Source organism: Mytilus californianus, unplaced genomic scaffold, assembly GCF_021869535.1.
Source record: "Mytilus californianus isolate M0D057914Y unplaced genomic scaffold, xbMytCali1.0.p SCAF_8, whole genome shotgun sequence".
NCBI classification, from domain to species: Eukaryota; Metazoa; Mollusca; class Bivalvia; order Mytilida; family Mytilidae; genus Mytilus; species Mytilus californianus.
Genome location: NW_026262734.1, coordinates 108,109,636 through 108,397,993, shown reverse-complemented (window position 1 = coordinate 108,397,993; position 288,358 = coordinate 108,109,636). Strand labels below are relative to the sequence as shown.

The following is a 288,358-nucleotide window of genomic DNA, read 5'->3' as shown; positions in this document are numbered from 1 at the left end:
GATATGACCAAAATTGTCAATTGACCCCATAAGGAGTAATTGCCCTTTATAGTCAATTTTTCGTAAATTTTTGTAATCTTTTACAAAAATCTTCTCCACTTAATCTACTAAGCGAAATAGAATTAAACTTAGTCACAATTTTCAATAGGGTATCTTGATTTAAAATGTGTGTTCGATGACCCTGTCATCCAACCAACATGGCCGCCATGGCTAAAAATAGAACATAGGGGTTTACTATAGAAGTCGAATGGAAAATTGTAAAAAAACAATTTCAAATGGTCACAACTTGAAAACTAATTTAAATAATGGTAAGGAATCTTCGTTTACTATTGTAAGACTACAATGTGATGACCTGCTTTTAATTTAACTTCTGGGCCAAATTGAACCAAACTTGTCCTCAATCATTATTAGGGTATCTAATACTATTTATTTTGATTTTAACTTTATTTTACATGATTTCCAAAATCACAGTAGATACAGGTGAGCGACACAGGCTCTTCAGAGCCTCTAGTTTTGTTTTTAGTTTGTTTTTAGTTTGTTTTTATTTTGTTTTTGCTTCAGAATGTGAATTTATATTTTGTTTATCTGCGTGGTTTATGCATTAATATCTTTCAGAATATACAAAGCAGCAAACTGTTAATCACTCAAGTCATGACTACTGGGCTGGTGAGAACTCGGGAAGAAAAACTCCATCAGCAGTGGCATCGACCCAATGTTTGTAATTAAATCATCATGGATACCTAAATAACGTTAGTAAATCTAACATTAACAGCAATAATTTTTCTTTTCTAGATCTATTAATTTCAGTTTCAGTCTGGAATATTAAACAAGCATTTACGACAAAAGAGACGATTTTTCGTTCCCTATTGGTATTTTCCTTTTTGAAAAGTGATATTCTTCATCCCCTTCTTACGGTGTGTATATTTCCTAACTCGTTCACTCTGCCCATGTCTGTAGTCTTTGAGATTTGAATGAATGTAAACTAGTAAAGTATTCTGCCAGATATTTCATAACATTGACTTACTTAAACATTTTACTAAATACTTTCATACTAAGATGTAATATGTTGTTATGACGGTTGACGTAGCTGTAGAATTCTTATCAAAAACGGTTATCACATCCTTATTTTACCGTAATGATGTTTATAAAGCCCGTTAACTATTGTATAACCGATGTATACGTAATGATTCTTTCAATAAACGTATTCTCAAAAGATATCAGGACCGTAGCAAGATCTTTGAATCTTGTTTTATCGTTACTAACAAAAATTATGTTTTGATTAGTTAAAACGAAACTTAATTTGAATTGCTATAAATTTGTGAAAACGTATGGTCCTAGATCATGTGGATATAATGTACTTTTCTTACGACATTACACAAAGTCATGCTATCCACAGCGATCTCTAGCCTGTCAACACTGATGTTGTGTGTTAAAATCCGGCATGTGGTAGGTGTGTTCGACTCCGATCTTAAGTTAATTATGGAAATTGCGGCTTTCTCAACCAACAAAATCTGGCTGCCACGATATAGCCAAGAGTGCTGAAAGAGGCGTTAAATAACAAAAAAAAAAACATCAATCAATGTGTGCAGGTTGGTACTTTAGTATGAGAGAACATAATTTATTTATTAGTCATTTTAGGACTCACATTCAGTAACTGGGACTACTATTAAATCGGTGCTTTGTGTCTTTAATGTTTATAATGAATGTTTTTGTGCTTCGTGCCAACGAGTTGAGTCAAAAAGTTTCTAGGCGATGTTTACAGTTTTTTTTATATTGTGCTGTTACATCACTGTCCCAGGTTAAAAGGAAGATCAGGATCTCACAAAAATGTTTAACTTCACCACATTCTATATGAGCCTGTCCAAAGTCAGAAGCCTATGATTTATGAGTTGTGTTTTGTGATACAGCAGGCCGTTAGTCTGTTTTACTTGTTTACAAGTTGACATGTTAATGATTTCTATAATTAATTATAGGATTTGGGTTTATATCATTGTTGAATACAGTACGGTGAACTATTTTTCATTGGCAATCATCATACCAGATCTTCTTACTTTATGTTGGAATAACTTTTCCGGAGGAGGTTGCAAACTAAGCTCTGTACAACTAGTTTCTGTTCATTCTACCGTCCCTATGTTAATGCCAATCAGCGAAATAATTCGAGTTGATTAAAAATAATCTGTTCAGGAAAATAAAGCTGAGCTCCTTAGTCATGATAGTGCCATTATACGAACTAAATGACAATATATTTAGCTGATTTTTGTCTTTTATATCTATTCATTTTATTTTATAACTAGACTTACACTTACAACTGACTCGTCATACCCTTTCTGGATAAAACTATACGACAACTGGTATAATAGATTAACAGCAAGAGTAAAGTACTGAACTTGCTGATAGCATATGTTTTTAATATCGGTGGACACAGTTCGGAGTAACTGTTATAAAATAGTTCCAAAAATGACCAAAGTACTTTTGTAATTTCGATTTCCATACAACGTTTTCGAAAATAGTATACGATGAATTTCTGACACGGATGTAAAGGATTGATTAATAAAGCGTACTGCTGCTTGTCATTTTTAAGATTTTACTTTACACATCTTTTTAAAATGATTTAGATAAAACAGCATGAAGAATGTGAGAGGTAAAACGATGTACCTACGGGACATAAAAAAAAAACATTAGTCGAAATAATGGATAACATTATGAAAAAAAGAAAACGAAGAAAAATTATTAAAAAAATCCGTAAAATAGATAATCACTTAAGATTGAACATTTTCCGTTTTAACTAGAACATAAATTGCGTTACGAGCTCTTCAAAATGCTTAATTAATAAGAACTTTTTTCATTAATATAACAAAAATAACCTGTCTCTTTATTTTTGGTCGTAGGTTCCTATTCCTGCATTGATAATTGGGGATTATTAATTAACATTATATATTTATTCCTTCACAGAGCGGTATTTTTACTGAAAAATTAAAATGAAAAATAAGGCACAGTGGAGTACCCTGTGTACGCGTGGCTGGTGATATCGCGCATTACATGATTTTGTCATATTCGCAGTGTATCACAAATTTAATCTTTCTTGTAAATGTTTAATTCTTCCAAAGGGACAGACAAGATTAAAATTGATAAGTTCAAGCATAAATTTATAACTGCAATCCAATGATTAACCATTTAAAATTAAAACAAATTCATCATCAGATAAATTATGTTTCATTTAAGTCAAATTTAATCTAAATGAAATAAATTTTGCTCCGCATTCTTGGACGTCTGTTTGGTTCAAATTAAACTATATTTCGTAGAATAAAATGTTTCCTTTATTAAAATAAGATATGTTTAGAAGGCATATGCGAAATCACCAGACATTTGAAGAACTCTAAAAACAGGGGTTTCCTTAATTTTGGACTCATTATACAAAATCTTAAGGGTGGAACCATACACACAAAAGGTTTCATGAAATAAAAGTATGTTATGAATTTGTTCAAACAATATAATCCGATTATTGATTTTATAGGTTTCCAAAGTGAAGCCAAAATTCTTAGGTGCGTGGATACACTGGAGTGCACCGCACTTAAAATGCGTACAAGAAAAAAAATCATGGGAACGTGGTCATTGCTATAATACCAACAATAAAAGTAAAATCACAAAAATACTAAACTCCGAGGAAAATATCTTTTAAAACACATGGGTACCTTGTTTTATTTTTTCTATAGATACTTATCCATTCAAAGCGCATGAAATCTCGATCTGATATACTAGTAATATGATATGTTGCAGGGGTGTCCAATGAAATGTCTCATAGACATTATAGATATTTATTATTGTATATCTTTCTACATATTGGTTACATTTACAAAATCTACTAAACGGCATAATTTTTTCACACCACTGTCATCTCTAAGTAGCCAACAAAATTGTGTATTTCATTTAGTCCTTAAACAAATGAGGAGAGTCTCCATAAACACCCGGAAAGAAGTAAAATTTCTTCCTTAGGTTTGATTTAACTTCCGAAACGGTCAATTTCTTGCCAACTACTAGTACGTCTGGATCTTTGCCTTTTGCAACTAATCTGTTGACCTATAAATAATTGAAAAAAAGGATGGTTTATCAAATTCATTTAAAATAATCATGTGATGAAGCATACCAATCTCCTCGAAATTTGTGTTTATCTTTTATTCAATGTTATTTATTTTTTACAACTTCAACATATAGCGCTCAGAAAATACTACTCAGAGTCAAACAAACAAACATGAGAAAGTAAAATTTCGGAAATAGTTTCTAAAAATCAGTTATATTTGTCTCGTTTCATATGATCATATATAACAGTAAACACTCGAAATAGACATGGTCGTCGAATAATGTAGAGAAAGGTATGTCGTGTATCAATACACCTTATCGCAATTCCCGGCTGACCCGAGAATCTGTCCCGCTTGAACTATTGACGTCACACAACGATCCCTTTTCCATTGTGGCGTCAGATATTTTGTATTATGACGTCAAAATTTTACGGGAACTTGTGTGATGTCCAGTAATGGCGGACAAATAGCGATAAGGTGTATTGGTGACACAAATATACTAGACGCACTGACTGTATATACTTGAACAAACCAAATTAGATCATTTGCTGCTTACATGTCATGCAATTATTAGATGAACACAAATGAAGTAAAAACTCATAAAAAAAGATAAAGATGGTTCAACGCACGTTTCGTCAACAAAAAAGACCAGTGGACCACGGTTGACCTACGTTGAATTTGACTTTTTTATGTTTAGACTTTGGCCTTCCTGATGAAGGTAAATCGAGGAATGTCAAATATAAATTCATCAGAGAGATCGTTGATATATATGTCATTAAATTCTGAACTTATCATTTAATATTTGAGATTAAATATATCACTGTAATTTGTTATATTAAGTGACAGGACCTCATCAATATATATATAAAATGAAATTTAAAAAAAAAGGCATAACAAAGCACTTCAAAAGTTAACATTTGTTGGGTATTAATGAAATGACATCAGAAATACATTGAAATATAAGAATTCAAATATGATTATCTTAACAAATCCGTGAACCATTTACCGATAACTTTATTTCTTAATAATCTATCAACACCTTATCCTAATAAATCAAAGAAAAAAAGCATCGGTTTCTATAGAAAACAAGTGCATTGAGGTAAATACGAAAATGAAATTGTTAAATAAATGAATTACAATTTCAAAAATTCATTAATTGAAATTTACAAACCAAATTATTTATACAAATCACGTTAGTCAGTGGATAGTCTCATAAGATAATTGAAGTTGAAGTTCTAACAATATCTATATTGACTTACCTAATAATAGATACTAACTAATAGACGAATGATGTTTTTTTAAAACACAACAACTGCTTTATTTAACTTTTGTCTTCACAATTTTGTAAACATAGCTATAACTAATTAGTATGTCTTGATTCTTGATTCTGCATTTAATCTATTGCGATATTCTATACGTTTTTGTTCTCAGTAGGACTGCAAGTGTTAATCACACACGTGTTGTATGCCCATACAAATTTTCTAGTGTTTGATCATTTTTCATTAAACCTACATATGAAAAATAAGATGTGGTATGATTGCCAATGAGACTACTCTCCACAAGAGACCAAATGACACAGAAATTAACAACTATAGGTCATCGTACGGCCTTCAACAATGAGCAAAGCCCATACCGCATAGTCAGCTACAAAAGGCCCCGAAATGACAATGTAAAACAATTCAAACGAGAAAACTAACGGCCTAATTTATGAACGAAAATGAACGAAAAACAAATATGTTACACATAAACAAATGACAACCACTGAATTACAGGCTTCTGACTTGGGACAGGAACATACACACAGAATGTGGTGGGGTTAAACATGTAAGCGGGATCCCAACCCTCCCCCTAACCTGGGACAGTGGTGTCAGAGTAAGTTTACTTTTCAAATTGTCTTATTCTACTAACATGATCTATATTGAAAATCTAAACTTTTTAAATATACCAACTCTAAGAAGCAAATGGTGCAATTCTTCATGCTTAGCATGATATTTGAATGTCCAGACCACTGCATTTAAAAACCAAGATCCAGTGTCAATACTTGAAGATGAAAGCGTCCCTATAAAAATAAGAATAAAATAAATACAATGTAAAAATAAATTACAATCATTAGCATACGTACAGATATGGGATCTACAAAACAAGTGTGTTAAACCTCAAAGTAATTAATTTTCTTGAAATGTATTCTTCCTTCTTTGTACTTGAAATGTCGCTAATCTATTTTTATCACACAAATGTTTCTGATAAATTATTCAATCAACTCAGCTATGATAACTTATTTGTCTTTATATATTTACTTACTTATTTGATTTTCTTTGACAATGATTTAAAGCATTACCATATACATTTCAAATGGTATAATTCTGGTTGTGTTTTATTAATGGTGATAATGTTTATATGATCGAGCATATTGCCCTGTATTAAAAATCACAAGCAAGTTTAGTCTATTATAGACTAGAATATGTAAGTCAAAATGAAGGACCTTTTTATAAGCATGACAAAGATACACGATTTGGCATTATTGTCTATTGAAACAACGTTAACTATCCATCATAGACAAACAGATTTTGATTTAAGCTAGTATAGGTCAAGTGCTGCCTTATGCAATGAATAAAACCATACCGTCAAGTACATTATAAAGGCACTGGCATGAAAAGATGCGAAACACTTTAAATAAAACAAACAACGTCACGATTAATGCATGTGTGTGCCAAATCATTCTTCAATTTTATACCAGTTTGTGTGTTAAATTTTTTAAGGAGACGTACATCACTTATTGTTAGCCCCTATTCCTTCACACGTGAAACTTCCACTTTAAAACATAATTCAAGTACAGCTTAACATTTTATAGACTATGATTGACAGTCTGATAGTAAAAGTATTAGTGATTATGTAAACCATGAAATATATTGCGGCGTGAACAATACGCTTTAATAATAAACAACGTAAATAGATTTGGATATATGTAAATAAAAAATCAAAGCTATCTCTTTTACAAGCGATCTGAAAACATTGAAATAGTTCAACACATATAATCTAGCCAAGGATATCAATACAATATCAATTGGGACAACACTATTGCAATAAGCTTTTTACCCGCCGGTGTTGCGTACACGATCAAAAAGTCTGCTGCTGGATGTTTTACTTGTGATATTTGTTCATCCTTTGATGGTTCTGCATCGACTTGATCTTGACCACCAGGTGTATGAGATTGGAGTTTCTGTTTTTCCATTTTCAAACATACTTTTGAAAGCTGTTCTCCAGGTGTTTCAACTTTAAAATTAAACATGAGTTATGACAAAGATTAATTAAATGAAAAAAAGTACACCAAAGCATTTGTTTTTTTGTTTTTCTCAAAACATATTATATTAACTTGAAAAGCATTCGATTTATAGCATACCAAACATTTACATTTGATGATGGTCTTCATTAAATATTTTAACATGCCATAATGCAATCTCAAAAAGAATCTAAGACTTCAAGTAATGGACTTAATCTACAAGTCATAACGTAACTGTGGACAGTTATCTCATTTGATTCTTTCATGTTAAAAAAAATAGACAGACAACGACAGACGTACGATGTGCTATTTTTCGTGGGTTTACAAAAATATTAGTAACGCGTTATGATTAAATTAAATGATATACGGTGTGATGATCTATATAGAAAAAACTTAATGAAATATAACAGGAATATAATTAAATTAAAATAAACCGTAGTCTTCACATATGCAGCTTTGTTGCATACCTTGACTTAAACTACATTGAAGCGTTCATTTACATTTACTAAAATTCGAAAACTTAAAATTCGATTCAGTCATCTAATTACAAATAAAGTTCACATGAAATGCAAGCAGGGGATACAATGGATATTAGTTCAAAACTATTAATTTGATTGTCAATATGTATCATCTAACCTTCTCGACAAGCTTGCACAAATACCAATCTGGGTTTTTCGTCTAAACCTTTACAATGATATGAATCAAACACTGCTGTGATATCTGTGAGTTTAACTGGTATATTGTCGTCTCCAAAAATATATTCGCCCTTTCCATGACTCATAAGAATAAGAACAACACATTCAATTTTATTCCAGTCAGTAATACTGTCTCGTTCTTTTTCTAAGCATTTAACCATTTCCTGCACACAAAAATTAATATGAAATTAAAATAAATCAGTATTTAAGTTTTAAACCTAATATTCAACAATCGACAAAGTAAATTAACAAAAATACAGAACTCTAAGGATAATTCGATACGAAAAGTTGGTAATCAAATGGAAAAATATAAGTTCAAACAAATCAAAAAGAATGGGAAGAAACTGTCACATTCCTCACTTGTTTAAATGCATTTCTGAACAAAACATCTTTATAGCAGTTTCAAAAAGAACACAGAAGGCGTATGTTCACGGGTCATTTGTTCACCTATTGACATATTAAGTCTATTTTGTTGTCGTTTAGGTGTACTCATTTAATTATAGTACAAATTTTACGTCTTGTTGCTTACCCATAATCACATTAATCGTGTCCATTTACTTCATTAGACGCGCATTTTGACAATTTATATCTCTTTACTGATATCAAAACAATAATATTTGAACAAAATCATATACAAATGTTGAATCGCTGCTTAACTAAAAAAGGACCTAAAGAAAAGCAAAATCTGGATAGGGAATCGGAGCTTTAATATGTCTGGTTCACGCCTGCTTATCGCTTTTAAATACAATTCCTTAAATATGTCATGATATTAGGTCTACGTCTATGTGAATCAGTTTTAAATATCCTATGTAGTGTTTTGTAGAATACTGGGTTTTTTTTCGTCGTTTTTCGTTTAAGGCCATTGTTTTGTCGTTTTCTTTTTCACTTTTGATTAATCTCCCTAATGTATCGTTCGTTTCTTTGTGTTTTCCGTGTGATATTTCGGAAATAAAGGACTTTTCATGTCAAATTTACCTTGAAATTGTATTAATTTGCCTGAAAATTACTATTATCAATACAGTTGTAGATAGAAAGTTTATAACCATTGTTGTTACCTCTGCGTTTAAATCAGTCTTTAGTACAACTTCAAAATGCAATTGTTGGAATAACTCTGTAAGATTTTGTACATCGACGCTAGTGCCTTCTCTTTTCTGTGTTTCTGGATGTTTTGTGTGGGAAAATGTATTATTGATCATGAACACTTTTCCACGTTTTTCCCCATGCATTTTATAAACATCCTGAAAGTATGTAAAGATATATTTATATTTTAAGAACAATTCTACTATTATTTTGATTATCAGATGCGCGTTTTGTCTTCAAACAACTCATCAGTGAGGCTTGAATAAAACAAAAAAAAAAGACCAAATTGAGTACAAAGATGAAGTACTTTGAACACTCAAACTTCCGAAAGCCTTTGCCAAATAGCTTAACTAAGGTAATCTATTTCTGGGATAGAAAATCCGTAATTTTATCGGAAAAATCATACTTTCGTACATAGTTAATACTAGTATGACTATATCACTGACATTTCATAAAACATTATGTAACATTATCTTCGTTGTATATATCCTTCTTATTATTTGATAAAACTTCTTTCAGTGAATACGTTTCTGATGATTTTTTTTTTTTATCAGATGAAAAATGATTTTTATGTTTTAAGACTTGATGTTTGCCGCCATCTTTGATTGTAAAATAATAGTTAATTATCGGTCTAGTTGTTCACTCAAATCATACGCAGGAGAGTTCCAAATGAATGTAAAAAATAACACGAAAAGTAAGTGATTTATTCTTTATACAGACTGTTTTAACAAGTAATGCTAAACATTTGTTTCTGTTTAAATCAAATTGTACAATTTTACCATGTGGGTGAGATAACTATGATAATAATTTGTGTTTAAAGTAATGTTATCGTTTTAAACTTGTAGCGAGATAAAAGATCGTTGACACCATTTTATCTTTTTATTTTCTAAACGCATATTATAAAACATGTCTTCTCATACCTTTTCTTTTTAATTCTATCTCAAAGAGTTCTTTTAATTGCCAAACAAGTTTTTTTAATGAATAATCAATTCATATATTTGGGCAGTTTTGCACAACATGTAGCTCGTAAAATAGCACGGTACCCCATACTTTTTGTCATAAGGAAAAAATTCGGGACAATCAACATTTTGGAAAAGAGTAAAATAAATTATATATGAGGAAATACATAGTTATGACCTACCTTAAGCATTGTTGCCAGTTGCAACTGATTATTATAAAAATATAAGGAGATGTGACTTAAAATGGCAAGATTTGTATTAGAAGTAATATGATCACCAATATACATATAAGACTCAGATCGACGTCCGGTCTCTAATCGACGTCCGTTCCTCAAATCGACGTCCAAATCTGACGTCACAAATTAAACATCCTCAAATTGACGTCCAATGTTATGCCTATCTAATTGACGTCCAATTTTTCATGAATTTGAACCCTACAAAACATGTACATGTATAAGGGTAAGTCCAGTTATCAATCAGTCGTCGTTTTGGCAATACATGACGTAACATTAGACGTCGATTAGAGTATCAAAATATTGGACGTCGATTTGAACTGAGACGTCAGATTTGGACATCAAATTGAGGAACGGACGTCGATCTGAGTCTAACATACATACAATGGGAAACCCTATTCGTATGATAAACAAGAAATCTTCTATAGCATTCTTTTGCAAAAATTGCTAAGATCCAAACATGCGAAACCTTAGATAAACTTATCAATTTGTTTTAAATAGGTGTACGTGTTGAATATATTTTCAATCACTATGCACAAATGAAATTTCACGTAATAAACGCGTATTGCGTCCGAAGCGATTTACGAATTGTACTTTCAATGATTGATTTATGGCAGATGTGGACTAAAATCATATAATCACGTTTCATGACTTGTTGCAGTTTATTACCTTTTGAGAAAGAGACAGTATAATATCATTATTTCGATCGACAACTTGGTGTATTTTTTTCTAATCTGCATTATTACATACAATTTTGCTATAATCATGCAGTAGCGGACTTTCTTTGTCTTTAATTTTAAATACTCTGTGCTTTGTCATTGCTGCTTGTTCGTCTATTGCTGGTGGCCATGCTTTAATACAAAATTGCATTTGTTAATAATAAAAAGATCAAAGTTTAAGTGAAGTATAAAGTGTAACCATAAAATATTGAAAAATATATTTTGTTTATTCTATCACAAAGTCTTAAAATAAAATACTAAAATTTTGTTCAGTGATAATATTTGGCGATTGCAAGTGGCGGATCCAGGGGGGGGGGGGGGGGGGGGGGGGGTGGGTCTGTGTGTTTGAACCCCCCTTTCGGAAGACCAATGCATTTGATTCATTTTTAAGTGTTTGGTTCTAAAATGACTTTTCTGTTATGTATGTCCTTTTTATTTTTGAATTTCACACTTCAAGATGGTTTCAACTTCCTTGTTCTAGTTTTATATATCATATTGTTTAATGTTCACCGTGGCTTACATGATTTCTGCTATTTAGTTTAAATTTTAAAACAAAGAGGTTTTCAATAATTAGTTTTGAATGTGTTCTTCACAGAAAACTAAGTGTAGTCAGGTGGTTTTTCTCGGATTTGTAGAAACACAAATAAAAACACTTCTCAGGTTTTGGATTCGTTTTTTATTACGACGTGGAAATAATTGGTAACAAAAAAGACCCTGTAATGAAATATAAAATTATAAACAACGGTTCAAGAATAATAGCATGAGTACAATGAGAATTCAATGAGTTTCCAATTAAAATAAATTATACAAGTTCTGAACCTTTTCTCTATTTCATTATTCTAACAAAATATGTTAATGTATTCTAATTGAATTAAATCGCTTATTGATTTTACAAACTATTCAATTATGTAATACTGTCTTGAAAATATAATTACATACAAAACTAGATTCTACACGAAACAAACTAAATGGCAAATGTTAAGCAAAAGCAAAGCAATTAAAAATGAGCACAAGCAAACAATATAATAAGCATTGATAGCAAAAACATATAAAACCAAACTCAATGCTTACCTCACACTTAGATGCAAAGGTCAAAACAATAGGATCGAATCAAACATGACTCATCAAAACATGGTAACATCTCAATGAAGAATATGGTGACAAGGTAAACAGTAGCTGAGTATAAAGTCTCCAATGGACATCAGAATATAAATCATTTTGTATATCTCAAAATGTCTGCCTTCATGCTGAATACAAATCAAAAGGAATACTTTTTAAAGAACAAAGATTTCCCTCCACAGATATACATGTGATTTAAATGACCAATGAGAATGGAAAAAGTGACCAACACTGACCATCAATACAATGAATAGACATTTAAAGGGTTCACATACCAGAAATCAGGTCATCACCTTAATTAGCATATAAAGATAAACAAAACAGCACGCTTCATTCTTTTATTATTGAAATAAGATACTATTCTGTAATTAAGTAAACAGATCTAATAAATATGTTCCAATGGATATTTTATTATCAAAACAGTAATTTCATACAGATCAAAGTACAATCCTGAAAGTTAAAATATATTTATATACAAACCATTGAAATTTCACCCTTCCACATACTCCCCCCAGCTGGAAAATGACGTCTCGTCATTTCAGGTTGGAGCATGTGAAGAAAACTTCAGTATCTCTAAGATGATCTTTCCTGCCGCAGACTGCAATCCTTCCAAAAATCCTCTCTCTGACAGTGAAGTGATGCATTGCACCTTCTTTTCCCAATCTGGTAAAGGTGGCCTCTGTGTCATATCGAAATCTCCTGATCTGAATCGGAGGGGAACTCTCCGTTCTCTGGTGGAACCACGTGATTGAACTGGTTGCTCATCATCAGATTCTATATCAGTATCCTGAGCTGTTTCCTCATCAGGCGGTTCCTCCTGAACAGTCTCATCAGTTGAAGCGCTTCCTTCCTGTACAAGCTCAACATCTTCTGTGATACTAGTAGTACCCACAGATGACTGGGCGTCCCCTTCTGTCTCGCTTGTATCTAAGATATCCTCATCAGCATTACTAGGTATACTCTGTTCAGTGATGGATGAATCACTGACAATATCAGTTCATGTGATGACTCTATAATCCCATTCTGACTCCTCATCTGAATCTTCCTTTGAGTCAGGTTGGATTGTTCCCAGTTCCTGTGTCCTCTTGGCAGGTCTCCTACTTGGTCTTGGCTTCGGTTTTTGAGTAGATGTAGGTTCTGGTGTGTCGCTAAGAAAACCAATTGGTAGCAGAAGATTACGGTGGAGCGTCCTTGTACGTCCCTCTCCATTTTCCTTCCTGACCATGAATACAGGGATTTCTTCATTCTGTTGGCTTAGCACTGTGTAGGGATCCTGTTCCCATCTATCCCTTCAAAGCTAACAATCTTTACCAATACTCTATCTCCTACTTTTACTGTCCCTCCTCGAACTCTGTTGTCGTAATGACTCTTTTGTTGATTTCTGGCCTTATTAAAGTGACCAACACTGACCATCAATACAATGAATAGACATTTAAAGGGTTCACATACCAGAAATCAGGTCATCACCTTAATTAGCATATAAAGATAAACAAACCAGCATGCTTCATTCTTTTATTATCGAAATAAGATACTAGTCTGTAATTAAGTAAACAGATCCAATAAATATGTTCCAATGGATATTTTATTATCAAAACAGTAATTTCATACAGATCAAAGAACAATCCTGATAGTTAAAATATATTTATTTACAAACCATTGAAATTTCACCCTTCCACACAATTTTTATCGGTCATTGTAAAATTTTACTAAGACTATGTTTGTTTGTCATATGAAACCAAAAATATATACAGCAAGTCATCTAAGAATGATTGAGGAAATATTATGTTACAACTTGCTTAATAGTCTATAAATAATTAGCATAGACAAAGTAAACCGACGATGAACACAAAGTGATTGCAATATATACCATTTTCGTTTAGTGCTTGTTAGAAAAAATAAGATAGATGAATAGTAAAGAAGATGTCAGTAATGTCTAAAACCTGATTTTTGTTATTATGAAGCCGTTTGTGAGATGTTCGAAATATAAGTTTAGAATAATGAATATAAATAATTGAAATGAAAACAAAATCAAATTAATGCATTTTACCTTTTGGGTCATTCAAATTTTCGGTACTTTCGATATTTTTTGCGTATGGTTCTAACAGATCGGCCAAATCACCATTCGAAGTTTGTAAGAACGCAGTGTAAAGACACTTTACACTGCGTGAACCACGTTTGTCGAGAATGTCCAATATCAACCTACTTTTGCAGTCTGTCTCAGGTTCTTGCTAAACAAAAGAGAGAAAATCAACGTCTATCAAATATAGAAGAAATCTGAATAATACTGCTATTACTTTTGAATTATACTTTTAAAAAAACGACGTTCCTGTTTTTCCTTGCAGCTTGCAAACGTTGTGCAGTACGTGAAAATACACTTCAAAATGATGAACAGTTAATTAACATTTAGAAACCATTATAATATCAAACACTGTATTGCTTTGCACTAACAAAACAGCAATGTAGAAAATTTTGTTATTACAACACAGATAAAACCATTGAATTGATCCGAAAACACGCAAGTTTTAGTAGCGCTTATGGTTTTTATAATGATACAATGAACACAAATGGGTAAAGTTAATAGAATATACGGGTCAAATTAATGGAATATACGGGTCAAATCAATAAAATATACGGGTAGTACATGAACTCCTATACTACTGAATAAGTAACAGTAAATGTGAGTAATCTCAGACCTGTATTTTGTGTCGTTTATGGTAACTTTAGTTTTGTTTGTGCTTTGTATCGTTCAATTGACGACAATATAAAATTCAGAAGATTTAGAATATTTCCAAATGTGACAACTCTCTAACGGGTACAAAATGTCGTAGAAGTAAGCAACTGTAAGTCACTGTACGGTGTCCAACAATGAGCCACACCCATTGTATTTTATCAAAAATGAGCGGCTTGTTTTAGGATGAGGTGATATCTTGTATATCTTTTTAAATAGTCAGCTCTGCAGTACTTTTTACTTGAGAAATAAACAGCGCCTGTTTGATTGTCTGAAGCAAGGTTTTGACGACCCATTGAATAATTTCGTTAAAAGTTCAAGTTACAGAGATACATTTCATTTTAAAATGGCCCACTTATCAAGGTCTTAGATCGAATTTTATCAAACCATATTATTGGAAAAACCTTCTATGTATAAATATATACAATTAATGAGTTCTAATAATCTAAGTCTGACTTAGAGAATTATGTTATTCGGGAAAATTTATATTTGGTGCACAAAAATTAAGATCTAACATGTTGTAATATGTTTCACACCTTTTACTATCTATGTATACTGTGTGTAGTTTATATGCTGTATGCCTATAGTCATAATAGTTGTTATGACTGTGGTAAATAAAGATTACTATAATGATTATTACATTCTGCATTGTAAGCTGTCAAAAGGCCAGACATAACAAATGTAAAACAATTCAAACAAGAAAACAAAGTTGAAACGGCCGAATTTATGTTCCAAAAAATAAACGAAAAATTAAATATGATATACAGCAACATGTGTCTCTCAGTGTTTTTTTTTATAGATAACAGTAAATAAACTCCCCATAAATACCAGGATTGAAATTTTGTATTTACGCCAGACGCGCGTTTCGTCTACAAAAGACTCATCAGTGACGCTCGAATCAAACATTTATAAAGGGCAAATAAAGGACGAAGTTGAAAAGCATTGAGAACCAAATATTCTTAAAAATTTTGCCAAATACAGATACGGTAAGGACTTTTTTTTATATAAGGTTCCTTTAAGTCCACGATTCAAAGCTTAAATTTCTATCATGCATTTAAGGGCTATTATCACAATGACCCATGATAAACAATATAGAAAATTTGGTTTATCTTTCAATTTTTGCGTATAAATAGCTTGCTGTTCGGTGTGAGCCAAGGCTCCGTGTTTTAAATTCATAAAAGTTCAGATACCCCTACCTGCAGGTTCTTTTCAATGCTTATTTACATTACATTGAGTATTTTGTGATGACAATGTAGCAAACTAGGTACATATTCATTAACACTCATAATTATACATTTATGCAAGAGTTGAGCTTGATTATTCCTCTTAGTTAAGTATTTATGTGATTTTGATTTTTATCCATGTTCACTTTTCAGTAATGGACTACTACGATACTAACCAAGGTAACAAACAAACAATCCGGCAAACAAAGCATCAAAAATCTTCTTACTTGTACTGCATCTCGCATAACATCAGTAAATATTCCACTGCTAAAAAGACAGTCAGCTACAGCGTTTGGGTTTGCTATGCCAGTCACAATTGCAACTCTATTGACCCTAAAAGCCTTTTTCCATTCCATGTCATCCATGACTGATGAACTAAAATAAACAGAAAATGCATCACGGATATTGTTGTGAAATAGTGTGTTTGTATTAATTGTTTGCTTTATATTCTTTTAGTTTTCTATGTTGTGTCATGTGTTCTATTATTTGTCTGTTTGTCTTTGTCTTTTTTTAGCCATGGCGTTGTCAGCTTATTATCGATCTATATGAATTTGACTGTCCTTCTGTTATCTTTCGCCCCTCTTTTACATTGTAACATCATTTCATTATTCTGTTGTTGATCTGTACATCTTTAATTGTTTCGGTTCTTAAGCATCCTTGGCTTTTAAATATTCGGCATTGAGCGTTCCAGATGACGGTAAATCAAGGAAAGCGCTTTGGACACATGGATTTTATAAAGTGTTTTTTTTTCATTTTCTTATGTGTGCCTTTTGACAACTGATCTGAATACTTCTATTTGTATTCCAGACACACGTAACTTATAAAATGTTACTAGCACTAAGTCGATACCTCATATGGTGGACTATAATCATCAGCTCAGAATGTTTCAGTACAGTAATGATTTATAACATACGTTTCTTAACACTTTTTACATTTATTAATGTTAAGTGTTGACCGTTCTTGAAAAGGGTAAACCGAAAATGCTCTTCGAAATTTACAAAGTGGTCTTTTTATTTATTTTGTAGTTCGCATATTAGTGAAAATGAAAGACTGGTAAATAAGTTCGTTGCAATTTTTTGTAATCGATTAGGTGTTGGAAGAAGAGCAATATTGACTAGATAAATTAAAAAATAAATAGTGCTAGCAAAAGTATACCGACCGCAGGGGAAATGATAAAAAAAATACTTATCATTGTATTTTAACGAGTGTTCGATACATAAACATATGAACGACATACGGTCGGGATTCTTGTCACAAATATTTTAAGAAATTTATATTTTGATTTGATACTGCTTCTGGTGTACTGTTTGTTCCCAGTGTATTATCAGCTCAGTTTAAAAAAATGGTCCGTTGATGAATTTAGAAACTCATATAAAACTACTTTGTCAACTCTAGAATGCAATATAAATCTTCGATGAATTTTTAAATTCTCTTTATAACAATAAGAACATGTGATATGATAACCAATTATAAGCTTTGAACAATCGCGGAAAACTCACTATATATCGTCATAAAATCGATAACGTGGATTTGAAAGTATTTTTTTAAACGAACATGAAGAATTTTTTAACTATCGTAAATATTGAAATGAGATACCATTCGATGCATACTAGATTGTAATCTTCAATATCAGCAATACATTCGTATAAAAGTGGGCGAAAGGTACCAGAGGGACAGTCAAACTTATGGATCGAAAATTGGCTAAAAAAGAAAAGACAAACAGACAAATAATAGTACACAAGACACAACATAGAAAACTGAAGCCTAGCAACACGAACCCCACCAAAAACTGGGGGTGATCTCATGTGCTCGGGAAGGGTAAGCAGATTCTGCTCCACATGTGGCACCCGTCGTGTTGCTCATGTTATTACAAACCCGGTAAATAGTCTAATTCGGTAGGTCACATTCGTGAAAAGGGAATGGGATTGTAGTTGTGACATAAGGGACATATCCGATATCATCTGTGAAACGGTTATTCCATAACGGGCAACCAACTCCTGATGGTGTCCGTGAAATATACTAAGGAATGATATCAACTTCACCATTTGGAACTCTTGGTTTAATAACTTCTTTGTGAGCAGCAACCCTATTTGACAGCCATTTGTAAAACGTTTTCTAATTAATGTACGACTGAAATAACAACACGACGACGTTGAATAAAGAATGCATTGCGAGGTATTTAAGCGCGAAAGAGGAAAATGGCTTCGTTGGGTTTTTGGTTTTAAGCTTAAAAAGAATGAGCACAAGATGCAATATTTAGTTACTCTGCAATTGCCTATGCGAAAATGTCATTACGAAATTTCAGCATAATATTAACAGCACTTGTTTTGTCAAGAATATAATCCACGGCTTTTTATTACTTATAATAGTATGATTTCACATACAAAATCGTATTCAGTCATCATTTTAGAGACTTGCATACAGTCCTATAGATAAAGGAGTACATTACAGCAAACTGAATGTAGCTATGTCTTTCCGTTTGAAAGGTAAAATTGAGAATGGAAATGGGGAATGCGTCAAAGAGACAACAACCCGACCAAAGTGTTTTCTTTTTCTTTTCTGATTAACATTGTAAAATAAATACTTGCGTTTTTACATAAAACATCCATAATTCAAGCTGTAATTCCTCGGAAAGAATGTCATGAATGTATATGATTCTGTGCATATTCAAATTGACTTTGTTTCATACTCAAGAGGAAAATTAATTAACGCTGTTTTCTGCTTCGTATGCCTTTGATTGTGCTTTACGTTATTTAAACTTTATTCGACCCTTATATAGTCTTCTCAGGGTGGTCATATTACATATATTACCTAGATCATACGTGGGATGAAATATTTCAATTTATATGTTCTATATACCAGGAAAGGATTTTTAAATAACATTAATGAAAAAATCGAATTTAAAGAACAATGACACGATAATACGAACCAAAATCACGATTATTTATGTACCTATATCGTAAAAAAACTGAAATCATCGGTAAATTTAACTATTAGCATAATATAAAACAAAAGTAAAACAGAAACTCTTTGTCATGAACCGAAATTTTTCACTTTTTTTGTTTTAATTAACATTTTGTGACCTTACTAACAAAGAAATAAAAGGAAATTTTTTGCTAACCTTCCCATATGTTAATTAACGTTGAATGAAAGCAATGTTATACTTACGTTTCGTACTTGTACACCTTTAAACTTCCTTATTCCTATACCAAGAATTTTTTTTAACTATATACAGGATATATCGGTCATCGTTTCCGTTGAATTACTACAGTTATTTACATGTTATCAAGTTAAAAAGTAGATAGATGTTTTTTTTAATTCTTTATATATAAAGAATTAGTGAGCTTTTCTCATCATTTGTCGTCCGTCGTCCATCCTACCTTAACTTTTACTAAAATATTTTTCCTTAAAATTACTGAGCCAGTTTTCACCAAACTTTGCAACAATAACTATGAGGATAGTTCGATGATCCCGCCTACAAACCAAAAGTACTGACGTGGTTGAAAATAAAAAAAATGTTCTGATATCATACTGAAAACATCTTGCGCTTTTGTCTAATACCTAACAAATTTATGGAAGATAGATAGAAACTTTTAAGAGCAGAAATAATCATCAATTTAAGGCCTTTGTGCATCAACAATGGACAATCGCCAAATATGATTTATGACAAAACTCAATTTTTATTGCTGATCAAATTTTTAGGTTTATAGTTTCTCTCACCTTAAGGCAAAAAACATACACAAAGGTAACAACATCGTCATTTAAGGGCAATCACACATAGGAAGTGTCTGCAAACGATTTCGTCAAATTTTGACTTATTTGTAGATATTATCTAAGAAGTTAGCAATATCCTTTAACTTTACCTTCCGCTATGATGATGTTCTAAAATTTGGTGACTATGTTGAACGAATCTATCCCATCGAACTAGAGATAAAGGATACTACAGATACAGTTAAGTCTGCCTCATATCTTGACTTACATCTAGAAATTGACAATGAGGGTCGGTTGAAAACAAAACTTTAAGACAATAGAGATGATTTCAGCTTCCCAATTGTGAACTTTCCATTTCTATGTAGCAACATTCCAGCAGCGCCTGCATACGGAGTATATATCTCCCAATTGATACGATATTCCCGGGCTTGTATTTCCTATCATGATTTCCTTGATAGAGGATTTCTGCTCACAAGGAAGCTATTAAACCAAGAGTTCCAAATGGTGAAGTTGAAATCATCATTTCGTAAATTTTACGGACGCCATCACGAGTTGGTTGACCGTTATGGAATAACCGTTTCACAGATGATATCGGATATGTTCCTTATGTCGTAACTATACAATACCCTTCCCTTTTCACGAATGTGACCTACCGAATTATACTATTTACCGGATTTGTAATAACATAAGCAACACGACGGGTGCCACATGTGGAGCAGGATCTGCTTACCCTTCCGGAGCACCTGAGATCACCCCCAGTTTTTGGTGGGATTCGTGTTGCTTAGTCTTTAGTTTTCTATGATTTGTCTTCTGTACTATTATTTGTCTGTTTGTCTTTTTATTTTTAGCCATGGCGTTGTCAGTTTATTTTCAATCTATGAGTTTGAATGTCCCTCTGGTATCTTTCGTCCCTCTCTTGTCAATCATATTTGCCTATCAAATGTCTACCCATCTTTTATTTTTTTCAAGAAAATAAACAAAAACAATTAATTTAGTATACATCGCTATTACAGAGCAATAACTATTATCAATTAGCTACTCTTTTTTTCTGTTTACAGATTCTCAATCTCCTTTTTTTAGTTTTTGTCCAAATTGTTGATCTGACAACTAGGGTTTATCTCAAAACGTAGTTTGTCCTTCAACAATCTTTTGAAAGTTTTAAAGAACTGTGAGTTGCCCATCATAAGGGAGGGTATACCCTTCACCACCATATTTAATTACGCCACATTCTCTGTTAACGAAATGTAATTACGCTAGGCCATCAACAATGAGGAAAAACAATACCATATAAGAGTCGGCAATAAAAGGCTCCGACATGAAAAATGTGAAAACGAAAAAACTAACGGCCTAATTAATAACTAAAAGCTCCTCACTTGGGACACGCACATGAATAATGTAGCAGGGTTAAGCATATGTGTTAGCGCTCTACCCTCTCCTCACTTGGAATAGTTGTGTTATATAGCAACAAAATAAATGCATCTTACAAAAACAGACCGACGTGGCAGAGTATTCCTACATCTGAGAGTACTTGCATCTACTCACAGCGTTCAAAGAACAACAAATAAAAAAGGTATCTCAGACGAATATGTCAATCAGAAAACATCCATTCCATAAGATTTAACTAAATTGCACAATTAACTATAAACACCTTTTTGTTGGCTTCTTTGTAAAAAATATTGGTATGTTTTTTTTTATTGTTTTCAGTCAGTTGTTTTGTACATCTATGATGTATGATTGCACAATTTTAGCTGCTTGATCAAAAATATTGTCACGAAAAACAAATTTAAATTATGTCTGCATTGTTGCTGACCTCATTTGATTAATATGTCAGAACTGAATTTGAGTCTAAGATTGTTCATCTAAACGACGCAAATGCTTTAAATATATGTCACATTGTAGTTCATGAAAATACCATTTTGTAACGTTCCTCGATAAAAGTTATTGGCCGTATTTAATCACTGCTTCTATAAATGCAAGGCAACGTTCTAATGGAATACATTAAAAATAAATAAAGAGACCGTTTTCTAAAATAAAATTAAGTAAATCATATTTTAGCATGCGAAATAGGTGAAAGGATAAGAATGATAGATGAACGATTACGACTAAAAAAAAAGAAAATGACCATTCCTATCAAAAATGAACTAAAGACTTATGACTGAAGAATATAATAAAAAAAAAACAAAGCTGATCACATATGCCCAATTAATCGTTCCTCTTTTAACCATTACCTTTACATTTAAGCAATGTTTTTGTTTAGAATAAAAGCTTACTAACGCCGTGACTGAAATGGACTGACCAACTTATATTTAATTGTTTCATTTTTGTGCTTAATTTTTATGTATATAATTAAACCATAGCCGTGAAGTCGCCTATTCATTTACCGTGATTTCTTTTTCTAAAATCAACACTTCCTAAATCGGTTGCTGAAATGTACTCACCAAATTATATTCAATTGTTTTCTTTGTGTGATTAAATTCGTTAAGTTTGAATCAGCTATTTTACTGATTTCTGTTCAGTAACGGAATAAATTTAAAAACTAACGTTTAATATTTGTAGTTTTTATATGCCTTCACTACGAATTGAACCTTACCTTGAAAAATTTCACTGACATCGACACATCAATGAAACCGCTCGGCTGTCAATGGGTTGCAGTTTAGATGGCTATTTCATATATATAAAGGAACATACTATACATATCGGTACAACAGACACACAGGGCTTGTACTTTTATATACACAGAAAAAACAATCGTATAGTATATGTTGGTAGCCGCGAGGTTAAGATCAATGAATTATAAAGTCAAGTTAGAAGTGAAGACTTGTGGGTTAAGGCTCGAATCCCTGGTTTCTATTTGTTTATTCCAAGCCTATAGTATTTCCTATTTTCTTATTTTGTACGTTATTGTGATTATTTTTCGTAAAACTAGTGGGTTTTCACGTTTGTAGCATTCAATTTGTCTAGTATGGTTTTATAAATATTGTATAATCTTAAAAATACACAAAACACAACATGGAAAACTAAAGACTAAGCAACATGAACTCCACTAAAAACGGGGTGCTCTCAGATGCTAACATAGTAACATAGTAACAGTGTTGTTTAAACTCACTTACAATACCTTCTTAATAATAAGCGGCTTATGGTTTTTTTTTAACAAAACAGAGTTTATCAATTGTATCTATAATACATATATAGTTAGAAAAAAATGTACTGAATTAAATGACTTTAAGACTTTAACAGCATTTTGACCATTATATTTTTATTTTGATAAATATATATATATAATGAGTAAAATTACATTCGTAAATAAGATACACACCGGAACAATGGACACACATGGCTTAATTTTGTAAATTTTAGATTATATTCAGATTCAATATATTTCAATGGATATGTCAGTACAGTAAGTTCTCAATTTTTAAACAAGCAAAGACTTTGTCAGATGATGTTTCAATTTTTTGTTTCTTGATGAAATAAAAAAAATATTGAACTGGTCAGAATATTTGCATTACTATAAAAGAACAAAGCTTCTTAAATACTATTTGGATTACAATATCCCCAAATCTTGTATGAAAATGTCGAATAATAAATTGAAACCATGTATATGATATGTATATGTTGATTACATTTACAAAACATGCCAAACCATATAATAATTTTTTTTATCAGTATCTTCTTTTGACAGCCAAATACATTGTTGATGTCGTTCATTCATTGAAGAACTGAGGTGATTCACCATAAACACCGGGAAAGAAGTAAAATTTCTTCCTCAGATTTGATTTAACCTCCGATACAGTTAGCTTCTGTTCATATAAAGCTGAACCTTTTCCTTTTGCGACTAATCTGTTTACCTAAAAACAAAAACCATCATAATTTTATAGATCCCGTAAAGTGATAAGAAGATCATGTAAACCGATCTCTGTGTAGTTCTTTTCATCTCCTATCAAATTATTAATGTTTACATTCCAGAATGGTAGACCAAGAAATACTTCTCAATGCAAAATACAACAAAATAAAAAAATATGTCACGACGATTTGCTGTATTTTTCGGAAGACCGTGTGCAGTAGTGGACTGTAAATATGAGGACTAGTTAGTTTTATGCAGAAAAATTTCAGTCAGATTATAAAAAGGGTTTCCCTGATAATCTGATGTTTGGAACCAAAATGCTTCATCAATCAGCATAGCATTCCTTGATATGTTTTTGAGCTTTTACGACAAAGGTAAAAGTATCTCCTTTCGATTTTTGCAAAACAGATATAAAAATGTATCAGTCGTCCAACTGTCCGTATCACCCTGCTCAGGTCTTAAGAAATTTCACATCACGGCTTTGTGAAGTCAAATACGATGATCCGTCTTTAATAACTTTGACACAGACATATATCATTGATGTCATAATGAATGAACCAAAGTTTTAATCTGACCCAAACTTATCAAATCCTCTTTCAATTTGCTGTTGAAACAAAGAAAACACTTGTTTTTATCATGACAAATACGCAAATTAAACCCGATTAATTGATCAGCTGGTTGTCTGCATTTTTGTACTGTTATATGTGAGCGTCGCGATGCAATATGGAGCATTTTTGAACTCATCCGCTGCGTTTACTCGACAAAATGTTTCACAGTGTGGCTCGCAGCTGATATTTACAATACCAATATGCAGACAACCTGATAATCGATACCTATACAACTATCTAATGAATCTTATTTTACTGACTTTTGACATCGACAACAGTCGTTTCTTCACTATAAATAGTCTTTGTTATATCTTGATATAAATAATACCGAGAAGGTAAGTTATTGGTCACTATGTTACCAAATATATAATTTCCCTTATCAACTGCTCGACACAATATAAAATTCAATCAATGAACACAATACGCTTCATATGGCACATATAATTTATAAAAGATTCTATCTTTTACATAGAAAATAGTATTTCACCAGACATTCGATGTTGGTCTCAAATAAGGTAAATAGTAAAAATTAAAGTAACTGTCTTTTTTGGAGTAAATAAACTTGAACTTATTTAAACTCTAACAACAAAACATTATTAACGATTTCTTTCTGTTTCTTTCTGTTTTAATATTCTTGAATATTCATTTGAATGCAAAAGGGGCAGTCATAATTACATAAATTGAAGCAGGGCTGACACCACCATGTTGCAATACAGACAACATACAAAAAAGAAGTCCACAAAAGGTATAATAAGAAAAATACCGAACTCCAAGGAAAATTCAAAACGGAAAGTCACTTAACAAAAGGCAAATGCTAAAACACATCAAACAAATGTAAAAAACAACTGTCTTATTCATAACTTGGTACAGGCGTTTCTTAATGTAGAAAATGGTGGAATAAAAATGGTTTTGAAGCTAGCGAACCTCTCACTTGTATGACTCTAGCATAAAACCCATTATATTGACAACAATGTGTGATCAAAACAAACATCGAAGTTGGAGAACAACAGTTAGCATTGTGTTATAATCTTACGCACTAAATATAAAACCAACTATGTCAACAAAGAAAAACAAAATGGCATGTAGACACTACATAGACAAAGCATTTAAGCAAAAATAATAGACAAGAATACAAAAAATTACCATAGCACAATAACACAATGGCGGCATGCATAAATAATAATTCATGCCAAAAGGATATTACCAAAAATAAATGGACTAAACAATAAAGGTTAAAAATATAGAATGACAAATAAAAATAACACTATAACACGTAATTAAGATGATAAAAAGTAAAATCACAAAAATACTGAACTCCGAGGAAAATTCAATCGGAAAGTCCCTAATCACATGGCAAAATCAAATGACAAAACACATCAAACGAATGGACAACAACTGTCATATTCCTGACTTGGTACAGGCATTTTCAAATGTAGAAAATGGTGGATTGAACCTGGTTTTATAGCGCTAAACCTCTCACTTGTACGACAGTCTTATCAAATTCAAACAACCTCAGTACCTAAAATCTAAACTTCAGGACAATCATGTATGATTTGTGAAGTCAATACGGAATATTTGTCAACAATATCTTGGTATCTTTAATTTATTTTTTTTTTACAAAAAGGGACATTCCTTGACATTACCCTGATTCATCAACTTTCTAGTGAGACGCTGGCAAAATCACACTACAAAAAACTCGGTAGTGTTCAAATATATGACTAACGACAATTGACTATATTCCATTGAAACATGCGACGGCAAATACTTTCTACAGCCTTTGGAAATATCAAGTTCTTTAAAATGCTTTATGTTTCTCAATATGGGAAAGAACTAGTTCATGACATACAAAATATTAATCAGATCAATCGGATATGCCCTTATTTGCCAATATTTAGTCAAGTTTATTGATGTCCTAACTAATTAATTAACACTAACTACTTTCATTCAATTTATAATATATTAAAGAGGGAAACGTGGTGGGATGTTCAATATGACAACAATCTACCAAAGAACCACAGTACAAAGATATAAGTTACTTCGGGTCATCATACAGTTTTCTTTGCCAGAAATTAAATTGGTGTAGCTTAGCTTTACCAAAGTTGAACATAAATCATCAGCGTATTTTCCCAAGTACCCTGTTTCAAAGAACATAATTTGATTTCGAAATGGTTACTTTATTATAGAGACACGTTAAGTATACTAACTCTTATAAGTAGATGTTGCAGCTCTTCACGTTTGGCATGATATTTGAACGTCCAAACAACAGCATTTAAAAACCAGGATCCACTTTCAATATGCCTGTAGGCGGATGTCCCTGACAAAACATTAGGTAAAAAAGACATTATTTTATGCAGACTTAAATATAGCAGAAAATGATTACAAATCATAGCTAAAGTGTGTGGGTTGTATAAGTTGCTTCATGGTTAATGAACTGAACAACGGTTTACTGTATTCATGTTTTAATGAAACGCTGTATTGAAAGCATTTGTTATACAAGTAAGTTTTTTACCATTCATGTCCTTGAAGTTATAGTTACAGTTATACTCATCATAATTATTTACAATGGCTCTTATGTATTCGATATTGTTTATCGTGATTCGATCGCGTAAAGAAATTAGGTCGATGTTAGATTCGCGATGTTGAAGACCCATTGGTGGCTTTCGGCTTTTGTTTTGGCTCTTTAATCGGGTTGTTGTTTTTGTCACATTCTGCATTTCCGTTCTTAATTTTATCTTTTTCAATAATAAACATAGCAATGCTGTTATTGTTTTTTATGTATTCCAAGTTACCTTCTGGTGTTGCATACACAATAAAAAAATCTGCTGAAGGGTGCTTTACTTGTGTTGGCTTTTCATCATGGAACGTTTCTGAATCTAGTTCATCACCAGATTTAGGCTGGATTTTCTGATTTTCCACTTTTACGCAAAGCTCTGCTATTTTGCCCTGATCGGTTACTTGAAATGAAATTGAACATTTACAAAAATGGTTCAAAGATATATATCAGTAACCAATAAGATAACCCGGTCAAATTGAAAAAAAAACCGAACTTCAAATTAAGTTCAAAAAGGTATACTGCACATAGCAATATATCATTTCAATATTCCTTTTTAATAATTGCTTCTAACTCCAAAAATATTACTTCAATTATTTGTTTAAATCGTAATGTTTCTTCCTTATTACCTTTTAACATAAAGGTGCATATATCAGATAACAGTATGTTTACGAAGCAATTAAAAAATTGGCCTCCGTACAACATACAGTACGAACCCGTCAACTTTTTCGCAAAAGTGACAACACTAATCAATGCGATTCATCACCTGATTTCTGGTAATTATGAGTAGAATAATGGTTAAAACATTTAAAGCAGGACCAGATCACTCTTCTGGAACCCCTATACACTTTTCATCATTAATTTGGTGTACAAATCTCATAAATTTCGCAATACGTTGTTCTCGTCTTTGGCAACAAAAATGTCTGACGTAAAAGATACATTTTCGATGTCAAACGTTAACACGAGACATTTGTTAAGTTTTTGTAGGCTTTAGAATTGAATAGAAAGTGTCAAAGAGGACTAGAAACATCCCTATTTTGTTCATAACGAAACACTTAACATATATTCCTGACTTCATAATGATGGAATCCCTTACTTACATACAGGTTAATCGGGGATTAAATGCTGATCGTCGATACCAAACAATACGCAATTATAACTCATGACCGACCTTTAAAAATCGTTCAAATATGATACAATGAACGTCTACAAATATCATCTTGAAGTACAGGAATTTTCATCTTATAAAATCAAACACAGTTATCCCTCTACCACTTCCAGAGTTTGTCCAAGCATATTAGTACCGTTACCAATAGATACTGATAAATTCTCCATAGATATATGACATATATAGCTAAATTCCTAAAATTAATTATCTTTTGCATTTATTCTTATCGTATTACCTCCTCGACAAGCTTGCACAAATACCAATCTTGGTTTGTCATCTAAACCTATGCAATGTTCTGAATCAAAAACGTATGTGAGATCTGATAATTTTATTGGTATGCGGTCGCTTCCGTATATGTAGCCAGATGTTCCATGACTCATGAGGATAAGGACTATACATTCAATGTCCTTCCAGTTCTCTATTTTATTTCTTTCTTTGATTAGAAATTCGAACATTTCCTACAATGATATCGAAAAAAAAAACTTATAAATTAATTTCAAAGAAAATCCTTGGCAAATATTGGAAAAAGTCATCGATTTAGACTGAAGTTTCAAAAAAATGTTGTTAAAATCCCACAATCTCATAAAGAAATTTTTTTTTAGGTCAACAATTCTATAGTGGATACACACATAATTTAAAATGAAAAATCAAAAGTTCAGATCATATTGAATAAATTTTGAACATTTTTTAAGTTGATGTCACCCTAACTTCATTGTAAACTACCTTAACCAAAATCTTTAACCAAATAAATAGTCAATGAAACTTAACCCTAAATAATTTTCAAACATGTTTCAAGTTGATGTGACCCCTATCTTCATGATAAACTACCTTAACCCATATCTTTAACCAAATAAAAATTGAGTGAAACACGAATTTTTGGCATAAATCCCCAATCTTCCCAAATGGAAAACTTGAAAGCCTACGACGAATAAAACTGTTAATACATGAGTAGCTGTATGACCTGTAGACCCGTAAAGTTATCAAAATCTGTCCATGGTCAACTGTGCTTATAAGGTATGAACATTAGTCACTTAATAATTTCGGATATTTATCAACAATAATTTTGGGCGGTATGTTATAATCGTGTCAGCAAAAAAATACTGAATTCTGCTCTAGTTACCTTTTTCGGTTATATCAGTCTCTCAATGTTTGTCTTATGCTTCGGTCTTTAAACATTGTTTCTCGATCATAACCGAAAAGACATTATCAGTGCATGGTGCAGTTACATGTATACCGTTTCTGCTATAACTATCATTGTATTCTTAAAAGTTAAAACACTACAATAAACATCTGTACTACGTTTCATGATACCATGACTACATTATAAACTGCTTTGAACCAAAACTTTACACTGGCACGAGAAAAACATGATAACAGACGGTTTTCCTGAACGGTAAAAGATCCCTTTTGTAATATTCGGATAAAAAAATTCAAAGAATATGTTAAATGCTTTCGTATTGTCCATATTGCATGACGAAAATGGTTAACTTAATAGCCTCACCTTTGCTGGTGTATCTGTCTTTGTTACAACTTCGAAATGCAACTCTTGGAATAAATCTGTCAGATTTTTTACATCAACGTCTGAGCCATGTCTTTCCCAGGTTGAATTTGAAAATTTATTATTCATAATAAAGACCTTTCCTCGTTTTTCCCAACAAAGTCTATAGACATCCTGTTAAAACAAATGTTCTCTAAAATTATTTTGATGTATCGAATGAACAGTTCCCCCTTTTATAAAGCACCTTTCAAATTAAGTTATTTATAAATATAAACAAGAGACCAAAATGACCAACAACAGTACACAAAACACAAGATAGAAAAATATATAAAGACAGAGCAGCACGAATCCCACTCAAAATCCAGAAAATATTTCTTTATAGATTACGAAACGCTTTTCTTAATAGACCTTCATCAGAAACGTCCTACCCTTAACATTTGAAAGGTGCAACAATACGTAGACCCGTTAGGAGCAATATGGCCAAAAGGAACAAATAGGGTCAATTTTTCCTCTGTTATTTGGATACCTTATAGAAATAAGAAGATGTGGTATGATTGCAAAAGCGACAACTATCCCCCATATATTTTTGTTTATTTAAGGCATTCTACATGTATCAAAGGGGAATTTTTTGAAAAAGTATATTACAAATTAAATCAGTACAAAAACACTGATTACTCAGCTGATGATATCTGTAAGTCCCAAAGTAGGACAAATGTTTCCATGCAGTGGAACAAATTCCGTGCTAGTAAATAAAATAACAATCTATAAAAGAGGGTCGAAAGATACCAGAGAGACAGTCATACTCATAGATCGAAAATAAACTGACAACGCCATGGCTAAAAAGAAAAAGACAAACAGACAAAAAATAGAACACAATACACAACATAGAAAACTAAAGACTAAACATAACAAACCCCACCAAAAACTGGGGGTTATCTCAGATGCTCCAGAAGGGAAAGCAGATCCTGTTCCACATGTGGCACCAGTCGTGTTGCTCATGTTATAACAAAACCGGTAAATAGACTAATTCGGTAGGTCATATTCGTGAAAAGGGAAGGGGATTGTAGTTACGAGTTGAGGAACATATCCGATATCATCTGTGAAACGGTAATTCCATAACGGTCAACCAACTCGTGATGGCGTCCGTAACATTTACGAAAGAGTGATTTCAACTTCACCATTTGGAACTCTAAATGTTGCACGTCCCTATCGGTTTTCTAGATTTTCCTTTATCAGGACACTCAAACATAGATATTTGTAAGCAGTGATGAAAAACATCCAAAATTAATGAGGAACTATATGAGCTATATAACCAAAAAGGTTCTGAAAGGTAAAGCCAAAATGCAACTAAAATCAACCATGGCTGACAGAGTTCGAACCTAATTTTATTTAATAATTTCTTTATTTTTCAAGGGGATTAGAAACTTATGTTATAAAACGTGCTATTACCGAATAACTGACTACTGAATTGGTGACACATTAGAGAATTCACTTTCCACCAGAGTGGTATAGACCCATTCATTCAGTTACTGAGAATATTTTGTAATAACGAATCATTTCAAATCACCAGTACCAAAACACTATCTGTGTAGCGGATTGTACACTTGTGTGAATGTTTCTGTATCTGCAGTGTTATCGACACATTAGTTAAAAATAACTTGAGCGCGACTCTTGCGTGACTTTCACCACGTAAATTTAAAATGAAACGTTTGGAAAGTCAGAAACTATAACGATTGTGTTTTCCAGTTTAAAGTCTTAAAGTCAAGTAAAAACTAAAACTCTTAATAGTCAACTTTGATTCCCGGAGTTGCATCCTTTCTTATGTATACTTATTAACTATAAATATACAACTACAAATGTATGATAACTGTTTCATATGTAAATATTGCTCGTTTGATGTATTGTCATTATGAGTTCTATTATGTTTTTTCTTGCATCATATATAAGGATAATATCGTATATAGTTTAACGATATGTTTTACAATTGTGAGGATTATTGTTTGCTGATTTGGTCAACTTTGTTTCGAATAACACAAGAAACATTTTTATTCAATTTACTTAGTACTCATTTTGATTAAGAGATGCAGATTTGTAGCTGACAGATGTTACCAAACTTCGATATAATTTATATGAAAAAGACCAATCAACGCTTCAAATGTTAAATATAAAAATAAGATTCAACATACAATCGTTTTGCCATAAAATATCAAAGCTATTTATATCAAAACATGATAATAATAATTGACTGCAGCAAAGGAAACCACAGTCGCAAAAGTAATTACATACTTCTTTATTATAGTCGTGCAAAAGAGGACTTTTTAGGTCTTTTATTTTAAAAACTCCATGCTCCTCCATGGCTGTTTGTTCAGATTTCTCTGGTGGCCATTCTGAAACACAAGATTTGAACTATGAATTTATACTATACCGTGGTCAAAATAAAAAATAAGGTATGTTAAGGTCTAGAGAGTTTCTTGAAAAAAAACAGATAAACAAAAATACCGAATTCCAAGGTCATTTAAAAACCTGCAACCACAAAACCAAAAACTCGCCTATAAATATACCTGGAACCAATGAAAAACAGCTGTCCTATTCCTGAAATTGATATTCTGACGTGTATGTAAGGGCAAAATACTTACAAAAAGAATATCAGCTTCATGTAATATACCTTTTTCTGTAGCATTATCTGAAAAAAATGTCCAATCTTTCTAAAGCAGTAACGTTGTTGCCATGTTGGAAAATGTGGGAAAATCGTTTATCAATTACTTGTTTTGTTTTAAAAAAAAATGATTTTGAGTGAATGACACAGGATAATCGAGTTTATTGATGGATTGAGTTAATCACCATACATCGACACGTTTAAATACTTAAAGATATTCCTAATTGGTGTAGTTAAAGTCAACCTTCAACCGTTTTGCGGACGCCATCACGAGTTGGTTGAAAATCGGTCTACAGAAGACCTTCTCGGATACATTGGCAGTACAACATTTTACAATCCCGACATCTTTCCTCGAGGAAAGTGACATCACCTAATGAGATTTATCATAGGATTTGAACTTGCATGACTTGTACAGGTGTAGCTGAAACTGCTTACTCTTCATAAGCATATGAGTTTACCCCGCATCAGGTTAGTTATAGAAAGTAATTGTTTATGTTCCAAGAACCAGAGCTAAATACTATTAACGTTCCTTGTTGATATCTGGAAGTTTTTTTGTGAAACAATATATATAAGGCTTAATCTTTATAAAAAACAAATGATATTGAAGAATATTTTGTTAAAACCTAATAACAGTAAAGCAGTATAATATTTGTTTTATTTTTTTTATTATTGAATTTCATACTTTATGCTGTAATATATGTACAGCTTGCTGTTCGGTGTGAGACAAGTTACAAATTGTGACTTGAATGAAGACCAAACGTCCAAAAGCTTATTATTTTTACCTTTTGGGTCATTAAAATTCTCTTTTTGTTCAATAATCTTAGCATAGGGTAGTAACAGATCTGCCAAATGATCATTCCCAGTTTCTTGGAAAGCATTGTAAAGACTTTTAACACTACGTTGACCTCGCCTGTGGAGAGTGTCAAGTATCATTCTGTTCTTCTGTTCTGTCTCAAGTTCTTGCTACAAAACAAATATCCAATCTGTTATAGTAATATGCTTTACAAAGCACAACAATGTTGGCATTCACCTCAAAACCTTACCAAACCTTAAAACAGACTTATCCAGAAGGGATATAGTTACAACACTGTTGTCAAGTCATTCTTTTTGTACCTATTCTGACATCGCACTTGGAATTCTTTAAAACTCTGTTTTACTGTCAAGAGCCTCTGGCCTTTATTTGACTTATGTTTTTAATTTTAGTTCATTTATATGTTTTGGAGTTAAGTATGACGTCCATTTTCACTGAACTAGTACACGTTTTATTTAGGGGCCTGCTGAATTTTTGCATAATTGTATTAAACTTTGATTACTTAATTCTGAATTCGTTTTTCAATCTATCGCCCCTATTCCTTGAAACTGGATATGGACAAAGGAGGCTTGAATACGATCTCTTGTACTTTGTGTTTAAAATGAATATTAAAAGAAGGAACCTTTCCAAATAAAATGGCAATTTCCGTCAAATGTGGTTTTGAGACTCAATCACTCTGGATATTCAATCTTTGTTATATTTCTGTGAAATAGCATGAATTTCAAAACGTACATACATGGTCAAAGGTGGATGTACATATTGAAGAAATAGGGATAATACCGCCATTGTTTCCCCCTATTAGTCTTTGCTAAATTGACACACTTAAAAATGTGTGCAGATTTTGTCTTTTTTTTAAAAAAAAAAGAAATGCTTGTCAAGACTTCAAATGTATCAATATAAAAAAATGATGTAAAATTGAGAATGGAAATGGGGAATGTGTCAAAGAGACAACAACCCGACCATAGAGGAGACAACAGCCGAAGGCAACCAATGGGTCTTCAACGCAGCGAGATAATTCCGCACCCGGAGGCGTCCTTCAGCTGGCCCCTGTAGTATAATTGCAAATGATACAACTCTCCGTAAGAGACAAAATGACACAGAAATTAACAGCTATATGTAACCGTGCGGCCTTCAACAATAAGCCAAGCCAATACCGCATAGTAAGCTATAAAATGCCCCGATATCCAGAACTGAAATACACAGTAAAAATTCCACACAAAAGCTCATTGGATATAAGCAAATAACCATCATCGGAATTACACAAAGCATCTTTCCGTCCGTATTTCTTCTGTAACAAACTAAATAGTAACCAGGTCACCTTAAGTTTTCAATATACTTCATTAAAAACCAAACAATCAAAAATGAATTATGCTTTGAAACATTCAAGATAAAAAAAAAGAGGGCGAAAGATATCAGAGGGACATTCAAACTCATAGATCAAAAATAAACTGACAACGCCGTGGCTACAAAAGAAAAAGACAAATAGACAAACAATAGTACACAAAACACAATATAGGAAAATAAAGACTAAGCCGCAGTAACCAGGAAAACTATCAAAGACTTGTGGTGATATCAGGTGCTCCGGAAAGGTAAGCAGATCCTGCTCCACACGTGGCACCCGTCGTGTTGCTCATGTTATTACAACCCCGGTAAAAAGTCTAATTCGGTAGGTCACATTCGTGAAAAGGATATAAGTTTATGACTCAAAATACTTGTACCGAAAATGTGTAAAATACAAAAAGTACAAAATATCTTACTTGTACTCCATCTCTCATTTCCTCTGTAAACACTCTATCGCTAAAAAGACAGCCAGCCACATCGTTTGGATTGGCTAAATTCCTTACAATCTCTACTCTATTTTTTGCAAAAGCCTTTTTCCAATCCATGGTTGATCGACTAGAAAAAAAGTAAAAAGTAAACGGATTTTTGTCAGTGCACTTCATAAGTCAAAAGTAAACCGATATCCGATCATAAGTGTAATAAACATTTTTGTGAGTCATATTTGTTTTTTTTTTGTGTTGCTTCGACAAACCGTATGAAATTACCAAATGTGGAAAGTTAAAATGAGTATACGGTGCTCTTTTCATTAAAGGATTCATAATTTGATACACTAAAGCACTGGTCAATTTAAACAGATAGAATTTATAAAATTGTTCTTTGATAGTAACTACGATGCTAAGGGTTGGTTGTTTGTTAGCAAAAGCGTGGAAGTCTTACGACTGGAGTTCTAGTATCCTTTCATTGATATTACTTTGTATATTAAATCAACTCAATTTTCAACTTGACGGAATAAAAGAAGGTGGGTCTAGGAATCTTTGATAAAAAACAACTGTTCATTTTCAGTCTATTTATTGAATAAAATTAACATTTACATGACTATCTATAAACTTTTCATGTGTAAAAACAATATTTTTCAAAAGGCGACGAACAAGCAATATGTCCAAAAAAAATAGATCAGCAGCCTGTGTTCCAAATTTCCGTTAACAACAGTCTGCATTACAACAAAACTTGCAAAGAATCTACGGTTAACGAGGGCATTGTTCCCCTCCTATTTATCCATTTGTTTGACAACTTTTTGAGAAAGTGGTCCAGAAGGAAACTTGCAAGTAGTTTATCTATATATCTCATTTTGTTATAATCTCCATTAGTCGATGCAACTGCTGGTGGAGTTTTAATTCCCATAGTGTATCATCAGCACAGTTTTAAGCACTTCTGTGTTGACTTGGGCTATCATTGATATGTTCATAATAATTTATAAATTAACTGCTTACATAACTTTCAATTTTTAAAATGTTAAGGCTTTTATACCTCAGGAATAGATAACCTAAGCTGTATTTGGCAAAACTTTTAGGAATTTTTGGTCGTCAAAGCGCTTCAACTTCGTACTTTATTTTGACTTTTTATCTTTTTTTTATTCGAGCGTCACTGGTGAGTCTGGCGCAAATATGAAATGTCAATCCTGGTATCTATGATCATTTTATTCATATCGATGAATATCGATTACATCCTATTAGTAGTTGGTAACCATAAACGATACAAAATGATTTTTGAGCTGAATGAATGTTGAGATTAGGGATGAATGCATGATGACTGCTTGTTCCAAGATTGTGAATGAAAAGACAAAATGGCTTTACCATATCTTTGTTAAGGGGATACCATTTTTTTATTATCTGAACCCCCTCCTCAACCCCTTATTACAATTGAATGCAACTTTCTAGCATTCTTTGCATAATATTGAATATATATTACTATTGTGCACCTCCTATTTTGAGTTTTGATCAGAATGATAATCACGATTTCCTTTAGCAAAACATTACATACTTCAGTACGCATTTCAATACCCTTTCAAAAATCGCAAACTAGAAATTGAAAAATTTTCTCTGAAATTGCATCATATAAAGCCATTGTGCACATCTTTTTTTTTCTTTTAGTGGGACGTGGGGCATATAAATTTCTATGAATTATCCATATATGTATCTCCATAGGGGAGGCCAGGGGACCCCGACCCCCCCTTTCCACAAATCCGGCTCTAAAGGCAACAGAAATTAACCAATGTTAACTTTCCGGGGTCGAATACGATCCTGGAAAAATGGTAGATTTGCTTGTTCATTGATGTTAGAGATGCATGTTGGTCTATGTGTCATCTATTTGTCAGTGATTAATATTTTATGTAGTTTGTTCTTTCATTCCGTGTTGCCGTGTTACATGCGTGGGATGAAATACAATTTCTATTTTTATGTATATAATTCTTGGAAAATGTAGATATGAAAGATAACATAATATAACAATAAATATCAATAATAATTTCGAATTTAAAGTTATGAACAATGCCCATGATAACACCTCCTTTTCCACAAAAAAAAACATATTCTAATGTTTAAATGTGAAACTGTATTTAATGAAAATCGGAATGATTGGACGTATTTTCCTCGATTAAGTAAACCATGTAAACAATACAATGCCGAAAAAGATTTCACTTGTCCTTCGGTACTATCAGTATTTTGAAGGTAAAGAAACAAAATTACATTAGGGAACTTCTCTGCATATGAATAAATGTAGTAACTTTGTTTACGTTCTCGTTTTATTACACATTTTTGACAGATCAATAAACATATACTTACATTTTGTACACCTACACAATTAACTTCCTCATTCAGCCATAGAGAAATCTATTTTACCCGTATATAGGTCATTGTCTCCGATCAAGGATTTTGAAAAAATAAAAGAATGACAGAAAACGCCTGAAATTTATTTATGTATATCTCGAATACTACTAGACTTCTCTTATGTGAAAAAAAATCAATTTCCTTCTTTTTGTTTATCATGTTTATGTTGTTATTGTATTGAGTAAAATTTCTGGTTGTAATAAAAAGTATGTATTATTTAAAGTTTACAGTTTAACTTGAAAAATTTATGTGGTATATTTGTACGTAATCTTGTTTTTGTTTTTCATTATTGTCTTTCCATTCGACCTTTATAAAACCATACAGAGGATGCATCTGCGTTACACTGTAGCCTTCATTGAAACATTTTGAGGTGTTGAATTATTCCCTCTGCATCATTATTATTCCATGTTCAATGTCAGAATATTTCAAATAAGGGTTCAACAAAAAAGAGTTATATCATTCCATAAGACTTGTTTATGCTGGTCGTGTTGAGCCTACCATTGAGATTTAAAAACATTTTGCACAACAAAAACAGGGTCTATATAAATGTATCACCAGCAACAGAATTGCCTGTAAACAGCTTAAATCTCATCAAATTATCTCAATAGAATGGAGGGGTGATGATTCTAATTGGACAAGGTATTCTTACATGGGGCGAAGTATATTCAAGATATTACATAACCATTCCTAACCCTCCCCACACCTTATTATTCTTTTTAAAATTCTTTCCTTTACAATCAAATATATAAATAGGCCGCTGAACTTGTATATTTTATTTCCCCGTTCCTCCTATTTACCTTCAAATCGGACAATAAGATAATTCAGTTCATTTAAGATTTGCATCATTCATGTCTTTTGAAATACATGGGAATTCAAGAGGTTTGACGTCCCCACTTATATTAACCGCCTCGCATCCTAATAGATATTAAAAAGTGCAAAAACAAAAACAAAAACAAAAATACTGAGGTCCGAGGAAAATTCAAAACGGAAAGTCCCTATTCAAATGGCAATATCAAAAGCTCAAACCCATCAAACGAATGGACCACAACTGTCAAATTCCTGACTTGGTACAGGCATTTTCTTGTTAGAAAATGTTGGATTTGACCTGTTTTTATAGCTAGCTAAACCTATCACTTGTATGACAGTCGCATAAAATTCCATTATATTGACAAAACAAACAGACAAAATAGGTAAAAATGTCAAAAATAGGGATACAGTAGTCAAAGTTGTATTATTAACCTAATCACTATTATATTAAAAAAAAAACAAATAAATGATTAAACAAACATTTACCATGGCACAATGACGGGATGCATAAGTACAGAGCCACGTCATTTCAAAAGGTATATAGACAAAGCATATTAGCAAAAATGAATGACAAGAATACAAAAAATTTCATAGAACAATAACACAATGACGGGATGTATAAGTACAGAGCCATGTCTATCGATACCACTAAAAACAGACTTAACAGTATAAGTAATATTTATAAAGACAAAATAAAAGAATACTATAATACGTTTTTTAGATGTTAAACAACATCAGTACCAAGAATCTATACTTCAGACCATCGTGTATTATATGTGAAGTTGATACGGAATAATTATCAACAAGATGTTGGTACCTTCCGTTGAACTTTTTTTTAGAAAAAGGACGAAACGTACTTTGACATACACCAGATTCATTAACTTTCTGCTTAGACACTGGTGACGTTTAACGAAGTCTGAGTAGGAGCTGAAGGCTCTTGAATACCGAAAAAGTTGGGAAATATATATCCCATATGCAGGTGAAGTTGGTATATTACTACTAAGCTGTGAGAAATTGATAATTTCAAAATTAAAATCGTTTTGTTTGTCATAGATTCTGGTACTGAGATGACCGTGTATGTCAAATTAGAGGTATAAGTATAAAAATGGGGCGGAGGAAGCCCTGTCTGTTGTTATTTAATTTCTAGTTCTGGGGAATATATTAATGGAACCCGATCAGAAAAGTTTGGATTGTTAATGGAAAGATCATCAATATATCTGAATGTGAAATTAAATGACCTGGCTTTTTTTATCTTCTTGTTTTTGGAGATCGAGCAGTATAGATTTTAAGCTAGTATAACTAGAACGTAGAAACATTGAATAATAGCTGTATATATAGGTAGGTAGACAATTAAATCTAAAATACATAGCTATCTCCAGTGTTATCAAAAGTTGACATAGCACACTTTAACTAGAGGCTCTAAAGTGCATGTGTCGCTCACCTTGGTCTATGTGCATATTAAACAAAGGACACAGATGGATTCATGACAAAATTGTGTTTTGGTGCTGGTGATGTGTTTGTAGATCTTACTTTACTGAACATTCTTGCTGCTTATAATTATTTCTATCTATAATGAACTTGGCCCAGTAGTTTATACAGTGGAAAATATTTTGTAAAAATTTACAAAAATTTACAAAATTTATGAAAATTGTAAAAAATTTACTATAAAGGGCAATAACTCCGTAAGGGATCAATTGACTATTTTGGTGATGTTGACCTATTTGTAGGTCTTACTTTGCTGTACATTATTGCTGTTTTCAGTTTATCTCTATTTATAATAATATTCAAGATAATAACCAAAAGCTGTTAAATTTTCTTAAAATTACCAATTCCGGGGCAGCAACCCAACAACAGGTTGCCTGATTGGTCTGAAAATTTCAGGACAGATAGATCTTAACCTAATGAACAATTTTTAACCCGTCAAATTTGCTATAAATGCTTTGGTTTCAGAGATATGAGTCAAAAACTGCATTTTACCCTATGTACTATTTTTAGCCATGTCGGCCATCTTGGTTCGCGGGCGGAGTCATCGGACACATTTTTAAAACAAGATACCCTAATGATGATTGTGGACAAGTTTGGTTAAATTTGTCTTAGTAGTTTCAGAGGAGAAGATTTTTGTAAAAGATTACAAAAATTTACGAAAAATTGTAAAAAATTGACTATAAAGGGCAATAACTCCTTATTTGTAGATCTTACTTTGCTGAACATTATTGCTGTTTACAGTTTATCTCTATCTATAATAATATTCAAGATAATAACCAAAAACAGCGAAATTTCCTTAAAATTACCTATTCAGGGGCAGCAACCCAACAACGGGTTGTCCGATTGATCTGAAAATTTGTAGGGCAGATAGATCTTGACCTGATAAACAATTTTATCTCGTCAGATTTGCTCTACATGCTTTGGTTTCAGAGATATAAGCCAAAATCTACATTTTACCCCTATGTTCTATTTTTAGCCATGGCGGCCACCTTTGTTAGTTGGCCGGGTCAACGGACACATTTTTTAAACTAGATACCCCAATGATGATTGTGGCCAAGTTTGGTTAAATTTGGCCCAGTAGTTTCAGAGGAGAAGATTTTTGTAAAAGTTAACGACGACGACGGACGAAGACGGACGACGGACGACGACGGACGACGGACGAAAAGTGATGAGAAAAGGCAATAGAAGTGTACCGGTTTCAAAAGTTATTATTCGATTGAGAGACAAACTTGACAAATTGACAAACTTAAACCGAAGGAAACACATCAACTTTTTGTAAGACTCACACGACGACTTTTACAATTTACAATAACTGAATCAGAACTGACGACAATTCTTCAAATCCGCATCATTCCGCACAGGTTCATAAACGGTACAGTTCTGAAAAAAAAATCAATTTTGTTACTGTTCCAGAAATTCGTCATCCCTTACTGAACACAATTTTTTAAATCATTTTAAATTTAGGAATATATCTATCTCGTGCTAAGATCTGGTTCATTGTCCGGCTTATCACCACCAGGTCGGAATCTCTGATGGTGGACAGTACTCTCCCCGAGAATTCTACCAGTTCGATAGCCTAACAGCATCAATGCAAGTCGAATAGAATCGAAATATGACTATATTGAACAGTGGTATACTACTGTTGTCTCTATTTATGATATTGTAGATTTTAGTCATATAACCCATGGTGATCTAACACACATTTTTAAGATAGGGGCTGAAAAACGGGGAATGTGTAAAAGAGACAACAATCTGACCAAAGAGCAGAAAAAAGCCAAAGGCTACCTATGGGTCTTCAACGCAGCGACAAGATTCCGCATCCCGAGGTGGTCCTCAGCTGGCCCCTAATTAAAAGTGTATACTAGTTATGTGAAATGGACACCGAGCTTACCAAAATTTAAAACACACACACACACGACTTAGAAAGTCTTGAGGTGCTCGACTAGGAACAGGCGCAAACAGACAGCGGGGTTACACATGTCTTGTAAGATTTCAACCCCCGCCCTAATACCTCGAGTCAAAATTGAATTAAACGAACACAAAGCAATTTGCACAGAAAAATTCTGAGTCAGATGTTAGAATAATTACAAGAAGAACATAGCAAAATGGCAATGACCAACAACAAATAACAAAGTTGCTGTTTTATCATTGAAAACAATTTCAAAAGAAATTTAAAAACAAGTAAAATTCCTTTAAATATAATTTTCAGTTTGGTTGTTTACCAAGAAAGATGTAAGTACAAACGTTTTCAGTTATATAGTTTTTAGTTTAAATCATATGTATGTCTTTTAAAAGTGTTTAAAAAAAATATTTTTTTCCCAGTAAGAATTGTACATTTTTCATATTTTCTATTGAAATTTAATGTCCTTTAAAATCAACTTTTTTGATTTGAAACGGGAAGGCAGCAGAAATATTTTATACATTCTCATTCTATATAAGCAAATCACTAAATTGGTTAGCAAACGAACTGCCCTTTTTATTTTTATCTTAATCTTGAAGTCGCTGGAATATTTTCAAAGTTTGGTCAAATGGTTTGATGTCAATGTATCTGATAGTAATTCGATGTCAGTTTTTCTTTTCGTTTGTGTGATTACAAAATTTAAAAGCGACCATACAGCCAACACCGAGGAAGAATAAAACACACACACACACACGCAGACAGACGCATCAATCAACTATCCACATAATTTTTGTGCCATTTGTAACCACACATGGTTCGTTTTTAAGATTTGCATCCAGCATACCCTTGATTAGAATAGAATGGTTTTATTGTGAACACTTTGAGGATATACACATGACAGAAATTTCTAATCCCCAAGGGTGACTGGGGAATAGAAATATGGTCACTTGGTTTTCTTCCGACCGGCAGTAATACGCTTGCCAAAGTGAGGCTCCGTTTGGCTGAGCTGGATTTATTAATTTTACAGCCACATCCGGTCAGAATGGGGACGGTACATCCGATGCCTCGTGTAAAGAGAGTACCACGCTCTTTGCACGTTAAGAAACCTTGCAACAACTCTTTAAGGGGTCCATAGGTGGCCTATTGCAAGGCAAAATTTCTGACCCTATCCAATATACCCTCATTTTCCAGTGGCAGTCCAAATTTCCCCGACCATCAACCCCGGATGGCCTTTATTATTACAAGACCTACTTATTGTATTTATTGTTAACTTTTTCTCGTCCTGACCATGCATGAAATACTTGCCACTGGACGGTAAGCCACCAACAATCAATCAGAAATTTCTGAAACAATTGTATGCCTGTTCTCGGCAAAATGTCATTCAAAATACATACCACCATGTTCACCCAAAACACATATTGATTTATGTTATGATGGTTCCAGTGCAATCATTTTGTTCAGGACGAGAACCATTGACACATATTACAATAAGAAGTTTCTGCGTCAACCGGGATGAAATGCTGGAAATTTGGACTGCCTATTTAGATTGAGAGGATGTTTAATAGCGATACATATTTTGTCTTCCAAAACAAAAAGACAACCTACAAACCACTCGGATAGTTATTATAATGGTTTTAAACGTGCAAATAGCTTGATGTTTTGTTGATACGAGGTACCAGATATAACGTCCCAATTGTGACTGGAGTAGGCTGCTTATCCCGCAGAGCCGAAAGTCCCATTTTAGCAATGTATTTACTGTAGGACTCGAGGACTCGAGAAATCCAGGGATGACAACATTTCTATACCTCAGTCAACCCTTGAGATGGAAAAAGTAAAAAAAAAACTTATCATCAGAGTACATACTTTACCAATGTCATTAACAAGTATTGACAGTTGTTGAGAGACAACATTTCATTTTGAACAAAGAGAGTGAAGATAATAAAGGAACAGTCTAAACTCATAGTCAAATAACAACAGCCAAACCCATGTCGAAATTAAAACAGTGAAATAACCGAATAGACCAAATACTGTAACAATTCAAAAATAAGATTCAAAATAAGATTGCACGAGCCCCACTCAATATCCCGGATGAAAGAGAATTTTTTTAAAATATTTATCGTTAAATCTGAGACGTCGTTGCATTAAAACATGTACATATCTTATATATTTGTCGTCCAATTAAATAGCCTTTTGTATACCATATTGAATTATCGCTGAAGTTGTCTCTCTTTCATTGTAATTTATTAAAACCATTCAAGAGCCTAAAACACATTGTATATTGTCTATAATATTGGTTGGTTGTTTACTCGTTCGGAATCAATTTTACACTTTGTCACATCGGGGTATTATAAAGCTGAATAAGTATACTCCTATATTGTTACTTATTTCTACATCATGTTTACTCCGGTGGATAGTTTTCTTATATGCCACCATTCCACATCTGTTGTGTGTTCCGAAGAGCTGTGTTACGTGTATAGATAATAAAAACTCTTTAAAGATAGTAAGAATACAAGATTAAAAAGATGTCGTTCAAGCATATTTTTGCTTTATTAATTACTGTGCGGTTTTTTTCTCGAAATACAGCGAGTCGGAAAGGTATTAAACTAATTTCCCATGTATTTATTTTTCTCACAGGGTCACAATTTCACATATTTTCATAAACTGGAAATGGTAATTCAATGTACGTGTTGCTGTTGAATGCATTTTTTTCTTCAACTCTGCAAATGTTGAAGTTTTTTTCAATTCTGCATCGAAGGATGTCTTTAGCCAAAATAAATTAACTCGCATCCAAAAGACAGGATAGAGAATTAAGTTTAACGTTAACTTACGTCGGACAAAAAATGGTCAGCAGAACTGTTCCTGTTCCATCAGAAGAGACATCCATACTCGCACCGTCGTCATTGTTAAAATTTTTGTTGGAGGTTTTAAAAATAACGATCATACCATGGGGAATTCATCTAGATGCCTCCTGTCAAACCTTAAGATATTTCTAAATCTGAAATGAAATTATTGTTTGATACATGGTAATTTTCTAAAAATGAAAAATATCTAAATGTGCAAGTAAATGATAACAGATACTAACAGCGTTTCTAGAAAAGGGATAGGCAAGTCAAATGAAACAAAAACATTGAAAAAAATATAAGAAACTAGAACTATATATTTAAATAATCAAATAAAGAAAATTATCAAACGAGGAGCACTGGATCGTAGACAAGACGAATATATCTGGATATAAGAAGATGTGGTATGAGTGCCAATGAGACAACTCTCCATCCAAGTCACAATTTGTAAAGGTAAACATTATTGGTCAAAGTACGGTCTTCAACACGGAGCCCTGGCTCACATCGAACAGCAAGCTAAATGGGGCCCAAAAAATTACTAGTGTAAAACCTGACACTTATATTTTAAACGGTAAATTAACCAAGTTGGCTACTGAAAAAAAACATTTGCGAATTTACCCCTTCGAAAATCTGTCTAGAAAGCAGAAACTTTCTATTCAGGATAGTGCGACAGGAAGTCCATGTCATGGAATATTGTATCAAATGGTACATAGATATAGGAAGATGTGGTATGAGTGCCAATGAGACAGCTCTCCATCCAAGTCACGATTTGTAAAAGTAAACCATTATAGGTCAAAGTACGGTCTTCAACAAGGAGCCTTAGCACACACCGAACAGTAAGCTATAAAGGGCCCCAAAAATGACTAGTGTAAAACATGACACTTATATTTTATAACGGTAAATTAACCAAGTTGGCTACTGAATAATTCACGAAGTTGTCTTCGATTTGACCCCTTCGAAAATCTGCCTAGAAAGCAGAAATTTTCTATTCAGGATAGTGCAACAGGAAATCCATGTCATGGCATATTGTATCCAATGTTACATTTATGACTTATAGTTAAAAGAAAGTTTTTTTTTTCAAATACTATAGTAGCTAGCGTTTTATCTTTTGAAGATTTCACCTAAGTTGGTTGCCATAGTCCTTTTTTGAATTTATGAAAAGATTGAAAAATATATAGAACTATTGACAATCTTTCATCTGTCAGAGCTATGACAAGAATATTACAAATTGTCTGATTTATTTGTAATATGTCATTTTCAACCTTAAAAACATTTTAAAATTGTGACATTGACTCAATTATATCAATATTCGCTTTAAATACATTCTTGCCAATTTTGCAATAATTAAGATTAGCTATTTATGTTTTTTAAATATCACCTTTGCTGAGGGTCTCTATGGTTTTCATCGTTAGTTAAAAATAAATAATAAATGCAGATAATTTTTTTATAAAAGGGGGATGGTTAGAGCCTTTCATTGATCACATTAGGGAACGACCATTTAACTTGGGGGAGGAGGGTGGCGGGAGTATGTTTTTTTCTAAAAATATATATTCTGATCCCCAATTTGATGAAAAAACATATTCTGGTCAAGCAGATGACAAAAAAATATTCTGAATCAATATTTTCCTCATACATTATAGTGTTATAAATTGAAGAAAAAAATCTGACTCAGACAAAAAACCATAACCCCCCCCCCCCCCCCTTGAAGTTATTAAATGGTTGCTCCCTTATTTTTTCTGGAAAGTACATGGCAAATGGTATCCTTCATCAAGTGCATTGATGTAATGAAAAATTATTTTGGTCCATATTCAACATAGACGCTGTTCGGCATTTTTATTTTATTGACTTACGATTCATAACTATTGGCATACAAAAGTGAGTATTTTATATCAGCAATTAATTTGGCGTCTATCTGGAAATCAGATGACAGCCTAGATTTCTTTTAATTCATACACTCAAAATGTAGACATATTTGACTCATGTTTAACAAACACACCCAGGCTGACGCAGGTAAAACAAGCGCACCCATGCAGGTTGACTTGTGTGTTACATGCACACCAGACTGATGTAGGTGTTACAATCACATCCAGACTGACTCAGGTGTGTTACAAGCACACAAAGGGTGACTCAGGTGTTACAATCCAACCCAGGCTGACTCGAGTGTATCTAACACATCCATGCTGACCCAGGTGTAACAAGCACACCATGGCTAACTCGGGTGTTTCAAGCACATCCATGCTGACCCAGGTGTAACAAGCACACCATGGCTAACTCGGGTGTTTCAAGCACATACATGCTGACACAGGTGTAACAAGCACACCCACGCTGGCTCGGGAGATTCAAGCACATACATGCTGACCCAGGTGTAACAAGCACACCATGGCTAACTCGGGTGTTTCAAACACATCCATGCTGACCCAGGTGTAACAAGCACACCCAGGCTGACTCGGGTGTTTCAAGCACATACATGCTGACACAGGTGTAACAAGCACACCCAGGCTGACTCGGGTGTTTCAAGCACATACATGCTGACACAGGTGTAACAAGCACACCCACGCTGGCTCGGGTGTTTCAAGCACATCCATGCTGACTCATGTGTTGCAAGCACACCAAGGTTGACTCAGGTGATACAAGCAAACACAGGCTTACGCATTTATTTCAAGCACTGCCAGGCTGACTCAGGTGTTAAAAGCACACATAGACTGACTCATCATGTGTTACAATCACACATAGAGTGACTCAGGTGTTACAAACGCATCCAGGTTGACTCAGGTGTTCAAAGCACACTCAGGCTGTCTCAGGTGTCTCAAGCACATCTAGGCTGACTCAGGTGTCACATTCACATCCAGGCTTGCATGTGTACAAGCACTCCAAAGCTGACATATACATGTGTTATAAACACCTCCGTACTGAATCATGTATTTGAAGCACATACAAGCTGACTCATGTGTTTCAAGCACATCCAGGCTCACTAAGGTGTTTCAAGCACATACAGGCTGACCTAGGGGTTACAAAAACACACAGGCTGACTCAGGTGGTAAAAGCGCATATAGGCTGACTCAGGTGTTTAAAGCACATCAAGGCTGACTCAGGTGTACAAGCACACACAGACTGACTCAGGTGTATACGCGCACCCAGGCTGACTCCCTTGTTACAAGCGCATCCAAGTAGACAGATATGGCCTAAATATATGAAGACTAAATATGTATATTCAATATCAGACTCTTGACCTTGAACAAAAACAGTTTTTTGGAATCCTGGCTCAGTGTAAAAAATGTCTACTGTCTTACACCAGACTACCTTCTTATCCTTTGAGGAGCTGATAAATTGTCGTATTTATAGCATTCGACATGTTAAAAATGCTAGGGGCCGTTAACAGCTGACTATGCGGTATGGGCTTTGCTCATTGTTGAAGGCCGTACGGTGACCTTTAGTTGTTAATTTCTGTGTCATTTTGTGGAGAGTTGTCTAATTGGCAATCATACCACATCTTTTTAAAGTCCTAAATGACGGTTACGGCCTTATATGCATGTTATGTGACGAAAGTTGTTAAACATTGATTTTTGAAAATAGAGCAAACTTTTTTTCTTTGTTTATGCAATGAAAACTGAGGAATTATGGATAGAAATAATTAACTCACTGTAAACAACATTCCTTAACTGAATGTGTGTTTTGAACCCCACTATAATTTTACCACCATTTAACAAGATTGTTTATATCCGTTCAATTATCATTATTTCGACTTTAAAATGTAACGTTTCCAGTCATGATTGAGAAATTTGAGATCTTCTTGCAAGAATGGAAATTACATGTACGATTTTAATAACTTACTAAAACACGGATTTAGATATAGTTTTACAAAGGTTAGCAAAATCACTTAATTTAGTACTTATTTAACATTTTAAAATTTTACATTTATTCCTGTAATAAAATGCGTAAAGGAAATGACTAAAATGTTGAGTTGAAAGAGGATATATATAGAAAGAGGATATATAGAACCATTCGTTTCGGTTTAGAATTTTATGCGTTTCCTGATCTGTAGACCTTCTTTAAAATATTTATAGCTTAAAATTATAATGTTTTGTATGAAATATCATCATTTATAACATGTTATATATTGATTGTAGTTAACTCTGGGATTATTCTATAAAAGAAATCTGATGCATTTTTCCAAATAAAATGGATAGTTAACGGCGTTAAATGGGAGATCATAACTGTTATAGATAACAACAAAAATCCAAAAGATTTTACTTGGCATCATAAGTTGTTTTGTTCAGTTTCTGAATTAAAGTTCAATTTATTATTCAACATTTAGAAAACTAAAACAGAAAACTGGAGATGAAATTCAATACTTATAATGAACTGAACAACAAAAGGAAGAAAAATCAAGAAAACAGTGTGCCGTCTTCCAGTAGGTCTCTACTCCTCCCAACGTAAGTTTGTTTTAGTAATTACATATTTTTGTGTATGCCGTAATTGTAAACAAATTTATAATGCAGACTAACTGTGATATAGTCTTTTTTGTAAATAATAGTATTTAAATACATTTCCAGGACATCACAAAGAGTCCTATTTTTATATGTTTGTTGTAGTGATTTATTCGTCTTTGGTCTTTAATCCTACATTTTTTGCTCATTTATTAATTGTTTCTTACAGAAATGCTGTCTGTAGTGTAGATTTATATACGTAAACAATAGGTTTCCTTGGGCAGGTCACAAATGTCTGGATTAACACTCAATCCTAAATAAAGCATAGCCATTTCTGTGGAAACACAAGTTCAAACTTGAATAACACAAAAAAGTATTGCGCTTTCCATGGAAAAAAGATCAACTGACTCCTACAATAATTAAGGAATAATAGACGTATAGAAGTTAATGTCATTTTTGGTGCGACTGCGCCTTATTGGTGCCAATGACTCCGACCGTCAACCGTGGAATTGACGGCAGACACGCTGATTCTACTTATATCTTCGATCAATATTGGTCACTTAAATTGTGATGGCTTTTTCTATAGATTCATGAGATCAAAACCTTAACAGTACAGTAACCATAAAAATATAGTGCATTATATATACATCAGTCTTCACGATAACCTTTTGAATCTACAGGCCCGAAGCTGAAATTTACGAAACTTTTAAGTTAGATTCTATTAGCCTGTAGAAATGATTTTTAAAGGCATTGCAACATTTTTACAAGCCTGGGCTGGTGTGCCTTTGGTTGAGTACGAAGACTGATACATGTATATAGAAATGAAACCCCAAACTTAATGTATATAAAAATGAAACCTCAAACTTAATGTCTTATCGTATGTAGTTGTAAATCTTATTTTTTTCTGTTGGATTTTAGTATAGGTCAACTAAATTTATACGATATATTTTGTTTACAGTTTGATTTAGAAGTAACATCGACAAAGCTAGATAATACTATTAATTATCTAATTACTACCACAATTTATATAAATCAGTATTGTAATTTTCATTGTTATAAATAAATGTTATATGAGTATTTTAAACCAAATCTTGAATTCTATCCTAATTCTATCCTATTTTGGGAAAATTTCAGAAATTCAAATGTGACGTCACCTTTTTTTTTTTGCGTTGATCTCTTTGGCTATCTCGGCTGTGAATTTTTATGTGCTGGTTTATGTTGTTTTATGTATCCGTTTTTATTCTGTAGTTAGTCACCACTTCGGTGTTATCATGTATATCTATTATATAGTAATTATTTTTATAAATTTACTGTTTACAAAAGTATGAATTATTCTAAATACTAAGGATTTTCTTATCCCAGATATATAACCTTAGCCGTATTTGGCACAACTTTTTGGAACTTTTGGTCCTCAATGCTTTTCAACTTTGTACTTGTTTTGGCTTTCGAACTTTTTTGATCTGAGTGTCACTGGTTAGTCTTGTGTGGACGAAACGCGCGTCTTGCGTATTTAATTTTAAACCTGGTACCTTTTGTTAGCTATTATTTGTATGTTTCTCTATCCTATATGTTCTCCTATTTATTTATATTGTAGTCCTGTCATGTAATGTTGTCATTTTAATGTTATATTTAACATTGCCATAAAAGCGGGAGGTTTCTCTAGCCACAAAACCAGGTTCAACCCACCATTTTTTTTCTTAAAATGTCCTGTACCAAGTCAGGAAAATGGACATTTTTATATTATAGTTCGTTTCTGTGTGTGTTACATTTTAATGTTGTGTTTCTGTTGTGTCGTAGTTCTCCTCTTATATTTAATGTGTTTCCCTCAGTTTTAGTTTGTAACCCGGATTTGTCTTTTCTCAATCGATTTATGAATTTCGAACAGCGGTATACTACTGTAGCCTTTATTAAGCATATTAGCTCCCACTTCGTTGCAAATATATGATACCATATTTAGATTAGAAATCAAATAATCAAGGCTGAGCACAAATAAGATGTGTATGGTAAATCTTAATATTATTGTGTCGTCATGAAATTTCCTTCATAATATAAGTGGCAAGTGGAAGAAATATTTAAGGAATGACTGTAATATTTTTTCTGTCTATAAAGAAATAACATCAAAAATGTGGTGCACACTGAATAACCCGCGTAGCGGGTTATTTTAAAGTGTGCACCACATTTTTTATGTTATTTCGAATAGACAGAAAAAATATAACAGTCATTTCTTATAATTTAATTATAAATTCCATTTTAAACCGGAGTAAAGCATGAAAAAAACGTTGATGACGTCACGGTCACATGACAAAATTATGTCTATGAGCTGATAAACAAAACAACGTCAGCCAATCAGAAGACGCGTTACATCCAAAATTAAATTATTCTGTAATATTATTTCCACTGCAACAAATATTACAGTATTTGTTCCTTACGGAATAAAGGGTATAGAATATTTGTTCCAACAGGAAAAGATATTATGACATTGTTTATAACAAAGTTTCTAGAGGAACTTCTGTTAGGCGGAACAGATATACATTGACAGTGTACAGTTTCTTTGTAGCCATGATGAGGGGTAGAGAAATAAGGACGAAGCAAATATCATTTATACAATGAGACAACTGTTGATAGCGTAGAATTAATCCTTCCTTTTAAATCACGGGCTGTCCCTTCTAAAAAAGATATATTGCTCAACATTTTACCGTTTTTTTTATTAATAATTATTCCTCTGTTTATTTGTTTATCTATTTAGGATTATGCCATGGTGACATATCGAGAGAATGCGGAAAACTTGAGTGTTTAATTATTTCCGTGGAATTATTCGTCTTAAGAAAAATTAAAATCAAGTCTAAATGGTCAATATTTATCTTTCTCTTTAAAATAACTTATTTGTCTGTTTGTCTTTTTATTTTTGGCCATGGCGTTGTCAGTTTGTTTTCGATCTATGAGTTTTACTGTCCCTCTGGTATCTTTCGTCCCTCTTTCACAAATGATTTAAATTGATTTGTGTAAGTACAATATACATTCAGTTTGAATTTTGTGTCATTAATTGATACACGACATACCTTTTTCTACATATATATAAATATTAATGTCACAAAGTTTATTTTATGGTAACAATAGAATGACTCCAAGGAACACTAAATCTTATCCTACTTTTTGAATTACCACATATGTGATTGGGTTTCTAATTTAAACTAAAAATTGACGACAACCACTTACTTTTATACAAACAATCAAATTTTTGCAGTGTTTTAATTGAAATTATACGGACATTAACATTAGGCTCAGGCTTCCATATACCAAAGAGCAGTGCTGAACTCAGGTACTCAGGAGAGGTTTAAATGTAATTAATGTTTTTCATTCGACATCTTTCTTTGTAATATTGCGTGTTATTCCACTGACATTGTCTATTGTTTGAGATAAAGTGTTAACCTTTGGATTATTTAAGATGTTTTTGTGTCGTTGTGTGCCTCTCTATTTGAGGTTTACACAGCATATTTGATTTTATTCATATCTTTTTTTATATTTTTTTAAAACTATTTAAAACGAAATATATATACATGTATACCCTATTATCCAGGGGATACTTGTTTACCCTGTGTTCCAGGAGATGCATGTATATCCTATGTTCCAGGGGATACATGTATACCTTATATTCCAGTAGATATGTGTATACCCTATGTTTCAGTATTCAAGTGTATACTCTATATTCCAGTAGGTACATGTTTTCATATAGATTCCAGTAGATACATGTATACCCTATGTTCCAGTAGATACATCTATACCCTGTGTTCCAGTAGATACATGTATACCCTATGTTCCAGGAGATACATATCTATCCTATGTTACAGTAGATACATGTATACCGTATGTTCCAATATATACATGTATATCCTGTGTTCCAGTAGATACATATATACCCTATGTTCCAGTAGATACATGTATACCATGTGTTCCAGTAGTTATATGTATACACTATATTACAGTAGATACATGTATACCCTATGTTCCAGGAGATACATATCTACCCTATGTTACAGTAGATACATGTATACCGTATGTTCCAGTAGATACATGTATACACTATGTTCCAGTAGATAAGTGTATACCCTGTGATTCAGTAGATACATGTAAAGCCTATGTTCCAGTAGATACATGTATCCCCTATATTCTAGTAGATAGGTGTATACTCTATGTTCCAGTAGATACATGTATACCCTATGTTCCAATATATACATGTATATCCTGTGTTCCAGTAGATACATATATACCCTTTGTTCCAGTAGATACATGTATACCATGTGTTCCAGTAGTTATATGTATACCCTATATTACAGTAGATACATGTATACCCTATGTTCCAGTAGATACATGTATACCCATTTTTCCAGTAGATAAGTGTATACCCTGTGTTCACGTAGATACATGTATACCCTATGTTCCAGTAGATACATGTGTATCCTATGTTCCAGTAGATACATGTATACCCTATGTTCCAGTAGATTTATGTATCCCCTTTATTCCAGTAGATAAGTGTACATCCTATGTTCCAGTAGATACATATATACCCTATGTTCAAGTAGATACATGTATAGTCTGTGTTCCAGCAGATCTATGTATACCCTTTGTTCCAGTAGATACATGTATACTTTATGTTCCAGTAGATACATGTATACTTTATGTTCCAGTAGATACATGAGTACCCTATGTTCCAGTAGATATATGTATCCCCTTTATTCCTGTAGATAAGTGTACACCCTATGTTCCAGTAAATACATATATACCCTATGTTCAAGTAGATACATGTATAGTCTGTGTTCCAGCAGATCTATGTATACCCTTTGTTCCAATAGATACATGTATACTTTATGTTCCAGTAGATACATGTATACTTTATGTTCCAGTAGATACATGAGTACCATGTGTTCCAGTAGATATATGTATACCCTATATTACAGACGATACATGTATACCCTATGTTCCAGTAGATATATGTATACCCTGTGTTCCAGTTGATAAGTGTATACCCTATGTTCACGTAGATACATGTATACCCTATGTTCCAGTAGATACATGTATACCCTATATCCCAGTAGATACATGTATACCCTATGTTCCCGTAGATACATGTATATCCTACGTTCCAGTAGATACATGTATACCCTATGTTCCAGCAGATACATGTATATCCTATTTTTCAGTAGATAAATATGTATCACATGTTCCAGTAGATACATTTATAGCATATGTTACAGTAGAAACATGTATACTATATGTTCCAGTAGATGCATGTGTATCTTATGTCCCAGAAGATACATATATAGCCTATCTTGCAGTAGATACATGTTTATGTACCGTTATTATCTTATAAGACAAAGGATGTCCAATGTGCAGACATTCACAAAAATATTGAATCACCTTACACTAGTTTAGAGCATTCTCATAAATATTTAAAACATTGTGCTGAAAGTGAAAAGTTCTTGCGCTGAGGCAATACATAGTCATGATTGCATTAATTTGATTTAAGAATCTTTTTTATCTCTTCTAAAATTTTCTGAATACTCCGATCAATATAGACCAATATACATGTTTGGTTTGCGTGTGAATAACCTAATACCTAATTTGTACTTTATCGAGAAATAGTATACAATACATGGTATTTGCTATCAACAATAAACATTTTTTTACCTGCATCTTTTTCAATATACTATCAGTTTTATATAGAAATATATTTCTAACCAGCATTCCGAATTCATACCCCCCAATTCCTGTTTATATTCCTGCCAAATCATGTAGAAATCTGTTGAACCATCCTTTTTTCTTTGAAACACCTTTACATTCAAATATTGAAAAAATAATGTACTATATTTTGATTTTGTCTTATAAGCTAATAGTGGTACTAGTTTTCGTTTTGGTAAAACATGAAAGTAACATCTTGTATATTTCTCTAGTGTTCTATACACACATGCCGTTCTTATTTTGCACGTTTATAACATTTTTGTAACCGATCTTTCTCCGTTGTGGTTCCCTTGTTTATTTAACTTTATTCTAAATTAATCAATGAGATGACGGTCAGCACTGTTCTTGTGCGTGTGTGTGTGTTATTGGAACGGTAGATAAAATGAAGCACAGTATACTAGTAAATGTTTTGTATTTGCAGGGAATGAAAATTTACATAAGATCCTATCTACAAGGAATTATAAACTACGAGTTGATCTAGAAGACTGGAACGGTGAGATGCGGTATGCTGAATATGATACGTTTGTTGTAGGCAATGAAGCTACTTATTACGTACTCACTATTGCAAATTATAATGGAAATGCTGGTATATATTTTAATCATGTCTTTCATTTAGCTTTTGTTTTGTTCAGATCACATCGTGACGCCGTGTGTTTACTTAGTGATATGTTAGTTTATGTAATACTTATAAACGAAAACAACCTCATTTATTTCGCATCCACAAAACCAAACGTATTCAAAACGTTGATTTACAAACACTTAGGCAAGCAAAAGCGCAGTATTAGTTTTATATGAGTCCAAAATTTGGGAACTATTAAGAGAGAATGATGACAATCGCATGAACAAATTGAAAATGTTCCTTTAGATTAGATAACTGGTTAAGGTGGGAGGTTAAGCTAGCTATATAAACTCGGTTAACCTACCATTTGCTTCGGAAAATGTCAGTACTAAGTCAGGACTATGAATGTTGTTTTCCACTTGCTCCTTTGATCATGTTGATTGATAGCGTTTGATTGTGTCAGTTTTTATGGACTTCACCTTTTTGAATTTTGCCTTGGAGTTCGGCATTTTTGTTATACTTTGTTCGTATAAAAGCCTTAAAATCAAAACAAATTGCATATCAAAGTAAACAAAACAACAAATTTTAAATTTTCACATAATTATTTCATTGATTTCTGCAGTTTGGAGACTCTCAATTGCAGTAAGCGTAATACTTGATCATTTAAACCAACAGCCCATATGTGTTGTCTTTACGATTGTGTCTACAACATCGAACAAGACATGTATATATATAGATTTCATAAACACACCAATAGATTAAATATGCATCTGATTAACATAGTTTAAAGCAAAATTATAAAAGACAGAACTAGCTTTTAAAATCACAGAGCTAGGTTTAGAAATACACCTTTGTTATGAAAAATAAAGAGCTCGGTAAAATGATATTCATCCTTTCCCACATCATAAAAAACTCATGTCTCTTGTACTCAGAATCTGGAATTTATTTTGCGTTTTATTTGAATTCTTTGGATTCTTCAAACTTTCAAATGAAACAGCGCGAGAAGGAAAAAATTCAGATATGCAAAATGCAATTTTAATTGGAAATATATCTGTGAAAAACTCATTAATCGATTATAAATAAAAATCAAGGTAACAAACACAAACTTCAAAGGGGCAAGACCGGGTGCGATAAGTTTTTAAATTGAGATGATTATTTTTATATCTGGCTGTGAATTTTTACTGTATAATTGTTAATTTGTTTATTGGTCTTTTCAAGTGTGATTTCGTTGTAATATAAATCATATCATTTCAAACAATATATAGGAATTGTTTTTACAACTCCCAGCAAAATAGTTATAAAAACTTCACACTACACTTGTAAATATTAAGAATAATTCAACCCAGTTAAATTTTTTGCTGCTTGATAGACTGATTGATAAAACTTTAATTATTATATTGTTATTCATATTGTTATTCATAATAATATAACATTTAGGTTACTTATCATTGATTACATTGGCAAACTTGGTCTAAAACATTAAATGAGTTTCAAGTGAAAATCACATGAACAAAATTTGCTGAGTACCTTATTATGTGACCTAGTTGAATTAGATTTATCATTTGAATTTGCGTATTCTGTATACGGCCTTTTTTATCATAAATGTTTCATCAAAATATCAAGCATGTTCAATGTATCGTCTGTAATATATTTTGATTTTAAATTGTTGTGGTTCGCAAAGTAAAATTTAGTGTGACTTAAAGTAAGAGATATATACTGATGAATCGAATTTTGCAGCAAAGAATTGTCAATTGAATGAGAAGATAAAGGTTGTCTTTAAATCAAACGTGAGGAAAGAACTGGAAAAGTTAACTAGTTTGATATCGTTGCAGAATTGAAATGATTGTTTTTGAAAATTATGGAGCTTCTAAATTTGTCAAATTCTCTGATCTTACACGTGCGACAAGCTTGTCGATGGTTTAATCAGATTAGTTCTCAGGTCATCAATCGAATTCAAAAAGTGTTTCTTACTGTTTGCATAATCCGCCTTTGTGTCTATTTCTATCTAAAAAGCCATTTCAGTTATTGTCATTATTTGGCGTCCGTTGCCGTTGTCGACGTCGCCCGTGAACTTTCCTACTAGGATCTTCTCCTCGGCTATTGTTTACTAAAGAAAGCAAGATCGATGTGTGAATTATTTCCTCGAAACGCTCTGATATGTTAGTGACCGCATGAAATGAATGTTGATCGATCCTTCTGTTTACGAACACTTAATGGTGTTTTTGTCACAAAGTATTGTGCTTTATGATGACAGTTAACTTGAATCTTATGCGGATTTAAGATTCCTTAAATGAAACATAAAATATATTATCAAACATTTACAAAAAACACTGCAATAATCAACCCAAATCACCAACAATTTCTATATTTAAAGATCGTGTTCACAGTCACATCATTATCAGGGCCTCGATGGCCGAGTGGTTTAAGTAGTCGAACTACTGATCACTAGCCTGTTATGAGTTCGAATCCGACACATGGCAGGTGCGCGTTCGACTCTGATCTTAATTGACTAGGATTATCAGTTTTCTTTCCGAAGGTCGGTGGTTCTTTCTGGGCACTCCGGCTTCCTCAACCAATAAAAAATGACCTCAACGAAATATCGCAAGAGTGATGAAAGTTGGGTAAAAACAATCAATTAATCAATCAATCAATACATAATTCTTTTTATCTTACTTTTTTAGTCATACGCTCCTCATGTATTTAAGTAGTAATACATGTTATGCTTTCAATTGTTTATTTGATTGTTGGTGTCTTACGCCTCTTTCAACAATCTTGGATACATAACGGTGGCCAATTTGTATTAGTGGATGCCAGAATGTTCCAGAGAACCACCGACCTTCGACAAAAAAAACCCTAGTAATTCTAATCAATTTCGATCGGAGTAGACCGCCACTACCACTAGCGGGTTCGAACTCACAACCTTAGTGTTAACAGGCTAGTAATCGATGAAGATGAACTATTTAGACTGGTTTGCCAACAAGGCCCTCAAATGTTTTTGTTAAAGCGTTCCTGGTGAAGCAAAATTTAGAAAAGAGCACATTATCTGTAAAGTGATATTTTATTTTATTGTCCTTCTTTATTACAGGAGACAGCCTTACTGCACAAGATTTACCAGTTCCTGGTGAAGTAAATTTAGAAAAGAACACATTATCTCTAAAGTGATATTTTATTTTACTGTACTTCTTTATTACAGGAGACATCCTTACTGCACAAGATTTATCATTCCCACCAAATGGATATGGGTTCTCAATATGGGATAGGGACAATGATGGATCATCCTTTATAAATTGTGGAGAGAAAGAATATGCTGGCTGGTGGCTCAATTGGTGTACTGAGGGCAGCCTAAATGGGCAGTATTACAATGGTGGAATGATTGAGAGAGACGGGATTTACTGGGAAGCTTGGAAACTCTCAAAATATTCTCTAAGGAATGTATCGATGAAAATTAAACAAATTTAAACATTTTCATATGCGACTGATGGAGAAAATTGAATACGAATTGTGCATATAAATTAAATGATACACGAAAGAGTAAGTTCTTTTGAGAAGAAAAGGTAGATTCTTTCACATTATTGACATATTCAATGTTTAATAGTTATTGTTTTGTTTTTATTTTGTTTTTGCTACAGAATGTAAATTTATTTTGTTCATCTGCATTGTTTGTGCATTGGTATCTTTAAGAATATACAAAGCAGCAAACTGTTAATCACTCTGAAAAAACGCTATTAATTAATTTCACAGATACTTTCAAACATCTTTCAGCTACACACGTGACTGAACTTACAAAAATAATTATACATCCCTTCACGCTGTTCCTGAATTATGAAAATAACATGAATCTGCAACGTGGTAAGTTCATCGACAGGATGTAAGTATTCGATGGGCATCAATTGAGCCCCTTTTATAGCAAACGTGTTCCAGTATTCTTATAAATCACAGTTTATGGCCAAACTGAGTAAAGATTTGTATAAATTCCTTTTAATTGATAAGTTTGATAACACTTACCGTTACCTTAATTTTTGCTTTAGATAATCAAGATATTTACTTATTTTATAAAAGGATAAAATAAACCTCATCATGCTTACCAGGATAGACATTTTGTACGCCAAACGCGCGTTTCGTCTACAAAAGACTCATTAGTGACGCTAAAAAAAAGTTAAAAAGGCCAAATAAAGTACGAAGTTGAAGAGCATTGAGGACCCAAAACTCCTAAAAGTTTTGCCAAATACAGCTAAGGTAATCTATTCCTGAGGTAGAAAAGCCTTAGCCTTTTGAAAATTCTAAGGTTTTTAAACAGTTAATATATAATTATGACCATATTAATGATAATTCATGTCAACACAGAAGTCCTGACTACTGGGCTGGTGACACCCTCTGGGAGAAAAACTCCACCAGCAGTGGCATAGACCCAATGATTGTAAATAAACTTATCATAGATACCTAAATAACCTAAATAAATCTAACATTAACAGCAATAATTTTTTTTCTAGATTTTTTAATTTCAGTTACTGACTGGATTTATCAATCAATCATTTACGACAAAAGAGACGATTTTTCGTTCCCTATTGGTAATTTCCCTTTTTGAAAAGTGATATTTCTTCACCCCCTTCTTACGGTGTGTATATTTCCTAACTCGTTCACTCTGCCCTTGTCTGTAGTCTTTGAGATTTAAATGAATGCAATCGATGTATAACTGGTAAAGTATTCTGCCAGGGATTTCGTTACCATGAATTACTAAATAATTTCATAGATGTAATATGTTGTTATGACGTTTGACGAAGCTGTAGAATTCTTATCAAAAACAGTTAGTACATCCTTATTTTACCGTAACGTTTATAAATCACGTAAACTACATTTGAAAAGTATTATGCATGTATGCCTATTGATTCTTTCGATAAACGTATTATTAAAGGATATTATTTATCACCGTAGTAAGATCTTTGAATCTTGTTATATCGTTACTAACAATAATTATTTTTTTGATTAGTTAAAACGAAACTAAATTTGAATTACTATAAATTTTTCAAAACTTATGGTCCTAGATCATGTTGATATAATGTACTTTTCTTACGACATTACACAAAGTCATGCTATTCTCAGACTGTTTGTGACGACTTTAAACTGAACCCGTAAACCAAATAGTACATCCACAGCGATCTCTTGTCTGTCATGTTGTAATTAATATTGTGTATAATATGCTCCTGTTACGCAGTCTTCTGCGGCTGAGTTTTCTTTAATAAACTATGAAACTATGAAACATATAAAGTAAGTAAAAGTAAACACTGATGTTGTGTGTTAAAATCCAGCATGTGACAGGTTTGTTCGACTCCGATCTTAAGTTCTCTATGGAAATTCCGGCTTCCTCAACCAAAAAAATCTGGCTGCCACGATATAGCCATGAGTGCTGAAAGTGGCGTCAAATAACAAAAAAAACATCAATCAATGTGTTCTGATTGATACTTTAGTATGAGAAAACATAATTTATTTATTAGTCATTATTGGACTTTAAACTAACATTCAGTAACTGAGATTACTATTAAATCGGTACTTTGTGTCTTTTATGTTTATAATAAATGTTTTATGCTTCGTGCAATGTGTTGAGTCAAGCAGTTTCGAAGCGATTTTTACAGATGTTTTTTATAATGTGCTGTTATAACACTGTCCCAGGTTAAAAGGAATATCAGGAGCTCACAAAAATGTTTAACTCCGCCACATTTTGTATGAGCCTGTCCCAAGTCAGAAGCCTGTGATTTATGAGTTGTGTTTTGTGATACAGCAGGCCGTTGGTTTTTCGTTTTAATTGTTTAAAAGTTGGTATGTTAGGGATTTCTATAGTTGATAATATAATTTGGGTTTATATCATTGCTTGAATCCGCGGCATTTAGACTCTGTTGGACAAATATTTTGTTGGCAATCATCATAACAGATCTACTTATTTTAAGTAGGGATAACTTTTCCCGAGGAGATCGTAACCTAAGCTCTGTACAAATAATTTCTGTTTAATCTGCCGTCCCAATCTCAAAGTCAATCAGCGAAATGATTTCAGTTGATTGATAATAATCAGTTCAGAAAAACAAAGCTCGTTAGTCATGATAGTGCCATCATACCAACAAAATGACAATATATTTACCTGTTTTTTTTTTCTCGTTTATATCTTTTCATTCTGTTTCATACCTAGACCTACACTGACCAACAGACTCTGCATTCCGTTTCTGGATAAAACTATACGACAACTGGTCTAACAGATGAAAAGCAAGAGTAAAGTACTGAACTTGCTGATAGAATATCTTTTTAACATCGGTGGACACAGTCCGTAGTAAATGTTATACAGCAACTACACAACTGTTCCAAAAATGCCAAAAGCACTTTTGTAAGTTTGATTTCCATACAACGTTTTCGAAAATAGTATAAGATGAACTTCTGATACGGATGTAAAGGATTACTTGATAAAGCGTGCTGCTGCTTCATATTGCTTGTTATTTTTTAGATTTTTTCTTTACGCATCTTTTTAAAATGATTTAGATAAAACAGCATTAAGAATGTGAGAAGTAAAACAATGAACCTAGGGGATATAAAAAACCATTAGTTGAAATATAAGGGATAACATAATGAGCAAAAGAAAAAAAAGAAAAATCCGTCGAATAGATAATCACTAAGCTTGAGCATTTTTTCATTTTTAACTAGAAAAAAAATTGCGTCACGAGCTCACCAAAATCCTAAACTTATTAGAACGTTTTAATTAATATTACAAAAATAGCCTGTCTCTTTAATAGTCGGTTGGTTCCTCTTTCCGCGCTGATACGTGGCGCATGATTAATTAACATTATATATTTTTCACTTCACAGAGCGGTATTTTTTTTTCAGAAAAAATAAAATTAAGAAATAATTCTTTCATGCCATGCTCTATGCTCATTTTAACATGGGTAGGCATTATATTTGTCAATATCTTTATACCGGCGTTGTTCGAAATACAACTGACGTTGCAATTTCAATTGTGACGTCAATCACGTGCAGCCCACGTTTTATTGTAATAAGAACATGGCTTTGTTTCCAAAGCGAAAAAAGAACGTCATATTAGAAGCAAAATAAGGCACATTGGATTCCCCTGTGTCCGCGCGGCCGATGATATGGCGCATTACCCGATTTCGCCATATCCGCAATGTAACACAAATACAATATTTCTTGTTAATGTTTATGTCTTCCGAAGGGACGGAAAAGATTAAAACTGATAAGTTCAAGCATAAATTTATAACTGCAATCCAATAATTAGCCATTTTACTTTAAATAAAATTGACATCATAAGATAAAATTGGTTTCATTAAGTCAACTTTTATCAAAATGAAATTAATTTTGCTCCGCATCATTGACAGTCTGTTTGGTTGCAATTTGACTATATTTCGTAGTATAAAATGTTTCCTTTGTTCAAAATAAGCCATTTTTAGAAGGCAAGTGCGAAATCAACGGACATTTGAAGAACTGTCAAAACAGGGGTTTCCCTAATTTTGGACACACATTACACAAAATCTTAAGGGTGAAACCATACATACAGAAGATTTCATAAAATAAAAGTATTATTATGAATTTGTTCACACATTATTGTCCGATTATTGGTTTTATAAGTTTACCAAAGTGAAGCCAAAACATGTGTTTGCAGTCTCAATTGAAAAAAACAAATTAGTGAGATTTTATATTCGTGGTACACATGAAAAAAAGCATGGGAACGTGTTCATTGCTTTAATACAATATCTCTCAAAACCACGTGGGTTCCTTGTTTAATTTGTTCTATAGATACTTATCCATCCAAAGCGCATGAAATCTCGATATGATATATAGAGAATTATATAATAGAAAAACAAAAGATATGGGGTATCCATCCATGACACAAAATCAGTAAATGCACAACATAAAGACATACAAAAGGCAAAGGAATAGCGCTTTCATTGCTGTTCTTCATCTGAAAGTCACAGTGAGACCTCAACACTTAGCAAAAAAACTCTCACCTCACTGCAAGTTTAAGACGGCCCCTAGCACCGGCTTAAGCGGAATTCTTTGCAAAAATAATTTGGATAGACTTTGTAAGATGTAACACCACCCAATCGGGCCCAGTCAAGAAAGAACATACTGGAAAGTAGTACATATCACACTTGTATCAACCCGAGACACCAATATAATCCCAAGAGCTCTGCTCGAGGGATTATGTTGGTTGAGGGTTAATACGGTGTGTGATATTGAAAAAGCCATATCATATATACTTTATTATATACATGTACCTCAAGTATAACTAATCTTTCTTATGTATTTTTCACGAGACATGACGTAATACAAATTAGGGGTTTGATAAAACTTTGGTAACCGTGACTAATATCGATTACGTGACGTCATACAGATTAGGGGTTTGATAATGCCTTTTTAACCGTGACTGATATCGATATCATCACGGATGGCTGATACAGCACGATTGTCATCAATTGTATTACACATACAATTTACCTGTATTTACTACTAAGTATATAATAAATATGATATGTTGCAGGGGTGTCTAATGAAATGTCTCATAGACATAATAGATATTTAGAAAATATATAGTTATAATTATATTGGTATATTTATCTTCATATTGATTACATTTCAAAATCTGCAAAACCGCATAATTTCTTTACACCACTGTCATCTTTAATAAGCCACCCAAATTGTGTATTTCATTTAGTCCTTAAACAACCGAGGAGAGTCTCCATAAACACCCGGAAAGAAGTAAATGTCTTCCTTAGGGTTGACTTAACCTCCGATACGGTCAATTTCTGACCAAGTACTTCTGGATCTTTGCCTTTTGCAACTAATCTGTTTACCTATAAATAATTGAAAAGATGGTTTATTATATAAATTTAAACTAATCATATGATCAATCATAACGAATTCCTCGAAATTTGTGTTTATCTTTTATTTATTGTTTATTTATTTTTTACAACCCCAACATGTAGCGCTACTCACTGTCAAACAAAAACTAAATATGAAAGTAAAGTTTCGGAAATAGTTTTTGAAAATCGGTTATATTTGTCTCGTTACATAATATCATATGTAGCAGTGAACACCCGAAATCAACATGGTCGTTGGATAATGTAGAAAAAGGTATGTCGTGTATCAATTAATGACACAAAATTCAAACGCACTGAATGTATATTATACTTACACAAATCAATTTAAATCATTTGTGAAAGAGGGACGAAAGATACCAGAGGGACAGTCAAACTCATAGATCGAAAACAAACTGACAACGCCATGGCCAAAAATAAAAAGATAAACAGACAAATAATAGTACAGATGACACAACATAGAAAACTAAAGACTAAGCAACACGAACCCCACCAAAAACTGGGGGTGATCTCAGGTGCTCCGGAAGGGTAAGCAGATCCTGCTCCACATGTGGCACCCGTCGTGTTGCTTATTTTATTACAAATCCGGTAAATAGTGATTTATGTCCCTTTTGGTCATATATCTTCATGTCTTTACTTTGGCTTTTATTTATTTGGGTTTGGGCCTTCCTGATGAAGGTAAGTTGAGAAAGGTGCTTTGGACGCCGAAATTAATGAAATGTTATTTGCTTCATCAACCCTGTATAAAGGGAACGTACATCTGTGTAAGTGAGATATATTTAAAGGCGGTGAGACTCATCGCATGTCATTGCTGTGAAACGCGTATTAAAATAAGTTATACATCACGTGAATTTGATGACGTGAAAAACTGCCCTATTCACTGAATTAGATCAATAAAATTTGAACAGTCCTTTTGAAAACAATTTTCTTGTAAACCGAACCAATTTTCTACATTTTACACTTATCTTATCTGTATTCGAACATAATCAAGTCTACAAATGTTGATCCTGACAGTTTAGATTGAGTTTAATTACGTCCATGATCAATTTTATATATCGTTCTTTTTTTCTTCGTCAGCATGTTGAACCTGAAAATTTGCAATCTAAGCTCTACTTTTCGTTAATAGCATTGAATAAAATCAATATGTTGAACCTTTATTTTAAAACCGAAAACATAGCTCTAGCGCTGCGTTTATTATTTAACAGTTTGAATTGAGCTTAAGTTACGGTCCTGAATAATTGAAAAAGTTGAACTATTCGTCGATGTCTGGATGTTTTAAAACAGCGGTGGTGTCCAGATGATTTGTACAATCGTGTTTATATTGCAAGAAATGTGCATTATTTATTTAAAGACAAATGTTTTAAGATTGTATATTCATTTTCATAGTAGCAAAGAAAAACCCGTTTAACAGTCCAAACCTATTATGTATAAAATATAAAAAGTAATTTCATTAGCTGACAAATTATGAAATTTTGTCTAATACAGAAACAGGTCGATACAATTTCACATATCAAATTGATTGTGATAAATTCTATCAAATTCACTTCATTATTTGATAAAATATAACAAAAATAAAGTAAAAGATAATGAAAGGTTCAGATAAAAAGCAACGATCCAGTTTTAAAATTTTGATATAATTGTATTCAGATTTTTATTAATGTTCACTTAAACCGATTTTTTTCATATTGTGTTTGTGTAAAAGTATTCGATGCAAAAGTGTTTGCACAATTTGAAATCTTTCTGGTATGGCCAATTTTAGTTGACAATATTTGTTTATCGATATTTTACCTAATATAGAGATATATTACACCTGATCCATATATAAAACTATCCAGAGAGATAGTTGATACATATGTTTCTGATTGGACATAATTAAATTCTGAACTTATTGACCCTTTACCTGCCAATCTTTAGCGACAGAGTAATCGAACCTAATTGTGTTTTGTTATTGATGCGATATTGAGATATGAAGCCTTATAAACCTTATGTCCCAGGATAGGGGGAGGGTTGGCGCCTTCAAACGAGTTTAACCCCGCGACTTTCTATATGTGCCTGTCCGAATTCAGGAGCCTGTAGAGAGGTAGTGAGGTGGTGGTTGTTTGTTATTGGTTATTATATTTGTTTTCTATTTATTATTTTGTATAGTGTGTGCATGTGTTGTACTGTTGCACCACTGTCCAGGGTTAGGGGGAGGGTTTGGCGCCTCTAACTAGTTTAACCCACCACATTCTGTATGTGCCTATCCCAAGTCTGGAGACTGTAATTCAGTGGTTGTCGTTTGTTGCTGTGTAACATATTTGTTTTTCGCCCATTATTTTGTACATAAATTAGGCCGTTAGTTTTCTCGTTTGAATTGTTTTACATTTGTCATTTCGGGGCCTTTTATAGCTGACAATGCGGTGTGGGCTTTGCTTATTGTTGATGGCCGTACGGGGACCTGTAGTTGTTAATTTCTGTGTCATTTTGTCTCTTTTGGAGAGTTGTCTCATTGGCAATCATACCAAATCTTCTTATCTTTATACTTATAGTTTCATAAGTATCACAAATTTAGTGTTCATTTAATACGTCGGATGCAAGATATCACTGACATTTCTTTTATGAAAGGGGCATTAGCTGCTAAATTAATTCTATCGATTTGACTCAAATTATCACATTTGATTTATAGCATGCTAAAACGTATCCAAATTACAATAAGTCGTCAACAGTGCATGGACTCAATAATATATATCATCAGTTCGTGTGAATTTTAGTCTAGATGCGATCTAATTTACAATAAAGATGACCTCCGAAGACTGCCGACGGTCAAATAACCCGATATAAACATAAATATAAATATAAATAGATAGCAACCACGTGCAATTGAATTTGTATATGTCTGTTTGAATATATGTCATAGGTTGATACATTCGTATGACGCGCAGTTTATACTTAGTTTGTGGCGTCCTGGTGTACTGTCATAAATTTATGGGAGGTGTCCGTTGTTATTCTGTAGTTAACATGTTGTAACGAACTATTATATTATTTATTTATTTATTTCTCTGTCCTGAGTGTTCCTGCGTTTATTTGTACTGTATTCCTGTCCCGTAATGTTGTCATATTAGAGGAATTTTTAACATTGCCATATAAGCGGGAGGTTTGGCTAGCCATAAAACCAGGTTCAACCCACCATTTTTTCTTGAAATGTCCTGTACCAAGTCAGGAATATAGCAGTTGTTATCAAATAGTCCGTTTCTATGTATTTTGACGTTTATTTTTGTTGCAATTCAATGTGTCTGTTGTTCTGTTGTTTTCCTTTAATTGATGATGTGTTTCCCTCGGGTTTAGTTTGTAACCCGGATTTGTTTTCGCTTAATCGATTCATGACTATTGAACAGCGGTATACTGCTGTTGCCTTTATTTACTTAGTATCTCTTTATTTTTGATTCTGCATTTAATTTAGCGCGATATTCTATACTTTATTTTAAAATCTCAGTAAGAATGAACATGTTTATTACACACGTGCTGTATGCCCATATAAAGTTGCTAGCGTTTGATCTTTTTACATTAAACCTAAAATATACTTTTCAAATTGTCTTATTCTGCTAACATGATTTATATTGAAAATATAAACTTTTTAAATATACCAACTCTAAGAAGCAAATGGTGCAATTCTTCATGTATAGCATGGTATTTGAATGTCCAGACCACTGCATTTAGGAACCAAGATCCAGTGTCAATATTCAAAGATGAAAGTGTCCCTACAAAAATAAAAAAAGGAGATAAATACAATGTAAGTATAAGTTACAATCATTATCATACAGAAGTAGGATCTACAAAAAATTTTTGTTAAACATCAAGGTAATTGATTTTCTTCAAATTTCTTCTTTCTTCTTTACACTTTATGATGTCGCTTATCTTTTTTTTTTTATCATACAAATGTTTCTAATAATATCTTCAAACAATTTAGCTTTGCTAATTTATTGTCTTTATACATTTATTTGAATTATTTGATTTCCTTTGACAATGATTTAAAGCATTTCAATATACATTTCGAATGGTATGGTTCTAGTAGTGTTTTATTAATGGTGATAATGATTATATGACAATCTTGCCCTGTATTTAAAATCACAAGCAAGTTTTTATATTAAAAATCTGAATATGTAGTCAAAATGAATGACCTCTTTATAAGCATGATAAGAATACGAAGATTTGTTATTATTGCCATTGAAACAACGTTTACTACCCATCAGAGACAAATGGATTTTGATTTAAGCAAGTATAGGTCACCGTACTGCCTTATTTAATGAGCAAAACATACCGTATAGTACAATATAAAGGCACTGGCATGAAAAGATGTGAAACACTTCAAATGAGAAAAACAACAACACGATTAATGCTTGTGTGTGCCACATAATTCTCCAATTTTAAGCCAGTTTGTGTGCTAAATTTTAATAAGACGCACACCACCTATTGTTGGCCCCCATTCCTTTCCACGTGGAATTTTTCACTTCCAGATATTTATGAGGGGGCGGTATTAATATTCCGTTATTTACGCACCATACCGTACTGGGTACCGGGATTTTGTATACAACAAACCAGGAACTTCATATCTGAGATACAAGCAGTATATGGCCTCATTTTTAGAATTCGTTCATACATTTTTCTATTATTCAAAGTTATCAGTGAATATGTGTTCTACAAGGACCATCAGTCCGTCACCTTTCTGTGATACCTACATTACCAAAATATATATTCTTCATAGTTTGATATTTACACCTATGCGAAGAAGGATCCCGGAACTATTTTATTTTAAATGTGTACTGCTTTCCAAAATGGTCTTTTTGACCAGGCCCGATTTAGTGGTGTTACAGCTTTCAAAGTCTAACCGAATTATTTTGCAAAGAATTTCGCTCAAACGGATGAGGGACCGTCTTAAAATTGTAGTGAGGTGAGATTTTTTTTTGCTCCATGTTGAAGGCCTCACTGTGACTTTGAGATTAAGTACAGCAATAAAAGCGCTGCTCCTTTGCTTATTGTGTGTATTTTGCTGTGCATGCTCTGCATTTGTGTCATGGATGTATACCCCATATCCTTTGCTTTTCTATTAAAACAAAAATGAAAAAAGAATACGATAGTAGTCAAATAGAGACAACCACTGAATTACAGGTTCCTGACTTTGTACAGGTACATAAAGGGTGTGACGGGTTTAATATGTTTGTGAGCAGCAGATCCTCCCTCTAGTCAGGGATACTAGATAACCGCACAACATAAAAACAAATGTTAAGAATAAGTGTGAAAGATTGGCCTCATCAGATCGGCACGAAACACAGAAACATTCAACAAAACAACAAAAGATACAAAGTACAGATCTCAGAGAACCAGTAGTATCGAAAGCTAATGTAAAGCCATTACATCTATCATATACATCATGACATCCAAGACTCAAATATCATTTAGTACCGATTTAGTGTATAATTTGTTATAAATATGCCAATTTGTAGATGATTTATTTGATTATACATAAAATGGGATTATAGAATAAACAAAATTATTAGACAGAAACACGGACCAACCATTAACATGCCACCGACTCCTCTTTCATTTTGACAAAAAAAAGAATCCTAGTTTTATAAAAAAAAAAGGTTTTTCAATTCAGATGTTTGCCGCCCACTTTTTTCAAATATTGTATGTAGACACTACGAACTACATGTTTCGGAATCGGTACCTCTAAAATCATAAAAAACAGCAGGTATAAATCGTCATACCCTATATAATAATCAATAGAAGTATTTTCAAATTCTGTCTAGCAGTAATCAAGAAGTCAAGATAAACAAATTGACAAAACACAACATGTAATAGTTCTGTTTTTTTTTTTAGAAAAACCCATAAATATAAAATGATGTTACAATGTTCCTTATGAGGTTCTTTCCAAATCTTTTCCAATGACTTCAACTAGCCAAGCGTAGTCTAATTGGTCTTTCTTTCAAATATCTTCTTTTCACAAACTAATGAACCGATAAACAATGCATATAACAGAATTACAAATCATAAATAGCCTTACTTAACTAATATGTATTTATACAAGTTTAACGAACGAGCATATCTTCTCATTTGCCTTCTGCAAAATAAACAAATATGCATAGCCCAGCTACTAACAGGGTGACACTTACTTGAAATCTGACACAACTTTAAAAGCAAATTTGCGATGTGCTCACTACTACACGACCGTAGCTAGGTAGTGAAAGATGTTGACTGAATACTACCGATCATGGAAACAAATAAATCAGAAACAACAATAAGGTGTAAAACCTCATCTGGAAATATCATTGTTTTTGGGATAAACAAGCAAGTGAAACTAAATTAAAAATAAAATGTCATACAAGTGGGAGGTTTCGCTAGCTATAGAACCAGGCTTAACTCACCATTTTCTTTGGACAATGCCTATTCCAAGTCAGGAATACGGCAGTTGTTTTTCACTTGTTCCGTTGATTAGTAGCGTTTGATTTGACAGTTTTTATGGACTTCCCCTTTTTTAATTGCCTTGGAACTCGGTATTTTTAGCTTAGCAGATTATAGATTATGATTGGCAGAGCAGAAGTATTAATTATTATATAAACCATGAAATCTATTTCAGAGTGAACGATACGCTTTCAGAATAATATAAATCAACGTAAATAGACTTGGACTAATCTTTCAGTGCTTTTAACAAGTTCCTTAACTACTATCAAAGAGCTTATCATAAACTATTGTAATAAAATATATGAATATAGTGGAATTAACTATTTTTGGAGTGTAAAAATTTCTTTGGATGTTTCAGATAAATTACGTGCTTTTGATGGTCCTTTTGATTCTGTTGACAGTTTTGACTTTTCTACTCTTTACACTACACTTCCACACAATCTTCTCAAACAAAAACTTGACTATTTAATTAAATGGTCGTTTGGTAAATCCGAATGCTAATATATTTGCTGCAACTCATTTAAAGCCTGCTTCTCTAATGAGAAAGGTAAATATGCTAGATATACTTACTGGAGGTGTGATGAGATAATTGAAGCTATTAATTTTCTCCTTGATAATATTTATGTACGTTTCGCAGCAGCAAAGTTTATCGACAGGTTGTAGGTATTCCTATGGGCACTAATTGCGCCCCTTTAATAGCAGACTTGTTTTTGTACTGTTATGAATCACAGTTTATGACCAAACTCAGTAAAGACCCGTCTAAATTGCATTTAATTGATAAATTCAACAACACTTACCGTTATCTTGATGATATTTTTTCGTTAAATAATCAAGAATTTTCTCAATATACTGCCGAAATTTCCCCAAAGGAACTCACTTTAAATAAATCAAATTTAAACGGTAACAACTGTCCTTTCCTAGATTTAGATATTTCGGTTTTACACGGGAAACTCCACACTAAAATTTACGACAAAAGGGACGATTTTTCGTTCCCTATTGTTAATTTTCCCTTTTTGAATGGTGATGTTCCTTTGGCACCATCTTACGGTGTTTATATTTCACAACTCGTTCGCTATGCCCGTGTCTGTTGTGACGTTTTTGATTTGAACGAACGTAATCTATGTATTACTGGTAAATTATTAAGCCAGGGATTTCGTCACCACAAATTACTTAAAACCTTTACTAAATTCTTCCACAGATATAAAGATTTGGTTTTGAAGTTTGGTTGTACCTGTAGAAAACTTATTTCAAACGGGATTGCACATCCTCATTTTTACGGCAATATTGTTTACCGTGCCCGGAAATTTAGAAACGATCCTGGTAAACTTATCGATCCTTTAAATAAACTTATTCTAAAAGGTTACCAATTCAACACTGTAATTCGATCATTAAATATTGTTTTTATTGGTACTGATATTGATTTTGTTATCAGTAAATTAAAAGCAAACTAAATATTATTGCTATATACATACACATTCATGGATCTACAATCTGTCGATACCTGTATCTTGGCATTGCACAAGGTCATGTTTTTCTCTGACTGTTTCTGACGCCTTTACTAAATCCATTGGATGTTGGATGTGTACGGATTGATAATTTAGTCTTAGATGCATGATTTTTTTTCATAGTTGTTAGTGGCTTTGAACTAGCTGTCAGTAACTGCGAGTACTCTCAGATCTGTACTTAGTGTCTTTTTGTTGTTTGGATGTACAAGTACCCGGCCACGTCCACTTGTATTTGTAGTATTTGTATTTTTATCCATCTGATGAATTAAGCCTCTTTCAACTGATTTTTATAGTTCGTTCTGATGTTGTTCTGTTACACCACTGTCCCAGGTTAGGGGGAGGGTTGGGATCCCGTTAACATGTCTAACCCCGCCACATTCTGTATGTATGTGCCTGTCCCAAGTGAGGAGCCTTTAATTCAGTGGTTGTCGTTTGTTTATGTGTTACATATTTGTTTTTCGTTCATTTTTTGTACATAAATTAGGCCGTTAGTTTTCTCGTTTGAATTGTTTTACATTGTCATTTCGGGGCCTTTTATAGCTGACTGTGCGGTATGGGCTTTGCTCATTGTTGAAGGCCGCACGGTGACCTATAATTGTCAATTTCTGTGTCATTTGGTCTCTTGTGGAGAGTTGTACCATTGGCAATCATACCACATCTTCTTTTTTATATTGGATATATGTAAAAAAAAAATCAAAGATATTTTGAGGTTTACATACGGTCTGCAAACATAAAAATGATTCGGTACAAAATATCTACCTCAAAATTGAATGCAGTTATGAAAAAAATCAAAATCTAAACAACAGGAAAAGACTAGCCAAAAACCATTTACGGTCAAGTTATAGAATTGCAACCTTCAGTATAGTACATGTACGTTTATTTGAAACTGGCAATATCGATCCATACACAATGATTCATTTAAATCTTCTACGTAACAAAATAATGACTTTTATTTTCTAAATGAAGCTAATCAATACAATCTCAATTGTGACAACACTATTAAAATAAGCTTTTTACCTGCCGGTGTTGCGTACACTACTAAAAAGTCTGCTGCAGGATGTTTTACTTGTGATGTGTGTTCATCCTTTGATGGTGATGCATCGACTTGATCTTGGCCACCAGGTTTATTAGATTGAAGTTTCTGCTTTTCCATTTTAAAACATACCTTTGAAAGCTGTTCTCCAGGTGTTTCTACTTATAATAAAATTGAACAAAAGGTATAACAAAAAATACTTAATTTAAAGCATTAAAATCATTTTTATTTGTGTCAAAATATACTATAGTAACTTGCAAACTATCATCATTCGAATTTATAGAACACCAAACATTGACATTTCTAGTGGAATGATGGTCTTCATTATACATTTAACATGCCATAATGCAATCTAATAAAGAATCTAAAATTTCAAGTAATGGACTTCATCTAAAAGTAGTAGTGTAACTGAGGACAGTAATCTCATTTTGTTTTCAGATTTTGTCATGTTTAAAAAGACAGATAATGACAGACATAGGATGCGCTATTTCTCGTGTGTTTACAGAAATATTGGTAACGTGTTATGATTGAATTAATTGACATATGGTGTGATGGTATTTATATAGAAAAACTTAATAAAAGATATCAGGAATATGATTTTGTAGGCCAGAATGTTAGAAACCGTAGTCTTCACATATGCAGCTTTATTGCATACCTTGACTTAAACTACATTGAAGCGCTCATTTACAATTACTAAACTTCAGGAAACTGAAAATTCGATTCAGTCATCTACCTACAAATAAAGCTTCACATGAAATGCAAGCAGGGGATACAATTGATATCAGTTCAAAACTATAAAATTGATTGTCAATAAATATTATCTAACCTTCTCGACAAGCTTGCACAAATACCAATCTTGGTTTTTCGTCTAAACCTTTACAATGATTTGAATCAAACACAGCTGTGATATCTGTAAGTTTAACTGGTATATTGTCATCTCTGAAAATACATTCACCCTTTCCATGACTCATTAGAATAAGAACCACACACTCAATTTTATCCCAGTCAGCAATACTGTCTCGTTCTTTTTCTAAACATTTAACCATTTCCTGCACACAAACATTTATAAAAGCAAATAAATCAGTATTTGGTAAAAAACGTTCAGTTAAATTAAGGCGACAATAATGTACTGACGTTCAAATCTCATAAATCGTTTAAGAATAGACAAATAAAGGTAGAAAAATACTGAGGGAATAGCAAACTCAAAAATGAGCGAGACCGAATGCGTCGACATACTTAAGCCTCCCCTGCTTTGCATGCATCACCCACAATGCAAATCAACTCAGTGTCCTAATCGGGAATATGACACCATCGGTAATTTTTTTTTAAATCAGACGATGATACAGGTATCTAAAGATTGAAAACGGCAAAAACATGTCACTAGTTAGATGAGACACCGACACATCGTATCAGTTTACGAATTCATGATGATGACCGTAAATGTGTAAAGGGTAGATTTCAGTCATTCCTCCTCATAAATGTGCTGGAACAGTTTTTATATTAATAGCACACCACTGTTAATAAAATCCGTATAGCGTCAACATGCACGGGCGTTAGGTATAAACTGAGATGTGTAAACACCATACAATGGACCACAAGGTTTGTTATTGCTTAGAAATGGGAAGTTGACAATCGGAAATTTCAAATCATCAAAGTTGTTATCGATTCTAGTTTGAAGTTGTTCATCTGTGCCAATTGCGAAAAAGGTATCAATATATGAGACATTCCTTCTACTGTGGGTAGTATTCTCAATCTAAAGTTTACTGGGATATGATACATAAGTGCCTATTGAAATATTGTTTATTTAGTTATATGACATGTGATGTAAATTACAGTCAATCAAGATAAAAGAATAATTAAATTTCAAAGCAACGCTGTAGTCATTATATATTTAAACTACAGTTGAAATACTTTGAATAAAAGTTTTAAACCTGATCATAATCTATCGGTAAAAGGAAATAACAAAAAATGCCGAAATTTGAGTAAAATTCAAAACGGAAATTTCTTTATCAAATGGCAAAATCAAAAGCTCAAACACATCAAGCGAATTGAATACAACTGTCATATTCATCACTTGGTAAAAGTATTTCTGAACAATACATCTTAATAGCAACTGTCATACTCCTGGCTTGGTACAGGCATTTAGGTATGTAGAAAATGGTTGGTTAAACCTGGTTATACAGCTAGCTAAACTTCTCACTTGAATTACAGTCTCATATAATTCCATTATATTGACAACAGTGATCACCATCACGGTAACGAACACTGTGACACCCGGGAATATGAGGTTGACAGAAAGATTTAAACATTTTATTTTCAATTCAAAGTTTTTTCTCTTTGATAAGATGTGTCACTTGGTTGGTTTTTACGATTGTCTTTATGTTATATTTGCATATTTACTCTTTGCAATTCTTGATATTTTCGGAATTGTTTTCGACCAGCATTGTCATAAAATAAATTTTTAAAACATACACAAATTACATTAAATTTATAGTTAAACTTGAAAGTTAAGGTAATGTTTACGAATGCTAAGCAATCCCTTTTAATGAAAGGCACTAGTTTTGATTAATTAAACTGATATCATGATAGGGAATTTACACAACTTGGTTTGACTGCTAAGCGATATAAAAAAAAAACTTTCTGACATGTTTTCGTAAAGTCTGAATAACTGTAAATTAATTTGCCATATTTTTATCTTATCAAATTTAAATGGCAAAAAACAATGCAATTGGTAAAAGCAGATCGGGAGACTTTTCAAGAATCTAAAGATCTAACACTGCGAAAATATGCACTAGTAAGTTGAGGCAATTGCTGAAGGTGACGTCAAACTTGTGTAGTGTAGATTCTAGTAGTTTTATCTCATAACTCTATAATCGGATGTTTTTGTCATTAAAAGCCTGGAATATTTTGCTGATGTCCAATTCAAATTTTGGTGACCAATTTCAATGCATCCTCTACCTCGAAATAAAGTATACAACAGATATAGTTAAGTAATTCTCATATTTTGACTTAAAACTAGAAATTGACTATGAGGGTCAGTTAAGAACAGCACTTTACAACAAAGAAGATGATCTCAACTTTCTAATTGTGAACAATGCATTTCTGAACAATACATTTTGATATCAGTTTCAAAAAGAACACAGAAGGCGTATGTACACATGGTCATGCATTTTGTTAGGAAATAATGCCTGCTTTAATAATTTACCTGTAAACCTATTTGCATATTACGCCTATTTTTTTGTTGCCTATGTGTACTCATTCAAATAAAACACCCATATTACGTCTGGCTTACATAAAATAACATTAACGATACCCATTTACTACACCAAATGCGCATTTTTTTCTATGTAGTGTGTTGTTGAATTTTGTTTGTCTTTCGCTTCTTTGTGTTTTCCATGTGAATCTCGGGAATAAAGGAGTGTTCATTTCAAACTTATCTTTTTATTGTTTGGGGTTGTCTGAAAATAACAATTTACCATACAATTGTAGATAGAAATTCCATGAAAATTTATAACCATTCTTGTTACCTCTGCTTTTAAATCAGTCTTTAGTACAACTTCAAAATGCAATTTTTGGAATAACTCTGTAAGATTTTGTACATCGACACTTGTGCCTTCTCTTTTCTGTGTTTCTGCATGTTTCGTATGTGAAAATGTATTATTGATCATGAACACTTTTCCACGTGTTTCCCCATGAATTTTATAAACATCCTGAAAAGTTTGTAAAGATATATTTATATTTTTAAAACAATTCTACTATAATTTTGAATGTTAGAAGCGCATTTTGTCTTCAAACAACTCGTCAGTGAGACTTGAACAAATAAAATTAAAAGGCCAAATCGAGTACGAGGTTGAAGTGCACTGAACACTGTAACTTCCGAAAGCCTTTGCCAAATACAGCTAAGCTAAGGTAATCTATTTCTGGGATAGAAAATCCGTAATTTTATCAATAAAAATCATACTTTCGTAAATAGTTAATACTAGTGTATGACTATATCACTGATATTTCATGTAACATGATGTTAGTTTATCTTCGTTGTATGTATCCTACTTTTTATTTGATATACTTCTTTAAGTGAAAACGTTCCCGATGAATGAAAACTTTTCAGATTGAAGAATGGTTTTATCTTTTAAGGTAGACTAACTGTATACCGCCATCTTTGATTGTAAAATAGTAGTTAATTATCGGTCTAGTTGTTTACTCAAATCTGCAAGGGTTGAAGCAGAATGGCAATTAATAATAGTCTTGCTTGTCTTAAAGCACATAAAGGCCAGCTTGTGACAAACATTACAAATTACGTAAAAAGGCATACAACAAATTTTCTAACAATCAGTAAATCAAGTTTCCCATGTCCCTAGTTCCATTGGCCGTTTTAAAAAAAAAACTTATACATTGTACCTGTATAAAATTTGTCAGATTCAATATATATTGTATCTTTTTTTTATAAGAGAAATTCAAAAATTCAGTATTTTGAGAACCAATTTCAGAAAAGTAATTGATTCTTGCATATTTATTTCTCTCGAAATAAAATGCATCATCTTTATCATTATTTGAGCACAAATAACATAGTAAAAGATTTCGAGGTACTATGTCATATCTACTCAAATCAAGTTCCAAATTTATGTTTGGGACTGTTTATTTAAAAAAAGAAAAATAAGTGAGTTATTGCATTATTTAGACAGTTTAACAAGTAATACCAAACATTTGTGTATGTTCAATTAAATTTTACAACTTTGCCGTATAGGGGAGATAACTCTTATAATATTTTTTTAAGTAATGTTGTCGTTTTAACTTGTAACAAGAAAAAAAGTTCGGTGACACCATTTTGTCTTTATATTTTCTTAAAGCATATTATAAAACCAGTTTTCTCATATTTTTTTTTAATTCTATCTCAAAGATCTCTTTTAATTCACCCAGAAGCTTTTTTTTTATTAAAGCATAATCAATTCATAATTGGCATTTGCGCACAACTGCTAGCTTGTAAAATAGCACGGTGACCCGTACTTTTTATTATATGGAAAACATGGCAAAAAAGAACATTTTGGCAAAGTATAAGAAAATTCTATGTGAGGAAATATATAGTGATGACCCACCTTAAGCACTGATGCCAGTTGCAACTGAATATTATAAATATAAGGAGATGCGACGTTAAATGGCAAGATTTGCATAACATGTAAAATTATCTCCAATACACATACAATGGAAAACCGTTTGGCATTACACATATGATAAACAAGAAATTTTCTATAGCATTCAGTTGCAAAAATGACTAAGTTCCAAACATGCGAAACCTTAGATAAAATAAAAAATTCTAAATAGGTGTACATGTTCAATATATTTTCAATCACTGTGCACAAATAATTTACAATGATTAAACGTGTTGCGTCCGAATCGATTTACAAATTATACTTTCAACATGAACGCTCCGATTGATTTATGGCCTATGTGGATCATATATTCTACTTTAAAATTCAGGATTTTAATAGATTGTTGCAGTTTATTATCTTTTGAGAAAGATACAGTATTATATGATTATTTCGATCGACAACTTGGTGTCTTTTTTTTCTAATCTACATTATTACATACATCTTTGCTATATTCATGCATTAGCGGACTCTTTTTGTCTTTAATTTTAAATACTCTGTGCTTTGTCATTGCTGCTTGTTCGTCTTTGGCTGGTGGCCATGCTTTAATACAAAATGGCAACTGTTAATTATAAAAAGATCAAAGTATACGATAAATATAAAGTGTAACCATAAAATTTCGAAAAACAATATTTTGTTTATTCTGTCCCAAAGTTTTCCAATACAATATTAATTTCTGTTCAGTGATATTATTCGGTGAATGCCGTCCCTTTCCACAATTCAGTATTGAGAAACTTTGGATACAATTCCGCTTGAAGGGGTACCAGGTTGTTTTTTTTTTTTTTACTTCAACGGAAAAGCAGCAATTGTACATAACTTATAAATATAACGCTTGTGGCTTTTTAAGAAATATCATTCATTGTTTTCCGCTAGAAAAATTGCGTTTAAATGGATGAAGGGAAGAGACCTCTGTCTGATTTATTTGTTCGGTTCTAGAATGACTTTTCTGAATTATGTTAATGTCATTCTATACGCCCTATTTATGTGAATTTCACATTTCAAGAGGGCTTCAACTTCCTTCTTCTGGTTTAAGATATCATATTGTGTAATATTCACCTTGGCTAACATGGATTCTGCTATTCAGTTTAAATTTTTTTTTTTTTCAATATGTTCTGCATAGAAAATTAAGTTTTATCGGTCATTGTCAAATTTGACTAAAATTATGTTTGTTTGTCCTATAATGCCACAAATATATACAGCTTGTCATCTAAGGATGTTGAGGAAATATTTTGTTACAATTTGCCAAATAATCTATAAATTATTACCATGGACAAAGTTAACCGACGATGAACACAAAGTGATGGCAATGTATACCATTTCCTATTCGTGCTTGTTAGAAAAAATAAAATAGAAAAGTAAAGAAAATGTCGAAAATGTCTAAAATACGCTCTGGTGGTTTTTTTAGTTTTTTTGTTTTTTTGTTTTTTTTTTATCATGAAGCCGTTTGTGAGATGTTAGAAATATTGAAATAGAACGATGAATACAAAATATAGAAATGAAAAGAAAATCCGATTTATGCATTTAACATGTACCTTTAGGGTCATTCCAATTTTCAGTATTTTCGATATTTTTTACGTATTGTTCTAACAGATCGGCCAAATCACCATTCGAAGTTTGTAAGAACGCAGTGTAAAGACACTTCACACTGCGTGAACCACGTTTGTCGAGAGTGTCCAATATCATCCTAGTTTTCTTTTCTGTCTCAGTTTCTTGCTAAACAAAAGAGAGCTGAAAATCAACTTTTATCAAACAATGAAGAATTCTGAATAATACTGCTATTACTTTTGATTTAAAAAAAAAACAACGTTCTCATTTTCCTTGAAACTTGCAAACGTTATTTGTGGGATTATCAACAAAGCGCAATACGTGCAAATACATTACAAAATGATGTATAGTTATTTAGCTACTAGAAACCGTTAATATGATAAACCTTATAAAACACTGTATTGCTTGGCACTTACAAAATAGATGTGTCGAAAATGTCGTTATAACAACACATGTAAAAACATTGAATTGTACTGAAGAACACGCAAGTTTTAGTTGATAATCCGTCCTTAAAACTTAAAGCTAATGGATTTTTTAATGATACAATGGAAACACACGGGTTAAATTAATGATATATACGGGCCGTACATGAGTTCCTGTACTACTGAATTAGTATCAGTAACTACGAGTAATCTCAAATCTGTATTTTGTGTCGTTTATGCTTCTTTTAGGTTAACCTGGTTTTTTTTGTGCTTTGTATCGTTCTGTTGAATTTAAAATATAAAATTGAGAAGATTTGGAATGATTGCCAATGAGACAACTCTCTACCAGGTACCAAATGACGTAGCAACTATAAGTCATCGTATGGTCTCCAACAATGAGCCAAACCCATTCCGCATAGTAAGCTGTAAAAGGCCCTAAATGACAAGTGTTAAACAATTCAAACAAGAAAAATAACGGCCGTATTTATGTACAAGACTATAAACGAAAAACAAATATATTATACAGCAACATGTGTCTCTTAATGTTTTTTTTTTATATATATATTAAAGTAAAGGACTTTTTTCGATAAGGTTCTTAAAAGCTCACGATTCAAAGCTTAAATTTCGATTATGTATTTAAGGGCTATTATCACAATGAATCATGTTAAACCAATTACTATACACAAAATGAGTTTATCTTTCAACATTCGCGTATCAGAGTTCTTGTTATTTTGAAACAGTTAGCACCAAATGCAACAACGACATGACAATTTCCATTTATTGTCACCACCTGAACCAAATTGCGCATGTGTCGACAAAAACAACTTGAAACATCATGTTTGCTATAACAACACATAAACAAGTTTTATTTCTGACTTATTAAGCTTGATGATGTACGTTGTGCTCTATGTTTCTTACGACTAAATTTTGTCATGTTTTATTATCTCTAGTTGTTGCTTACTTGTTGGGTAATTATCTGACTTTTTGTCAAAAAATTCTACAAAAAGTTATATTTTACTTTCTGAAATGTTTATTCTTTTTTAAATTAGAACAATCTTTTCACTATACCTATGCTTTTGCCAGACTTTTATTTTGTCATATTTTGCCCTGAGATGGAAAGGTTAAAATCACGGAATGATAAACTCCCAGTTTTGTTTTCGGGTAGTTTTATATATCTTGTATGATTTTTTTTTATCATTACCAGTTTTATATAAAAAAATTGAGGCCAATTTAAAAACAAAAATTGAGTCAAGAATTCGAATCAATACCCATTCATTTGTTGTTTTGGCATCACGTTGAGAATAAAAAATTAATAAAAGAGGGACGAAAGATACCAGAGGGACAGTCAAACTCATAGATCGAAAACAAACTGACAACGCCATGGCCAAAAATAAAAAGACAAACAGACAAATAATAGTACAGATGACACAACATAGAAAACTAAAGACTAAGCAACACGAACCCCACCAAAAACTGGGGGTGATCTCAGGTAATAAGGGACCACTTTTCCATCAGGTTAATTGTATATTTCTTGACGATCCGACCAAATTCGTTTGAAGTCTTTTCTTTTTAATGTCTAGCATATATTTTGTTCAATTTGAAATAAAAACCTCCGAATAAACAGGTCTTTTTAGGAATCTCGAAATGGCTTTTGTTAGTGATCATCTTCTTTATAATATAAAGGTTTTGCTAAAACATTTCTGTTACTTATTTGAATAGATCATAATTTATTTTGCAAAAGACATTTTACAAACTTTAAAAAATCAGACTGAATTTTGCATACTAGTGCAATGTTTTCACGAGTAAGACTGACATTGTCATTCATGAAGTCTTTCGTTACTCTTGTATATATTCATTTATAGATAGTAGGTAAAACAATGTACCTTGAAAAATGGTGGCACTGATTCAAACTATTATGAATTTTAAAAAAATCAAAGAAAGATCAGATACCTCCACTTGTAGGTACTTATCACTGCTTGCTTACATTCCATTGGATATTTTGTGATGACAATGCAGCAAACTGGGTATATATTCATTAACATTTATATAAATTTAGGCAATAGTTGCTTATCCATGTTCACATTGTTTCGTTTCTTATACATCCTTGGCTTTTAAATATTCGGGTATGAGCGTTCCAGATGACGGTAAATCATGGAAAGCTCTTTTGACGCATAAAATTTATAAAGAGTTGTTTTCATTTTTTTATGTTTGCCCTTTTGACAATTGGGCTGAATACTTCTTTTTGTATTCCAGACACACGAAACTTATAAAATGTTACTAGCTCTTAGTCGATAACTCTACTGGTGGACTATAATCATCAGCTCAGAATGTTTCGGTACAGTAATGATTTATAACGTACGTTTCTTAACACTTTTTACATTTATTAATGTTAGGTTTGACCGTTCTTGATAAAGGTAAATCCAAAAAGCACATCGACCGCACAAAATTTATAAAGTATTTATTTTTAACTTTGTAGTTCGTATATTAGAGAAAATGAAAGACTGTTAACATAAGTTAAACGATTGTAATCGATTATGTGTTGGGAGAAGAGCGATATTAACTTCCTAGATAAATTAAAAAAGAAATAGTGCAAGCGAAAGTATACAGAACGCTTCGAAGAAGAATTTATCAAAATAGATATATCATGTAATGAAACGAGTGTTGAAATATATATAAACATATGAACGCCATACGGTCGGGATTCTAGTCACTTGTATTTTCGGAAATTTATATTTTGATTTGTTACTGTTCCTGGTGTACTGTTAGTTCCCGATGTACCATGCTCAGTAGTCAGTTCGTCTGTTCTGACATGATTTATAACACATTTGTCAATTTCCGAATGCAATGTACTAGTAAATCTTCGATGAATTTTGAAATTCTCTTTATGATAATAAGAATATGTGGTATTATTGCCAATGAGAAGCATTGAAAATTCGCTAAAAAATCACTCTATATCGTCATCAAATCGGTGACGTGGATTTGAAAATATTTTTTGAAAACGAACACGAAGAACGTTTAAGCACTCGTAATATACTGCTGTGAGATAAAATTCGATGCATATTTAGATTGTTGACTTCACTATCATCAATACACTCGTATTTGACAGTAATTAGTATAACGTTTTGATGTAAGACTGAAATTACTGCACGACGACGTTGAAGTAAGAATAAATTGCGACGTAATTAAGCGCAAAAGAGGGCAATGGCTTCGTTAGGTTTTTTATATCTAGTTTAAAAAGAATGAGCACAAGGTGACCTGTTATGATCTTCTGCAATTGCCTTTGCAAGAATGTTATTACGAAATTACAGGATAATATCAGATTAATGTTTCTTTTTCGGAATAACATTGGAAAATGAAATCTTGTGTTTTTACATAAAACATGCATAATTCAAGCTGTGATTTCTCGAAAAAGAAGTCATGAAAGTACATTTTTCTGTGCAAATTTTCTGTGCATATTCAAATTGACTTTGTTTTAAAACCTAAAGAAAAATTAATGAACGCTCTTTTCTGCTTCGTATGCCCTTAATTCCCCATTCAAGAGATATTTCTCCTTTTTAAGACATCCATATAAGAATTTCACATGGTAACTTGCATATGTGAGAAACATATATGAGAAATGGGACATACAACTTTCCTTTCCTATCGTTGGATTTCCTTTTCCTTGTGGTGTTGCTATTGTTAACAACATCTTCCTTGGTGAACGTTACTCAGTTTGTTCGATATGTGCATGTAAATATGTTACAGATTCCAAAGAGCGTTTTTTGTTTTGTGAATGGAATATTAAAAAAAAATTAATTCTACCAAAACTTTTAACTTCTTGGACTGGCTTTGCTATATAAGATATAACCAGAAGAACAGGATGAACACATTTTTGGTTACATGTTTTGAGACAAGGATGATCAGCAGGTTACGTAATTTGGTATTAAAATAAGGTAATGTGGTTTAGTAGCTAATGAGATAACTATCAATAACGACCAAAGGACAAAGTTGTAGACAATTACAGGTTTTCAACAATGAGTAAAACCCCATACCATGTAGTAAGCTATAAAAGACTCTGGCATTACAAAATGTGAAACAATTTAAAAGAGAAAACCCAACGTCTTTCAATATAATGTGTTCCAAAATTAACATACAGTAGTTACCGTTGTTCAACCCTCAGAAATCCGTTTTGAATGTTCAAACCAAGAGGGGAAAACTGTGAGAATTACATTAATTCAAATTCAGTCAGTGATTGTATCTATTTAAGTCAAGATCAATTTAATTTTACTCTGTACTGAATTTTTTTCTCAAATCACTTTTAGACTTTGGTACAATTAAGGACATGAAATATTGTTAGTTGTTAGATAATAATGTTGACCTGTAATAGTTATAGATTTGATAGTATTGTATAGTTTGGTCGTTGTTACATTCCCCACATCTGCTTATATTTATTCAAACTTTATCCAAACCTTATTTAGTCGTCTCAGTGTGGTCATATTACATATATTTCATAGAGCATGCGTGGAATTAAATATTTCTATTTTTATGTTCTTGATACCAGGAAAGGATTTCTTTTTAATAACTATAAATAAAATTGAGAATGGAAATGGGGAATGTGTCAAAGAGACAACAACCCGACCATAGAGCAGACAACAGCCGAAGGCCACCAATGGGTCTTCAATGCAGCGAGAAACTCCCGCACCCGGAGGCGTCCTTCAGCTGGCCCCTAAACAAATATGTATACTAGTTCATTGATAATGGACGTCATACTAAACTCCAAATTATACACAAGAAACTAAAATTAAAAATGATACAAGACTAACAAAGGCCAGAGGCTCCTGACTTGGGACAGGCACAAAAATGCGGCGGGGTTAAACATGTTTTTTGAGATCTCAACCCTCCCCCTATACCTCTAGCCAATGTAGAAAAAACAAACGTACAACAGTACGCACAGTAAAACTCAGTTTAAAAGAAGTCCGAGTCCGATGTCAGAATAGGAAACAAAAGAAAATAAACAAAATGACAATAATACATAAATAACAACAGACTACTAGCATTTACTGACATGTCAGCTCCAGACCTCAATTAAACTGATTTAAAGATTATGTCTTCATCATATGAATATCAGGCACAATCCCTCCTGTTAGGGGTTTAGTATTATACCGTCATAAAATATATGAGAAGAACATAACCCGTGTCATGCCAACAACTGGTTTTAGAATAAATATGTTTAATTCCGATGCAAAGACCATATAAGTGAATCAATATTAAAGCCAAAATATGCAATTTTTAATGACCTGACAACAGTATCGTAACTATATCCCTTCTTACTAAGTCTGTTTAAAGGTTTTGTTAGCTTTTGAGGTGATACTGACATTTTTGTGCTTTGTAAAGAATATTACCATAAAAGATAAGATGTGAAATACCCGAACGTATAAGATGTCTGCATGTTGAGTTATATTTACGAATGATGTCCTTATACCGATGATAAAATGATGAAAAATCGAATTAAAAGAACAATTGCACTAAAATGCAAATGAAAATCACAATAACAAATGTACCTGGATCTTATAAAAATTGAAACCATCGGTAAATGTTCCTATTAGCATATATAAAACTATATAAAAAATACTGAAACAGAAACTTTTTGTCATGTATAAGAATATTAACTTTTTTTGTTTTAATTAACATCTTGTGAACTTACTAACATAGAAATAAATAGAAGACTTTTGCTAACCTTCCCATATGTTAATTAACGTTAAATGATAGCAATGTTATACTTCCGTTTCGTACTTTTACACCATAAACTTCCTCATTCCTATATCAATAAATCTTTATAACTATATATCGGTCATTGTTTCCGTTGAATGACTACAGGTATTTACATATAAACAAGGGGGATCCTTAGTTAAAAAGTAAATAGTTTTTTATCATTCTGAATATAAAAAGAACCAAGTGAGCTTTTCTCATCAATTGTCGTTCGTCGTCCGTCCTCCGTTAACTTTTACAAAAATGATCATCAAGTCAAGATCTTCAAAAACGTCAACATTGCTGAAATCTTCAGTTGACGCCTTATTGAATTTATATGAAGAGCCCATCTAGGTCTTTGTGCATCAACAATGGACAATCTCCAACATTGCAGACTAGAATATGATTTATGACAAAACTTACTTTTTTGTTGATGTTGTATTGCTGATCAATTTTTTGTGTTTATAGTTTCTCTCTATGTTTCTCAGTTTTTGTCAAAATCATACACAAAGGTAACAAAATCGTCATTTTAGGGGAATCATACCTAAAAAGTGTGTGCAAACAATTTCGGCAAATTTTGACTTATTTGTAGATTTTTTCTTGTCAATTATATTTGTCTATCAAGTGTCTATCCATCTTTTATAGTTTTCAAGAAAATAAGCAAAAACACTAAAAATTAGTAAATATCTCTATTACAGAGCAATAACTATTACCAATAAGCTGATCATTTTTTTCTGTTTACAGTTTCTCTCTATCTTCTTTAGTTTTTGTCCAAATATGTTGATCTGACTTCTAGGGTTTATCTTAAAACGTAGTATGTCCTTCTACAAACTTTAGGAACATTTGAAGAACTGTGAGTGGTCCATCATTAGAGGGAAGGTAGAGCCTTCACAATTTTTAATCCCGCCACATTCTCTGTTAACGAAATGTAATTATAGCAGTTATAGGCAACCGTAAGGCCATATACAATGAGAAAAAAAAACATACCGTATAAAAGTCGGCTATAAAAGGCTCCGACATGAAAAATGTGAAAACGAGAAAACTAACGGCCTAATTAATAACAAAAACAATTTATAATTTAATAAAAGAGAGGCGGAAATACCAAATATAGGCAACACCATTTTACCGATGTTCAAATCTCATAAATCGATTAAGAACACAAATCAATGTAACAAAAAAAACTAAAGAACCGTATGGCTCCAAAATGAGCGAGACCGGGTGAGTCGATAGGGTAAGTGTAACACCCTTCAGGCGGATCCACATTCAGTCAAAATGTCAAAATCCGGGATAGGACACATCAGTTAAATTACAAATTAGACGACTTTTCTGGTGTCTAAAGATCTTATGCTACGAAACACCTCGCTAGTGAGATGAGATAAAAACATATCGCAACGGTCAAGCAATTCGTGACGGTGACTGTAAATATATAAAGTAACTATTTCAGATGTTCTTTCTCATAACTTTGTTGCAGCAGTTTTTGTGTACGGAGCATACTTCTGCTAAAGATGATTGATTGATTGATGTTTGCTTTATGCCGTATCAGCGCAAAAAGGCAATCCCTTGCTTAGAAAGTCCGTATAGTATGAGCATGCACGAGAATAACGTATCAATTGAGATTCGTAAACGCCATATGATGGAGCAGAGAGTATGTTATTGCAGAGAAATTGGAAGTTGACAATTGGAAAGTAGAACTCATCACGTCTGTCATAGATTTATTTTGAAACCGCCCATCTTCGTCATTATCGGGGAAAAGATCAAGATATAAAGCAGACTTTCGAATTTCTTTTGGTATATATATTCTTAATTTCAAGTTCACCGGGGTATATATGAAACATTCAGAAACGTGTCCATCCCCCCAAACGTGTCCGATTCCCCCAAACGTGTCCATATCACGTCACTGAACTCCAAAATATGTTTAGTGGTAAAAGGGCGCTACAGTGTGTCATTTGTATAAACGCCCAAACGTGTCCAATCTCTCTATCGTGTCCATATTATAAAAAGTAAAATAACAAAATTACAAAACTCCCAAAGATGTCCCCCGTTATTTGGTTATTGCTCTTTCATTGACGTATACTCCTTTTACTATTTCATTGCAAATTGAAATATAGTCCTTTAAGTCTTTATCAAACTAACAGTATAACCCGTGCCGAAGTGGAGTCTCCGTTCGGCTGTGCGGGATGTAAAAGTATGCAGCCATGTCATGTTATAATGTGGATGTTAAATCAGATAATTCGTGTAGGGAGAATGCCCTCTCTCTGCACATTAAAATCCTTGTAACAACGCTTTCATGATGCCGTCGGTGGTATGCTGCAAGGCAACATTTTTGTCCCTATCCATATACCCTTATTATCTAGTGGCAGTTAGAATTTCACCAACTTTTATTTCAAACGGCCTGTATTATATAAGGGGGAATGAAGGAGTGTCATACTGAAGTCCCGAAAAAAATAAAGCGGTCTTTCCCCGCTCTCAAAAAATATTAGATTAGTGCAAATTCCTATTATAACTGTATAAATTTAGGCCGAATCCCAAATTCCCGGAATAACAATGGCACAATCCCAAAGTTCCGGAAATTATTCTTATAGAACCTACCTATAGTATTTGTTGTAATATGTTGTCGTCATGATAATGCATGAAATATTTTCCACTGAACGCAATGTCTCTTGTTTGTGTGTCTTTAAGCATTGTTAAGTGATGCCTGAAACCCAAAATTAAAAAAAAACCCGAATACCAGTTTATAATTTCAAGAGCTTTTAAAGAAACAGAACCGTTGAAAAAAAATAGAAAACACTTCTGCAGGAAGCCGGTCGTGCAATATCCTCATACATGATTAATATAGTAAGGCATTACCGCAGTTTATTAGTACAAAATAATTTACTTCTTTCAACTGTGTTCCTTTTTTAATTTCCGTAATTGTGCCCAAAAGACTTCAGGATTTATGTCTTTTGAAAGCGGCTTTTATCTTATTTAGGATCCAACCGAAACCCGACATCTTCAATCGTGGCCCCTATCATGGAATTGCCGTAAATGCTATAGACGTCACTGAGAATATAATAGCGCTTAAAGTTTTCAGACGTTCAGGCGTTTCAAAGTGGACACGTTTTGGCGAATAACAATTATCGGACACGTTTGGGGGCTGTGAAATCGGACACGTTTGGGCGATATCAACTTTTAAGGACACGTTTGGGGGTAATAGACACGTTTGGGGGAATCGGACACGTTTGGGGGGATGGACACGTTTGGGAATGTTACATATATAACACAAACATTCCTGAAAAGTAGGTTATTGAGTGACGGTACCACATCAATATTTCGGAAAGTGAAATTAAAAAACTTTGCAATATGATATTCTTCCTGTCTTTTAGAGGGTTTTGAATGCTTTCTGCAAAAACAAGTCAGCTCGTAAGGATTCACAACTTCTACTCATAGGAATACCAAGTGTTGAAAAATAAATCCATTAAATAGAGGCAACAGTAGTATACCCTGTTCAATAGTCATAAGTCGAATAAGCGAAAACAAATCCGGGTCACAAACCAAAACCGAGGGAAACACATCAACTATAAGAGGAAAACAACGGAACAACAGAAACACTGAACTGCTACAAAAACATACATAGAAACGAATTATTTGATAACAACTGCCATATTCCTGACTTGGTACAGGACATTTTAAGAAATAAATGGTGGGCTGAACCTGGTTTTATGGCTAGCCAAACCTCCCGCTTATATGGCAATGTTAAAAATACCGCTAAAATGACAACATTACGTGACAGGAATACAGTACAAATAAACGCAAGAACACTCAGGACAGTTAAATACATAAATATATAATATAATAGTTCATTACAACATGTAAACCACAGAATAACAACGGACACCTCCCATACGACATTACACCCGTACACCACATAGAATTATGAACTGTCCGTAACACGAATGTATCAACGCCACAAAGTGACGTCACAGGTAAATTTCTAAAAATAGAATATAAAATTGGGATTAAGTTTGTAATGATGTTATTTTATGTATTTTCTAACCATTACAAGAATATTAATATAGAATTGTGTTAGTAATTGTGTAATGATTTGTATTTTCTAACCATATCGGTTTTTCTTCTATATCAAAACTGTGTAAAAGCAAATAGATCCTGTGCATATAGTTGCTTTAAACTAAAAATCATATAAATGAACTAGCTGATTAATTATCTTAACTTTTACATACATATAGAAAATAAAAATAAATTTCAAACCACAAACCACAAACGATAAGATATAACACAATATCCAATCAGACTTACACAAGAAACATCATATCTAAATACATGAATGTTGGATGTATAAATACCGAGACACGTCTAATAGCAATGCGAATTCACACTCTTCAAAACAGTCATATCCTGGAATAGGTCACGTTCGTTACTTAGCAGACCAGACGACGTAGATGGTAAACCACATTATAAGACGTGGTAAAAATGTCGTTAGTTAGTTTAGACACAGACACATCGTATAGAACAACCAATTCGTGATGGTGTCCATAAAATTTACGGAGTGTCATTTTTTATCTTTTCTCCTCTTAACTCTGTTGGAGAAGTTTCTGCGTATGGAGCACACTCCTGTATATGAAGTCAGTATAGTGTGAACATGCACGAGCATAACGTATCAACTCAGCAAATATGTTGATGATCGCAAAGTCACGCATTTTGATTATTTCATCTGCTGTGTATTTACTTTTGGAATCGGTGCAATTCTTTACAAAATAAGATTTTTCATGAAATAAAAATTTGTTTCTACGATTCCCATTTTTTTTAGAAAGTCTCTGTTTAATGAGGCGATGTACCCGATCTGACAATTAAGCACTGTCGAAAGAATGGTGGTATGAACTTTAGAAAGATTTGTAGTCGAACCTTTAAATGACCTGGCTTAATATCGTATTTAATAGTAATTTTTATTAAATTAAAATATCCAGTATGAAGACTAGAGATTTTCATCGTCCTTTTTAACGTAAGTTCCAAAGGAGAGGAGAAGGCCGGATTTCTGATTTTCTTAAATCTCCTCTTTCCCTCTACGTGTTCATTACAGTTTTGCTGTGAATTCCGAGTTCTTTAGTAAGACATTCCAAGTAATGATGTTTGCATAAAAACAATATTGTTAGAGGATTTGTCTGCTGGAACAACAATATTTTTGTCGAAAAGAGAGATTAAAGCATTCACTGCTCATTGCACGTCGATGATTTTTAAAGGTAGATTCGAACTCATAAGACGTAGACAAATTGACAACTACATGGCAAAACACGACGAGACGACAAACGACACTATAACCATCAGCAGGTAGACTTGAGCAAAAGAATCAAAAAAGAGAAATTGATACGGAGAATAAGAAACAAAATGTCCTAAACAGAAAACCCAAAAATGTATAATTATAACTTTCCCCGAAGATGTTACCAACTATGCTCTGTAAAATAAACTAGTTTCTGTTTAACATGTTTAATCTAGCTTCCTTCTTCTAATGTCTACCAGTGAAATTCTTTGAGTTGATTGAAGATCATGCGTACTTAAATTATCAATATCGAAAAAATGTTAGCTCCATAGTTCAAGTATAATAAACAAAATGGCAATACATTTGCATGTTTTTTTCTTCTTTTATATCTTTCATTCTGTCTCATACCTAGACTTACTCTTAACGACAAAATATAACTGACGTTTGTGCATAAAACTTTACGACAAATGGTCTCAGTAATTTTCACCAATGTCAAATGAACCAGCTGAAATAATAATCATGCCACCCGTTCATGTTATAATCAGCAGAAAACATCGGAGTATATTTCATACAGCCACATCATATACAGTTCCAAAAATTTCCAAAGTAATTTTGGAAATAATTCCAATACCTTAAAAAAAGAATTGAATGCTTCTTTTTGTAAATTTATTGGGTTGTAAAAGCGTTGACCGAGGTACATTTTGTATGAAGCGCGGAAGTGCTTCATTCTAAAAATGTGCGCACGGTCAACGCTTTTACAACCCAATAAAATTCCTAAAAGAAGCATTCAATACTTATAATTACATTTTTTTGCTAGGATCATGAAAACACGATTTCTATCAAGTTTTTCATTTGTTTACCTGTGCACTTTATTGTGGAAGCTCGTGTCGTCATGAATGTTACATTTCATTTTGAAATGAAGTTTGATTTTAGAATGACGCGAGATTGCTGTTAGCCAATCAAAATAACGTATTATAATGAAACATACATGTAATTTAATTATTATTACATGAATTTCATTTTCCCTGAACTTTCATGTACGCGTAGAAAAAGTTCAGTTGGTTTGATTTGTTACTGTGACTTGACTGTAAGTGTTGCTCTCCACCTACTGCAGTTTATTAAAAATTCTGACCAAATTGCAATTTGTTTTATCAAACCAAACTGTTCAACTGGTCAGAAATTTTAACAAACTGCTGTAGAAAACCATAGCCAAGTCGTGAAAGTGCAAGATGATAAAATAAAGCATACTTACAATCCTATAAGACTTTAATTCCACTTCATTGATATTATGATTGTTTATAAAAAAATTGCTATACATTCTTTTATTGTAATTGTCATTCGAAAGGTAAAGGTAGTAATTTATAAATTGCTAACAAAATGTTCAAACTAAGCTTTCATACGATTTTTTCTTTTAAAAAATCTAAGAATAAGACATCAGTTTAACTTCAACCATGTTATATTTTTGTACAAATTATGTGAAATTACAATACAATTTTAATAAGTTTCCATTGGAGATAATCTTATCATTGATCGTTTGAAATATTGCTCTGATCTCCCTTTAAAACTTCAAGAGAACATATTTAAGCTTAGATATAAATAAGAAGATGTGGTATGAGTGCCAATGAGACAACTCTCCATCCAAGTCACAATGTATAAAAAGTTAACAATTATATGTCAAAGTACGGACTTCAACACGGAGCCTTGGCTCACACCGAACAGCAAGCTATAAAGAGCCCCAAAATGACTAGTGTATAACAATTCAAACAGGAAAACCACTGTTCTAATCAATATGAAAAACGAAAAACGAAAACCCACACCAACAAACGACAACCACTGAACAACAAGCTCCTGACTTAGAACAGGTTAAAGTACATTTCACAAAGTATTTTAGAGATTAATTTAAAGAAAGCTTTGAAGCATGCATAGAAAAACACAATGTTAGAAGAAAAAATAATTCAAAAACTTAAATTTGAACAATTTTTTAGCAGTTTAAAAAATTACTACATATCACCTTTCGAATGGCAATTACAATAAAAGAATGTATAGAAATTCTTATAAACATTTTCATAATATCAATGAAGTGGAATTAAAGTCTAATAGGATTGTAAGTATGGTTTATTTTATCACTGTGCACTTTCACGACTTGACTGTGGTTTTTTACAGCAGTTTGTTCAAATTTCTGACCAGTTGAACAGTTGGTTTGATAAAACAAATTGCAATGTTCTCAGAATTTTGAATTAACTGCAATAGGTGGAGAGCAACACTTATAGTCAAGTCACTTCAAATAGAATATGAATGCCTTTCTCTGTTGACACACTTCGTCAGTATTTTTGGGTTTTTGTGTGCAATTTTTTGAACGTGCATTTTCCAATTAAAGCCTAAATCGATGAATATTACTATTTTGGCTACTTATCTAACTCTGTAAAGCGTCATCGTTTAGTTCAGGTTAAAGATCTCCATACAATATCAAGATATAAAACAGCAATAAAAATGTTGTTATCTCCTTTCATTTATTTTTATAGATTGCGTCCTATTCATAATTGAGCCAATTTGACAAAGTGTTGATTCGTATAACGGGTAATGAATGCATAGCAAGAGAAGCTGACCTGTCGACACATCATGTCCATCATTTTTCGTTTGTTACCTTGATTTGTCTTTTAATCGATTTATGATACACTCATGCACATTAAGTTTGACTACCCGAAAAGATAATTTCGTTCTCGAAATTACAACTTTGAGGCTTTTGTTTTGATGTGATTCATGCATTAAACGTAAATCATCATCATATTTCAATCTCAACTATTTTAAAAATTGGGAATTGAATAATACTGATTTAGTTTTATAAACATTTACGTCCAGTTGTAGTGTTGAGCTATCTGAAATAAGCCAAGCACTGAGTTTTCATCTTCTGAAACGCAAGATATATTTCGGATATATATATATACATCTTTTTTGACGTATTATAGAGTTACATATAGTTTTGAAAAAGATTTTAATCTCAGAAACCTATTAACTTTATAAAGTGTTATTTCATATTTTAGAAACTTGACATTTTAAAAATCGTAACGTCATTTCATTCTTATGTTAAAGATAATATAAGTATTTTGAGAACAGACTGAAAACATTTTGAAAGTGAAATGAGGCACATTGTAACATTTGTCTCTTGAAACCCACGTGTGCTCATTGATCTATTTGTTCTATAGACACTAATCAATTCATAGGGCATGAAATCTCGATATGATATATATGTTGTGTTGCAGGGCTGTCTGATGAAATGTCTCATAGAAATTTAGAAAGAAATATTTACAATTGTACACTTATCTGTATATTGATTACATTAACAAAAATTGCAAATAAAGGCAACAGTACTATACCGCTGTTCAAAAGTCATAAATCGATTTAACTGAAACAAATCCGGTCACAAACCAAAACCGAGGGAAACACATCAACTATAAGAGAAAAACAACGGAACAAACTAAACACTGAACTGCTACAAAAAACAAACGCCAACATACATAGAAAAGGACTATTTGATAACAACTGCCATATTCCTGAATTGGTACATGACATTTAAGGAAAAAGGTTTTATGGCTAGCCAAACCTCCCGCTTATATGGCAATGTTAAAAAATACCGCTCAAATGACAACATTACGTGACAGGAATACATTACCACTAAACGCAAGAACCCCTTAGGACAGAAACATACATAAATAAATAATATAATAGTACATTACAACATGTAAACCACAGAATAACAACGGACATTTACACCACAATAAAATTATGAACTGTCCGTCACACGAATGTATCAACGCCACAAAAAGTGACGTCACAGGTAAATTTCTAAAAATAGAATATAAAATTGGGATTAAGTTTGTAAGGGTGTTATCATATGTATTTTCTAACCATTATAAGAATATTAATATAGAATTGTGTTAGTAATGGTGTAATTATTTGTATTTTCTAACCATGTCGGTTTTTCTTCTAAATCAAAACTGTAAAAATAAATTAATCCTGTGTATAAAGTAGATTTAATCTAAAAATCATATAAATGAACTAGCTGATTAATTATCTTAACTTTTACATACATGTAGAAAATAAAAAAAGAATTCAAACCACAAACGATAAGACATAAGACAATATCCAATCAGAATTACAAACGAAACATCATAACTAAATACATGAATGTTGGATGTATAAATACCGAGACACGTCTAATAGCAATGCGAACTCACACTCGGGAAAACAGTCATATTCTGGAAGAGGTCACGTTCGGTACTTAGCAGACCAGACGACGAAGATGGTAAACCACATTATAAGACGTGGTAAAAATGTCGTTAGTTAATTTAGACACAGACACATCGTATAGAACAATAAATTCGTGATGGTGTCCGTAAAATTTACGGAGTGTCATTTTTAATCTTTCCTCCTCATAACTCTGTTTGAGCAGTTTTTACGCAAGGAGCACACTACTGTATATGAAGTCCTTATAGTGTGAACATGCACGAACATAACGTATCAACTGAGATATGTAAACACCATACGATGGGGCAGAAGGTATGTTACTGCTGAGAAATGGGAAATTGATAATTGGGAAGTTGAAATTGTCCCGTTTGTCATAGATTTTAGTGTGAAGTCGATCATCTGTGTCAATATTGAGGAAAAGATCAAGGTATGAAGCAGTCCCTCTAGTATCAGTATTATCCTTAGTTTCAATTTCACTGGGATATATGAGATGTAAGTACTGACTGAAATATGGGTTATTCAGTGATAGGACATCATCAATATATCTGAAAGTAAAATTAATGAATTTCGCAAGGTGCTTTTTCTTTTTGTCTTAAAGAAGGTTCTAAATGAATTCTGCTTCATACGAGTACAAAAAAAAATCGGCCAGTAGGGGTGCACAATAAGTACTCATTGGAATACCGACTGTCTGTTGAAATATCAATCCTCCAAACTCAACAAATATATTTTCTATCAAAAAGTACAGCATTTTGATAATATCATTTTCAGTATATTTTCTGATAGAATCAGTGTGGTTCTTAACAAAATAATTATTAAAGCCCAAAACAAGAAATTTATATGTACGATTCCCATTTTTATAGAAAAAGCTCTGTTTGATGAGATGGTGAAGTCGATCTTTCAATTGAGGATGGGGAATAGTAGTGTAAAGCGTAGAAAAATCAAAAGTTTTAATGTTGCTGCAAAATTGCTTACAATAATTTTTACATCACTGTCTATCTTTAGAAAACATCAACATTGTAAATTTCATTTATTACTTAAACAACTGAGGAGAGTCTCCATGAACACCAGGAAAAAAGTAAAATTTCTTCCTTAGATTTGATTTAACCTCCGATACGGTCAATTTCTGGCCAAATTCATCTGGACCTTTTCCTTTCGCAACTAATCTGTTTACCTGAAAACAATGAAATGATCATTAATTAAGTTACCTTTGAATATCAGGTAAACCAACCTCCTTAAAAAAAATATTTTCAATCCTTCTATTCCTATTGCATTTTGCACAAAATCGTCGCATTACCGCAATGGTTTCTGAAAGACAGTTTTTGTCTGCAAAAGTCGTATCGTAATTGAATGGAAAGTCAGAGTGAACCCGAATATTTTGGCTTTCCTTTCGATTCACATTTCGAGATTGATTTAAATCAGGAATCATTTGAGCAGACATTTTAAACATAAATCATACAATGACCCATTGAACACTTAATTCAAAGGAACGAATTGATCTGAATCAATCAAATCAAATCGAATTATTAAATAAGTCTCAGTATTTATAGTAAAATTATGTTTTATTACTATTCTTGCTAAAAAAAAGTTGCAGTGAACATAAACTTTTAACAAACGAATTCGGCGTGTCTAGTTTGTGTCTAGTCTGTCTATTATCTACAATAAACTGTTTTAATATAGTATGACAGTATTCTGAAAAAATGAAAATATCACTTATAATAAATATTTTTGTTGCGTCCGATGCTCTTTTCTGGATTTACCTTCATCAGGAACACTCAAATCAAAATAATTGAAAAACGATAATGCATAATTACCGAAAATTGCAACTGTTTTGATGTGCTTTCATGTATCAAATGAACCATTTATTTTACAAAAATCATTACTCAATGTTTTTTTTCTTATAATCATCGAAATTTATAAAAAAAAAAAAAAAAAAAAAAAAACACTTTTAAATCATGAAAGTAACGTTGACCTGGCTACTGGGGGGATGATATCCATGGAGAATTGCGGCTGATATCTACATGTAGAAAATATGATAACCGATACGTATTCTGACTTCCACTATCATGACGAATGGCAAAACAAATCGCAAATTCTCGAACTTACTTCTAATATCGAATTATCAAACTATTTTTTTTTTAAACAATAGAAAAAAAAACATTTAAACTTTTGATTCTGTTTTAAATTGTATGCAATATTTTATGCACATTTGATTTCATTATAGTTATGAACGTTAATTTTATTTTTCCATTTAATAAGGGGCTTTCCGTTTTGAATTTTCCTTGGAGTTCGGTATTTTTGTGATTTTACTTTTTAATACGAAGTGTTTATAAATACAATAAAGTGTATTATTTTTGTTGACTATTATTCACAATGTAAAATTTATGTTAAAACTATATTATTCAAGTAAGATTTGGCTCTTTATACTTTAAGTTATAATTTCGAAAATTCAACTTTTACTATTTACACAGTATTATATACTAACTCTAATAAGCAAATGCTGCAATTCTTCGTGTTTCGCATGGTATTTGAATGTCCATACCACTGCACATAGGAACCAAGATCCAGTGTGAATATTTCTGTATGAGAGTGTCCCTGATAATGTAAAAAAAGAAACAATAGATGATAACAAAACTAACAACATTTTGTATCAACATAAAATTTAGGGTCTGTAAGAAACAAATCGGTCAAAAAGCTGAAGATATTTACTTTTGTGCAAAAGAATAAATGAAAACTCCTCTAGCAAAGTTCAACTTAGATGGATTAAGATATTCTGTTTAGATCTTTATTTAGTCATATATATCCTAAAGTACTCAATAACTTATCCATACCTTTCATAAATTCTCCGTCGATAAATTAAGAAATTATTAAAAAAACTTAAGTTAAATGTCCCTCGTGCAATGTTGACTTTTCATGAGGGTGTGGATTGGGGTTTACAGAATAGAGAATAATGGGCATCAAATATAAAGAATAGAGAAAAATTGAACGAAAAATATAAGAATAGAGAATAATGAAGTGCTAAAATATAAAGAAAAGAGAATAATTGGGAAAAAGTATAAAGAAAAGAGAAAAATGTCCTAAAAAATTAAAGAATTCAGAAATGAAGGACCCCCCATCCAGATCCTCTTTCGTGGATTTGGTTTTTCTTTGAGGTTCCATTTGGTCATACAGTTCCTCAAGCATTCAAATACTTGTACATCCTTTGCTTTTAATGTTTACTGTTTGAATGTTGCTGATGAAGGTAAATCTAGAAATGCGTTTCGTACTCACGAAATTTACAAAGTGTGTTTTTTCTTATTTACTAGCACTTCCTTAGCTCAGTAATTACCGCATGCTTCGGTACTGATAAAACATATCATCTTTCAATTCTCCGTTTGGTCACAAAGCTCCTCGTGTATTTAAGTCATTGTTCTTTGTCGGGTTTACAGGTGTTTGCGTGTTCATAGTGAGGTACATTTAAAAAAAATAGTTTACTAAACTCATAGAGTAGAAACTGACATCGCATTGGCAAAATACGAAAACCTACGAATAGACAAACAAGTCCACACTACAATAAACAGAAGACTATAGACTGGGCAACACGAACCCCATCACAACCTAAGGAATCTCGGGTGCGCAGGTAAAGTGAACAGATTCTGCTCTATATGTGACATCTGTTATGTTGTTCATTGTAAGTACAAACATGGTATAAGACTCATTCGACGATGTCATAATCGAGGAAAAGGGACTGGATTGTTGTGAATACCATTGGGACATATTCGTGGTGACTTGAACACAGATGTTCCAAAATGGTTTTTAATATAACAAAATAGTTATAGTATATTACGTTGTCATGGCTCATAGTATAGAATTCTTTTTTTTTTAGGTATAGATTCATATTTCTTTCATCCTTTATTAACATGAACTATTTGTCACCAGTTGACGTTCAACAAACAATAACTATTCAACATATTTTCCCAATTACAATTTTACGATTTTTTCCCCTCTGTTCACATCGGAAAATACATATTTCAAAGTAATTTCGTATATCTTATCTACTCTCAATTGAAAAACAAATAATAACAAAAATACAACTGCCCTATTATATTACTCACATCAACACAAAGTCGACCCCTTATAAATTCTATATTACCTGCAGGTGTTGCGTACACAACTAAAAAGTCTGCTGAAGGGTGTTTTACTTGTGTTGGGTTTTCAGGCTGATAAGGTGCTGAATCAAGTTGATCACCAATTGTCTGCTCATCCATTTTGAGACACACATCTTTTAGCTTTTCCTCAGGTTCTTCATCTGGTAATGAGATTTACGATTTTCACAATGTCCATGCATTCTAAGCAATGTCGAATGAATATATGACAAAAAGCCCAACAGGACATTTTTTTCTGTTTTGATCAATCGTTTATTTGGGGAAAAATGTATAACAAAAATACCGAACTGCAATGTAAATTCAAAAAGGGGAAAGGCCATAAAAACCGACAAAATCAAACATCATCAACAAACGGAACGAGTGAAAAAAAAACCCAACTGTCATGTAAACTGTTATTATCAGAATTTACAATTACTAAGCATGTAAAATTTTAATAAAATGGTTGTCATCATGCCAATTTTAGCATACCGCAAATCATAGAACGGTATCCAAAGTTTTAAAAGTTTAATTTCCTGAATCTACAAGTCGTCATTAAGGTCGACAGGAGCTGATAATTTGCGTTTTATTTTACATACGGAAAATTAGTCCCAGAAAATGGCAAGACGTAACAAAAAAAGGGATGTTTGATGGAAATAAAGCTTTCGTTTGTATGTGTGTGTCAAAACAGTCCTAGGATTGTACGTAAAAGTAACTTATTCATAGAGTAAAATGCAAAAAGGAATCGAATGGTGTATGATTTATTTACTTGCAATTGGATACAATACGATTTCCAGACAAGTCTGGGTCGTCGATTTCCATCTTTTCTATGTGGACTGGGCTCTCTGACGGCCCCAGTAAATCATAAAAAGACCGTCATATGTCAGGGCATTCTCGGACTAACCAAAATGTGAAAATGACAGGTATTGGCCGATTTCATGACCAGTTATTTATTGGTGGCTGACAGTGATATTTCCATATACAGCGCCTGAAAGGATGTATAACAGTAAACAGTGCATACTCGATTTGAGAATAGAACTAACTCATTTTATGGATTTCTTCCTTGGTGCGGATAGCGGAGATGTTGATATGAAAGGCATGTGAAGTTGATGGGAAATAATCTTGAACTGACTCTTTGGAATCACTATATGATACTAATATCTGGACAACCGTTCAGTCTAACATAGAAGAAGTCATACGAAATTCTAAAATCCAAAATATCATTTCGTATAAAATATATACTAAATGATTACGATACAAACATCACAAACTTCTTTTAAGTTGTACAATGTATCGTCCCAATGAACAGAGAGAGCAATTGAGAATAAATAAAGCTACTTGATTTTTCCTGGGAGAAAATAGTTGTATCAAGAGACATATTTAACTGATTTATTGATATCAGTATAAAACTGTAAAACTGATTGTCCTTAAATTCAATGATCTACCTCCTCTGCAAGCTTGAACAAATACCAATCTTGGCTTTTCATCTAAACCTGGACAATGCACTGAATCAAACACTCCTATAATATCCGCAAGATTAACTGGTATATTGTCGTCTCCGTAAATGTATTCGCCCTTTCCATGACTCATTAAAATCAGAACCACACATTCAATTTCATTCCAGTTCTTAATATCATTTCGTTCTTTTTTCAAAAACATAACCATTTCCTGCAGAATAAAAATGTAAACTAATAAATCAACATGTGCTAGAAAATGCTACTTTAAATAAGTCGATAAAATGTGATGTAATCAACAACAAAACAGTCCCCAATCCAATGAATTTTCCTGTCTTTAATGATGTTCAAGCTAGCTTCAAATAATACACTTCATGAAAATATTCAAAAGTTATCAGCGTACAATCAACTAGAAATGCACTTTACTATGAGTAGAAGGAAAACTCCGTTTAAAAAGTTTAGAATTACAAAGGAAAACACAATCCAGGATGAGAATGTACGAAGGTGCTGGTTTCAACGTCTGTTTTGATGTTATATTTGCATTCTTCGGTTATCTGTTTCGACCTACACTGGCGAGACATTAATTTTCGAAATGTACATCAGGTACATTATATCAAGTTAGGCATATTGTAGGATTATGTTTTGCTTACGTATGCTTAGCAGAACTTTTTGAAAATGCGTAATGAGGTAAATCTCACTAATAATAATGACTTTTATACAGTGTGTGACGATTTGTAGCAAAATAATCAGTAACAGATGTTTCATTTGACAACTAAATACTTTATTAAAATCTTTAAAAGATGAGATATCATGAATGGAATTATATGGCATCTAAAATTTTAAAAATTGATAATTTCCCAAATTATTTCATAATTATGTTACCTTTACTGTTAAATGAACAAAAAGTTATAATCTGTACACGTCATCGCAGAAACGTCAATTATGTCAACATTTCAAATTTAGAATGGTTGACCTAAATTTGCCAATATAAAAATGATGGGGTATGATTTCCAATGATATCCACAAGAGACAAAAATGACGTAGATGTAGCAATTACAGGTCATCGTACAGCCTTCAACAATGACAATTGTTTGTCATAGATTCTGGTACTGAGATGACTGATTATGTCAATTTCGAGGTATAAGTCTAGAAATGAGGCGGAGGAAGCCGTGGCTGTTGTTTCATTAATTTCTAGTTCTGGAGGATATATTAATGGAACCCAATCAGAAAAATTCGGAACAACTAATGTTTCAATTTGTCTTCGTGACATAAATAAACAAGGTAGATAATTGTTTTTGAAATTGCAACTGAAAAATCATCAGTCGAACAAATCCAGACAACACAATAATCAAAACGAAAAAGGACGAATTGAGCCGCCACAGATAGAAAGAAAAACTTGTTTCCTAACATATTTTTACCAAAACGTTAAATATTTCTCATTGAAGAAGATTATTCCAGAAGCGTGCGTGATTGACAGTACAAATTGTGAGAGTAGTGAAGATATTGCTTTTGATACTTTAATACATTCTACGATATAATCCTATGAAACAGAGAGTTACTTTACAATTGTTAGAGTATTGCCTTTTTTTTGGTCATCTTTCATATCAAAAATTTACAAGCAATTTTAGAATAAAAAATAGAAGATATAAATAATCGTTGTTGTTACCTGTGCTGTTAAATCAGTCTTTGTTACAACTTCAAAATGCAGTTGATGGAATAACTCTGTGAGATTTTTTACATCGACGCTGGAGCCTTCTCTTTTCAGATGTTTTGCTGCTTTCGAGAATGTGTTACTGATCATGAATACCTTCCCTCGTGTTTTACCATGAAGTTTATAAACATCCTGTAAAACATTTCTTTATTAAATAAATATTTTAAATCAATTTTACTTTTGAATGTACATTTGTTTAATATGCATTCAATTTTTCATCGTTTTATGTATTCTGCAATAATAATACGACATTCCTTTGAATTAAAAGTCTAGATACAAATAAATAAAACCATTCATTTTGGTTTGGAATCAACGAAATTGGGAGTAAATATAGTTCATCATGTTGATACACTTGTGATAAAATTAATGTATTTATTGGGAGTTTTGTTAGCATTTGACAAGAAAATTTCTGCAATACTTGGTTTATATCAACATTTGCTCATGGAGAGGAAGTTTTTTTTTTCTGTAAAAGGTTAAAAGATACATTGTAAAATATTTTGTATATCAACTACCAATCAACCACAGGTTTGACGGACAGGCGATGGCAACTAGAGTTGCTGGTGCAACTGGTGACGCAGAATAATAGAAAACATATTAACTTTTCGGGATCAGAAGTAACGGCAATTACATAACAAAGGATTTCGAAATCCAAAAAAAAAGTGTTGCAGTTTATTTTAATTGGAAAATATTGGGTATTATACATGTTATATGACAAAGCCATCAACAATTTCACATTTAGTTTTTGATTCACATATTGGCATGATTGGTGCTCTTTATTTTTTATCTACCTTCTTTGCATATTTAATTACATACATCCTTTTTATAATCATGCATTAGAGGACTCTTTGTGTCTTTAATTGTAAAAACTCCGTGTTTTTCCATTTCAGCTTGTTCGTCTGTCGATGGTGGCCATGCTGTAATACAAAATGTTAATTGTACATCATTAGAAGACCAAGTACATTATTACGTTTATACATAGAAAATTGTCAAGTAACTGTTATTTCGTTTATTCTGTCCTTTTTGCAATTGTGAGATGCTTGCAAATAAGAATCAGCTCATATTCAGTGGTATTATCTTGAAATACACTCCCTTTCTGACAAAATTGTAAGAATTTGGAAACTCTGGTTAAATTATCTCTTAATGTGGTACTTTATTTTATTTTAAATTATGCTTGAGGTTTTTTTTTAACAAATATTATTGAGTGAATGCCATAAAATAAGTGTTGGATGAAGGGATGGGTAACCTCTGCGGTCCGCAAATTGTCAAAATAATATCATAAGGACCTATGAGCTACGGTTTCGCAGCTACCTCTGTCTGTGAAGTGTTAAGACTATGCTTTCTTCGTTTTTGATGTTCCATTCTATGAGCCCTTTTTGTGGAAATTACACAATTCAAGTGCTTATTAAACTGCAAATCAAATTGCCCTTTTTCAAGCTTTAAAGAATCAATATTCAGTATGTACCTTGTCGGACATGGTGAATATGGCATAAAATATAGTTAAACCCCGCCGTATTCTGAGCGTTCCTTTCCCAAGTCAGAAGCATGTAGTTCATTGGTTGTCATTTGTTGCTGTTTTAAATTGAGAGTGGAAATGGGGAATGTGTCAAAAAGACAACATGTCGGTGCCTTTTGGAGCTTGCTATGTGTTTTGGGGTTTTGTTCATTGTTGAATGTCCTACGGTAACCTATAGTGTATTTACTTCTATGGCATTTGGTCCCGGGTGGAAAGTTATATCATTGGCAATCATACCAAATCTTCATATTTTGATATGGGTCCTGTAATTCAACTTAAAAATATATTAATCAACATTTTGTTCGAAGTGTGTTCTTCACAGAAAATCATAACTTTTAGCGCTGTTTAGTCCATTTTAAATTACAGAAATTATGTTTGTTTGTACTTCGGGTAAACCATGTGTGTCTTTGTTAGTTTTACTGTGCGTTTTGCTCTGTGTTTATTTATTTCACATTGGCTAGGGTAATAGGGGAGGGTCGTGATCTCACAAAACGTGTTTGTCCACGTTGCATTTTTGCGCCTGTCCCAAGTCAGGAACCTCTAGCCTTTGTTAGTCTTGTGTGTGTTTGTTTTTTTGTTTGTTTTTTTTTTTTTTTTTTGATTCATTTGTATGTTTCGGAGTTTGGGTTGTCATCCATTTCGCTGAACTAGAATTCATTATTGTTTAGGGATTAGCTGAAGCCCGCCTCCGAGTGCGGAATTTTCTCGCTGCGTTGGAGACCTATAGGGTTGTTTTCTGCTCTTTGGTCTTTGACACATTCCACGTTTCCATTCTTTATTCTATACCTTATGTAAATTAGTCATCTAAGAAAGCTGAAGTATTTGATTCCAATTGGCCTGATATTAGATATAAGAAGATGTGGTATCTGATTGTCTACAGAGCTAATCGACTACAAACACAAAGTGATGGTAATATTTGTCATCGTCTTTTAAGTTCATGTTTTTCAACTAAAAAAAAACAAAGGTGAAAAAGAAGTTGTCATTAATGTAAGAAATCAGCCCTTATTGTGTACAATGTATGTGAAATTCATTTTATTTCATCATAAACCACTTGTTAACTTTTAGATATATTGAATAAAAACGTTGAATACTAAATATGAAAATCAAACGAAAATCCAATTTAGGCATATTATATATACCTTTAGGGTCGTTCAAATTTTCTTTGCTATCGATAAGTTTAGCATAGTCAGCTAACAGATCTGCCAAGTCATCATTCAGAGTTTCTTGGAACGCATTGTAAAGACACTTTACACTACGTGGACCGCGTCTATCCAGAGTGTCCAAGATTAACCTATTTTTATTTTCTGTCTCAGGTTCTTGCTTAATCAAAAAAGAATTAAAATGCGATTAGAATGCTGAAAACATATTTTTTTTCAATAATGTAAATATTTTATGTTATTAATACATCTATTACTAGGATTATAAACAAATTTCGGAAAGCCTTTTTTATTCGGAAAGCCTTTTGCGTTCGTAACGGCAGAAAAATCACCCAACAAATGTGTACATATGTTATATGTCCTTTGTTGTTGTATTTTCAATTAACAAGAAGTATTACATATACACTACCAGGAAGTTCTTCAGAGTTAAATTTCCAATTCTATTACGTTCATGGCTCTGTGCTAAAATGAGGATCAAATAATAGACAACAATATCACTACCGCGCTAATGCCTCCCCTGAAAATTTGAAGGTCCCTGTGTAGTGTATGTTTTTCATATACTTAAAAGACATAAAAAAAAAACAGTCAAGTGTTGACTTATTTCGGCTTCTTTTAAAAGTTCTTAAACTTATCTTTCTGTCCTTTTAATAAATTCACGGACAACTTTTAAGAAATAAAAATATTATTGCTTTTGATTAATCTATGAAAATCATATTTGATTTTTTTTTTTATTTTTGAAATCTAAAAAAGTCTTTTGAGTGTTTTACAATGTTTTAGATACAAGTAAATTATGAGGTTAAATGGTACTTTTTAAATCGGTTGAAAGTTATAGTATTTAAAGATCACAAATGTACCAGTTACTCAATGTCGGAAAATCTTACCTGTACCGCATCTCGCATTTCCTCTGTAAATATGCTATCGCTAAAAAGATAGCCAGCTACATCGTCTGGGTTGGCTAAGTTCTTCACAATTTGAGTTCTGTTTGCTCTAAAAGCCTTTTTCCAGTCAGCCATGTTTGGCTAAAAAACAGGTGTAACCGGAAAAACTGTAAATGGAAATTTATATTAATACACTATACTAGATGAATCAGAAATATTATATCATTGTAACAGATATTCTTTCCTGAATATGGGCATGGAACTCTTTCTTTGTTTTATTTTAGTTAAAATCTTTTGACAAAACAAACATATCAAATCGGACTGAAATCATAGAGAAGAAAAAAAAACCTGTTTTATATTTATTTCAAACTTATAAATTCTGTTATTTATAAAAACTAAACAAGAGAAGATAATATATTTGATTCTGCCAATAATGGAGCCCTCTTTTTTATTAAGCCAGTTATGGCGCCGGAATGCTGAGCATAGTTATGAATCGCAAAATAGAATAAGTGCATGGAGGTAAACAATCTTTGATGAACAGTCATTTGTTAGCATAAATGAGAAAATAGAGGCAAAAAAGAAAATGAATATAAACATGGTAGGATACATAATATCAAAGTATATACCTACAAGGAGTCACACTGATAACAAATGCTGATATTTGATTAAAAAATGTAGATGTGGTATGATTGCCAATGAGACAACAATCCATTTAGGACTACATACGACTATTTATGTGTATATTAAACACAAATTAATCTGTCTTTTGCTTAATATAATATAATAATTATGTTCTATTTCGTATAATTCAAATACAGTAAGTGTGTATTCATAATTACAAATTTATCCTCTGAAGACATCAACAAAATAGATTTATTCTAATCTGACGTATTTTTTTTTAGATTTAATTTTTTTCTTATTTATCAAAATATTTATCTAGCTCTACATTAAAGAATTGCAATAATAAAAAAAACGTTGTTCTCATCCTTTAAATCGGTTTTACATATTTTACAAATAGGGTCATTGGCTTCTTGGTGCAAGTACCTTTTCAATAATAAACAGTGGAAGCGACGGGATACAGAACACTTTGAATATATTTTTTTATATATAAAAACAGACATCAGCTGTAATGTGTCGAGTATTCGTATGTGAAAGTGTGGATGCCTAGGGTATTGCTATATTTACAATCCTACACTCGTGAAGGTTAACTCGCGTATTTTTCGAGATAACTGAATGAAAGATAGCTGGCTATGTGCACGAGGGTCTGATGTTAAACAACGACGACGAGGGGGGGGGGGGGGGGGGGGTCAACGACCTTGACTACCCATGAGGGTCTTGCACTGTCGGCTATGTAAAACAACCGTTTATTGTTAGCCTATCTATCAAATGTCAGGGACGATTGGTATGCGTGTGTAAAAGACTCAGTGTTAAATGTCAGATAAGTGTTGTTCAAAAAGGGTAGACGATGGGAAGTAGAAAATTGCGTTTTTTGTTTTATTTTTGTTATAATGGATGGGCTGTAAAAAATGAACTATGCTTAACGAACTTCACATTTATAATACTGTGGCAAGAAGAGTGTCATTACACATAAGAGGTTCCTAAATGAAAAACGAATATATCGTATAAAGTATAACGTTGATTTAGCTATTCTGTTTATGTCACTTTTGGTCTTACACATATAGCTCCTTACGTATTCAAATAACACTAGCAGTACCAATTTATTTCTCAATTATTGTCCCTTCAGTGATGTTCGGGTCCAAAATATTTGAACATCCAAAACCCGAAACAAACGTCGAAAAGCTGATAAAACAAAAAGGACCAACGGTAAAGCCAGAGCTATGCATGAGGGAGTATCATTCCTTAATTGGAAATCATTTTCAAAATTAAACAATATCCGTATTTTTCATGCCAGTTCTGAAGTCCTTGCTACCGGCCTGTTGATACCCTCAGTGACTAACATTTAATGTCTTTTTAGTGATGCCCGAACACCAAACTATTTGAAAAATCAAAATCTACTGCAAAAAGAGCAGGCCCAAACGTAAAGCCAAACGCGCACTTGGTTTAAATACAATTACGACCTCATTTTGGTTTCTGGTTGATAGTTGTCTCATTTGCAATCTAACGATATCTTTTTATCTTTATATAGAAATCGGAGCTATATGCATGCAATTGTTTCAAAAATTCTACAACTACAGTAGAAAACCTTATAATATAATAATATCCGTGTTTTCATACAAGTACCAAAGTACAGGCAATTGCAATTTGACGTTTGATACCTTTGAGGACTAACATTATCAATACATTGCTTTCAATGGCTTTCAAATATTTTTTGGGTTCGATTATTTCCGACGAAAAATATTGAAATCAATAAAATTGCTCCAGACGCAGCAAATTTATAAAAAAATGTTTTCATAAGGCATTATGGATTTATTTTATGCCTGCAACTAACATAAGCTCTGTAGAGATTTTAACCGACATATACATCTATGCATATATATGTCAACTGTCGGTCACTGTAACAATTATTTCATAATAAGAAAGAACACATAATTTATATATAGACAAGGAAATGTCAATTCAGAGTAACACATGTAGTAAGCTTATATATTTTGTTTTCTTTGTTAAAAATTACCAATAACTTTCTCATAATTACTTTTTTGTTCAGTAGTACTGTTTTACATGCACTCGTTTGTTGGCTGCCCTATCAATAATATGGAGTAAAGTGCTTTTATTATCCTCTTCGTACTTTGTTTTATTCTTACTGATCAGAACAAACGGTGGGACTTTAAAACCAGATAAGACTGGCTACATGATTATGTCCCAAATAAGAAGCAACAGAAATATGCCGATGTTAAAACCCATGGCCACTAAATTCAATTTTGTGTAGACTCGGACCAAATTAGAATCTGAAATATTCATTGTTGTTAGAGTCGCATGTTAATTTATATAACAGTCTGAAAGTTAATATTTTGTGTCGTTATGTTTCTGTTTTAACTGGCATAAACCTTTAATCTCTTTTTACCAAAACCTTATGGATTCCTCATCGTGTTGCCGTGTTACATGTTCTTAGAGCATGCGTGGAATGGAATATAATTTCTATTCTTATGTATCGGATTCGTGGAAAATGAAGATATGAAAAAAATAAAACATTATTTAAAAAATACAACAATGATAATGATTTTGAGTTAAAACTATGAACACTGTCCGTTATAACACACCAAAAAATCATATGTTAATGAAAAAGTATAGAGTAAAACATTTGTAAAACTGAAACGATTTCATTAGACGTATTTCCCTTGCATAAGTAAACGAAAAAAGTACCGAAAAAGATTTTACTTTTCGTTCTGTACTATAGCATGTATAGACATTTTGAAGTGTCATTAAAGAAACTTCTCTGCATAGAATTAAATGCTGGAACTTTGTTTACGTTTTTGTTTTATACACATTATTGGACAGATCAATAAACATATATACTTACATTTTATACACCTACACAATAAACTTCCTCATTCAGCCATGGAGAAATCTATTATTATACCCGTATATAGGTCATTGTCTCCGATCAAGGATTTGTCAGGTCAATTTAAAAAAAAAAGGGGGGGAATGACAAAAAAACGCCTGAAATTTATTTTTATCTGAAAATATTAATTTCCTTCTTGTTGTTTATGTTGTTTTTGCGTTGATAAAAATTTCCGGTTGTAATAAAAAGCATGTATTGTTTTAAAGTTTAAAGTTTAACTTGTTTTTAAATTTTAATAATTCATTTATGTGGTACATTTGTACGTATAATCTTGTTTTGGTTTTCTTTATTGTCTTTCCATTCGGACTTGATAGAACCATACAGATATATTTGCGTTACACTTTATCATGTTTATAGCCTTCATTGACACATTTTGAGGGTTCAACCAAAAAGAGTTTTATACCATTCCGTATGACTTGGTCATGTTGGTGGTCTTGAGCCTAAAATTGTTATTTTAAAATATTTTGCACAACAAGAAAAGGAATTATATAAATGTATACCCAGCAACAGAATTGCCTTGTGAATTAAAGCCGATAACAGCATAAATCTCGTCAAATTATCTCAATAGAACGGAGGGATAATGATTCTAATTGGCTAAAGGTTTTCTTCCATGTGGCGAATTATTAAGTATATGTATGAGTTATCCTCCTTTGTATACTGTATGATCTGACTCTCTTTCTTTTATTATTGAACTTTTTTTTTGTCTGTTATGTGTATAATAATCGTAATTATATTGCATTGTCTGTATTTGTAACTTGATTGGTATGCTTGTAATGAGCAATATGATTAGGAAAATAAAAAATATTCTATTCTATTACATAGCCCTCCCTCGAACTGCCCACACCTAATTATCCTATCATTTTTTTAAAATTCTTTTCTATACGGTCAAATTAATAAATAAGCCGCTGAAATTTTGGTTGTTGTTTAATATCAAACTTATATATGTCATCTCCCCTTCCACCCATTTATCTTCAAATTGGACAATTAGAAAGTTCAGTTGATTTAAGATTGAGGGTTGCATAATTCATGCATGGCATTGCAAATACACGGAATCCCAGGAATTTGACGTCCGCACTCATATTAGTTAATCTCCGCGCATCCTGATAACTATTAAAAAAAGTGTCAGCGTCACGCTACGAAATCGTATTTCCTCATGTTTGTTAAATGTTTTGGAAATATGATGTGAAGTTTGGATGCGCAATATTTGACTGATATATAGAAAGTTATGTAGTGTTCGATTTTGTGGACTTAAGAGCAACTCTTTTTCTCAATTGTTTTTTGAATAAACAAGCAACTTAGATAAATAAAACAACCCATTTTCTGGAGATAAAACACTACAATACATAAACAAATGTTTGTAATTAATTCCTATATTTCTATTTGACCGAGGATTTTTTAATTCTGTAATATTCCCAATTCTGTAATTCTTTTTGCTGATGATTACTCATAGATTGAGTTCAAATCATGAAAAAATTAAAGCATTATATTATTAAGATAAATTTGAAAACATTTTTCAGAGCAAAAATATTTGAAAAATAGTGGAGATACAACACTATAAAAATACGTTTCTCTGAACTTCTAGGGTCCAATTAGGTGAATAAGCTGTTATAATTCAATTGGAAGTGTTCAGATCGAACAGTATAGTTTTGACAAAAACTCATAGAATGTAGAAATATCGCATTAAAGCTGTATAAGGAGATAGACCATCGAATCTCAAATATATAACTATCTCCATTTTTATGAAAAGTGGACATAAAACACTATAAGACTCACACGACGACTCTGGGAATTTACAATATTATCATTTGTACTGAAGGCTGTTCTTCTAATCAGCACCATGCAACACAGCTCCATAAACGGTATCGGTCTAAAAAAATGTTTCTGTTAATTGTCCCAGAAGTTCGTTTCCTCTACTGGATATTGTGTTATTGAAAATTGCTGTTACAAAATTTTGGAAAGTATTTTAAATTAATAAATATATCTCCCTCATGCAAAAAGCTCTGATTCCTTGCCCAGATTTGGCTATACTTTTTGTCGATTTGGTTTATAAGCTATTCATTTTTTTTTAATAAGTTTTTGATTTTCAAATATTTTGGACTATGGCATCGCTGAATGACATTTATTGTCGAAATGTGTATCTGATGCAGTAAAATTGGTAGCGTTCATATTATTACTACACTGGAGACTTCTTTATAACATTGTAGATTTCAGTCACGTAACCCATGGTGATCAAACACACATTTTTAGAATAGAGAATTGAAAGGGGGATGTGTCAAAGAGACAACAACCCGACCATAGAGCAGAAAACAGCCTAATGGGTCCTCAACGCAGCGAGAAAATCCCGTACACGGAGGCGGGCTTCAGCGGTCCTCTAAACAATAATGTATACAAGTTCAGCGAAATGAACGCCGCAACACTCCGAAACATACAAATGAACCAAAATTAAAAAAAAGAACACTAGACTAACAGAGGCTAGAGGTCCCTGACTTGTTACAGGCGCAAAAATGCAGCAGGGTTAAACATGTTTGTGAGATCTCAACCCTCCTTCTATACCTCTAGTCAATGTGGAATAAACAAACACAAACCAATACGCATAGTAAAACTCAGTTAAAAAGAAGTCAGAGTACGATGTTAGAATAAGTAACAGAAAAAAACTAAGCAAAATGACACTGATCAACATAAATTAACAAAGTTGTTGTTTTATCATTAAAAAGTAAATTTATTTTGTTTTGAATTAGGAAAATCAAAATGTGTTGAAAGTTATGCTTTCTAATCAAGTAATCGTCAAATAATCAAATTTATTGGCCTTATAATGATGTCTTCAAAACCCATAAGTGCCCCATTAAAGGATCCCATGTTGAACCTAACTATACATCCGGAAATCGATGTAGTCGGGTCTATGGATACATTAAGAATACTAATGTTGCCTTAAGATGGGGTTTTGTAAATAAGTGAAATAGACATTTAATTGACTGGTACTCTACGATATCGATTGGGAAAACAATTTATCAAAAGAAATTTAAAAACAAGTAAAATTCCTTTAAATATAATTTTTAGTTTGGTTGTTTACCAAGAAAGACGTGAGTACAAAGGTTTTCAATTATCTAGTTTTTAGTTTAAATCATATTCATGTCTTTTTAAAGTGTTTTGAAAGAATATTTTTCCCAGTAAGAATTGTACATTTTTCATATTCTCTCTTGTAATTTCATGTTCTTCAAAATCATTCATTTTGATATGATACGGGAAGGCAGCAGGAATATGTTATACACTCTCATTCTATTTAGGCAAATCACTTAATAAGTTAGCAAATGAACTGCCCTTATTTTATTCATCTTGAAGTCTCTGGAATATCCCCATAGATGAGTTTGGTCAAATGGTTTGAGGTCAACGTATGTGAAAGTAATTCAATGTCAGTTTCTTGTTTCGTTTGCGTGAATACACAATTAATTTAAAAGCGACCATGCAGCCAACACGAAAGAAGAAAACACACATACACAGACACACATCCATCAACTAACCACATCATACAGGTTGGTGTCATTTGTAATCCCACAGGATTCTTGTTTAACATTTGCATCCAGCATACCATACATCAAAATAGAATGTTTTTATTGTGAACACTTTGAGGACATACACATGACGGAAGTTTCTGAAACAATTGTATGCCTGTTCTTGGCAACATATCATTCAAAAACATACCACCATGTCCACGTAAAACACAGATTAATTTATTTAGTCACGGTTATGTGACTTCCAGTGCAATTATATTGTTCAGGACGAAAATAATTAACAAATAATACAATAAGAAGTTTCTGCGATATTGGTCAACCGAGATGAAGTGCAGGAAATTTGGACAGCCACTTGACAATGATGGTTTGTTGGATAGCGACAGAAATTTTGTCTTGCAACAAACCACCTACATACCACTCGGATAGTTATTGCAATGGTTTAAAACGTGCAGATAGCCTGACACTCTACCCATACGAGTTACCGGATTTAACGTTCACATTCTGACCGGACTTGGCTGTGTATTTATACATCCCGCTAGGCCAAAAGGAAGTCCCACTTTAGCAAGGATTTACTATAGGAATCGAGAAGTCCGGTTCTGACAATATTTTCTATATCTCAGTTAACATTTGAGATGGCAAAACAAAAACAAAGACAAACTCAACTTATTATCAGAGGTCATATTTTAAGGATGTCGTTCACAAATCTTGGCATTCGTTGAGGGACAGCATTTCGTTTGAAAAAAGAGAGTCAAGATACCAAGGGAACAATCGAAACTCATAAGTCAACAGGCAAACCCATGCCGAAATTAAAACGGAGGATAGACCAAATACAGTAACAATTTTAAAATTTGACACGGATACAAGATTGATCAACACAGACCCCACTAGAAACCGCGGATGAAGGAGAACTCGGTCACACCGGAAGGATCATCAGTTTCTTCTCCACATTTGACACCCGTCGTGTAACTCTTAACATGGATAAAGGAGAACTCGTGTACACCGAAAGGATCAGCAGTGTCTACTCTACAATTGACACCCGTTGTGTAGCTCCGGCTTAACATGGATGAAGGAGAACTCGTGTACACCGAAAGGATCAGCAGTGTCTACTCTACAATTGACACCCGTCGTGTAACTATTAAAATGGAGAAGGGAGAACTCGTGTACACCGGAAGGATCAGTAGTTTCTACTCAACATTTGACACCCGTCGTGTTACTCTTGTTACGATGATGAGTCATTTCCAGTGATTAGGCATCTCATGATCGCGAAATGATATATGTATTGTGTGGCTCACCTTTCACCAAGAATTTAAAAACATCGGTATTAATAAGGGGTTAAACTAGCCATTAATCGATCCTACTTTTTTCATTGATTTATTGCTGAAGTTATCTCTCTTTCCTTGTGTTTTCAACACTACCACATTTCCCAAGTCAGGAGCCTATAACTCATTGGTTGCTGTCTATTATATTGGGTTTTTATTTATTCGTTTGTAATTAATCAGACAATTTGTTTTTTGTTTGAATTGTTTCACATTTTGTCACATCGGGGTCTTTTAAAGCTGACTAAGTATACTCCCATTTGTGAAATGCCCTATGGTGACCTATATTGTTGCTTATATTCACATCATTTTTACTCTGGTGGATAGTTTTCTCGTATGCCATCATGCCACATCTTTTTTTGTTATATTGCTGTTGCGAAGAGCTATGTAACGTGTAGATAGAAAAAACTCATTAAAGATAGTAAGAATACAAGATTAAAAAGTTGTCGTTCAAGATTATTTTTGCTCTGTTAATTACTCTGCGGGTTTTTTTCTCTAAGCAGAGCGAGTCTAAAAGGTATTGAGCTAATTTCCCATGTATTTATTTTACTCACAGGGTCACACTTTCACATAGGTCCATAAAATAGAAATTGTAATCAACGATACGTGTTGCTGTTGAAGGGATTTTTATTCAAATATGCAAATGTTATTTTTTTTTCAATTCTACATCGAAGGACGGTCTCTAGCCAAAACTAATTAATTTGCATCCGAAAGACAGGTAGGAGAACTAAGCTTTACCTACTTCGGACAAAAGTGTGGTTCTGTTTAAGAATGTGTTTCGGTAAATGCAAAACTTGCCCTAATCTGTCAAAATCGCAGTTCGAGACTATCTCCCGGTGTTCAATATTTGGTCATCAGCTTTGAAATAAGCCCCAATATTGATAGAACTCCAGAAAAAAACACAAATGGAGCTGTGATATTGTAAAGTAAAGACCGGAAAAATTTTACATAAAAGGCCGTGGTGTGAAATAGTTTCATGGGAAGTTGGCCCTACCTCAATGTCGGTTATTATGTACAATTTGATATGACATTTAGTTATTCTTATATATCTTAAATAAGATGAAGGAAATCATGAATCCTATGTAATATTTCTGCATGGTTAATTTTTCTATACAAACTAAAAGTTATATTTGTTTCCTTAAATTTTCACCAATGCCTCTAATCTCACTCTCCATACCTGACAAACATGATGATATTTCTATTACTATGTACCATAGTTCTCTTATCTCATTCTCCGTACCTGACAAACATGATATGTCTATTACTATGTACCATAGTTCTCTTATCTCATTCTCCGTACCTGACAAACATGATATGTCTATTACTATGTACCATAGTTCTCTTATCTCATTCTCCGTACCTGACAAACATGATATTTCTATTACTATGAACCATAGTTCTCTTATCTCATTCTCCGTACCTGACAAACATGATATTTCTATTACTATGTACCATAGTTCTCTTATCTCATTCTCCGTACCTGACAAACATGATATTTCTATTACTATGTACCATAGTTCTCTTATCTCATTCTCCGTACCTGACAAACATGATATTTCTATCACTATGTACCATAGTTCTCTTATCTCATTCTCCGTACCTGACAAACATGATATTTCTATTACTATGTACCTGACAAACATGATATTTCTATTACTATGTACCATAGTTCTCTTATCTCATTCTCCGTACCTGACAAACATGATATTTCTATTACTATGTACCATAGTTCTCTTATCTCATTCTCCGTACCTGACAAACATGATATGTCTATTACTATGTACCATAGTTCTCTTATCTCATTCTCCGTACCTGACAAACATGATATGTCTATTACTATGTACCATAGTTCTCTTATCTCATTCTCCGTACCTGACAAACATGATATTTCTATTACTATGTACCATAGTTCTCTTATCTCATTCTCCGTACCTGACAAACATGATATTTCTATTACTATGTACCATAGTTCTCTTACCTCATTCTCCGTACCTGACAAACATGATATTTCTATTACTATGTACCATAGTTCTCTTATCTCATTCTCCGTACCTGACAAACATGATATTTCTATTACTATGTACCATAGTTCTCTTATCTCATTCTCCGTACCTGACAAACATGATATTTCTATTACTATGTACCATAGTTCTCTTATCTCACTCTCCGTACCTGACAAACATGATATTTCTATTACTATGTACCTGACAAACATGATATTTCTATTACTATGTACCATAGTTCTCTTATCTCACTCTCCGAACCTGACAAACATGATATTTCTATTACTATGTACCTGACAAACATGATATTTCTATTACTATGTACCATAGTTCTCTTATCTCACTCTCCGTACCTGACAAACATGATATTTCTATTACTATGTACCTGATAAACATGATATTTCTATTACTATGTACCTGACAAACATGATATTTCTATTACTATGTACCTGACAAACATGATATTTCTATTACTATGTACCATAGTTCTCTTATCTCACTCTCCGTACCTGACAAACATGATATTTCTATTACTATGTACCTGACAAACATGATATTTCTATTACTATGTACCTGACAAACATGATATTTCTATTACTATGTACCTGACAAACATGATATTTCTATTACTATGTACCTGACAAACATGATATTTCCATTACTATGTACCTGACAAACATGATATTTCTATTACTATGTACCATAGTTCCACTCATCCCTAACACAATTGAAATACCAAAAAAGTGAAGACTATATAGTAACACGAATCCTACCAAAATATGATGTCATAAGACTAAGGAAGGGTTAATAGTTCCTGTTCCATCACAAGTGACAACAATACTAACTCTATTGTTCCAATTTTGTAAGAGATAGTCAATGATAACGTTCATACCATAGGGAAATCTTCTAGATGCCTCTTGTCAAACCTTAAAATATTGTTTAATTTGAGAGAGAAAAATATATATTTGATATATGTTAATTTTCTAACAATTAAAATATAACCGACTGTGCAATTCGACCCTTCGAAAATATGTCTTGAAAGCAGAAACTTTCTATTCAGGATATTATGACAGGAAATCCATGTCATGGAATATTGTATCAAATGGTAGCGAATGGGACATTTGTGACTTAAATTTAAAGAGAGTGCTTTTGTAATGTATTACTAAATACTGGCGTTTTATCTTTTAGAGATTTCGCCTAAACGTTGGTTACCATAGTCCTATTTTAAATTCATGAAAAGGTTGAATAATATATCGAAATATTGTTAATCTTTCACCTGTCAAAGCTATGACAAGAATATTACAAATTGTCTGATTTATTTGTAATATGTCATTTTCAACCTAAAAAAACCTTTTAAAATTGTGACATTGACTCAATTATATCAATATTCGCTTTAAATACATTCTTGCCAATTTTGCAATAATTAAGATTAGTTATTTATGTTTTTTAAATATCACCTTGCTGAGGGTCTTAATGGTTTTCATCGTTAGTTAAATGCATTAGTAAATGCAGATAAATTTTTAGAAAAGGGGGGTGGTTAAAGCCTTCCATTGATCACATTGTCTTTCTGAAAAGTACATGGCAAATAGTATCCTTCATCATGTTCATTGGTGTAATGAAAAATTATTTTGGTGTTTGTCTATTAAACATGGACGATGTCCAGCAATTTGATTTTATTGACTGAAGATTAATAACTATTGGCATATATCAGTAAATAATTTATATCAGCAATTGATTTGGCGTCGATCCGGTGTTCAGATGACAGCCTAAACTTCTATTAATTCATACACTCAAAATGTAAAGACATATTTGACTCGGGTGTTACAAGCACACCCAGGCTGACTCAGGTGTGATAAGCACACCCAGACTGACTCAGGTGTTACAAGCACACCCAGGCTGACTCAGGTGTGACAAGCACACCCAGACTGACTCAGGTGTGACAAGCACACCCAGACTGACTCAGGTGTGACAAGCACACCCAGGCTGACTCAGGTGTTACAAGAACTCCTAGGCTGACTCTGGTGTAACAAGCACATCCAGGCTGACTCGGTGTTAAAAGAACACCCAGGCTGACTCCGGCGTTACAAGCACACCCAGGCAGACTCAGGTGTTACAATCACACCCAGACTGACTCCGGTGTTACAATTACACCCAGGCTGACTCCGGTGTTACAAGCACACCCAGACTGTGACTCAGGTGTTACAAGCACACCCGGACTGACTCAGGTGTTACAAGCACGCCCAAAATGACTCAGGTGTTACAAGCACACCCAGGCTGACTTCGGGGTGACAAGCACACCCAGACTGACTCAGGTATTACAAGCATACCCAGACAAACAGATATGGTCGATATATATTAGGACTAAATATGTATATTTAATAACAGAGTATTGACTTGGAACATAAATGGAATCTTGGCTTGTAAAAATTTCTACTGTTTTATTTTCCTTCGATAGTATGAACACTTGTTAATGAAAGGAAACAAGTTATAAAAACATGACCAGTTGATAATGAGCAGTAACTATAATGAAGGAGCCATACAATCTGCGGAAGTTTAATGGAAGAAGATCAGATACGGAATAGAGAGTTCATTAAAAAAACGAGGAAAAACGGACGAGGGGAAGACAGTATGATTTCGAGAGGGTTGGCAATTTCGGAAATAAATCTTTTAGCTTTTAAAGTAAAACATATGAATAATAAATTAGCAATAAATGGTAAATATATTTTTATTCATAAATTTAAAAACATTTCTAAGCCGACCCAATTTGCCATATCCCTCCTTAGAATCAATTGGGCGCTCTCTTGACAAATGTGGTGTAAGTATCGAAGTGCAGTTTAAAACACTAGTATTCAGTACGAGAATTACTTATGCAATAGCTCTTGGTTCTAAAATTGTGTGGACCCTAAGGATGGTCTGGAAATGTTAACTGCCATTAAGGACATATTGGACATAATTTGAAATTTTACCTTACACCAGACAACCTTCATATCCTTTGAGGAGCTGATGAATATAAATAAAGGCGTTAAATCCGATACACAGTGCACCTGCCCACCAAAGAACCCTAGCAACAACAATCAAAAGGGTCGTCAGTGGCATGTTGCAAGGCAAAATACACTGAATTAAGCTTATCCATATCATCAAGTGGTAGTCTCAAAGTTTAGATGAAGCCATATACTTTCATCATCCCTGTCGGCCTATCTTACAAAACTTCTTATCATAGTTAGTATATATAAAAAAAGAAGATGTCTTATCATAGTTAGTATATATAAAAAAAGAAGATGAGGTATGATTGCAAATGAGACAACTCTTCACAAGAGACCAAAATGACACAGAAATTAACAACTATAATATAAGATCTAAATTCATAAAAATATTAATGTCACAAAGTTTATTTTATGGTAACAATAGAATGACTCCAAGGAATACTAAATCTTAACCTACTTTTTAAATTACCACATATTTGGTTGGGTTTCTAATTTAAACTCAAAATTTACGACAACCACTTACTTCTATACAAACAATTAGATTTGTGCAGTGTTTCAATTGAAATTATACGGACATTAACATTAGATTTAGACTCCAGATTTATAAAATTTAACATAAACCAATGTGAAATTGTTTTAAAAGGAACCTGTAATGTCTCAAGGATTTACTATCAGAAGAGCAAGCTTACGAAGCAACAGGTATAGTGTTCCTATAATGTTTATGCGTTCATAAAGTATGCATGTGCTCGTATAGTATTCAGGTTTCAACCATGTATGGTCGGAGCAAACCGTTTCCTTGTTTCTTTTGTGTTGCTGTCTCGTTAACGTATACCAAACATTTCCTTATGTTCATATATTTGGTAATATATATTATATTGTCAATATACAGTACACCAACGACACAAAACATATAGAGCTCCAACAATAGAAAAGTGTCTATACTAAAAGTCACGCTTACGGTCGCGCCGAGTTTTATTGTGTTATGCTGTAAAGATATATCATATCCCCATAAGCAGCATAGAATCAATTGGGCGCTCTCTTGACAAATGTGGTGTAAGTATCGAAGTGCAGTTTAAAACACTAGTATTCAGTACGAGAATTACTTATGCAATAGCTCTTGGTTCTAAAATTGTGTGGACCCTAAGGATGGTCTGGAAATGTTAACTGCCATTAAGGACATATTGGACATAATTTGAAATTTTACCTTACACCAGACAACCTTCATATCCTTTGAGGAGCTGATGAATATAAATAAAGGCGTTAAATCCGATACACAGTGCACCTGCCCACCAAAGAACCCTAGCAACAACAATCAAAAGGGTCGTCAGTGGCATGTTGCAAGGCAAAATACACTGAATTAAGCTTATCCATATCATCAAGTGGTAGTCTCAAAGTTTAGATGAAGCCATATACTTTCATCATCCCTGTCGGCCTATCTTACAAAACTTCTTATCATAGTTAGTATATATAAAAAAAGAAGATGTCTTATCATAGTTAGTATATATAAAAAAAGAAGATGAGGTATGATTGCAAATGAGACAACTCTTCACAAGAGACCAAAATGACACAGAAATTAACAACTATAATTCACCGTACGGCCTTCAACAATAAGTAAAGCCATAGTGTTTGTTATCGTTCTGAATATGCATGAAATATTGGCCAACGGACGTTAAGCAAGCAACAATCAATTAATTGTATATATAAAGTGAGAGAGGTGGACTCTTTCTTTCAGATTTTGCATCATTATATCAGTCAGACAGTTAAGTACCCATAGTAAACATGGTCCTTTCCATGTACCGCCTGCATTCGACATGTTGAAAATTCTAGTCCTGAATGACGGCTACGTGCTTATATATATATATATATATGCCTCTATAAAGGAGATGTTAAGTATCGATTTTTTAAAAATAGGGCAAACATTTTAACTCTGTTTTTGCAATGAAAAACGGAGGAATTATGGATAGAAATAATTAACTCACTGTAAACAACATTCCTTAACTGAATGTGTGTTTTGAACCCCACTATAATTTTAACACCATTTAACAAGATTGTTTATATCCGTTCAATTATCATTATTTCGACTTTAAAAAATGTAACGTTTCCAGTCATGATTGAGAAATTTGAGATCTTCTTCAAGAGATCGATTTGGTATGTTTTTATTGGAAACGTACATAATTTCTGTACAATAGAATATTTCTTTTTGATGTCCGATTTCTTGCAACAGTGGAAATTATATGTACGATTTTAATAACTTACTAAAACACGGATTTAGATATTTTTACAAAGGTTAGCAAAATCACTTAATTTAGTAGTTATTTAACATTTTAAAATTTAACACTTATTCCTGTAATAAAATGCGTAAAGGAAATGACTAGAAATTGAGTTGAAAGAGGATATATAGAACCATTCGTTTCGGTTTACAATTTTATGCGTTTCCTGATCTGTAGACCATTTTTAAAATATTTATAGTTTTAAATTATAATGTTTTGTATGAAATATCATCATTTATAACATATTATTTATTGATTGTAGTTAACCCTGGGATTATTCTATAAAAGAAATCTGATGTATTTTTCCAAATAAAATGGATAGTTAACGACATAAAATGGGAGATCATAACTGTTATTGATAACAACAAATATACTCAAAACTTTTTACATGGAATCATAAGTTGTTTTGTTCAGTTTCTGAATAAGAGTTCATTTTATTATTCAACAATAAGGAAACTAAAATAGAAAACTGGAGATGAAATTCGATACTTATAAAGGACTAAACAACAAAAGGAAGAAAAATCAGGAAAACAGTGTGCCGTCTTCCAGCAGGTCTCTACTCCTCCCAACGTAAGTTTGTTTTATTAATTGTAAGTTTGTTTTATCAATGACATAGTTTTGCGCATGCCGTAATTGTAAGTTTGTTTTATCAATGACATAGTTTTGCGCATGCCGTAATTGTAAGTTTGTTTTATCAATGACATAGTTTTGCGCATGCCGTAATTGTAAGTTTGTTTTATCAATGACATAGTTTTGCGTATGCCGTAATTGTAAACATATTTATGATGCAGACTAACTGTGATATAGTCCTTTAGTAAATAAAGTATTCGCATACATTTCCTGGACATCACAAATAGTCCTATTCTTATAGTCGGGTTATTTGGGAGTGATTTATTCGTCTTTGCTCTTTAATCCTTCATTTTTGCTTATTGATGATTGTTTCTTATGAGTAGACACAAAAAAGGCTGCAATGTAGATTTATATACGTAAACAATCGGTTTATGATGTGCGCAGGTCACGAATTTCTGGCGTAACACTCAATCCTAAATAAAGCATAGCCATTTCTGTTGAAACACAAGTACGCAAGTTCAAACCTGAATATCGCAATATGATATTTCCATGGGGAAAAAAGATCAACTGACTCCTACAATAATTAAGGAATAGCATTACAGTAGTTGAAGAACTACAGTCGTCGTTTAACTGGCGACAAGAAGCTTTTGAAATGTGATGAAATTGCGGAATGCGATTGCGCCTTTTTGTTGCCAATGACTCCGACCGTCAATCGTGGAATTGACGGCAACACGGTGATTCTATTTATATCTAAGATCAATATTGGTCACTTAAATGGTGATAGCTTTATCTATAGATTCATGAGATCAAAATCTTAACAATACAGTAACCATGTAAATGTAGTGAATTATATATATACATGTACATTTGTACATAGAAATGAAACCCCAAACTTAAGCATGTTAACTCCCACTTCGCTACAGATATGTGATACCAAAAATTTAGATTGGATATCAAATAATCAAGGCTGAGCACAAATAAGATGTGTATATGGTAAATCATTTGTTATTGAAAGTTTGTGTACAATTTCTTTGGAGCCATGGTGAGGGGTAGAGAAATAAGGACGAAGCAAATATCATTCATGCTATGAGACAACTGTTGATAGCGTAGGCGTTTGAAAACTAATCTTTCCTTTTAAATCACGGGCTGATTCCTTCTAAAAAAAAATATATTGCTCAATATTTTACCTTTTTTATGTATTAATAATTATTACTCTGTTTATTTGTTTATCTATTTATGATTATTCCATGGTGACATATCGAGAGAATGCGGAAAGCTTGAGTGTTTAATTATTTCCGTGGAATTGTTCGTCTTAAGGCTTTTGAAAATTAAAATTAAGTCTAAATGGTCAATATTTATCTTTCACTTTAAAATAACTATCGAATGAAATTAGTGATGTTTTAAATTTTCAATAAAGATCTAAATTCATAAAAATATTAATGTCACAAAGTTTATTTTATGGTAACAATAGAATGACTCCAAGGAATACTAAATCTTAACCTACTTTTTAAATTACCACATATTTGGTTGGGTTTCTAATTTAAACTCAAAATTTACGACAACCACTTACTTCTATACAAACAATTAGATTTGTGCAGTGTTTCAATTGAAATTATACGGACATTAACATTAGATTTAGACTCCAGATTTATAAAATTTAACATAAACCAATGTGAAATTGTTTTAAAAGGAACCTGTAATGTCTCAAGGATTTACTATCAGAAGAGCAAGCTTACGAAGCAACAGGTATAGTGTTCCTATAATGTTTATGCGTTCATAAAGTATGCATGTGCTCGTATAGTATTCAGGTTTCAACCATGTATGGTCGGAGCAAACCGTTTCCTTGTTTCTTTTGTGTTGCTGTCTCGTTAACGTATACCAAACATTTCCTTATGTTCATATATTTGGTAATATATATTATATTGTCAATATACAGTACACCAACGACACAAAACATATAGAGCTCCAACAATAGAAAAGTGTCTATACTAAAAGTCACGCTTACGGTCGCGCCGAGTTTTATTGTGTTATGCTGTAAAGATATATCATATCCCCATAAGCAGCATAGCATTTGGTACAATCCTGTCTAACGCACACCTGCTGCAATGCTAAGAAAGTTGTGAACATATGTTAAAGACCTACCATCAACACAAAATTCTCAAGACAGCAAGAAACCTTCAGACGTGACGAATGTTGTTTGTTGTATACCACTAGTGTGCTAGTATTGCGAAAAAGAAAAGTAGGCAGAAGGTAAAAAACGGACTTTTTAAACTCAAGAGTCGAAGAAAATCTGACATTGACATTAACGACGAAAAGACGAACTAATCCACAAAACAATACATAGGAAACTTAAGACTATGCAACACGAACCCCACAAAAAAGGGGGGTACCCAGGTGCGCCAGAAAGGTTGAGTGGACTGGTTTTTGGTATCGGACATCCTTCTTTGTATTACTATTTGTTGTTCCACTGACATATTGTCTAGTGTTGGAGATCATGTGCTAACAATTAGACAATTTTAGATATTTTCTGTTTCTCATGTTCCTCTCTTTTTGGACGTATACACAACATATCTTATTTTATTCATTTTTTGTTTTATTTTGTAAAACCTATTTAGAAACAAAACAAAAAGATCAAATTAAAAATGAAATACCCGAAGTCATATTTAGGTTTTTCATTCCCACGTTAAAAAGATGCGTATATATCATATATATCCCAGTACTTGTGTTCTAGAAGATATATGTAATACATATATAACACCCTATATGTTCCAGTACCAGTAAATATATATGTATACCATACGTTTCAGTCGATACATGTTAACCTTATGTGCCAGTCGATACATGTATACACTATGTTACAGTAGATACATGTATACACTATGTTACAGTAGATACACACGTGTGCCAAATGTTCCAGTAGATACATGTCTACCATACGTTCCAGTCAATCCGTGTATACCCTATGTACCAGTTGATACATGTATACCATATGTTCCAATAAAAACATGTGTGCCATGTGTTCCAGTAAATACATCTGTGTCCTATGTTCCAGTAAATACATGTGTGCCCTATGTTCCAGTAAATACATGTGTGCCCTATGTTCCAGTAGATACATGTATATGATGTGGTTCATAAGTATTTCTCGTTTCTCGTTTTTTATATAGATTAGACCGTTGGTTTTCCCGTTTAAATGGTTTTACACTAGTAATTTTTGGGGCCCTTTATAGCTTGCTGTGCGGTGTGAGCCAAGGCTCCGTGTTGAAGACCGTACTTTGACCTATAATGGTTTACTTTTATAAATTGTGACTTGGATGGAGAGTTGTCTCATTGGCACTCATACCACATCTTCTTATATCTATATCCTATGTTGCAGTAGATATACATGTCGTATTTATGATGTATACCCTATGTTGCAGTAGACACATGTGTAACCTATGTCCCAGGGGATACATGTGTATCCAATCACTATGGGATTTGAAAGTATTAAAATACAACATCAGAATGCACAGGGTTAGTGCATCATTCTTTAATTAGCTTTCACCTATTAAATCGATCTTTTCGTCGAAGTTTTTAACAGTCATCCTTCTTAGGTCTTCCGCGTTCCTCTATCCGGCATTTTTCAGACATTTAGATCGACGTCCTAAATCTATTTACATGAAACAAACCCATTTCAGTTAATGATATTTATGAAACGTTTAATTCATCTGAAATGTCATTAAATTCATTGACTTTTAGGAACACCATCAAGGGCTTTTGATTCAGAATTAACGAGCAGTTAGGAGATTGCTATTAACAGAACAAATCTTGTAAAGCCATTTATCGTCCAGAGTAATTAAATAATGAGATAAAACGTTTCTAAAGTGTTTGATCGTGTTGTCATTTATTGAGGTGTAAAATGTTAATCGATCTATTGTATTGATCTACTATATAAGTCGTGTAAGTGTAAGTGAGGAAGAAGGGAATAGGAAAAGTATTGGTTTAATTATGGTCTTCTTGTCTAAGGATACAATGGTTTTACTTAATAATAGAAAAACAAAGGATATGGGATATTCATCCATGACACAAAATCAGAACAGCAAAAACGCACAAAAAGCAAAGGAACAGCGCTTTTATTGCTTTTCTTCATCTCAAAGTCACAGTGAGGCCTTGCATCTCTTTTAAAATAAAAGATGTCAATCTCTAGAAATTTTTTGCGTGTGAATAAGTTTCGCATTATTCCCCGGTAGTCATTTTACTACGAAGTTTATTGAATACATTGTCAATATACAAACGGCGAAAATGTTACTGTTAATTCTAAAACCCTGCAAATCATGAACTAAACCCTACGCAAAAATTACTTTTGCATTTTTTCATCCTAGATATACATGAAATATTTGTCATGGGACGTTAAGCAACCAACAATGAATCAATCTTCCTTAAAGAAGTAATTTGAAAAAAAATCAGATCTGTCAATTCGCTTCGTAAGATTTGTACACTATAGCGATAAACAAATATAACGGAACTAAGTGAATGATCTGATCCGATTGACAGAGAATAACTTAACCTGAATAATTCAATGAGCTATATTCCGTTGCTCCTTCGAGCACTATACATTGAGAATAGATTAAGGAGAGGGATTAAATAATTCGAGTTATCTCAACATCTGGCAATATCCCTTATACATCGGTTATGAGAGTTTGGGTTGCCGAAACATACAGAACAGAGAATAATGAACAAGAAAGTGAAGAAAAATACGGCATAACCGTTAAAGAATACGGAAATGAAGCTAGGGTGCATCTACGAGACAGCAACCCATAAACACAAAACACAGTAATCTGGATTTTTGTGTCATTGGGTTGCTGTCTCTTCTAGAAAAATTCAAACTCCTCGAACGCTTTACTGATTTTGTCTCTTTCGGTTTGACATCTGGGTTACTGTCTCCTTAAGGGTTTCTCAAACTCCTCGAACGCTTTACTGATTTTGTCTATTTCGGTTTGACTCCTGGGTTGCTGTCTCTTTAAGGATTTCTCAAAGCCCTCAAGCGCTTAACTGATTTTGACTATTTCGGTTTACGTCCTGGCTTGTTGTCTCTTTAAGGATTTCTCAAAGCCCTCGAGCGCTTTACTGATTTTGTCTATTTCGGTTAATGTCCTGGTTTGCTGTTTCTTGAAGGGTTTCTCAAAGCCTTCGAACGTTTTACTGATTTTGTCTATTTCGGTTTGACTCCTGGGTTGCTGTCTCCTAAAGGGTTTCCCAAAGCCTTCGAACGCTTTACTGATTTTGTCTATTTCGGTTAAAGTCCTGGGTTGCTGTCTCTTTACGGGTTTCCCAAAGCCTTCGAACGCTTTACTGATTTTGTCTATTTCGGTTTAAGTCCTGGGTTGCTGTCTCTTTAAGGATTTCTAATAGCCCTCGAGCGCTTTACTGATTTTGTCTATTTCGGTTTACGTCCTGGTTTGCTGTCTCTTTAAGGGTTTCTCAAATCCTTCGAACGCTTTACTCATTTTGTCTATTTCGGTTTGCGCCCTGGTTTGCTGTCTCTTTAGGGGTTTCTCAAAACCTCGAACGCTTTACTCATTTTGTCTATTTCGGTTTGACTCCTAGGTTGCTGTCTCTTTAAGGGTTTCCCAAAGCCTTCGAACGCTTTACTGATTTTGACTATTTCGGTTTACGTCCTGGGTTGCTGTCTCTTGAAGGGTTTCTCAAAGCCTTCGAACGCTTTACTGATTTTGTCTATTTCGGTTTGACTCCTGGGTTGCTGTCTCTTTAAGGGTATCCCAAAGCCATCGAACACTTTACTGATTTTGTCTATTTCGGTTTGCGCCCTGGTTTGCTGTCGCTTTAAGAATTTCTCAAAACCTCGAACGCTTTACTCATTTTGTCTATTTCGGTTTGACTCCTAGGTTGCTGTCTCTTTAAGGGTTTCCCAAAGCCTTCGAACGCTTTACTAATTTTGACTATTTCGGTTTACGTCCTGGGTTGCTGTCTCTTGAAGGGTTTCTCAAAGCCTTCGAACGCTTTACTGATTTTGTCTATTTCGGTTTGACTCCTGGGTTGCTGTCTCTTTAAGGGTATCCCAAAGCCGTCGAACACTTTACTGATTTTGTCTATTTCGGTTTGCGCCCTGGTTTGCTGTCGCTTTAAGAATTTCTCAAAACCTCGAACGCTTTACTCATTTTGTCTGTTTCGGTTTGACTTCTAGGTTGCTGTCTCTTTAAGGGTTTCCCAAAGCCTTCGAACGCTTTACTGATTTTGTCTATTTCGGTTTATCTCCTAGGTTGCTGTCTCTTTAAGGGTTTCCCAAAGTCTTCGAACGCTTAACTGATTTTGTCTATTTCGGTTTATCTCCTAGGTTGCTGTCTCTTTACGGGTTTCCCAAAGCCTTCGAACGCTTTACTGATTTTGTCTATTTCGGTTTAAGTCCTGGGTTGCTGTCTCTTTAAGGATTTCTAATAGCCCTCGAGCGCTTTACTGATTTTGTCTATTTCGGTTTACGTCCTGGTTTGCTGTCTCTTTAAGGGTTTCTCAAATCCTTCGAACGCTTTACTCATTTTGTCTATTTCGGTTTGCGCCCTGGTTTGCTGTCTCTTTAGGGGTTTCTCAAAACCTCGAACGCTTTACTCATTTTGTCTATTTCGGTTTGACTCCTAGGTTGCTGTCTCTTTAAGGGTTTCCCAAAGCCTTCGAACGCTTTACTGATTTTGACTATTTCGGTTTACGTCCTGGGTTGCTGTCTCTTGAAGGGTTTCTCAAAGCCTTCGAACGCTTTACTGATTTTGTCTATTTCGGTTTGACTCCTGGGTTGCTGTCTCTTTAAGGGTATCCCAAAGCCATCGAATACTTTACTGATTTTGTCTATTTCGGTTTGCGCCCTGGTTTGCTGTCGCTTTAAGAATTTCTCAAAACCTCGAACGCTTTACTCATTTTGTCTATTTCGGTTTGACTCCTATGTTGCTGTCTCTTTAAGGGTTTCCCAAAGCCTTCGAACGCTTTACTAATTTTGACTATTTCGGTTTACGTCCTGGGTTGCTGTCTCTTGAAGGGTTTCTCAAAGCCTTCGAACGCTTTACTGATTTTGTCTATTTCGGTTTGACTCCTGGGTTGCTGTCTCTTTAAGGGTATCCCAAAGCCGTCGAACACTTTACTGATTTTGTCTATTTCGGTTTGCGCCCTGGTTTGCTGTCGCTTTAAGAATTTCTCAAAACCTCGAACGCTTTACTCATTTTGTCTGTTTCGGTTTGACTTCTAGGTTGCTGTCTCTTTAAGGGTTTCCCAAAGCCTTCGAACGCTTTACTGATTTTGTCTATTTCGGTTTATCTCCTAGGTTGCTGTCTCTTTAAGGGTTTCCCAAAGTCTTCGAACGCTTAACTGATTTTGTCTATTTCGGTATGACTCCTGGGTTGCTGGCTCTTTAAGGGTTTCCCAAAGTCTTCGAACGCTATACTGATTTTGACTATTTCGGTTTGCGCCCTGGTTTGATGTCTCATTGTCGTATATCCTAATCTCTTTTAATCCTAATCCGAAGATTCTTAATTGGTCAAGATGACCTGCTTGGATTCCGACTTTAAATCGGGAAGTAAAGCATTACTGCTGTGTCAATTTTTGTACTAAATAGATTTTTGAATTTGACCTGATTTGAAACATCGAACATAGATATTGTATTAATAAAATGTTAAATAAATAAATGTTTACCAAATTAAACACAAAGATTACACATTCATAAATTGTGTATGGTATAAATACCCAATTGTATGGACCCCCTACGGACAAAGGAATGATCTGGTTTAGAAAAAAATTAAATGTACAATTTAAATTGTCTCCTATGAAAATGCTTCTGAATTTAAATCTCATTATCTGTTCATGATACTATTTCAGACCGGACTGTGACATAAAGATATGTTTTTTGATATGATCTTATTTCTGAAGTGCGGGGGATAAAAACATTATCGTAATCCTCGAGTGGCTTTGAGATTTGTTTGCGTTCGTCCAAGTTTTGTCACCAGGGGATGATTTTATTATTTCAGATATTTTATGACGTTATATAGTTTAAGTGTATCTCCGAGATTTTATTTTAAAAATTTAATCAAATTTGACTATATTGTCAATATTTAGCAAGTCTATAAAATTCCCGAGAGACAATTGAAAAATTTATTAAATGGATTTGGAACAAAATCATTCTTTGATTTATAATTACTTCGACTAATTAAGACTTTGACATGTAAACACGCTTTGGCAGTTTTCCATTAATTACACAAAATTGTTTTTATTACAAAGTCGTAATTAAGGAAAATATTACAAGTATAAGCAGGGATATTTATTATCAATTTAGTGAGATTTTCGCAGTTTTTTTCCGACTTAAGATTTAAAGCACCAGGGGTCACGCTTGAGTTGGTCTATTAGATAATGTTTTAATCAGTGTGTATTGTTTCCGTGGCTTTGTAGATGGACTGCACCATTTGAGTTTATGAATAATAAACGAAGTACTTTGGCATTTATTAGTATTGTGTCGATTTGTGTACTTTAAACAAACTCGAGGTGGTGAAAAAACTTGGATGAATCTTAGATACAGGGCGTAGTGTATACATGTAGTAACAATCTGTACGATTAAGTCGTTCAGAAGTTTTTGGAAACATTTAATAAAAGAAAAGATTTAATAACACCATTGGATTGTGCAAACTGTGATAAATTATTGTTTGACGCGCAGGATTTCATGTTTTTTATTGTGACAAACCGGTCGCACTTAGAGTGTATTTGCACCTATTCTTTAGTCTGTTTGTTTTGTTCTTAATTTTGGAATATCTTTTCTAAAGTTGAATTTATGGAAGTTTTCTATATCATTTAATCAAAAGATTGTCATATATCTTTTGGGGAAATATTACGAAATGAATGGAGTTGTTAGTGCAGGAAACAAAAAAGATGCGCGAAATGGAAACGCTTCAGTATCCGGAAGCCAAAAAGATTTGCGGAATATGTCTGGGAGTCAAAAAGATTTTCGAAATGAAACTCTCTCAGCATCATCAAGTCAAAGAGATTTGCAGAATGGAGGTGGATCTGTAAACGGAAGTCAGAGAGATTTGAGAATTAATAGTGGTGATGGAAACGACGAAAAGTATAGGGGAAAATTTACAGGAAAATCTACGCTAAAAAATCCTTTTGGGTAAGTCGATGATAGTGCTGAAAGATATAGTAATGGTATTGTCAGAGTTTGTAAACTGCGGCGCCTGCATAATGAATAGATTTTGTCCAGTCTTTCCGTTAGTTGATATAGTCGAGTGTTTGGTTTTGTCAGGTTCTTATAGACTTCACCTTTCTGAATTTTACCTTAATAAAGTTCGGTATTTTTGTTAATACATCTTTTTGAATATCGACGATGTCTGCTTCGCAAAATTTTAAAAATTGAATGCACATCATCTTCAGGAAAACGCGAGAAATGGATGGGGTGGGGTTGAACAGATCATGAATTTTGATTAAGGCATTTATGAAACTGGCAGAATATAAGTATTTAAGGCGATCACAAATTTTGCATATTGTCAACCGTCTCCCAATTATTCCTCCCTATGTCTTTCTGTTATTAGTAATGATGTAGTAGTATACATTTATGGTTGATTTTCAGTCTAAAAGTCAGATATACCCGCGGCTTTTGTTGCAATGGGAAAAAAGGGGTCAACAATTCACATAGGACTAGATAAATGCAAATTTAAAAAAGGGACTTTTGCTTAAAAATACTTCATCACTTCAAAGAAATGACAGATTTTGTTATGTTAAAAGATTCATTATCAATATTGTCTAAAGAAAATTACTTTAAACATTTCATTTTACCCCCTACCCCCAATTTTTTTCGTTGGCTTCATTGACACGCGCGTAAATACTTTTAAGCCCTGCTTCCTTTAACGATTTGAGTCGTTGTTTCCAAAGCAAACAGAGGATGTATAAATACGTGGGTGAACTTAACACTTTTGAATGCAAATATATATTTATAAGCAGATGACCGTCAACTCGGTCATCCGTCTTGCGTTTTTTTTTTAATCCTTCCTAATATTTATTTCACCGTTACTAAAATAAGAAAACGTTCAGCGACCAGTTCCCAGGCAACGAGAAAAACATTCCCATTGAATACGAGTTAGCCAAAATGTATTTTTGTAACAGAGATTTCTCTTTTTAAAAAATGCAAAAAATCTCAAACTGACAGCTATAGACGTTTAAAAACAAAATTAAGTTTTTTTCTTTAATGAATCTGTGAAATACATGATAAGATCAAGGTTGAAATTATGAGGGCCAGACAAACATACAACCATCTTAATCCACAATGCAGACAGATAAACATTGATTAGTTCAGTCTATGAAATCGTTTCTTATTGTTTGATTGCTGTCTCATTGGTTTTGTACCTTATAGTGCCTTTTATTCTTAAAGAAATATATAGCTAAATTGAAAAAAGAGTAATACAAAATCTAAACACACTTCATAAACTTTTAAACTGTTAAATAATTAATAAACAAAAATAAAATAAACAGTTATAAATTTAAGCGGATCAACTTATATATTCAACAATACTTTTATGTTATGTAATAGTCTTAAACTCTGAGATTACACCAAGGACGTATAGTCTATAGTAATACAGATGATTATTATATATTTGTAAAAGAACTTGTAGCCACAGGTCCAAATATCATAAGCTGACATCTAGAAGATGTTTGTCTTAGGCTTAACACCCAATTGGGTAATGCTTCATTTCTCAGAGCAAAAATCTACAGATAGACACTTCAAGTTGTAAAAAACTCGACAAAAACGATATAAAACACGATATGATATATACGATAGTAATACTTTTGAATAAGGCTTAGTTTGTTATGTTTTCGTTACTACGTAAAACTGTATTTTTTTTTCATTTTGTAAACGTTTTTGTTAAATTGTTGATAATGTTGTTTATGCAGAAAATCTATGACAAAAGCATTTTTCAATATCCGCAAGTTGGTTATCTAGTTTGAAACTAGAAGAAGACACGTGATTTTAATAATAGCATCTTCCGGTAATAACTTGCTCCGAGAAATAATGGATATATCAATATTTCACCTATATTTGTAAAATATCTTTCTATTTAATCACCGCGGGATTTTTCTTTATTTCGAGTGTATTTGTGGAATGAGAATAATAAAGAGATGTGGGTATACAACAATGAGGCAGCAACCTCGTAAACCCAAACAAAAACCAAACAGACATGCTAGGCCAACACTAAACCATAAAGTACGTCAAGCTCTAAATCAACGCGAGTCTAAAAGAAATGACCACAAAATACGAAACGAAAAAAAGCATACATTCGAAGTAAAGGAGTCTATTCTACTATTGTGTACTACTTTTCTTTATAAGTTCGATAAAAAATTGCCGGTGCAGCTACTTAGTTTTTCTTCTAAAATCTTAAAATCATTATTTCATTTTAAATATATCCAGCAGTGGTTTCAAACTCGATAATCGAAACTAAATCCTTAAATAGTCTAAACATTTTCAATATAATTAATATGTGACAAAAACCCGACGGCTTATATTTTAGATATTTACTAAACACCCGTAGATGTAACCAGGGACATCAGCACAGAAGAAAAATATTTTGTCAATAATACGCGTTATTGTCAATCATAACACAGAATATTTTTGTTTCAAAGCCCTTAAATTTGGATTTATTGACTTTGAATATGGAACATTGTTCCGCGGGCTATTTATTGTATGTGTACATCATCTGGGCCGAATTGTCGGAACCAAATCACTAAAATAAGGAGTCTTAAGTGTATGCAGAGCGAATTAAATGTGATTACTGCATCTTTACATATTTTTTTTTCATCTCTTGGTAAAGAATTTATGGTAGACTCGAAATATCTGACCAATTTTCATATTTTCTGGGTTTTTTTTAAAGAGGTTTCTGTTGTTGTTTTATCGTTAAAATGTCTGTTCGTGGTTATAGTTATTACATTTCTTCTTTATTTTTGGTCTGTTAATGTTAATAACTCTTTTATTTCTAACTATAGTAGCACTGTGACGTACCACATTTGAAAGGTATAGTCTTTTACATTCAAAACTTTATCGTACTGAATGACCTTTGTGCTTATGTAACCGGAGAGCATGATTTACCTTTCCAAAATTCATTACATTAGCCGGGAATCATCCCCTAACACATTTAGCCACCGCTCTATCAACTGAGGTAAAGAAGTACTCCACTTAAACAGCTAAATGGAGGGCGGTTATAAATTTACTGAATAAGGGGAAGCCCCGTTACACTTGAATTACAGTTCCATCACGGGCTAAGTGCAGTTTCAGTTGCTTAGTGCACTAAGGCAGCCTAGGTGGTGTTTAGACATATCGATGTTTTAAGGAATGAATAGTTGTCAGAAGACGGGAAAAAATGAGTAAATATACTTATAATTTAAATCAACATATCATTTATGTATTGAGAATGCTTAAAGTAGTCGTACAATGCATATCATAATCCATTGTGATACAAGTTATTTGAAAATTTAGATGAAAAGATATCATACGTTTGCCAATGTCAAATATTAACCAGTGTTCAATCATTATTACTATGTTAAATTGTCATATATATATATACATAAGTAATTTTTACAATAAGAAAGGAAAAATAACAGTTATTAAACTCAACTGTCGAAAAGGATTACTCATTTTGAAACGGAACACCTCGACTCAATTTCATGTTAATTTCACTACATACAATTTAAAAGACGAGATGTTATCAATTTTTAAAATTGTATATGGTGTAATTAAGGATTGAAAATCACTAAAAAATCAGTTACTTTTTTACAAATGAAATATCGAATGGGCTGACAATAGCAAGGTACACTTACGGTGGTCAAAATAAATTACGAAGGTCGACCTCACATTTTCCTTTCAATCGCTAAATTTGAACCTTAAAAAGATTTTAATTAGACGCGTATCCAATTCCGATTTTATGAGATGATAGTTTGGTCTCAAGACCAACAAGTTACACTTTCAATTACAAGTGCATAATTAAAATGACTGGGGTAATTGAAGTTAAATATTTTTTTTATCAAAGTCTTTCAGTGCAACATACGTTCAAATCGGTGAGGAATTTCAACATATAAATCAGATCTCTATTTAACGTTTATGAATAAAAAATATAGACTGCCACTCCTTTTGTTCGACATTAAACCTGTAAAAGTGTCATAGAATGTGAACTCAATAGTTTTTTTCTAACTTCCAAAAACTTTCAACCATGTATAGGAAAAGGAAAATAATGATATTTCATAATTTCCGGTAATTTGTATAAGTCATCCTTGCTTAGAAATGAGACACATTCCTCAACCCCTTAAATTCTTTGTTATCAAAATGAGTTCACTTTGATAAACGTACATAACTTTCAAATTGTTATAACTCATAATAGCAAGTAATTGGGTTTAATTACAATGTATAATAGTCTTAAATATTTTGTTCCCTTGAAAACTTCATTCAGACGTCGTTATTCAAGAAAAGAATGCTTCTTTTTGTAATTTTATTGGGGTGTAAAAGTGTTGACCGAAGCACATTTTTGTGGAAGCACGTGTCATTACGAATGTAACATTTCATTTTGATATGAAGGTTAATTTTTGAATGACGCTTGATTGATGTTAGCCAATCAAACTAACGGATTCTCATGAAACATACATGTAAGGTAATTATATATGTATGCCTCAAAATGTTGATGCTTTGGTATGTTCAGTGCAGATGTACCTTAGTTCACTGAACATGTACAAAAAAGTAAACATTGAAAGTGTTATCTGTACCTATGGCCAGTTTTATATTAACATTTTCCAACCAACATAGAATCGAGTAGACTTGCTTGCAAAAATATCGGAAAGAAAAGCTTGTAAAAGATATGCGAAGAAAATATTGTGACATATCTGGAAAGACATGCTAGAAAAAAAAATGGAAAGATCTATTAGGAAATTGGTCAATATGAAAATAAGAAGATGTGGTATGATTATCAATGAGACAACTCTCAACCAGAAACAAACTTGATGACGTAGATGTCAGCAACTATAGGTCACTGTACGGCCTTCAACAATGAGCAATTACCAAAGATTGAAACGCAAACACAAACAAACCTCAAAAACATTAAATAACTAAATAACATAGATTTATCTGTAAATTTCTTCTTAAAGATAAAAGACAAGACAGGATGTGTCATTCTTCTTAATGAAATTTGTCTTACAGATTGTTTTAGAACTTGGTTCGCTAATTGGTTAATTCATTAATAATTCTATTTAATCTAGATTTCATCGCCAAGCGCTGCTAAGGCAAAACAATCTTAATTGTATCCATTTCATATTCAAGTCATTTTATTATTAGATATTGAAAATCTATAGTCAATCGATCTAAACGTTAAATGTTTAATGGTCTGCAAGTCCTTAAGCTATCCATTGTATTAACGACTTGAAATAATTAAACCTTAGACATTTGTTTACTAAACATCGCATGGTGTCCTGAAGTATATGACACATTTCGCTAAGTTCCTTAGTTTTTAATTTACATATAATTCTCGTCAAAAAATAACGTTGTGAATTTAAAAGACTTAAATGGAATTTCTGAATTTAAAATGTTTGTATTGTTATCTTACGAGGCTAGGTCGAGATGCATTGGTTTCATCTGTTTATTTGCATTGTATACAGGAACAAGTTCGTCATCCATAAAAAGATAGTAACGAAGCTCTATACATTTTGTAGCCATGATAAATTTTTGTTTCAACCTATAACTGAGTTGATGTCTTAGAACTTGATGATACAACATAAAGTATAATTGCATGTTCTTTTTCTGTGGAATAAGTTACTAGTCCAGAAGAAATCTTAAGAAAATAGCCCAGAAGAAACCTTAAAAAATCTCTTCTAATGATCAATCTCTCTCTCTCTCTCTCTCTCTCTCTCTCTCTCTCTCTCTCTCTCTCTCTCTTCTCTCTTCTCTCTCTCTCTCTCTCTCTCTCTCTCTCTCTCTCTCTCTCTCTCTCTCTCTCTCTCTCTCTCTCTCTCGTACGGCTACCGATTACCAGAGTCAAGGATTATCACAGTGCACAATAGAATTGAAGTGTTCCATTCTCTGTCTTTGGATAAATTCGAATAGGTCAAATACATTCCATTGTTCAAGTATGAAATTCTAAGTGGCCTACCATTAGAATTTGTACATTAATATCATAAATGTATTACTCGTTTTTATAATCGGCTAAGCCAGATTTTTATTCATTCAAAATATCCACTGATTCAAAAATACGTGCTTTGTTTGACGATTAACGCGATTTATTTTATTTCATTATGAAGAATTATAAATGAAATGTTGTTTTACAAACGTTGAAAATGAAATGATAAAAATGGAGTTTTATTCTAAGATAATAAAATACTCTACGAAGACAATTACGTATTTGGTGCATTTAGAAATTATTCATTTTTGTGAGAAATTAATCAAATTGATATAGTCGGTGGAAAAATGTCGGCGAAGACGAACTTGAAACAACCGAAATCTAAACCAAAAACAGCTACTCAACGAAAATCGCAAAAAAATGCGTCAGATTCAAATTCTTCCACACCAAGGGGAACACCTGTACAAAAAGAGATATCCAACGATTCAGCGGGACCGACACCTTCCAATGATGGTTCTACAACCCGATCAGCGGGACCGACACCATCAAGCTTGTATGTTATAAATGAAGGAAAGTCGATGCTCGGTGATGATCATCACTTGGAGATCCCAGATGACACTAATGAAGGATACCTTTCGAGGTTATCCATAGAAAGCTTTGATGATCATGAGGGAATACTCTCTAATAAAAATAGCGCTAGCCTTGATTTTAGCAGGAATCCGAGTATTACTCCTACAGGAGGAAAAAAGAGTTCAAAACATGTTAAATTTAGCTTGAACACTGATGCTTGGTAGGTTTATGTTTTCAATCTTTAAATTAAGATATTATGTTGAAAAAAAATATGGCAAAACTTTTATTAAAACTGTTGGAAATTGAGAAGCAAAATTTAAAATTTTGTACATGTTTACGGTATATATAAATTTGAGTGGAGAATATTCTGAAAAAGTCTTCAACAGATAGCATTGCAGCTAAAATATTAAACCATAGTTGGTGGCATTTCGTATTGGGCGTATTTCCTTTTTTTATGTCCCGATCATCGATGATTATATTGATTTATCGTATTTATCATATACTTCTCATTTGTATGATAGCTTTTGCATATATGCATAACGAGCGGAAGTAAACAAGCTATAAATTCACACCCAGGCTGATAACCCATTATGATATCAGCCCTATGTGACGTCACGTGGTTGGGCTTATATGGGCTTATCCGCCTTGGTCCTTTTCCATATGAGCTCCGGTATCATCCCTGGACCCATATCAAACCGAAACCTTATATGGAGGTCTTTGGACGATACCTGGGCCGATATGGAAAAGGCCATGTATTAATCTGTATTTATCAATTGCGAATCATTCGTTATAATCATTAGTATCATCAATATCATTTAGGTAAAACTTGTTGATAATCATTGATTGCGAGTTATGGTTGACACTTCAGAATGTACACTATGAGTAATTTAAATGTTCATACCCCAAAACGAAAATAACGTCACGTCATTCGTTGGTTTTACCCCCCAAAGGAAAATAACGTCACTTCATTCGTTGATTTTAACCCCAGAAGAAAAATAACGTCACGTCATTCGTTGATTTTAACTCCATAAGGAAAATAACGTCACGTCACGTCATTCGTTGATTTTAACTCCATAAGGAAAATAACGTCACGTCATTTGTTGATATTACCGTCAAAACGAAAATAACGTCACGTCATTCGTTGATATTATCCTCAAAACGAAAATAACGTCACTTCATTCGTTGATTTTAACCCCAGAAGAAAAATAACGTCACGTCATTCGTTGATTTTAACTCCATAAGGAAAATAACGTCACGTCACGTCATTCGTTGATTTTAACTCCATAAGGAAAATAACGTCACGTCATTTGTTGATATTACCGTCAAAACGAAAATAACGTCACGTCATTCGTTGATATTATCCTCAAAACGAAAATAACGTCACGTCATTCGTTGAATTTACCCCCTAAAGGAAAATAACGTCACGTCATTCGTTGATTTTAACCCCAGAAGAAAAATAACGTCACACCATTCGTTGAATTTTAGCCCCTAAAGGAAAATAACGTCACGTCATTCGTTAAATTTACCCCCTTAAGGTAGATGGGGTGTCTAAATTATAATCCATAGAATTTTTTAATAATTTGTCAAAATGTAGTTTATATCATGCTTTTTTTAAAAAAATAATAAAAAGAATGGGTCACGGGGCTTATTTTCACGCTACAGGTTGTGCAAAATTGACAGATTTTGTATAGATTATGCATGGAAAACGCAATTTTCTGCCATAAAACGAAAACTACACCATAGAATTTCGAGATAAAATATGAGAAGATAGCTCTAATATTATACCTTCAGATAAGAAAAGGAAAAAATGGGGTCACGGGACCCGTTTTCTTGCTACATAATAAAATAGGTAAATTCCTAACACATTCTATTGTAAAAGTAACTTTATCTGAATTATCTGCCCTTACATTTGAGTTGCCTCCCCTTATGTGGCAAAGTTGGAAAAAATTGAATCAAACAAAAGTATTCTGTTTTTAGTAAAATACAACCATAAATATAATAAAACATGTCATTTTCTATATTAAAATGAAAATTCTTACACATGAATTACCAACTACTCTCAAAATTTGCACATTTTATTAAAGATCTAGACCGATTATTTTCTGGTATTTCAAAATCCAAGATGGAGGAAGACACCCTATCTACCTTAAGGAAAATAACGTCACGTCATTCGGTGATTTTACCCCAAAACGAAAATAACGTGCCTTTGGTGGATTTTCCGTTGTTTAGGTAAGCACGACGTTTTGGTGAGCGCTTTTGAAAATATTACCTACATGTAGAATGAGAGACGTTTTGTTTTATATGTCTCGGCCAAAATCCATTTGATTCTGAACTGACGGCGAAATATATATATCGTGTACAGCTCGGATAGAAAGGAGACAATCAGATATAAATTTCTTGTAAAATTGAGAATAGAAATGGGGAATGTGTCAAAGAGACAACAACCCGACCACAGAGCAGAAAACAGCCGAAGGCCACCAATGGGTCTTCAACACAGCAAGAAAATGTGTATACGTCTGTAGATTGTTCTGTGAACTTCTAAATCGTGAAAACTTATCATGCGATCTTACATATACTGTAAATTCAGAAATTATTGTGTGCATTCACTATTGCGATTTTTGAAAAATCAACAAAAAATGCGAGTTTTTAACTATTGCGAATTTTGGAAAAGCTACATACAGATATATGTATTTGTTATCAGAATGCGAGTTTTTATTATTGCGATACTCAAGTAGTCGCGTTATTCGCATAAATAAAAACCTCGCAATAATTTCTGAATTTACTATATAACAAGATTCTAGTAAAATCCTCAAAACACATTTAGTGATTTATCAATGTGACTGTATTTTACAACAAGTTATGTTTGAGTGTTAAACTATATGTTATGCTCCCTAGGCTGCTGATTAACTCATTTATGTTGTTCAAGTGTAATGATTTCTTTAAAACAACTCCAATAACTCACTTACCAAGTTGATCGATGTCTTTGGAATCCTTCTGTGTTTTTAAACGGTTTGGCAACCTCACGCGAGGTAATACGCGGTATATATAGTGTATTAACACAGTCTTACAGAGCGAATCATTGAAAATGTCATGATTTTACTTTGACTGATACAAAGTATATTTACCCTCAAAAAGGTCATATTGATAAGGAAAATTGATATGTCAGATTGCCATCACAGTTTAAATGACGTAGATGTATATATTAGGTCATCGTCTGACGAGATCTGGTATGATTGCCACAAGAGCCACAATAACCTAGATGTATATAGGTTACCGTCTGACGAAATCTGGTATGATTCCCACCAGAGTCTACACGATGTGGATATATATAGGTCACCGTTTCAGTTTTATTGTTCTAATTTATATTCTTTTTTACTTGCAGGAGTTCAACAACTTTGTCATCGACAGCACCTACAGAAAACTCGGGAGATGACCTGGATGACCACATCAACGTTGTTCTTAGGTTAGTTACCGATTACATACACATTCTATTCTGGGATATTTTTGTAACAAAAACTCCACTTCCAATCAAAATCGACCACCATACTATCAGTGTTCATGGTAAACGTCGATTACCAGTTATACTGTCATTGTTCATGGTAAACGTCGATCACCAGTTATACTGTCCTTGTTAATGGTAAACGTCGATCACCAGTTATACTGTCATTATTCATGGTAAACGAGTATTTTTTTGTAAGCTCTTTGGGAAAACAGTCGATCGCTGTTTCAATGGTTTAACATATTCAATGTACAGTTTTAACTGTCTAGATGTCAGTTTAAGATGTCATAGTGGTGGCGTGCTAGGCTCATTTTTTAAAGCTTTCAAAAAAAATGCTTGATTGTACTTTCTGTGGCGTGATCTATATCGCAAATTTTGTATGAGGAGTTTAAATTCTTGTTGTTAAATTAAGGAGGAGAAATGTTCACACCAAATTTTTATGTCATAAACTGTATTGTTTAATGGAACTAACATATTTGATTTGATCTGAATGGAATCTGGGATTAATATACAAATAGTATAATAATAGTGCCAGATTGCGGAATAACACTTTGAATTTAATGACAAACCAGGATCCAAATAATTACCAGGTTTTTCCTAATATGTTTTATCATTCGTGATGATAAATGCAGCATTGCTTAAAGGCGTGTTTTCCATTACTATAATCATAATGAAACGGTTATCAAGCTTTGTTCACATCAAAACAATAGAAGTGTCTCAGTACAAAATTCTTGTGTTTCCCTCCTTCGAGGAAGGTCAGTATGCTCAATAATCTCTTATTCAAAAATTGCCTTTAATCTTTGAGTACTAATCCATAAAACCGTATCTTATAGTTGTAAAAATAGTTTAAGTGTGTTTGAAACACTGATTTGGGTTATATCTTTAAGTCGTTTTATCAAACAAAGTTTAAACTTTTGGAAAGATTTGTTTAAATGACCCTTACTTATTATATTTATTGTATCATCGAGACCGTCAAATACTGAATGTTTCGGTAAAAATAATGTGATTGCAATGTCTTATTTTGACAAGAAAAGTAGCGAAAATCTTTTTATCAGACAAGTTCAGTCTTTGAGGAGCAAAAACTTTATTTTACGATCGGTTGAATTACACGTTTTGGATAAGATTCTATTTACAAACGGATTGATCACGATTCTGATGTATTACAAACTACGCATTTCTTTGTATTGTTACACCTCCCGTGTACATACAATTTTCTCCCGAGTCAATAAGTACATTCGGAAGCACTAGCAAATCTCGTGATTTGGCGTGACCGTCATATATCCACAACTCTTTTAGTGATCTTTAGGAACAATAACTGAAGTAAAAACTTCAATTATCTTTTTAAAAAAAGGGGGGGGGGGGGGTAAAGCTATACTAAATCGTTGTACTATTTTTGTTCTGTCGTTAAATATCAGAAGAATAGATAGGTACTTTCTGAAGTCCATTACTATGATTGACTTTCTGACTTATGGGACACAACTGCATCTATTAGTCCCAGGTTACAATTGAAATGACAGATTTTATTTATATCATTGTCGTTCTCAATACTGTATTCAGGTTTTATTCTCGTGTCAGATGATTAGATAAACAAGTCAATAAGCACTTCATTTTGCAATTGCTGATATTTGAGTAACAGGGTTCTTACATATATACCCAATGATTTGTATTCTTACGATAAAAATCGTTGTTGTACCCGATGAGACTCAGTTTCTATCCAGCATTGCAAAAAATATCTTAGAATTACCGGAATTAAACCCGCGCTTGAGTTGACCTATACTTTAATGACTTCCTGTAACATGTTTTTGACTGGTCATTTTTTCACGTGTTGACATATCTAATTCTTCATTCATGTCGAATTTTGCAGTTGATCTAGAGAAGTCGCACTCATAGTGCACTTGTAAAGGAATTAATCTCAGATATTTTCTGACGATGTATTGCACATGCTTGATCAATAGACGACTTTCGAATGCGTGCACTTTCCTGTAATTGGCGTAAATTTCCGATGTCACAATGCTTATGACGTTATGTTATTACGTCACAGTAAGAACCGATTGTCGATGACGTCGGGTCAACCGGTGTAACTCATTGCTTAAAGAACAACTCGAGATTGGTGTTAGGTAAAAACATGCATGGCAAAATGCTATATAGTATATAATATACTTTATTCATGAGATTTGTATAGCCTGACTTGCCCTTTTAATTCATTTTCGGGCTCCTATTCCCAGTTATCAATATTAGTAGCAATAATATTGTTTTTTAATGTTGCCAATCAGGATCTGAAATCTTGTAGAACCTCAACACTTGATATAGAAATAAGGTGATATATAATGCAAGGGTATAATGCGAATGAGACAACCAGAAACCAAAGAATAAGGATATATTAAAAATCATAGGTCAAACAGCTAGTAACCTTTTTTTTTTGTCTTGCCCTTTATGAAAGCAGCATCAGGTTTCCATCCTACATGTATGCTGACTAACCACAAGTTATATCAGGAACTAAATAATCTCTTTCCATTTCAGAGTCAGACCTGCCAATGGGCAAGAAAGGGAAAGAAAAGATCAGTTTGTAACAAAGTTCCACGGAGAAGGCAGAGTTGAGGTAAATTCCTGTTAATATTTTGCAGTTTTCATGGTCATTTATATCCATTTCTTTTATCAGTATATCTTGAGGCTTTTCTAAGCAGTACGAAAAAATAATTGTTAGCAACCTTGATTTCTAAATTATTTATAAAAATTTATATTAACAACAATACACTTAAAATTCTAGTTATTTCTACTAATTTTTTTTTGTATAATTAAATTTTCATTTTCTGCCTATTTTAGGTTGATCACGTGTCAGTGAACAGATCATTTGTATACAATGTGGTATTTGAACCAGAAGCTTCGCAGGAAGATGTGTTCGACCACTCTGGGGTTAAAAAGTTAATTGATATGTCAATCAATGGGTAAGTATATGTATTCTAATGCAATCTTTATGTAACAACTTTTTTTATTGGCTATAAAATTTATCATCAAATCAACAATTGACATGTCTATTTCAGACCACCATTTTGAATTGCTGAAATTCTCAAATGTTCTATTAATACAATATAATCGAAAATAAAACCTAACCAATCTCAAAAACTCTGTTTCAATGAGATATTATCCAAATCTGAATCTTACAACTACGCGTCGCCAGTAAGACTGCATTTGACGGCAGCAACTCTTCAACTATAGTACCGTCAAGGATTTGTATAGTATACAAATCCTTGGTACTGTTATTCCTTAATTACATAGAAATTTCATTTTGTAAAAGCATGTACAATATATATCAAATCCATCATGATTTTTTGCTATCATACGACAAAGAAATTGTAATTAGATTTAAAAATAATGCAAGGGCTGTTCAGAAATAAATGTAAAGGGAGGCATTTTAGTTTTACACGGCCATGCATTAAATTTTACTTAATCATTTCTTATAATTGATAAGGCTATCTTTCTTAAACAACCAACACCCATCAGATTTTGATAGAAGTGCCTTGCTACCCCCCTCCCCCTCCAATGGCTGGTTTCTCAGGTCTTGTGGGTCACAAGTCGCAGTAAGAATCTCCATATTAACTTGAATGACAAATTAAATATGTTTTATGTTTTATTTGTCCTCATGTCATGTTATTTATGTATATTGTATTATATATTTGAAGGTAACTGCATGTTTACTAACTATTACATTTTGAAATCTTGAACTAACTTTTTCATTTCTTTTTTTATGTTTTGAACTTAAACAGAAGAAGGCCAAAACTTTAGATTACATAACAATAGTTAAAAGTCCTGCTTTTTATGTAGATGTGTTTAAAAATTTGTGTGATAATCAAATTGGTAGAAATAATCAGAATATATATCTTTTATAGTTTTATTGTATTCCATTATGACCTTGAGATGGTAACAATTGGTTAATAACCGAATCAATCGTAAATGGATTATGTCTTTAAATTCCCTTTATACTAGACTATTTTATATTACTGTAGAAACCTCTGCCATTACCTCAATAAAAAAGCATATTTAACACTCTAAACATTTTTATTGCTGTTGAACTACCAATAAAAGTAACTATTTAAATACAATACGTTTTTTTCTCATTCAAGTATTGTAAAAGCAGAGCAATATTGTCAACTCTGTCACATGATCAGAGTACCTTCAAGTCATAATAATAAATGAATAATACAGCATTTGATTACTTTGGAGATAATTTATAAAACTATTTGTAATTAATCTTCGTTGAATCGATGTGATATTAACCCACTTATATAGACTCAATCTACTTTAAGCTGTACATTTTTTGTCTAGCATTTGATCACCTGCCAGCTGGCATTTAGCTCCCCATCCATGACAAAGTCTTTATTCTAAAGATTTTTAAAATCTTTTGTTTTATTGTTTGTTGACATATGGTCGGCACATGTATCTCAATTGAACTTTTAACTTTGTTGATTTTTACTAAAGTTTATCAACTTTAAGATACAATATTTTTTATCAGGACTTGTTTCCTCTTGTATAATTAAATGCTTATCAGAATTGCAAATTTTAATGACAATATAGACTGGAAGTTCATTTTAAAACTAATATGACAACTGTTTTCCTTACAACCTTTGTACTGTTTCACAAAAGTTAAGTCCTGAAGAATTTAGAAATAAAAAGCTCTTTTTTGCAGTACTCTTGATAGACTTGATGATTATTCTGATATGCTTTAAATTACATTGTAAATACATTGTTGTTAATAATTTATGTTGTGTTTAATTGCAAGTAACAAAAAAATGGTATAAAAGAAACCCAAACGTATTATCCACCCACATAAAATAATTTTGGTCAATCTTTTCAAATAAAACTTGATACAATGAATTTGATACTCTCATTCATAATGGAATAAGAGTTGAGTTAGTAGAACTATAGTAAATTGAACAGTATAAACTACAAAATTAAGGAGACAAAGGGTATAAACAAATGAGACAGGAACCCAACAACATGCACTAAAAACCATGTAGAAGACTCTTTGATCTTAAACAATTGACAAGTTTATTATGTTTATAAGTCAAAGAAATGCTCTAATTTGGCTAAAAAGTTGTTATTCAAATTATCAGGAACTTAGATCTGCCATCAACTCCAAATTCCCAATTTGTTTTTAATTCTTAAAAAGGGCTATATGAATAAAAAAACCAAGTAGATGTTATTTTAGGTTTTATTCATTCTTTCCTTTTTTATAGGTACGCATGTACAGCATTTGCATTTGGACAAACAGGATCTGGTAAAACTCACACAATGACTGGTCCCCCACAACAGGTAATATAGACTATTGATATTGTTTCATGCAGTGGAACTGTCGAAATTGATCCTTTAGTAAAACAGAAGCCTGGCTAAATCAAACTCTTATATTACAGGACATAGAAGAAATATACTTTCTAAATTTAGACCCTAGTAAATAGATCATCTGTCTGATATGAAAAAAATATATCTTGAGTCTTTTGAGTCCCAGTTTAGATTGGATTTTACTGCACTGGTTAATCCCTATTCTTGATTTCAAAATTATTTTAAACAAAATGATTCCATCATGGATTTATTATTATTTGTGGATAAGGCCACCCTAAAAAGTTCTTTGTTTGATGTTGCCTACCCATGTGTTGTACAGTTGGGTAGGTAGGTAGGGATTTTATTAATTTTTTTTTTTGGCCAACAACATAAACTACATGTTTTAGACATGAAAACAACGTTATAACATGATAAAAAACTTAAAAAAATAATTTGACACGATTTGTGTCAGAAAATTTTTCAGGTAGGCTGCTTTTTAGATGTGTAGGTAGGCAACATCAAACAATTAAAATTTTATTTGTGGGTTACTTATTTCCTTGGATTTCAAGGTTAAAAGTGAACAACGTACAAAGCTTAAATATTCAACAAAATGCATTTTTCCATAGGTTTGTAAAAAGAATTTGTGAAAACAAGAAATTTGGTAACCAAAAAAGTGAATGAATCCCCAGTATTTAAAAGTTTCTTATTTTTTAAAGATAAATTCAAATTAAGTCTCCTTATAAATTACATAAATTTTGTGAAAACTTGTGTAAAAACCAAGGCAACATCTGATTATTTTTCCTTTTTTATCACTAAAGAAAGATGGGAAAGTATATATATCGGTAAGTTCTAACACAAAATTATGTTTATTCACGGTGAAATGTTGTTAAAGAAATCACACAATTTTGCATGAAAGTCATCGGAATGTTTATTGGACTGGGGAATGTCAGTTTAACTGATGGAATGTGATCTGCATGTATACTCATCATTGTTTGTGCAGCAAGTGTTCAAACTTCTACATTGTTATAAATTACTAAACATTTTCAGGTGTAGATAGCTTGTCAGACCATGTGATTATTGATCTTTTAGTCTATTGATAAAGAAGCATGTCTCTAGATGTCTGAAATGCTTATAACTTGAAAATTTTATGTACCAAATGTGTATGCCGTGCTGTCATAAATTTTCCTATGCTGTGCTGTCATAAATTTTCCATTGTTTTTTCTGTGTACAGTACTCAGAAATCTTGGACTAATGGATGAGTTTGTTTTGGGATTGGTTGAGACTGTACTGTTGAACTTATTTTTTCCATCAATGCTCTTTAAGAAACTGCTCATTACAGGTGATTTTATTGGAAGCTTTGACTGATTCTATCAAAACATTTCATAAAAGATAAGATAGGATTAAACAACAACCTTTCAAAAAATTAAATATCATTACATTTTCTATGTTACCCTGTCAACTTAGGTTAATAAACTTTCAATAATACATGTTTGTAACTGGACCCAAAGTTTGAATATCAGTACTAAAACTGTTTAATTGGCATATAACAACTGACAATGGGTACTTTCTTACTAGTGTAAAATTTTTACAACATTGTATAATAGAATATAGGATTAAGAAACAAGAGTACTTAATCTGCTGCTGACAAAATATTTGTTTACATGTCAACAACATGCTTGTATTTAAATGTTTTTGTCTGATATAAGATTATTAAGTAGGTAACAATAGATTTATACCATTACATATGATCATCTAATTATGTGTAAATATATACCTCATAGGATTTTAAAAAGAATGGTACACAAAAGAATTTATATCTGTGCAGACTGTCCAATCTGTTTGTCTGTATTGTCAAATATATCAGTATTTTGTATTTGATCTTGAAAATGTACTTCTTAAATAAGCATGCATAAAAATCATACATAGCAGTAAGTATTGATATCCATTGATAGGTACCTTAACCAAATACTCTTGAGTGAAATGACATTAGAAATGCATGTATTAGTCACAACTCATAACTCGTCAACTCATAACTGAAAGATAAAAAAGATAAATATAATTTGTCAAACAAGATAAGAGAGAATTCAGCACATATTTATGAAAATTATTTTTCTCAATGAAATCATGTGAACAATTTGTACTCCTGCTAAGTTAAATGTTCCATCTGTTTACTATAATTGGAGTGTTTGCTAAATTAACAGGAAGTCATTAAAAAACTCGGTCAGACAATATTACGAATTCAATACAATAATTATGAATAATTTCAATCTTTTTATCCGTTTTTCCTTTGATTTGTACCAAAGCACAGACTGCAAGGATTATGATATAAGAAACTGGGAAACAGAGCTTGATCGATCTGTAATCTATAATAAAGGAAAATCTAATTTAATGTTGTAATTTGTTAGATTAACATGATTCTTAGTCAATTTGTTCATTAAGACTATTGTAAGGGGGTTCCTAATGTTTTTAAATCTTTCTTTTATTCTGCCAATGATCACAATAAAAAGGTGAAGGTTAGAGTGCTCACCAAACTAGTTTTACCATGTTTAACATTATGGGCCTGTTTGGAAATCTGAAATCTAATTGTGGTGTCCTTGTTTCTAAACTTGTTTTCCATTAAATTAGCTATTGGTTAAAAAAAAACAAACTTAAAAGTCACCATTGTTTATATAATCTGGTGTGCAAGATGCCTGTTTTGTCAACATTCAACTCATGAGTGGTTGAAATCAAACTCTATGAGGAGGACCACTGAAACAAAAACATTCTGCAGTGGCATCAAACCAGTGGTTAAAAAAACTCATCAAAAAATATTTTTTGTCATCACTGTTGAATTTGATAAAAACTTTATAATTATATAGAATGAATTTTGTTTTCTATGTAGCATTTTATTTTAAAAATGTTGAAATATCAGCTGTTTTGCATATAAGCTAATGGAGCTTTCAAATACAAGACTACAACCTTAGCGTGTGTTGTGTGGCTGATGTTCACACAGCACCATGTGTGGTGCTTTGTAAATGGGGCATTAGAAGATGTGTGGCTAAGGTTCACACTCAATAATAAGGGGTGCTTTATAAACAGAAATTAATGAGTATATAGTGGGCATTTATGGGATGCCTTTATTATGAAAGGTTCACATGTTTTACCTTTGCTTAATTTGTCTTAATTTTCAGCTTCCAGTTGCAGAGAATGGAGATGAGGTCTGTCCTGAGTTATTTCCCTTGATTTCCTCAAACCAATTTCCTGTTATTGTTACATGTTACTTTCTTTGCAGATTCTCATGAAATTATCCAAAGGGGAATCTTTTTGTTTATACACTCATTTTAAACTTATCATCGATATTTCATATGTTAAAAGGTAAGGTAACTCCATTTAAATGGTTACCTCCTCTTTTAACATATAGTAATTAAAATGGAAATTTTGAATTACATTGGAAGATTGTTAATTTATTTTGATAAAAAAAGTCATTGAAATTTGAATAGAAAAAACACAAGAATAATGTGATAGTATTTTTGCTCAGATTCAGGATTTTGGGTCAAAACATGGTCCTTTATGGAGACCATTTAATTTTGATCAATGTTCTAAGCAATTTTTTACTCACTTTTCCTTAATTTTAAGCTTATTATAGAAATGTAGGTGGATGGAGTGGCAAAGTATCATTAATGGTGCATGAATACTACCAAAAACAATTTCATTTAGAAGATGTTTTGTCTTTTACTTACTGTAAATTCAGAAATTATTTCGAGGTTTTTATTAATGCGAATAATGCGACTGGGTGAGTATTGCAATAATAAGAACTCGCATTCTGATAACTGAAACATAGACCTGCATGCAGATTTTTTCGAAATCGCAATCATTAAACTCGCATTTTTGTTCATACTTTAAAAATCTCAATAATAACTGTACGCAATAATTTCTGAATTTACAGTATTCATCTAAAATTTTTAAGCCGAAATATTCCTTTTATTTTCATTTGGTGTAAGAAAGTGTGTTTACATGATAAGCTTAAAATGAGTGTATGCTTGTTTATTTTTTATTTTTATGATTTGTATAAAATTGTGATCATCATTACTTTCATATTTGGCACCAGTGTGATTTGAACACATGCTTTTCTTTGGATTAATGCAAGAATTCTTTTAATTCAATTCATTTTAATACTTTTTAATTAATTATTAGATGATTTTAAATCAAGACTTTTGCAGTATTTTGTAAATTATCAAAAGAAAACAAATATTTTTAGTAGTACTTGTGATGAAATTCCCATCAAATTTGATTATTTCATTTGAATGGTATCCTTTAAATTGCAAAATGCTTTTTTTTCTTTGGACTAACAACAAGTTTTAGTAACAATAACAAATTAACATGTTTTAGTCCTAAAACACTGGTTATGGGTTTCTACAAATATTCAATGTTTTTCCTCACATTTCATCTGCAGAGTTATCTCCCAATTTAAAAGGTAAATTTTAATGCCCTACATGCAATCTTAATGGTGGTCCAATGAAGCCATTTTGTGTTTTCTTGGTTTTGTATTTTGCCATTTATAAAGTGAACCCCAAATAGCTTCATCTGTAACTTTTTTTTTTTGCAATTTAGACTTTTAAATATTTTCACTTTATGAGACATCAAAGGAGAAAATGAAAAATGGCAACATAAGGCCACCATAAATTTGTGGTCATTTTCCCTGATAGTGAATTTTGGTAAATATGAGTTTATCATGAAAATAAAAAAAAAAAAATTATGTTGTAAAATATTTTTATGTCCATTATTTTGTGGAATAGCTGTTTACATGGGAGATAAGTCTTGTAAAGGGGATATTAGAGATGTAAAATGGAGGAAAGTTCTTGTTCACTATTTTATTTCAGCTGAGTTTTGAATAATAAATTAATTCTAATGCTAACCTTCAAAATTTTTGAAGGTAAAAATTCTGTTTTGAAATGGTGTTACTTGTTAAAATGATGTTCAAAAAATAAAACAAAAAGTACAAGTTATATTGATTAATGTAATGCTATCTAAAATGATTTTGTTATGGATGTGATGCTATAATCTATAGTAACATGATGTATATCAAAATTCCCTTTTTACCAAAATAGTATATATAATGTATTGTGAGAACACTGGATTGATTTACATAATTGCCAAAAAATTCTGGCTCCTGCAAAATTTTAAACATTTACAGTATTGCATTTAAAAATGAACCTCAAGGAGAGACACCATTTACATTACCTACAGATATTTTTACTTCCATTGTTTTTAACCTGAACACTTAACAATGCTTCATTTGATTTATAACGACACCTTCCTGGTGGTAGAAAGAATAGTTTATAAAATAAAAAAAAAGATATATGGTTAGAGATACATAAGATAGTATCCCAAATATATAGAGTTAAAACAAATATCTAAAGCTCACCTAATGATCCTCAACAAAGATCATAAACTTGCACATATAGGAAGCTTAAGATAGCCCTGTAGGTTTATATTTTTGGGTTAGAAATCAGTTTATTAAAATGCCAAGTGTCATAGGTATATTTGTCTTGTGTAAGACTTTTATCATGTACACAATATATATATATCCTCCCATCCAGAGTCTGAGTTGGTGCAGTCAGCAATATTTCTAGTTGATCATCTGTGCCAACTTTATACATTTGTTTGACATGCCAATTTCTTTCATTTCATCATGAGAATTGAACAAACAATGCTTTCAAAACATTAGTTCAATACTCTAAAAAAAATGCTACTATATGTATGGGTTTTCCTCATTGTAGAAGGTCATACGGTCTCATTAAATCTGCTTCATCTGGACTCTGCTGGATAGTTGTCTCATTGGCTATCTTATCACATCTCTGCTGGATAGTTGTCTCATTGGCTATCTTATCACATCTCTGCTGGATAGTTGTCTCATTGGCTATCTTATCACATCTTCTTATTTTATATAAGGTAAGATTTGAGTTTAAGGAGGAGTGATCTGCCGAAACTGTGCAGCTGAAAATGGCAAATTCCACATGAGTTGATTGATGGTTGGTTGTTCTACGTCTAGTGGCAATATTTAATGCATGTTCAGGACGATCTCATTAGTTGAAATGTTTGAGTAATTATAAACAATATGATATAAGATTGCATGACTAAAGTATCTTTGAAGTTGAAACTTCCATTTTAAACATTTGGTAATTGAAATTTACTCACACTTCACTGGTCTTCACTTAAGTAATTATCATCAGAATTTCTTATAAGCTTTATTTGCAAATTTTTTAGCTTTCTTCATTAATTAATCACATTAATGGCCATCAGCTTGTTAATTTAAAATTAGATAAATTTATTTATTATCTACATTTAAGATCATGCAAGTTCATTTGTTTTCAATTTGATAACAGTATGATCCAACTGCTTGCGTTTGTTTTGCTTTATTCTTTTAGAGAGGCTGTGATAAGTTTTAGATAAAACCTAGTTTTAACATTAATCCCCAAACACTCATTTTTGTGGATTTGATACAAGGAAATGATTGGTTTTTAAGTATAAGTGATCAATGAAAGCCGAAATTGTGTAGATAAAATGCAATAATGACGCATATACATGCAAGTTTGGAAATTTTGTTTGTCCAGTAAGTCTGTTCATTTCTTTAAAATAACAAAAGATGAACGGACTAACAGGATAAAAAAATGATTAAGAATCTGCAATTTGTATAAGCAAAGCTCTATCAATAAGAATTTAATAATTTATAGAGTAATGTTTTTGTGTATTTCAGTTTGAAGGTGGCAAACAGCCAGAAACAGACATGCAAGGGGTCATCCAGAGGTCATTTAGATACCTGGTACAACAATTAGGACAGGTCTCAGGAAATAAAACAATTAAAGCTTCTTATCTTGAAATATACAATGAACAGGTAAACAATCGTCATTATCTCCTCTCTGATGGATAAATAATATTCTAATTATCTCCCCTGGATGGATAAATAATCCTGGCTACTGTGTAGTCCTGTAAGCATTTCTTGTTATGAAATGAACTTTTTGCCATCGGTCATTCTAAAATTTGGTCTGACCTTACCAAAGGTCCATTATTTATTTTGTTTGGTCAAGGTTAATTGTTTGTAGACCAAGTGTCCAGTTAATAGAGGAAAAAGCCTCAGAATCTGGCCTAACCCCTCCATAGTTATCTCCCTTTTGTAGAATAAAAAGATTAAAGTGAACTACTGTGGATTATTATTCATTGGGTACCAATGCTCGTTGCTTTCATGGGTAAAGGTCAATTATTAATTCAAATGTTCTACAAAGTACAAGTTTTGTAATGGATTTTATGTAACGGATTGTATGTAACGGATTTTATGTAACGGATTGTATGTAACGAATTGTATGTAACGGATTGTATTGTAACGGATTGTATGTAACGGATTGTATTGTAACAGATTGTATATAACGGATTGTATGTAATGGATTGTATGTAACGGATTGTATGTAATGGATTGTATGTAACGGATTGCATGTAACGGATTGTATGTATGTAACAGATTGTATGTAACGGATTGTATGTAAGGGATTGTATGTAAGGGATTGTATGTAACAGATTGTATGTAACGGATTGTATGGATTGTATGCAACGGATTGTATGTAATGGATTGTATGTAAGGGATTGTATGGATTGTATGTAACGGATTGTATGCAGACTTTGGCAAAACCATGAAATCAAGCATCCATAAAAATACAATTTTTCCTCAATCCACGAAAATTGGTACCCACAAAAATAAATGAATCAACAGTATGTTAAAAAGAGGAGCTAAAATTGAAATCCATTGGACAGTTCTCATACAAGATAAATCAAAAGCAACGAGACAAGGGCTGGGACAAAGGAGAAATTTTTGATGGTTAATACTTTATGCATAATTTCTCACATTTCCTTCACTGACCTGAAAGTATAGAAACATTGAAAGATATCTTTTTAGAATTTTTGTTCAATAGAAATATAGTCCTAAGCTGTAGCTCATTAAAAAATGTAATTTAGCCCTGAAACATTGTTATCTTCAAACCCATCACTAGCCTCAGCACTAAACTGCTCTGAACTATAGCCCTTTTTAATAATACCAATGGTTTATGTATGAATCACGAGAAATATCTTTAGAATTGAAAAAGATAAGACAAAAAAGACCCTTCTATTGTTGTAGTATTTTCTTTCCTATTGTGGAAAGAAATTTATGACGTAAATTGTAATATAAATATTTAATAAGCTAATTGTTACATACAAGGTAAACTGAGATTTTTTCTCCAATTGTACATTTATTGTGAATCATATGCTATTGATCGATACAAAGACTGTTTGATACAAATTAACTAACTTGTTATAATTATAACCCCATTTGAAATTTTAATAATGGTTCATAACCGGTGCTTGAATATTTTGTTGACATAAAATTTTGTGCAAACAATGTCTCAATATCTTTGTTAAACAACGCTGACAGTTTTCTTTATCTCGATCCACAAACAAGGAAGCCCTCGAAATCCGAGTCTACATAACCCCAGAGTATAAAACCTTGTAAGTTTCAACTTGAAATTGACGTGATCAAATTGAAATTTGACGACTATTGTAATTTATACTATTTCTGCTTTGCAAATACTTTGGGGTTCTTTCACAGTTCAATATTTGTCTGTCAATTTTAAGCTTTTTCTTAATAAAACAAGTTTTTTACAAGTGTTTGCCTAAAGATTAAGATATCTTTAAACGTGGGTTTTTTCATCTGAGAGTGAAGCTCTTTTGTTGAGATATATGTTTCACATTCCTACTAAGACGTTGGAACTAGGTGAAAAAAGAGGCCTAAATTTTTCTGCTGTCTTTTATGTACTAAAATACTTCGCCAAAAATAAAATAAATAAAAAATTAAAGGTGAAGAAATGATATAATAAATTTATAGAAAAAAATAATAGCATAGTTATATCATTATGACACTTTTCCCAGAGAAACAAATTTTTAATTAAATTGTTGTTATTGCCATTTTATGTGTGATAATTTTCCATCTCAAGCTATTCGACTGAGATGAGTTTTTCTGAGTTGAGTCAAGTTGATCTTGGAGAAGTTTCTCGGCTACATCTCATCTAAGAGTGATTGCCTTTTCGATGAGTTTGGAGGAGAGAAACTCCCTCTTGTTTTCAAAACCATAAATAATCTATGATATTTAATGAATTCTTCTTGTGTGCTCCAGTGCTCCAGTGCTCCAGTGCCATTACTTGGTATATATCATTCAGTGTCTTCTGTACAATCTATGGATAAATTTGATCTTACCTTAGACTGGTTGTTCCTTATGATTTAATAATAATACAAGTGAATGAGAATAGCACTTTATAAATTTTGGTCGTAAGAAGGGATTGCCTAATTTTTATTGTTGAATCACTGTCTCATTAGCATCATCCACTTTAAGTTTTTCCTGCGATACTATTTAACCTAGAAAATGTCTGTTATAAAAAAAGATATGAAACTGTGTTGTTTTATAAGTACGGTACAGCTATATCAAAATAAAATATAAAGATATGTTATTTTTTAGTACATTTATTTTTAGGTGATAGATCTTTTGAACACCAACCACAGAAGATACTTGAATGTCCGATGGTCCAAAAATAAAGGTTTCTACGTAGAGAATCTGTTTATAGTAGAATGTGAGACTGTGGATGATCTCATGGCTGTCTTGGAAGAAGGTAGGACAACATCTCCTGTTAATTTTTGTGTGTTAAAAAAAAATTTGACATGCTAAATTGTTGTACAAGTCAGTAGGTAAAGTATGGGCAAAATTTTGGGCCAAATGTCACTTATTATCAAATTTCATTAGAGTCTATTATTCAGATATAGCCAAAGGCTCTACCTAAGTATCATGAGATATGGGTTATAGGTATAGAACCACTAATTCATGGCTCAGTCAGGAAAAACATGCAGGAATGTAGTACATTAAATATTATACCAAAATAGTTCCTTCACATAGTTGTAACTTGTAATATTTGTTAAATGTTTCTATAATTTTGGAAGCAAATTAATGCTTATGGACTGTGAATCATTATAGAATAGGGATGGGTAATTATTTAAGATAATAAGAAAAATGTATGAAATAGAAATAAAAGAGCATATGTCAGTTCTTCGATCAGAAGTTTCTGTTTTTGTACTTTCACACTTCCTAGAAACAATGCCCTCTTAAAAGCAATTAAAAGATTTTATTTAAGCGCAAGCCTTAATAGCTTAAATAATTTTTTTTTTTACACTTTATTTGTACTTAAGACATAAGAGGTATGAATTCTAGAACTTACAGAATTTAACATAGAAAGCAATGGGGCCATGGATCAGTGGTCTTCCTCCTCCTTAGACAAACACCTTCCCACAAGTCTTATCCATACTGAAAGCTCTGTACATTTGAGAACTTGCTGAACTAACAGAAAGTGTATAATTTATTTTTGATTCAGTCATATTAAATATACAGTTGTCTGGATAATACATATCGTATGCAAAGAAAAGTAGGATCACTTGGTTAATTTTGTTTTCAAGTTATATTCGTAGAAATTTTGATAGAAAATTTTAAAATATACATTGTGATAAGGGAAATAACTCTATTTCATTTACCAACAAATAAAATGATAGTTTAGGTAGGATATGTGAGTTAATGATCATGTATGGATATATCTGTATTGTAACTATCAAAATACCTGTAAGACTTACTGTCATTCTCCTTTTGATCCTACCAGATGTTCCTGTACCTGTCCCAAACAAGGAACCTCTTAAGGGGGTACCTAACACTTTGACTAAAATAGATTTGGCTGGTTTAATTTTCATAAAATTTTGACAAAATATTTACTTTGACCTGTCGAAAATAATATAAAAATTTCAAAAAATAGGAACCACACAATTTACAGGAATTCATTGGATATATAGCAGTTTGACAAAGACTAATTTTGATCATTGAGAAGCTTGATTTTTCTTTACTAATAGTATGTGATTAAAATGTTCAGCTGATTTTTAATGAGTTAACTCCCTTAGCGGCTATCCTTAGTTTTATTTTGATGTTTTACATCCGTGAGGAAATTATATGGCAGATCTTTGATTGTCTGTTAAACTTGTTCACCTTTTGCCTTCTCTTAATGTGCTGTCGAGCTTGACACTTGTCTATTGTTGAAGACTGTATGTTGCACTTTAGAAGTTTTTTGTTTTTATATTGTTTGGTTGCTGTATTATTCACTCTACTCCCTCATCTCCCCTGTGACTATTATATTTCTTTTGTAACTTAAGTTTTAATGTTTGATATTTTGCTATCAATAGTTTTTAACATGTTAAACAATTTCTTGCACTTGCCTTCATGAAAATTTGTTGAACTCTCCATTAACTGTTTTCTCTGATCATTGAAGGTAACGTAGTGAGCTTCTGGTGTCTATTATTGTAGCTGTCCAATTAGTGGACAAAAATGGTAATAGGTTCAAATCTAAAATAAAAATATATTATTCTTCAGGAATTCTGAACGAGAGTATCTGACTTCTTCCTCGATTTTTCTTTGTGGTCAAGGAACTAAATCTTGCTTTCTCTGTTGTATCTTTTGGGTTATTTATTGCCTATCATTTTTTTGTCCCCCGCATAAAGTGTTGCGGGGGATGTGGAAATACTGGGCATTCGTCTGGTCTTGTTAGCGCTCTCACAGGTACAATTCTTGCCAGATTTTAAAAAAACTTATACTATAGGCTAATATCAGCAATATCTTGGACAAGTTCTATAATGGTGGCCGATCGACTTTTAAAAAAAAGAGTTATGCCCCTTGGAAATATTAAATTTATGGAAAATGGCCTCGTTAGCGCTCTCACAGGTACAATTCTTGCCAGATTTTTATAAAACTTATAAGGGGACAAAGTCCCCTATAACAGTAGAAAAATCTCTTTCTTTCTTCAGGTCTCATTTGTCGTGAGACTTTTGGTATATTTTTCAGTCAAATATATAGGAATGAACACAATAACAATTTCATTTTTAATTATTCTCTGATATGAAAAAAAAAGGTTACCTGATTATAGCGTCTCTTTGTTTACATTGAAAACGACGTAATGACTAAAATGACGTCACAATTAAAATCCCTAACAACAGAAACAACATCGGTAACGTAACGTAATTTCCGTTTCTTTTTGAACATTAAAATATGTTAGAATTAAAAAAAAGTAATTGATTCAGACTTCTTCCCCTTTCACAGGTAACGCCTGCTTCATATTACTATAGGTTAATATCAGCAATATCTCGGACAAGTTCTATAATGGTGGACGATCGACTTTTTTTAAAAGAGTTATGCTCCTTGGAAATATAAAATATGCGCAACGCAGGGGACATTGGAACTCTGTTCTTTTATTCTTTTTGGAATGGTCTGCCTTTCTTTCACTTTTTGTTCTGCATCCTTAGTATCAGTTATTCAAGGTTAAAACACTTTAGAGGGTAACAATTTGTAAACTTTAATTTAAGTACAATTAATTAAAGTTAAAATTTAAGATAGAGCATAGCTCTATACATTCTATGGGAGATAACTCTATTTTCTTAAAGACATAATCAACAATAAATAGACTTAAAACCAAGATTGCTCCATGCCTCATTACTATAATGTGCATTTTCTCATGAAAAACTAATCAGTAAACAATGTATTTATCAATAAAAAGACAATAAATCTTCACAAAACCACAGGAAGATCTTCCCTTAGTATCTGATTTTGTTTAAATTCATTGAGTTATTGATCTATGAAATTTTACTTGAATGACATTGTTACGTGGGTACAGGTATTTTGAATTAGACGTAATTAATGAATCAATAAGTTTGTGTGAGAGGTCTTTAATAACGTCCTGTTTATAATGGCAAAGATGTATTGTCAGTGGTTATTATCTGTCGACTGGCAATTGTTGCCAGGGTCTGACAGTTAATTTCCTTTTCTTGTTATTCTTTTAAAATGCCAATTTCCTTTTTGTGATCATGCTTATTGAACAAAATATACAAAGTGTAACAATAAAATGAGTTTATCATTTAAGCAATTCTAGCAAACTAAGTTAAAAGAATAAATTATGAAAAAAGTGAAAATTTTGAACTTTTTATAATTTGTAAATGTAAAAAGTTTCTTTTGTCATACACTTCTCTTCTATGGCTGTCAACCTATCAGTTCATCCAGATGAGTTGGGTTTTTTTTCGAATATGTCTGAGAGATAAAACATTATTTAATGAATGTATGTACAATGCATTATTGGATAGAAAAGGTGTCAAATAGTCACTATATAATTATTTGTCTGTAGAAAAAAAGAAGGATAAACAACTCTTTCTTTTTATATTGTTGGCAATTTGTTATATATATATATACAGCATAAAGAGTTTGAATTTTTATGCCAGGTTGAGGAAAAATTTCAAAAATGAATTATGTCCATTTCAAAATTTTCAGATTCTGGAAGAAAATTTGCAAGGATAGTTGGTAGAATGATTATGAACCATTTATAAATATTTTACTTTATTTATTGATGCACATCATACACAAACTTGAAACATGTATAAAAGGTACGAGCCTTTAAATTCATTTTAAATGATTTATATTCTTATTGAATTGTTTAGTAACAGTTTAAAATTTTCGTATCGCTACAATAATAGAAAGTAAACGTTTAAAGTTGGATCTTGTTTAAATGGAATTTAAGCTTAAAATTAAACTATTCAATGGTGAACTTAAACAAAAGAATGTAAAATGACCGAGTTAAGTAGTTTAAATTAAATAAGTAAGAATTATTACAGGTGACCCCATATTATTCACCTGTAATCAATTTTACTTATCTTCTTTTGTTCCCAGAATTCAAGAATTCAACATGGAGATCAAAAATAATATTTTTATGTTTTACGAACATATATAAAATTGACAATGATTTGAAGGTTTTTGGACCGTTCTTTTAAAACATAACTTAAAGAAAAAATGAAAAGAAAGTTTTAAGAATTTCAAATGGAATATTTGGATTTATTGTAGTGAAAAAAAAAGAATATACTCATAGAAAATTGGATTTAATTAAATTCTGACAATGAAGTATTACAAAATGGATTTGTGAATGAAAATTTAAACAAATAATTGCTCAGTCTTTACATGTAACACTACAAAAGAAGATTTACAGATAAAAGTGTGAAAAAGACTGTTTGAAAAGGCAATTGATACTTTTGTATAATGTCTTTAAATCTTACTGATAGACTTTGACAGACAAATATTGGTATTATTGAGTGATCATAAAAATTGTCTCGGGTAGAAAAGTCAATAGTACGGATATAACCTGAGATTTTAAAATCCCAGGTAAACATAGAACACTGCTATGAATAAAACTGCCAATAATCGAACAAACAGCAGCAAACAGACTGGTAGTCCTGGTAGAGACACTACATATAGTGCTCGTTACAAAGCCACAAGACGAGATGCTCTACAGAGTGCTAAGGTTAGATCTAATGAAAATGTCAGTGGAAATGTTATAGGTAGAGGAAGACCATCTTCATTTCCGAGTGAGAGTGCACTTCCAGAGTTAAAGAAAAGCCAAAACGTTCCAAGACTTAAAAATACTTCTGCAAGACAATCTAGAAATGATAATCAACCAAGTAGAAATTCTGAGAGAGGAAGTGTAACTAGTTACAAACCTAAAGTTTCGCCAGAGCCATCCAGACGTGTGATGAGTAACGAGAGTGTTAGACAGGAAACCAGATCACCGTCATTGAATCATACTAGTCAATCATATCGGGATGTAAGAGCTATGGAAAATGGATATTCCAACCAATTACATCCTCAAAATGGCGACAATAGAAATAACAGGAATGCAAGGTTTGAACAAAATGATAATGTACACTCTAGAGGAATTCCAAATGGAGATATACCAAGAGACCAACATAATTATCAAAGCTCAAATAGGCAGTATGATTACATGAAACCTTTTGTTGGGACATACCCAGAATCCAATGTTGCACGTGGGTCAGGTCAATCAAACAGGACTCATAATCAAATTCCTGAGCATGCCCAGAATGAAGTGTATGCTCAAAAAGCTTCTTTTTATGATCCAAGGGTAGGAAATGGTGTTCAGCAGGAACCCAGTATACAACAAGGTGCACAACACCATGCAAAACAGGAATACGGGGAATATTATGATCGCCGTGTCATGCAACCTCCAGTTCAGAGGTCACCTAAGAATAGACAGCAAGCTAGTCAAGATACATATAGAACTAATAATTCAAATTATAGAAACAATGAAAGATCAAACCAAGGGAATCCAAGTGAAAGGTCAAATGACCGGCAGAATAGTGAAACAGACAGAAGTCCTCCTAGTCCAAGAAAACGTCAGAATCTTCAATCGCAGTCTGATCCTAATCAAGAAAAAGTCCAAGTAAGAACAAAGGATAATAAAGTGCAATATGTCATTCGGAATCGATCTAAAATGTCCAACCCGGACGATCCAATACAAGAAACACAACGAAGTAAAATTAGTCAAAACAATGAAAGTGTTGTTAAAAATCATAAACCTGAGGTCAAACAGGAACCTAAAATCAATTCTAAAGGGTATGACTTTCCTGAAGTTGCAGACGTTGATGACTTCAGTATGGAGGATGTCGGTGATGAGTATGAAGGGAATGATGTTTATTTGTGTTACCTTAAAACTGATGCAGGAGATGTTATTGGTCCTTTACGATTAGATATTGAGGATGTACAATTAGGGCTTCCCAAATTCGATCAGGATAAACAGGATCAAAATCAGGATAAAAAGGATCAAAATCAAGACTCAGGTAAAATAATCTTGCTTGTGCTTCCACATGTAAGTGAAGTTATCTAAATTCACAATGTAAAACAAGCACAAGCTTTACATCAATTAATTTTTTTAAGATCTGAAACTGAGCTACATTTTGAATTTGAAGTTGCATTTGTTTTTTTTTTTTCAAATTGTTAAGTAGTTTTATGGATTTTTATTCATTGGTTGAGAAAAGTTTACATTGACATGCACTCCATTGTGGTCATAGTTTTCTCTTTTGAGGGTACCTGAGTTCATTATTTCAATATTTACTCATATCATAGTAACTAAAATTTGTATTTCATTGAGTAATTATGGTTTCTCCCTACCCACATTCTTTGGTTGAAGGTGGATAGTTATAACATTGGGAAGACCCCCTGCACCAATTGTCTTTATATGAAAATAGTTTTTTTCTGGATGTGTAAAATGATTGATGGCAGATTTTTTTATATTAATCTTAGCTTGTCTAGACTTTGGCGACTTAAAAGCTTGATTTATGTATGGTATATCTTGTTATTTTTGTGTCAGGTTTTGTTTGCAGTTTGGACCTTGGATGGGGCCTTTAAAATTCACCCACCATGTTTATTATTCATGTTTCATGGCCTTATACAATGCATTGAAATTAAATTTAAAATTTCACATAGGGTCAGAATCTTGATAAAATGTTTATTACGAAAAATGCAAAAAATAGACACACGCCAACCATTTCCCAAAAATGTTTCCCAAAAATGTTATATATGATATGCATACTTTTCTAACTTTGACCTCTATAATGACTTCTTTGGTTTTTGTTTTTTATTATGTTGGATTGTGGTCTCATTGACATATACTCTATAGTACATCTTCTGAAAAGAAGAACATTTTACACACTTTATGTCATTGAGCTGGAAGATCAATATTATATTCAATTAAATTTATTTTTACATGTAATGATAATACCAGCTCATTTTTTCACCTACAACTAATCATGATGTAAATTTGTCTGTCACACCATATACTCACTGAATGTCTGACAAAACTTATGAATATTTCATTTTTTCACATTTACTAGACAGTAATCGTTCGATACATACTGGGGATTTACTTATTTTTATGGCTTCCAATTTTTGTGGAATTTTGTTGTATTTTCTTGGATACTTAATTTTATGGTTTTGAAAAATTTTGCGCACAAGGCTAGAAATTTGAGTTTTGTTGAACGTTTAAATTTTTGACTCAACTATACCCAGGTCATCCAAAAATATATGTACCCTATGTTAATTAATGAATCCAAAGTACAGTATATGAATTGTGCTTTGATATGGAAGTAAGTGTGGTCAAAAAGGAAAGACATAATTTTGACAAGCATGTTTTATGACTGGTTATCTGTGAGTTGTCTGTCAATTTGACATTAGTGGAAGCGTTTGACTCCTAATTCAGAAGGTTCGTGTGACTCTTCCTATTGTGTTTGTCTAACAAGTTAACCCTTCCTATTGTTTGTGTTTAACAAGTGACAAATGAGGTTAATGTCAACTTTTTAATTTTTTTCTCAGGTCTCTGTGCCCCCTAGTATTGGTCTCAGTGACACTTGAGAAATTTAATTTGGCCCTTGTTAAGGTGAGCAGATCAGTAATTTTCTTTGGTGTCAAAACAATGTTGATAAATATCAGATTCACTGGTGTAATTTAAAACTTTTGGAAAATGTCTAAATACTTCTGAAGAAATAGGTCAAGTGCATCTCTAAGTAAAAAAGTCAATATAATTGTTTAATCAATGGAAAGCCTTTTATCTATAATTAAAGTTATTTATAAGGTTATGATCAATTTGACAAAATCAAATCTATTAACCTTATAACTGAAGAGTAATCAAAGTCCTTCAGAAACTATCACTTACCTTCATGTCCCAGTTTGGGAGCCTCTTCAGTACTGTAAACCAACTAATTTTCGCGACCTTCGCAAGGAGAAAAATAACGCGAATACTAATCGTCGCTAATATTTAAAGCTTGGACCTTCTCTTATTTAAAAATATCAAGTAAATTTGAAAATCTCAAAAATAAATCGCCGCGAAGTGGCCTAGAAAGGGCTAAACGCTAAATCAAGTAGCCGCGAAAATAAGTTGGTTTACAGTATTTGTCCTTTGTGGTACTGTCCATTCATTTATGTTAGTGGGTACCAATTTTCGTGGATTGAGGAAAATATTTAGTTTCTTTGCTAATTGATTTTGTGGATTTGCCAAAGTCTGCATACATTATAGCATATAGAAAATATATACTTCTTTGAACATTTGTGGTGGACCTTTACCCACCAATTCCACATTATAGCATATATATAAAATGTATACTTCATTGAACATTTAAATTTGTGGTGGACCTTTATCCACGAATTCCACAAAAATTGGTATCCCATAAACAAATAATAATGAATCTACATGATCAACTGTATATTTTTATTTTGTGTTGTTTGGAGACTTTGTGTTTATGATAGATCTTTGATAGTCTGTGTTAAATTTATTCACAACTTTATAAGACTTTGGTCAATCTTTGGATATTTTATGATCACCTGTTGAAGACTGTATGTGTTGCCCCTACATGTCTTTTGGTTAATCATGCTGCTTGGTTACAGTCTCATTGTATTGTCCACATCTACTTGTATTCATAAACAAAATAAAGGACCAATAGACAAACACTTAAAAAATAAAGAAAGAAAGAATGAGTTTTTTTTTAAACCATTGTAGTATTCCTTACAGCTTGAAAATTTAATAATTGGAAACTTTGAAGTTAACCCCAAGGATGTGGATTCAGGATATAAAGTTCTTTATTTCCATTGATTTTTCATGAGATACAATGAGTTTTATACAAATTTAAAGGGATGCAACTTATATTAAATCAATAAACCTTATTGTAAAGTGAATGTTATTATATTGCAGTCTTTAAAACACTGCATTAAATTTGTTCATTCTACTGTGAAGAGAAAAAAGTGGTTATTGAATGTAAATTGATAATATAGAATTACTAAATTTGTATTAGTTCAGTCCAATAAGTTCTCATACTATATAGCTACCTGGGTAGATACAAATGGGATACCAGTATTAGGTTAAATGAAATGTTTAGAAATTGATCAGATCAAGAATAGAAATTTATGTTTTCCTCTTTGTATGAACTGGATACAAAAGGGTGTCATTATTACATACCGTAAATAAAGCATGGAATCAAACAGTATTTATAATGTTCCAACACAACATCATTAGCTATAAACATGTATCTCATGTTACCAAAAATTTTACACAAAAAATACTCATAATTAAGTGGACAGCATTTTGGTATAATTCAACTTACGATTAAAATATTGTGTTGTTAGATTTTTAGTAAAAAGAGCTCCCCGTTAACTGAATACTATATATCTATATTTTTTTCAGCATGTAAGGGAAACAGAGGTTTTATTTTATTGGCCTTAAAGATGATAGAATCTGATATTTACACAAATCTAAATTGTTTTTAATTGTAATTTAAGGCTCATTTACCTTAAGTCTTCTAAAAAACTTCATTATAATTAATACCGAAATTCTATTTCAACGAAAGTCAAACAGAGACATCTGAGTGACCTCTGAAAACAAAAGTTCAATATAAACTATCATCAGACTATTTATGATAACTTGAGATTATTTTGTTGTGGTTCACCAATTCTGTAATAATGTGTACATAAATCTTCATAGATTTAATGATATTGGATTGACCTCCAATTTATACCTATATGTAAACAAACTGTCCACAAGGTTAGCTATATACAGCAATATAACAACACTCAATTGATCTGAAGATTGTTTGTGTTTGGGCTTTGTTGGTATGAATATTTTATTGAGGAGTAGTTGTAATGTAATAGATTACTGGATGATCAAATAATCGGTTGTCTGGCTTTTCTTGTGCATGAACTCATCTTTTCATCTATTAAAGTGATTTGCTACACATATAATGCATTTGATATAGATTTATAAATCTTAGATTTGAATACATTGACAAATAGTAAAGAATATTAAGTAACATTTTGTGTTATAATATTTTACACATATTTTAGGTCTTCCTAAAAAAAAAGAAATTTCAGTATATTATCACTAGGTGACTGACTAGCTGTCCAATACCTTGAACCTGGATAATTTATGAGGTCATATTAAATTTGATATTTCCCATTTCCAGTCTTTGCAAGAGTTATTTTCATGGCAGCTGATATTTTCTTGAAAATCACATTTCAGAATGAAATAATCTGCTTTTAACTTCTGAATTATTGATGAAGAAAACATAATACAATATATTTTAAAATTTTCTATTTTTAGGTATGAGAAATCGGCAAACAGGTTCACATGGTCTGAATGAATTTTCTAGTCGTAGTCACAGTATGTTAACGTTGACAGTGGACACGGAGCAGGTCGATCCAGACGATGAAAATTTATACCTGACGAAACGAGGAAAACTAACATTTGTAGATCTGGCTGGTAGGTTTGATATTAAGACAACATCTTTTCTTATTTGCTAAGGTTATAATTCTCCCCTTATGTTTCTTCATCATCTCCTAACTATATTGGTATCATACATAATGAAGAGGGTGATACTGGTTCATTGTCCCCATAAATTACAAATTTGCCAGAATATTTATCATGTTGAGTGTGGGCAGTATTTGGAAGAAGAAGAAGAATTTTCTTATTCCACTTCTTTCCCACAATTTTTTACTCTTTTGAGTGATAGATCTTGCTTTTTTTTTTAAATTTTCCCCATTCTTCTTTTCTAGTTACCACTACCCTTTTCCCACAGTTTTCATATTCCACAGTTTATCCATATGGTTTATAACCCTCATATCAGATGCAACAACTTGAACAAGCTAATTGTTGAAAAAGGTGAATTTTGACCAAAATTGGCATCAAACACTTTTAAACTGTTAAATTTTTCCGATTTATAGTATTAACAATATTTTATTATGAAATTGAAGACATCTTATACAATATAAATTCACATTGTGGCAAATAGGATTCAGAAACAAGCAGCAAGTGCTTATATAAATCTCTTTTTATACCCCCGCTTTAAAAACGTGGGGATATACTGTTTTACCTCTGTCTGTCCATCCATCCGTCCATCCGTCAGTCCATCTGTCTGTCCCATGAATATTTTTCGTCCCATCTTTCTCAGGAACTACATTACAAGGATTTCTGAAATTTGGTTTCAGGGTTTATATAAGTCAGCTATACTGTGTGATGCGTTTTTAGATTCATCACTCAACAACTATCATCAGTGAGAAGTAGCTCACAGTTTCACTAGTTGTTCATGTTTAGACAAGAGTAATCCCTTAATGATTTTATTTTGCAGGTAGTGAAAAAGTCAAAGATTCTGGGTCTAGTGCTGAGATGTTGATAGAATCCAATAACATCAATAGGAGTTTACTGGTTCTAGGTAAAACATCATATATTATTAGTTAATTCATCACTCACCACTTATCTGAGAATTTGAACACTTATCTGAGAATTTGTTTAGTTGAACATGATTTTGCAGTTCATGATTAACATGTCATTTTTTACCAAATTTTTGTAAATTTTCGATTAACTGTTCATTGTTATTCAAAACTGAAATAACTGTAAATAGCCTTTAGATATCGCACTTTTTATTCTCATCTAATCTTCCAATATTTTGATTATCTAATTTAAATACTTAAAAAGTTTAATGTAAGTAAAGAAGAATTTTTATTGAGGTTAACATTTGTCCTCTACTTCTAATGGGTGATTTCAATATTACGACCACGATGGATCAAATTTCTTATGGATTAATATTGCAGATTAAGTAGAGAGATGCTATAAATAAGGTGTAAAGTGAAAGGTGTCAATGTATTCAAAATCATTTAATTAATTTTCACTTTGATACGGCATGTACAAGTATTGGCTTTTTACATTCAACAGTGCGGATAAGTGTTATTAAATCATTTTTATCGGCCCGTTCATTTATGTGTAATAACATTCCAATCAAGCCAAGGAAAGTCATTTATCTTTTTAAATACTGAAGAATATTGTTACAACTGTAACTGTACTGTGATAAGAAATCCAATAGTGTACCATTTGGATTGTTAATTCCATGTATATATTCATTGACTTATTTAAATTTGAAGCTTTTACCTCAGATACAAGTTTATTTAAAATGGAATTTTGTGAAATTTACATAAAATGGATTATTTTATAATAGTTATTTGTATGTTTTTATACAAATACAGGTAAGAAGGTTAGAATCAGTGAATTTGCAATGTTTTAAGCGATGTAATTAGAGTTTGCAAGTTTTTTTAACTCTTTTTCAGTTTTCTTTAAAGTTCATAAAAATTTCACTCGGTATATACCAAATGAAACACTTGTATTTGTTGACAAGCATCTGTTTGTGAATTTTATATCAGAGAGAGAATTTTTATGTGAGAATATATAAAAAGAAGATGTGGTATGATTGCCAATGAGACAACTCTTCACAATAGACTAAATGACACAGAAATTAACAACTATAGGTCACTGTACGGCCTTCAACAATGAGCAAAGCCCATACCGCATAGTCAGCTATAAAAGGCTCCGAAATGACAAATGTAAAACAATTCAAACGAGAAAATTAAAGGCCTAATTTATGTACAAAATAATGAACAAAAAACAAATATGTAACACAACAACAAACGACATCCACTGAATTACAGGCTCCTGACTTGGGACAGGCACATACAGAATGTGGCAGGGTTAAACTAGTTTGAAGGCGCCAACCCTCCCCCTAGCCTGGGACAGTGGTGTAACAGTACAACATAAGAACAAACTATAAAAATCAGTTGAAAAAGGCTTAACTCATCAGATGGATACAAATAGAAATACATCGAACAAAAAGACAAAGTGGACGTGGACTATAGACTTTATAGTGGATGATTCATATTGAACATTCATGATTCAGGGCTAGGATTATATATAAAAGTACAAAAATGTGAAATGATTACTAAAGACCAATTTATATAGCAACTATGGGTCTATGTACCGTCTTCAACAAAGAGCAAAACCCAAACTGTTAAAATCTTTCCCGACATTACTATCAGATACTACATCAAAATAGTTGGCAGTTTTTCATGTCATTTTGGGTTTTCAGAAATGTGGTAAGATTCTAGTGTTTGAATAGTTATCAGGTTTTTCATGTCTTAATGGTTTTCAGTGTGCCATGGCTAAGTGGTGGTCAGTTTGTATGCCTACAATTGTACCTGTCATTTGTTTTCTGGTCTGTGTGTTTGTCCATCTGTCAGTCTATCTGTCCCATCTATCAGATTCAAGTTTTTGGTCAAGGTAGTTTTGCCTTTGAAATCCCCTTCAGTTTACATGTGAATTTAATCTTTATATGAAAACATGCAACTATTATGGCAGTGACAGAACCAAACTGTTGCCTACAAATAAAAATGCATTACATTGACAGCTCCTAAAGTTTATACATCACGATATAAAAGTACAGATGCACACCATCAAAGTAGAAATGTACGCTAAAAAGTAAAATAAATTTCATATAAAGATGTTCCAACGGTGATGTGACGTAAATTAATGTGCGTTGGCATTAATAATAATCTCTGTAATCCCTTACAAAGTCAGTATATGTATTAACATCTCAGGATTTCCAATCTAGACATAGGGTTAGAGGACACATTCTTCTTTACATAGATCTTACTGCTCTCTAGAAAAATTCTGAAGTATTGCACTCTTTAACAGTTTCTTCTTAGGTGAAAAGGAAGTGAGATATTTTTATGCATTATATTTTGAAAGCTCCTTCTCCGAGTTCACAAATTTGCTAGTTGATATATCAAATTGAACATGGAACTGATTGGCCAATTATGGTATGCTATAACTTATGTGAACCCATTTCACTGCCCTTGCAATAAAGGATTACTTAGTATTAAAAATAAATCTAATTGACATTGAATTGAGGATAAGATCTCAGATCTTATTGTTTGGTTTTCATTGGATTTATATCATTAGGCTGATGTCCTTCCAAGAAATTTGCCATCGGTTTTTGAAAAAAAGTACAAAAATACCAGTTTCATCAGTACATGTTGTTTTTATGTGGAGTCTTAAGTTGGTGTACTTTACAGAAAAGTGAAGTTCCTGAATCTAACCAAGGGCTATAAAATTCAGTTGTACTCAATAGTTTAAAGCAAAGGAATTACAAATTCGTATTTTAAGTACTTGTCTTTATATTTGTGCACTGCATTATTGATTAGTCATGATTTAAATGTTTATAAAGATGTGAATAATTCAAGTATAGTGTTACTGGTTTTCTTAATCATTTAAATATCATAATTATATCTTCAAAGGTAGAAATGATGAAGTATTAAGTTTTACATAGGTAATTGTCGGTTCATGTTATTCCATTTTGATGTCTCTATTATGTTTTTAAATGAAGTAGTTTGTACTTATTTTTTATTAAAGGGAGATAATTTAAAAAAAAAAGAAGAAATAAATCAACAATATATTGATTGATTGTTGGTTGCTTAATGTCCAGTGGCAAATAATTCATGCATGTTCAGGACAACAACAATATATTGAATAACAATTCACAGGTTAAAAGAATACTTTGTTGAAACACTGTCCTGTATGACATTTAGTCTTTTAAAGTATCTTAGTAGATGTAATAGGTACCCTGGTATATTTTTCGTGTCTAAAATATTATTTTGGAGGTCAAGAGAGTTACAACATACCATAGAATTTCCATACAGCTGACTGGGAGTTTCCTAATACACATGGAAATTCCTCATAGCTATTGAAAAGTTTGTATGTAGCTTAAACAAAGTTGAACAAAACTTTCCTTGTAAAGCCTAAAGATATGCCTTGATTTTGATATAATTAGAGAAATTAGTTTGCTACAATACATTGGTAAATAATTTGTTTAAACTTTTATTTCAGGTAACTGTATATCTTCCTTAGGAGACCCAAAGAAACGTCAAGGCCATATACCCTATAGAGACAGCAAACTAACAAAACTTCTAGCGGATAGCTTAGGGGGAAATGGTGTTACATTAATGGTAAGTTTGGGTGAGACTTTTAACAAATAACTTTACAGCAATACCAGGTAAATAAAACTTCTTGCTATATGCTTAGGTTAAATTTTGTATTTCAAATGGTAAAATATGGGTTGAAATTTTAGGGAGAAACCAATTACCTGAAAGGGGCAACAGGTTTTGTAAATTGGTCCTTTTTTATTACCAATGCCAATCAAATTGAATTCATTGTTTTCTAGGTTTTGTTTGTATTGGTCTGTTTGATTGGTTTACCCCTGGTTACATTGATTCAGGGAGGGGTTTCGTGGTAACAAATTTTGTTAAAAAAAATTTATGACAGACTCTTTAGTCCATCGTCATATTGAACATATGCGACAGCTACATGTTGAGACCTGATTATTCTGAAGCCCTGTTGATTGGAAGGGATTTCAATGGTCACGATATTAAAATAGTAAATTAAGAGGGAATAGCATGTTGTTTCTTTTGAAATTGCATGACGCAAAACAGCAGGCTATTAGAAGATTTGCATTTATTTTGCTTTGAGAACTGTTATGATAAATGTCTTCTCTTGCTTAGAGAATAAGATAAAAAGCTTTAAAAAAGGTAGAACACAGATTGTCTGTAATATTGATTTTATAAAGTAGAGATCATTTAAAATGCAAATTTCTTTTTTTAAATCAAAGGAAGGTAGAATATTCAGGTTAAGAAATGTTTTCAATAGAATATTTTTATGAAAGAAGAAATCACCATAGTGATCTAATCTTTTATATTGATACACTTGGGATTTAAAAATGAAATAGGAAAAACATTAGGGATGAACTTGTAAAGATTAAAAGCATTACTGTAGCAAAGGATTTTTTTATGACAGGAGGGGCAGGGGAGTGTCTAACTCTCAGTTTCCAACTCTTACAATTGTTGGACATTAATTGAATAATTAAAAAAAATGTCAGATCAAATGCTAACTTTCATCCAATGTAGCTCAGTTTTTTCCCCCAATTCATTTTACATAAAAAAAAAACTTTTGAAAATCTCAGATAAGTGAAACAGTAGAGTATTAAGTTTATACCTGCTGCCCTCAGATAAAATGATTGTCTGCCCCTGAATGCACTGTAGTCATAGAGATGGACTGGATTTTTTTGCCATCTTTTGTAAGCATGCATTTTAATATTGTACTTTGTAACTTAATATAAAGTTCATTAAAATTTAATAATCAGGCTTTTTGTTTAGAAAGTGCCGCCATATACAGTGCACAACAGAATTGACATCAATGTTTATAGATGATTTATGCATTGTATGGAAACCAATTGATCTGCATTTATAAGAGGGTGGTAATGGGGAAAGGGGGGGGGGGGCATATATGATGATTAACATTAAATTTATAACTTAAATAATGGTACAACGATAAACATTTTCAGCTATTACATACTAATTTTGAAATATAAAACTAAATGGTTTGACAAAGATTAAGCTCTGTTCAACACTTACAACAGTGAAGAAAGTTGTTTATAAGTAAAACTCATTCATATCCTCTTGAAAATAAAACTGCATTTGTATTGCTGTTTAATATTATAAAGGAAGGCCTGTTGTTCAGATGACATTGAGCAATGTAATAAGTTTTACATTGTCAGAGAGAATTTCATCTATTTTTAATAACAGAACAATTTCCGATTGTACTGCAATCTATAATCAGTGCATAATGGAGTGAAAGTTTTCCAATGAATATTTTATCAGAAGCAGAAAGGTGGAATACTTGCTGTATAAAATAATGAGAATTCCTGTGCAAATTTGTTTTTCATCACATCGAATTGATACTGTATCAAATAGCAACATCTTTGTGATGATGTCATTAAAATTTTATAAAAGTTTTACAAAATCATTCAAAATGTGGGGTAAATATTCCTTATTCTTTGTTTTTATATTATTTTAAAAATTTTTCAATATTTAATAAACGAAAATATCCCCTAAACGGGAATGGAAGATTTCAGTATCACATTGCTTGTTTGTTTACACTATTGGATGCTTGACAGTATATTAATAAAATGTTATTTGGGGTATACATCAATGAGACAACAACCAAACAATACAACTGAACAATTTGGAACAATCAATTAATCATTTTTGATATTCCTGATGGTCAAAATTTGTCCCTATAAGGCTATATATTATTCAACTGAATATACTTGTTTATCTCTGACCATCCCTTCTCTTTGACCAAATGAAAATTGAAAAATGCACACACTTCTAAATTGTATGTGTGAAATTTTTTTTATTAAAATTATATTTAGTTTAATAAAAGCTGAAACAGTATACATATATATGAAAGCTTTAGCCTGAACAAATATGGTAAGGGATAACCATAATTATTTAGTCTACATGAACTATGTTTTGATATGATCTCTAACTTAATGAAATGTTAATCTTCCAAAAGTTCTCCCACAAAGACAGGATAAAAAGGCTATAGTCTGAAGTCATTCCAATATGACCTCAGTGAACCCCAGGGTGGGTCAGAGATTATTGGATCACAGTGGTGCTGTGAACAGTTGGTATGTTATAAATACTAACTACACAGTCAAATAGTTTAGAGAGGAGAAGAACAAAGAAACATCTGCAATACTGGATTCTCAATTTCAATAATTCTAAATGTGTGTGAAATATTTGTCACTGGACATAGAATAAAATAAACAATCAATTAGTAATATCCAATTTTCTAATATAATCCACTAAATTTTCAAATTAACAATGAAGTATCTATAAATAAAAGGAGATATGTGGATTGTACATGTACCTCCTCAATAAGACAGCATACCAAGATACCAGAAAGACAATTTACAGGTTAACATACATTCAACAATAGACAATATCTATATGAAATGTCAGTCATCTGAATTGCCCAGAGTCTAGAAAATTTCGAATGAATTTAACAGGAATTATCAAAGATCAACATCAGTTTCTGTGATGCACAAAAACAGTAAATATTCCCACAAAATCAAATAAGAACCCAGGTGTCTAGTAAATTTATATCTAAAGTTAACGGTTGATAGCCCTCCTCCCCAACAACTCCCCATCACCATATTTGTAAAAGGCTTTAAAAAATTGACTTTTTTATATTATCAATTGTGTTAAACGTAAATAACTGTATGATTTACTGTAACTATGATCCTGACCTATTATCATTTAATTTTAATTGATCATTGTAACACTTCGTCAGTTGACATTTTAGTTGCAATCTTTATCACCTTTTTATATTGATTCCCAGTGAAAAAACATAACTTTGCTTTCAAACTGGATATTTTCTAAAAGGTTTAACTAATCATATGAAACGATAATGAATTATGTATAAATCTGTAATTAGATTGTCATTTTGTTATAACATCTTAAAACAGCAGGATTTACTAAGAATCAGACTCATATTCATATGTTTAGTTGCTTAGGAGTATTATATACTTGTTTATAAAGGAGTATTGCAGCCCATCATTTTGAAAGTTATTTGGATATTTTTATATGGACTTTGGAATACATGTAATTTCATGGTCAATTTATTTATGGACTATAGAATCAGGAAAATGTTATGGATCGAAAACTAACCAAAATTCCAATACCGGTATGTTATTTTTGTTTTTGGTTGGAGATTGTTATAATTGATTTAAGTAAAATCTTTTGAATTACTGTATATTTCTGAAAATTAAAATCAGGCTAGACATACTTGTTCAAAAGGTGTAACTAATATAAGGATGTCAATTTCTTCAAAATATAGTACTTGAAAAGTCTCTACTTAATTATTTTGCAAAAATTAACACCTAATGCACATTCATCATAAACTTTCTTCAGTGTAAAAGTAGACAACTGAAACTGGTTGAAATAAAGTTTTTTCATCACACAAGGTACACCTACAAGCAGTATCTTCCTGTAGTCATCCTATGTAATTGTTTGAACTGTTTTACTAACAGAGACCAGTGTAATTGTTATTTAGACCTATATGTTATTCTATTTCTTTTCAGATTGCATGTGTGACTCCGTCTGCTTACCATGTACATGAAACAACAAACACACTCCGATACGCTAGCAGAGCAAAGAGAATTAAAAGTAAACCAGTTATCAAAATGGTAAGTATACACAACTTTCACATTCATGTATATTCCCGTACATTTCCAATGTCACAATCCTTATGTTATTATTTCACAGTAAGAATCAATTGTTCAGTGACATCGTTTAGGCTGCTTCACCTTGGATTAATCGGTGTAACTCATTTGTATAAAAGGACTAGAAACTGGTCAATTGTTTTACAAGAATGCTTTACCTAAAACTGTTTGAAGACCATTTTATTTTGCGATCGTACACACCACCTCTTCTTTTATTTATCTATTTTTATGCCCCACCTACGATAGTAGTAGGGGCATTATGTTTTCTGGTCTGTGTGTCTGTTCATTCGTCTGTCTGTCCGTCTGTCCCACTTCAGGTTAAAGTTTTTGGTCAAGGTAGTTTTTGATGAAGTTGAAGTCCAACTTGAAACTTAGTATACATGTTCCCTATGATATGATCTTTCTAATTTTAATGCCAAATTAGAGTTTTGACCCCAATTTCACGGTCCACTAAACAAAGAAAATGATAGTGCGAGTGTGGCATCCGTGTACTATGGACACATTCTTGTTGTTAATTTTAATTGTTATAGTTTATATTGTATTTGGTTTATAATCATAGAAATTCATGGATTTCTGCTTTTGACAAAAACACAAAAAAAAGCATCATTTCAGGTTTTTTTTTTTAATTTAAAAATTTCAGTTTTAAAAACAACATGAAGAAAAGAACTTTTACTTTAATATAATTATAAATTTTCACAATTATTCATCATATAATACAAAACGGTCAAACCAGACTTAATGATTGCTATTTCATATGAATAATAGAAAGAGGGAATACTGTACAACAGATGCAGAGGGAATTATATTATTTTAGGTTTTTGTCTTTTCATAATTTTTATGTTAATTACATACATGTATTTTCAAAGATCTTGTTGATGTTTGAGAAGTTGAGCAAAAATGAAATACTCAATTTGGTTTTTTTCAAATACAATAAAAACATACCAATTAAACCCTCATTGTAATTACTCCTGTTTTCATTGGCTGAAAATTTTTTGTTGAAACATCTTAAAAACAGCAGGATTTTCCAAGAATCAGACTCATATTCATATGTTTTGTTGATTAGGAGTATTATATACTTGTTTATAAAGGAGTATTGCTGCCCATCATTTTGAAAGTTATTTGGATATTTTTATATGGACTTGGGAATACATGTAATTTTATGGTCAATTTATTTATGGACTAAAGAATCAGGAAAATTTTATGGATCCAATACTAAGTAAAATTCCAATTCGGTTATGTTATTTTTGTGTTTGGTATGTTATTAATTTTGTTTGTTTTTATATATATATTGATAAGGGGGTAACGTCATATGTGGATTGATAAAGTAATTAAACTCTCACAAAGCCCTATTGATGATGATTATGGAAAAATTCATTCAATTACACATTCATGTAAAATTGGAAAATTTGAAAAAAATTCTAGACAAAGTTTTGAATACGCAGACAAACTAATTGCACCAATTTAAATTGCTCACTTGGAACAGAGGGTAAATAGAGTGATCTAATAGTCAAAAATACCATTTGTGTGTGATTTAAAAGAACTTTCAGGCATTTTTATTTCCATATGAAACAGTTATAGTTCACACCTCCTTTAGTTATCTAGATGAAACAACTTAGTTAAACTGTGTTGGCATTTGCACATCTTATGTTAAATTTTATTTGAGTTGATTTTTAGCTCACCTGGCCCAAAGGGCCAAGTGAGCTTTTCTCATCACTTGGCGTCCGTCGTCCGTCGTCGTCGTCGTTGTCGTCGTCCGTCGTCGTTAACTTTTAAAAAAATCTTCTCCTCTGAAACTACTTGGCCAAATTAAACCAAACTTGGCCACAATCATCATTGGGGTATCTAGTTTAAAAAATGTGTCCGGTGACCCGGCGAACTAACCAAGATGGCCGCCATGGCTAAAAATAGAACATAGGGGTAAAATGTAGATTTTGGCTTATATCTCTGAAACCAAAGCATTTAGAGCAAATCTGACAGGGTAAAGTTGTTTATCAGGTCAAGATCTATCTGCCCTGAAATTTTCAGATGAATCTGACAACCCGTTTTGAATTGGTAATTTTAAGGAAATTTTGCCGTTTTTGGTTATTATCTTGAATATTATTATAGATAAAGATAAACTGTAAAAGCAATAATGTTCAGCAAAGTAAGATCTACTATTAAGTCAACTTGACCAAAATGGTCAGTTGACCCCTTAAGGATTTATTGCCCTTTATAGTCAATTTTTAACCATTTTTCGTAAATTTTTGTAATCTTTTACAAAAATCTTCTCCTCTGAAACTACTTAGACAAATTTAACCAAACTTTTCCACAATCATCATTAGGGTATCTAGTTTAAAAAATGTGTCTGATGACCCCACCCGCGAACGAAGATGGCAGACATGGCTAAAAAATAGTACATAGGGTAAAATGCAGTTTTTGGCTCATATCTCTGAAACCAAAGCATTTAGAGCAAATCTGACATGGGGTAAAATTGTTTATCAGTTCAAGATCTATCTGCCCTGAAATTTTCAGACCAATCAGGCAAATCGTTGTTTGGTTGCTGCCCCTGAATTGGTAATTTTAAGGAAATTTTGCCGTTTTTGGTTATTATCTTGAATATTATTATAGATAGAGATAAACTGTAAAAAGCAATAATGTTCAGCAAAGTAAGATCTACTATTAAGTCAACTTGACCAAAATGGTCAGTTGACCCCTTAAGGAGTTATTGCCCTTAATAGTCAATTTTTTACAATTTTTTCATAAATTTTGTAAATTTTTGTAAATTTTTTACAAAATATTTTCCACTGTAACTACTGGGCCAAGTTCATTATAGAAAGAGATAATTGTAAGCAGCAAGAATGTTCAGTAAAGTAAGATCAACAAACACATCACCATCACCAAAACACAATTTTGTCATGAATCCATCTTTGTCCTTTGTTTAATATGCACATATACCAAGATGAGCGACACAGGCTCTTTAGAGCCTCTAGTTAAATATTGATGAGTCAATCCAGATTAAAAACAAGTGTTCTATTGGTTAAACTATTGATTCATACTGAAATATTATACCTTTATAGTTTATATTTCATTTATTTTAAATTTTTATTTAGTAAAAAATATAATGATACATAATCTTATCAGAAACTGACTTCCTAATGTTGTTGATACAGACTAGCTTATAGGATGGAAATTTTTTATTGATGTGAATAAAAACGAAAAATGGATGGGAGGTGTATATCAATGAAATTTATATATCATAATAGTGTAGATTGTTTAGATTTGTGATAGCCAGACTAAACAAAAAACAACCACATAAAAAAACAAAATGCAGCTAATGTATAAAACCAGACTATTCTCAATATAATTCAAGGCATTTAGATTGTTATTGTTTATGTCTTTAGCATATTAGATTATAAGACCACTTAAAAAATATCTAGATTTCTTCCAATTTGGGGGGTTAAGGGGGGGGGGGGACTCTCAAATTTTGTTTTTAATGTTTTGTAAATTTTTGTGAAAACAAAATATGAAATAGCAAGAAATAAAAAAAAAAAATTTGACTCTGAAAAAAGCAATGCAGGGGTTTGAGTTTTTATGATTTTATTTATCATGGCCTTACCAGAGTCCATTGATATTTTCACAGGCTTTGAAAAGAAATTATTTTTGTTGATATTTTCAAAATACATATATCATGTTTTATTATGTTTTCAGGATCCTAGAGAAAAATTAATATTAAGTTTGAAAAGAGAAATTAAAATTTTACGGAATGAAAATCATTATTTACGAGAACAATTAGAATTTCCTGCTAAACCCAAAGGTGATTTACAAAAGAACAATGACGAAAAATTCATGAAGATGGTGAAAGATATGCAGTCAAAAGGTAAATTTATCCAACATATTTAAGAAAATAACCAAACAAAATTCAAAACTAGAAATAATGCACAAAACAAATATTGAGAAGGCAAGCACAAGCCATCTGATAAAACTAGACAGAATCATTGTCAAAATAAAAAAAAACAATAGTGAACAAAACAGAACACAGAGAACTCAGAAACACAAAACACAAGTACATGTTTAAACAAAATCATTACTAGCATCCGTATGTAAAAAATACATGATAAAATTGAGAATGGAAATGGAGAATATATCAAAGAGACAACAACCCGACCAAAGAGCAGACAACAGCCGAAGGCCACCAATGGGTCTTCAATGCAGCGAGAAAATCCTGCACCCAGAGGTGGTCCTCAGCTGGCCCCTAACTAAAATTGTGTGCTATACCTGTATATATTTCTATATTTCTCTACCAGTTAATACAGGTCAAATCAAACCCTGTCCAAACAGTAGTGGCTAGTATTAACTAATATGTCACGACTTACAAGGAATAGTCTTTAGACATTTAATATGTGTATAGTCTTACTAATAAAATGTTGCTTTAATTTGAACAGCTAGTCCTGGTGACAAAGATCTGTATGCCATGTTACAAGAATATATGATAGAAAATGAAGCATTAAGGTAGGTCAAAGTTCTTTGATGTTTCAAAATATTGATAAGCACACATATGAGGGGCTCCAGAAGGGTACCCCTGAGGTCACAAAGTCATGTTTTAAAATTTTCTCAGATCACCAGGTCACTTTTAAACAAATTATACAGTTCTAAACTGACCTGATTCATGGTTTTGAATAGATTTGAAGATCACAGGTCCTTTTAAATGGTCCCAAGGTCGCAAGTCTTATTTGACCATGTTCGAGCCATATCTGAACAAAAGTGATTTTTTTTTTGATTTTGGGAATCATACATGCAATACAAGATTTCAATAAAGTCAAATAATGCTTTTCCTTTTAGAATCTAGTGATCAAATCTTATTAACTCATATGTTGCTCACTAAAATGTTGAAGTTTAAATTGTTATTTATTATATTAAGTAAAATGTCCTGGTTTTTCTTAGGGAAAATATTTTTTATCTCCCTTATTTATCAATCTTCTCTTTAAAATACATGTCTCCTTTCACTTTGAAATATGTCCCTGCTTAAATGAACATTTACCTTCCTGTGTTTGATATAGTTCTCTTCCTGTTCTGAGATTTCAGGGTGTTTTTTGTTGCTTGTGTTTCTTGTCGTCTCATGGGTGTAATTTGTTGCTTATTTATGGTCATGCTTATAATCCTAAAAAAGGAACAAAAGTATTCTGTTTTTGATTACTCATGCATGGTCAACTTTAACTGAATGGGTGAGAAAAACTATGTACTAAATATTCATTATGAAAAGACAGGCAATGAAAGTAAATGTATTATTATATGTTATCAAAACCAATAAACCTAATTATGACAATTGCAGTTATTTCCCATGAACTATTTTAATCAATTTAAAAGGTCAATTCTCACAGAAAATTCTGCAGATTTCATTATTTATTAAATCAAAATACTTTTATATTTTATTTCAAAACACGCTTTATGTTACCATGTTTATCGCAGGTCAACACTTTACTAGAATTGCACAACATAACCGAAAATAAACATTTGACTGCATACACATTTTTTCAGGATTTTTCTTCGTTGAATTCTTAAATTCATGGTTTGCTATGTCCCAAGAAACCTACGAAAATAGGTATACCACAAATAAAAATGAATCCACAGTATATTATCAAGACCAAGTTTTCATTCACAAATAGACAAAAGTCTGCAAAGGGTGTATCTAATGACAACACAACAGGTTTACAACTTAAGTGCTAGTCTGTAAGAATCAGGCAATTCAGAAAATTTTCAAAACATGGCCAAAAAAACCCATCGACCTAACCATCCTGTTTTGAAGTTACCCTCATCCTGAGTTAGAAATGGTCGGTCTTTCTTTTCTGCTTGTCTGGTAATTTGAGAAATCTCTAGATGATTTTTGGTTAGAATGATAGCAAATTATGGAGTTAGCTCCCCATAATTGTTAATTTCTTGTGCATTTCAACCAAATTATATCTTGAATTACCAGAACAGGAAAAGGAAACGAATGAAACCATTATACAATTTGAACATAAAATAATGTCAACTTGAGTGGGTTTTTGTTTGTCATGTTTTCACCAGACAATTCTTAGGCAGAATGGCTCTTTAAAAAAAGTGTGTTATGAGTACATGAAAACAATCAGTTATGATATAATGCTTAATGTATAATATTTCAGAAATGAGAATTCTGAGTTACACAGAAATAAAGATCAGTTACACAGAGATCATCAGTCCTTGTCTAAACATAATGAAAGACTTCAAGTAGATATTGAAAAATTGCAAAGGTAAGTACTCCTTTTTTTACGTAAAGATGGTTTTTGTTGGAACGAAATGCTTGCATTGCATTAAATGTTATAAATGAAAGATTTAAAAGTTGATTTTATAGAGTTGATACAGATGTGTAATTTTTTACTTGTTTTTCCATCTATATTTTTTATTTTATATCGAGTAAGGCTGTTATATTTAATTTTGATGGTATTTTTTTTCTATAATAACAGATCATAATGATATTACAATATTGGTTTGTTTAATTTGATTTCTTGGTTAAATATTATTTCTTTAATTACAGATCGGACAAGGGTCGGCATAACAATGGTGAACCATATAGATCTCCTCAGAACAGCAGTAAACCTCCGTATAACCCTCCTCCTCAACGTCTTCCTGTAAGTCTTACTGATTAAATATAGATTCTACCACTGCATTGAGGGTAATACAATATTTCTTCATTCAAGGCAGTTAAATTTTACAATTTAAAATACAAGGCTTGCTGAGCATTTTAAATATTTAAAATTTAACTGTCCACTAAGAGTTTTGGTATTGGAATCTGTTTCTCTAATATACACACATATATAAAATAAATGTAATCTACAGGTCAGCAAAAGGATAAATCAGGCAAAGAATTAGAGAAATTTTGATATCAACATTGAAGATATTTTGTTCCTTGATTCAATATCTGGTCTGATAAAATATGCCAACTAAAGTTAATTTTTTTAATAGATCTAGAATAAAATTAAAAAATGTGTGAAGCAACCACCCTGGAAATCTGCCATCTCAGTTAGCATTACATTTTGTATGGTAAAGCTACTTGGCATTAAAGTTTTCAAAGAATCTACTATAAATTCTACAAGTAATATGCATAATGACCTCTTATATTTTATTTTAAAGAAAAAGCCCTCAAATTACATTGCTAAGCATATGACATGTAGTGGACTATGATGACTTTTGTTACTTTTCTCATGTTTCTGCACAAATGAGATAAAAAAAATTAGAAAAGTAAATTACATGGTTTGTATTCAAATATATATTAATATTAGATTTATAACTTGTTGTTATTTATTCAATTGTTATGTATATTTTAGCCAAATCCAAATCAAGGTTATGTGAGTCCTACTGCAGGACGAGGGAAGCCTCCACCAAGTCATGGACAACCTAAAAGACCACCTCACCGCCTTTCTGAACCATTGATGAGACCAGCTCAACTGTAAGTATTCTCACCTTTTGCACTCTTCTTCTACCAGTCAACCAGGCAAACTATGTCGCCCTTCTTATGTCTGCCATTTGTGGAAAACCTTAACCATCACATAATAGGCTGTCTGAATCCTTGATGTAAACAGCTCAACTGTAGTTACTCTCTCACATGTCCAACTTAGTCATTAACAACCTGATATCCTTCTTCACTGGCTGTTTAAACATATCATGAGATCATCACAACTGCTTGATATGTTTCTGCCTACTTGTCCCCGTCAGTGGAAGATATAGGCGGGAAAACACCCCTTAAAGAAGAAAAACATATTTTTTTTTCTTTAAAAATGTCAAAATTTTATTTTTGTTGGAATCACGCGGGCACTAAAATCCTGGATATACATCTTCCACTCTTTATCTCTATATGTTAACCCCCTTTAAGTTGTTTTAACCCTTTATTAAAATTATGTTAATGTTAATTATTATACAATGATATTTTTGCTCCTAGAAATGAAATGATATTACAATTGATAAGCATATAAGTCATTATTGCGTGTGTGTAGTGTGGGAAGGTTGAAAGCAAAAGGTAATGTTTTAAAATGAAGCAAAAGTTATAAAAACAAAAGAAAAAATGGTGCAAAATCAATGAAGACGTTTTTTGGGCTAATTTTTCATCATAATTTAAAGATACAAGGATCACTTTTTTTTGTATTTTCAGACCTCCAGAACATTTACAGAACGGCTATGTGGAAGAAGGTTACATGTCTCCAAGGGGACGACCTCCAATACAAAATGGTGGAATGAGACAAGGTAAGGGGATTAACTCTGCTTATAACTTTCATGTTGCCAGACAGTCTCAAAGAACAAGATAATTAGATGGGGACTGGATTGCTTTCTATAATTATACTCAGTGCTTTTAACTATTGCTAAAAAGAAAATATTTGCAATCTTAGGGTTTTTTTTTTCACTACAAAAAGGCTTAGACAGATCTAGTACATTCTTAATAGAAAGAAAAGTAGAGAAGAATATGTTAGGCAAAGAAAGGAATACACACAACAGTTAAACACTTAAAAGAATTCAGGAGAATTTTAAGTATACAGAGAAAATTGTCTGTTGTATATTTAAATGTAGGGGTTTTCTGTTGGAACATACTTCGAAAAAATATTTAAAATCATCCATTATGCCTTATTGTAACATCCCTTAGAGCAAGGGTGAGTTCACTAATTTGATTTTTATTAAGAAATATTTTGGATAAATACTTCTTTTGGAACTTTTTTCAATTAATTTGATCTTGATATTGGTGTCTTGAAAAATGATTTAAGTTTTCAAATATTTATCAATATTTGCTAGCATGAATGCTAAGTGAGTTAAGGTAACCACTTATAAAGGAAAAATATGGAATGGAGATTTCCTTGTTACAGTAGTCATTTAAAAATAAATATAAAAGTGAGATGAAAGATACCAAACGGACATGAAAACTCATTAGTCGAAAACAAACTGAAAATTCCATGGCTAAACATGAAAAAATATCAAAAGACAAACAACAGTAAAGCAGTAACAGTTTTATTATAAAAAAATCCATACAAACAGAATTTAAAAAAAAATAACATTTGACCAAAACAGTCAAATTATAAAAATACATTGACTAAAACAGTCATATTATAAAAATTACATTGACTAAAACAGTCAAATTATAAAAATTACATTGACTAAAACAGTCATATTATATAAAAATTACATTGACTAAAACAGTCATATTATAAAAAATTACATTGACTGAAACAGTCAAATTATAAAAATTTCATTGACTAAAACAGTCATATTATAAAAATTACTTTGACTAGAACAGTCATATTATAAAAAAAATGATGATATGAATTTCCTACTTGTATTAGATTCTCTGACACATGTTAATCTGCCTGCCATTCCGACAGTCGATCAGACATATGTACTAATACACTCACGAAGGCAGTATTTACATAGATTGAAGCGAGAGAAATATAATAGCATTGGTGACTTGCGAGCAGCTACTTCATTCTCATCGTTCTCGTATCTGTGTGAGTTGGAATGGTGCATGTGTATTGTTAGATTTGGCTTATTTAGACAGATTTTTTAGATCTGCAGGGTTTAGCTGCCTCAAATCCTTGTGATCAAACTTTTAATGTTTATCAGTTTCTTTAAAAACTTCAACAGATTCATTGCAAGAGATAGGGAAACTCTCTCTATATATATATACTCATATCATTATTTTTATTAAATAAGAAATTTCTTATTTGTTTATTTCGTAAACTAGAATAAAAAAAAAAAAAGGTAAATAAGGTATAATTTTTTAAATCTTTTATTCTAGGATTTTTCATAGTATGACTAATGTGATGTGTGATAAATAATATTTCAAGATTTTTTGAACATTAGAAACACTGTTTTGATTTTGACTATAAATTTCTTTGTTGTTGGGATCCTTTGTGCATTTTTCTAGTTTTGTATTCATTTAAAAAAGAAATGATATGATTTTTGACTTATTGAGATTTGTAGCTAGTGTATATATTTGTTGAGTTTGATTGCTTCAGTTTAGTGGACATGTTTGAACTGTATATATAGTACATTGCATGTTAAATAGATGATGTGGCAGTAATTTACTGTAAACCTGAAATTTTTCAACAGGGTGGTTTATTTTTTGCTTATTTAAAGATCACTTGAAATGCATGAAAAAACACCCCTATCATATTGCCTGTACAAATCTACAATATTAACATAAGAATGGCACATGTATGGTTCTATGTGTGAATTTAACCTCTGTAGGAAAAAATCATACAACTATATTTTGAAATCTTGAAAAATATCGAAAGCAAGGATATCTACTTTTAAGCAGGGTATTTCCATGGCTTCGTGTGAATATTGTGTTTAGTTGGATATTATATATGATTACACAAGCTTCTGAATTTGTGACAATATTCTGCATTGACCGATTCATTAATGGTATGGCAAAAATATTTTTTTATTTTCGTCGTACGAAAACATTCTTGGAGTACTTTGATATGCTGAATCTAACTGTGTATTTAGATTTTTGATCTTGGGCCCGGTTTTCAAATTGGTCCCACTAAGGTCCAAAGGGTCCAAAATTAAACTTAGTTTGATTTTTACAAAAAATGAATTCAATGGGTTCTTTGATATGCTGAACCTAAACATTGAATACTGATTTTTTATTTTGTGCCTAGTTTTAAAGCTGGTCCAAATCGGGGTTCAAAATTAAACTTTGTTTGATTTTAACAAAAATTGAATGTATGGGGTTCTTTGATATGCTGACTTTGAATATTGTACCATGTGAGGTAAATGTCCAATTTCAAATTTTTAAGTTCTTAGACCACATTCAATCTGTGTCAATAAGCTATGATATGTCAACTATTTAATCACAATCCAAATTCAGAGCTGTATTGCACAATTAATAGAAATTGTTAGTAGATTCATAGTTAAAAAAATGATATTGCATCAAATTTTAGAGAAGAAACTATATATAAATATAGTTTGAAATTTACTGTTCATTATTAGATATTTTGGAAAATGATGAAAGGTAAGTTTTAAAGATTTTTTTGAAGACATTGTATTAATGATGAATGATATTTTGGAAATTGTTACTTTCATTATTTTGTTAAATTTTTGAAGAATTTTGTTGTAGTTTTGTTTGTTATTCTGTATAAATTAATTTTCAGAATGCTATATATATACATATTTTTTGATGAAGTGAATCCCTTTAAAAACTTAGCTAATATTGTCCATTAATAGATAAACAAATTAAATTCTTGGTGTTCTTGGATAGGCTGAATCTTACCATGTATTTAGATTTTGGATATTGGATCATAATAGGTAAATGTCCAATTTCAAATTTTTCAGTTCTTTGACCACATTCATTCTGTGTCTTGTCAAAACCTATGCTGTGTCAAATATTTAATCACAATCCAAATTCAGAGCTGTATCAAGCTTAAATGTAATGTCCATACTTGCCCTAACTGTGGTCGTATCAAGCTCTACACCCTGCAGAGAATTTTATTGTTACATGCTATGTGAATATCATGTTAAAAAGCTCCTTATCTTGAATTTTGAATGAATTGAAATGGTTTTTTTTCCCTTCAGTATGTAATAACATTTTAGATAGTAGATAAATTTTATAGTATAAAAGAAAAAAGAACATAAATAGGAAATATATGAAGAAGTGCATACCTTCAATATATATCTGATTATTATAGAATAACTAATCGAAGAATTCAAATAGAGAAAAATATTCAACGAGTGACCAAACAACACATTAATTCACAAACGCGCGTAGCACATGAGTTTATTATCAGTGTTGTTCGGTCATGAGTTGAATATTTTTCGATATTTGAATTCTTTGATTAGTTATTCTTTTTATTACATTGGCAAATGGTCTTTTTTCTGAAATTAAACTAGAATATGTAAGGAACTATATCTTTTTCTAAGCATTCACAATTTATTTTGATCCGATGTCATGACAACGCCTATTGTTGTATGACGTCAGAGGAGTGAAATAACCACGTTTATTTCACATGTGAAATTATCGGTTTTTATTTCACTGGGAAATCAATGTAATTCATTGCAACCAATGTAATAATAGATTTTATTTTATCTGCATTATATAGGTGCTTTAGAATATCTTTATAAAGTACAGACTCTGTTTAACACTCTCAATACATATTTAAATTTAGAAGAAATGTGCACTTAAATTCCATCTAGTACATCTTCAAATTTGATAAAAAAAAAAAAATTGGATTTGGAATTAAGCATAAATTTTGACATACTGTTCAAATTTATACCTTAGGATCTGACAAAAGGAGAAAACAGACAGGGGAGGTAACTGTGTTTTGTATATTTTGATAAGCATAACACATATAAGGTTTTGGCATACAATTGCAATATCTGCACACTATCAATTTAGATTATTAGATCACGTGAATATGATTGAAAAAATCTTGTGATGGTACTAGTATTTTTATTAAAAGAATACATGTGTCATAAATGTTGAATTTAGAAATATATAAGATATATAAAGAATTCTGTTCTCATTATTAACATAAACATTTTGAAGGACATTCACTAGAAAGTCATGATAATAAAAAGGTACATTTCAATCTAGAACTCAAATGCCATTTTAAAGTTATGAATGTGAATAAATCATGGATAAGATGTTTTATTGAAACTAGAAAATTTGTGTTTATGAAGTAATGGTCATCTTAAGAATCTTGGTGATGGGTTTGCATAAATTGTGAGTGCACACCAGTTCAAGAATCAGGGTGTATTATAAACACAAGGAAAATGAGTAAATTATGTGTCTGCATTGCGATAGGGAACAGAAAGGTTGGTAGTTGTCATGCACCATACATACTCGTACACAGTAGCATGAAGCTTAAGCACAATATAGGTAGTGCTGAATAATCCAACTTCTTAATACCAAGTCTACATTAATGAGAGTGTAGATGGGGGTTTACAGAATAGAGAATAATGGCAAAAAAATATAAAGAATAAAGAAAAATGGACCAAAAAAATAGAAATATAAGAATATAGAAATGAAGGACCCCCCCTATTCAGGTCCTCATTAATGAAGAGCAATTTATTTTACTGTGGATTCATATGTTTTTTTATAAAACCAATTTCAGTACATTTCTTTATATAATAAAAATTAATTTTCTTAGAAATAGTTGATTTAAGTGTTTTTGACTTATTCTGCATTCAAGTCTTAAATTTTTAAAATTGTAGTGAGATGAGAGTTTTTTTGCGCCGTGTTGAAGGCCTCACTGTGACTTTGAGATGAAGAACAGCAATAAAAGCACGGTTCCTTTGCTTTTTGTGTGTTTTTGCTGTGCATGTACTGATTTTGTGTCATGGATGGATACCCCTTATCTTTGTTTTTTCTATTATAGAAATTTTTGTTTTGTCGAACATTTAAATTCACAGATCATGTTTACCCCTGAAAATGAGTACCCATAATAACAATGAATCCACAGTTCTTGGAGTTCTCATATTTATAGATTTTGAAATGCAATGAAATTGAAGACTACATGTATATTTCCATCAGCTGATAACAAACGAATGACCAGAATAAATGTTTACACAATGTCAAAGAAAGGTCAGAGATGAACAAACTGTATAGAATTATATCTGCCGCTAATTTTATTTTAACTTTTCACTGAAACTTTTTGTTTTTGTTTTTATTTTAGAATCCCCAATGAGGCTGACAGATAGTCGTCGTTCTTCCCAATCATCTACAGCAGGTATGTAAATATATAGTCTTACATTGGTACCAGTGGATTATATAAATATACAGTCTTACATTGGTACATGAGTGGATTATATAAATATACAGTCTTACATTGGTACCAATGGATTATATAAATATACAGTCTTACATTGGTACCAGTGGATTATATAAATATACAGTCTTACATTGGTACCTGAGTGGATTATATAAATATACAGTCTTACATTGGTACCAGTGGATTATTATATTTATCCAATTCAGATAGTTATTATTATCGAATTTTAAATCTCGAGCAGAATTTGAACATCTTTAACTGAAACAATAGGACATTAACATATACGTTGTAAATTTCACAATGTTATCACAGTTAAAATATTTTAGGGCCAAAATTACAAGTTAGTGAACCATTACTCCTTTATACTTGGACTTTTTCTTTTCAGATTAGAGATTAATTCCTTATAACATATATTAAACTGAATAAAATATGAAAGAGTTTTTATCTCAAAATGGGTTTATTGGGTAATGTTTAAGAAATTTATATTTTTGGGGGTGAATATAAATAGATTATACTTTTTTGGCCATGTTCTGCAGTAATTTCGAGAAAATCTACAATTTAAATATGTGAATCTATTAAGAATTAGAATATATTGGAACATTGTCACGGTTGGGTGATTTCAATCTTCATTTATCTTTCTTTTTCAGACACTATAAAAAATATTAATGAAAAATTAAAACAAGAACTTTATGACATAGAGGGACAAATCAACCACCATCACCTTGTGAACGCTCGAACACGGTCAGTATATGGTTCACAGACATCCATGCATTCTGTACACCGATGACCACAACAGTGATATTAACCAATCACATTACAGCAATCATAAACTCGGTGTACTCATGTGACTGGATTTCAGTCAGTTGATTGATTGGATAATTCACTTATCATGTGATATAATCCAAAGAAGTTCATTGGATGTATTGAATTAATCATGTGATAAAAAGTGAAGAAATGACTTAATACTGAACTGGATGTGCTATGCAAATTATTCACAGAAGTATACAGGAAAAATTTGCATATTTTATTGACGGTACTAAATTTGCATTTTATACTTATCTGAAATATGATTGGATATTGTGCCAGCCATGTGATATTTTTCGGAAACATATTTATGGCTTGAACCATGAGATAAGAATTCAGAAATGGGTTGCCTGCCTGTGAGTTCTTAGTGCTTTGTTTATAGCAAGATTCAGTTTTAGTTTCTCAAACAATGAGAACAGAAAGATTGTAATTGTGTGAATGATTGGAAGTCTTTATATTTTTATTACTATTCTGCTATTTATTTAAGTAATTTTCATTTGTCTGTTTACGATTTTTAAGTAAACTATGTTAAATGTTTGACATAAAAAAGTTAAATTTGAAAGTCAGGCGCCTGTTTTTTAATAAAACATCATACATGTTATGAATGATTATAAGTTATGGAAGTTTATTGAACATTTATAACATATTTTATACTCCAGAAAAAATAGAGGTACTATTGAAATTTTTTTTTTAATATAGACCATTTTGTGTCTGCAAAAATAGTGTGTTCATTCACGCAGTATTATAAGTGAAACAACCAATTGAAAGCTATATTAATATTTGTATATTCTAACACATTTCCTGGATAGTTGTTATCGTCTGTGGAATTGATATAGAACCTTACAATAATTGACACTTATCTTAATTAACTAAAAATTTTTATTCCCTGTGGAAAGTCGGTGGTTCTTTTGTGGTACTTCTGCTTCCTCAGCAAAAAATGCCATGATTTAGCCAAGAGTGCTGAGAGTGGCATTAAAAACAGCAACAAACAAAACATTAATACTCCAATTTGGAGTTTGTCTCCTATTGAGGGAAATTAATAGTCTGTTTTTTTAGGATTTTCTGCTTATTAAAAACCATAAATTTAATACCCAACTAAATGCGTATTTACCAATAATTTTTTTCAAACAAAGTTTGATACATTTATAAAAAATTCCATCCACTAATTATTTATCCACAAACTCAAAAATTGAAATCCATCAACATATTATCTGACATTTTTTATTTTCCTGTACCATAATAATGTGTATAGATGAAGCAAGATGGTGAAATCTGCATTTGTAATTTTAGCATTTCTATCATGTCTATTGCCACAAGGGAATGGATTAAGACATGTAAGATGTAGGAACATTTTTCATTCAGTTCCTGCTATAGTAGGTATTGCAATTTTTATATACATTTATATATATTTTTAATTTGACCTTTAAAAAATATTCTATTGTTTTGTATTTAATTTGTTGATGAGTGGGGAAAACTTCATATAACTGGATACATTTTTGCATTGTAATCTATCTATTATGAAATTGTGACCGTTTTATATATTAAAATGCCATCCAGTTTACCTCTGCAGTGTCTGTTACAAGACTTGGTATGCAAGGTCCTGTAAGCATGGTTAACATATTTTTTTTTTATTTCATAAGTATTTCATTAAGGGTTTATGAACAAGGGATAGAATTTATGAAATGTGTTATGTAGGTGATTTTAATACTGCTACAAATTCTGTGTTGAAATAAATCTTATTGTCTGATTATGAACGAATATATCATAGCAAAGAAAACTGCTTCTAACAAACTTAACTAGTGAGCAAAAGGTCTGAGAGAAGATATACAAAAATTCACTTACTTCAAAGATGGGAAAACTCTGACTGCAAAATTGATGATGATTTGTTTACTAGAAATTACAAGTATAGATACTTTTTTTCTTTTTTTATCATACATTTAACAATTTTAAAATATTTCCAGCTTTCATAGTAATTTTCTGTGTTAAATAATGAATAAAGTATTACTTTATTACATTATTATGACCTCTTACAGCTCATGTATGACATGTATTTCCAACACATCTGTAGAACCTCCAACAGGACATTATTTCTTTAACAGGGGGGATATTGTAACGTCATAAAATAAAAACCTGCTGTGGTGTTAACCATTGTATCGTTGCATATATGTATTTGTTAGGATTTTGAAATCCAGAATTTTATAGATTTATTGTTATATTTTTTGTTATAAAGAGAAAAATATTTATTATGTCATTGTTGATATCTCATAAATCATAACCAAGTAAAACTGTGATAAAAATAATTTAAATGCTGCTATATCTTGCTTATTTATGAACATAGTAACCATAAAATAGCCTTACACTGTTTCCTTTTTTTTTAATTCGTTGTTTCAGACTGGTTCCCATATCAGTCATTTTTTTTGGGTGTAGACTTGTAATCATTTCCATCAACTTTTTGGCCTTTATAGATATGAGGATCAGGTATTAACCAACCATCTTCATTACTTCCATACATTAGACTGGTACCATTTGATACCAGTTTCCTACATCTGTTTGGCTTTAGCAGATATGAGGATCATGTATTCACCAACAAATTCCTTCTTGCGTTACCAGCAAAAACTATAGTTCAAACTCTCACATGATCTAAATAACCGAAAGGGACATAACGGTTCAAAGAATAGCTTAATTCATCAATGGTCAACTTTGCCTGAGGCAGTTAAAATCTTATTTTATCACTTGACAATAATTCCAATGTTTATGTCCTACATCTGTTTGGCTTAAGCAGATTCGAGGATCATGTATTCACCAACAAATCCCTTCCTGCGTTCCCTGCAAAAACTAAGATTTGAACTCCTTTAGGATCTAAATGACCAAAAGGGACATACAAAGAATATAGCCTGTTATTCATCAATGGTTAACTTTGCCAGAGGGAGATAAAATCTTAGTTTTTTAAGATATTTTCTTACATAAGTAACTGGAAATATCATGTTAGCACAATTTACCAAAGCTCTGATTACTGAGCTGATAATACCCCTAAGAGACTCCAGTCATTTCCAGCAGTGGTTTCAACCATATGTTAGTGAAAAAAATCACTTTATGAATTTCGTTTTTTCATCACCATTAAGTTATGTATGTGATAAAGTTTGGCATAATTCTATTTTGTTGTCATAAAAGAGAGGTGAAGAAACCAAAGGGGCAATAAAAAAAGTCGAAAACAAACTGACAATGCCATGGCAAAACAATGAAAAACAACTACACAAAACACAACATTCGTACTAAAGACTGCGTAATACGAAACCCACCACAAAATTGGGTTGATCTCAGGCGCTCCTGAAGGGTAAGCAGATGATGTGGCGATGGTCGTGTTGTTCATGTAAGTAAAAACATGGTTATAAGTCTAATTCTAAAGTTAAACTTTGAGTAAAAGAGGAAGGGATTGTGGTTACAAAATTGGAACATATCTGTTGTCATCTGTGAAAAAAATAATCGATAACGGTCATCCAACTCGTGATGGAGTGTAAAATTTGCGAAGGATGATTTCAACTTCAACAATGGAACTCTTGATTCAGTAGCTGCTTTGTAAACAGCAACCCTTTATCTAGGAAATCAATATAGGTAAAAGTAAAATCACAAAAATACTGAACTGGAAAATGGAAATGCAAGCTCTGAAATATCATATCAACTGAGAGATATATATTCCATACTCAGGCACTGCTGGAATGTTGTAAGTCATGATATAAGGGAGACTTGACTATCTATTGTATCCTTTATTTCAAGTTCGATGGGGTAGATGCGTTCAACATAGTCCCTAAACTTTGAATTATTTAGTGAGAGGACATCATCTTTATAGCGGAATGTGAAGTTAAAGGATAATGTTAAGATTCTTTTCATTCTCCCTAATAAGCTCCTGTATGAAGTCGGCCTCATATGAATAAAGGAACAAGTCAAGAAGAGAAGCACAGTTTGTTCCCATGGGAATGAGGATAGCATAACTGTTTATTTCATGGCAATAATTCCAATGTTTATGTCAGCCTTGTTTCATTTGCGAGGGTCATGGCAACCAAAGTATTTATAACAGTCTACATCCGTCACAAGTTTGAATTCTTATACAGCCAAAATAGTTCTGTAAGTGTTTGTAAAATCTATATGATTTTGACATAATTTGTAGTGCATATGCGATCATCATACTTGAGTCACTGATTGAGTATGATGCCTTTACACATTAACAGACTTTAAAATAACCTTTAATGACTAACCAAGGGAAGGTGCCTCGGTGTTCTTCCCTAAAGTGCTGGAGGTCATGGGTTAGATCCATAGTTAGTCAAACCAAAAACTTTAATATCAATATTAGCTACTTATCCACCATTCACATAAAATTTAGCAATAAAAGTAAAGGCTGGTAAGTTCATATGAATGGTGATATATCATGAATGTTGCGAAGTTAAAACATGTTTCTCACATACAAACAAACTAAATATCAGTTGAAAAGGCTTGACTCCTCAGATCAACACAAAAGAAAACAAGAGTGCACACCTTGAAATGTCTCGCCTTCTTTATTAATCATTGATATTATGATATTATGTTGATAGTCCTAAATATAAAGCTTTATCACAACTGTCACATAAACTTAACATTAACCAAAAAACTAAACATTGACCAATGAACCATTAAAATGAGGTCAAGGTCAGATGAACCATGCCAGGCAGACATGTACAGCTAACAATTCTTCCATACAACAAATATAGTTGACCTATTGCTTATAGTTTAAGACAGACCATAACACAAAAACTTAGCACTGAGCAATGAATCGTGAAAATGAGGGCAAGGTCAAATAAAACCTGTGCGACCGACATATAGATAAAAAAAATATTTCCATAAACCAAATATAGTTGACCTACTGCATATAGTATTAGAAAAAAAGACAAAAACTCAAAAACTTAACTTTGACCACTGAACCATGAAAATGAGGTCAAGGTCAGATGAAACCTGCCAGCTAAACATGTACACCTTACAATCATTCCATACACCAAATATAGTAGACCTATTGCATACAGTATAAGAAAAACAGATCAAAACACAAAAACTTAACTATAACCACTGAACCATGAAAATGAGGTCAAGGTCAAATGACAACTGCCAGTAGGACATGTACACCTTACAGTCCTTCCATACACCGAATATACTAGACCTATTGCCTATAGTATCTGAGATATGGACTTGACCACCAAAACTTAACCTTGTTCACTGATCCATGAAATGAGGTCGAGGTCAAGTGAAAACTGTCTGTCGGGCATGAGGACCTTGTAAGGTATGCACATACCAAATACAGTTATCCTATTACTTATAATAAGAGAGAATTTAACGTTACAAAAAATCTTAACTTTTTTTTAAGTAGTCACTGAACCATGAAAATGAGGTCAAGGACATTGGACATGTGACTGACAGAAACTTCGTAACATGAGGCATCTATATACAAAGTATGAAGCATCCAGGTCTTCCACCTTCTAAAATATAAAGCTTTTAAAAAGTTAGCTAACGCCGCCGCAGCCGTAGCAACCGACCGGTCACTATCCCTATGTCGAGCTTTCTGCGACAAAAGTCGCAGGCTCGACAGAAATGCCAACCATGCCAAGAAATCCTTGCTCAAAACTCCGGTGGACCACCTACGGCACCCATTAGTAGTAATATTTGATTTCAACAAATTAATTTATGACCTGCATGTACGTGTCGCTTAGAACACGGCCATGTACCACATGGTCAATATTAATCATCCGTGTAATTTGCTCTATGGGATGTTTGCAAAATTTCAACGGAGGAAATTTCTTGGCATGAACACAAGACAAAACACAGTTCTCAAAATCTGTCTACAGCTTAGTGGCAATATGGACCACCAAGACTGCAATTCTGGTGGTCCAAGTGAAAATTTAGTTGTCCTGTATCAGTTATTTCCTTCCATGTTGGTTTAAATAAGATCAGGCCAATGTGCACAATAGTTATAAAGTTCCATATCAAATATTGATATACAGTGTAATCTGGATCTATATCAAATACAGGACAGCCTATATACAAAGAATAAAAGCACTACAAACTTTTAGTTGGACATTAGGACCACAACTACACTCAAAATTGGTGGACCTACCTGATTTTTGGTGGTCAGAATCGAAATGACCACTAGTTATCGAGAACAATGCAAAAGACACAAAGTACCAAACAAAGTATTCAGTTACTGAAAGCTAATTAAAAGCCTATTACAACTAATGAATACATCATGTCTTCCAAGACTTAATTGTTCATCAGTAAACAATTCCACCAGTATTTAGTGTAAGGATGTCATAATCAGTCTTCTATGATAAACAAACACCCATCAATAAACTTTACAATAATGCTGATTTCAATTTTCCATAATTATAACAGTTCATTTATGTTGGAAAAAGGTCCTGTCCTCGGAAAATTTATGTTCCTGTTGAGACGATATTCCAGGGTTTGTGTTACAGGTCATCATTTCTTTATTAGGATGTTGGTAATAAGGGTCTCTGAAATCTACTTATCAAGGCAATCACAAAATTAAAAAAAAACTCATTTTTGCACAAAAATACTGGTTGCAATTATAATATTTTTGAATGATAGAATTTGTTTTTTTTTACTGTGACTTGACTGTAAGTGTTTCTCTCTACCAATTGCATTTTTTTCAAAATTCTAACCAAATTACAATTTGTTTTATCAAACCAAAATGTTCAACTGGTCAGAAAAATTTACAAACTGCTGTAGAAAACCACAGTCAAGTCCTGAAAGTGCAAGGTGATAAAATAAAGCATACTTACACTCCTATTGCACTTTACTCCACTTTATTGATATGAATGAGACTTTCAGAATTTCTATGCATAGGATGACTGTAATTGTCATTCCAAAGGTGATCGTTAGGTAGTAATTTTTTAATTGCTATAAAAATGTCCAAACTAAGCTTTCATACAATTTTTCTTTTGAAAAAAGTCTTCTAAATTCATAAGAATCCAACACTGTTTGAATTAAAACATGTTATATTCAGTAAAATATATTTGAAATTACAATACATTGTTAATAGTTTCAATGGATGATAATAAAAAATCATTGATTTTTTTGGAATATTGATCTTATCTTATCTCCCTTTCACACTTCAAGAAAACATATTTAAGTTTAATGTATATTTCATCAGAGACATATACACACAGAGATTGGCAACTGTAAATATATGTCTCTGATTTCATCAAGTATATTAGTGATTAATTTAAAGAAATCTTTGTAGCACGCATAGAAAAACACCATTTTAAAAGAAATAATTCCAAAACTTAAATTTAGACATTTTTTCAGCAATTCAAAAATTACTACCCATCACCTTTCGAATGACATAAATTTACAATCATCCTATGCATAGAAATTCTGAAAGTCTCATTCATAATATCAATAAAGTGGAGTAAAAGTCTAATCGGATTGTATTAAGTATGCTTTATTTTATCACCTTGCACTTCATGACTTTTTTTGACCAAATTTCTGACCAATTGAACAGTTTGGTTCAATAAAACAAATTGCAATTTGGTCAGAATTTTGAATAAACTGCAATAGGTGGAGAGCAACACTTACAATCAAGTAACAGTAACATCAGAATTAGTATTAAAATTTCTGACAACCACATAAATTATTTAAAAAAAAGATACATTTAGATTTTTTATTCAAAAATAAAAAATTAACTGTGAAGAGCTTATTTTATTTTTCATTATATTCTTTATGAAAAGTGTATAGTGCAATCTTAGATTTCTGGCTGCCACCCTGTTATTTTTCAGTGCAAAACACCACATCTTTAACATATATTCCAATGATTCCAATATCAAATCTATGTTCCATGACAAAATCTTCTTGAATTTCAATACTCTATTAATAAAAGAAGAATGTGTCCAGGACACGTGACGAATGCCCCTGCTCAAGCTTTGCGATTTTCCACTTTAAAAAACTCTAGAAAGGTAAATGACTCACTGCCAATTTTCGAACTCTGTCGGAGAGATTTGGTCTTAGCATTGTGTATGAGTTTCATAAAAATTTGGATGAGGAAAACTTAAATTAGAGTGCAGAAACGAAAATGGGATGGATGGACAGAAAGAAAGATGGAAGGATGGACAATCAAAGGTAACCCTTGAAGCCCCAATCTACGGCGCGGGCATTAAAATCACAAATTTACAAGATCATAATTTTAATTTTCACTTTGGTTTAACCCCACCACAATTTTGTGCCTGTATCAAGTCATTCTATTAGGATCATGTGATTTGTCTAAATATATGTCCGGTGCTGGTCCATATTTTTGGTAATTCCTGTTATACTTTTTATGTGTAACCAAGCCTTCAAAGTAGATGTTGTAGATGTTTTTCCACAAAATATTGTTTGCAGTGGAGGATAATTTAGATTTTTATCTATGGATCTAGGATCATCAACATAATCACAAATTAAAGAAAGATGCCAGAAATGATTCTCAAGGATGTTCACTCCTCTTGTTTTTGACTTTTTTTCAGATATTCGGAATCCTCTGGTTTTATCCATGTAGTTCCATTAAACATTTGCCCACTCACTAATTCCTAAGAAAATTAAAACACCAGAATTGAACAATATATTTTATTTTCCATGTAAAGTCACAATTGAATAAATCGAATAAAGTAAACTAAAAAATTAAACTAAAAAATCACAGGCTAGGTTTAAAATATCACAGTTATAAAACAATTTCAGCAATTTTCAACTGAATTAAAAAAAAGAGGCTCATATAGTACTGTACCATCATGACCATAGCAACATACCAGTGCTATGTATTTCATATCTCTTTCTCAGTAAAATGATGGCTTTAAAAACACATATTTATAGTAATTTCTGAAGGAAAGTTTCATATTTTCAGAGGTCCTATACATAGTTTTATTATATATAAAATAATCATTTTCAAATCAATTATTTGAATTAAAGCATAATTTCTGACCTAACAAAACAAAACAAACAGAGTGAATCATGGCATGAGAACTACATTTTATGAAAACTTAAATATAATATTTAATAAAAATACCAGAGAAATTATTTAATACATTGAAGCTGCTTTTTGAGATAAAAACTCATGAAAGTTAATTGAGAAATGGTGTCATAAAAATTGCTCCTTTTTTCTCTATCTACTACTGGACAGAATCTCAACAACAACATGAACAAACAGTAAATCTCACAACCATACTGAAATCTTCTGATCACCTGTTAAATTCAGATAGACTAATATGCAGCAAAAATAATTCCTCTTTCTGACAACCTATCCAAAATATAGACCAATTATAAATGTAATTGTATACTTTTAATAAGCACTATGTATTACACATAACTAAAGCACTACAATTTGAGACATTGAACAGCATTCATGGGTCTATGCCAATACAACATTTATTTTACTAAACCAGCTGTGTTGAACTTATCAGCATGCATGTGACCACATCAGTCAAGTATAACTAATTATAATCAGAACCCATATTTATAACATCAGTCAAGTATAACTAATTATAATCAGAAGTCATGTGACCACATCAGTCAAGTATAACTAATTATAATCAGAAGTCATGTGACCACATCAGTCAAGTATAACTAATTATAATCAGCATGCATGTGACCACATCAGTCAAGTATAACTAATTATTATCAGAACCCATGTTTATAACATCAGTCAAGTATAACTAATTATAATCAGAAGTCATGTGACCACATCAGTCAAGTATAACTAATTATAATCAGAAGTCATGTGACCACATCAGTCAAGTATAACTAATTATAATCAGAAGTCATGTGACCACATCAGTCAAGTATAACTAATTATTATCAGAACCCATGTTTATAACATCAGTCAAGTATAATTAATTATAATCAGAAGTCATGTGACCACATCAGTAAAGTATAACTAATTATAATCAGAAGTCATGTGACCACATCAGTAAAGTATAACTAATTATAATCAGAAGTCATGTGACCACATCAGTAAAGTATAACTAATTATAATCAGAAGTCATGTGACCACATCAGTAAAGTATAACTAATTATAATCAGAAGTCATGTGACCACATCAGTCAAGTATAACTAATTATAATCAGAAGTCATGTGACCACATCAGTTAAGTATAACTAATAGACCTTATTACTATTTGGGAATATGCGACACTTGAACCAAGAATCTGCGACACTTGAAATATTGACGTCATACAACAATCACTTTTCCATTGTGGCGTCAGACATTTTCTATTATGACGTTAAAATTTTACAGGAACCTTTGTGATGTCTGGTAATGACAAACAAATAGCGATAAGGTGTATTATAATCAGAAATCATGTGACTTCACTAGTTAAGCTTACCTAATAACCTTTCATATGATAAAACTTATCAGCATTCATAATACATGTACTACAGCAGTAAAGTATAACTAATCAGCATTCAATGTGACCACACCATTTAAAGTATAGATGACAAGCATTTATATGTATGATTAAATCAAAGCAGTATAATGATAAACATTTATTTTCTTTGAACATACACTCAGTACAAAATTATCATAATCTACACATTTTTTACCTGACCTTAAAAAGCCATAGGCCATTTTTAAAGAACTCATCAGTTTAAAACATCAGTGTTTCCCTATTCTATAACATATATCATACACATATAACAGTTCTATCATAATGTTGCTGTACAAGGATTAAGTAATTTATCTTATCCAGGTAAGAATCCTGTAAACAAAACATTAACTACAGCAAAAACACACAAATCTAGTTTTGCTAACATTCTGTGTATGCTTATTTTTCAGCTATGGCCAACTGAGTAGCCTTCGATATATCTTTATTTTTCAACTATGGCAAACTCAGCAGTCTTTGAGTGTACTAATATGTGAGATTTTGAGGCAGTAATTTTGGCACATGAGTTAATCAGAGAAGTATAAATAAATGGATGGCACAGGCACTTTTCAAGGCAATTTTGACATTAAACATTACTCAATTAGAAATTTGACACATTAATGCCTAGCAACCTTCAATGAAATAAGTAACTAAACTCAATAAATAATAAGGATTTCAATTGCAAAGAAATTACAATCATATTTAATACAATAGATTGTAATAAATCAATATGATTTTGTGCTAAGATAAAAGTGTGAATATTTTGAAATAAACAAAACTGTTAAATTATTTATAACTGGAATTATTTCAATCTGGTTCTAAACTTATGTAAAAATCTAAAGAGAATATATCAATGAATACAATGTAATACCAACCATGGAAAACTCTATAACGTTTTTTTTTTGGCAACAAAAGTTCCATAACTCTTTTGAATATTAAAATAGACAGGAATTAGGTGTTCATAGATCCCAATGACCTGCTTGAATAATCATTTTCCTTGCTCAATGAACAGTATATTTGGGAACAAAACTGTAATTTTTCATATAATTAAAAAAGCTCACAACTTTATTTGATATAGGTTCGAGGGATGGGCAGACCAGAGAACAAAATTGCACTCTACTATTGTAGGCGTAGACAAAGAATAAATTAAAGGGAGATTACCTGCTCAATACCATTGTTACATACTCATGAAAAAGCTTAAGACTGACGGAGTAAAACAACAGTAAATGACAGTACTACATCTTTGTTCCTGATTCATTCTGATACTAACATACATAAAACATTTCTACTTACTATTTACCTATAAATGCATTATATGCATAATTTCAAAATATGAATAAGAAAGAATAAAACATTCTTTTCTTCACTCTATCCGTAGACAACTATTTTATCCTTCGTTCATGTACACTACATTTAAAAATATATGTACCATTAAAAGTTCATTCAATCCATGTGGCTGTACTTTTAAAAGTTTCAATTGCCATTATTTGACTGACTGTAGTTCTTCAGTGAATCTTTGTTATTCCCAAGAATTTCCGTGAGTTTAGAAAAAGATCAATTTAAATATTCAACAAAGTATTAATTTTCTATAGGGATGTATGCAGACTTTGGCAAAACCAGGATATCAAATATCCACGAAAAACACAATTTTTCCTGATACACAAAAATTTGGTATCCATGAAAATAAATGTATCTCAGTAACAAGTTGTTCAATTAAATATTTGATAATAAAATGCAGACAACAGAAACCAATTTCACCATCAAGATCAGGCACAGATCAGAAATAAGCCTAATAATCTCATCAACTATCATATAGTATAAATAATCTAATGATAGGGGATCTATAATAAAGACATCCCTCTGCCAATGGCCAAGAATACAATCTATTATTCTGATCAATAGTTGATAATGAATCTTAAATGATAGTTTTAAACATTCTGTAAATGTTTCCTGAACATTTTGCTAATATCTTTGTTCATTATATAATACTGCTTACAGACAAAACAGTTGCCTCTACGTTCTATTAAACCTTACACAAAGTGTTCATTGCGTGCACATTGTATCATATACAATAATTCTAAAATATATAACAGCTATTAACTATGGTTTATAGTTGACCTTGTGACCTTTGCTTTCACCCAAGTTTTTCAGTAAAACATCTTGCTGATTAAGTTGTTTTTCAAATTTAGTCACTAAAATTTTCAGATCTTTAATTGTTTTGTCTTTTTCTTTGCAGTCAATGAAAAGTCTTTCAAGTTTACCATTAGAGTCACTGCAATTTGGACAGGATCCCTATAAAAAGAAAAACAAGCTCATTTTAATATAAATTCTACATTGTAATATCATATTACATTTAATTAAAATCTGGAAAAAAAACAGTACTGGTATTTTCAAATTATGCTTCTTTTTATCTAAATAAGATTAAGCCCTCAGGTTGGTCTCTGACAACTTCTGATAAGTATCTGTTTTCCAATTCCTCTTCAACACTGTTGTTTCCCATCCCCTCCACACCCCAAAAAACCTTTTTTTTTCATTCAGAACATTTGGACTGATGAGGAAGGTCCCTAGAATTAAAAGTTTAAAAAAAATACCTGGATGACTTATATCTACAACAACACAGCCTATGTGTGCAGACACATTGTTAAACCACTATATATCAAGTCACATTGTTAAACCACTATATATCAAGTAACACTGTTAAACCACTATATATCAAGTAACACTGTTAAACCACTATATATCAAGTAACATTGTTAAACCACTATATATCAAGTAACATTGTTAAACCACTATATATCAAGTAACATTGTTAAACCACTATATATCAAGTCATGTTATATTTTCTTCACAGATTGTCATGGAAAGTAATTCCATGTATTTGGTTACTACTAATAGCAAATTTAAGGGTATACTATTAACAGACTTTAATGATGTGTTACAATAACTCATAGCTGTCATTATATACACTAGCAGAACATTAATAGTTTGTGTAGCTAAATGGAAAGGAACAAAGAACAATCAGTCATTGCTAGCAGGAAATTGGCAACATCTGTGTTATATGATATAAAATTGTGTTAAAGATACCACACATTAAAGCATATAAACTATGCAATGCCACAGTTTTAAGTTTTTAAGGGCATAACTCCTATAAATATGTTAGCTAGTATCACATTTTCAAATTCCCTGTGAATTAAAACTGAGTGGGGGTTACTCCTACTTCAAAAGGGGTGATGTGGGCACAACCAAAGAATCAGTTACCTTCCTGTTCTAAAAATATTGCATATCAAATTGTTATATCAATTTGTACATTTTTAGGAAGAAAATGCTGTTAAAATATGAAAACAGATATGGCCTTGCAGTCATAAAACTTTCGAGAACAATAATCGTACTCAGACTCAGAAATCAACCAATCAAATTATTGGATTTGGTGTTTCGAGCACAAATGTAGCACTCCGAGTACTGAGTGAAGTTTTATGACCGAGGGCCAAAATGAGCGGTTCAGTAGGTTACTGTTCACTACAAGATTTCTTTCTCAGAAATATTGGTGTCAAAAATAAAAAGACAAATAGTATGACTGTAAAACTCGTCAGTATAAACGAGCTTTTAAAAAGTCAATGTATATAAACCTAAAAAAGTTAATGTCTCATGGGTGATTTTTAATTTTTTAATTTTTTTAAAATCATAATTTTTTTTAAAAAGTAGATCATGACAAAAATTCAAAAACAAAGTGATTTCCTACCGTTAAAGAATACAATAAAAAGAATATGTTGCAGTCATTGCTTTTATACTGTAGGTCATGCAAAACTATATTATATATATTATATAGAGAAAAAAAGTATGAGAATAGGATGAAAATGTTCAGATAGAATTACAAAATTAAAATCGGTGAAGTACATGAATGCTAAATCAATTTTAAAATAAATATAATTTAATGTTTAAATTGTTATTTATGATTTTGTCTTGTTTATCACAAAAGATCAAAAGAGCTACTAGCTAGATCTAATATAGACAAAAACTAATGTTCGCATTGTTATAAAATGTATTAAGGCCCTGAAACACAATAAAAATTTAATTTGTTTCTAGCAAAACTTATAAATATTTTAAACATTCTTTCTTGCAATCAAAGCACAAAGTTTGTTCCCCAAAGAAAGACAACTCTGTTTACAAAATGTGGAAAAGAAGAAACGTTTCAAAATCATGAATATAGAGAATAACAGTTTTATAAAATGTGGGTACAGATAAAAGAAAATGTGGGGTATATATCAAAGAGGCAGCAACCCAAGGACACCAAAAGACACCTAGAGGGATCTGCAAATGTGCACCTAAAATGTCAGATCCATTAAAAAAAGTCTAGAAAATTAGGAGAAAATTGTGTACTGAATGAATATGTATGGTAAAGCCACTCCAAACATCTACCTTTGTCTTATTTTAACTTTGTTGACTTCAGACCTTTAGAATCTTCTACCAATAGCATCAATTGTTCTTGTTGTTTTAATTGAGTTTGGAATTTTGTTAATAATCCTTTTAAGTCTTTTACTAATTTTTCTTTATCTTTATTATCTTTCTGAAGTTCCTCATTTTTTAATGATAATTGGCTACAATTACTGCAGTGTCCCTATAAAAATCATTTAATATCAATCTTTAAAAGTTAAAATATAAATTGAACAAAAAAAAATGTATTTATGCCCTTTTTTAGCATGGCTTTTAACATATTCTTAATGTACTTTATTTTTCATTTTTCTCATTTTTCTATTAAGGGGACAGACATTGTACAGTATGACTACAAACGTCAATGTGACAACAACCCAACAACAAAAAATAACAATAGACCAAAAAGCAACACACAATCTTACAATAAGTCAAGCTTTAAATTATCTTGAGATGATTCAAAGTGTGAATAAAACAGAAGAAATAAAAGATCTGCCTTGAAATAAAAAAAGTCTATTTTACCTTCCAATAATTCTTTTTTAAAATTTATTTGGTATCTTGGAGATTTTAACTTAAACAATAGAATATGTTTTATACCTTGCCAAAATGAAGTTAATGTCACATTTTTTTTTTAATTATCACAAATGGTGCATGTCATGTACTGGGCTTGTTTTTCAAGCTGCATATTGTGCAGAATTCACAACCCTAACTCTAACTTAATTTTGTTTCTGACTTTTCTTAGAAAATCCAATGTAATAAGTCAGGTAATAAATTTTGCATTTAAATTCCTGGTCCTTTTTTTTTTTTTTTTTTTTACATTTGTTGAATTATAGCAGATTACTTAATTGTTTCTAAGTTCATTATAAAGTTTTTACTTTTGCCTAATTACACAGTTATAAAAAATAAATATCTAGAGTTGTCTCCCATTGCATATAATTTTTAAAATCTTGAATCCTCAAATAGAAAAAAATTTCAATATTTTTTTAAGATACAAATCTAAATTCTTAACTTTTTTGCATGTAACAGACACATTTAAATACAGACTTTAAAAATTTGTTACAGTAACTATAAATTATTTTATTTATTGTATTAGTATAGATCTCCCTTTAATGAGTTCTGCTTTTACAGTTAGTTTTGAACAATTATACCATTTAAACCATTGCCGTGATGTCAGCCTATTCATTTAACATGGTTTCTTTTTCTAGAACCGCTAATTTAAAGCTTTTAAATTTAGAAGTGGTAATTTTTTTCTCACTTAAACTTACTTAATTATAATTTGAAAGTTTAATCTATTCTTGTCATAATGAAAGCTTCTGTGACCGTCAAACTTTCCTTTGATTTTTAATGATCAAATTAATGTTGTCTGCTGAAGTTCTAATGACAAATATTTCATTCACATTGAGGACAAATATTTTAAAATAATTTCAGTTTTTATCTGAAAAAGATTGTATACTCAGCAAAGTTTTTGTATGACCTTTGAACTGACCTTTGATTTAAATGATTTAAGTTTCATTCTAAGGGTATCACATTCCTCTTGTAACCGTGCCAACTCTTTTGTTAATTCCTCTAATTGCTGTTGTCTTTCCCTGTAAATAAAATTATTTTAAAATTGACTTCAAAAAGAAATTGGATCATCATCTGATTTACCCACAAAATATAAGTATGTTGTAAATCATAAAAATAGAATGATCAAAATAGTAAATAGGCAAAATTTCAATTAAAATTTTGTCATCATCAATGAAAGGTTGATGATTGTAAATTTGAAAAGCTAATATTTGCTGTTCAAATCACAGATCATTTTCTATGCTTTAAAACATCTACTCAGAAATAACAGTACCGTATTTGAAGAGTTGTCACCATTAATTGGGGATTTGACATCATAATTGTGAGGCCCATATATTGACCTATATGTTCTATTCTGTATGTAATTCCATAAAAGATACACCATAAAATGGGGGAAAAAATGTTCTGTTTCAGTGACTAAACCCATAAACTTTACCATGAGTTTCCTTTTAATGCGTCAGCCATTTGTTTTTTCAGTCTGTTGAGTTTTTCGTCTCGTAATGCTAATTCCTTATCCTTTAATTCTGTGATATCTTTTAATTTTTCATCCATCTGTAAAATTGGAATATCGTAAATTTTGAATGATGAATGCAGCATAAGATATTAATATGTAGGGTAACTAAGAACTTAGAATTCTTTTCATATACACAGCCCTGATTAGAATTGATTTAATTATTGTAAATTCGGAAATTATTGTGAAGATTTATTATTGTGATTTTGACACGACTAACAAAAATTCAAGATTAATCATTGTGATTTCGAGATAGGTTTTATGCAGATATATGTATCAGAGTATGAGTTATTATTGTGATATCACATTTTTCACCTTAATAAAAACCTCACAATAATTTCTGGATTAACAGTATGTTTTATCCACTTCTTTTTCACCATAGTAAAAAGCTATAATAAGCATTGACATCAATATACTGGTATTTAAATATAAATATGAGGGGATGGACAGGGGGGAGGGAACCTGGGAGTAAGGGGGCGGGGACATGAAGAATTTGAGGAAACAGGGAAACCGATTCAGTGCTGTATTAAACAAAAATTTTACACGATAAAAGATGTTGTTGTTCTTAATGACCATCTTAATGCGTTTGGAGATTATTTGCAGAAGATTACATGCAAAAAAGATCGTTCCCGGACTTTCCGTATTGTCCGTACCGTATTGTATCCGTATCCAATTGCATTAACATCCAAGGTAAACTTCAATTAGTTTTCCGATAGTTATGGACATTTTAACTTAAAAAGTTTGACCCTATCAAGTATGCACCTTAATTGTGATCGCAACTCCTCTGACATATCTGAAATGGCTTACTGGATACACATAAAATTTCAGCAGGTTGTTAGAACTTCATGATGTGCCTGGATGTAGAATATTCTGGTCCATTGAGTTTTCCCCATGTATGACCATTTGGACAACAATTTTGAGCTTATCCATGCAGTATACACCTTGATCTATCTTGACATCGCAACTTAATCTCAGGAAGAGTGAAATCTATCTTGCCTATAAACCTCATCTGAGGAAGAGTGAAATCTATCTTGCCTATAAACCTCATCTCAGGAAGAGTGAAATCTATCTTGTCCATAAACCTCATCTGAGGAAGATTGAAATCTATCTTGCCTATAAACCTCATCTCAGGAAGAGTGAAATCTATCTTGCCTATAAACCTCATCTGAGGAAGAGTGAAATCTATCTTGTCTATAAACCTCTTATCTATAAACCTCATCTGAGGAAGAGTGAAATCTATCTTGTCTATAAACTTCATCTGAGGAAGAGTGAAATCTATCTTGTCTATAACCTCATCTCAGGAAGAGAATTACTTTTCTTTACAGTCCTATGTTTAACATAACGGTTTTCAATATTTAAATTAGGTAAGGTAATACCCATTGAATTCCTTTTTGCATTGATGATTTAGGCGGTCAGTATATAAAGAAAATTTAAGACGCCCTAGACTAATGCAATGTTTGTTACAAGATAGTTAGGATACAGAAGTTAGTTAGGTACACTATGTTCCACGCACCCACCCCAAATAACCTTCTTATAAATTACTTTCTCAGTTCGTATCGACGTGTATGATGAATTTTGATGCATTTATGTATGTCTGATTGTAGATATGTTAAATATGTTATATTAAAGGCCATCTTGTAGTGAACGCATAACCCTACACTGTGTTTGTTTTTTTTCTACGATATCTAGCTAAGAAAAATTTTATTTTCGGATTAGTGAAACTAGGGCCTCTAATTGCCCCTTAAAGTCTTGGACGTAAATCTTTGAAGTTTTCCCTATTATACCTATTGTTATTGTCCTTTACCAAAAGATTAATTCCAAACTGAGTTAAAGAATATAAATAGGGCATTAGTGGATGTTTCTCCTATTTTACCTCATTTTTGAATTTATTCAATAGTTCTTCATTGCGTTTTGCTATGCGTTTATTCTCCTCCTTACTGGCCTCTAGTTCCTTTCGTAAACTCTCTAGACTATTCTTTGTATTGCTGTGTAGTTGTTTTTCTTCATCTAATTTGTCTTTATATGTTTGTTCCTAAGAGAAAATAAGAATATTTTTTTAACCTGCAAATATATATCTATGCAAAAAAAATCCATATCCTGAATTTTTAGGTCACTTTGCTTGTTTTTTCTATATATATCATTGAGCCTAGTAGTGAGATTAACTGAACCCACATCAATCCATCAATCAATTTCTTGTTGTAAAAGTCATCTGAGTTGTAATTTTTATAATTTACCTGCATGCTGCTTTTTTTTACCCTGTATTGAAAATCATAAAAAGTAAATGTTTTCCTAAATTTTAGATTTGTTGTGGTTTGTCTCATATATATATTGCAATTGTCTATGCTGTCCAGTCAGCATTTTTACTTAAACAAATCAAAAGAATACAAAGAAATGAAGTAAATCAAAATAAACCTTTATAAACAAGAATGTGTCCATAGTACACAGAGGCCCCACTCGCACTATCATTCGCTATGTTCAGTGAACCGTGAAATTGGGGTCAAAACTCTAAAATGGCATTAAAATTAGAAAGATCATATCATAGGGAACATGTGTACTACGTTTCAAGTTGATTGGACTTCAACTTCAACAAAAACTACCTTGACCAAAAACTTTAACCTGAAGCGGGACAGACGGACAGACGAACAAACGGAGGCACAGACCAGAAAACATAATGCCTCTACTACTATTGTAGCTGGGGCATAAAAATTAGATAAATTGTTAGGAACGCATATCATTTTCAGTAATAACTTTATGAGGCAGACACTCAATTTACATTTATAAGATGCTTCTTTTTATCAAATTTTAAGTTTGAACATAAATTAAGGCTTGTAATACAAATGTTGATGGCATGATTCACATACTTAAATGTCTTTAAATGACTAAGTTATACAATATACAAGGAATTTAATGACATTTTACCTGTGAAGGAACGAGCTGAATCCAAATCTTGCAGCAGCTTACATATATATAGTACACATACCTGCTCTTTTAACTTATTTTCCAGACTAGAAATAGTTTTATCTTTTTCTGTTATCTGTTCTTTCAGTTCTTCTATAATTTTTTGGAGTTCAGCTATTTTCTTTAATAAATCTTTTTCTCTTGCCTATAAATTAAAATCATAAATTAAATAAATCATTAAAACCTACAAATTTTGTTTCTGCAATAAAAATATTGCAAAGATGTTCAAAAGTTGCATTATCTAACCACTCTTCATTAGACACATGTAACCTGCGTGAACAGAAGAGCTATAGACCTCTAGCACTAAATCCAGCAATCATAGAACAAAATAAATGGAGAATGTGTCCATGTGACACAGATGATGCCCCCGCTTACATAAAATATTATAAAGGGACATAACTCAAGAACTGTAAAAGTGACGCCACCCAAATTCAAACTTGATCTGAGTTTTGTGGTAATAAGCATTGTGTATAAGTTTCATAACATTTGGTTGAGGCAAACTTAAGTTAGAGAACAGAAACTAAAAATTCAGCAATTTTTCCATTTGTAAAGGGGCATAACTCTAGAAAGGTAAAAGTGACTCCACCCAAATTCAATCTTGATCTGTATTTTGTGGTAATAAGCATTGTGTATAAATTTCATAATATTTGGTTAAGGCAAACTACGTACTGACGGACGTACAGACGGACAAGGGTAACACTTAAGCCCCCTCTGCTGTGGCGGGGGCATAAAAAAAAAAAAAAAACAGGAAATGCTAAAATCAAAAACTGATACTCTCTGAGACCAACTGAATGTAAGAAATCTACTCCAATCTGTGCTAGCGAGTTTTTAAAAAACTTTTTTGCTTCCTGTTGTTTGATTGCTTGATGGTTGTTTGATTAACATCCAGTGGCAAATATTTCAAGCATGTTCAGGAAGAGATCAAATTAACAATACATGCAATGGTAGGTCCTATAATACGGGTCAACAGTGATTAAGGGAGGAAACATTTGGACTGCCACTGGAAAATCAGGGTATACAGAATAGGGATAGAAATTTAGCCTTGCAACAGAACACCTACAGACCCCTCAAAGCGTTGATGCAATGGTTCATAACATGCAAAAAGTGTGGCACTCTCTCTACACAAGACCTGGGATTTAAAATGCCCATACTGACTTTGACATGGCTACAAATCAAACATCCCGCACAACCAAACAGAGGCCCCACTTTGGCTAGTGTTTTATTGCCTCCAGAAGAAAAACAAAAGTGACCATATCTCTATTCCCCATTCACCCTTGGAGTTGCTCCCTGTTGAAGGCCTCATTGTAATTTGGCATTTTGAAATTAAGAACTGCAGTAAAAGGGATGTTTCTTTGTAAAGAGTGTGAGGGAATTTTTTGTAATGAATTTTATTGTATCAACTATTTGCCTTCCAAACAGGACATAGAACAGCACAAACTTGAATGACTTGTGTAAACAAAAATCATTGAAAACTAAATCTTGAAATTTTGGGAATTTTCCACAAACAAAAACCCATGGATTTCAGCTTGGTGCAAATGGAATAGTCACGTCATTTCCTGCCTTATATTATGTAGGCAGTCACAATGATCTCAAACTTTTAATCAAGTAAACATTGTTAAGTTTCAAGCCAAGGTACAATCAATGAATCATTCTGGTTCTTAACATTCTTCTGTTGAATGAACTTATTATTTGGAGTATAGATTTTTTTCTACAGAAGAGCAACCATCTTTGACAAAAAAAACCAGTCAAAATCAATTTACCAGTACATGCAGTAAATTTGAAATATTAGCTGTAAAAAATTGGGCAAAACCAAACAAATGCATGTCATAAATTTTCTATTGCATTAGTTTTACAAGCAATCATCTTACACAAGATTTAAACAAGTTAAAAGATTAAAATCATTTACATGTATCTTGATCAAGTTTTTATAATAGGTTTGTTTACTCGATCTATCTGCCAATATTTGTAAATCAATCTCCTGTGAAAAGGTTTATTTGGTATTTCATCTTGAGTACCATTTAAATTTCTCCTAGACATTTTCCTTTTATCTTCTTTTCACTAAGTTTGTTTACCGTTTTTATTTCGATTTATGGTAATGTGACATTTATGGTAAATTTTTTTCCAAAAATAAATCGTGCGTTATTCAAGTTTATAGATCATCTATTTGTCATGAAGAAGTTTTATGAAAGTCAAATATGTATGAATAAAATTAGGTATAAATCCATGGTAGCATGAACAAGAGCATATATTTCATGTATTTACTGGCTGAGAAGGGTGCGATGTGAACATAATAGCACAATCTTTTTCACAATTTGAACTATTAACATGATTAACAGCTTTTATCATTTTTACGAAAAAAAGAAAACTATTTGAAAAATTAACTTTTTTAGTTGCTGTTGCTCTTAAAGGATTGAAAATGGTTTTCATAAATCTGTCAGTCCTGGATAGTTTTTTGCACATTGATTCCAGTTTGTGTAAGAGTGAATTTCTCTTAGAAATTAATGCTTTGACTAAGTTGAATTGGCATTTTTTTTTATCTGCATTTGACTTTGAAGGAAATAGGGGCAGGGTATTCATTAGTGAGCTCAGCTCCATTATACATTTCTGATTGAGATCTTTATTTATTGTTTCAAATGCTTTTGCTTCCAAAACTTTGGATGTCATTATTTCTGTCTAATTAAGAGTTATTCATAAGAAACCTAGAGTATTACAAAACAGAACCATTTTTTTTCCTATTATGTAAATAATTAAAACTGGTATTATGTATTGAACTGTTGAACCAAATTAGCTCCTTCAAGAGGGTTGTGATCCAACACATTACCTCATAATACATTTTTAAACAGATCCTGATCATGATTAGTAAACAATATTGGGGGTTTAAAGGTTAATATTTAGAGCATCAACAGATTAGACATATGTTAGAAATTCTTTTGAATCATTAAGTATTAAAATTAATACCCCTTGTGTATAATGGTATAATGGACATGTTTACACTGATCTTATTTATTTATTTGCACTCCCTCTTAAATCTAATTATAATATATTCTGATTAAAAGAGGGTCACCAGGGGTTATTTACATGATTTGGAAGGAAGAGCATACTTTCTTGTCAAAATGAAAATATAAACCCTCTTCGCTCAAAGGAAAATGACAATTTCCATGAAACATGGTGAAAAATAATCCTCAAAACATGACGTAAGTCAAATAAAAGTGCCCTTTACCACTTGGTTATTATAATCTCTTATGAAATTCTAAGTATACCAGAGTCTAAATGGCTATTTTAATCAAACAAATTTCTAAATATAATTTCGACTCCTAAGAGATGTACCAGTGTTACTTATAGAAAAGACCCAGACTACTGAAATCTTATCTAAATCCATTAAATGTAACTTGATGTGAGCCTTGATCATCTGCCCCTCTATGCTGGAACCTCCCTCATTCTCTTAATTTTCTAAAATGGGAAGCCACAAAATCAAAACAAAAGTTAAAGAAGTTAATTAGGTAATAAATATTTTCATTTAAAAATGTTTCTCAAATGAAAGTTTTCTGTGTGTTTTGTAGCTTATTGCTTGCCTTTTTTTCTTTAGTTGTCTGCCAGTCTTTGACTACAAGTAATTTTATTTCTGCCATAGTATTTATATGCATGTATTTTACAATGATGTATAATGAACACAAACAAAACATTAATTAATTAAAAAAAAAAAAAATACAAAAATGTGTATATTTCTGGAACATGAAAATTTGCATACTATATATAATTATATCACTACACAAACCTTTGCTTCTTGTAGTTCTTTTTTATCTACCATATTTTCCACTGATTTTGTACTTGAACTTGAATCAGACTTTGCTGATAGTGTTTTTGGCTTTATATCCTCCTTAATTTTAGGCGGAGGTACATTCATAGCATTCCCATGAATTCCAACATTTTCCATTTTACTTTTCTCCACATTTTTCGTAAAAGATGGAAGTTTAGGTATTCTGTCATTTCCTGTATTATGTTTAATAGAGCCGAGGGGACGCACACTTCCTTTCCCACTCACATTCCGTGTAGTTTTAGTAGCCATAATTCCTGAGTTATATCGTACCAAAATAAAAATTAACACTATTTAAAGCTTTACAAAAATTCAATTTACGATAAAATTTACATTCTTTTGATAATACATACTAAAATGTAAGCATCATCAAGTCATGATTAGTAACCAGAATTTGAACTTTCAAGTTTTGTAAGCACTGATTGAAAACCGATGTTCCTTCTGTCAATTAAATATGTTTCACTTGATAACTTTTTACACTGTATTATTTCCTTTCACCGGTCTTCTATTCAACATCTACAAATAAAAAGAAAATATTATAATTATTGGATACAGTTATTTTTTTTTAACAATAAAATAATTTTCGTGAGATCTCACCAATAAATATCATATTTGATAATATGTCTGATGAATTTTCTATTCAGTAAAATAATTGAAATTCATTTTTGTTTTGATTTTCAATTTATATGCAAAGTAAGAATTAGTGTCAATATTTTGTTGGTATATAGATCTTCATATTACGTCAATTAGAAAAAAAACAGTGATACTAAATTCCAGTACAGAGAATCAATTATTATCAAACATCTTCACTATGAAAAATTTATGTTTATAAGGGTACATGAAAAGTTTAATCTTATGCATTTGGTTAGGAGAGTCATGCATGCTGTCTGCACATTAAAGAGCTTATGCAACAACTCTTTTAACAGTTAATACAATGGTCCCAAGGTTTGATTTTTGTACTTTTTCCAACATATACAATATGTCATTGCCAATAGAAGTTTACAACTGTCTTCACTAAAACACTTTGCCAAACCTTTCCTGATTGGTTTATAGTATAACTATATGTATGTTCTTGAATTGCCATGAACTTTACTACTTCACATAAATCTCACAACTTAATCTATCTTAAAGCATCACTAGGAAGTCTCAGGCATAGATATAATATAATGTACTGTAAATACAGAATTTTTTTTCTGGTGTTTTGTTTTGTTTATTTTCTGCATTGATCTTGTAGAAATGCCATCCAAGAAATTATTATAAAACTAACAGATCATAACATACATGACATATAAAAAACAGATCATAAAAAACATGATGCATAAAGAACAGTTCATAACATACATGACATAGAGAACAGATCATAACATACATGACATACAGAGAACAGATCATAACATACATGACATACAGATAACAGATCATAACATACATGACATATAGAGAGCAGATTATAACATACATGACATATAGAGAACAGATCATAACATACATGACATATTGAGAACAGATCATAACATACATGACATAGAGAACAGATCATAACATACATGACATATAGAGAACAGATCATAACATACATGACATATTGAGAACAGATCATAACATACATGACATAGAGAACAGATCATAACATACATGACATATAGAGAACAGATCATAACATACATGACATATAGAGAACAGATCATAACATACATGACATATAGAGAACACTGTTCTTCCTCCAACTGAAACAATGAACACTACAATTCTGTAGACAAAACCATAAAAATTTAACCCTCACAAAGTTAGGTTATTGTTTCTAAACAATCCAGCATCGATCACTCTCGCTTTATTTATAGATTATATTGATACTTTAAAACTAAGTCAGTGTTCAAATGTTCCGTGAGAAAAATTTCTAGTTGTGATTTCATTGAATTTGCCATAACAAGATTAATACCATTAACAAAAGATAACAGGAATTTCAAGAATCTATTAATACAGTACAAACAGTGTGATACTGTTTCTAAATCTAATTTGAATTACAAACTCATGTACATTTCCAAATGATTAGACAATATTGACTATGTATGTTAACTGAAGAAAATCGGATTTAGGGTACCGGATCAGACATCATTCCCAAGATATACTTAGAAACATATATTATTTGTCGTGGGTATTGATGATTTTTTTATAATCAATTTGTGGTTTGTTCCATCTCAGTTTTTCATTGGTCGAAATTCAATTATGACGTCAAATTTTCTTCCTTTCCTCTGAATTTCCTATTGTGATGTCATGATTAACATGACCATGCCTAAAGAACCTGTCTTTTTGCAGATCATTGATGAGGAATGATAAAGTTTGTCTACCTATTGCCTATAAATCATAAGAGAAACAGATTCCACCACCAAATCTCTTGTAATACAATACTTATCCACTCTCCACATTTTAAATTTTAAATTTTTAAAAAGCTCGCCAAGCTTTGTATTATTAATATGAAAATTTAACTGTCTCAAGTAGAGAAATTTCGTATCACACTTAATGCAGTGGTAGAATCTATATATTAGAAATTAAGTCCTTTTATATTTCAATAAACAATCTTTTAGGACCGTCAATAATTTCTTTAAATGGAGATTTTGCATTAAATAAATTGCCAAAATCATGTAATGACCTCTAGGTGTCTATTGTAACTAACTTGTGTTGTAAGGTAGTTGTTCAAATAAAGTTTTAATAACATATATTTTTATTCTGTTTTTATTATCATTATTTTATTATTTTTTTCACTCTAGAAATCTTCATACATTTTTAAAGATTTGTAAGACCTGCACTGATCATGCTGATGAAAAGTCCTAAAACAAAAAAATAAAAAAGTCCATGAACTGAAACCTATTAAAAGGTCCTAACAAAATAGTAAAGATCCTGGACCTCAGATAAAATCAACTGAAACCTTTCCACTCTTTTTGATAGAATTTTTAAATCTCAAGTGGTTAAAATTGAAATCTACAAATAAGAACATATACACATATATATCTTTCATTATATTCATCAAAATTTCTCCAAAAAGATCAGACAAATGAATTTAGACAAAATATAGCTAGTCTTGTTATTAAATATAGATATACTCACAAACATGTAATAATTATCAAAATTCAAAACCTTCTAATGAAACAGAGTATAATTGGTGTGGGAAGGTAATGATAGCGTCACAATACTGAGCCTTTTAACTCAATATGACAATAAAAGTTAAGTAATCAGTTTTCAACCAAGTTTTATTGAAAATTAAACAAAACTTCCAAAGTAAACTTACTTTATAAGCCAACACTTAAACAATAAAATCTCATTGTATCAGTTCAAACAAACTGTCATGGCTATAAATATTAAACTTGTATGCTAATAAAGTTGAAATAAAATAAAAATAGTTTAAGAGCATCCATATTTTCTTAATCTAAATTCAAGTCATATGATGAGTACATGTACCAACCTATATTGCAGACATACTGACCCTACGAAGTTCAATCTACATTTGAGCTTCGTCTGATAGAAATAGACCTTATGCAAGTGCCCATATACATGTACAAGACTTTGATTGATTTTAGAACATTCAAATATGAAATAAAAGATGAACTTTGGTCTGACTGTTGTATGGTTCTTATATCAGCTCAATTTTCAAACAGTTACAGACTATGCATAGAGATTTTTTCAACAATTTTTCAAAAAAAGTTAAACAGATGTATTGATATTCATTTGCATAAAGTTGATTTCTATATGACGCAGCTCATTTTATATTTTTTTTATTGGAATTAAATTCATACCATGGCAGACAGATACAATAACAACAGAGAAGACCTAAAATATGGTCCATTAGTTCCACAAGTGTTTCTTTCATATCTTTTTTTTTAAATTTTAACTATCAACTTTAAACAATTTAGTCATATATACCTGATAAAATCCAGTTAATTGATAATTCAATCTTTTCACATTAAACATCAATTAAGTAACATTGAAAATATTTAATAAACAGATAAAAGTCAATACAAACTAAAATCTTTATAACAGTATTAATTCCATAACAAATTGATTTTAACTATATATGGTAGATATAAAATTGTATAAAATTGTTTACCTAATAAATGAGCATAATTAAATCAGTATTCATATTACATTACATTTGTCAATGAGGTCAGAAGTTCAGAACAAAGTTTAAATCAATTTCAATATCCCATGTGAATGAGTTTTAGATCATATAGATATCAGATAGTCAACATATATATAAATTTCTCTCTCATGCAGTAAATAGATAACAAAACAAAAAGTTACACCCAAAATGCCACAAAACGGTACAAATATAAGTTTGTTCTAAATAAGGGTTATAATATACCATTGTATACACAATGAGCTGTGTGTTGAAAAAAGGGAGATAATTCACAGCATCAATTTGCTTAGCTCGTCCCAATTCTGCCCAAGTGCTTAGTCTAAAACATTCAAATGTAAATCAAATGGAATCATATTCAATATCCATCTGTAACTCGTTTAATTATGCAACTACTCACTCCTACCCACTCGGAGACCAATTATAAATTCATGTTTTAGTCCCAGTCCATAGTTTTACAATTCAGAATGATAGAATTCCAGGACAGACAATTGTAAAACTTACATGCCAGAGTTGACCACTTTGAGACAGGGACATAAAAACGTTCCAATGAATTTCTCATACAGCACACAAACATTTCTGAGTCAGAGATTTTAAATAAAAATCAATCCCCAATCTATAATTTTTAATAAAAGAAGAAGTTTTAATTTAATTCTTTGTTATACAAAATATATTGTCTCAATAGTAACTATCAAGGTAACAATAGCTGAAAACAAACTCTCAAACAACTTACATTGGCAACTGAATACTGAGGTCAGGAAATCTATTTGATAAAAAATTCAATATTAAAAACTTTAACCACGGCATATTATATGATATAAAAAGTAGGTACCGATTTACAGGTCTGTAGTGGAGAAAGATAGGAATAAGCCTTTTAATCCTTATATATACAATATGACTTCAAACAGAAAAATCTGATATTACAGTTCTATGTACAATATTGGCAAATATTCTGAAGTTTTATCGTCTTGTAGATAAAATATATCACTCATAGTGTGAAGAAGTATACATATTAGAAACATGTCGAAGAAACACTTAAACCTTGGTATGACCATTGATGTATAGATTTTTTTTCAGTTTTTTCAGTAAAAAACTGCATGATGTACATAATTAAAACAGAATTGATAGTCAGAGGGAAGGACATTTTCATTCTTCTGTTGGGCAAATGTTACTGGATCTTTGCTACATACATGTAGTTCTATTTTTTGTTGGACAAAAAAATCATCAATTTAAATAAAGAAGATTACAAGAGACAACAATCCTACAGAGACCCAAATGACAAGGAGTTAAACAGCTTCAGGTCAGTGTAAGGCCTTCAACAATGAGCAAAACTCAAATTACATAGTCTGCTTTTAAAAGTCCCAGGACGAAAAAAATCAATAAATGATAACCAATGACCTGATTGATACTAAATAATTCATGAAAAAAAATTACAGCCGACAGAAAACATCAACATACACTGGATTATAGGCTCCTGTCTTGGGACAGGCATATATATGTGCATCACGTACATACACATGTGTCCGATTGAATTTGAATGGTTAAAATTTTGTTATGTTTGGTAGGTGTACGTTTACCTCAACTATCTGTTTCTTTACATTCTTAAAATAGAAAAGCCATAAAGGAAAATGTCAAATATATGCACTTTATCTGGAACATGTTAACACTATTGTAACAGTAAAAATTACCCACTGAAATTTTACAAATATATATATCAATTTTAACTTCAACTTTAAAAAAAGGAAAAAATTTACAAACTTACCATAAAATAACTTTTCCGTTTAAACAAATTTGAGCTTCAATGAATACATTAACACCTTCATGTAAGAAGTGAATTTTTCTACGACATATATTAACAGTAAACTATTCAGTACAAATTCACTCCCAATATGTCACTGAACAAAGACCCGATTTAAATCCTGGGGATATTTATGGATTTTAAATTTGTTTATTAATATTGACAAGGCTTGTTTACGAAAAAGGTAATTAAATTTAAAGTTCTGTGACCCTGAAATATACGACTGAATAAAAAAGGTTAACAATTAACATGGTATCTTGTTTTATGGGTTTTCAAAATGATTTGGGTATGAAATTGTTTGATGGGTTTATACATGTACCTTTCAACTTACATGTTCTTGTACATGTGTTATTGACTTTCTTCGTCACTGAAAGAACTATCTACATATATGAATTTCGGGTATGGTAATAAATAAAACATACTCAAGATATACTATACTGGTTGTACATATATACATGTATCGTATATATGTATGAATTTGTTTGTGTGTTTACTTTTTCGCAGTAGCATTTCATCACAAAATTAACTCTACATGTACATGATGTATGTGAACATTATTCATTTGAATGTTTTTGTACAACATTTACAATGCAATGAAACATGAATAATGAACACAGCTAAGATCTTATCTGACAACTATCTTATTTCAGGCCAAAACAACAAATAAAATAATTTGTGAAGAAAGAGTAGCATTATGACATAGATCTACCAAAACTGGATGCACATTTATTTTTTCATAATAAATAATTATTCTGATAAATATCTTATTTGTCATTGCAACTATCACATGAATAAACAGCAGAATCTAGATATAAAATTATATCCACTAACGATAATGGGTCCAATTTACTGCACTAGATACAAATTTTGACAATGTGTCTTCAGTCATGCTGAGGCCTAATTTATGCCATTAAGCAGCAGTGTATGGGAAGCAGAAAACTTATTTTACATGACCTGAATGTTTTGGGAACTTAGTGTTAATATCAGATCTTTGATAAACTTGAATCTATTAAATCTTAGAACTGAACACATTGCTTAGTAGCTCTTTTTCTCTGTATAGTTTTACTGCATAGTCTAAATTTTGAATAATGATAATGTACACTGTGCAGAGTATGGAAAATGCATTAACATTGAATAGACCTACATTGGTACTCATACCACATCTTCTTATATCTACACAGTCACTGATTATTGATCATCAGTCATCACTATTGTGTTTTCTGTGTTGACCTATTGACATGGAATACTTGTTGCACTGTATCATCTGTATTTTCCCTTGTTACCCAAAATTTTACCAGAATGTCTAACTATTCAGTTATAGAGGAAAAACAGTAAATAATCAATAAGGTATATATTTGGTAGGCAGCCAAACAAAAACAAAAACTTGAACTCAAATTCTAATCAGGTTTTCTATAATAATACTACATGTGTGTATATTAAATTTAAACCAGTTTGTTTTTAAGGCTTTAAAATCATCATACTCACTTACATGGCATTAGATCATGTTAAAAGTGTGGAAGAGGAAGCCCATTTTCTTGTGTATTGCAATATAATGCCTTAAGATTGGAGTTCTTTATAACCATACCATGACTATTTTCAGTAACAATATGTGATTATTTATAAATAGCAATGAAGAACTAATTTGTGTTTATACAAAGGAACTGGCCAAATTTAGTGGTATTTGTGATCAGATGTTAAAGACAAAGTTTAACATGTTTTTGAACAATTCAATCATGAAATATTTTGATTAATGATGAAGTTAGTGGTTACAGCAGCTGATTATATTGTAATTGTTTGTTATCATTTTTTTCATTTTTTAAGAAATCCTCATAAAAGCATTATAGTCTTCAAGAAACCCTAAAAATTGTTTCTTAATTTACATGTATAGGTACAACTATTTGAATGTAAATGTTCAAAACCTGTCAGGGTACTACTTTGCAGCGTATCCATGCTACGCTGGCTTTCAAATGTTTAGGTTTGAGCAATCTTGATGCAGGTAAATCCAGAAGATCATTTAGGATGCACAAAATTTCTAAAGTGATTTTTCATTAAACAAATGATTTTAAGATAATTTATTTTAAGTTATTCATGTTATTATTGCAATTGAAAAATTAAAAAATGTTAACATAATTTGAAAGATAATCTTTGTTAATCACTTAAGAAAAAGTATACCTATTTGGGCCATATTTCAGATTTTGATAAAATTTTGTAAGAATGTACAACTTTTTGAACTGCATCTGGTTATCGCAAAATTTAAAAAAAAATTGTTATCATGTATTTATAATTCCAGAGATAAAATATATGGCAAATTTGTGATTAGTATAGAAAAAATATGCATTTTTTTCACTCTAAATTGAGTTTTTCGAAAATTTGTCCACATAATTTTTGTTATAATTAATGTTATGATGGTTATTGATGTTAACATTTTAGCTTTAAAAGAATAAAAATATTAGTATGATAGCTAGGTGTCATTGGATTTGTTTTTTCAGTAGAAATCTAGTTGTTTCAATATGTAGCCGAAAAGGGTCAAACAACAAGATTGGTGTAACATTATGACATGTAACACTTCAAAATCTTATTGTATCATAATTTTTTTTATACATCACTCATACTTAAATTATTAATACAGCAAAAAGAAATTGGTTGACCTTCTTTGATTATCATACCCTTAAAACAGAAAAGTTTAAAGCAATGAAATTCTGATGACAGATTTTTGGGAAATCGCAATTGAATATAGAAAAATTCATATATATTTATTTTTCGCTTTTTACATGCATTCAATCTCTATACATTGATCAATGAACATCAAACCAAATGTTAAAATCATATATCATGGACAAAAGGCAAAATAAAATACATAGAAAACAGCACTGTAAATAGCCAAATAAACAGGGCACTTTATAGAAAATAGCTCAGCAAAATGTTAGTAACAGCAAGCAAATCTTCAGTCAAGTCATAATCTAGGAATGCCAGGTCATATATCATGTACATGTAGCCTATGTAATCCCATCAAGACCCTGAAACCCCATTTGTAATTACCCAATTCCCAAATATAGTGCCATAACAGGATACAAATGATAATTTAATAAGACTATAATTTAGAGTTACATATCCTTTTTACTCATTTAACTCACTCACATTTTTTGAACTCATGAATAAGTTTATGAATAATAAAATTCTTTATTTAAGGAAGGTAAACCCATTTAACATTCATGTTATAAAGTTCATTGTGGTGGCCAAGTTCATGCAAAAAGTACCGTCATAATGATAATTTTATATATTAATCTTTGTTCAGAAGTCAAGATGTTGCTCTTAAAAATATTTTTTACTAGCATTTGTTTTAAGTGCAAAATCCTATTAATCTCTGAGCTTCTGGGGCCTTGAATATTCCAGAACCTCTTCACTTGTTGTAAAACTAACTCTCTGAGGTCACTCAGGTGGCCTGGATTGATGTTCAAATCTCTTCAAATGTTTTACATATACTTCATTTCAGTTAGAGATAAACACGGAACAGATAAATGCCACTGAAAATGCATGGATACACCTGTAATGATCTCTAAGTGAGGTGGCTTGATAGAGAACACATATGCCATGTTATTGGATCACCTGACTTTAGCGATCAGAATACTCAGGTAACAATTTTATTCCAGTATTGTAATGTTGGTTTTTTTAAGATTTTGTATCGTGTAATATTTTCTACATGTATATGGAAGTATGACATGTTAGAAATAAATAAACAAAATTAAATGTACAGAAATTAGTTTGGTTCCATGTCAACTCGTACTCCACAAACTCTTACCAGATTTTTACTAACTCGTACTTCTTCCAACTAATAGTAATACCCAATTTTTAGTTGTTAGATATAAGAAGATGTGGTATGAGTGCCAATGAGACAAGCCTCCATCCAAGTCAAAATTTATAACAGTAAACCATTATAGGTCAAAGTACGGTCTTCAACACGGAGCCTTGGTATTCATATGCAATATAGTATTTTTTTTCAGAGGCGGATTTAGAGGGTTTTTCAGGGGGCCCGGGCCCCCCCTTTTGTGGGAAAAATTTGGTTGATTATATAGGGAATCACTGAAGCATGACTGTAGCAGGCCCCCTCTTAAATAGGCAGTCAGTGGGCCCCCTTATGAAAATTTCTGGATCCGCCACTGTTTTTATCCTATCAAATTAATAATCAATATAGAAAAATAGTAATGCTGAGTTAAAATTATAATTATGAAATATACAAATAGTTATATATATCATTATTGACATTAAAAGACATTATACAATACTGGTATACCATAAAAAAAATAGTTAACCAGTATAGACTAGTATAGTATAGTGATCGCCAAAGTCAGGTGATCCATGCTATTTTTAAATAAGATATGTACATTCATATTTTAGGTTTTTGAGATAAAATGTACATCTATCTGTGATCAATCCGATCATCAAAATACCTCAAATATCGAAGCAAACCTATTACGGCGGTGGCGTCCTTGTTTCTAGGTTCACACCGAACATTTTTGTTACGCGGTCACTGGTTGGTTGATTGACACAGGGGAGACAAAGCTACCTACTTTCACTTTCAACTTTAGACACAGCACATAGGTCAATGTTTAAAGTTCAATGTTATATTTTATAACAGGAAATTATGAGTGGTTTTGTGGGTGATTTAAGTGAAAAACAAAGTACAACACTTCAAAAGGTTATTAAAAAGTGATACACAGTAAAATTCATAAGTCAAAGTTAAATGATCATGATTATGAGTCAATATTATATATTTATAGCCTATAGGCTTTATTATAGGATATATTATGTCCTTGGTATCATGCCCGGAATTTTTGCATGTTATTCTGGTTATCCATATCTAGTATATAATAAAGTTTTAGCAAAGAGATAGGTTCAGTGTGATTTTTTTCCCAGTTGCTTTGCACAAGGATTTGTATAGTAAAGAAGGTCTACTCTTACTATACAAATCCTTGCTTTGCATAATAATAAATCATTGGTTTAATACAGTTGCTTGAAGTAAAGATTTTAATAATGTTACGCCCTCTAAAACTATTTGGCCAATTCATAATTCTAATTATGTATCAAAACCATGTGATACACTAGAGTAGCACCAGTTACTGCTGCTTGGACTACCGACGTACCGTAATAGTAATTGTACAAAATTAAGCATTCATGATCCTGAATTACATGATGCCACAATGTTGATAAGACAAGACAAGACAATATTTTATTCAAGTCTCATCTCTTCATTTTATAGAACATACAAATAGTTAATAAAACATAATCATATATGATTTGATTTAATTAAAGATAAACAATTTGTGAGAGGAAAGCCAGCTCAGGGTGAAAGAAAGATAACTCCACTCACGTTAGCAAAATTAGGTCACATTGACCTTCATTGTTTTCATGAATGCTTTGGTTAACTTTTACATTAATGTCTAGATCTAAGCAACTACAAATCCTAGAGGAATGACTTTTTGTTGTTGGTTGGTGTATCACAGATTGAATTTAGAAGTTTTCCTGCAGCAGCCCATTGTTGTATTTCAATACTCAACAATTTTTTTTTATGTACACAATTTCAGGAGCCCGGGATAAATTTTGTTGACAAAGGTTCTCACTTAAATTTGACCTACATTTAAAGCTTAAATGACTTTTGTTCAATTTTGCTGTAAAGTCCAGTTATTGAGATTTTGTGATTAAAAAAAAATTGTTGATAAAGGTTTATTGAAAAATAGGGTTATCTACATCATGTACATTTGAACCTATTAAAGTACATGTATATTTGAATTATGTAGGTGATGTTTTAATGATTAAAATAAAAAGAAAAGAAATAACAGGTGAGGGGATTAACTGTTTATACGGATTAGCTGTCAAATACTAAGCTCAATTATTTTTTATGCCCCCGCCGTACCGGAGGGGGCATTAAGTTTTACCCTTGTCCGTCTGTACGTACGTACGTACGTACGTACGTACGTCCCGAAATTGGTTTCCGTTCTCTAACTTGAGTTTGCCTCAACCAAATGTTATGAAACTTATACACAATGCTTATTACCACAAAACACAGATCAAGTTTGAATTTTGGTGGCGTCACTTTAACCAATCTTGAGTTATGCCCCTTTATAAAAGGAAATATTGCAAAATTTTTAGTTTCCGTTCTCTAACTTAAGTTTGCCTCAACCAAATGTTATGAAACTTATACACAATGCTTATTACCACAAAATACAGATCAAGTTTGAATTTTGGTGGTGTCACTTTAACCGATCTAGAGTTATGCCCCTTTATAAAAGGAAAAATTGCAAAATTTTTATTTTCTTCTAAATATCAAGTTTATATAATATATTTTTAAAATTGGAGTTATCTTCCTTTGACCATGATTATAGTTGAATCAACTACAGTCAATGCTTTATACAATGCAATGTTTAATTTTGACTACCACTGATAAAACACAGATCAAGTTGAATTTGGGTAGTGTCACTTTAAACATTATTGAGTTATGCCCCTTTATAAATAGAAAGATTGCAAAATTTTTTAGTTTCCATTCTGTAACTGAAGTTTTCCCCAGCCAAACATTGTGAAACCTATACACAATATTCATTACCACAAAACTCAGTAAAGATCAAGTACAATTTTTTTGTTTCAGTTCTCTAACTTGAGTTTGCCTCAACCAAATGTATGAAACTTATACACAATGCTAATTACTACATAATACAGATTAAGTACGAAATAAGGTAGCACCACTTTTACCATTCTAGAGTTATGTCCCTTTATAAACATAAAAATTGCTGAATTTTTTAGTTTGTCTCAACCAAATGTTGTAAAACTTATACACAACCGTTCTAGAGTTATGCGTGTTTACAAATAGAAAAATTGCTGAATTTTTAGTTTCTGTTCTCTACTTAAGTTAGCCTCAACCAAATGTTATGAGACTTACACACAATGCTTATTACCACAAAACTCAGATAAAGTTCAAATTTGGGTAGCGTCACTTTTACCGTTCTTCAGTTATGTCCCTTTATAACTATATGATATGCAAGCGGGGGCATCATCTGTGTCCACATGTGGACACTATCCACATTTATTAATTCTTATAATGACATGGAGGGAGTGTAATTGATTCCTGGGGAAACAAACTCAAAGTTCAATTTCTACTGAAAAAAAATGGGTTAGCAACATTTTTTTTATTTGGCCTTATTTCCTTGTTTTAGGTTTGAATTTAATATTTCCTTATATCAGTATATATTTCAGTTTAAAAGTAAATGCAGACATGTTAAACATTCCCACTTAATTATCTTTTGATTTAAGTGGTTTGAAACAGCATTTTTGGATGACAATTATACTTAATGATGAATTAAATGAATCATATTGTTGCTAAAACCAATCGCAGTTATAAGATATATATATTATATGTGTGTGTTTGAGCCTATTTCATGTATTTGAAAAATAGTGTTATTGAATTTTTGAAAAATTGGGAAGTTGTTCAAGTGGAGTTGGACCAATAAACATTTTTACATGTATATCTTCTTAGTGTAAAAATGTAACACAGATAAATTTTAAATGGATAATTCATTTATATACAGAATTCTAGAGTGCTAAGAGAGTGTACTTTGTGATCATCATGTTTTTAACCTTGTGATTATTCAGATTACGCTAAAAACAGCATTCTGTTTTAACATCTTGGAAATTAAATAACTTCAGAATTTATAGACACTTTATGGATGGTAGAATTGTGTTGCTGGAAATTCCATACAAGATGTACTCGACCAATTTATGTTATCAGACAACTGGTTACCATTTTAACATTGCCGATTATACTGATTGTATTTTACAGTTCAGAGAAAATGTGAAGGACGTACTGCAACCTGAGCATGATGACCACTACCTCTTACGATGGCTTAGAGGTAAGTAACAAAGAAAATGTGAAGGATGTTCCACAACCTGAGTATAACATGTATAATGACCACTACCTCTTACGATGGCGTCGAGGTGAGTAACAAAGAAAATATGAAGGATGTTCCACAACCTGAGTATGACTAGGGAATCTGCAACACTTGACCAAGATTTTGCAACTCTTGAACTGATAAACTTACTTTTGTATTGTGGTTTAAGACATTTTCTCCATGATATCTAGTAATTACAGACAAATAGCGATAAGGTGTATATATATGTCAAACTGTAAATCGTCCATAGTCTATTAAAGCGTTGACCAAAGCACATTCCAAGCTTCATTTAAAAAAAAATCTGCCATGGCCAATGCTTTTAGAATACTATGAAATTTCAAAGAAGGAACTTTTCAAGTCTTATAATTACATATTAATGCTAAATTCTAACATGACGCTCTTCAAACGCTTTGAGTACACACCCGTGTTAAAATATGAATATATTGTTTGGGCTGTTCCGATCGTACTCCCGCGTCATATGCTTTTTTATGAATGAGCTACCCGACGTCATAGAATGATGACGTAAGAATATAATTATTTTACGGGAAAATACACGCTTGTGAAACCGAAATCATCACAACAAGGAAACGTAAACAAACGATGCTAAAATGTGTTATATAAGCCACTTTTTGTTTACATATAAGACATATAAATACAATTATCATTTAGATTCATCCGAACCTATCTAAATATGTTATTGTAAATAATTTAAGCATGCCATATATTCAGTTTGCTCCGTTCTTTTACGTCAATTTAATAGTGCGTTTATTTATGGGAACGGCAAATAATGCCTTCACCTAGAGCGCGTCGATCCAAAAGAATTGCCGTATTTGTCCTATTAGAATCGAAATAATCCATGGGGCTTGAATATATCGTGATTTTACCACAGGTTGTCCCTTTATGTCGATATTTTACACCTCGCTTTCACTCAGGGTAAAATATTTGTCATAAAGGGCCAACCCGTGGTAAAATCACGATATATTCAAGCCCCCATGAATTATTTCTTAAACAGAAATTCTGATTTGAATCAATTTTTTTCATTTGTTTTAATTTGAGTATTATAAGGTTTTATTGTAACAATGCCAAGGAGAGTACACTCTGTCATGAATGTTGCATTTTATTTGGACATAAAATATCACTTGAAAACACTGTCACAATGACTGTATAATTGTTGCCTGCCAATTTAAATAAAGGAATTTATATAAAAAAAAAAATCTATGACTACAATTTTATATTAAGATAATGTTGGTTTCCAGAATTCAGAAATAGAACCTAAATCTCTAAAATTATCCTTCATTCATAATTGAAAGATAGAAATTAAACATAACAAGCTTATCTTTGGGAATCCTGCCCGAAAAATTAGAGCGTAAGGAGTATCTCATTCCACCTAAGGGAATGAATTTAATTTTTATCTTGTTTATAATTGTCCAAAATGTCAATCTTGTATCTTAATTATGTTCTTCAATAAAATATAGTCTTTCTTGTGATTATTCTACATGTTCTAAATACAAGATACAATCTAAGCCATAAGAGCCATTTAACATTGAGTTTTTATTTTCAGCCAGAAATTTTGACCTCAAGAAATCAGAAGATATGCTCAGAAAGGTATTATAAATAATATGATGTGTATTCCATTAATTTCAAGTTCTTAAGAAAATTTCTTGACCTCAGTTATGTTTGGAAAAAGTACCTATGATGTATCATTGTCTATTGGTCAGGTCAGCATCTTTACTTCAGCCACTTCTTTTATAAGTATCTGGTCATTATCAGAAAGTAGTGTCCACTATTTCCATCCAATCAAAAAATGCTTAATTGTCCATATTTCCAGCTTTGAGATGTTCCCTCCAATATTTTACAGCACTTGGTATGGAGGAAAGAAGAAGATATAGACAATATATTGAGACAAAAAGTTCCTGAAGTTATCCAGAATTATTACCCAGGTGGCCATTGTGGATTTGACAAAGATGGAAGCCCAGTTTGGATAGACCCCATAGGAAATATAGATCCAAAAGGTAATATAATATTGAAGAGGTGTTTCATTTAGTGCTTTTGTTACTATCAAAAGGCAAATTTTACATTAGAAGTATAATTTTAGATATGAAGATACAAACTCATGTCATATTTTTCTCAGTTTAATGACAACCTTATTTGTTCTTTATGACAGGATTATTGAGGTCAGCTAAGAAAAAAGATGTCATCTATAAAGAAATTAAAAATGCAGAATACGTGCAGGAACTTATGAAACTTCAGACTAAAAAGGTAAAAATACAGTGCAAGATAGGTGATGAGGCTTTTCAATCACTTTCAATGGAAAATAACGACTCCCCATTCCAGTAGAATTTTTTTTCTCTCCCAGAATAACTTAAAACTTATAACAACAGTTTATGACAAACATTGAATTATCACCATTATTATTTTAAAACAACTGTAACCAATACGGAAAATTTTTATTTTAAGTATAATCTTACAAACTAGTTTAGTGTAGAAGTGTCAGATGTGATGTAGCAATGATGTCAGAAACATGCTAAAACTGATTTGTTCAACTTAAAATGGCAATTTTACACATAGTTCTTTTTAAAATTAGTTTGCATCACAGTCTTATAGTGGAAAGTTATCTCATTGGCAATCATACTGCAACAGTGGTTTGATTCCGCCTGTGTACTTTATCCGAAAGAAGAAAATCCCCAGTGATTTTTATCCACCAACAAAATTTCACTAGGTTTTTCTATCGGGGTCCAGTGTAAAACATCCACCAGTCATTATAAGGTTCTAAAAAGGGTTTTTTGAAGGGTAAATATATATAAAATGTGGCTTAATAGTTTTTAGTGTATTTGAAACTTGCATAGCTGATTTATATAAAAAGTGGAGAGTTTTCATCCAAGAAATGTTCACACTAGTGTTTTTGAACCAGGAATGATTACACTAGTGATTTTGTACCGGAATGATTGCACTAGTTATTTTATACCGGGATTAATTACACTAGTGCTTTAGATCCATACATTGATGAAGTGATTAGTACTCATTTTGAACATACGATAACACAATAATGCTTATTAACGAATAAGATTTAAATAATTTTTCTATGCAAATCTATAAAATCATATGCTTTTAAATTGTCTCTAATTGTAATATTTATATTTATTGGATTGCCGAAGTTTTTCTGCGTATTTGCTCTTTGGTGGACTTGGATATAAAATCATATCTTCTTTGTCAATATCAAAGGATGCTTCTATAATTGAAACTTTATGTAAGAACAAATCTGCTCTTTAAATTTGGTTTATATCAAGTTCAATGTCCTGATCATTGATAAAGTATTTTGAGTTATAAAAATATCCTCCTCGTTATCATCAATATTATTTACTAGATTGACTCAGATTAATTAAACTGGTTCCTTGAAAATTATTTTAATTTTAACCCATTTATTTATGTAAACAATAAACCGGTCTAATATAAACAAAACAACAATATCAAGATCGACGCTTTCACACTATTTACATCCAATATTCCCTAGTGAAAAACAAATACACGGCGGAATGAAAGTACGCTTACAATACCACATCTTCATATTTTTATATTAATCAAAAAATTATTTTACCTGCATTGACATCTTTGTATAAAAATGTTTAGGCAAAACATCATTTGAGTAAGGCCTTGACTCATATCTAAGTATTTATTAATCTTAAAATGAAGCTATTTTAGCTGTTTTTATAGTCTTGCATTAAATGCAAGAATTTGAAACCCTGATGAAACTATAAAAGACACAATTTCAAGATACCGGTACTAAAGATAATAAAATTTGATAGATATACAATAATTTTTAATTTTGAATTCAGAGTTCCAAAGAAAAGTCTTACCATATCATCTCCTTTTGAATAAAACAGGTTTGTATGCCTTGTAATATTTTTAGAAATGAAATTTTTTGATTTTTGTTTGTTTGCAGCTTGGGAAGAGAGTTGACCAGATAATCATAATATATGACTTGGAAAATTTTGGCATGAAACATCTATGGAAACCTGGTAATATAAGAGGATTATAATTGATAGATTTACATTTACACCACTTTGTGTGGAAAAAAAGTGACATTTTTATACGCCCGTTTACGGGACGTATTATGGTATACTGTTGTCTGTCCGTCCGTCCGTCGTCAACATGTCGCACAATAACCCAAAAACGCTTTAACCAATTTGCATGAAACTTTGGTGAATTGTTTATATCTATTGATGTAAGCTTCCTTTCGATTTTTATAAATTTTAGATTTGACATTTCCGAGTTATGGTGTTTTATTCATTAAAAAAGGGGGATTTTCCAGTTTTCGGACAATAACTCACAAACACTTTCACCAATTTGCAAGAAACTTTGGTGAATTGTTTATATCTATTGATATGAGCTCTCTTTCAATTTTTAAAAATTTTAGATTTTACGTTTCTGAGTTATGGGGTTTTATTCATTATAAAAGGGAGATTTTCCAGTTTTCAAACATTAACTCAAAAAAGCTTTCAGCAGTTTAATGACACTTTGGTGTATTGTTTATATCTATTGACGTAAGCTCCCTTTTGATTTTTATAAATTTTAGATTTTACGTTTCTGAGTTATGCGATTTTATTCATAAAAAAGGGGTGATTTTCCAGTTTTCGGACAATATCTTTAAAGTGCTTTGAGCAGTTTTCATGAAACTTTGGTGACTGGTTTATATCTATTAAGATAACCTCCCTTTAGTTTTTCATAAATTTCTGATGTGATATTGAGAAGTTATTGAACTTTATTCTTTGAAAAAGCGACGGGCTTATCATGCTCTCATGGCGTAGCTGTCTATTGGAAACACGTTCGTATCTTCGTTGTTTCTCTACAAATCAGTGTCAAACTCGACGGTGATACATTGTTTTTGTGTAAGGATCGTAGCCAAATGGTTAATTATACATGACAATACCATATTTTGGTGATTTTAAACCTTTCGTGCAGATGAAAGGCAATAATATGTAGACTGAAAGGGCCATGTTTTTCTCCAAAAAGTTCACTTCCCATGTTAAGATTGTCAATATAGCTACATGCTACATTTTAGGAAAGTATTATGGGATACCGTTCACTTGCTTGTTCTATTTTAATATCTGAAAACTTGAAAACTTCATCATCAGAACTCTCGTTCATTCACAACTTCTCAAGCGCGATTTACTATAAACTGGGTAAATTTTTACTACAAGTCTGACGTAATTTTACAAAGAGGGAACACAATTGGTTAGCTTTATTTAGACTTTCCTTAAAAGGAATTTGACCCTCAAAATAATGTGAAAGGTATGATCTGGTTTAGTCGTATGTTCAGTCTCTTGCCGACAAAAACGAAAGTGTTGAAACCATGCCCTTTGTCAGTGTCAACACTAAGACCGGAAAGCAGCTCCTGTTCTCGCAAAATTAAATATTTTTACAAGCTTTCAGACATGTAAGGATTAATAACCGATTTGCTTCTGTTGTTTCCTCTTGAAAAAAGTTGATTTAACATCAAAATATTTTTTTGTACGACTGATACGTTTTGTAATGGTTTGTCTATCATTGACGAAAATGGCGGCAGATTTTGAAAAAAAAAAATCACTCGATTTTCAGCTGTTTCCTTGTCATCTCCCACTTTCCTGAATCAAAAAGTAACTAAAAAAAACCATGAAACCTACCGTTTTAGAATATATCGCATTATTATGCTAAAATATAACTAGAGGAACACAAAGCTTGTTAACTGAACATGGCCATTTTCACGAATCCGCGATGCCTGAAGGCATCGTTCGGCCTCCCACTGGTGATGCCTTCAGGCATTGTTCAGCGCATGAGCGGCGATACCTTAAGGCATCGTTTGCCTGGAAAGGGTTAATAAAAATAGTTCACAATATTTGACAACTTTAGTTTTATCATGCTTATTAAGTAGTTGTTAAATTTTACATTCAATTTTCAAGGAATGGACACAGTGGTTAAATTTCTAGAAATGTTTGAAGATAATTACCCAGAAGCACTGAAGATTGCATTTATTATAAATGGTAAGATACGACATCTATATTATTTTTTTTTTAATTGACTAACTTTATTCTTTTTTGAATAAAATTTTCAAGGAATTGACGCTGTGATCCAGTTTCTACTAACATTCGAGGATAATTACCCAGAACACCTCAAGACTTGCTTTGTTATCAATGGTGAGACAAAAATTGTGATCCCTGTTTGCTCCTATTAGGCAATTATCTTCCAGTTGCAATTACTTGCTAGTATTACTATGTGTGGCCAATTCATTGTTTCAGAATCTAATGCATTCTGGGTAATATTTTCAAAAGCATACACCAAAACGCTGTGATAGGCTTATAACTTCCCAAACAATTGAAACTCAATCAATGACATGATATTTTTCATTTTTGGGTATGGACAATGAAATTACCCATAGTCCTTAAGATTCTGAAACAGCCAATTAAATGAACAGTCAAGCTTTTCTGGGTTATCTACTGTTACTAAAAAAAAAAAACATTTGTCAGTTTGATCTAAAATCAATGAAATTATTCAGAACCCTATGTAAATTACTAGAGTTTAATAACTACCATGTTTACCAACTATGAAAATTGACAACTATAAATTTCTTTAAAAATTTCTTTAAAAAGCATCATTGCACATTTGCACTGTGGCTATTTTTCACACATTTGCACTTTGGCTATTTTTCACACATTTGCACAGTGGCTATCTTTCACACATTTTGCAAATTGCTATTCATATGTTTAGGCTAGTGTTATATGTTTTCCATTCTAAGTAAGATTCTTTATCATAGTGATTAAATTATGCATAAATGACCTATCTTGGTCAAATATACTAGTTATACATTGCTTTATATGTCATAATACAATAGTGAATTTTTGTAATGAAGTTAGAAAACTATTTTATCGTATTTATTTTGTATCAAAATTTTTATTCATATCTAAAAAAAAAAAATGATATTTTACATAAGAACACTTGTAACGGATCTCATCATACCACCTTCTTTATTTATATCAACTATAAGAGACAAAAATAATGATATCATGCATCAATAAATATTGAAAAAGTCAATAATATACGACTAATTACTATTGTTGATATCTGATATGGTTATCTGCTCTTTGATCGGGTTGTTGTCTCTTTGACATATTCCCCATTTCCATTCTCAATTTTATTTATATTGTATGTATATTTTAATAACCCCCTTCAAAAGAGAGACTCTGGTTGTGTTTCTGGAATATAGCAAGATATCTAGTATCTTTAGAAACAGGAAACAATATCTATACATTGTCTTTAGAGGATAAACTTTTTTGCTGTTATATAAATTATTTTTGTCTTGGTAACAGTATCACTATCTTTGACTTTCTTTCAGCGCCAAGATTTTTTCCTGTTGTTTATAAATTGATACGACCAATCCTCTCAGAGGATACTGTTAACAAGATAAGAATATTTGGTAGTAAGTATCATTATTATTTACAAACTAAAGAAAAATACATAACCATGGTTACCACTTTTATTTTTGTACTTGATAATAAAATGCTTTTCATATAGCTCTATCAATGTCTCTCTGGTACGAAATATTTACTCTGAAAGAATTTTAAAATCTGCTGAAAGATAAAAAAGTAAAAAGTCTGTACCTGATTTTACTACTTAGCCATTCTGAAAGGGTACAGATACAGTCAAACCTGCATTAAGCAGTCACTCATGGGAAGTATTAAAAGTGATGCCTCAAAAGAGGTGACCCTTTAAAAGAGGTTCCTAAAAAAAATCCAATTCCGACATCACACGTGGCCAGGTTTGGGGCATAATGTTTTAGTGTTTTCAAGTGGTAGAGTTATTGTGCGATCAGATAAACTAAAAATGGCAGATTCCAGCGCTCTAAATTTGAAGAAAACATTAAAAATAGTTAATATTCATGGACAAATAAGTCGATGATAAGTTTTCAATGGAAACTGAAAGGCTTAGAACAGGAGAAATTCACTCATTCACCTCCTATTGCACGATCTTGGTTACAAACGGGTTCTGATTCTCATTTTTACCTCGGAACTGCATGAACACATATATTTTTATGCCCCACCTAGGGGCATTATGTTTTTCGGTCTGTGAGTCCGTTCTTTCGTTCGTCCGTCCGTCAGCCAGTCTGTCCTGCTTCAGGTTAAAGTTTTTGGTCAAGATAGTTTTTTATCAAGTTAAAGTCCAATCAACTTGAAACTTAGTACACATGTTCCCTATGGTATGATCTTTCTAATTTTAATGCCAAATTAGAGTTTTGACCCCAATTTCACATTCCACTGAACATAGAAAATGATAGTGCGAGTGGGGCAGGTTTGACTGTATTTTAAAAGATGTGTATTGTTGTGAGCTTTATCCTTGCATTATATCATATTTTGATTCATGATCTTATAATCTTTTTACTGGGATGTCTCATTGATATTTCACCCTTTTTTATATGTCTACAGCTAATTACAAAAGTGAGTTATTAAAGTGTATAGATGCTGACCAGTTACCTGTTTACTGGGGTGGATCATTGATCGATAAAGATGGAGATCCTAAATGTCCTTCTAAGGTAAGTTTTCTCATTGATACCATGGAATGTTTTACATTGTAATATTAAAATGTCTTGCTGAATGTTTTAACATTCTTACTTTTTTTACCTTGCCCTGTGGTTAACAGGAGATGTGGGGATTACTTCAAAGAGACAGTAATCCAAGAACACAAAAGCCATCTTGAGCTACCTATGAATTTTCACCATTTGAATTTCTTTAGGAGAGAACTTATTAGACAGAAGTCAAACTTTCCTTCAAGTACAAGATCTCAAAAATTCTTTTAATTAAACAAAGTTGTATATTGCAGCTATAATGTTATTTAAGATTTACTATTTGAAGATTGTTTTACTTCTATGGGAAACTGTAGAATATATTTTCAAACATTGCAGCTCCCCTGATATGTACAAAATATTTATTTTCTCCAGTACTTTTGTTTATCCAGCCAGGAATTGTAGATTATCAATAATTTTCAAAGCAAGATAAGAGTTTCTCTGCTAAAATCTCATCAAAGGGCAATAGTCCTATGATGAGATGTAGTTTATCGCTATTTTCCTAAGCAGCATCAATGCTGTTAGCTTATGATGTCATCGCATTCTCAATCTCCTGGACTGAGAAAAAGCCATCTGAGACAAGCTAGTAGCTTCAAAAGAAAAATTATCCTACAGAAAGATTAAAGCCAAATTAAGAAAAATAGCGATAATCAGCATTATCTCAAATTAGGAAGGTTAAAAGAGAAATAATAAATAAGTTTGTTTACAGATAATTCTCGGAGGAGAGATACCTAAGGAATATTATTTAAAGATAGCCTCAGAAGAAATGGAGAACTTTACTACAGTCAATGTTAAACGAGGGTCTTCACTCCAGGTGGATGTTGATGTTAAAGCGGCAGGAAGTTGTATTAGGTAAAGATATAATATAATATATTATTATACCTCAGTATGTTTTTTCTATATAAAAAAGAATGAAATATTTGTGCTATTTCATTCCACAGACTATTTGCCAGTCAATAGTTTCAAAGACTATTACCCCGGTCAATTGTTTTATAAACATATTTCCCGTACTTTTTCATACTAATTTTTCATTGGACAACAATGACGTCATCGACTATTCTGCTTGGATTTGTGCGCTTGGCAACGTTAAACTCTGAAATATCGCAAACGTTGTAATCTGTATGTATCTGTCGTAATTTCAAACTAATATATTACTTACCAGAAGCAATTGAAAAAGAAAATCTACGCGACATATTTTAAGAACTAAAACATGTAATGTATGGTATTGGTCTGTCGTCGTCTTCATAATCTGGGATTGCTTTGGTGTACGGTAAAATATTTTAGCTAATGTTTATCATATACACGGGAATTTTTACACAAGGATTCCTGGTCTTGATTACAGTAAATAGATTATTGACAAATACCACACAGGAGAAAAAAAACCTGATAGTTCATCTTGTACATGTCTATTTGATCATTTTTTTCAAGTGGTGTATATAGTCTTTTTAGAAAGTTGTTTTGTTCGGTATAATAAAACACTTAATGACTGGTTATGAGGGTAATAGTAAGTTTGTTGACCCTTTGAAACTAACTATTGCCCTCGGCTTCGCCTCGAGCAATAGTTGGTATCTCAGGGACAACAAACTTGCTATTACCCTCATACCCAGTCAATAGGTGTATAATATTACATTCAGCAGCTATGGTTTAGTTTTTGAACAATTGCAATGTAAAAATGAATATAGTAAACAAAAGTCAATAATATTTTTAACTCTTTTGAGACAAAAGTAAAGGAAGGATATGATGTATCAATCATTTCAAAATCACTACATGCACATGATAAAAATCATTCCTCATACGTGATAAATTTAACTCAAAGCACATGACAAAAATCTTTCCACGCAAATGAAAAAAAAACAAAACAAGGGAGGCCTTCAACATGGAACCAAATCTTTCACCTCACTGAAAGTTCAAGACAATCACTAGCACAGGTTTGAGCCTAATTTTATATATACATATAATTATGGATAAACCAAATTATTTCAAATAGCATGTACATATCTTTTTCTCTGTCCTGTATACATATTCCAGGAAAAGTATTTGGGGTCCACCTTTACCAATTAAATCATGAGAAAATGTAGCATTATAACATAATCTTGAAAACTTATCTTTATTTTATACACCAGATGGCAGTTTACAACAGAAGGGTATGATTTAGGATTTGGTGTGTATAAGAAAACAAAGGATGAGAAACAGCATGCTGGAAAGATGATACCTGTAGTTCATTCAGAGAGAGTTGACAGCCATCTTGTTCCAGAAGATGGTAGTGTTGCTGTTAAAGAAGCTGGTGCTTGTAAGTTTTGGTGCACCTTATTCATGATCTGTTACTGTAAACTAAGCGGGAAAAACAAAAGATTCCAAATAGACAATAAAAACTAAAAAACAAGTCTCTTTCTTTTTTTTTAAGTGATAAATCTCATTGGATGATTTGAAACTCAATTGTAAGTGGATTAACAATTAAAACAAATTTTAGATAGCAAGATGTTGTATATTTAATATAGTATTCAATGCTATATACCATTGAGATGAATGGAGGAGAGTGGAAAAAGACATATTCTCCCCCTCTCTACATTCTGTTATCTGTTCTTGTATTCATTTTGGATATTTACCTTTTGATTTCATTGCAACACTAGGCTAATATTATATTACAAAATCTGTAAAGCAAAATACTAAAGTGATTTTTATGTATAAATTTTAGTCACGATGGAAGACTTCAGTATCTTAAGTCATAGCTTTAATCCATTTTCTTTTGGTGAAACATTTCACCAGTTTAGCTATAGTTTTACCTAATTTTGTAGACATGGTACGTTTTACAATAAATACATTTATATACATTTTTTCCACCAGTTTAAGCTATAGTTTTACCTTATTTTGTAGACGTGGTACGTTTTGACAATACATACAGTTACATCAGAAGTAAAACGATCAGTTATCTAATAGAGGTCCTAGAACCAGAGGTCGAGGAAGTCAATGCACACACCTACGATAAAACCAATGACAAGGGAGATAAATCAGAATTATGTATCGACAGTACCTTAGATGTAGATGATGGTGACTCTGAGACGAAGGAGGCAGATGGGCAATCCACTAATATGTGAAAGATTCCCAAGTGGAAAAATTGAAGAAAATTATTAGGATATTATATGATGTTTCGCCATTCAAAATAAATTATCTGTTTAACAGCTTACATGATGCCCTAAAAGTCCGATAAGACATTGCTTGTACTTTTATTTAAATTTTTTATATTTTTAAACAAAAACTTTAATCTAACCAAGTACTAATGATTTGACATTTGTAATATGTAGCAATAATAAACAAGATGACTTCATTTATATTTATTCAGTAACAATTATTGTCAGCTTAGATTAACTTGTCTTACACCATGCAAAGAAAAAGTATCAAAACATAGAATAACATTATGTTATTCTTTCTTGTAATTTACTACTGCCACATTATGATGGTATGATTAATTTGATAGAGTTATGTTATATTAATGATTCTGTATTTTTATGTTTTTCTAGTTGCTTAGTAAAATGAAAGAATGTGTCCTTGAAACAGAATTTTTTTCTAAAACAAAAAATGATTTTAAGAAATTGTAATTGCTTCTGTCGATTGGTTCACAATTGTCAAGGTACAGTTTCTGCACGTTATGTATAAACTAGAATTACCAAGCAAAGGTAATAAGCTTTGTAAAACAGAATATTTATTTTGTATGATCATGGTATTTACATGGTAAACTACACTTTATGCTAGTTGTATATTTGCCATATTCAGGATTATAATATTATTTTGATTTATTCAGGGGAGTTGATTCCATATTCAATAAAAATGTGTATTTTGTTACATTGTATTTTATGCCAGGGCTAGTGTAATATTTAGATAGTTTGTCAAATAAGAAATTAACAACAATTAAATTGATTTTTTTTTTTAAGTCTTGCCAACAGTTTACATTCCAAAGATGTTAAATCAATGTTTTATGTATTTGAAAAAACGAAGTCAAACGCAAAGTGTTTTATTAAGATAAAAATGGTTTACTTTTTTATTTTCGAATGTCTATGAAGCAACATCAATGTATATTAGATTAAGATTATAAATATTTTAGATTTGAATATTCTATAATGTATAACTAAGTAAAAAGGTGACCTAGAGAAATCACATAAGTTATACTTGACTAAAGTATTAGATTTATCAGATATGCATATAATGATTTGCAATGGGTGATAGGATTTAATGTATTTTTCTGTTAGATTATTTCTGATAAACTGAAAAAAATCCAATTTCCAAAAGCATTATATTAAAGATCTATCATTAGCACCAAAAATTCAGACATTACGATGAAACTAAGGAAACTATTACCGGTATATATACACTTCTATGACATAGTTTTCAGATAAGACGGTATATATACACTTCTGTGACATAGTTTTCAGATAAGACGGTATATATACACTTCTGTGACATAGTTTTCAGATAAGACGGTATATATACACTTCTATGACATAGTTTTCAGATAAGACGGTATATATACACTTCTGTGACATAGTTTTCAGATAAGACGGTATATATACACTTCTGTGACATAGTTTTCAGATAAGACGGTATATATACACTTCTATGACATAGTTTTCAGATAAGACGGTATATATACACTTCTATGACATAGTTTTCAGATAAGACGGTATATATACACTTCTATGACATAGTTTTCAGATAAGACGGTATATATACACTTCTGTGACATAGTTTTCAGATAAGACGGTATATATACACTTCTGTGACATAGTTTTCAGATAAGACGGTATATATACACTTCTATGACATAGTTTTCAGATAAGACGGTATATATACACTTCTATGACATAGTTTTCAGATAAGACGGTATATATACACTTCTATGACATAGTTTTCAGATAAGACGGTATATATACACTTCTGTGACATAGTTTTCAGATAAGATAAAGAGAAAAAATGAAAACATAAGATGTGTACACTGTCTTAATTTTCCTTAAGGTGGTACCTCAACACTACAGGGAGATAACTCTGTAAAAATCAGCTAGATGTTTTAATCACGTTGTATTGTTAAGGAAATATTAAGCTTCTCAATGATCAAAATTAGTGTTTGTCAAACTGCTATATATAATCAATGAAATTTTTCTGATAAAGTGTTTGGTTGAAATTTTTTAAAATTCTTATATTTTTGTTAAAGGGTCAAAGTAAACATTTTGTCAAAATTTTATGAAAATTAAACGAGCCAAATTAATATTATTCAAGGTGTTGGGTACCACCTTAAATCAAGTCTTTTTTGCTTTAAAATAGTTGTAAGTATTAAATGGAAGGTCTGAACTTTAAAGTATTTCAGATATTATTAACCAAGATTTAAAGGTCAATGCCAATGGATGTCATGTTGTTTTGTTTTTACCAAAAATGCTTAGAATTTTTGAGTGGGAAATATTGAGTGTATGCTATATATAAACATTATGAGAGGTGCTGCTTTTATTGACAATCACTGTGGTAAGGTATTGTATTGGTCCTCAATATTGCTCTTTTTTAAAATTCATTTGAATTCTAACCAAATTTCATAAATTTTTATTAAACATTAAAAGGGGCTGTTCTTTGGTGCCATGAATGCATTTATAATAATGTGAGAGTTCCTTAGCTGTTTATGGTTCAGAAGTGTATAATTATCAGTTACAGATAAGTTTTTGGTTTGTTTTTTGTTAATCTTCTCCTTAAAGTAATACTGAGTCATTCAATCATTTTGCAGGCGAGGAACATTTTTCTTGTCCAGGCACATCTAGTGTTATCTTAACTTTAATGCAAACCAAATTTGAAGTCATAGATTGAAGTACAATTTAGGAGCATTTTTGACTCTTTATGAAATTAATAAAATATTCTGGCCAGATAGAATTTATTACATGGCATTGTTGACATCACTTCATCATGTTGTTGGTACGTTACTATTGTATTTGTCATATGAATTTAAATAAGACAGCAAAAAAGCTTTTTTAATTTAACTCTTGTTTGTAGATAATTTGTTTAAATGGAAAATAATAAAAATTCATTACTGGTACTTTTTGTTTTGTTGGTTTGCTGTTTGGTTTCTTACCATTTTTTAGGAATTATGGAAAATTTCGACGCTAGGTAGCATATATAAAAATTTGAGCTCATGGTTAAAGGCCATATGGTGACCTATTATTTACATCCACTTCATTTGGTCTCTGGTGGATAGTTGTCTCATAGGGAACCATACCACATCTTATTATTTTATACTGATAATCTGTTTATTTTTTATGACCAAAAAGTTATCATAGAAATTCAAGTTATTATGTAACCTTTATATTTCTCTTTAGATAAACTTCCACTTTTCAATTATAAGACATACTGAAAATATGATTTTGTATATTTTTATCTATTTGCATTTGAAAACCACATGGGAAGATATATTTTTGTTACATTTTTAATATATTGAATAGATAGACATTATATTTATTTTTTAAGGAAACTATGTTATATATGTTAATCATTTATTATGAAAAAAAATAAAAGCATATATTTGAAAACTTTGTTTATTGTATTATGCCATTTTTATATTTTTTAAAATGGTGGAAAATTTCAGCAATTGTGTACATCTGTTTTACAAGGACTTATATCTCACACATGCTGTCTCAAAAGAATAAGTATATTGTCTGCAGAAGAATCTCAGCCCTATTAGCATTATATGTTTCAACAAATCATTACTTTACCACATATCTAAAGTTGTAAGCAAATGTGTCGCCTTTTCAGCAGTTATCTCCAAAAGTATTTTATAACAAGGGAGCTGGGTCAGATAGAAATCGACCTTACGTGAGTGCACATATACATGTACATGTGTAGACTGATTGATTTTGGAACATTCAAATATGAAATAAAAGAGGAATTTTGGTCTGTTTTGTATGGTTCTTATATCAGCTCTATTTTCAAACAGTTACAGACTTTCCATAGAGATTTTTTCAACCCGAAAAAGGTTAACAAACGTATTGGTAATCATTTGACTAAGGGTGATTTCTACCCCACGCAGCTCAATTGTGCTCTGCTTTTGCAAATATTTGCCTCCTCTGTAAACCAGGTAGTTGTTTTATGGTTCATTTTTTACAATATTAGCAACTGTTATAAAAAGATTTTTATGCATTCATCTCATAAATGATAATTTATTTTGTCCGGTAAATTGTGGAAAAATAGTATGTAGTTAATGCGGAATTGAAATAAACTTTTTTGCAGAAATACATAAATATGTGTATTTGTGAGAAAGACCAGACCTGATGTTTGAGAGGGATGTCAGGCCTATTTTTGGAGAGGTTTTTCAGTCCGAGTCTGTCCCCAAAGTATAAGTATAGTGCAATATGAGGAATTTTAGTCCAGAAGAAGAAAAAAATAGCAGCATGTGCCAAAGTTATTGGCAAGTCTTTTTATCTGTGTATCCATGTAATCCATCAGATCAAGCGTGAACCATGTAAATCTTTAGGTTTATTTCGTCATTGGGTTGCTGTCTCATTAAATTTTACCCACAATTCATGTTATTCCTATCCTCTATATAATTCCTATACACTGACTTCCTGCCAAACAAAAACACTTTAATTTGAAATGTTTATTTAAGTTAATGTAAAATATGTGAGAGAACATATAATCAGAAAAAAGATAAATATGTGTACAAAGAAAATCTCGTATAACAGAGCAATAAAAATATAATCATCGTCGTAACAAATAAATATGAGCAACTTAAAAAACTGTAATTTTCTGAAAATTAGAATACTCACTTAAAATCTATCACATAAATTTTGTAATTATCTACATAATAAAATAATAAAAATCAACTGAGAATTTAATATTTTTAACACCTTACTTTGAGTTACCTGGTTTCTGGCCTGTAGGTCTTGTGTATACCTTGAAACCTTCTGTATAAAAACTGACATCACAAGATTTTTTATTTAACTACAGACATCAAACAGAAACAACTGTCACTATGAGACATTAATTTTGAAAAAAAAATCTTTTATGAAAATCTGTCAGATTGATATTGTTCTTAAAACAGATAATCATTCATGGAAATAAGAAATAATATATTATCGCTATTTTGCGTATATTTCCTTTGATCTTTTTTGTGATAATTTTTCATATCACGCTTCTCGCTTGAGATAGAAAATTATCGTCAGAAACTAAGGGCTCAAGTGAAGTTGTCAATGGAAACATTAACAACGTCATAGGCAAGATAGCGATAAACAGATTATCATTGTTCTTTCAAACTCAAGGATGTTGCTCGGCCACATCTCATCTCAGGGATGTCACCCTTCTTGTTTGAAAAACCATAGATAATCTATAATTATACAATAATATCTTTTGATATCTTGACATAGATTGATTGATTGGTGATGTTTTACGGCCATTTCCAGCACACTTAGATATGTGATGGTGACTAGTCTTTTATTGATGGAGAAAGCCTGAGTACCCTTACAAGAATCATCAACCTTCTGAAGGAAACTTACAATGTTAGTTAAGTAAGATGAGATTCAAACTCACAACCTCAGTGTTGATAGGCTAATGAACACTTAGATGAACTACTTACACCACTCTGCCACTGAGGACCACAGTAATATCATATTGTGACTTAAAAACACTACACAATGATTAAAAAACTTATACATGTTAACATAATTTAATATGCAATACAATTTGCCTATCAAAAGCCAGAAACCAACCTTAAGTGATTTTTTTAAATTAACAAAACAGGCAGTGATTTATGGTTCATTTGACCTGGCAAATAAAACCAACAAAGAGTTCACAACCATAGAAAACGTAGAAAGTTTCTAGTGGTTAAGTTTTCAACAATAAATTTTTTTAAAGTTTTTTTTTTTCATTGCTATGAAGAAGAAGCAACAAGATGTATTAATTAATTCATGCCACAAAATTCCTTCATGTACTTGTCAAAGGAACAATACTTTTATCATCTTTAACGGTTTATAAAATTCTATAAACAAGCATACTTATATATATAAATAAATGTATATGTGTGTTGAAATATAGGTTATTTTTGTTTATTATTAAATCATTTGATTGATGGTTGGCTTCTTAATATCACCTTAGAATTGATTGATTGATGCTGCTTAAGTACATTTGGCTACATCTTGGTGGCAAGTTTTTATTGGTGGGGTGTAGTTGGAGTACACGGAGAGATCTACTGACCTCTTGCAGAAAAATTAGCAATCCTAATCCATTAAAATACCCCCTTTGGACCCCCTTTGGACATAATGTCTATATATTGTGGTGATACTAAAATATTAATGAACTATCAGTGAAAAATAGGACAAAAGGTCCATTCTTAACCCAAATGAAATTATAAAATAAATATTCCATATAGTCATCAAACATGAGTTGTCTCCCATTTGTTGATTGATTGATTGTTGGTGTTTAACACCACTATTGGTTACATTGTGGTTGTACGTTTTTATTGGTGCAGGAAGCCGGCATGCAGGTACACAGACATCCTAGTCAAACATACCTGCCATGTGCGGGGTTGGAACCTCACAACTTCAGTGTTGAATGGCTAGTGATATCGTAGATGAACTACTTAGATCACTCAACTGCTGAGGCCCTCTCTGTTTTGTATAATTATTGTCTTAATTTGGAAAATACATCGTTTTTGCAGGTTTTATGAAAATAAAATAGTTCAGTCAATAGTAAACTATAAAAAAATGCAATATGCAAATTAATTTTGGAAAATTTTGAGTCTTTATTAGCTGACTATACGGTATGTGTTTTTCTCATTGTGGAAGGTCATACAGTGACATGTAAATGTGGATAGATGCCTCATTAGCAATGACCACATCTCTGTACTTTTATATTGCTTGTCTTTTTGTTGTATTTTGCCATGGTATCTTTTTTACAAGCCTGATGGATGAACAAGGGGAATAATTACTTCACTCAGTGATTAGGGTAAAATTATGTGCACCTGACTATATGAATAAAAAAGATATTAATCAAATGATACAAAAATTAGACAACTTATTTATTAAAATATTGCACTATAAATAAAATTTTAAAATCTAATCGTCTTCTGTCGTCAATTACATGGTTGATGGTCCAATTATTTTCAATAACCATGCGCAAATGCAGTTAATGTTTGAGGTATTTTTTTAAATGTTTTATTATGAGCATTTAAAACTTTTGTATTAAAATAGGAAAAACAGTACAATATATGAAAAGTTGCCACTGTTAATTTGGGAATTGATGGTTGCAAATATCTATTTAACTAGCTCTGTGAAACTGCACTTGTGACTGTATAATCCCAAACTGAAGGTAACAACTCTTCAAATACAGTACTGTTATTTCTTAAGTTTCAAGTCCTGTGTCCATTGACTTGACTGGTCAATCGTATTGTCTAAATTTTAAGAAGAAAAAAAAACCATTACAATAAAGTATAAATAACAAATACATCTTATCAATTAAATCAAAAGCTCTATAGACATTAACAAACAACATAATACATAACAAAACATTACCATCAATCTTTTTGATTGAATCTCATTCAATTATTCAAAACATAAAACATAAATATCCCAAAATTGTTGAAAGAATATGTAATATAAAGAATAAAAAATATTAATTAAATATGTCATGGATTTTGATTCATTGCAATTAAAGTTTAGAATTCATGAAAAGGAATTAGGATCATCAGGGCCTGTTTCTGATATTCAGGAAAAAAGAAAGATTTTTTTACCTTTGTTTACCTCTACTGTAATCTTTGTTCAGAGGTTAAAGTCTGGAAAAAATTAATATTTTCGTAGTTGTGATGTCACAATAATGTCATTATTGACAGTTTGAGGGACAATTTGAGAGACCTCTTTAAGAAATTAATTATTTCCAAACAATTATCACAAAAGTAAAATATTAAAAAAGCAGGTTCACAACTTGATGTCCTGTATAAAAATCTGTTAAATGACGATTCAAGACAATAGAAGTGATCCTAATGTGTCACTTCAGCTTTACCGTCAGTCCGCACAATAATACTGATAATGTGAGACAGTAAATTAAAATGATTCAATCAGCATTTTGATGTATGCATATGTTATTTTGAATTATATGATCAGCTAACTTAAAGATAAAAAAGGGAAAATTGATTATTTTATGACGCAAAAAAACATAACGTCAATGGAATTTATGATGTCAAAGTACGATGGATTCAGTTACTTTGTAGATGCAAATTTTTAGAGATTGAGGAAAAAATGCATTTCCATGGATATTTGATTTAGTGGTTTTCCAAACTCTGCTTATATGCCTTCAGAAAATTTTCACTCCGCCGAAAATTTTAATTTGTGGTATACCTATTTCCACAAAAACAACAAAGATTTGGTACATAATGAATAATAATGAACCAAAGTATGATTTTAAACTGAGAACAAACAAAATAACAGGCTTTTCAATTATGAAGTAAGAGTCATATTACATTTGGGGTCTTTAACTGTCAAAACATGTCAGCAAAATTAAACCTTTTTGCTTTCAAAGTTTACAACTTTTCCTCAATATATATGTATCCCCACTGGCTTTTACATATGCTATATATTATATATTTTCCCTCAGCAACCCCTATATTTCTTCATATTCTTAAAATACTTACACGAGGGTCTGTATGGGGTTTACAGAATAGAGAATAGTGGGTAAAAACAGAGAATACTAGTCTAAAAAAATTAAAGAATACAAAAATGATGTACACCCATCCAGATCCTCTTAAATATCACACACCATTTTGTTTTTTAAATTGCTTATTATAAATATATCTCATTTTTACATACAATTTAATATTAATATCTTCCCTTACATTTCATATATAAAATAAAAAAAAAACCTGTTTCCTGCTGAAAATTCTACTTTTTCAAATTCTTGGACATGTTCTTTAAAAAAACTAGCACATAGAACTATCCTAATTTTTCCATAATTTTGATGTACAATATTTTTTTGAAATGAAGAATGAAAATGTTGTTATTCCTTATTGCATTTTGTATACTGGGAGGGAGGGGGAGTACCTTATTATAGGTAAAAAAAATATACACGGGAAGGTTAGAACTCCTAATTCTTAAACCTAGGTGGGTTGTATTTACAAAACCAACTTTTAATCACAGTTTTTATCCATGCCTTCGATAAGATAGAGAGAATGAAAGACATTGAGTTATTTATTTAAAACTACTGTAAAAATATGATGGTTAAAAGTGTTTGATTTTTTGCCATGAGTATTATTGAAGTGAGAAAAAATGAAGTGTAAAGTGAAAAAGTTCAATGTGTCTTAACTTCAAAACAGTAGTGACTGATTACATAAAAAACTAATCATCCAAAGCGAAACCTGGCATCCAAAAATAAGTAGGTCAAATGTCAGAAACCTGTATATTTCTTACAAAAAATATGATTTTGCTCATCTAAAATAAAAGCAAAATTTGACACCAAAATAAAATTACTATTTACAGTCAACCTGTATATCAAGGTCACCCTAAGGACAGATAAAACTGTCCTTATAAGAGAGGTGCCCTTTAAATTGAGGTTCAAAATGCTATAAAGGTATTACTATAGCGTGACAATAAGAGGGTGGAATTACAAAACAGGATTTTGTTCAATAGAGGCAACCTTTACAGCAGGCTTGACTGTATAACATGTATAATAAAGAAATTATAATGGTCAAATCCAGGTTTACCATTACAGAAATCTTTCATTAGTTTTAACATTGATACCTAACAAACAGAGGCTTAAAATCAACATTAATAAAATGAGCTGAACAATTGTCTTGAACACTTAATCTAGCTTATAACTAACACCAAATGACTCTGTTCACAAAGAAACTTACAAGTGAATATACATGCCAAGTTATGAACAATATAATACAGTGGATTCCTCTTAATTTCATAGCCAAAGTGTCACAAGATATTATACAATTATGATAAATTTGATAGAGTGAAATATAAAGATACTCTTTAGCTTTTACAGAAGTAATTCTATGTACTGTGGATTCATTATTATTCAATGAATACAAATTTTCGTTGATTTCGTGGGTACAGGTGAACCACGAAATTAAATGTTCAACGAATAACAAATTTTCTATAGGATTGTATGCAGACTTCGGCAAAACCACGAAATTAAATATCCACGAACATGTAAGATTTCTATAATCCACGAAAATTGGTACCCACGAAAATAAATGAATCCACAGTATAACATTAAGAATAAACTCTTGAGACACCAATTAAGTCCCCTTGATGTCAATACTATTAACAAACAAAAGACATTAAATTGTTATACATCTTTTTTTAATGTAAACACTATTTTGACTTTTTTCTATCCTTGTTTACCTTATTAGTAACATTGCAAATAACTTTAATTTTGCCCACAATGGTACACTTTGTATTATCGTCTTTAATTTTTTTATGCAATTAACAAGGATTTATTTTTTAACCTATGAAATTAAAATATTGGATTTACAACATAAAAAAGATAGGAAGGAAATTTTATGCAAATAACTGATTATGTAATTAATAGATATGCAAATAACAGGATTATGCAATTAACATGGTTATGCAATTAACTGGTATGCAATTAAAAAGAGTCCACTGTATAACTTGAGATCAATTGTAATTGTAAGATTATTTGTTACATAAGTTCCAGGAAACTAATTCTGGCTTGATATAGACTGACTACTTGATGACCCTGGTATACTATAGCCATCCTCTGGTTCCAGAACTTCTATTAAATATCGAATTGTTTTACTCCTGGTCCAACTGTAAGTATTGTCAAATCTAATAATATCTGAAATAAAACATCACAAGGTTGTCAATCAGGAAGGAAAATCACATAGTGTACAGATTAAGAAAAGCACTTGACTTAAAACATTATGATTGCATTACATTGAAATTAACAAGACTGGGTATGATTAAAATTTCAAACTATTGGCAAACAAGAAGCATCTGAAAATTGCTTACACACTAAAATTCAACATCAACCTGTAGATCAAATATAAAATCACTCCCTTTGATACAAGCCAAGAAAACTTTGTAGAAAGATTTCTACCAAAGGTCTTTCAGACAGAATGACAGACGGAGTAGATCAGTTACTAGACAACCATTGTGTTAGAAAATTCATTATATATATGTGTTAAATCCGAGTTTCTCACATGATATTTGTCATAATGCAAAAATTATCTGTAAAAATAAGATGGTTTACAATATATATTTTATTTATGTTAAAACTTACATGTCCCTGCCTTACTACAAACTATACTGCCATCCTCTAGTATCAAGTGACTATTGACTCTCTGGGAGGGGAATATTTCCTCCATTTCACCGGCCTTCTGTCTGGAATCTTTGGTCCTTCTATATATACCAAATCCTATATCAAACCCTTCTGTAGAAAACTGCCATCTGAAAGATGAACATAAAATTTCTAATTTATGAAATCAGTATTTTGTTAATTTTGTGCAGTGCATTTTATATATTTTTAAAAGGGTATAATTAACCTCCATCATGCAATTACTAAGGAGTAGGCCTAGTAAGACCCCTTTTTGGCCCCAAAATATAGCAGTTTTACAAAATTGTTAAAACGTAAATTTTTAGCTATTTATTGGAAAGAAGAATACTTCTGTTACATAAATATGGGCTGTTTTTTGACAATACAATGCACATGTATCGGGTACTGGCATCATTAAGTCATGCTAAATTACAGAAAACTTCGAAATTTTAGCATTTTGGTTAATTTTTAGATGGTTTCCGTCTGAAATGGAAGTGGCCGCATTTGTGTTCATTCTTAATACTTAAATGTAAGTTGTATTTGATGATAATACATAACATATATAAAGGTTGAGAATAAACACGGATGCGGCCACTTTCATTTTTGACAAAAACCACCTGAAAAGTGACATTTTATGCAAATTTGATAGATTTTTCATATTTAAGCTTGAATTTGAGCGACTTAGTCAGTTCAAATCTTTCACATAAACTAATCGAATCAACTGAAGAAGACACTTAAGTGTTTAAAAAGTGTCCAAAATCTGAACCTGAATTTTGAGGCCAAAATCGGCCCTTACCGGACCTACTCCTTTGTCACTATAGTTAACATTAATTTCACAGTTTTTTTCTCCCCAGCCCCCCTTCGCATCCTTGTTACCAAGTTAATTACAACTAGTATTTCTGAGCTATTAGAGGTCCTCTAGTCATTCACACATACCACTTGATCTATATCTGTGTGACAGAAATTGATCAGCTGACAATGACTATCTTTGGTTTACTCTTACATTTTCAAATTCTATTACAAAAAAAGAACTTGTATCAAATCAGTTAAAATATTTCGATATAATTCACACATGGCTAAAAATAGAAATGTTTATGTTAAAGAAGCTATTTTATAACAGACTTTTACCGTATAATACAATTAGGAACTCTGACAGTATAATCTAATTGTAATGAAGATCCTCTTCCCACATCTACTGAGGTTAAATTCTCTGCCTCTAAATCATATTTCCTATAATACTCTTTTGGCACTACTCCTCCCGGACAGATCTGCAAAATAAAATAGATTGCATTGGCTAATTTCTTGTCTGTCTTAATGAACTTTAATGGATAAGATCCTTCGCTTTAACTAGCCTAGTGGGCGAGACATCATTTATATCATTTAAAAAAAAAAGAAGTCAAAATTTATGAACAAAATATGAAATTCTTTTACCCGGTACTGTAGTTTGCTATAAAAATAAGATTACTACTGTAAATTCAGAAATTATTGCGATGTTTTTATTATTGCGAAAAATGTGACAGGGTAATAATCGCAATGATTTAAACTGGCATTTTGAAATTTTTTATATAAATTAAACAGGATTTTTCTCAATATTGCAAAAATTAAAATCGCATTTTAGTCTAAAATGACAGAATCGCAATAATAAATGCACGCAATAATTTCTGAATTTACAGTATATGAATTAAAATACCAAGTCTTGCAGCAATGACAATCGTTCTTGAAAATAATTTCCTAATATCATGTAAACATCTGCAATGGTGTAGGGTGTTAACATTTTTTTTTATTTCAATGAAGGAGACTTTGACAGGTAGAAATACTATTACTTTAAATCTAAACATAAATGAGTGGGTCTCCCTCAAATTTATGTCTTTTAGCTGCTTCATGGATGTGTTGCCAGTTAACACTTTAATACTGATATAGGGACCCTCCCGTGAAAATTGGTTCATCTTGAAACTGTTACTAGAAATCAAACATAGACAAAATAAAATATCAATTAAATACTAAAATGAATTTACAATTTTTTTGTTATGAATATATGAAGTTGTATATATACTTCAGCTTCAGTACTTTTGACCTACACTAAGTGTCACTATGTGAATAAAACAGTCTTATCTTTGACCATCACTAATGGGTTACTACAACTTCCACCCAAGTGGCTGTGTGGCTACAACAGATCTTCCATTTGACCTACACACACAAGTTCCACCCTATTTTGTATGTTAGTAAAACATATCTTACCTTTGACCTACATTAAGGTCACCATTTGGATCAACAAAAGTCAACCCATGTGAGTATGTTGCCACAAAACAAATCTTACCTTTGACCTGCACTTTGGGTCACCATCTGGATCTACACAAGTTCCACCCCAGTGGCTAGGTAACTGGTCCTTGTCTATATACTTATACAATTCTTCTTTGTAATTACCTTAAAAGAAAAGAAACAGATAATAAAACTTATCAGAATGAGTATTACATGTATCTGATGAAACATTCTTACCCAAGGATAAAACAAGATTATGTATCTCAAACTAGGTTAAAGTCCAGGACAACAAAATGTACTGAAATGTCAGAGCACACACAGTTTTCATTAAACTCTACTAAGTACATTGTATAATATTTCAAGTTAATGGTCATATCCTTTTCCTTAAATATTTTTAAAATCAGAAGCAAATTATTAGATTTTAAGTACATTCCCTGTAAAGTGTTTAATGTCTATCTTTCTCAACATCACTCCTAACCCTTCTATCACTGCCTCATCTCTGTTAATGTTAATGGAATAGCTTGTATGCAACGATCCTCTTCAAAGCATCATATCAATAAATGAAAATTATATAGCATTTTACCTGATCACTAACTTAATACCCTTTATATAAAATATGGCTGAATACTGTCCTATCTTCACACACATGGAAAGGATAGAACAACTGAGATATAAGCACAACAGGAAACTTGATATAAGAGGAAAAAGAAAATCAGGTGTTACCTAGTTGAAAGTAATTTAACTTTGATATTACAGCTTATTCATTGTGAACTGATTCCATATTGTCAGTTCACAGCAACAGTAGAATTAAATAATGAGAATCCAGTTTACTATACTGTAAATTCTTGTAGTATAGCCATCAAATGCATGTAAGAAGCAATATCCAGTGTACAAAGAAAAAAGCTGTTTTCTAGTTGAAATCCATGCTCCCATAAAAAAGGGATGCAGTTTTCTTGTCAATAAAAATATGATTGAGGCAAGCATTATCATTCTTTTGTCGATAAAAAATCCCTCAAGCAACAGAGAATTGCTACATCTGGTTGTTTTGTTAATATGTGGCAACCCTGTAGTAGGCAAGCAGAAATATTGATAAACTTTAGGCATATAAACTAAAATTCATGTAATTCCTCAGTATTTTTAATCATTTCGATAACTATCTTAATCAATAAATTTAAGCTTAACTTACAGTGTGTTAGATGAAGAAGCAGATGACAAATTTCTGAAGATTAAGCAAAAGTTGTGACCAAAGGGAAGTAATTCACAATTTTCAAATGCATATAGCGAGTACATTTCCAAATAGAAATTTGAATAATGAACACAGGTTCAGTTATTGTTTGACCTTACCTTAGCAATAAGCATAGATTTCAATTTTTCAATGTCTCTATAGAGTTAATATACATTTTGTAAAAAGTGACTCCATGATTTTTGCAAACTAATAAAACCTAGATAATTTTGAGTTATTTCCCTTTAGCATCAGTTCATCTGTCAACATGCTGATTTCTGACATGTAAATGGAAAATATTCTTGGAATAAAAAATCTAAAGGTCATGATGGTGTAGCATTTTATGAATTAATGGGTTATATAAGGTGAACCTTTACCTTATTTTAAACAAGTTCAAAGTAAGACGTTCTCCCTGCAATTGAACATTAGTCATTTTCACTCTTTCTGATAATAAAATATATGCTATAACATTTCAGAAACAGTCTCAAGAAAAGTGTAAGTAACCTCTGAACTCGGTGTATGTAACCTCTGAGCTAGGTTTATGTGACCTCTGAACTAGTTGTATGTAACCTCTGAACCTGGTGTATATAACCTCTGAACTCAGTGTAGGCAACCTCTGAACATCAATTTTCAATAAACATATTTTGCTAGGGTTGCTGTAAAATTGATCTTCCCTAAAAATATCTACATGTAATAACTAACTAAGGTAGTCATCGTTTACAACACAGAAACTTTTAACAGCAAACAATTTTCCAGACTTTTGACATGGCAGGTGTTTTTTATGAAGAAGGTTCTTGAGAAATTCGATCTTTATTTCTTTTGTTTTGAAATATGAAATTACTTACTTCCAAAGATATGGATTTTTTTAGCAGTTTCTTCAGCTAGGAACGGTTTGACTAGATGAAATATCACAGGGAATATTCTTGGAGCTAAAACAAAATGAAAGTAAACATTATCATACATGTAGTAATAAATATAGTAAGTATATCTTTGCTCAATGCTCTTCAACTTTGTACTTTATTTGGCCTTTTAAACTTTTTTATTGAAGCATCACTGTTGAACACCTGATTGCGTACACAATTTTTATCCTGATATCTATAATACGTTAATTAAAGACTGATGATTACAATAATGTATTGCTCATATTTTTATTGTAAAAATAAGAAGATGCTGTATGATTGACAATGAGACAACTTTCCACCAGAGACCAAATGACATAGAAGTTTATTTAGTGACATAAAATGTAGAAAGAAAAATCAAGTTGGTGGTTCATAAAACTGGTTAACCTCCAAATCACATATTTTTGCCTGTAAAAAGTCAGACTATCTGGAACATCTATTGTTTTTATTGTTTGTATATTTTCCTTGTACATAAAGATATCCATAAAATGAAAATAACACATAATTTGGTCCATTTTAAGCATTTTTCTTGATTAACCTTCATCATAAATGATCAAACCCTAAAGTTTGAAAACCAAAGATGTATAACTACAAGAATACATGACGAGTTATATTATGTATATGAACAAAAAGGACCTTAAAAGTATCTAAAGTTGACTTTGACTGAGGGAGTTGGTACCTTAGATTCCTTATAATTTCTGATTTATCAAGAACTTTTTACCCCCATTCCTAGATAATCACATAAGCTGTATACCAGCGTGCATGGAGATATCCATTGAAGTCTATATTTTTTGTTGATCAAAATATTTTACCCCGGAACCTTCTTACTGGTAACACCAGCTATGTAACAATATAAATATAAAAAAAATGGTTTACTATCTATTAAGACCACTCAATCATCTACCTAAATTATAACTTATAAAATTTAAAGGGGCATAACTCAGAGGAAAAATTGAATCATAACTTCCTGTCGATATGCACATCTATATAGTATGTCCTTATTATCTACAAAAAATAAAATTCTGTTGTGTGTTTTCAGAGGAGTTTGGGTGACAAGATCAGGACTGACAGACAGACGGATGGATCAAAAACATTATACCCTACACAACTTTATTGTGTTGGGTATAACAATGCATTACTTACCATTAATAACAAAAGCTATCCTAAGAGTTTCAGGATAATTATCTTCAACCATGGAAACTATTTCACAGAAACAATCAAGACCTAAAAGTAGTAATACGAAGCTAGAGCCTTTGTGGATTAAAAGCAAACGAATCACCTAAACATTATTTTCTCCGTTTATATGATTAACATATGAAGAACCTAACGATCGTTCATGTAAAATTTAATTTAAACTGATTAAAGGTTTCAAAGGATATACTTTTTCATAGTTTTCGCATGAGGTATAAACTAATCACAAAATAATACTGCTAACATGCTCAGTCATCTTGAACTCACTTTATTCTTCAATGCTCTAAAATTCAAATAATGAGTCCTTATCATATTCAAGCTATTACAAAATTAATGAGTTAAAGACTGTTTACGGAAACTAAGAGAACAAATATATCCTTCACACTTCAGTGGTCGGAAAGTCAAATAAATTAACAAGCTTATTTGGAGCCTGTTACTTCAAAATTATTTTCAATGGAAATTATGTTACATTTAAGTATTTCTCAATCTTTCCAAAAGTCTATTTATACAGCTTGAACATACAATTTTCTGTCTTTTAACATAAACTCACCAGGTTTCCATAAATGTCTTCTGCTGCAGTTCTCTAAATCATATATAACTACTACTTGGTCTACTCTGGTCCCAACCTATAAAATATACACCTTACAATTACATAGTCAAACATTTGTCAATGGACATCTTGTATCATTTCTCAACAAAACCAATACTGCTTCTATACCGCGTCACTGCATGCAATTGATTGAGGTAATATGTTCATGGAGCAAAATTGATTATTCCCTTTCACCGATGCAAAGAAAACTTTGACGAAAATTTTCATTGTACAATGAGTGTTGTAAAATATCAAGCTGCAGACCAAAATTCAAAATCATTCTCTTCAATAGGATCCAAGACAAGTTTGATAAAACATTTCCTTGTACAATGAATGTTGTAAAATTTCAAACAATCAGAAATCAGGAAGTAGCTACATGGCAGATGTAAAAATTGCTTACCCACTACAACTCAACATTTTAAAGCTGCAGACCAAATATTAAATCATTCCCTTCAATAGGACCTGAGGAAACTTTGACAAAAATTTTCCTTGTACAATTAGTGTTGTAAAATTTCAAACATTTGGCAAAAAGGAAGTGGTTATGAAGGACGGTCAGAACGACAGACAGACGGAGTCAAGCGGTTACTTGACTTGCTTCCACCTTCAGCGATGCAGATAAAAATCTTATTGGTAGATTCCAAACCTTGGAAGGAAAATATTCAGTGTCTGACACAAATGTCAAGTGGTGCATTCTGTACAACTGCCCTTAACAAGGAGGCCTTAGGCATTTTGGTAAGTATTATTCCAAGTCAGGAGCCTGTAATTGGTTGGTTGTCGATTGTTGCTGTATATCATATTTGTCACATTTATTCCATTGTTTGTATATAAATCAGGCCATTAATTTTCTTGTTTGAATTGTTTTACATTTGTCATTTCTGGGCCTTTTATAGCTGACTATGCGGTATGTGTTTTGCTCATTGTTGAAGGCCGTACCTTGACCTATAGTTGTAAACTTCTATGCCATTTGGTCTTTGGAGGACAGTTGTCTCATTGGCAATCATACCACATCTTCTTACTTTTATATTTTATGTATATTGTTACCTTTTGTGTTTGTTCTTTGAATGTCACATTATATAACTTCTCCAGTATATAAACTTTACTCAGAACAGCATCCGATTTTTTGGCTGATCTCAATAAACCTGAAAATAAAAAAAGTCATTCTATACATATATAAGGTTTAAAAAGAGTTAGGACTCACGTTCATATGACTGTCCCTAGTCATGAACTTTAATAGTTGGTGGTCTTTTGTCATATCATAATGCTTTCCAGATTTGGTGCTGACAGCAGCTCTTTTATGTTCTCTATTAAAGAAATTCACAACTTTTTCTTTTAATAGCAGGGTGATGAAGAACTTGACATATTGTATAGACAATTATAATATGTTGAAGAGCTTGACATATTGTATAGACAATTGTCATATGTTGAAGAGCTTGACATATTGTGTAGACAATTGTCATATGTTGAAGAGCTTGACATATTGTACAGACACTTGTCATATGTTGAAGAGCTTGACATATTGTATAGACACTTGTCATATGTTAAAGAGCTTGACATATTGCGTAGACACTTGTCATATGTTGAAGAGCTTGACATATTGTGTAGACACTTGTCATATGTTGAAGAGCTTGACATATTGTGTAGACACTTGTCATATGTTGAAGAGCTTGACATATTGTGTAGACACTAGTCATATGTTGAAGAGCTTGACATATTGTGTAGCCAATTGTCATATGTTGAAGAGCTTGACATATTGTGTAGACACTTTTCATATGTTGAAGAGCTTGACATATTGTGTAGCCAATTGTCATATGTTGAAGAGCTTGACATATTGTGTAAACACTTGTCATATGTTGAAGAGCTTGACATATTGTGTAGACACTGGTCATATGTTGAAGAGCTTGACATATTGTATAGACAATTTGTCATATGTTGAAGAGCTTGACATATTGAGTAGACACTTGTCATATGTTGAAGAGCTTGACATATTGTAAAGACAATTATAATATGTTGAAGAGCTTGACATATTGTGTAGACACTGGTCATATGTTGAAGAGCTTGACATATTGTAAAGACAATTGTCATATGTTGAAGAGCTTGACATATTGTAAAGACAATTGTCATATGTTGAAGAGCTTGACATATTGTATAGACAATTGTCAAACGTTGAAGAGCTTGACATATTGTGTAGACACTGGTCATATGTTGAAGAGCTTGACATATTGTGAAGCCAATTGTCATATGTTGAAGAGCTTGACATATTGTGTAGACACTTGTCATATGTTGAAGAGCTTGACATATTGTGTAGCCAATTGTCATATGTTGAAGAGCTTGACATATTGTGTAGACACTTGTCATATGTTGAAGAGCTTGACATATTGTGTAGACACTGGTCATATGTTGAAGAGCTTGACATATTGTATAGACAATTTGTCATATGTTGAAGAGCTTGACATATTGAGTAGACACTTGTCATATGTTGAAGAGCTTGACATATTGTAAAGACAATTATAATATGTTGAAGAGCTTGACATATTGTGTAGACACTGGTCATATGTTGAAGAGCTTGACATATCGTTAAGATAATTGTCATATGTTGAAGAGCTTGACATATTGTAAAGACAATTGTCATATGTTGAAGAGCTTGACATATTGTATAGACAATTGTCATATGTTGAAGAGCTTGACATGTTGTAAAGACAATTGTCATATGTTTAAGAGCTTGACATATTGTAAAGACACTGGTCATATGTTGAAGAGCTTGACATATTGTGTAGCCAATTGTCATATGTAGAAGAGCTTGACATATCGTAAAGACAATTGTCATATGTTGAAGAGCTTGACATATTGTATAGACAATTGTCATATGTTGAAGAGCTTGACATATTTTAAAGACACTGGTCATATGTTGAAGAGCTTGACATATTGTAAAGACAATTGTCATATGTTGAAGAGCTTGACATATTGTAAAGACACTGGTCATATGTTGAAGAGCTTGACATATTGTAAAGACAATTGTCATATGTTGAAGAGCTTGACATATTGTAAAGACAATTGTCATATGTTGAAGAGCTTGACATATTGTATAGACACTGGTCATATGTTGAAGATTTTGACATATTGTGTAGACACTGGTCATATGTTGAAGATCTTGACATATTGTAAAGACAATTGTCATATGTTGAAAAGCTTGATATAATGAATTTCATCAAAAGATTTATCATTAAGGATCTTGGATATATTTTAAGTTTTTCCTTTTGTCATTACTTTTATATGTGAACATCCTTCTCCTTAATCTTTTAGCTACTTTTTTCTAATTCTGTATACTTCTTAAACTTTTTTTTCACACTTGGAAATAACAATGTATGTTTGTCTATTTTACAATAATAATCAACAAAAACATCTCATCTTTTCACCTAATGAAACCACAAAGTCATTATTGACATGTTCTTTCAACAGCAGGAGGATTTATCCACAAGGAAGATATGAAATCCGAAAGCAAACACTTAAGAAAACTCGACATCTAAATTAAAATAGTATTAATGCATCGCATGCCACCTTTCAATAAACAGGCCCTGCAAAGCAATTAATTAGTCCCCTACCCACAAGGTCGAAGGGGACTTAAGGTTTGCACTCCGTCCGTCTGTCTGTCTGTCTGTCCGTCTGTCTGTCCTTCTGTCAGTCCGGCAAATCAGCTTTCCACACTTTTTTTCTTCGTTCTTGAAGATATTGATTTGATATTTGGTATATAGTTTTATCATGACAAGTTCTAGATCAAGTTCAAATTTTGTTCCGGTCTGATGATTTAATCCAGAGTTATGGACCATAACTCTGGACCATATCTAATGTTAGAGTACTATGTTAAACCATATTTCTGTACAAAGGGAGATAACTAATTTTTTAAAAGACATTTTTTGTTCAATTATTTGAAGAATTTTTTGGCAGGTTTGTTAGTTATTTAGTATAAACTAATTTTCTGAATGCTATATATATAAAAAAAAATTATGAAGAGAAATCCTTTAATTAGATAATAATCCATTTTTATTATGTATATATTTCAATACATTACATTGTGTAGAAAAAAGTTGTTGACATTTTATAGATAAGTTACAAATCTATATTACTTTGTGACAAATGAAAGAAAAAATATTTGGAACTATTAATTATATTTGATTATAATTTGAAACTAGATATACACTGTATTACATCATATCTAATTTTAGAGAACTATTAATCATAGATCAAGTTAAAATTTTTGTTTCGGTCTAATATTTTTGTGCAGAGTTATGGTCCTTGTTTTACTATATTTTCGCTAAAAGATTAGAATTTCCTCTCTATCTAATTCAATGAATCACTATAGAATAAGGTATGACACTCAAGCTCTGATACTTTTGCCTCAAAAATGGATTAAAAGTGAAAACATAACTCTTAACCATTAAGTTTATCTAAACCAATCCATGTTGTAATCCGTCCTAAAAGAGAACCAGAAGATACCATAGGGATATTCAATCTCGTTGACAAACTGATGCCATGGCCAAAAAAACAATTCTAACCTCCAGATTCAATATAAAAATTTAACTCATTGAGACAGGAATGACAATGCATACCCTTTACACAGTACATGTATACAAATGGTGATTCAGTTAAAATCACACTTATGGGGATATTTTAACAATGAATTCTTGAGATTGTAGTTGATTCGCAGGGTTGTAAATAAAAGAACCAATCACCAGAAAAGATAATTATAATACCATATATTACCTTTTAAATCAATATTTCCAAATGGATCAATCCAGATTGGGCAGCCATCTTTACTAAACCCATGCAGACCTCCTGTGAAGAATTTCTTTAAAACTTCAGGTTCTGTGTAATCCTGTAAAATCTTATCTGCAGACACTTTCTTCCTCCATTCGATGTGCTAAAATAATGATATAATTTCTATCACTGAAGTTATAAAGTATTGGAGAAGTGACCTACTAACAACAAAGTATTGGAGAAGTGACCTACTAACAATACCTCACACATGAACTGCTGTAAATTCAGAAATTTTTGGGATGTTTTTATTATTGCGAAAAATTGCAACAAGATCATGAAGATAGGTATTGCAAAAAAAATTTCTCACATTTCTTGTAGTAGCGATTATTCATCTTGCATTTTTTGTCCATTGTTCAACAATCTGAACAACTGAAACTGCGAGCTACTGATCACTGATGATACCCCCGCCCAAATGTAAGTGTTCGGTAAACAGGAAGTTGTTGAGTGATGAATCTGAAAACGCATCACACGGTATAGCTGACTCATATAAACCATGAAACAAAATTTCAGAAATCCTTGTAATGTAGTTCCTGAGATAAATGTGACGAAAATTTTCAACTACTTGGTAAAATGATGTAAGTGTTCGGTAAACAGGAAGTTGTTGATCATGAGTGATGAATCTGAAAACGCATCACACGGTATAGCTGACTTTTATAAACACTGAAACAAAATTTCAGAAATCCTTATGATGTAGTTCCTGAGAAAGATGCGACGAAAAATATTCATGGGACGGACGGACAGACAGAGGTAAAACAGTATACCCCCACTTTTTTAAAGCAGGGGTATAATTATAATTGCACTCAAAAATTTCTAAAATTTACAGTACTGGTACATCATTGTGTGACAATCTCTGAGAAATAATTTAATCCATATGGTACCTTTACCAATGTTAACATGACCAATTTAAGAAAAGTTATATACTCTTAAAATAGACAATTTAATGGGTAATGATCTTATTGTGAAGAAAAGGTTTGGTACATTCTTTTAAATTAAGGCCTGTTTGAGTGATTTCTTTGTCCTTAAAATGAATAAAAAACAAAAACAAATGATTTATCACTCTCACTTCAAATTCAACTACTTTTACATTTTAAAGCCATGTGTTAGCTATAATAACAATAAAAATTAACAATACCCCGGTACTAGGAAATCAGATATATGGCTTTCAATGAGTTATCATTACACACATGTGCACATGTTTAACCCCACCACATTTTGTATGAGCCTGTTCCAAGTCAGGAGCCTGTAATTCAGTCATTGTGGTTTGTTGCTTTTGGCCAGATGAAGTTAATAAAAAACAATACTCTTCCAGTGTAGCTGGTTGATATCTCTGATTTTATGGAACATGGATATAAGTAGATATCAGATTATGTCAATGAGAAAAAAGTAAAATAACAAAAATACCAAACTCCAAGGAAAATTCAAATTGGAAAGTCCCTTATCAAATGTCAAAATCAAAAGCTCAACCACATCAAACAAATAGAAAACAACTGTCATTTTCCTGACTTGGTACAGGCATTTCCTTACATAGAAAATGGTGGATTAAACCTGGTTTTAAAGCTAGCTAAACTTCTCACTTGTATGACAGATATGTAAAATTCCATTATATTGACAACAATGTGTGAGCAAAACAAACCCAGTAACTTTACAAATAAATGGGAGTTTGTTTCACACAAATGATAGGTATCAATAACAATGTGTTGTTTACATTATCATAGGTTTGTATGATAAATGGTGTTGTTTTATTCTTGTCCTATGTTTTGGGGTTTTTTTTGCCATTGGAATGTCACAACATTATTCTCCTTAACTACTGCATTGTATGCTTAACTTTTACAGTTGTTAAACATGTTAAAGCTGAGCTTGAAACCAAATACAAGTGTATAAGTCAATCATTATAGACACAACATATATGTATTTCAATTTGTCCTAAGCTGCATAGAAATATATACACACATGTGCAATACACATACTACAATAGGACAACCATCATTATTGTTAAGTTACAGTCAATTAAATTCCGACAAAAAAGGTTTATATACATGTAGCATATTTAATAAGAAATTAAAAATGTACATACGTTTAAAATTCCAATAATGATTTTTACTGTCAATTACACGTACCTGAAAAAGTTGTTTGACTATGCCAATAGGATGACAAATTGAATTGTTTATGATAATTAAAAGGTAACTTACATTTCTAAACATGATTTCAGACTTCTTCAAATCAAAATTTCTGGCTGAAATAATACATAAATATGGAAATTTTATTTGCAAATCATTTGTATTCATTAAAATAAATATGGTGCTGTCAGTTTCAACTTCAAACACAATGTACGTTTTTTCATTCTAAAATCAATCTTTTCACCAAACAAATAAAGTATGTGTACCAACCGAATCAAACTGTGTTTTTTTCTTGTGATAAAAAACAGGTTTAAAAGATATTAATCAAGGAAAAAATTAAAAATTAGCATAAAAAATATTTGAACATGTTGAATGCAATTGTTCTTTCTTTTTCTAAATGTTATATACCTCTTAGCCATCTCAGTAGGTAGAAATCATCTTGTTCTGGACATAGTAAATCTGAAACTGCTTCTTTGAACTGAAACAAATTACAAATTCCAGTTATTATACATGTATATGCATACTTTCTACAAGGCTAGTCTGCCTGTCTCTGCACATCTTCTTCTAGGGAATTTCAGTACAAGAAAGTATTTATTTTCCTATACTAAAAGGTAGAGGTGTGTACAGAAGTGTGGTGGTATTTTGTAGGTACATCGGGGTTCTCACTAAGGCGAATCCATAAGTCCTGGACTCATGAAAATCTGTCTGGACTCACCATTTTCAAAACTGGTGAGTCGAAAGATGCAACCAGATTGAAATATTTTGTATAAACTGAACACACATATCATCATTTTATCATGTTTATAGCAAAAGTTTCAAAGAAATCCAAATTTAATGTCATTTCATTGCTCTATTAGGTCATGGAGACTAAAATGATAAATTATATTGCAATAAAATATCTTCTTCTTACTGTTGGACTCACCATGGCCAAAAATGACGAGTCCCTGGACTCGTCTTCAAAAATCCTTAGTGAGAACCCTGTTACATGTATATGACATTATGGTCATACCAAAATGTTCACTCATGATTCTACAGGCTGGGGAGAATCCTCATAAATGGTACTATATAGATATAAGAAGATGTGGTATGAGTGCCAATGAGACAAATCTCCATCCAAGTCAAAATTTATAAAAGTAAACCATTATAGGTTACAGTACGGTCTTCAACACGGAGCCTTGGCTCACACTGAACAGTAAGCTATAAAGGGCCCCAAAAATTACTAGTGTAAAACCATTCAAACGGGAAAACCAACGGTCTGATCTATATAAAAAACGAGAAACGAGAAACACTTATGAACCACATCAACAAACGACAACTACTGAACATCAGATTCCTGACATAGGACAGGTGCAAACAAATGCAGCAGGTTTAAACGTTTTAATGGTACCAAACCTTCACCCTTTTTCTGAAACAATAGTGTAACATCACAACATAGAAAGACACACTATAAAATATCAACTGAAATAGCTTAACTCAATCAAAGAACATATTAACACCATTGAACATACACTGAACTATCCACATTTATGGGTATTATGCCCAAAATTGGGTATCAATCTACAGTGATAAAAATTCAAATTTTGTATTTCATCATTATACATGTACATTGAAGCTGTCATGGCGCAAATATTCATGTAAATAGCAACATTTTTTCCTTTAGTTCAAATGAGAACTGAATACAAAGATAATGGCCTCCAAAAATCCTACATTTTGAAGGCTGTTAACTTTAATCCTGATGATATTTCAGTCATGGTGTCTTTAGGCAAAATATTGTCCTTTACCCGAATGTTTGGGCTATGACATAAATATCTGTAAATGCAAAGTTTATATTTTTATCACTGAAAATTGATACCCATTTTGGGGTAAAATACCCATAAATGAAAATAGTACCCATTTATGAGCAGTGGTCTCGTTAGCCCAAAATAGAAGGGCGCCGTGCCCTGGGTGCCCTCAGCCGTGCCCTGTGTGCCTTCATCCGCGGCCTTCTGCCCTGACGCCTTTTTCCCAAAAACCCTTGTGCCGTTTTGGTAAAATTGCCTTTTGTTTCATCGATTTCTTATCACAAAGTTAAATTACATATATGACACCAGGTGATTGCCCCCAGGTTAATCATGCCAGTACAATCAATCACAGTGGATAAGACTTCAAAGGTGTTAATAACTAGGTAATTTAATTAAGACAATGTACCTTTTTGTCATAAATTTGATGAATGTGTCAGCGAGTGTTTTTAGCTTGGGTCGGCATTTTCGATCTCCAAGAAGAGTGTATAAATGAAGACTTTCATGACTTTAGAATAGAATTTAAGTCATCAAAATACAACTATGCCTTCACAGAAACGCTGTCCATCTCAACTTGTGAGCGACAAGCAAACAGTAAACGTGTTAGAAATTAATTTTGGAGTTACTTCCCCTGTTTGAGCTTATTACAAATTTGTGCTCCTAAAATATCATGTAGTATTAAAAATAGGAATAAATAACCAATTGAATACAAAATTATATAAGAATGTTACCTTAAGGATATTAACTGTCTTTGAACATAACAAAAAAAAATATATTGCAATTTATTTTTGATAATCATACTTTTAGCAATCTATGTTCTATACATTGTCTGATTGTCAATTAAGAAATTTATAAGATTAATTGTTATGATGATGTTAAGCTCCAATCCTACAAAAATGGTAGTGTGAAGTTAAACTATCATGACATCAACTTACTAGCTGAAAATTTTGAATTAAGACAACTCTGTCACATGTATGCTAAACTATGAGATGTTTAGTTTATGTTGGTTTTTTTTTGGAAAAGGGGAGGGGGGGGGGGGGGAGAATAGTAAGTTAATTTGCCTCTATTGGTTTATAGTGATGTGATGTATGAATGTGTATTGACATGTTTTATGAATATGTCGTATGAATTACATTTTCTAATGCAAATTTTATAGAATAAATAATCAAAACAACAACTTATGCATCTTTATTAACAACATATACAGTAAAAAAAAGAATGTGAACTCGTGATACACACAGAAACGTAGACAAAATCAAAGCACTGTAAGCGCTGTAGGCAGTTAACCAAAAACCAAGGCAAACATAATTATGAAAACTGTGGCTATGTTGCTTCATTTTTTTTAAGATTTAAAAGAACAAACATTAAACATTCATATATTGTGCATTTATGTTCATTTAATGAATTAATTATTAAGGCAAATAATTCATATTTTATCAAGGTTTTCAAAAGCAACGCATATATCAAGTATATTTTTAATGGTCATGTGTCTGCAGTGGTACAAGTTCGAAATGATTGCAGTTGTTCTAGTTGATAGTTAACGTTGGTATTAGTTGACTGTTAGTAGTTCAAGTTGACTTAGTACGAGCTTGTAATAGTATGCATGGACTTGCTTCCCTGGAAAGAAAACTGAGTTTGTGTTCTACAGTGCAAAAGTTATGAGACACAAATCAGACAAATGTTTACTACTACGGGGATCAAAGGTGAGGTCTGACTGACCTGCCCATAGTAAATGTAAATGACCCCCGCCTTCACCCCAAGTCCATGATGTCTAAGTTTGGAATAAAATGACAGGTGATTATAATAAAGTTGGTCAAACACTCTTGGGCTTGAAAGATATGTTTTCTTTAAAATGAGCCATATTAAAATGAAATTTTTTATAGAACCAGAAATTATTCAAAATATAATTAAGGTAAATTCTTTAAACCTGCTCATTTTTTGCATCAATAAAATTTTATAATAAACAAGAAATAATTGTAACAGAATGCTGTTACGAAGTCTCCCAAACAAAGCTGCCATAATTATTCATTCCCATGGTCGCCTGACATTGGGCAAAGTCTAGTACACATTGATAAGGTCTAGTAAAGTGATATGCATATGTGATGCCTATGAGATTGACCTTGTATGTCATTCAAATCTGTTTGAAATGACGAACAGGAATGAATATGGTTTAGGAGTTGGTATCTCAAACTTTTACAAGTTCTTAAAACACACACAAGAGGGGATGGGGTGACCTTAGAGACTAACCCTATGTTTCATTTGATTTTTTATGTTGTCCCATACATGAATATATATATGGTTTAGGGGTGGGGATCTCGTCCGTTATCAAGTTTTCAAACAGGAGGGGGTGGGGTGACCCCAGTGACTTCCCCTATTTTTCATTTGATTTGTTATATTGCCAAATACATGAGTATATATGGTTTAGGGGTGGGGATCTCATCTGTTTCCAAGTTATCAAACAGGAGGGGGTAGGGTGAACCTTAGGACTCTCCCTATATTTCATTTGATAAGTTCTGCTGTCCCATACATGAATATATATGGTTTAATTAAGAGGTCGGGATCTCGACTGTTTCCAAGTTCTCAAACAGGAGGGGTCGGGTGACTGCAGGGACTCCCCTATATTTCATTTGATTTGTTATATAGTCCCATACATGAGTATATATGGTTTCTGGGTGAGGATCTCGACCGTTTCCAAGTTCTCAAACAGGATGGTTTACAGTGACCATAGGAGCTGCCCCTATATTTCATTTGATTTGTTATATTGTCCCATACATGAATATATATGGTTTAGGGTGGGGATCTCGACCGTTTTCAAATTCTCAAACAGGAAGGGGTAGAGTGGCCCCAAGCACTCAACCTATATTTCATATGATTTGTTATATTGTCCCATACATCAATATATATGGTTAAGGGGTGGATCTCGACCGTTTCCAAGTTCTCAAACAGGAGGGGTGGGGTGACCCCCAAGGACTCCCCCTATATTTCATTTCATTTGTTATATTGTCACATACATGAATATGTATGGTTTATGGGATCATTATTTTTTTGTATGCTCCAATGAACAAATTATGTCTTTAAGAGAAAGATATATACCTACATATTACACACAAAATCCTTCCCAATTGAAACTTACTGGTCTATTATCACACTGTAACGTGCCACTGCTAACAAAAGTGTGCATGTTTCTAAGACATATTGAAAAAATATTTTCATAATACAAAGCATGTTACAATAACTTCATATCCACGTTGCAATTAAGAATTTTGCAAACAAATCAACCAACTATGGTTTATTTCAATTTTATTGTATGATATCACTTATTTATTTGTTGTGTGTCTTGCTTGTAAATGTATAAGTATATATGTAATTGTTAATGTATAATTGTTATCCTCTTGTAGCACCATACGTGTGCTTAAGTTTAAATAAATTGTCTTGTCTTGTCTTGTCTTGGGATCTTGACCGTTTCCAAATTCTCAAACAGGAGGGGTGGGGTGACCGCAGGGACTCCCTCTATATTTCATTTGATTTATTATATTGTCCCATACATGAATATATTTGGTTATGGGGTGGGGATCTCGACCATTTCAAAGTTCCAAAACAGGAGGGTTGGGGTGACCCCAGGGACTCCCCTGTATTTCATTTGATTAGTTATATTGTCCCATACATGAATATATATGGTTTAGGGGTGGGGATCTCGACTGTTTCCAAGTTCTCAAACAGGAGGGGTGGAGTAACCCTAGGGACTTCCCCCTATATTTCATTTGATTAGTTATATAGTCCCATACATGAATATATATGGTTTAGGGGTGGGGATCTCATCCGTTTCAAAGTTATCAAACAGGAGGGGGTAGAGTGACCCAAAGGATTCCACCTATATATCATATGAATTGCTTACATTCAGGTATCATATAATCTAGTTGCACTATTTGCGAAAACAAAGTAAGAAACTTCCAGCTATGTTAACTGACCCTTCAAAATTGAGAAAAAAATTGCAGTAATATGTTTATACTTTAAAAGCATCTTACATGCATTATCAACATTTATCACTGATAAAGAAGATTTATACTGTCACCAGGAACATATATATTGTTAGATATACTGTTCCCAGCTGTCACATTGTATTGGATTTTGACATTAAAATTTGTCAAAAAGTAATTTTGAGTTTCTGTATCAAATATTTTTTGCTTTTTCTTTCTTTTACATATATCTTTTGGTTTCCATTTCTAGTGTTTATATTTATTTACCATGCATAGATGTATTTTGTCACCTGCCTGAAATTTTATTTGTAGTTGATCTCCAAAACCCGGAATTACCCTTATCCGCTTCCGGAATCGGACCCGATATTGTAATTGTCTACACGGCATCCATTGTTTTTCAATGTTGTTTTTGTCAGTCAGATACGATTTTACTCGAATTTACACATTACTTGTAGGCGATTATCTGCATAAAGCTAGCGGTTGAACAAAATGAACATCGCTGTCATGAATAATAAAGATGAAAATACGTTTTGAGATCGTTTATTTAGAGACTTTGGTAAAAAGGTTTGCAAAGTTATTTTTAATTTTCTTTCAAGTGAAAGGTCCGTCGGGCGTAGCTAGTAACCAAGTCGAGAGTCCGATTGCAAAAGTGGAAGGTCGCGGACCTCGGACCACCGCTAATTTGAACCCCTGCCTCCAAATTGAAAAGATACGAAAATTTCGTCTTCTAATTTGAAATTGCCGCCAACAGCATGAACAGTGGAACTTATTAATAGACTACTGACGTAGTTGTAACACGTATTGACGACAAACAATATTCCTACGACTTTTGCCATTTGGGAAATCTAAACTACTTGTCTTTAAAGATTTTCGGCGATTAAATATTTCATACAATTGTTCTTTGACATCTTTGCCAAAAGCACAGGGGATAATAAACTACATAAGGATTCCTAATGTGCTCTACTTCCTATGTGCAACTTCAAAACTTTTGGGTGGTTCGACGATCATTTAAGGTTTTTTCTGGTCATATTTTTGTAATCCAGAATTAAAAGTATGAAAAAACTATTCAATTAGTTATAAATAACATTATATCCAGCTAGATAATAACAATGGCACGTATTTCAGCATTTATTGGGTAGAACACAAATCTAGGGTGCTCGCATAAGGCAGCTTAACTGCCTAAAAAATGAGCAGTGCCTTTTCCTTTCATAAGAAAGTGCCCTGCCCTCCACTGGCACCCTGCCCCTTTTGATTTCTAGCTGGAGCACTGATGAGGATCCTCCCGAACCTGTTCTAGGTTGTAAGATAGACTCAGATTGTATACCTATTTTCAAAGTAACTGTGCTAAATATTGCTTTATTCAATATATATCTAAAACAACACGTATGATTGCTTCCAGTGTCAGACCACCAATTCACCCACTCCAATTTAGAACATATGTAAAAGTAGCCCTTCCCTGACAAAAATAGTTCTTTTGATGTCATTGTACTTAAACTAACCAACAAATTTGCAGAAATGAAACTTTTGTTGAAAGAGAAATATATGTAAACCATTTTGAGCCTAAATTTACTTGTCCATGAGTTTGCATTAAAAATTGAGGATTAATGCGCTCCATAGTATACTTATTTAAGATTTCCAAAAAACCAGGGGTTATTTTTAGCAGTACTTGTCTTCCGAACGTTAGTATTTTGCTACAAGACTATAAACATATGTTTAATAAACAGCTGCGCCATGAGCGCATGATACACCCGTCGCATTTTCAAAGAATAAAGTTCAATTACTCTATGTCATATCAGAAATTTATAAAAATCAAAAGGGAGATTACATCATTAGATATAAACAATTCACCAAAGTTTTCATGAGAACTGCTGAAAGCATTTTTGGGTTATTGTCCGAATACTGGAAAATCCCCCCTTTTCTAATGAATAAAATTCCATAACTCGGAAACGTAAAACCTAAAATTTATAAAAATTGAAATGGAGCTTACGTCAATAGATATAAACTATTCACCAAAGTTTCATTAGACCTGCTGAAAGCATTTTTGAGTTCTTGTCCGATAACTGTTAAAAAACCCTTTTTTTAATGAATAAAACCCCGTAACTTGGAAACGTATAATCTAAAATTTATAAATTTCGAAAGGGAGCTCATGTCAATAAATATAAACAATTCACCAAAATTTCTTGCAAATTGGTGAAAGCATTTTTGAGTTATTGTCCGAAAAACTGGAAAATCCCCCTTTTTTTAATGAATAAAATACCATAACTCGGAAAGTAAAATTTAAAATTCCAAAAAAAACGAAAGGGAGCTCATGTCAATAGATATAAACAATTCCCCAAAATTTTATGCTAATTGGTTAAAGCGTTTTTGAGTTAATGTCCGACATGTTGATGACGAACGGACGGACAACGGAATACCATGATATGTTCCGTAAACGGGCGTAAACGGGCGTATAAAAATTGGCATGTGGAAAGGTGATACATGTACAATTCAGGATATATACCTGGTTTCTATGAAGTTAAACTTAAGGTAAAATACTTAGAAAGCTGTAAAAATTGCAAAATTTGGTTGAATAGATAGGGATTTTGAATTGTGGTCTGACACCTTTAAAACGAAAAGTGGTGACACCAAAAAATCAGAAAACAATTGATTTTTTTGTCTTAACTGATCATTTGAAATGCAAGTAGTCACATTTCAACCTTTTTGGGGCAAAAAAGTTACATATTGCAAAATTAGAGCCTTAAACCTGAAATTGTGCTATTTATACATATGTAGCTTTTTCCACCCTTACAATATATATGCATTCATATAAAAAAATGACTGATATTGTTATGAATGCACAGTAACTTGTTTCTGTGGTATAAAACATTAAAACATATGTTGTTTACTACCAAAAAAATTGTCGTTTTGAAAATTTTATGAAATTATTTGATTTTTAACCATTTTATCATCATGATCATTGCGTCATTCCATGTATTTGGCACATAGCATAATAGCCTAATGCAAAAACTGCATAAACTCACCCCAATCCCATAAATTGTCTCCAATGAAAGTTTTCTACTTTAAACTTTATTGACTGATAGTGAATAAAATTGTTTCATGACCATAACTGCATTATTGATCAATAAATGGTCCATCACTGACACCTGATGAAAAAAGGGGGGTCAATATTCCTTCACACTTCAATACCTTTGATTTTTTACTAAACTCATTGTAATTTAAGTTGTATAAAGTCTTTAAAGCAGTAGGACAAACAAGGAAAAATCAACCAAAATTGATCTTTATATTGAAAGTTTATGTTCATGTATTCAGAAATTACATTTCAAGTATTTTCTATTAAAGTCATACATTACAGTCAGTTTAAATTGAGCTGTGAATTTTGCAATATAAGTTACAAGATGATAAGATATGATTTTATTTTCTACACATTGATCAAGGATGTTGAATTAAGCAGAACAAAAGACTTCTGATAAACTTTATGTCTCTTTACAGTTTAGGTGTCAGACCACCAATTCACCCACTCCAATTTAGAACGTATAAATGTAAAAGTAGCCCTTCCCTGACAAAAAATTGTTCTTTTGATGTGATTGTACTTAAACTAACCAACAAATTTGCAGAAATGAAACTTTTGTTGGAGGAGAAATATATGTAGGTATCAGGTCCGTTCGCGCCTAATACACTTTCGCACCCTTCACGTTCGCCCCCTATGTTCGTTAGCACCCTACACGTTCGCACCCAATTTTTATTTAAATTCAAGTTTAATTATTAGATATTTTTATATGTATATACCCAAAAAAAAAATTTTTCCTGAATAAAAATTGGGGAATCATTACATGTTTTTTTTTTTTTCATGTTTTTATCAATTTGAAGATTAATTATTAAATGTTAATTATGTACAAAAGTATGATTACTGCTAATTAATATTTATACACAGCTAAATTTGGTATTATTGTTGTTTGTTTGAAAATCATGATTGTTATTTTAACTTGCTTTGACGTAAATACTACATGTATTTAGCTTGGTATGAGAAAACATTGACGATTTTAAAAGAAAAACATGAAAGATAATTAACAGCTTGGCCCCTTTGATCTCACTTTATTTTGAAACAATGAAAAAAAAATTTATATCACAACACTAACCAAAACATAATTTAAAGATTTATTCAGCACCAAAAAAAAAACTTGAGGATCTCACTTTATTTTGAAACAATGGAAACATATATTTATAGCAATACACTAACCAAAAGATGATTAAGATTTATTCAACACAAAAAAACAAATGTTGTCAGAATCTCACTTTATTTAGAAACAATGAAATTTTTTTATAGCAATACACTAACCAAAACATGATTAAGATTTATTCAACACAAAAAAAATGTTGTCAGAATCTCACTTTATTTTGAAATAATGAAAAAAAAAATATTTACAGCAACATGAGCAATACACTTACCAAAACTCGATTACAAAATTATTAAACACAAAACCAATAAAAAGGGTGCGAACGGATTTTAGGTGCAAAAGTGAAACAACGTGAATGGGCGCGAACAGACCCGGATTCATATATGTAGACCATTTTGAGCCAAAATTTACGTGTCCATGAGTTTGCATTAAAAATTGAGGATTAATGCGCTCCATAGTATACTATTACTTATTTAAGATTCCCAGAATACCAGGGGTTAACTTTAGCAGTACTTGTCTTCCAAAGGTTAGTATGTCGCTACAAGACTTTAAACATAGATTGAAAATTGGCATGTAGAAAGGTGATACATGTACAATTCAGGATATACCTGGTTTCTATGAAGTTAAACTTGAGGTAATATATTCAGAAAGCTGTAAAAATTGCGAAAATTAGTTGAATAGATAGGGATTTTGAATTGGTGGTCTGTCACCTTCCTGAAATACAAGTCTAATAAACATTACACATGGAAAAATTATATTGGTTGTCTATGAAAGAGAATTTAAAAAGGGCAACACAATCTACTCCTATATAGTCCACGAAAGTTAAATAATTACTTTCTGTAATGCTATTGTTTGTTTCTCATTTAGGTCACCAACATGACCACTCATTCTACAATGCCAGTCTTTTCAATATGTTAAACTGTCACAAACACACTGTGTTGACAATTGTATCCACTTCCGGCTACAACTAATTCTAATACACGGAACAAAGATGGTTTTGTAAAACCGGCTTTTTGATAAGATAAGATTAAATGATCACTTTTCTCTATTTAATTTCAAATGTAATAAGCCTAACAACAAAATAATCATGTTGACATCAGACTCAGTTTCAATTTGTAAACAGAGCTGTTAAGTTTTTGTAGATTTTCAGGGCCACTACTTTTTTCTTTTTTTCTTTTTCCAAATTAAAGGGCCCATTAAGAGCATAACATTAACAAATGATTAATAACAGCATGACATAAACATTACAGAGTGATTAAAGAAACATAAAATAATAGTTCAGGAGGATTTGTTTTGGATCGGTTATTTATTTTTGTGAAATTAAAGGACAGATTATTTATTTTCTGCACTGTTGAAGCATGATTTTTCATTTTCATTAAAACAAGGGACTGATTATTTATTTTCACAATTATATTTTAATATAATATTTGAAAACGCACAATTTTTAAATTCATTTTTTTATTCTTAAATATATATTACATGTATAGTCAAGTCATTATGTACCACCATATAATCAGAGTTAATCATCATCCTCTGGAAGTGAATCTTCTGAATTCCAAACTGCATACATTGCATACGTACAATGTATTAATTTTGCTGTAACTATAGTTTTCTTTAAAAGTAATGACAAAGAAATTCGCCGAGCGGAGCGAGGCGAAAAAAATTTCGGCAAAGGGTTTGGGTGGCCGCAAGAAGCTATAGAAAAAATGACACAAAATACTGCATTCTGCGCGTTTCCCAGACCCTTTCTTAATCTTAATCTGAAACGCAAGTTCTGCGTTCTTTACTTTTTCGACAATATTTTGGTCTCAAAGCAAAATATATAAATTCAGTGTAAGACTTTTAGTTTTTAGGTACAACATCAAAAGACTGTAGGATAAAGCAAAAATGTAATTCACATAGTAAAGTATGTGGCTGCTGTTTTTTTTTCTTTTTTTTTCTGTTTCTGCTTGCAGAAAATCTTTTATTCCTGTCAATTATGTGGGTTTTTTTCAAATTAAGTTAAGAGGGGGCTGATTATCATTGATATATATAACTATGTCAAGTAAGTTTTTATAACACATTTCAATTACAACTTGATGTAGTTCCTTACTGGGATACAATTTAAAGTAGTTTGTAAAATTAGATAAGAAGTCCTTCAAATTAATAAAATTTAGATTTAAAACAAAAATTACTATATTACCGATGGGATGCAACACTAAGAGAATAAAGAAGGGCAATCAATGAACAAAGACAAATCAGGGAACAGATAAAACACAAAGCGACAAACAATAGACAACTAATACTGAAAACTAAAAATAAATGAGAAACATTGATCCTGAAAAAACGGGGGCTACGTCAGAGGGTGAACAGACCTTGCTTCTTGCAAGACACTCGCCGTGAAAACAATCTGATATGAAGACAAGCTTTTGTTTTTAAAATTTCCAACATGTGGCATTTGCCTCAATGTAGTTACGTCCCTGTAATAAAAGTGGGGTAAATGTTCTTGAGACAATATACCTCAAGTTAAACTTTGATGAAACCCATTTTCAGACATTTCAAGTACATTAATATTCATGATATTTATACATTGTATTATTTAAAGATTTGGGAAGTTTTCCCGAAAAAATTTGAAAAAAAGGTGAATTTTGGAAGAATCTGGTTCCATCTCATACTTTAGAATAGCATTTATAAAATGGCTTAAAAGACCTGCCGAGTTATTTATTTTCAATACATTGTAAGTCAGGTTATTTATTTTCAAACAACCACAGAGCAAACCATTCATTTTTTGTTATTATCAAGGCTGAGTTATTTATTTTCAAAATCCTCCTGGCCCCCCAGAATATCAAATGGTCGTCCCCTTATTGTAAAGAGGGCATTCCAGAAGAAAGTGCATTTCATTTTCAATAGAATTTGAATTACAATATAAACATATCCTCTCATGTCGAGGTAATATTTCATATTTACCACATACATTGATAAATCGTTCATGTCTACTCTCACAAAAACACGTCACATATGAAATGCTTAAGGTCAAGGAACAGTAAAGGGGCTATGTCGCAGATTTTGCTAAAATTTTGCATACAACCTTGGCCCGTTGAACTACAACTGAAAATCGAAAAAATAATGCATTTATCTCTTTTATTATCTGAAATATTGCAGATTGATTTTTTTTAAGATGGGTGAATATTTGTATAGAAAACACATAAAATCGGCGAAATACCTTCTAAAATTTGTCTTAAAATCGCCATAGATTTTTCTTAAAAAAACTATATGTTGTTGACACATAAATTTCTGTTTTAATGATGTGAAATAATCATATGGTCACCGACTTCGTTTTTTGTCTAATAATCAATTTGTTACCTTGTTGGTAGTGAAACACGTCAAAAATCAACGTTTTAAGGCCTTCAACGCGGTGACGTTACGATTATTTCGACGTTTTGTTGGTTTTTTTCCCAAATAACACAGCTTTGAATGATGTATACCGTAAAAACGAAGTCGGTGACCCTATCTTCATTTTGCATCATTATATCGGAAATTTATGTATCAACAACATATAGTTTTTTAAGAAAAATATCTGGAGTAGATTAAGAGATTTGGCGATTTTAAGACAAATTTTAGAAGTTTTTTCGACGATTTCATGTTCTTTCTATACAAATCTTCACCCATTTTGTAAGAATTCAACCATTAATAATTCAAATGATAAATGAGATAAATGCATTATTTTTTTCGATTTTCAGTTGTAATTCATCCAGCCAGAGTTGTATGCAAAATTTTACTGAAATCTGTGACATAGCCCATTTACTGTTACTTGACCTTAACGGTTATCTTCACCAAGGAATTGTATAGTACAAATCCTTGTCTTCACTATCAACAATGTATAACCTGGGAATAGAATACTAAATACATTATGTACAAAGCATATGATAAACTGTCAAACTGGGAGTTGTCAAAATCACGATTGGGAAATATTCGGTTATAAGTATAGATTTCCACCTGGTGAGAGTTTGCCCATGGCAAACTCTCTCACCAGGGTAGTAATCAGAAATTGAATACATATACATATATAATTAAATCATGGCAAACTCTCACCAGGTGGAAGTCTATACTTATAACTGAATATTCCCCAATCGTGATTTTGACAACTCCCAGTTTGACAGTTTATCATATCCTTTGTACATAACGTATTTAGTATTCTATTCCCAGGTTATTCATTGTTGATAGTGAAGACAAGGATTTGTACTATCAAGACAGGATAATCAGTTTGTTAGAAGTAAAAGTGGCCATTATCTGGTAGAAATATAATTCATAAGGTTTTATATGTCTCTTAGTTTATCGAATAATCAGATCGCTATTTGTTGAATACAAAACAATTATGGTTATGTACAATCTATGTCGCATTGAATATCAAAAATCATGTACTGTTGTTATTTGTGTTGTTGGGTTGATGTTTTATTCATGTTATCCGGATCTCTTTTATTCACGATTATGGGAGGACATGATAAGATATATATGCCGCCGTGAAATAACTATCCTTGCAGATTAGATGCATCTCAATAGATTAAGATACGGCATGTCTTCAAAATTTATCGTCAAATACAGTTGAAGAATATGGCCCGGGGGGGGGGGGGGATAATAATGTAAAAAATGACACGTTTTTCCCCCGTCTGTTAACTTTGTCCTATAAATTCAAAAGCAATCAATCTATACTCAATAACCCTTACTTATGATGAACCGATTTGAAATACATCAAACGGAGTTAAAACTATATATATGGATATATAAAAAGAGATTTGGGGTATATGATGAGATAAGCAAACCAACGACAAAAACAATCAGAAGGATATCAAGAGGGTGAAAAATTGTAAAAATTGTGAATAAATCTAACAGATTTACAAGTATTATATCTATCATTTAATCAAATCCTACTCAGAAATCCGATCCATGAGTACATTTTCTGAAAATAAGAGACGTTTTGTCATAGAAAGGGCCACTAAATTTGATTGACATATTTAATTCATGTGTCATCGCCCATTAATGTTACAAATCATATATAGCCACGCCTTTAATACTCATTAACATATTTAATCTGTCAAAGCTACGCTTTTCGTGAATTAAATACGTTAATTCGTTAAAGGCGTGCTATATATATAACTTATACTGCACAGCTCGGAGACCCGTCAAGTAGGGTCACCTAAGCTATACATTATAATTAACAAATACTGATTTTTCTTTTGGTCACATGACGCCACGAAGTTACTTGAACGTTTAGGAGATACACCGTTGTGCTCACTTAAATCATATCATACGTTTTTACAATTGTTTAAATTTATTGGTAAAGTACAAATTCCACAATTACCGTAAACCAACTTATTTTTGCGAGCGTTTTATTTTGCAACTTACGCGAGTAAAAACAAAATAATGCTAATATAAATCGTGGCGAATATGTGAAACTTGAATCGTCCCTTATAAAAATAAATCAAGAGACTATAAAATTGCAAGAAGAAGAAAAAAGTCCGCGAAGTTGGCTAGAAAGGACTATTCGCGAAAGTAAGTATACGCAAAAATAAGTTTGCCAACCGTATCCTTTTGAGATACACCGTCATATTCTAGAGGTGGCGTGAATCAGATGTGGATACTAAAAAATTCCAAAGATCTTTTAGAGTACATACAATCTAAGACTCTCTCATCTTGCAATAGTATTAAAACATTTGACTTTTCTACACTTTACACAAGTATTCCCCATTCCAAACTAAAAGACAAATTGAAAGAGTTGGTATTACTTTGTTTCATTAAAAAGAATGGCGAACGTAGATACAAGTATCTTGTCTTGGGGAGATAAATCCTACTTTGTAAAGAATCACTCTGATTCAAACAGAAAATTCTCTGAAACTGACATTATCAAGATGCTTGATTTCTTGATTGACAACATATTTGTTACGTTTGGAGGACGTGTTTTTCAACAGACTGTCGGAATTCCAATGGGAACCAATTGTGCCCCTCCTCTTGCCGACTTGTTTCTTTATCATTATGAGGCTAACTTCATGCAGGAACTTCTAAGGAAGAAAGAATAGAAGTTAGCAATATCCTTTAACTTTACGTTCCGCTATATAGATGATGTTCTCTCACTAAATAATACAAAATTTGGTGACTATGTTGAACGAATCTATCCCATCGAACTAGAGATAAAGGATACTACAGATACAGTTAAGTCTGCCACATATCTTGACTTACATCTAGAAATTGACAATGAGGGTCGGTTGAAAACAAAACTTTACGACAAAAGAGATGATTTCAGCTTCCCAATTATGAACTTTCCAGTTCTATGTAGCAACATTGCAGCAGCGCCTGCATACGGAGTATATATCTCCCAATTGATACGATATTCCCGGGCTTGTATTTCCTATCATGATTTCCTTGATAGAGGATTGCTGCTCACAAGGAAGCTATTAAACCAAGAGTTCCAAATGGTGAAGTTGAAATCATCCCTTCGTAAATTTTACGGACGCCATCACGAGTTGGTTGACCGTTATGGAATAACCGTTTCACAGATGAAATCGGATATGTTCCTTATGTCGTAACTACAATACCCTTCCCTTTTCATGAATATGACCTACCGAATTAGACTATTTACCGGATTTGTAATAACATAAGCAACACGACGGGTGCCACATGTGGAGCAGGATCTGTTTACCCTTCCGGAGCACCTGAGATCACCCCCAGTTTTTGGTGGGGTTCGTGTTGCTTAGTCTTTAGTTTTCTATGTTGTGTCATCTGTACTATTATTTGTCTATTTGTCTTTTTATTTTTGGCCATGGCGTTGTCAGTTTGTTTTCGATCTATGAGTTTGACTGTCCCTCTGGTATCTTTCGTCTCTCTTTTACACATTCGACGATTGTTCGTATGTCTACTTCATTTTGTACCGCGTACTTATAATACTTTATCATATTTAGTTCGGTTTTAAAAATTTGTAGGGATTACAAATTGATCGATTAAAGACAAATACTTAACATATATTCGTTATTAGTAATATGAACAAGATGAATAACTTTTGGGACTGAAGAGGAGCATTTCTCCTTTGGTTTGTATGACGTGTGACACAGTATGTTATCTCATCCGAGTTATATCGACACACGTTTTGGAAGGATGTAAACACTCGTCTATAAAGGGTAAATCTGCGTACTTGGAGACATTCCTGGTCTTATTGGTAATATTGTTTTCTCCTCCAATCGAATCATTCCTTTTAAAACTGACTCACAAGAAAATACGAATAAAGAAGTTTATAATAACCGAGAAAAGTATTGCTGAGGCTAATTGTCATTAATAAGCTATTGCAAAAACTTATTTAACCACTTCGAAGGTAAGGATTTTGAAAAATTTCTTTCCAAAAAATTAAATATTATGTAGATAAATTCTGTTAAATTTTAGACTTGTGGTTAATAACCCTTTTTTACACTAAGCACATGCAAACTAACAAAATAACGTATAAATTAAATGTTAAAAGTGTGAATGAATCACAGTTATCTCTTATACTACAACCATCCACATTTCCTTTTTTTTCTAATTGTAATATACTTTGGAGTATAAATAGAGAAGCGACGACAATTCTGAACGTTAGTTTTCTTTTTTGAATTGATTCACATTTTGCCATACCAGGGCGTATAATAGTTTACTATATATACGGTTTTGCTCATTTTTTAGAGCCGTACTTTCAGTGGCCTTTAGATGGTTGTTTACATCCCCGCCTTTTGGTCTCTGGTAAATAGTTGTCTCATTGGAAATCATGCCACATCTTCTTATTTTTTATGAGCTTTATTGATGCTGCTAAGGAACGATAGTAATCTTATTTTCAGAAAGGTCAAGTAAAATATCATTCATTAAAGTGCCGTATTTATTCACTTCTCTGTATTAAATTAGAAAGAAAGGACAACGAAGGGCACATAATGAACGAGAAAACAAACTTTAAAGAAATACTAGCAAATAACGAATTATAAAAGTAACAGCGCTTTCGTTGTAGTTATCCATCTTGAAATTGTACATGCATACCTATGCAAACAGATGATTTGCAAAAGCATATCATTATAAGCAAAACAAATAATAATACCGAAACTCATGAGTATTCCTTTTCAGAATAGAAGAAATCAGCTACAGTGTTCATTATGAGGTTTCTATTCATATCCCTATTAATTGGCGTTGGTGTTGGCACCGTAGTTCTTGCTCGTGAACTAAGAATACCAATATCTGGAACCATCAATATAGATGCCACCATTCTAGACGAGTATATAGAACAGAAAATAGAGGAGGAATTTGGAGGAATTAGTGGCATGAATGGAATAGGTAAAAATAGTAGTAAAAACATCCTCAACGGGTCCCTTGATTTAACTTTTGTTTTTTGTATTTAACATAAATTTACATCATTCATGCTTTAAGGAAATATTGAATAGAATGTTAATAACAAATCAAAGGTATTGTTAATACTGTATGTAAAGGTTAAATGAAGACGTACTAAAGTAAAGTCGATCAAAGTATCACGTGTGAATCTATGTTAGATGTGTACTACTTCAGCTACGCCAAACTATTTTAGCAATATCTATAACAACAATACATCCTGTCATTTAACCCAAAGGTTAAAAGCACCATTTAAACATTTTCTCGATTATCATTTTACAAAAACTTAAAAAAAAAATGAATAAAAACTTCAGGTACACTTATATATATATATAAGGGACCGATATTGAGAACATCTTAAGGTCAATCATGGGAGGTAGCTGGACAAGTTTAAGGGAAATATACAACGTAGGTTATAGCCTTTTTTTTACTGATGCACAATGATTTACAGAATATCGGATCATGGTTTGGAACCTATTTTCCAGATAACACATCTAAAAAGTGTTATAACTCTTAAAACGTCTTTCCAATGATAACAGTTTTTTTTTCTCTGTTTATTCCTAGATCTGCTTAATAAAGAGTTGTTGTATATACATCAATTAGACAGCAAACCAAGGACAACAAACATTACACCAAGGACAACAAACATTACACCAAGGACAACAAACATTACACTAAGGACAACAAACATTACACCAAAAGACATCTAGAGGTCAATACTTACGGTATTCAACAGTATAGACAATATGACAAAGCCAAAGCAGCTAACAGATCAAAAGTATATGACGATTTGACCTACATGTATGAAATTCTTCGGACAAAGTTGACCCTAAATGGTTTTTTATTAAGGGTTTTTCATTTGACCTAGTTATTTTTAAATGTTTTCAAACTCTTTATGTGGCTACCAAACATATATAGTCTCAAACATAGCTGATGGAGGTTGTTACATAATAATCTTTATTGCAAAATTACACCCATAAGGGTCAAGCAATACAAACAAACAATTATACATTTTAAATACAATGCAATACAATGTAATACAATACAATATAATAGAACATATTTTAAGAGTTCAATTATAAATTTATGTAAAAAAACACAATTATAAGCTTGTCTGACATGGGTCCGACCCCCTCAGTTCTAAAGACTGCTTAATAAAGACTCCAATATGACAAACAAGTTCAGAGATGGGGTTTAGAATGTGTTTTAGTTTATTAAATGCATCAAGATGTTGAAATAATGGTACATAGTCTTTTAGACAAGCAAAAAAATTAGAACGCAATGATATGTTAATGTCACAATACAAAAAGAAATGAAATTCGTCATCTAGGACTCCACATTTTTTACATAATCTTTGTGCTCTTGGAATGTTTCTTTACAGAACACGTGTTGCGGTCACCAAAAACTGTGTCATAGTTTATATTAAATTTTGTAGGAGACTGTGAGCCAGGATGGTTAGAGTACAAGGAACGGTGTTTCTTTATTTCTACAAATAGGAAATCCTGGTCAGATGCACAGGTGAATAAACTTTACATAATCTAAGCTTATTTGTATAAAATGTTCAAACGATCACATGTGGTTCAATCCAACTACAGCTTTTGAGTTGTTAATTATGAATGTTCTGTTGGCTTTTCAATAATAGAACCTCAAATTTCTGTGATGAGTTTATTCACAAGTACAACGAAATGTTTACCAATTATACCATTAACTGATGGCAGTTATTTCTAAAGTTCATAGCATACTTTCTTTTTGAAGGTACACTGTTACATTAAATCCATTATTTCAAATATGTTTAAAATAACTAATATGACATTAATTGTCGAAAGACGCATCTGGTGCATAAACACTGGTACAATTTATGTTATTATATTAGCTAGAGTAAATGAATTAGTCCATGCAATTAAATGTGTCTTAGACTTTTACTATACATTTATAAACATATAAATAGATAAACTAAGTATCTATAGAAAAATCCAAAATATAAAAATAAATCTAACAACAATTCAAAAATTTTATCCAAACAAAGAACCTACAATTGGTATATCACGAAAATCATTTTAATTTCTACTTCTCTTCAAGACTTACTGTTGGAGTTTTGGTGGTTACCTAGCAGAAATCCATGACAATCAAACTGACGTATATATAAAATCTCTTCTGGAAGAGGATGAAGGTAAAAATTAAACCTGTAAAGAAGTTCAAATTATGGTGGTTTGTGATAAAGGGGATCTTTTAATCAAATTAACCAAATTTTAGACATTTAATGGAGACTTGGGAATGTCAATGTAAAATTATGTCATATCCCATTGCATTAACATCACCCTTATAAATTTGAAATGAGCACCCGACAACCGCTGTCCTCTTCTAAACCAAAGCAAAATATTGTTCTAGAGTTCTTAAACATGTTTAAAGTGAATAACAGTCAGTAGATATTAAACAATCAATGGTAAAATGGAAATCTGTTAATGGAAATACAAAAACCAGGAAATGAACGAGACAATAGATGTACGGATCAACAAAAACAAACAACGAACACACACACACATGCACAAACACGCACACATAATAAAGCATTGAACATGTACCCGGTAACTTAATCACGATTTTAATTATTGGCCACTATCAGTATAACGCTTGAAACTAGAAATGTTTGTACAATGTAAAAACATCAGAGCATAGTGTTTAGAATAATATTAAAGGTGAAAGATGAAATATAAACACACATCTCCATAAATACTATATACGTCGCACATACTGATGGACAAAGTTAATTAATGGTTAACATTAATTTAAATGAAGAAAACTTTGCATGCCTATGTTAATTTTGTTGTTCTTAGGTTAATTCTGCCTTGATAATATAACACATTGTTAACAAGCCGGTCAATTAAGTGCCAGTCAACAACAAAAATAGATAAAGTGAAGGAAATTCAGCCCAATATTCTCCCTTTATGAGGGGCTTCCATTTGAAAACTTTTCCTAAAAGAAATACTTTAAAAATTGTTTTCCAAGCGTTTCTAAAATGTTTTTGCCTTTAAACATGTAGTTCCACAGTATTATTTGTTTAAACCAATTCCAAAGGATAAGGAACAAACCAATAAATTATAGTAAAATGCCCTTTACATTCTTCAACATGCTGCATATGAAAAATATTGTAGACAAAACAATTCGAAACTTAAAATTCTATAACATAGAATCAATCGGTCTCTTTTATTACAGAAAGAAATCAACGGATTTTCTTTATTGGTGCCAGTGACTTAGAAGGTGACACTAAATGGATATGGGCAAATTCCAAAAAGCCATTGAATAACATGTACCTGGGAAACTTTAATGCCACAGGAGGACACTGTGCTGCTATTATGGAGGAGGATCTGTCTACCTTTCGTTTGCATAATTTACATTGTGGCAGAAAGTTAAGATTCATCTGTGAAGTTGACAAAATATATTGACATCTTCACAATTTTGTTTTCCTTGGTTGTATGCAACAGCCAAGGCATTATGCATTATGCATTCATCATTCAATTGTGTCTGTTTTTTTTGTTCACACATCGTTGTCAATATAGTCAGGAATATGACATATACACATAGTAGTACAGTAATCTATAAATTCGAAAAATACATACTAAGATAGTACAGTAGTTTAAAAGCTCTACGACAGTACTACATAACTAATGGGTACATTTTCAGTTCTTTAAAAGTATAGTACTGAAGGAGTACACATACAGAAGTGGCTGTATAACATCGTTTAGTTTAAACATAGTTTATTTGCAAAATATCACAAAAAGGATTAGACACAAGTTAGTCCGACTTAGATCATCTTCTCTTAAGATAAAAAAAATAATAATCACATCGTTGTCAATATAATGGAATTTTATGCGACTGTCATACAAGTGAGAGGTTTAGCTAGCTATAAAACCAGGTTTAATCCACCATTTTCTACATAAGAAAAAGCATGGACCAAGTCAGGAATATGACAGTTGTTATCCATTCGTTTGATTTGTTTGAGGTTTTGATTTTGCCATTTGATCAGGGACTTTCCGTTTTGAATTTTCCTCGGAGTTCGGTATTTTTGTTATTTTACTTTTTTCATATCCTGTAAAAAGAGGCGAAAGATACCAATGGGACATTCAAACTCATAAGTCGAAAATACACTTACAACGACGTGGCAAGAAAATAAAAACACCAAAAGACAAACAACCGTATACAAAACATAGAAAAATAAAGACTGAGCAACACGAATCCCATTAAAAACCGAGGGTGATCTCGGGTGCTCCGGAAGGGTAATCAGATTCTGAAAGAAAAAACTATTATTTGTGTGTGTGTGTGTGTATGTGGATGATTACATTTAGCGTATAAGCATGTCATCGTTGGAAGAGATTCTTTAAAATATATTGAGTAATATTACCAATGAGTTCGTGTATTAACAGAAAGAATACCATTTTTTCTATGAAATCTATAAAATACCTACATTCAAAAGACAGATGCTTGTACACTTTATGTTTAAATAATAATGGAATTCTATAAGACTGTCATATAAATGAGGTGTTTAGCTAGCTATAAAACCAGGTTTAATCCACCATTTTCTACATAAGGAAATGCCTGTACCGAGTCAGGAATATGACATTTGTTTTCCATTCGTTTGATGTGCTTGAGCTTTTGATTTTGCCATTTGATAAAAGACTTTCCGTTTAGAATTTTCCTTGGAGTTAGGTATTTTTTGTTATTTTACTTTTTTTCAAAAACATTGATGCAGAAGTGAAACCAATAATCCATAAAATATAATACCAGTTGTGCAAATAAAACAACTTAATAAATAACATTGTTTGTCGTCGGTACGTTTTTGTTGTCCTATAACACAATCAAATAATGTTTCTTTGATTTTATCTTTTTTTATTTAACTTATAATTTTATAATCATTCAGTTTTTGCATTTGCTGATTTTGGTTCTTGTGTTTCTTTGTTGCAAACTTATAAAACATGCATTGCTTTATCGTTATATGCATTTTTTTTATCACACGTTGCGTGAGTGTTATACAAATGTAGCTCACACTTTTTAAAAATGTTGGGAAATTAAATATATAGTTCAAAGCATTATATTTAAAAATTTTGATTGATACATAGAAAATTCTGTAAGAATCAATTTTGCTGACTTGAAGAAGAAATTTCAAATTCTTTATTGATCTCTACTAATGCTCTACTTTTAAAAAGACTGAGCTATCAATTGTTCTTTGCTAACTGTCTATGTCTTTTTGCATATTCATCAATGAACTTTTGTCTGATAGGTATTGGCAGTACACCACAGTATGGTAAGAAGTGTCCTTGTTGAATTTGAAAATTCTTATTTTCATTCAGTTTTGCAGACAGATTTGATGTTTTCAAATCTTTTCTATTATTTAGTCTATGAAGATAGTTTATCCTTGATTGCATTTCATTATCTGCAAAAAACAAAAACAAAGTTGTTTGCTACAAATAACCAGGAGTAAATTGTCTTTCAAACACAAAAACAGTAATTTAATATGGTATGGTTAAATGCTACATCTACTTTGTATGTCTTGTAAGTTTTGAGCGTGGAACTGCTGCATTTCAGATATAAAAAAAAGGAACTAAAATCTAAACTTAATTTGTAAAAGGTAATAATGGCTAAATAGAGCCTGATGTGTTACTAAAATATGTACTTCAAATAACGACTCCATTTTCAAAAAGAGAAGATGTGGTATAACTGCCGATGAGATAACATACGAAATACTTAGTTACCTTTGTAAGTACAATGTAGATAAAAAGTCAAGAATGTGAACTGCTGAAAGTCAACGTATATCAACTATGTATTTAGGTTGAGTTAATGCTACCTAAACTACGGTATCTCAATGTATTTCAATAGATGTAATATTGACTTCACGGAAACCCACTTCTTATCGTTTCCCTGTGAAATAGATAATATAAATTGTGTTGAAAACGTTTTTTTTGCGGTCTAAACATTGAGCGTACTAGAGCCAAATAAAAAATATCAAAGCTTACTTTTTTTGGTCTTTTAAATATCGAGCGTACTTGAGCCACACACATAATTTATCAAGGCGATTTATAAACAACACTGATTGTATGTTATGAATATTGTTTTCATTGTCGAATAACATTGATCGTACCAATTTTTCTGTATCAGATTTGCATTTCGAAAATCAATGTCTCTTCAGTGATGCTCGATGCCAAACTATTTGAAAAATCCAAAGCTTATTAAAAGGATGAAGAGCTATAAACCAAAAAGGACAAAAATGTATAGCCAGAGCCGGGCAAGGAATCAGAGCTTTGCATGAGGGAGATATCACTTCTCGAGGAATTGTTTCTAGTCATGATGGTGTATAAATAGAGACATGCTTATCATTTTAAAGTTCATTAGTTAGATTTGTTCGTTTACTTTTCTTTGCTTAAATCCTGACAGTTCTGTCTGATATAAATATAAGATGTAGAACGACTTGACTGTGATACAAATAAAGCAAAATATATCTAAGGGCAATACACACAATGCATAACTCGAAATAAGACAACATA

At 31.9% G+C, this 288,358-nt stretch overlaps 8 protein-coding genes and 1 long non-coding RNA gene across 20 annotated transcripts; 4 read left to right on the top strand and 5 right to left on the bottom strand.

Moving 5' to 3' along the window:
* Positions 1-3,767: 3,767 nt before the first annotated feature.
* Positions 3,768-19,348, bottom strand: LOC127711508 (caspase-3-like). Its single transcript, XM_052217589.1, has 9 exons — positions 19,281-19,348; positions 16,340-16,487; positions 14,209-14,389; positions 11,074-11,174; positions 9,107-9,289; positions 7,993-8,215; positions 7,173-7,349; positions 6,026-6,135; positions 3,768-4,077 (listed from the first exon to the last, which is right to left on the bottom strand). Exons 2-9 carry the CDS (start codon positions 16,475-16,477, stop codon positions 3,928-3,930), a joined length of 1,263 nt encoding a protein of 420 aa, XP_052073549.1. The 5' UTR covers positions 16,478-16,487; positions 19,281-19,348; the 3' UTR covers positions 3,768-3,927.
* Positions 19,349-23,064: 3,716 nt separating this feature from the next.
* Positions 23,065-37,154, bottom strand: LOC127711511 (caspase-3-like). 2 transcript variants are annotated; one of them, XM_052217593.1, is made up of 9 exons: positions 37,081-37,154; positions 34,717-34,855; positions 32,931-33,111; positions 32,129-32,175; positions 29,496-29,666; positions 28,230-28,452; positions 27,065-27,229; positions 26,480-26,589; positions 23,065-23,671 (listed from the first exon to the last, which is right to left on the bottom strand). In XM_052217593.1, the coding sequence occupies exons 2-9, from the start codon at positions 34,843-34,845 to the stop codon at positions 23,528-23,530; spliced, it is 1,170 nt and encodes a 389-aa protein (XP_052073553.1). In that variant the 5' UTR covers positions 34,846-34,855; positions 37,081-37,154; the 3' UTR covers positions 23,065-23,527. The 2 variants fall into 2 exon arrangements, with proteins under 2 accessions (XP_052073553.1, XP_052073552.1); XM_052217592.1 differs by lacking the exon at positions 32,129-32,175 and adding an exon at positions 31,779-31,879 and having other exon boundaries at positions 37,081-37,153.
* Positions 37,155-48,413: 11,259 nt separating this feature from the next.
* On the top strand, positions 48,414-58,439 carry LOC127711516 (uncharacterized). The gene is made up of 3 exons (XR_007986773.1): positions 48,414-48,590; positions 54,742-54,906; positions 58,073-58,439. It is a non-coding gene; the product is annotated as an uncharacterized LOC127711516 (long non-coding RNA).
* A 4,185-nt stretch (positions 58,440-62,624) lies between these two features.
* Positions 62,625-109,486, bottom strand: LOC127711509 (caspase-3-like). Of its 2 annotated transcripts, none has more exons than XM_052217590.1 (9): positions 109,369-109,486; positions 105,894-106,057; positions 104,995-105,175; positions 78,312-78,412; positions 76,253-76,435; positions 73,552-73,774; positions 72,710-72,886; positions 67,377-67,486; positions 62,625-63,725 (listed from the first exon to the last, which is right to left on the bottom strand). In XM_052217590.1, exons 2-9 carry the CDS (start codon positions 106,023-106,025, stop codon positions 63,579-63,581), a joined length of 1,254 nt encoding a protein of 417 aa, XP_052073550.1. In that variant the 5' UTR covers positions 106,026-106,057; positions 109,369-109,486; the 3' UTR covers positions 62,625-63,578. The 2 variants fall into 2 exon arrangements, with proteins under 2 accessions (XP_052073550.1, XP_052073551.1); XM_052217591.1 differs by lacking the exons at positions 62,625-63,725; positions 67,377-67,486; positions 72,710-72,886; ... (1 more) ...; positions 76,253-76,435; positions 78,312-78,412 and adding exons at positions 95,993-96,230; positions 97,542-97,651; positions 99,189-99,344; ... (1 more) ...; positions 102,298-102,474; positions 103,156-103,256.
* A 12,294-nt stretch (positions 109,487-121,780) lies between these two features.
* LOC127711506 (kinesin-like protein KIF12) lies at positions 121,781-192,307 on the top strand. Of its 6 annotated transcripts, none has more exons than XM_052217585.1 (19): positions 121,781-122,062; positions 141,122-141,202; positions 143,759-143,837; positions 144,062-144,183; positions 146,473-146,548; positions 149,725-149,751; positions 153,291-153,428; positions 156,087-156,222; positions 166,609-166,771; positions 167,637-167,716; positions 171,214-171,332; positions 175,307-175,411; positions 179,135-179,303; positions 179,869-179,935; positions 181,585-181,692; positions 181,977-182,070; positions 182,767-182,888; positions 183,588-183,679; positions 184,765-185,096. In XM_052217585.1, the coding sequence occupies exons 1-19, from the start codon at positions 121,968-121,970 to the stop codon at positions 184,983-184,985; spliced, it is 2,094 nt and encodes a 697-aa protein (XP_052073545.1). In that variant the 5' UTR covers positions 121,781-121,967; the 3' UTR covers positions 184,986-185,096. The 6 variants fall into 6 exon arrangements, with proteins under 6 accessions (XP_052073545.1, XP_052073543.1, XP_052073544.1 ...); XM_052217583.1 differs by lacking the exon at positions 121,781-122,062 and adding an exon at positions 129,970-131,198; XM_052217584.1 differs by lacking the exons at positions 121,781-122,062; positions 149,725-149,751 and adding an exon at positions 129,971-131,198.
* Positions 192,308-198,616: 6,309 nt separating this feature from the next.
* LOC127711513 (uncharacterized) lies at positions 198,617-224,162 on the bottom strand. 3 transcript variants are annotated; one of them, XM_052217598.1, is made up of 8 exons: positions 224,066-224,162; positions 213,652-214,206; positions 209,899-210,021; positions 208,792-208,950; positions 206,844-206,959; positions 206,331-206,430; positions 204,833-205,031; positions 202,578-202,708 (listed from the first exon to the last, which is right to left on the bottom strand). In XM_052217598.1, exons 2-7 carry the CDS (start codon positions 213,940-213,942, stop codon positions 204,840-204,842), a joined length of 981 nt encoding a protein of 326 aa, XP_052073558.1. In that variant the 5' UTR covers positions 213,943-214,206; positions 224,066-224,162; the 3' UTR covers positions 202,578-202,708; positions 204,833-204,839. The 3 variants fall into 3 exon arrangements, with proteins under 3 accessions (XP_052073556.1, XP_052073557.1, XP_052073558.1); XM_052217596.1 differs by lacking the exon at positions 204,833-205,031 and having other exon boundaries at positions 198,617-202,708; positions 224,066-224,161; XM_052217597.1 differs by lacking the exons at positions 204,833-205,031; positions 224,066-224,162 and adding an exon at positions 219,582-219,739 and having other exon boundaries at positions 198,617-202,708.
* Positions 224,163-224,185: 23 nt separating this feature from the next.
* LOC127711507 (SEC14-like protein 2) lies at positions 224,186-242,701 on the top strand. Of its 2 annotated transcripts, XM_052217588.1 has the most exons (12): positions 224,186-224,313; positions 227,446-227,515; positions 229,116-229,159; positions 229,413-229,566; positions 229,719-229,813; positions 231,495-231,570; positions 233,491-233,571; positions 234,921-235,004; positions 236,008-236,114; positions 236,854-236,996; positions 238,268-238,434; positions 239,019-242,701. In XM_052217588.1, exons 1-12 carry the CDS (start codon positions 224,260-224,262, stop codon positions 239,237-239,239), a joined length of 1,296 nt encoding a protein of 431 aa, XP_052073548.1. In that variant the 5' UTR covers positions 224,186-224,259; the 3' UTR covers positions 239,240-242,701. The 2 variants fall into 2 exon arrangements, with proteins under 2 accessions (XP_052073548.1, XP_052073547.1); XM_052217587.1 differs by lacking the exon at positions 224,186-224,313 and having other exon boundaries at positions 226,861-227,515.
* A 3,530-nt stretch (positions 242,702-246,231) lies between these two features.
* LOC127711512 (SEC14-like protein 2) lies at positions 246,232-274,404 on the bottom strand. The gene is made up of 12 exons (XM_052217594.1): positions 274,290-274,404; positions 263,934-264,003; positions 263,598-263,641; positions 261,355-261,511; positions 257,638-257,735; positions 256,558-256,633; positions 255,960-256,040; positions 254,763-254,846; positions 252,754-252,860; positions 251,565-251,704; positions 250,404-250,570; positions 246,232-249,959 (listed from the first exon to the last, which is right to left on the bottom strand). Exons 1-12 carry the CDS (start codon positions 274,341-274,343, stop codon positions 249,823-249,825), a joined length of 1,215 nt encoding a protein of 404 aa, XP_052073554.1. The 5' UTR covers positions 274,344-274,404; the 3' UTR covers positions 246,232-249,822.
* A 6,264-nt stretch (positions 274,405-280,668) lies between these two features.
* On the top strand, positions 280,669-285,391 carry LOC127711515 (C-type lectin domain family 6 member A-like). 2 transcript variants are annotated; one of them, XM_052217600.1, is made up of 5 exons: positions 280,669-280,794; positions 281,565-281,771; positions 283,258-283,340; positions 283,902-283,992; positions 285,036-285,391. In XM_052217600.1, the coding sequence occupies exons 2-5, from the start codon at positions 281,594-281,596 to the stop codon at positions 285,263-285,265; spliced, it is 582 nt and encodes a 193-aa protein (XP_052073560.1). In that variant the 5' UTR covers positions 280,669-280,794; positions 281,565-281,593; the 3' UTR covers positions 285,266-285,391. The 2 variants fall into 2 exon arrangements, with proteins under 2 accessions (XP_052073560.1, XP_052073561.1); XM_052217601.1 differs by having other exon boundaries at positions 280,670-280,794; positions 281,570-281,771.
* The last annotated feature ends 2,967 nt before the right edge of the window (positions 285,392-288,358 follow it).

What these genes read in the sequence shown, in the direction of transcription:
- LOC127711508 (XM_052217589.1), bottom strand. Translation starts at nt 16,477, where the DNA reads ATGGATGACATGGAATGGAAAAAGGCTTTTAGGGTCAATAGAGTTGCA. An exon ending in AGACTGATTTAAACGCAGAG is followed by an intron (nt 8,216 to 9,106) that starts GTAACAACAATG and finishes TTTTGTGTGCAG; the next exon opens with GAAATGGTTAAATGCTTAGA. An exon ending in CGTGTACGCAACACCGGCGG is followed by an intron (nt 6,136 to 7,172) that starts GTAAAAAGCTTA and finishes TTATTTTTATAG; the next exon opens with GGACGCTTTCATCTTCAAGT.
- LOC127711511 (XM_052217592.1), bottom strand. Translation starts at nt 34,845, where the DNA reads ATGGATTGGAAAAAGGCTTTTGCAAAAAATAGAGTAGAGATTGTAAGG. An exon ending in AAATGAGAGATGGAGTACAA is followed by an intron (nt 33,112 to 34,716) that starts GTAAGATATTTT and finishes TTTGTTTTGTAG; the next exon opens with CAAGAACTTGAGACAGAACA. An exon ending in GAATTTTAATGACCCAAAAG is followed by an intron (nt 31,880 to 32,930) that starts GTAAAAATAATA and finishes CTTGTGTTTCAG; the next exon opens with AATGGCCACCAGAGAAATCT.
- LOC127711515 (XM_052217600.1), top strand. Translation starts at nt 281,594, where the DNA reads ATGAGGTTTCTATTCATATCCCTATTAATTGGCGTTGGTGTTGGCACC. An exon ending in TAGTGGCATGAATGGAATAG is followed by an intron (nt 281,772 to 283,257) that starts GTAAAAATAGTA and finishes TAAATTTTGTAG; the next exon opens with GAGACTGTGAGCCAGGATGG. An exon ending in AATCCTGGTCAGATGCACAG is followed by an intron (nt 283,341 to 283,901) that starts GTGAATAAACTT and finishes CTTCTCTTCAAG; the next exon opens with ACTTACTGTTGGAGTTTTGG.
- LOC127711509 (XM_052217590.1), bottom strand. Translation starts at nt 106,025, where the DNA reads ATGGCTGACTGGAAAAAGGCTTTTAGAGCAAACAGAACTCAAATTGTG. An exon ending in TGCATGAATATAGCAAAGAT is followed by an intron (nt 76,436 to 78,311) that starts GTATGTAATAAT and finishes CAAACTTTTCAG; the next exon opens with GATGTTTATAAAATTCATGG. An exon ending in AGACTGATTTAAAAGCAGAG is followed by an intron (nt 73,775 to 76,252) that starts GTAACAAGAATG and finishes GTTTGTGTGCAG; the next exon opens with GAAATGGTTAAATGTTTAGA.
- LOC127711512 (XM_052217594.1), bottom strand. Translation starts at nt 274,343, where the DNA reads ATGAGTGGTCATGTTGGTGACCTAAATGAGAAACAAACAATAGCATTA. An exon ending in CTGAAATCATGTTTAGAAAT is followed by an intron (nt 261,512 to 263,597) that starts GTAAGTTACCTT and finishes TCATTATTTTAG; the next exon opens with CACATCGAATGGAGGAAGAA. An exon ending in GTTCCTAATTGTATTATACG is followed by an intron (nt 250,571 to 251,564) that starts GTAAAAGTCTGT and finishes TTCATCTTTCAG; the next exon opens with ATGGCAGTTTTCTACAGAAG.
- LOC127711507 (XM_052217587.1), top strand. Translation starts at nt 227,329, where the DNA reads ATGGATGGTAGAATTGTGTTGCTGGAAATTCCATACAAGATGTACTCG. An exon ending in CAGAAGATATGCTCAGAAAG is followed by an intron (nt 229,160 to 229,412) that starts GTATTATAAATA and finishes AATATTTTACAG; the next exon opens with CACTTGGTATGGAGGAAAGA. An exon ending in TGTTAAAGAAGCTGGTGCTT is followed by an intron (nt 238,435 to 239,018) that starts GTAAGTTTTGGT and finishes CTTATTTTGTAG; the next exon opens with ACGTGGTACGTTTTGACAAT.
- LOC127711506 (XM_052217580.1), top strand. Translation starts at nt 160,855, where the DNA reads ATGAATAAAACTGCCAATAATCGAACAAACAGCAGCAAACAGACTGGT. An exon ending in TTTGTAGATCTGGCTGGTAG is followed by an intron (nt 166,772 to 167,636) that starts GTTTGATATTAA and finishes TTTTGCAGGTAG; the next exon opens with TGAAAAAGTCAAAGATTCTG. An exon ending in GTAAACCAGTTATCAAAATG is followed by an intron (nt 175,412 to 179,134) that starts GTAAGTATACAC and finishes TTATGTTTTCAG; the next exon opens with GATCCTAGAGAAAAATTAAT.
- LOC127711513 (XM_052217598.1), bottom strand. Translation starts at nt 213,942, where the DNA reads ATGGCTACTAAAACTACACGGAATGTGAGTGGGAAAGGAAGTGTGCGT. An exon ending in AAAATAAGTTAAAAGAGCAG is followed by an intron (nt 208,951 to 209,898) that starts GTATGTGTACTA and finishes ATTTTCTCTTAG; the next exon opens with GAACAAACATATAAAGACAA. An exon ending in GCATTAAAAGGAAACTCATG is followed by an intron (nt 206,431 to 206,843) that starts GTAAAGTTTATG and finishes TTTTATTTACAG; the next exon opens with GGAAAGACAACAGCAATTAG.